The 288,358-nt window shown below is 38.8% G+C and overlaps 1 protein-coding gene across 1 annotated transcript; it reads left to right on the top strand.

Moving 5' to 3' along the window:
- The first annotated feature begins 45,994 nt into the window (after nucleotides 1-45,994).
- Nucleotides 45,995-286,196, top strand: NAALADL2 (N-acetylated alpha-linked acidic dipeptidase like 2). Its single transcript, XM_074153553.1, has 14 exons — nucleotides 45,995-46,097; nucleotides 46,205-46,706; nucleotides 94,820-95,090; nucleotides 116,339-116,458; nucleotides 144,610-144,760; nucleotides 177,426-177,569; nucleotides 184,822-184,914; nucleotides 189,154-189,359; nucleotides 190,857-190,976; nucleotides 213,501-213,647; nucleotides 229,170-229,265; nucleotides 260,295-260,388; nucleotides 268,478-268,676; nucleotides 285,998-286,196. The coding sequence occupies exons 1-14, from the start codon at nucleotides 45,995-45,997 to the stop codon at nucleotides 286,194-286,196; spliced, it is 2,445 nt and encodes an 814-aa protein (XP_074009654.1).
- Nucleotides 286,197-288,358: the final 2,162 nt, after the last annotated feature.

The raw sequence follows: 288,358 nt of genomic DNA, 5'->3' as shown, positions 1-288,358 counted from the left end.
ATTATTAGATTTTGTGTACTCTGTACTGAATAGTAGCGCATCTTTAACAATGATTACTCATAAATCCTGCAATTATTCAAAGAATAGCCTCATGATTAGTAGCATTGACTGCCTTATCCTGTACTATTACAACAGTATGGAAGCATTTTCATAATAACAAGGGATTTAATTGGTACGAAGACTTATTTGCAGAATACTAAACACATTGGTAAGCAAGGCATTTGAATTGTGCATTACAGGCACCCAGAGTATTATCAGCTAATTAGGTACCGGAGGGGCATATGTAGTGTTAGCGAAGGCTGTTCAACTTCTGAACGCAGTTGTTTTTCAGTATTAAAATGGCTGGAACAATGATTATAAGTTTTATGTGACTTTAAGTATGTTTTATTACCTTCTGCAAACAGTTTCTAAAACATACTTTTAAGCAGTTTTCAGGGAACAGTGCATGATTAAGTTTTGCAATGAAGCTGCTGATCTATATCTAGAAAATTGTGTAGGAGAAGTGTTTACATCAGTAATAGAATGACATAAATATTTAATCTGTTCCCAAGAAAAGCTGGTTTGTTTTTTTTTTTACTAGCAGATGTATTTTGTCAGGTGGTGGGAAAGTATGAATGTGGGTTGATTGGCCCAGGTAAAGGAGGAGATGCATTAATGTGAGTCTGATACCCTGGGGAGTTCTTGATTATTAACCTGCCAGTTTGAAATTCCATCTGCAATGTACTAATCAAATGCTTGTGACAGTTTTTAAGCTGTATTTTCACCCTTAAACCTCTACAGAAGGAGGATTTCCTCTGAAATCTGCTCTGTTTCTTACGCAGCTGTTAATTATGCCTGGTGATAACGTTTTCTTAGTTTTTCCTTCTTTCCAGGCCAGCATCACCTGCAGACTTCTTTTGCTTCGAGTCTGTGATATTTCATCCTCTTGCTGTTCCTCACTTTTCATTGAATTTCTTGGCAGAACTGGGAGCCCACACAAGTATTTTGTCTTTCGTTGAAACCTTTGATTGTTTATGACCAGTCAGCTGTCAAAACCCTACATCTGCTTGTGCGCTAGAGGAGTTATCCTCGCTAGAGGGAGAGTTTATTTTTCTAAGGAATTAAACATTTTCTTATATAGGCGTGGTGTTGAAAGTAGATAAAAATATATTATTAATGCTTCACAGAGAAGGAAAATTGTTGCTAAGCAGGGCAGGGTGGGTTGTCATTTCATGAATAAATGCCTTTTTCTTTGCAAATGTTTGTGGAAGACAAAGAAGCAACTCCCCTTGCCCAGGGTGACACCGAGTCCTTGTCCTTGCCCTTTCTGGGGCACAGAGGGGACATTTGGTGAATGTTCTGGCTGGAGAGAGGGGTCCTGTCCCCTTCCTGCTGAGGGCTTGATGGATCTGGCTACCTGCAATGAGGAACCAGCTGAGGAACTGGCCACACCAAGGCCATGCTGTGTCCTAAGGAGATGGACGCCGACAGCGGAAGAGTAACGGTGAGAGAGGGGAGAGCACATCCCTTTTTCCTTGCTACACAAACCAGACTGAGCTGGGCCTGGTGCGGGGCAGTGCTAGGAGGGGAGAAGGTCCCCAAAATCTGTTTGTGTCCAAAAAGCTGAGGTACTGCATTAGGGCTGGGAGCTGGGTTTGAAATTTGGTATTGGTTTGTTTTTTCCTAAAAGGTTGTCTTCTGACAGAGCCGGTGCCTCAGTACCTGTGGCGATGCTTAAGCCTCATTAAAACGCCAACGCTTACACCGTGCACTTACTCTAAATTAAGTAGATATATGGATGTAACAGACCAATTTTGTCCTTGGGTGTGTTTATTATACCCATACAACAAAATAATTTTGAAATGGCAGAGTTCACTCTCTGTGGTGTCACTGGTGGGTTATTTACTCATTTGTCTCAAAGCGGTGTCAGGAACCCCCTACTTCCCTCTGCCCACCCCGAAAACTCTTTCTCACCTCTTAGACCGAGCTGTAATGCATAAAGTGCTTCTGAGGAGATGGATTTCACAAGTACAGCTGAAGGTAAATGACTGACAAAGTGTTCTGTTGTGAAATCATGCCCTGGGCAGAGCCGGTGGAGAAAGGATCTCGCCCATTTAATGGTTTTATGCTCTCCCAGCACTTGCTGGGGCAGCCTTTCAGGGCATCGTGATACAATTTACTTATCTAATATCTGTAATTAACGTGTGAGCGCAGTATCGTTTTAAAGATAGAAGATGATGAATGGCAATAAGGAATTTTATTTCTGTTATGTATAGTACTCCTCAGCCAGATTGTCGTTAAACCCAGATGTTTTATGACTTTTTGATAATAGTGCAGGTTGTTTTAGTCTTGGTATTAATTGAAGTTGCGTTTTATAAAGTAGAAATTCGTTCTGTCCTTCATTAAATAAGTTCAAATCACACTGTTGGGCAGTTTATGATCCTAACAGTCCTTTCTTTTTAAAGGGTTGTATGGGGGAAATTCAGCTTTGCGTCCTGTATCTTGCTAGTCTGAGGGAGACAAAATTAGAGGGGAGAAATAGCTTATAGCTAGAAAATAAACCCAACACCAGTGTGTTTTTACTGGTTTGGTTGAAGAAGCTATTAACTGGTAGTACATGAGAGAGTTTTAAAAGAAATTGATTTTCTTACTAACAATGTTTTCTTGCCTGAATAAGAGTTTAATCATATTGGTGGGAAACAAAATTGATGAACGTTTAACATCAGATGGTACAGAAATAGCGATTAGAAACCATTTGCCTACAGTTTAGAAGACAGAAATTTAGATTAAGCACAACTGAAACATTAATTTAATCTAATTCTGTTGAAGTCATGGGGAAAATCTGCTGCTGTAAAATTAATCTTACTCCTCATTTGCGGTTATGAGAAGGGTAAAATAATGTCAGTATAATTCTAGTGTAAAAGTCATCAATATAGTTTCTTTTCTCCTTTGCACCTGATGCAAGTGTGCTTCTCATTTATGAAATCTCCTTCTCCTCCTCCTGTCACGTCGCTTGCTTTCTGCCATTCCCTATCAACCAAACGGTCTAGATTTAGCTTTCCAAAGCCAAGGAAGTGAATCCCCAGCATTCAAAAACCTGCTTGGAACAGAATTTCACCAAAAAAAAAGAAAAACGTCTCTCCAGCTGGTCTCCAGGCTTGAGCAGGAAAGACAGAGCAATGGAGCTTTTTCCTGAAAGAAATGCGAAAAAGCTCAAGTCATGCTTGTACATTTTCCTCTCGTGCCAGGATTCTGGTCTGGGCATTCAAATCGTTCGGACTTGGACTCAGGTTGGCTTTTCGCCTTGGTCTCTTTTCCACTGGTTTCCGTAAACCATGGCTAAAGGAATCACCTGGGGACTCTCTGTCTCTTCTGGTGACACTCTTGTGTGTTGTACAAATACTTCGATGTTCATTACACTGTTCAGAGAAGGTTTGTTTTGTTGATTTTGGGTTTTGGTTGGTTTTTGCTGTTTGTTTTGTTGGGGTTTTTTTGTTGGGTTTTTTTTTTGAGAAAGGCTCTAGTCTGTTGAGTCAAGCACTTACTTGACAGGAAGGGCACTCTCATTTAGTAAATAATTCATTTCTAGTTCATAGAAAAAGGTTTCTGGCTGCCAAAACCACCAAATTAATTAGTTCAGTCTCTGAACTAAAAATATGTTACTTCCTTCTTCATTGTGCAACACCAAAGCAGGAACTGTTGACTCACAGATTTCAACACCATCCTTCCCAAGCCTCTGCCAAGGGGTTTGTTAGAGGAACCTTAACAGAGTCCAGCCACAATTTATAGACAGCTTTTCTAGCAGAAGTCCCAAGAGACGTGTGGTGTCTGATAAAGCTCATGAAACTGAAGATCAAATGTTGCTAATGTAGAGTTAAATCTTTGTACTTTAACAGGCCTCTCTCTTCTCCTCCTTTTGTCAAGACTGGGACATCGGCCTGGTTGGTTGGTCTCCATCCCAGCTTGTAGTTTGTGAACAATAAACCGCTTGAGTTTAGGCCAGGTTCACTAAGGTAGGCAGGTTTTTCACTTCTGGTTAAGCTCCCTGCTCCCAGTCCCAGTTCAGCAGCTACTCTGAGGGTGGTCACCAACACTCTTATGTGCATCTGGGCTGAGCTTCCTGTGGTCATTACAAGAGTTGCTGAGAAAAATGGCACCTACTGGGGTGTTAGAAGCTTTATCATCTAACTACAGTGGTATGTCATCCTTCTAATGCCTATTTATAATGAGGTATGAGCTTGTTCTGGGGTGGTTTGTGTTCGCTGAAATGTTTCCATGACGGTTAAAAATGAAGAGGTCCAACATTGTGACAGCGTTGTGACAGACGTGGTGAGCGCTGTCGTACCACTACTAAGTTGGCTACTAGGCAGATAAGTCTTTGTGTTGTTTCTCAAAGGACTGGCCAAGGTCTGTGCAGGACACTTCTGGTACCTGAGGGAGAACATACTGCCTGTGCGATTCATCTTTTATTTATTTTTGGGTATGTGGGAGCAATTCCTGAGGTGGCAGCAGTGTATCTAACAGGTTATGGACACGATGGACGTACCAAGACCTGTTGAGTTACTGTGGGCTAACAAAGGTGCAGTAACTGCTGTTGAGTTACTGTGGGCTAACAAAGGTGCAGTAACTGGCCGTGTTTGCCTAAATGCAAACTTCTTTGACTTGGTTTAACCCGAAATGAAAGAGGGCTTCGTTAACGTGCGTTACCTTGCATTTTATGAGCTAAGACCAGGTGACTGGAGGGTTACCGTGGCTCAGTTGACGTGGGTGATATATTAGTCTGTGACAGCTTTATCGTGTGTCTAATGACACTGCCTAATTATCTTCATTAGTGCTTGCAGTTTACTGTCCATACTTGCATACCGATGCGTGATTTCTGAAGATCAGGTTTGTGAAAGATGATTTTGCCCGTGTACATGGATAGTAATACAGGTGAAAACTAAGAAACATGAGCAGATTTAACAATGCTCACTCTACAAACTTTTTTTGCTTTTGTGTGGAATTTTTATTACAGTAGTAATTGTGCACAGGCAACAGTCCTGAACTGAGATGTGCAAGCTCGTTAATGCTTAGGGCTTTCCATTGATGACATCTGTCGTCCTGTGAAGTAGGGGACCTTTATTGTATATCGGCTTTGGTGATTTAAATCCATGAAGGACTTGCTGTCTGAAAAAACCTGTGCTACATAATGCTTTCGGAGAACTTACCCAAATAGATGGGTTTATTTTATGTTTAAAAATGTATCTCCAAAAATAAGTCCATTGCTGTCATAAAGCAGTGCAGTTATTAATCTGTGGATTGCATTGATTACAGAATTCCTTTAAAGGGAAACAAATTATTTCATTGCTCTCATCTACCAAAAAGTATCAATTAGCATGCCAGACTAATTAATCTTATAAAAACTAACAATCGAATACAGTGCATTTCCTCCCATAGGAACACACAGTACTTCTAAAGGTCACCATTTAGCTGTGCACCTCCTTTTATTACACTTTCTCAAAAAAAATATAAAAAAACAGGATAAAAAGGAGTGGTTGAGTGATGAGAACTCAGATCTCTCTAATGCTTAATAAACTTAACCTTTATCATGGTATTGAACTTGATGATCCTGCATGAAAGAAGAGTGCATGCTGCTTCAGAGGCGTTTGTGCTGACTGTTAGTTAATCATTTTTATTTGCTTTATGGATACCACATGGAATATTTATTAAAATTCTTCAGAGCCTAGTAAATATGGAGAGAGATTAAAGCAGCAGAGTAGGAAGGGTGGCTCCTGTACAAGGAAGATGTGTGTGGGTACAAGTGACCGCAGAGGATGCATGTTGACTCCCGAAAGATTTCTTCTTGAGCAGTCACCCTGGTTTCTCATTCTGGACATGCTTAGATTCTTAAGGTGCAGATAGAGCTACGTATGTGATTTATATAGTATTTTTATTCAGGGTTCTGCACTGTAATAAATGGTTAAAAATTGTCATAACTGAAAAGAAATACTGAAATTGTTCTGCTTGTATGCTCATATTAGAAAGTCTGTGGAAAAACAATAATTTTGAAAAGAAAAAAGGAGTATAAAATATAATACTTTACATGGGGGTATTCTCAAAGCCCATCAAACTCAAAGCTTTCAAATTTCATCTCCGATCAGGCATCTTTTATTGCTGCATTGTAAGGAGTTAAGTATCTTTTCTCAAGTAGACTATAATTCTTCATCATATATGGTATGCTAAGTTGCTTTAGGAGGTAACTAGAAAATGAATTTTTTTTATTACTGATCCCGAAGTAGTGCCCAGGAACTCATAGGTTCCATAAGCAGTTCTAATGATCCATTAAAATCACGCTAACCGTGATGGATTGTAGGATGCTATGTTTTACGTCATGATCCTCATCTGTACTAAAATTAAGTTGTTGTTTCCTTAATTGAATATTAAATTTATTCTATTCCTTGGTGGACTAGATCCTTAGCAAGTATAAATCTGACTTTTATTTGCAAGCAGGTGCTAATCTTGCCCAAAATACACATCTTTAGTATGGCTCTTTTTCCCAAGAAATTCAAGTTACTTTGCCACGTTGTGCAATAAATGGGCTCTACCTCTAGACTGAACTGAAATGTGCGGAAAACCAGAGTTCCTACTGGCAGGTTGGCTGTAGGACGGTGTGGTCTGTGCCATATTAGGGCCTTGCAGATGACTTAAAATCACAGCATGGTTAAGAGTTGGAAGGCACCTTAAAGATTATTGAGTTCCAACCCCCCTGCCATGGGCAGGGACACCTCCCACCAGACCAGGTTGCTCAAAGCCCCGTCCAACTGGCCTTGAACCCCTCCAGGGACGGGGCAGCCACAGCTTCTCTGGGCAACCTGTTCCAGTGTCTCATCACCCTCACAGGAAAGAATTTCTTTCTAGTATCTAATCTAAATCTCCCCTCGTTCAATTTAGAACCATTACCCCTCATCCTGTCGTCCAACTTCTCAATGTTGGATCATCACTGAGAATTGAGTGTAACATAAAAGGTATCAAGTGATGTTTCCTCATCTCTTGTTTGTGTGTTTTTCCCGAGAAGACAAAGCCAAGTGTTGCTGAGAACATGGAGAAAAGGCACTGGAGAGGACAAGTGTGCGTTTACCAGGCAGAAATGGAAATGAGGCATGAGAAGGATAATGAGTCCTCTGCAATTTGTTGCTTTCTCTGTTCTGCTTCTGGTTTCACGTTGATTTTTGTCTTTTGCCAACTTGTTTTTCTTTTCCGTAATTCTGGTACATGTAGTGAGCAACATCCCAGATCCAAAAGCCCGTTTGCTATCTCGGGGATCCCAGCATGACTATTTTTGGTTTCTTTGGGTTGAGAAGCGGTGGCAGGGCAGGGCTGGCGGCAGCACTGAAGAAGACTGGGTGAAGACAGCGTTGTCTTCTAAGCCGCGTGCAGCAAAAACCAGTCACTGTGACAGGTGTTAAAAAAAAAATAATCCTACCAGCAGTGGTAGCGGTTGCTCTTTGAAGGCACCCCCACCTCCGTAGTTGTTTTAGGGATGTCAATTATTCGTAATATTTGACTTGCTTGTCAGTCGGTACCAGCCTTCCCAGATGCACGAAGAGGGACTGGAAAGGCTCCTTCGCGTTAAAGCCTCTTTTGTCACTGTCAGTTTTGGTGCAGGAAACATCCATCAGCGTCACTAGTGGGAGGAAGTGGTGCTGTCTCTGTCAAAATCCAGTGCTCCTGGTTAGTGGATTTTTTGTTGTTGCCATCTTATACTCCCCCAGGAAACCCACAGGATCACTTGTTTGACACTGAGGTGGCTTCCAGGGACGTAAACGTGTAGCTTCCTCCGAAAGCTGTAAAGCCTGATGTTTGCTCTCCACGAACAGTAAGGGTCTTCAGAAGTCAGAAAGCTGCTTTCTGGCTGAGTTTATTTCTCTGAGAAATATATGTACAAAACTTTTTGCTACCTCGTGTGCCTTTTATGGATGAAGTAAAATGTGCTGGCAATTGCTGCTTTAATTTTTGTGTGGGCAGCTGTTTCATTTATGTAAGTATTACTCCTTTTGAGAAACTGCTAGAAGATATAAAAGTTTTAAGTTCTCTGCTGGAACATAATTCTGGTGTTCATAAAAGACTTGTATCTCCCAGCCCCTGTCAGCACACTCTGCCTTGTCACATGCTTGAACATGTCTTGCTGCTCTTCTTACAAATCTAACTCTTCTGCAGGCACCAGTTGACAGCAAGGAGTCAATTACTAACAAAATAAATTAAATTAAAATAAAATAAAATAAAAATGCAAAGCTTCCACCAGTCAAACCTTTTCCTAGAAACCAGGGAGAATAAGCTGTAGTGCCTGCGTCCTCAATGAAGTTATCTGTCAAATGCCAAACAGCCGGTTAAACAGGCTTAATATTACTAGCGAGAGGAGAAAAATGTCTCAATTTGGGTTATTTGAACGGGGGCGGGACTGCCAGCCCTGCAGAGCGCACTGCGGCTTTGAAGCACAGCTTGAGGTAGGTACCAGCTCTTTTCCTCTACAGACAACAGCCTTTCTTAGAGTTTGGAGCCCCTTTGGGCTAAAACGTGCTTGTTCCTCTGTGCCCACCCCACCCTGGCCAGGTTCTTGGAGGGGATGTCTCCACAGACACTTGCTGACCTGCAAGGTAGGTCTTGATTCCCAGCAGCAGATCTGCCAGGAGCTGCACCAGTTCAAGCCAAGTTGTTTGTTGGCTACCCTGGCCGGTGTTTTATGCTGTCTTTTCCATGAGCTGTGGTCCCATTTGGGAGTCTGTCACCTTTCTCTGTGGCTGTGTGGTCCCTGAAGGCATGCCGCCTTCTGAAGGACCTAAAGCATGTTCCTCAAGCTTCATCAGCTCCATTGTCACAAAGGAAAATTTACTGAAAATTTCCTTTGCTTATTTTAAAAAAAAAAAAAAAATCAAACCAGAGCAAACCCACCATTTCCCAACCAAGCCAACAGAAGTCCTCTTCAGAATCCCATTTTCCACCATTTCTTTCTATGCTGATGAGGCAGATTTTCAGGACATCTCCGTGGTAGCCTAAACTCAGTCCCGTTTCCCACACAGCGCTGCAATAGCACTGCCCACCTTCCTTGCCTCTTTTGGGCATTTCTCAGATAATTTCCTAAGTGTAAATGCAAATAAACCAACTTGGGCCTGATCCATTTCTGTCCTGTGGTGTCTTCAAGGAGGGACTCATGTCTTTTGCAAGCCCAGACCACAAGATTCATGCAAGCTCTGTTTCCGTTGTGGTGGTTAAAAGCAACTTTGTTCGAAGTTTGTGAATGGCAAAAGGATGTGACTTTCCCACGGGCACGTTGCGTGGAACATCTCAAGCACAGATTTAGCAGCATGTTATTTTTGAGGTTGCCTTCATTAACTATTGTTGATGTTAACTGTTATCATTGGCTATTGATGATGTTATTGAATGTGTGAAAGAGTTAAGCTGATAATTGTGATGCTCGAAGTGGTTTTTGCCTATTAGATATTTGGATATTCAGTAAAGTGGCTCTTTGTATAGTAAACATGTAAGGGAGGTTGTTAAACTATCCTTAACTCACTGTATCCAGGCTTTCTATAAAAGGACTAAATATTTCTTTGCTGGAAAAGAGACATGTTTATCAGAGTAAAAACTCTGTTAAAGGTGGAGAATGTCCTTGTGGCTTTGTAATAAGGAAAGGTGAAACCGTTTGCTTGCAGGGGATCCTTTTATATCATGCTGCAAATATTTCATACAACTCTGGCTCTGAGACCTCAGTACTTTTCCATGGCTTATGAATTACGGGAATAATCAGGTAACAGTCTCTTTTAGGTCCCATCCAAGCAAAAATATTCTGTGATTCTGTGATTTTGCAGTGGGTTTGCTTTCAGAAAATTTGGTACTGGAATGGTATTACAGCTTGCAAATATTTCGGAGTCAGCTTTAATACACATTTTTATACTATGCTAGAGCGAAGCCACAGTCTGAAATAATTTTACATCATAAGTGGTTCTAAATGCAAGTACCTGCAGATTATTTCCATCACATTCGTGGAGGAAAGAATCTATTTCTGCCTAAATAATCTTTTAAGTCCATTACCTTATGAGAAAACAGTCATTTCATGTTTTAGCACCTGAGTGGTGCTGAGCTTCAGTGATGGTAATAGGCAGGTAAAAGCGCTGAAGAATAAAATCACCGTTTTCTCAGAAGAAACCTCTCCATGGACAAACCTTGGGAGTCCCACGAATAGGTCCTGGATAGGCTGAGTCCAACGCGCTGAAGCATGATGGTGCAGTAACTTGGCCTACCTGATTTTTGGAAGTGTGTATAAAATTCTGTAATTTTGAATATATGTTTATATATACACACATATATGTATGATCTATATTTATAGGTTTATACACACAGACACGTGTAAGTACATATGTAATATCCAGTCTCACAAAGGTGACCACTCTGGTTTTGTGCTTCCAAAATCTGAATACGCTGCCCCAAATCACTGCCTTGGAGGAATCGGAAATCTGGGAGATTAACTGCTCCGCAGGGTGTTCCTGCAGCGGGAGACAGCCCAGTTTGGAATGGCTTTTCTACACGTCGTCTTGCAGATGGGACGTGTTTTGTTTTTCAGAGCTCAGACAATTCACGGGGGAGAGAAGGGGCTGGGCAGATCCCGGTCCTTTAAATGTCACGGGACATTGAGTGTGCACCTGCCAATGCCCAGAGGAAGCGAATTGAATCATGATTATAGTCATTGGCAATATGACCAAACAATGCAGCCCCAGCTATAAATTTGATTATCTAAGATCATGTGGACATATCTGAGTGCATGTGGGAGGAGATAATATTTGTGTGTGCGCTTAACTCTTTAATGCTGTGGCGTTAAATAAGGTTATTGGCCTCGGGATCTCAGGTTCGTATTGAACCACGCACCGCTGAATTTTGAGACTGAGGTTTTTGCTCGAGTAGGTCAAGGAAAATAAAAATCCGTTCACATTTATAAATTTTTAAATGTCATTTGATTTATATAACAATTACTGGGAGAAAAAAAAAAATTGTTTCTTAGGGGATTTTGGTTTTGTTTTCTTTTGTGGAAACGGAATGCTTCAAATGATACTAAAAAGGACGTCAGTAGCGATCTGTAATGCAGGCAATGAGGGTGGAGAGGGAACGGAGTCATTTCTTATATAGCACTTAAGATTTGACTAAACCGCAGTATTTAGATTTTTTTATTTTTTCTTTATGGCAGTTTTAGAAAATTCCAAGTAATACATGGGCAAGGCCTTCTGGTGCTGGTCTTCAGGCATGGTGGGGACTGAGCCTTTGGTGTCTTCCTTGATGCGCCTGTGTTCTTCATCCTTCTCGTGAGGTTTTTCCCTTCGATTTTATGGATCGTACAAACATGTGTGTGCTCTCCTGCATTTTCCATTGAGGGCTGGGCTGTTCTGGAAGGCAGCTGTGGCTTTCTGAAGAGTCAGAGTGTTCAAGATTCATTTTGTTCGTTTACAGCACAGATGTAATTGCAGCGCATGTTGGAACAGGGCTTTGTGCTAATAAACCAAAGAGGTAGCTTCACAGTTAAGCAGAGTTTCAAACCATCTCAATTTTTATTTTCATAAACCAGAATACAAAAGCAATGGCAATTAATACAAATATTCTAATTGAGGTAAGGAAAGTCACGGCTCTACATATCACAGGTGAAAGAAAAGCTGTCTCAGATATTCCCGTGAACTTTAACATCTTGACTATCTCAAGAAATGAAAGTATGCATGGAAAAGTGGTGTTTTTCTTTTTATTCTTGCTTTCTGCAGTCTTGTTTTGTAATAGCTGCCAACAGGTTGTCTAGGCTGACAAAATTATATATACGACAGTACAAAGTACAGGCTTTTGGTTGTCAGAGCAACCTATATATTTTGGAGCAACGGGTAGTAGGGTGGATCCAGTGAGATTTCTAAGTGATATACAACAATGAGAGGGGAGAATTGAGCCTGTATTGCCACCCACTCTAGACATACAAATGGATTTTATGGAGTGGTTTTTTTAATGTGTTTATTAAGGTGTGAGAAGGGAGAGGAAAGTGAGGTTGTCTAACGACATGCGTTACCTTTTAAAATGATATAAGCTGTAAGAGTTTTTAAAAGCAGTATTTCAAAAATCGCTTCAGGACATTATTCTTTGGCTTGCTTTCTCCTTCAGCCAGTAATGATGATTGTGTATAATTCCCTGTATTTGAAAACCTTCCTTTAAAAGAAAAAAAAAGCAACGTACAGCATTAGGAGGAATATTCCAGTTTCCAGGCTCTTTCTTTTAGCATCTCCTGTTGGCTTCAGCAGAAACATTTCCTGTATGTTCTAGACAGCTGCCTTTGAACTTGCTGTACGAATAGCCCTGAAGGGATTCAGTGTGGTGCAGAGCTGCTGGAGAGCTTGAGCTGCCAACCCTCAACGGCACCGTCAGCAAAACGCATCCGTCTTTCCAAGGCTTCCCCTCAGTAGGGTTGTTCCCACTACAAGAACCAAACAAGTCCTAAGTCATGTTATGTGGGGGGAAACATCATTTGGGGATGCAATTTTGATTTGAGAGTTGGCTCTGGAAATGTGAGCCAAACAAATGTTTTGGGTTTTTTTTTTTAATCGTAGGAAAGTTGCTTTTTTAATAAATCTTTGGGCCAGGTCTTTAGATGGTAACCTAGTTTTTGTCTCTATCAGATGTTTCTGAAGTGGGAAGTCTTATGTGTGGGTCACTAAGAAATGCTGACTAAATAATGGCAGATATATCAAATGTATACTGTGCGTCAACGGTTCGGGTTGTGTGAGCCCAACTGTCTGTACCCTTCCATATCCAGGCTCTTAAAATCCGCACTTTACACGCTAAAAACCTGTTAATTGCGCTGGGTCTGTCTGTATTGCAGGCTGTAGCATTACCTGTCTAGATGTTCTGGCTCAGCTCTATATTATATGGCCATTTAAAACATGATTTAGTGTTTGGCTATGGAGTGGTGAGCCCTAAACTCAGTGCTCTAGCTCCTCACCGAGCCTCAGGGACAGCAATAGCACCCCAGAAAACACTAAAGTGCTCTTCAGATTTTGTTTCCTTCCAGTTAAGTTTCCTTATGGTACCTAAACCAAGCCATGGTTTCACTGGGAGGCACTGGGCAGCTGGAACAGAGAGAAACACTGTTTTTTCATAGAATCATCTAGGTTGGAAGGGACCTTCAAGATCATCTAGTCCAACCATCAACCTAACTCTGACAAAAAAACCCCATCACTAAACCATGTCTCTAAGCACCATGTCAACCTGTCTTTTGAACACCTCCAGGGATGATGCCTCCACCAGTTCCCTGGGCAGCCCATTCCAATGCTTGATAACCCTTTCAGTGTCAAAATTCTTCCTAATATCCAACCTGAACCTCCCCTGGTGCAACTTGAGGCCATTTCCTCTTGTCCCATGGCCTGTTCCTTGGGAGAAGAGACTGACCCCCACCTCTCTACACCCTCCTTTCAGGGAGTTGTAGAGAGGGAGAAGGTCTCCCCTCAGCCTCTTTTTCTCTGGGCTGAACAACCCGAGCTCCCTCAGCCTCTCCTCATAAGACTTGTGCTCAGACCCCTCACCAGCTCCATTGTCCTTCTCTGGACCCGTTCCAGCACCTCAATATCTTTTTTGTGGTGAGGGGCCCAAAACTGGACACAGCCCTCGAGGTGGGGCCTCACCAGTGCCGAGTACAGGGGGACGATCACCTCTTGAGTCCTACTCACCACACTGATCCTGACACAGGCCAGGATGCTGTTGGCCTTCTTGGCCGCCTGGGCACACTGCTGGCTCATGTTCAGCCGACAGTCGACCAACACCCCCAGGTCCTTTTCTGCCGGGCATCTCTCCAGCCACTCCGCCCCAAGCCTGTAGCGCTGCGTGGGGTTGTTGTGACCCAAGTGCAGGACCCGGCACTTGGCCTTGTTGAACCTCATCCCGTTGGTCTCAGCCCATCCATCCAGCCTGTCCAGATCCCTCTGCAAAGCCTTTCTACCCTCCAGCAGGTTGACGCTCCCACCCAACTTGGTGTCGTCTGTGAACTTACTGAGGGTGCACTCCATCCCCTTGTCCGGATAGTTGATAAAGATGTTAAAGAGAACTGGCCCCAGTACTGAGCCCTGGGGGACACCGCCACCACCCGTGGCTGGCCGCCAACTGGATTTAACTCCATTCACCACCGCTCTCTGGGCCCGGCCTCCAGCCAGTTTTCAACCCAGTGGAGAGTCCTCCCATCCAAGCCACGGGCAGCCGGTTTCTCCAGGAGGATACTGTGGGAGACTGTATCAAAGGCCTTGCAAAAGTCCAGGTAAACAACACCCACAGCCTTTCCCTTTTGCCATTCTTTACTCTTGAACTGCATAAATTCAGTCCATTAAATCTGAAAAATGGAGAAATCAGTAAAATAGATTGTTAGGGTCAAAATTAGGAATTTTTTTAGTGTACACTGAAAGAAATGTAGTTTTCACCTGTAAACTGGAACACCTCCGTTTGCATACTGGGAAAAGTACGTGTGGGTGTCTGGCAGCGCGTGAGAATTACCTGTCAGGGTAAGGTATGTCTGTGTGTTTTGTTGAGGTATTGTAGGTGCGCAGGAAATCTCTGGCATTTAGTAGGCTCAACTTTTATTCTGTCTCTAGAGATGGCTATGTAGCAGCTTCAGATTTGTAATATAATACAGACTTGCTAATATAAAAGTATGAAGGTTATATTAAACTATCAAAAAAAGTATTTTTTAAAATATGATACTCTTGTGTCTTTGCCAGTGTTGATGAGACTTGTTGGACTTCCATTAATGACCTCGGTATATTGCTGTGTTTTAAAATTAGATCTTAAGTGAGAAAAGATGCTCATTTGAATTCCCTCAAGCCAAAGTAAACTTGACTTTCTCTGAGCTCGTTAGAGTGATATTACCTACTCAGTTTCCATATTTAAAAAAAACAAATGCAAAACCAAAAAAAAAAAAAACCCACCGCCACTGACTGGAACATGCCTTGACTTATTCAGAGCTAAGAGACTGAAGGAAAATAACTTTTCTCTCATTTCTCTTTAGAGCACAGCTGTCTTTTTCACATGGAAAGTGAACAACTCTGTAGTATTTGTACGTCTAAATTTATACGAGAATCACAGAATGCTATGGGGTTGGAAGGGACCTCTGGAGATCATCTAGTCCAACCCCCCTGCCAAAGCAGGTCCACCCAGAGCAGGTTGCACAGGAACGTGTCCAGGCGGGTTTTGAATGTCTCCAGAGAAGGAGACTCCACCATCTCCCTGGGCAGCCTCTTCCAGGGCTCTGCCGCCCTCAAAGTGAAGAAGTTCCTCCTTGTGTTTAGGTGGAACTTCTTATGTTCAAGTTTGTGCCCCTTTCCTCTTGTCCTGTCCCTGGGCACCACTGAAAAAAGACTGTCCCCATCCTCTTGACACCCTCCCTTTTAAGTATTTATAGGTGTTGATCAAATCCCCCCTCAGCCTTCTCTTCTCCAGACTGAAAAGACCCAAGTCCCTCAGCCTTTCCTCATAAGGGAGATGCTCCAGGCCCCTCATCATCTTTGTAGCCCTCTGCTGTACCCTCTCCAGCAGTTGAGTAGATGTCGTCTCAATTCATGCCAGATCAACACAAGAGAGTATTATTTTAAAAACAAAATGGCACATGGGAAAGGTATATTGATGTTTGTTTTTTTTCTATCTGAACTTATTTTGTCTAATTGATTTTTGTGAGTTACTTGGAAGATTTTTCAGAAGAAGCTGAGGCTGGGAGGAAAGTGGTGTGTTAGTTCAGGTGGAGGCCTAAACAGTTCTGTTCTTCTATGTAAAGCAGAGCAGATTATTAATACGTGTTTGTACATTTTGACTTTAGAAGCTAACGTTGTTCGTCGAAAACATTTGCAGAATTTTTATGTTCTGAAGAAAAGTGTTGGAAAAGGATTGAGGAGTCAGACGTGAAATAATCTCAGAGCTCTCAGGTGTCCGTGTGAGCACTGGATGTTATTAGTTTGAACCTGTAGTTTCCTCGTGAAATCTGAGACCCTGGAATTTCTTCTTGGACTGGTGACAGGACTTGGAGGGGAGAGGGTGGTTTTGTTTTGTCATTTGAGTATTATTTTTTTTGCTTGTTCCTCTGTTGGTTTGATTATTTTTTAACAAGAACATAGTGCTTTATGAAATCCGTCTGGTGGGTCAGCAAAAGTTTCAAGTTCTGGATCCGTAGACGTAGTGCCAAAAGTTGCTGCCCTTGATACTGAAATACTCCCTTTCATCAAAGTGGATATTGGTTTATTACTTCAGCAGCTCTTTTGAAGAGGATCAGTCAGATCAATTGGAAAACGTCCTCATCTGTGTAGAGTTGGAAAGACACATGCAGGTGTAAAAATCTCATGTTTTGGTGTGTCTTGTATTATTCTTTCTTTTTTTTTTTTTTTGTGTACAAGCAGTTTCAATGTTTCCTTATTATTGTTTTTGTTAACATTTACAGTGCAGTAACACAAACATCCAAAAATGCCATTTTCCCCCAGAATATGCCTCGGCAGCATTTGACATTTTAGCGGTTACTTGTTTGTATTAAAAGATTATTAGATCTCCCCAAGTTTCCCTTCCTGCATTGCAGAAAACCAGGCCGATTTTGATTTTTAATAGGTGAGCAGGAGCATCAGCAACCCCATTTATAACTGATGTAAATAAGAACTGTGGCTGTACTATGTATGCGCTACAGGCTGGGCTCTCCCTCTCGTGTTCATACAGCGGTTCCTGCACAGCTTTGGCAGGAAAGCTATTATTTTCCTGCATCTCATGATCCAAAAAGTCCTTTATAAAGATGCCTATATCACCCACGTTAACAGTGAACCAGAACCAGAACGTGCTGAGGTACTACCATCACAGAAGAGCTCATGACTCCTCCACTGTAATTTGGGATTGGAAGGTTTAAATAACTGCAAGACTTCTAAAGAAGTTTTTAAATGCTATTTTTAATTTTAGCAGGTTTTTTTCATGGTTCAAACAAGTGTCCTTTTACACTGTGCTGTGTCCCTTTAAATTCAGAACCTCTCTGCTGGTGTGATTCTCCTTCTCCTTCCAAGTGCGGTGTCCACCTTCATCGTGCTTCACCTCAGTGTGCCTTCTCTGACCATTAATGCAAATTGGAGGCCAGAGAAGAGTTGCTCTGGATTTAAATTGGTGCAACTCACAGCAGAATCTGTCTCCAGTTCATATTTACGACTACAACTGGGAGAAGCCGCATGAACGGGTAGAAAGCTCTAATGAGACCGTGTTCCGTCACCCGTAGCCGTATCTGTGCCACCTAATCTCTTTTCTGTACTAACTACCCAGTCGAGTCCATTTAATTGTATTTTCAGTTAAATTCGGCAAAGAGCGAATATGAGAAGAAATGAGGAATCATGTTTGCGTGTTTAAATGTCTTTCTCTTTAAATCCAATGCTTACTTTTTTCTTGGTAATTGCACTGGAATTGCTCCGTGGTGCGCACGGCTGCTCTTGGGGGCTGGTGGAAAGCATTCTGGCTTTTTAGTCTTGCTTCTTGGAGCACTTGAGGCACGGCAAGAGCCCGTGTCCGCTCAGGCCTTTTTCTTTTCTTCAGAGGAAGTTCAAATAAAAACCAGGAGAGTATTTGCTCCCCTCCTGACGCAGTTAATAGCGGAGTGAGATTCCCGTGCGAAGGCACTGTCTGTCAGCAAAGCAAATAGAGGATATTGTGATTTTTTTTCCTATGCTTGACTAAGGGCAATATTTATTTCATCATTCGAGAGCTTGCGTGAAGGATGTTATTCCCACTGGGAGTGTCAAAAGGGATCTTCAGTGTCTTGCAGCACATACCCTAAACTCCCTTCTTTGATGAAGTACCTTTTGTCAGCAAGTGTGTATGTTGAAAATTAGCAGTTCCTTCAGCAGGAAAACCTTGACATTGAATATAATTGAGGAGGTTAGTGTTGGCATGTTCGTAAGTATTACCTGTCATTTGAAATATGACAGTGCTATAACTGCAGGACCTCAGGGACTTCAGAGCGTTGGCACTGCCATCTGACTGCCTTGGAGTCTGCAAGGCAGCCTTCGGAGCGACTTCGACCCTGAGATAATTAACGTGGCCCTGGAGGCTTCTGCCTTTTGCTTTTCTGCACTTGTTGTTTAATAAGATGTTTGTTGCTCTGCTTGTCTCTGATGCAGTGGTGTGCCTTTGGGGACGCGGGGTCCTTCGCGTTCTGTCACAGTTAGTAGGTTTAGGTAATGCCGTCTGTGCATCCATTTCTTTCATTTCCATGAATTAAAATATTATCGTCAATTGGCCAGCTCTACTTGGTGGCTTCATTTCTGAGAGGATGCGCGTATTTACGGGATATGAAAACAGGGCAGGAAGAGGGGGTTGAGAATGTTTGAAACCTGACTTTTCTTCTGGCAGTTGAATCGTATAATAACGTCGAATGGTGAAATGACCCCGTAGGATGCAGAAATGGAAGGCGGGGGGACCAGTGGGGGCTGTGGTGGTGGCTTGTTGCTGGGAGGCGCAGCCGTCGGAGACGCAGTTTCTTTAATCGCTCACGTTGGTTGGGTCCACAGTGGTTTAGTCCATGAAGTCTTTGCGGTGCGTTATTGAAAGCAGAATGAGTTTTTAATAAGAAAGGGAGGGGGAAAAGAGCTGAAAAGCTTGATGCGTCTGTGTGAAGACGAGCTGAAGACAACTGGTTTTACTTTTCTGCTCCGTGAAACGTTTCTTCTAAAGGGTTTTGAAAAATTCAGCTGCGTTGCTCCAAAGAGACTCATGCTAATACGCTGACTCACATGGCTGAGCTTCGTTTGGAATATTGTAAGAACTCAAAGCAACACTAAATCTAAATAATCAACTCCAGTGGATGGCATTACTGAGCCAAAGGTGCTGTCACAAAGGTGCATTTTCAAGCCAAAACAAAAGCTTCAGAAAGTCATCTGGCTTCTAGGGAATTGTCTGTTTCAAGGAAACAAACCTTAAAATATTCTCCTTTAGTTTTCTTAACAGTTGACTTTTTTTTAAATGTGTTTATTTCTGAAGGATACAACAAATGCACCGGGCGTAACCTGGCATGTGAACCTCGGAGAGGTGTGGTTACGGCATTTAACTTTCATTTCCTTATATAAGAACAAATGAAACTGGAAAGATGTCTCATTATACCCATTTAATTTGAAATACTTCTAATCTGTCTTGCTTGTGGGGAGTATCATTCATAATTAGAACTGGGAATCAATGGAAGATAATATTGAACAGTGAGTTTGGCTGTTTTAGAGGAATGCTTTTACTGGATAAGCTTGGAAGGCGCTATCAAATAGAGTTGCAAATATTGAAAAGATTAACATATAAACCACAATCCAGCCGTAAGGACTCACGATGTGGTAACATATCTCAAGTTCCTTAGTGTGTTATTTCCACTGTCATGCTAATATGGAATGAAAGAGGGAAATACAGCTGTTTTCTTCTAATAATCCAGCGCTGGTTCAGGAGTTAAAGCCCAGGTGACTGAAAGCTACAATATACTAAAGACTCATTCTCCAGTTCTTTTACATTATGAATATAAATATCTTTTCAGTTATAGACATTAGGCTTTCATTGTATAGCTCACCATTAGGCATAAAGCATATGAGAAAGCTGTCTACGTTAGGCTATTGAATTTGTACTGATTTACAACTCTTCTGTACCCTCACTTCGCAAATATTAAGGGAAAGGGTATTGAGAATTTTATATAAAAACATTTGTCTTTGACTTTCACTTAGGAGTGCAATGTATTTGGCTGACGTGGATTTTTTCCGTGTGTTTGTTCTAAAGCACAACTCCAACATTTGTTGTTATACATCATTCTTCTTTAATATAATGCCTTTAAGAGTAGAGTTGTAGATTTTAATATACATGTTAAAGCATTTGGCTCGCTTGGGAAAGGAAAGCACAGAGCTTAAACCCAAACACAACAGAATTCACATGTACTGGGCGTATACATTAAAAATAACTAGTTGACTGCAAAATTGCATCGGTATTTGAATAATTCCAAGTTTCTCACTGTTATTGGAGGGCAAGAATAATTTTCTCAATAAAGATAATGAAGTGCAAGACGTTGATCAACTGTGGCTCATATTAAAGTAATTATTGCTTGGATTTCTATCAGCAGTGACGGAAGACTTGAGCAAGAGAATATACAAAGTCAAGATGTACCCGATGTGATCCAAACTCTCCCTGGAGCGGCTGGGACTGTCCCTTGGGCACTGCCGTTAAGGTGCCTCGGGTCACGCTCCGCTGCTTTCCTTCTACCTCGGCCTCTGCTCTGAGGCCACGGGATTTTTAATGGGAATTAGTTAAATAGATAAAGAAGGTGTCCAAGGGCTTCCAATGGTGGGAAGAAGCATACTGTACAGACAGATGTCCTTTTCCACAAAGACATTTAGCTTTTATTTATCAGAAAACGATGAAGTTCTGTCTATTTCCCCAGTAAATGGTAGAAAATAGCCAGAATTAAGTGAGTAAAATTAACAGTAATAAAGTTAGGGAAGCATGAAATTAAAAAAGTGATTGCAGTAATAAGGTGTAAAAGTTTTTCAGAAAAAAATACTACCCTCTTGATTTGGCGAAAAACAATATTAGTACTACTTATTATAGAGGAATACTTTTATATTATCAGTATCTCATCTGTGAGGTCTACATATTTTTTGGCTTTGCCTACACTGTTCTGTATGATTATTTCAAATTAATGTACTTTACAACTGCTAATCAATTTGTCCTCCTCATTTTAATGATAGGTAGGAGTTACTAACTTAGTTTTGGAGGAGAAGCAGCTGATGCTTATGAGATAAATAGTCAGAATCTATTAAAAAGTGCTTTAATTTTATGTTCTCAAAGTTGTCCACCTTGACAAAAGGTGTAGAGTTTGGTGTTTGCTGATACCTCAAGTAGCGTTTAAGTACTTCAGTCTGCAATTTTATCCAGTGACAACTCAGTGGAAAATATTTATGTAGCCCTTGAAGCAGGAGCTCATCCCTCGCAGGGAAATCCTTATTTCTTGGTTTTTTTCCCCCCCAAATACTCATGTGCTTTGCACAAAGCTGAATGACTTTTGATAGGGGGGTGGAAGAGGAGCGAGCAGGACGAGGAAAATGGGCACAAACTGGAACATAGGAAGTTCCATCTAAACACGAGGAGGAACTTCTTCACTTTGAGGGCGGCAGAGCCCTGGAACAGGCTGCCCAGAGAGGTGGTGGAGTCTCCGTCTCTGGAGACATTCAAAACCCACCCGGACACGTTCCTGTGCAACCTGCTCTGGGTGGACCTGCTTTGGCAGGGGGGTTGGACTAGATGATCTCCAGAGGTCCCTTCCAACCCTGTATCATTCTGTGATTGTGTGATTCTGTGAGCATGAAGAAATAGGAGCGAGATGGAAGTTAGAGGTTGCAATATTAGGATATTGTGCATCATTATTCTAAGAGATGGGTTTGGGTTTGAATCGTCTCAGGAACTGAGGCTCCCCAGAAATGGCTGAACTTTGTGGGCTTGTGCTTAGATCAAGAGAGAAGCGGACAGAGGGAGGGAGATCAGTTCCTCCATCAGTCCCAGCACTCTTCAACACAACATCTGGCACAGCCCACTTCTCTCTTAAATAGAGCTCACGTGTGAGTCTTGCCCTGTTAGAATTACGTATTTTCTCCTCCTCCACTGATTTTCATGGTTTACCAGTGGGAGGATTGATGTGGCCGAGTAAAAATTTGCTTTAAAACAGCAAGAAAATCATGGTTTGTGTTATACAAACACAACCTTAGGGCAACGTTAGTTTTTTGTATAGAGATGTGATCAATACTATTTCCCCAAAATAATATTTCTGAATAACTAACTGTTGAGATTCTTTTTCCCAAAGATCCGCATTAAAATGCAGATAGAAATATCCCAATCAACTTAGAGAGAGGAGATATTCAAGGGAGTGTTGTTTTAATAAACTGTTTTCATGAAAATAAGGTTTCCTGGCGAATTAGTAATCGAGTTCCCTTGAGATGCTCTGCTTTCACAGTTCTCCAGTTGGCTGGTTTGTTTGGCGTTAAACAGCTCCAACAGATCCGGAGAAGCTGAAAAGCTTGATAAGGTTAGAATAGGGAACGGCTGTTGAAGACACATCTTATTCACGAAAAACACATCTTTGAATGCATTTCTATTCATCTTTTTATCTCCATGTTAGAGTTTCACATCTTATGTAGAAATGTCAGCACATTTATTTATTTATTTATTGGAATATTAAGCTTTGCAGAGCTGATCTTTGTTGTTTTCTTGATTCTTGCCCTTTTAATAACCTTTAAATCTAGGTCCACTTCTTGCTGGCAGACCAGCTACTTTGCCGTGAGGCTTTGAAAAGGGACTCTTGAGGGAAGAACAGTGTGTTTCGGGCAGCATTACATTTCCCGTGTGTTATTACCCAAGTCGCATCAGCTCAGTGGCACATTAAGTAATAGTCTGTCCTGGGCTGTAGTTATGGAACGGTTCCCGTGAACCAGCATCGAGTGTGTCGTGCGTAAGAAGCCTGTCTTTAGGCTGACATACAGGATTTCACGTTCGGAGCCGGGCAGGGACGGAGCTGATGCTTCATTTTTACCCTTATGTCCATTTTTTTTAATGCATATAACGTTAAGTAGCACTGGAAAGGGGACGCTGTTACTTTTCATGGATGCTAAAAGGAGAGAGCATTTCATCAGCAAAACATATTCCGGAAAGAATGCCAGATTCCGGGTCTGTAACCGAAATGCCGTAACCTGCCGCCTGCAAGAGAGAGAGAATTTGTCCCGTGGCACAAAAATGTGCGGGCTGGGGAGAGGTCGTTTCAGTTTCGGTGGCATTTTTAATACTCGCTTCAGGGTTCAGATCGGATGTTTCTGAGATACCTACTGCCACTGGCGAATGCCTCATTTTTAAATAACACACTCGCCGGGTGACCTTTGAAGAAAATCACTAATTTCTTTGTTTAGAGTGCAGAGGGCATGGATCTCAGAGCGCTTTCTGCTGAACGGAGTGTATTACTTCTGTATCAGTGTCACGCTGTCAGAAAGTGGCACTTTGTTAAGATAATGTGACCTTTAGAATAATCATCTTTCAGTCCTTTGTTCTGACTGTGGTACTGTCAACCTCTGCTTTAATTCTTAATGCTTTCTGATGAAGTAGAAATAACACAAAATTGAAGTATTCCTGTTATTTCACTTCAGCTGTATAAGATGTTTTTCTTCATAAATGGCACGGGTGTCATTTTGTCCATGAAAAACTTCTGTTTGCTGACTGGAAAATGCACATATGTTCCAAAATGTAAATTCAGTAGGCATTTACATATTTTATAAAGGAAAGAAACTGAGATCATAATGGGTATCAACTGCTTTCTAGTGGCTTTTTTTGAGGGAAAAAAAATGGACAAAAGTTGCCCTGAGAGCTTTGTGCAAGGTTGTCTGTCACAGGAAGAGAAAGCTGGAGCAATAATTATTTAAAAAGAGAATATAAGACCAGGGGTGGGTCATACTGATTTACAGAATCACAGAGTCACATGGGGTTGGAAGGAGCCTCTGGAGATTATCTAGTCCAACCCCCCTGCCAAAGCAGGTCCGCCCAGAGCAGGTTGCACAGGAATGTGTCCAGGCAGGTTTTGAATGTCTCCAGAGAAGGAGACTCCACCACCTCTCTGGGCAGCCTGTTCCAGGGCTCTGCCACCCTCAAAGTAAAGAAATCCCTCCTCATGTTTAGATGGAACTTCTTATGTTCAAGTTTGTGCCCATTCCCTCTTGTCCTGTCCCTGAGCACCAGTGAAAAAAGACTGTCCCCATCCTCTTGACACCCTCCCTTTAAGTATTTATAGGTGTTGATCAGATCCCCCTCAGCCTTCTCCTCTCCAGACTGAAAAGCTCCAAGTCCCTCAGCCTTTCCTCATAAGGGAGATGCTCCAGGCCCCTCATCATCTTTGTAGCCCTCTGCTGTACCCTCTCCAGCAGTTCCCTGTCCTCCTTGAACTGGGGAGCCCAGAACTGGGCACAGTGCTCCAGATGGGACCTCACCAGGGCAGAGCAGAGGGGGAGGATGACCTCCCTCGACCTGCTGGTCACGCTCTTCCTGATGCACCCCAGGATGCTATTGGCCTTCTTGGCCACAAGGGCACATCATTGGCTTATGGTCATCCTATTTAATTTGACTGCTTAACAAATACTATCTCCTGGTATTTTTTTTTACATTAAATTTCTAACATTTTATTTTTTTTTGAGGAGATGTCCCAGCTTCAACGTTTTTGTTCTCGATCAGCCAGTCCTCATTAAGCACTCACTGAGTCAGAGGTTCAGCTTGGGCTCTTGCCCATCTCCTCTCTTGAAGCTGCTCCATTAAATGCGAGTCATACAATATGCTTTGGGTCAAGAAAACAGGCTTCTCTGCTTCCGTAAATATATTTCGGTTTTAGAAATGAACTTTGTTTGTCGTTCGGTTGTTGTTGTGTTTTGTTGTTTTTTTTTTAACCAAGAAAAGATTTAGCTGAAAGCTTTCTATCCTGCTGGGTTCTTAACCCAATAAAAGTGCCGTTTTTCAGCAATTGCTCTTTTTCCTTTCACGTCATGAGGTTCATGGTCATAGAGGAAGATTCTGCTACTGGGAATTGGAACCAGAATTATACTTAATTACTTTTTTTCAACCTCACTGTTGTGATATAAGTCCAAATGGAGTAGAAATATAATAGCAAAATACAGCTCAGTACCTTCACTTGTGCTTTTTTTTTTTAAAGGAAATTGAAGAAATGTTCACATTTCACTGGAGAGAAAAGCCTTTTCAGAATAGAAGCTGCCTGTTTAAAACCCCATGCTTTTATGAAGCAATGTTACAGTAATTCTTTTATGTTGTAATTTTACAAAGGCTGTAAATTTTAAATAGTTACAGATATTTTAAAGTACGTATTTAAATACTATTCTGACTTACCACAGAATCCATTTATAAAATCTCAGCGTTGTCACTGTACTTAGTTAACTGAGTAAAAATTTGTGCTGATATTTGAAAAGCTTAACATATATTAACATTTTTGAGACAAAGAAGGCAATAAAGAACCAAAATCAAGTATAACATTTTGTTTGTGCTTAAAATTTGGAAGTTGCCTGCTGTTAAACACAGGATCTGTTTGAGTTCTGGGGCTTAGAAGAAATGTTACTGGCAGTATTCAGTAAAAATTTTGAGAGAAAGACATTTAATTTTTAAGTCCCCTTAAATTTAAAACTGAAAATTTACAAAAAGGTTACTCTTATGGGGGTTACTTTTGATATGACTTTTTTATGCTCATTGCTTTTGATTTCTGAAATCAGAAGCCTTGATTTTTTATTTTTTATTTTTTCCAAAGGAAGATACATTATATAATCCAACTGGAATAAAAAACTTTATTTTTCCTGATGTTTTTATATGATTATTGCTAATGGCAAACTTTCAGGCTTTCCACCATCTCCAGTACAAGTCTCATAGCTGCAAATGTTTCCAGACTGTGGATGTATTGCGTGACCTTAAAAAGCACAAATAATGACAGCTTATTCTCATAAACCTTTTTAATAATATTTTAAACAGACACCAGACATATTGTAGATGTGTTGAGTTTGTTCAAGCTAATACTTTAGCTTGGGGAACCCATTTGGCACTTCAAGTGAAACTCCCAGATGGCAACAATATCGTTAAAAATTAATTGTATAACCACCGGACCTGCCTTTAAAGACTTTTGAACTGCTGAGACTTTCTAATCGTATATTGTTGCTCTAGTTCACCAGTGAAGCGAATCCAATGACTTTTTCGGCGTATGGCCTACTTCTCTTAATGAAAGTGCAATTTATTCACTTCAACGTATAGATTGTAAAACTAATCTCCTGGTTGACACATTAGGCTCTTCTGTGTGTTTAACTTCTCTTCACTGAGCCAAAAGAAAGTATGTCAGAAATCAGAAGGGACGCATTGATCAACCTGGCATCATTTAAAATCCAGTTAGAGGCTGGGCTTGTAGTTGCCGTTGGTGGCAAACCCTGAGCCAGGATCTTCTCGGGCACATTTTGGCTGAGCTGAGGCCAGTTCCACCAGGCGCGAGGTAGGTCTGGCCCCTTATGCTTTGTAGGGGTCTTTAGCATTGAAGGGAGCTTAAAAAAAAAAAAGGAGAGAGAACAAAAAATAGATGATAATTTTGTTTTGTTTTGCTCAAGAAGCTTGTTTAGCATTTTCATCTTTTCACATTTTTTTTTTTTCCCCTAAATGTTGGGTTTTTATTTTGAGATACATCAGATATTACCTGTCCTATACAAACATTCTGGCCTCTTCCTATGCTCCCATTGTAATCAGGGCACCCCTCGGTATTTTACCATGAGAAAGAAAGTCGTGGCTCCAGAGTGCTTTATCAAAATAGTCTTCAAAGCCTTGACAACACTTTTTCATTGGGCATCTGTAAAATCTGAGGGCTGTGCTAGAATCTGCTACATCATTTATGCAACCGGTGTTCACTTTTGATGTTTGCTCGGTGTCTAATGGCCCTGGAGTGGGAATGAGATGCTGCCGTGCGTAGTCTACTGGATTGACTTATTGGTCACTGCCATCGTTCCTTCCCGTGGAGGGACTGATGCTGCGGTGATGGGCTCAGTCAGGGTATGTCAGACGTCTTGCTCATCAGGGTAACGGCTTGTTGGATTATTGCAGCTGGGGAGGGAGAGAGAGGAAGCTGGAAGGCTGAATAAAAGCAATTGGAGCATTAGAGAAGAGCTTTACACCTTGGGGTAATAGGAGTTGCTTTTAGGTTTTTCATTTTCTCTGTTTAGGGGCAGCATCACCACTTCGTTACCATCTCATTCTCTGATGGAGTTGTACCTCTGGGCTTTCTCATTTGTGGTTACCACTATTCACTAGTGTGAAATTACTGTTGGGTGGTGAAATCCATCGGAAAACATCAGTGACCAAAACAGCAGCACTTTGATTTGTATTAAGTCTGTCGCCATTGAAGGTGGATAACCCAGATGAGCTGGCTCTTGGTTGACCCTCCGCTCCCGTTCTGAGACAAGCGAATTCATTTTGGCCTCCAGCCTGGGGTGAGGTGGCCTTGGGGCTGTGGCTACAGCCAAGGGAGCAAGGATGCCATGAGCTCTTGCTGCCATTCTAGTTCAAACTGCTGTCTGAGATGGCCAGGTCCTAGTAGATACCTGCATCTACCACATCTATCTTTATATACATATAAATACAGAAGCACAGAATTGTAGGGGTTGGAAGGCACCTTCAGAGATCATCTAGTCTAACCCCCTGCCAAAGCATGGTCAACCAGAGCAGGTTGGACAGGAACACATCCAGGTGAGATTTTAACATCTCCAGAGAAGGAGACTCCACCACTTCTCTGGGAAGCCTGTTCCAGGGCTCTGCCACCCTTGCAGGGAAGACGTTTTTCCTCATGTTTAGGAGGAATTTCCTGTGTTCCCATTTGTGCCCGAACATCTCCTTTACGTAGGATTCTTGTACTTCAGGTATTTTTCTAGAGGGTAGAAGTAGGTTGTTTCTCTGCTGACTTAGTGCTGGCAGGTGCTTCCTCATCCCCTTCCTCAGCTGCCCAGCAACAGCAGCTTTAAGGCTCTTTAGGGTCATTTTAATAGCCAGAATCCTAATACTCTAGCACTAAATATTTAAACCTGACAGTTATTACTGTCCCTTTTATGTTCAAATACAGTATTTGTTGCCAGAAAAATAGTTCAGCGGCAGAGTAGTTTTGTAAGTAAATATCAGGTAATAATTTGCATTTATTCTGTATATAGCTATAGAAAATGCACGCACATACGTAGTTGTGTGTATATATATTTCTGTATACTTAAGTAAATTGAATAATTTATGCACAAAATATCAGCCATTCCTAAAAAATCAAAAACACCTAAAAAACACAAAACAACAACGGCATGGATGCAGTAGGGCAGACACTCGGAGGATTCTATTTAGACTCTGACTTCAGACTTGTGTCTTTTCACAACACTGTTGTAGGCAGACTGAAAGGTAAGTTAAAGGTTCATTAAACAGCATTCAATTAAAAAAAAAAAAGCCTTAATTTTCTTACGTGGTAAATGCATCATTACACTCTGAGCTAGTATGTCATATTTATTAAGATTTGATTTGCACTTCCTTTTCAAGTGCCAAGCACAGCACAGAATTATATGGTATTTATATATTGTTTTCATTATGAGGTTTATTTTAATATATTTTTCTCAGTTTATCTAGCATTTCAAGCTACAAGTCATAAACCTGCTCGGATTAACACTGAGGGTTTTGATGCTTCTGCATCAAAGTGACCTTTTGTCACGTTTCAGTTCTATTTTGTTAACTTAGAGTGGAATAAATTGTGAGAATCAAAAAATAAAATTGAAGGAAACAGTTGTGAGTACTTCACCTCGCTTCTTTTGTGCCATTTATGTACCCGATAAAAACTAGGGGGGGGAAAGTGTAGTATAAAGACAAGGTGACACTCCAGTCAGCTGTGCTGCTGCTTTTCTTCCGAGCTTTCAAACAGAGGAGCCAATCCCAAGTTGGTACCGACTGGGTGTACAATTTGGAGAGAGGTTATCTTCTTTATGAAATCTAACATTAAGTAATAAATGTTTCATATGTTACTTTATGGTATCGTAAAATCCAGAACCCAACTTCCATAATCCATTGCTGTATTGGAGTTTGCTGAGAAATGGAACTAATAAAAAAATAATACAATGAAAGTTTGCACTATGAGTTGCTTAAATCGTAAGACTGGGGTTTTTCCTTCGAATTAGGCATCCGATTATGGCATCTGTAGTCAGAATTAAAACAACCCAGCAGATTCAACGAGTGATTTTTTATAATGTTTCTTTTATATGTATGTCTATATGCATCTATATGTATGTATAAAAATTGCTACTTACATTTTGTGACTCAGATATAGTGACCCTTCAAGCTATTTGACCTTTACATAAAGAAAAAAAATACACTGTTACATGAAAAAATTGAAATATTATGTGTATGCTCGTATTACTGTAGGATAAACGTTTCACAACCATTAATTCTAGTCTACCCAAGCCCCCTTTTTTTGCCTGTGTCTTAATGTCTCACTAAAAGACATAGCATAAAGCCAGCAGAGACTGGAACGTACTGTCTGAGTTTTGTAGCGACTCCCGATCATTCCAATTCGTTTGCATTTATCTCCTTACACATTTGTGCTTCGGTGTCTGTACAGAACGCAAAGGGTGATACATCTCTGATGTAATTCCAAACCCTTTGGGTTAAGATGACTCCCAGTGAGGTAGCAGGCTGCCAGTCAAACCTTAGGTACTTCAGTATTTAAACCTTTAGTATTTATCTCAGCATCTTCGACCTCTTTGGAGGCAGACGTTCCTTTTCCAAATCAGTGCAGTTGCTGTAATAGCGTTCAGGAGAGATCCTTTTTTCTCCTTTCTCCTTTCATTGGTGTATGTTGTACGTTAAGTAGACCAACACAATTTTTATTTATTAAAATTGCTCAGTTCCTCGTTTACCTCTGGTGTCACGTCTGTATCACGCTTCTCTACGTCCATGCGATTCTGTGCTTCTGCATTAGATGAAGAATTAATAAGAGTAACATTTCTTCCTTGCTTTCACACTTTAGCGGTTCCATGCTGAAGCGGGAGCAGATGTTGTGCGTACGTCTCTCTGACCTCTTTGTACCTGCAAAACTAATGATAAATCTCATTTTTCAGTGTTATATAATTATAGTTATTTTCTTGTCTTAGGCAACTTGTACTTTGTTGCTAATTTTTTTTTTTTTTTTTTTATATATCTTAACTATTGCTTTAGGAATAAGAGATGGTATAGAACTTCTTGTTTCTTACTGTTTCCAACTGCAGAATAGATGGGTGGAAAATCACTGCCAGTTCAACAAAAGCTATTACACTGCAATTAAAAGATCAGACTGGACATTGTTTATTCTCTCTCTCTTTCTTTTTTTTTTTTTTTTTTTTTTGGAAGCATATTCTAGGAGTTGTGTAATGAAATTATTACCTGCTGTATCACCATCTGCTTCCATGGTTTTGAAACGTTTCTAACCTCTCTGTGTGTGTGTGTGTGTGTGTGTACACACTTCATGAGTTCAAGGAAGGGCCAAAGAAGCACTGAACATACTCAGCAGATGGACTGAGCAACTCGCACCCTCCAAGCAGTCAGTTTTGGGTATAATTAAGCCTATTTTCTCTAAATCTAATTATTTAGTTTAAAAACATGGAGGGGGATGTTTATAGTTGTAATAGTAAAATGTTCCTTCTGGGATGAAGACCTACTTGAGATCCTGTCTGTAGATAAACATTGTATATTTTCTTAGTAAGGTCATACGCTATTTTATTTAGCTAAATAGTTGTATCATTATCTTTTAAGTAATAAGTATTTCCACTCAGTCCTTGCACTACAGTGTGCTGTAGGTAAATCCTGGAATTGGAGAAGTAGATCTGGATGCTCGCAGCAGGGCTGCCAAAAAGTGGAATTCAGATTTCAATGCTTAAAGCTTCGGGATGTGTTTGTTTTCAAACGTTATGGTATTTCTTTCAAAACAATTAGAACATCCAGAGGCTCAAAGTTTGAGCACGATGTCTAACAAAAAGCAGTGTATAATTTCAGATTAGAGAAGAAACTACAGGTGTGAAATCTGCATGGAAGAGGGACAGTAAAATCTGGCTCCGATAAAATAATAGAAGAGCATCCTCCCCAGGGTCAGTAAGGGCAGGGGTTATTTGATAATGTGTGTGGAGATAGCAGGTTGTGAAGATCTTTGAAAACATCCATTGGTTTCCGGGTCTGGTACTGGGTGAATGATGGTTTATTGGGGTATTGCTCTAACACCAGCCCACGCTACCAGGAAAAGGGATCCCCCCTCAGCGAGTGAGTTGCTGACAAACCACATAGGTTGTCGCCAGCAAACTTACTTTCACTATTTTAATAAAAGATAAAGACTGATACTGGACTGAGATGAGATGTAACTTAAGATCAAAGTAAGTAGCGAGAAATCTTGGCGATCATTGGTTATTAGCAGAAACCAGAGAAAATCATAACTACTAAATAGTAATATAAGTTGTCATGTGTGATGGAAAACTGTCGCTGGCTTAATTCTGCTGGATTTAGTTTCTTCAAACTATACAGACTATTTCCTTTAATACAGGTGAGAGTTAAGGAGCCTCAGCAGTCCACAGGAAGAGTTCACAATGTGTCAAGAAGAATTAGTGATCCTCTGAAACACATACAGGCTGGGAATGTCATAGACCGTTGTGCAGTTGTTAAGAGTCTTAGACCTTAGTCACAAACTGGAAGTCTGGGGTTCATGAACTGGGAGTCCATTCTGGTTTTATTCAGCTGTATGAGGTCTAAGTTGCAGTAAGGCTGGAAGAAGTTTTTGCTCACTACCAACTTTATGTAATTTTTCCAATTTTTTACTCCCTTTGCGGTCATTCTGACCTTGGTGGAACAGATTCAAACTATCTTCAAAGGCATTTAAGTACCTTTTTTCAGTGCTGTGTTCTAAAACTCTCATGTTAATATCCTCTCTATATTTCATACCATATATATTTATTTTTCTGATTCTCATTAATTTAATTAGATTGCAGTCCTCCTTTGCTCTTTACTGAGCGATAGCTATGCAGGACAAATATATTTTAACTTTGCCTAATGCTAGAGGTGCGTACTCGTAGGTATCTACTCAAATAAAAGTGCCTGAAGTAAAGCATTCTCCTTTCCCCGCGTACAAAGTTCCCAATACAGTCAGTAAAATTGCCAGGAGTTTTTGATAATCTACATCTCTAATGAGAAAGTCATCTCTTTACTTCAATGCTGACTACTTCAATGACAGATAAAAGTGCTTTAGAACAGAGGTCAATGTCTTTTATCCTGATTTTTTTTTTTTTTTTTGTTGTTTTTGAGATCAGCCGGCAGCTTAACAACCAGCCTGGATATAAAATTCAGTTCCTCAGCTCTTTGTAGCCGTCTGCACTAGGTAGGAAAGTTTACGGGCATTTAGCCAACTGTCTTTTGAAGTATCGCATCCACCTGTTTTGACATTAATCCGTAAAAATCAATTCCATATGTAGCCTGAATTCTGGTCTTTGTGGGTCCCAAATTACAATGGCAATAATTAAAATGTTTAGATTCATGTCCCAGATGGTAACTGTGGTAGATAATTGTATTCGCTGCAATTATTTTGGACTAAGTTTAGCAGTGGAAGATGATAAGAATCCAGTATGGTTTTGTTACGACACACAATATTTAATTGGTTTAACTGCATGCTTAATTATTTCCAGGATCTAAAAGTAAAGGGAAAATAGAAATGGATTACAGGTGCGAATTTAGGGAGAGTTTACACCTTATTTCCATAGAGATGTGACATAGCTTGAGGTTATTTCTTTACATTCAGTGTGGCTTTGGCCATGACTTAGTCAGGGTTATGTTTGGGGTTTTTTTGGAAAAGTTATGAAAATGGGTAATGGAACTGATTGCTTTTGATCGGGCGTATTGAGACCATACCCTTTGTGATATATGTGGCAGTGCAGCTAAAGCCTTTGGACCGCTGTGAAGCAGAGCCGTAGCTTTACTTTTTAATACAGAATGAAAAATAGAGTATTTAGGTAATGTAATGATTACACATGAAATGTAATGCAATTGTAATGATTTTGTTTGTGTTATTATAATAAACCTAGTTGTTTCAGGCGGTATCTGGGTAGTATAAATATTCTGTGGTAAAGCAGTGTTTTATGACTTACTGAGTTTTACATTTTCGTGCCATTTGCCTGACATTTAGTCTCAAAACAGCAGTACTTTTAAGTGCCATTGAAGATCATTTATTTTTAATAATGTCCCTGTTCATAAATAAATTACAAAAGCTATGAGATGTACTTAAAATAGTTCACTGTGTTCCTAAATGCCTTTAATACATACAGAAATTATAGGTATGCATTTGTACCTAAAATACAGGGAATTCTGTGCGTTCGCTGTCGGGGAAAAAAAGCATTCAAATTTTTAGTCTTGAATTTCTGTTAATGTACAAACTGTTTTCTGATTTTGTTTCTTGATTCATCTTAATTATAAATTTAGTCGCTCTAAATTTTTCATGAGCTTGGGTGACTTTTCACCAGAGACTGATTTGCCTCTCTCTCCTTGCTGTAAATCATGAAAAACTTTGCTCTATGAAGCTCGGTGGAAGATATTTCACTGTAAAAAAAAAACCCAACAAAACAGTAGAGATGAAGAAACCACTTCTGCTTTTTTAAATTCCGTGGCCTCATCCTTTTCCTGTTGGAAGCTCATGGGCATCTTTTGATTTCTTTTTTTTTTTTATTATTATTTTTTTTCTGAGCTTGCAATTAGGTCATGTATAAATAAAGCTGATTAAGTTGTTTTGTGACAGAAATATTCCCACTAAAAAACTAAATTTCATCAAAATGCACATTTTTAGTGAGGAAATGTTAATTATTCCTCCTAGAAATAAACATCTAAAATAAAGCAGAGGATGTTTGGTTTTGAAGGATGTTTCTGGGGAAACTGGAAAAATTAGTTTTCCGGTTTTGAAGTTGAGGAAAATATGCATAGAGATGGGGATTTGTATCCTCATTGCTATACTTTTTGTGCATTTAGTGGTATTTCAGAAGGGAAAGAAAGGCGGGGACACATTGACATTTACTATAGCGATCTGCACAGTTTCCCAGGGGCCTGCAGAGAGAAGCAGCACCTGAAGGATGATCGGTTATAAATTTGTTTATTTTATTAAGCCTTTTCTTCTTCCTTCAAGGAGACACCTAAGTACTGTGGTAGAAAGGAAGGCAGGTGATGGGATTATAATTAATATTCCAATGAGTGACTATAATTAATGAATGATTATAATTAATATTCCAATGAGAAATAGTGGTACAATGTTAAAAATACATAGGAATTTGCGGCATTTAATATCTTATTATATTCTTCAGAGTCACTAATAGTGTTTCTTGGAGTCCTTTTCGGAGACAGTTATGGATAATATTTTTGTGATTATTGTCAAATTGTGTTCTTTGGAAATTAGCTTATCAATTCTCTTCATTTTGTGGGTTGCTTTTTGAGAACATTGGTTTCGTAATGGTTCCTAGCTCTGTACAAACAGCCATTTGAGAACTGATGATTGAGAATAGAATTAGGTTGGGAATAAAGTCAATAAAAAGCTTTACAGATCCAACAACTTTGAAATTTCCTTGAAACTCTCGAGCGTTTTTAAAACAAAGTTGTCTCGAATAGCGAGCGTTTCCATCTGTTTCTGTCACTGGGAAAATGCAGCAAAGCCCAAGTTAGGAAGCAATTAAATGTATTACTGCCAGCTGAAGGAAAGCCTAAATCCTGATTGTTTTCCTCCTCCTCCTGGCTGAAGGGTTCATTTAACGGGACCTCTTAGAAAGGAAAAGTTTGCTTCGTCAAGTCTAGATCCTGCTGTCTTGTTAGATCTTTCAAGAGATGGACACGTCCTCCGTCTCCCAACCTGCTTCTACAGTGAGTCCTGGTGGGAACGCTCTGGTTTTCATCTCTCTCCAGCTCAGCTGAAGGTATTGAAAGGTTTTTGGAGATGTAGGACACCAATGGCAAGGCGTTGCGCAAGAAGTGCGGGTGACTAAATCTGAATTGACACAACCCTTAGTTGTTTGTTTATTCTGTACTTTCTTACATAAAGATGCCACGGAGAAGGATATTTTGTACGTATTTTGGGAGATGGGCGAATTGAGTCAAAGACTACAACAAATATGAGCCGTGTAAACGAAATGCTTCATTTATCAGCGATTCGGGATATCTGCATCGTTCGTGTGCTTCAAGGGTTACAAGTCAAGCAGTTTTTAGCAAGCTGCTAATCTGCTATGCTTGCGATACAGTTATAGTTGCTCGCTATCCCAGGAGTTTCCGGCAAATGCTCGTACAATCTGATTAACATGGTTCACATAGAAAGGGCGCTGGCCTGGGGACTACCGCGTCTCATTAATGGAAATGAATTTTTCATGCCATGGCTGCTATGTCTGTGTGTTAAGACTTTGATTATTTTTTCCATTTCCTTTTTTTTTTCTCTATTTTTTTTTTTCTTTGCTTTCCTTGTTTGTTATTTGGGTTTTTTAGGCAAAAACGTCTGCGTAGCTTTTAAAGACTGGTTATATTACAGGTTGAGTTTTCTTTTGGTTTTGCGTGCTGGTGTTATTTTTACTAAGAAACAGATGTATCGGCAGCGGGGAAAAAAAAAAAAAGGAGAGAGAGAGAGAGAAACGGCATACATTTGTGTTCATATTGAACCCGTTAGCTCTGATTGAATGCTTGATGAGTTCAGTTTAAGGACGAGGTGACTCAGTCTGTTCTTGGCAGCCATCCGGCTGAGCGGGAGGTTGGAGCAGGTGATCCCACAGGTCCCTGCCAGCCAACGTTTCTGCAATTCTGTGTCACCTTTTCAGCGTGACTTTTCAGAATTAAGAGAATTAGTGTAATTGATGTATCATTCCATCTTTTTAAGAAAATGTAATGTATTTTACTGTGGCAGGAATACTGTTTTGTTTTCTAGCTGAAAACAGGGAAGAGAGGGCTTAGTCTTCTCCCAAAGTATGCTCAGTGACTGGTCATCCACAGCTGCTGTTCTGTGGCATTTGCTATCTAAGGGTTTTGGTGATGTCTTGTACAGGAGCGTGTACCTGAGCGTGGGTATCCAGTATCTTGCAAGATCATCGACACGCATTTAGCTGATGGTATAAAGCTGAATTAGCACAAACCATCAGTCCTTCTGTTCATGCACAATTCCTGCTTTAGATGGGAAGTGCTGAAATACCTCTAAGCATCAGTTATATAGTTTATAGCCTACTTTAACTCAGCATACTAAGCTATATGTTTCTTGAATATGTCCTCTTTGTTCTTCTCGTAATGCACATTTTGCTTATCTTTGGTTGCTAATGTCTCTAAATCAAAAAGTACTACAGCGTGAACAATTTAAGCTAGCAGCTATGCACAAATCCTGGTCTAGTCTAAAAGAACAAGAAGGTTTATTAAAAGTTTTTCCTCTAAAGCAGCTGATCTGTTTATTTTAGATTGTTAAGTATGTATCATGCTCTTCTCAAAGGCTTCTCAGTTCGTGGCCAAGAAGTATTATGTTTACTTCTTAAGAAATTGTTCCTATAACTTCATTAGGACAGATTAACAGTATTAATAAGAATTGCTCAGAGTTCAGCCTAATAGCAGTCTGTGATAAATTCTGCGTGTATAAAAGTTTGTCAGCTTGTAGGTGTCAAAAATGACTATAACAGACAATTGAGAATTGAGGTAGTCTTTAGGATAATGGGCTTCTCCAGTTTGTTTAATGTAATACTCTCATCTTCATACATCTCAGCAGGGCGGAGAGATTTCCATAAGTGATGTTTGGGAGTCCACCAAAGAGGGGCTGAAGATAAAACCATAGGCTGAGCAGCTCTGCCTCTTCTCCCAAGGCTGTGGTCACAGTTGGGTAGGACTTGGCTGAAAACAGCATCAAATCTTGCTGCTTTTTGTGACTTAATTCCAGAGGGGCTGACGCCAAAGTGTAAGAAACCATATGTATTAATGATATATAGAGCTTTACATGTAGATTTACTTCATCACAGATCTTAAGCGTGTTTGCAGAGTGAGTGACACTCAACTAAAGGAACAAATTAGTTTTTAATTTAAGATGCTTCCACATTGAACTCGGTGCTGGCTGATGCAGAAAGGCTGTGTCGAGAGTGGCGGAACTCTTATGGAGTTATGCAGATGGAGGAGCAGAAAGCAGGGATGCTTCCTTTGATTTTTATCCCCAGAAACCCATTGAGGATTCCTCTTTTGACCTGAACTAACACACCTTGGATTTTCTTTTAAAGAGAAATCATGAACTCATTTCAGCATGTGGACGTTGGCGAATTCAGGATGCTGAATGTCACACCATGTTGACTATGTGTGAAATAACATGTTGTGATAAATTCACAGGAATTGTACACCATGCAAAATTGCACCTCCGGGCAAGCTCAAATGACCAAACTCTGACATTTCTCAAACTTGACAGCTTATTTCAGTGGAGATTTAGAGAAAAAAAGGTCAAAGGACACCAAACATATTACTACTCCACTCTTTGCCTATAGCTATAGCAACACTAAATCTTCTAATGTTACATCTTATGGCAAATTAAGGTTTCCTCGTTTAGGTCCTAGGAACAGGAGTAATGGCTTGAAGGCTTCATGACCACAGTGTGCGGAAACAACCTTGCATTTTATATATCGTAGGCGGGGTTGCTGCAGCTTAGTGGCTTCAGCAAATGTCCCCTTGCATTGCCAGGAGCGGAATCGGGACCGGGAACGCGTGAATAGCTCGATTGCCTTCTGACAGGAGTGCGGAGCGTCTGTGTGCCTCGGCATGTGTGTACGGGTGTATAAATGCACTTTCATAAACACGTTCCCATCTTGGGTTGCAGTAGCAGTTGCCATGGCAACGTCACTCTGTGTACTTGAGCTTTAACATTCCCGAGTTCACCTAGAAAATAAATTTGGCGTGATTATGAAGTAAACTTGCTTGTTTTCTGAATTCTTTGGGTACAGATCGTTGAAAAAACCAGAAAATTATGTTAGTGCCTTACTCTGTTTTCTGCTATAAACCAAGCAGAGAATCATTAAAGCTGTCATCTATCAAAATATAGTAAAATTCCAATAAAGCTAAATTGTAAATGTTGCCATCTTCAGCTCCATAATATATTATTTTTAGGGCTCCATGTCATTGTTGAAATTGATAAAACTCAATAAAACCCCACTGAGCAAGAAATGGAAAAAACCAAAAATTCTATAAAATGTACCCTGAAATAAGGATTTATTATTTTTTTTCATAAGTACTGACCTATTTTTCTGCAGCAAGTTAAAAGACCACAGGATGGTGACAAACAGAAACATTTTATTCATGTGTATCGGTATTTTAAATATATCATTCAGAATCTGGTTTTACCTAAAAAAAATTGCTCTTCTCTTGAGACATTAGGTCTTCATATGTCATGTGTATCTCTGATTTTCATGTGAAATCTTAGTAATAGGAGGATTTTTCTTCTGTAGCCAGGTAAGTTTGTGACGTTTATCCTAAGGTCTGAAAACCAGCTTAGATCATCTGATCTAAGCAGCGGTCACAAGTGGTGTCCCCCAGGGCTTGGTATTGGGGCCGGTTCTCTTTAACACCTTTATCAATGATCTGGACAAGGGGATTGAGTGCACCCTCAGTAAGTTCACAAACGACACCGAGTTGGGTGGGAGTGTTGATCTGCTTGAGGGTCCCTCCCCTTTGCGCAGAGGGTCCATCCCCTGGGCTTGAGGATCCATCCCCTGGGCAGGGTGGATGGACGGGCCGAGGCCAATGGTGTGAGGTTCAACAAGGGCAAGTGCTGGGACCTGCACTTGGGTCACAACAACCTAAAGGCTTGGGGCGGAGTGGCTGGAGAGCTGCCCGGCAGAAAAGGACCTGGGGGTGTTGGTCGACAGCTGGATGAATACAAGCCAGCAGTGTGCCCAGGTGGCCAAGAAGGCCAACAGCCTCCTGGCCTGTATCAGGAATACTGTGGCCAGCAGGAGTAGGGCACTGATTGTCCCCCTGCACTCGGCACTGGTGAGGCCCCACCTCGAGGGCTGTGTCCAGTTTTGGGCCCCTCACCACAAAAAAGACATTGAGGTGCTGGAGCGGGTCCAGAGGAGGGCAACGGAGCTGGTGAGGGGTCTGGAGCACAAGTCTTGTGAGGAGAGGCTGAGGGAGCTGGGGGTGTTCAGCCTGGAGGAAAGGAGGCTGAGGGGAGACCTTCTCCCTCTCTACAACTCCCTGAAAGGAGGGTGTAGAGGTGGTGGTCAGTCTCTTCTCCCAAGGAACAGGCCATGGGACAAGAGGAAATGGCCTCAAGTTGTGCCAGGGGAGGTTTAGGATGGATATTAGGAAGAATTTTGACACTGAAAGGGTTATCAAGCATTGGAATGGGCTGCCCAGGGAAGTGGTTGAGGCACCATCCCTGGAGGTGTTCAAAAGACGGGTAGACATGTTGCTGAGGGACATGGTTTAGGTTTTGGTTAGATTTCCTTTTAGAAGAGATTTGAGTGCAACTTATTGTCTACAATCTATGTTTTTACTGGTCTGCTGTGTGCTGTGTCACCATATCAGGGGCCAGATCCCTTCAGGGGACAGACTGAAATTGCATGGCTGAATCATGCCCATCTCTTATCTTTGGACTAGCCTAAGGTGAGTTTATCTTGGATCCCAGCTGCTCCCGAGTCATCATTTTTGTTTTTTGTTTGTTCCCACCCCCCGCCCCAGCAGAATGTGTTAATGTTTTCATTGCTAGATTTTGGCAAAGATTGTTAGAAACCAGGAATGGAGTCCGTGTGTGCAATGAGGCCAGATTCCTGTTTGTAGCTCATCCACAGAAGCGACCCTTTCGGGGTTTGGTTTTATTTATTTCGTTTTGGTTGTTTGTTTTTTTTGTTTTTTTTTTCTAAAAAGACATGGGTTGAAATCAATACTACTTTGTAACGTTCGTTTGCACGTTTGAAGTCCAGTAGACTCTAATCAGCGCGGTTTCTTAGAGTGCAGTAGCTTGCCAGTGTACAGTTCCCAAATTTTCAAAGTTAAAATTACTGAACTTTTTTTGCAATAATTGAAATGTTCTTTACTGTAATTAATGAGCAAAAAGATACTGAAAAAAATCCAAGTGAAATGTTCCCAAACCAAGGACTGGCAATGTAAAAATTTCCAAAGCAGAAATGAGTCATATAAAATTAACTTTCTTAAGAACTGCTAGGGCCTGTTATTGCAGCTATTGCTGTCAGCATTTTCAAGTTAAACACCATTTACAATAATCTTATTTCACATCAAATTCAACTATAAGCTTAAATGCAAATGCCCCAATAATAGTTTTTTGTCTTGGTAAAGCCTTGTGTTTTATTTCTTTCAGAGGCAATTATAATGTCTGGGGAAGCGTAATGCAAAAATATATTATTGATGAAAACTCGAATTTGGGGAAAAAAAGTACATGCAGGCAAAGTGAATACTGGGTTAGCATACAGGCAGCTGGTATGAGGAGAAATGGGAAAAAGGAAAAATTAAGGTGTTCAGAGAACAGTGTGGAGTGGGCTGACTGCTCTGCAGGAAGGGGAGGTTGCTGCTGACCCCCCCAGATCCCACTGGGGCTGAGAGGGCAGAGGACATCACCCAGGATCCAGTGGTGGCAGCAGTTTAAACCAGACCATGGATGAAACACACGGCTAAAATTTCTTCATTTGCAGGAAACTTATTCCTACTTCTTGCAAGTGCATCCCTTCTGAATGTGTTTTGTTTGTTGTAGAATCACAGAATCATGGAACGGTCTGGGCCAGAAGGGACCTCCAAAGGTCATCTAGTCCGACCTCCTCACAGTCAGCAGGGACACCCCCAACCAGACGAGGTTGCCCAGGAACTCGTCGAGCCTCACCTTAAAAATCTCCAGGGAAGGGGCCTCAACCACCTCCCTGGGCAACCTGTTCCAGTGCTCCACCACCCTCATAGTAAAGAACTTTTTCCTAATATCCAATCTAAATCTGCTCTTCTCCAGCTTGTAATTGTATAATGTCTCCAAAACAGGGATAAGAACTCCAGGACTTTTTTTCTGAGGAACCTTGGTGTCATTTAGGCTTTCCCCTCCCCATCAGCTCTTGTGAAGAAATAAGCCAAGGAAGAGATCAGGTGGCAGCTCCGGCTGCAGGGAAGGGAGGAATGAGGGGCTTTGGGCAGGGGTGGAGAGGACAGGATCGCTGTAGGGGAGCAGGGCCCAGTGGGATGGGGATGGGGATGGCGATGGTCAGGAGCTCAGGCAGAGGTATGGGAAGGTGGCTGGGGCAGGAGGGGTTGGTGGTGGGGCTGAGAACAAAGATGTAGGACATTTCCTCCCCTTATACCTTCATAGTATCAGAGAATTGTCTGGGTTGGAAGGGACCTTTAAGATCATCTAGTCCAACCATGAACTCTGATACAAAAAAAAAAAAATAAAATCACTAAACCATGTCACCTTGTTTAAGAACAGCGTGTAAACACACATACGCCACACATCCCTCCTAGTGCTGAGAGTCCTGTTTCTCCATCCTCTTTTTTGCCTATAGAAACAGCATGATCCTGTCCAATGCCCGTCCCCACAACAGCGGGATCTGAGTGTGGAGCCCAAAGGAAGGATGAGTGGACTAAGGAACCAGTGGGGTGGGGGGCTTCTCTCTCCTTGTTTGAGACCGATGGTTGCAGATGAGCGTGGTAAGGAGTGAGCAGCTGGAATAGAGAGCTTTTACCCACCCGAGCTGGAGGGAAAAGCTGGTCTGAAAATGGAAGCAGAGCAAAGGCAGCAGCACAGCACGTACCGCGAGAAACGCACAGGCTTCCTAACAGAGCCATTTATACTGATCTGATTACGCTGCAGTTTTAATAAACCTCCTAGGTAGGCTGTGCGTATATCAGGGATGCTGTTAGCTACTAGAAGCTCAGTAAATATTTCTGAGTTTTCTTTCAGGCCAATAGGTATTTGCATACCAAACATGTCTGAGGATGGAAAAGATCTATGTTAGCAATACACGCCCAGCATATTAGAGACCAGCTGAGTCTGCCTCATCTTTATGTGGTAGTTGTCTGCTGGGTGAGAAGGAGCTTCCTGGCAGTTCTTCTTTCTCTGAGCCCCAGGACTTCAAAGTTTCTGAAAAGGCAGCAGGTAGATACATACGTGTGTACCTGTGCACGCCTGGATGGCCCGGGACGTTCCAGCTACAGGAAAGCTGGGGAGGGACTCTGTCAGGGAGTGGAGTGATAGGACGAGGGGTAGCGGTTTTAAACTGGAAGAGGGGAGATTTAGATTAGATATTAGAAAGAATTTTTTTATTCTGAGGGTGGTGAGACACTGGCCCAGGTTGCCCAGAGAAGCTGTGGCTGCCCCATCCCTGGAGGGGTTCAAGGCCAGGCTGGATGGGGCTTTGGGCAACCTGGTCTGGTGGGAGGTGTCCCTGCCCATGGCAGGGGGGTGGAACTGGGTGTGAATGTGAACAACTGGTAAGTTTTGTCATTTGGTTATGCAGTGGTTGTGCAGAGTGGAAGGAACTTACTTGTCCTGCTGTAACTGCACTGGTTGCCAAGCCCGCATCCCAAACGTGAGGGAAGGGAGAAGTCATTACTGGAGAAAATAAAGGAAGCGATGATGGAAATGCCATATTATTTTCTTAATTACAGTGTAGTGTAATGTCGCTGTTGACAAGGGCATCATAATCTCTTCTGCAAACAACTTTTGTCAGGGATTTATAACTGAAGAAATTTGTCTAGGCCTGAAACTTGGCTTCATCTCATTTAACAAAGTACTAAATTGTTGTCATATACGTTTCAAACACTTGTATGTGCGGTGGGTGTTGATTTCCACAGTAAGTACAGCTATTTGCCCTTCGAACAGGTGACATTATATCTGCTTTGGGGGTTTGCCTAGGGGCAAAAAGATTACAAAGACTTAAAGCAAACACACTATGTATAGAGGGTGCCGAGAAGAAAATCAAAATGAAAGAACCTTTAAAATGAGATTAGCCAACAAGCCTGGATTTCTGGTTTTGTGACTACACAAAGAAGCCACAATGGCTTTAGTACAATTCCTGGATAAAAGGTGCCTTTTCAGTAATGAACATTAAATGCCCCAAGGCGGCGTTGGCTACGGGCAGCACGTGAACACTTGCCACTCTTCCTGCTGTGAACGAGCCTGCTAATTGTCTCTGCTATTTATGGACTGGATTAAACAACTAAGAGCACGGGTCACGCAGAATTTACTGTAATATATTCATATTGGTCTTTCCTTGTTGGTTTCCTAAAATGTTCATTGTGGAGGCATTAGAGAGTGGCAGGAATACAGATGCAGCCACCTTTCATGTAGTCCGTTTTATATAGTTTTCAGAGGCTTCATTGAGAAGGGATTCAAGTAGAAAAGCAATCACAAAAAAAAGTTTCTGGTTGTTTCCTAACAAGCTGTACCCATCAGGACGTAAATGCGTTATTTTTAAGATCAAGGAATAGGTAAATAGTTTTGAAATGGGCTCATTAAGGCAATAATGATCTGATACAGCTGACTCTCCTGATTTCTGGTGTACAGTTAATTGAAAGGATAAATAGCATTGATTTGGTACCTCTCTACAAACGTTCTCCCCTCAAGTAAGTGGAAGTATAGAAATGCACATCAATTTTATTGGTCATCAGCTTGGCTCTGTCCAGTATCCCAGAGTTTACGATCCCTCTTGCTGTCCCTATAGAATGGCTTTAAAGCTCACTCGGTGCCCATTCAGACTTCTGGCATTTTGCAGTCGCTCTTTTATCTTTATAATAAAACATGAATTTAACAACAATTAAATGCTGAAACAGCTTGCTGGCAGATGGGATGGATTTTCTATCTCCTGAAGTTTTCAAAAGTGTTTTTCAAAAATATGTTCATTTTATGGTCTGTGTTAGAGAAGACTGAACTGGAGTATCATAGTGATTTTTCTTGACTTCAGAGTTTGTCTATTTTTCTATTTTATTTTGTTTTACTCTGGCTGGAATTTTCTTTATCCTTCTAATTCCTACCTAAGATTACATTTAATACATAATATCTAAGTCACTTCTACTTCCTTAACCAGCCAAATACTAAATAGAACTGATGATATAGGTGACATGGTACAAATGACTCGTGCTTTGAAAATCAGGAGATCCCCTTCTAAAATCAGTGTTGGCATAGTTAAATACACTGTGGGCCCTAATCTCACATAGTTCATGGTGAATTGTGCTGTGTTCTTACATTAAAATAATGAACTTCAGTGACAGTAGTAGAAAAAGTGAAGATGCTGACTGGGGTTACTCTTGCGTTCTTGATGTTCTTTAACAAAAGCACATGTGTTGCTAAGAAGATCCCATACCCCAAAGACAGGGCTCAAATATAAAACTGAATTGAATATTGATTTTTGGTTTACTTCATGTAGTTGTTTGGGGCTTTTTTTCCCGGAGTGAGTTAACTGGTTTTGGTGCTTTATATGAAAACTGAATTGCAGAGATACTAAGCTCTGGGATGTGGTTACTACTCATCTGCGTTAACAACCATTTAAAGTAATTTCATAGGATTTTTTTATTATGTGCTTATGCGTAGATTTTAATAACCTTTATTATTACACTCCATTGAACAATAGCACACATTTTTAAAATGTCATAAATGCAGAGAAAACTTAACGAGCACGGATATGCAGTGGTCACCATTTATAAGTGCAGCAAGATTAATATTTGCCGTGTAACTGCATCTGAAAAACTGCCTTAACTCCTATTCTGTGGATAATATTGTAGTAATCTGGTATGTGTTTATTTATTTGGCTAGAGCAGTTTGTTGTATGACTAGCAATTCTTGAGTCAAAATTATGTATTTATGGAATACAGTAATGATTTGTTTTGCTTTCAAAGGAGAAAACGCTTGCCTTTAATTTCTAATAAAAAGCAGCATGAAATGCAGTGGGAAAGATGAGGTTGTTGGGCAGTTGTTATTATCTAGTAGTGATGTTTTGCGAATTAATGCCTCCGCCAACAAAACAGGAGGAGACAGAGTGAAAGGGCAGATAAATAATTTGAAAACTGGTTAGCTCAATTTTTCAGAGAAGATTAATAAATCACTCGACGTCCAATTGGTGCTTGGTAAGAAGCTGGGTGCACCAGGGATCAATTCTGGGGCTGCTATTATTAAGTATCTTCCTTGCCAACCTGGATGAGGAGACAACGTGCTCGCTCTAACCTCTGTCGCTTCCACTGCATATAGAAAAATCTGGACTGTGGGCAGAGCATTGATTTGCAAAATATACACAATAGCTACCCTCGAAACGCGTACCTCAAGTATGGGCTCTCTTGACTGTTCCTGGACTGCCTGACAGTTATGGGCAAGGGATATTTATACGGCTGTACAAGGAAATAGGATCTGAAAATTGGTATTATATAGAGGAAGACAGTCTGTCAGTGGACAATAGGCTGTTTCATTATATCAATGCTTTCTAATGCTTTGCTCTCTTCAGAGAGCTTCTAAAAGCTAAATTCTATTTTGCCATTAGAGTAGGTTCATCTATTATGTGGCCTCAATAATGTTTTGTGGAAGTAAGTCTTAGAAAACGCCTTAAAATGTAAAACGGGAGGGATAATGCAGTGTTGTAGGTATCAGTCTGATATCCATCACTGTGAGAGGTTTAATATCTTTATCTTCATTTTAGTCTAATTGATGAGTGAGTCTGATGTTTGAAAAGCCCTAAATTACAGATGCTTGTGTGATGGAGTTGCTATTGTCAAAGTACGGAGGGAAACGGCACCCTATTGTTGCAGTCTGTTAAAAATGATTTGTTGAAAATTGACTTTGAATGTTTGTACTGGAGGTCAGAGTTCCCTTTAGACGGCTCGTACTTCCATAGAAATATCTCGAAGTGCCGCAGATATGCCTTGCCATTACAGGAATGATTTTGATATAAATACTTACCTGGCAGTGCTTTTGATTCATTAAAATGGGAAAAATAAGTGGAGCAAAACAGCTGGGACAATTTCTAAGTAAATTCATCAGTCATTCAGGAACTATGCATTTAAAATACCTCTAAATAATAGAATGCTCCAACTAAATGGAAGCCTTTTATTGATGTGTAAGTACAGTGTCACCCTGAAATTTCTTTTTTAACTTATCATTTCCTTGTGTCTAGAAACAGATCAGGCAAGTTACATTATTTCTGCTTTTTCAACTTTTTTTTTTAACAGCATTATTTTGTATGGTGTGTGAATTGAAATTGATACACACAGTTGTTAAGCTTTAAATTTACTTTCAGGTAATAAATAATTGTTTTGGAAACTGTGCCTCCGCTCAACTTTTTAATATTATCCTGGGCACTGCTGAAATAATAGGATAACTTTTGCTTTTTGCCATTGTCACTTGAAAAATCCCCTTTATTCATATTCTCACAATATATTATATTCCTTTAAATATCTTCTTTCGCATCTGACGATGGTCATGGAACTGCTGATCCTACAGAAGAAGACAGGACGATGGAAACAGGAAGAGAGAAATACTGAGGAATCCAGTTTTTGCTTTTTATCATATATGTTAGGTTCTCCCAGGTTTACAAAGAACAAATAAATTGTTTATGTGGACATAAGGAAACAAACATTTATGGTTTTTTTTTATTTTTTTTTTTTTTAAATTTTGTTTTCATAGAGAAGAAGATGGCCTATCACAAAGTGACCGCAGACCAGAGGGCACAGGGGCACTCTCCGTACCTCGACAACGATGAGCTCCAAGCCACGGCGCTGGAACTGGAATGGGACATGGAAAAAGAGCTGGAGGAGCCCGGCTTTGACCATTTCCGACTGGATGGTGCGGTCCAACATCACCCGGGAAACTCGCAGAGCCCTGACCTTGATCTCGAGCCCATCCAGCCATCGTCTTCTCCAAAGGGAAGATTCCAGCGGCTTCAGGAAGACCCCGACTACATCTCACACTATACGAGACAGGCACCAAAGAGCAACCGCTGCAATTTTTTTCGGATACTGAAAGTATTTTGCACTGCTTTGATTTTATTTATTTTTGGAATTGTGATAGGATATTATGCACGGAAGAAATGCCCTTCTCCCCCAACATCTCAAGAACCAAATAACCTTCATATCTACCGTGAGATTCTCAAGGAAATCAAAGCTGAAAATATTCAACGGATTTACAGGTATGTACCTTGACGTCTTTTTGTCCAAGTGCAGTCAGGTGCCAATGTTAAGGCTTCTTGTTGTTTTATGTGGAATCTTATTGCAAACCTTGACTTTTTCTCGATGCTGAGTTTTCACATGATGCTTGGCAAGCTTTCGTAAACCTATATGAAACTAGAGTAATTTTTAACAACGTGGATTTGTATTAGTCATTATAGTTTTTGTTTGAAGAATATTTTATTGCTAAATACATTAATATTAGCTTTAATGTATGTGAATTGAAAGAAGTGGATAATTCAAAGTGAATAGAAATATAGCCAATAGACCAGCTGTCCTAGATCCTGTCAATTGTCAAATAACTTTGTCAAAAAGCAAGATTTCAGGTGATGTTTTGTAGTATTTGGTACTTTCAGAAATCCTCATCAGCTGTCGTGCAAATAAGTGAATCCTGGCTTTTGTTTTTCAGTCTATACAGTGGAGGAAACCTTTAGTCTTCATGGGTGGGTTTAGGAGGGAAAAATTGAACTCTGACAGACTGTGATTTCTTTTTTTTTCTTTAGTACCTGTTTCTTTGAATATAAAATGTTCTAAAATATCTTCTGACTGGGTTTATTATTTTTTTTTCTTCTGTGTGGAATCTTTTCACTGCTTTGAAAGTTTATATAACGCGTTTGTGTCAGAGTATAATCACTTTTCTGTAGCAGCGAATGTGGAAGAAACTAGGTTTTCCTGCCAACTTTTGAAAGTTATTTCTGTATGAGGGGGGAGATAAGCTTATTTGTGGCTTCTGGAACTGCAAGTTCCTTTTTCGTAATAAAGGAAACACGTTGCAGATTTTTTGAACTGTAACAGTTCAGAAGCAAAAGAACTTACATACAATACCTGAGGTTAGAAAGGATTGTTGTCATGGACGTCCAAAGAGTTGTTCTGGAGTAAATCATAAATACATTGAAAGCAACAACAGAAGTCTTCTAACATAATTTGTCTTTTATTATATTTGCTAAGCCAAGTTTAAAATCCTGAAGCGGTACCTTGTTTTGAGTCAACGCTGTTACTAAATTCAGTTGTAAAAATAAGTATGAAGGTTTTCATGTCAGTTTTCATGTGCTGAAGTGACTCTACTTATATACATATCAATTTTTTTTCATAATGGGAAAGGGTACAGGTGGTGAAAAATGTTGACTCTGGTAAAAAATTAACCTCTTTGTCTTCTCAGAGAGTAAATTGAACTGAATTCTGTCATTAGGCTTAGTCATGAATAAAGTATTGAAATAAGCTAAGCCCTACCGGTTGGGTATTACACAAATTAAAGCAAATTACAGAGAACTCTTGTCGGTCTCAGGATAATACTCCAATTCTTTGTGTTCGGGGACTGGGAATCGCTTGCCATTTTATTATTTCAAAGAGTGGTTTAAAAATATCCCTCTTCAAACTTCATCACTTTTCAAAGTATTTCAGCTAGCTGTTAGGATGTTAGCGAGAACCTGGACTTCAGGTAAAAGGAATTATATGAATACTTTGTAACTTAAACTCTTACGTAGTTGCTATCCTTTAATTAACATAATTCTTAACATTTGGTAATTTGGTAATTTTTTTTTTTCTACCTAATAGCATGATCTCAACAAATGTAGTCAAGCATCAATTCAGCTACCTATCCATTCAATATATTAATATATAATCGATGTTTTTAGTGTACCGCATGACACACAATGTTTTTCCTAACCCAACATTTTGATCTGAGACAGCTTTTATCCCATGTTGTGTTAAGTTGCTTTCCCTCAACATCTGTTTGGCAAGAGTCAGAGCTACTGCAATGAAACCCGCGTCTGTGCAGCCCCACAGATATAGAACACGCAACATATGTTGCTTGGGAAAAAAAAAAAAAAAGCCCAAACCTGACAAAATCAATATTTGTTATTGTAATACTTCTTTCAATACAATATACTTCGAGTTACTACAAATAAGTGGCAGCTGCTTAGCTTGCAATTTCTAAATGTTACTGAGAATGACGTTAATTTAATTTTCTTAGTTTACTACTTAGATCAGGCTCAATAATGGTAAGAGATTTTGCTAACAGTCCTGATAAAGGACTTAGGAGAAAAACGTATAGAAGACACAGCGGTGCCAATCATATCGCCCAAGCAGACATCGCCTTAATGTGCTTGGAGGTCTGGGGTGGGCGCTTCCTACTGGGATGAAATCTGCTGCAAGCAGGGGAAGCTTTGAGGATTGGGACCCTCTGGGCTTCTAAAGAGGTTGCGGAAGTGCACCGGGGCACTTGTGTTGATTTTGCTGGGGTTTGGAGTGGATTCTGTGGGAGTTGAAGGAAGCCGCTCTGCCAGTCTGCGCTAGGAATGGGGAATCATGTGGGATAACAGCAGTTTGTCTGCACGGTTCGCTGAAATGGGGGCGTTCCTGTCCACCTTCTCCATTGGAGGCTCGTGGTGAGAGCTCATGTACTGGTTTCCTGTCAGTCCCGTACTGGCCATCTCCCACGTGAAGCATTTTTCCCAGCAGACGTACTAGAAGTCAGTAGGTAAGAAAAGCCAGTGTTGGCTTTTATTCCTTCAAATTTGCACCTTTCTTCCTGTGAAACATCAATGCTACAGAAATTCAGTGCAATTTAGCACGGTTGTAATTACTGGCCTTGGCCGAGTTGCCTAATTAATGCTGCAGCCTAAGTAAAGATTATCTCTGTAAGCCTTTTTGACCTCCCACCCCCTGTAGGGAAGCGTGTACAATGTTGATGATAAAAAGTAGGAATGAGTTTTCTCCTGATGTTTCAGAGAGGACTCGGGTTGTCAGAGGTGCTGGAAGGGGGGAAAGAGGTCACCGCAAAAACCTGAAGAGTTTTCCTTACCCTGCTCATTGGGCTTTACATGCTGTAAAAAATTAGGACAACTATTGTTAATAGTATTCAATCAGTAAATTTTAGATTTTTAGGAGTGTGAGTACTAGATTTGCTCGTATAAATATTTATTAGAGCAACAGCTGGCTCCATAGTATGGGCAGAGTCAGAACTGGTAAAAACTGGTAAAAACATAATTCTGCAAACATCACTCAGCTGATGGGAATCCGGTAGTTTTCTATCTGCTTGTGCCGTGTATATGACTTCTCTTCAGTTTTCTTTTGGAAGGTATATGAAAAGGTTTTTAGTTCAAATCTGGTGTAACTTAGCTTCCACGAGCCTTCAGGGTGAACATAAAAAGGGCATAAATCCCACATCCAAAAGAGACCAGGTAGGAGTCGAGATACAGAATACCTCGGGCACTGTTTAAAATTATATCCGTAACCAGCAGAATGTACCAGGGCAACACAGATGGACAAAGCTGGTAAAATGTATAGGCTGGAAGTAGATGGTCTCCTGGGACAGCGAGGTTGAGATTCCATGGCAAGGTTGAGTTCTCGGAGCCCTTTTGGAGCAAGCGTATCAAGAGGGCATTAGCTGGAGAGAAGTCATCTGTGCTTTGAGTCGTGCTCCCTGTGGAATGTGTCTGCGGCTCCCCAGTATGATGGTTAGAATAGGAAAAGCCCTGTTTTCAAACGTGATGAATGCGTTTAGATGCGGAAGTCTCTAAAGTCTATAATAAGTGCTTAAATTCGTAAGAGGCAGACTTTCAAAAATACAGAAACACCCAGCAATTTTGCTAAGCGCGCTGTTGAACTCTCAAAAGTAAACGAGCCCGATATTCAAGGAAAACTGTCATTTTTAAGCTACTTCTTAAAATGGGACTCAGATTTCTAGTATCACTTAAATGCATTTGAAAATTCAGCTGGTTTTTACTTCTCACTGTATATAAAAAGAGGGATGGTGAAGATGTATATCTTTATCCTCTTGTGCATCTGCTAGATGCAGGTTAGCTAGCCAATGGGTAGGTTTTTATTTTTCTTCCCCAAATTAAAGATAAGTGTGCCGTTTGTGCTGTGTAGTGTCCTCTCTGCCTCCTGGACGATTGTTTTCTTGCTGTAACTTCGGGACAAGACAAGGGAAAAAAAATCTGAGACACCGTGGTCTGGAGTTAGAGGGAGCAATGTCACTACCTCAAGGTTACTGTCACCAACTGCCAAGGTTTTGGTCATCATATATGTTGTTAAGCTTTTATATTTTAGAATAGTAAACAGTTGAGTTTTGTGCAAACTGAACTTCCGTGGGTGTTTTCAGTTGAGGTTTGAGTTGAATATTATTAATAAAATCTAAAGGGACAGGGTAATGAAGGCACAAAAAAAGTAACAGAAATACAGTTTCCTCAAAGATCTCTAATATTGTAATAATTATTGCTCTCCAACTCGGCGTCTGTTTCTTAAAGCAAATACATCATGTTGCATGTTTAACAGTGCAGAGCATTTCAATAAAGGAAATACGAAAGGTAGTATTTTTATTTTATATGAAATTATTTCAAAATTGTTTTTCCAAAACCAGGTAAAAAATGAAACAATCCTAATTTGTTTGGCGAATTTGGGGCTATCATATTTATTTTATAGGAAGTTATAATTCTGAGATTGACTTCTGTAAATTAAACCGCTAAACAAAGATTCGTGTTGAATAGTAAGTGTAAAGAAAAGCAGACAGTTGTGGTGATGTTGATGATAATTCTAACTATGCCTTATTTATCAGAATAGTTAATTATCTCAAACACCATTTTTAAAATTCTAATACTCTTCTGTGGTTGTTGAACGGAGTTACACACTATGTCTTGGTCACTGTCAGATTCGTGGTCCTCTTGGATACGTTTTTCCACGCCGCAGACGGAACAGTCTTTGCTTTGCTCTTCATCCAGTCTATAGAGAGCTCCGACATTTCAGCTCTGCTTTTTATCCTGTATATTCTCACCGAAATGCTTTCTTCACTACCGTTTTTTCACCCCCCTCAAGCAATAGGGAGGTTTAAATCCCGTTGTAATACATCTAGTTGTAACTAACTGTCCTTTGGAGGCATCTCTGTGCCTTCTTCCAGCTGGTAGTATCACCTGCGGAATGTCACAAATCCAGCTCTGGCAAGAATCGATTTGTCACCGGTGCCTGGTGCCATCCATAACTTCAGCTTAATTCTTCAAAGGGCTTTGGGAGAGTAGACAGCAACGGCTCTTCTGCGTGGTCACGGCCAAAGGACCAAAAGTACCTGCACAGTGAGAAAAGGACTTGTTTTTCTCTGAAAGTGAAGTGAGAAACTTCTGTAAGCCTTGGCTGTTCCTGATCAGTTATAACCGGTACTGTTAAAACCCTGCAGCTTCACACTTTTTTATTGGGTAAAGCCTGCAAAACACAGACCTAGCAAGCAAAGAGAGCTTTCTTGGAACTTCTCGGAAGGTTTCTGTTCTGGAGATTTAGACTGAATTAAATTTAGAGGCTGCTGCTTGGAAAAATTGACTTTGCTGTCCCGGGAGTGAGAAATCGGGGCAGGAGCAAGCCTCTTGTTGCAAAGGAAGGGTGTGAGGAGAAGGAGGAGGGCTCTGGTGACTGTTTCTCTTAGGAAAGACCCGCTTTGTCCCTTCTCTTATTAACAGCTACTGTTAATTAATAGCTACATACTGACATCTACATGGCTGATGGTAGCAATCTGCTGGCCTAGACCACTGCTCTCGCTACTTCTGATCTGAGCAGTGCTCTTTGTGTCCCCTGTGCACAAGAAAATGCTGGGGTTTTGGCATGCCGACAGTTGAAAAACGCATTTGCAAAAAGCAAATCTCAGTGGGAACTCATCCTATTCCCTCCTGTATATCAGTCTCAGATATTTATTGTGTTGCCATAGAAAATGCAAGTATTAAATATAGCTAGGCTGAGTCTGAAGTCCTGCCTGCTACGTCTTTAGAAATGGATGTTGGCACTTTCCTGGGTATAACCAGGAGCGAAGCGAGCTCTCCAGATTTATTTCATTCCCACACTCTGGGTAATCACTTGGGATTCTCTTTATTCACATGATAATTTGGAACGTGTATTTATAAGTACAAAGCCCCGTTTGAAAGGAGATAAGAGTAATGTCAAACAAGTGAACGTTCCCCACTTATCCTCCTGCTGCCTCCCCAGCGACGAATGGCTCTGAGAACATGGGGAGGTGTCTTTTGTGGAGGAAAGATGGTCCTCGTGACCCCAGCGGTGTCTGTGGAACAGTGACTCGATAAATTTAGGCTCCACATACCCACTTATGTCAAATATATATGTGTATGTATTTTTAAACCAAAAAAATAGGTTATATCTGTACTTCAGAGGTTTTAATAGAAAGGCTTGCCTGTTTTATAGTTTTCTTTGGTTTCATTTAATTTGCCTATTTTTTCCTTTTTTTTTTTTTTTTTTTTAATTTGCCAAACATAGCTCTCTCATCTGTTTTTCTGTAGAGGAAAGAATTATATTGTTAAAATGCTTGACAAGGAGGTGTAAGTTTGTTCCTGTTAGGGTCAGTTACAGCATATGCTTATAAAATTCCTCTTTCTTTTTGAAGAAATGTCTTCTCTTATGCTTTACGTAACATTATGAGGACACGTTTCATGTTTCAAGTCCACCAGGTCGTTCACCGAGAACAGTTTTTCCTCTCAGTTGATTTTTTTAATGGTAACCATAAAAATATATTGATTTTTAGATGTTTGATTTGGGAAATGATTTACAGTAAAGTCTGGGGGGTTTTGGTATTATAACTGTGTCCTTTGTAAACGAAGTACACAGTGTTGCCTTAAGATAATTTTTTCTAAGCAATACATCGGTGTGATATAGTAATAAATTAGATCCAATAAGCTGTATGTTCGCATCGGCATAATAAGCAATGATTCCCTTGATAAATTTCCTTATCCGTCGCAGCCCACACGAATGGCTTCTGTCTTACTGCTCCTTTCTCAAAAGCAACAGACAGTTTTCTGCTGGGGAAAATAGAGAGAAAATCACAGTTGGGCCAAGTTACCAGTTCAGAAACTCTTCAAAGAACAAAAAAAAAAAAAAAAGTACTTTATTTTGTCTTTGAGATGTAAGAAAATAAAAGCGAGCTTGCCAAACCTATGAGAGCTTCTCTCAGAAGAAGAGAAGCAGGAGGATTTGTGTCTTGTTTGTGATGTCCTGGGTGGACATGCCAGGTCATCGGTGTGAAAAACAGAGAATGAGGGTTTTGAGTTGTTTCTTATAAATGTATCATTCCAGAAGGTGTATTTTGTGGAACAGCAGAAGCTGATTGGGAATTTTTGAGGATGATTTTTTTTTCCCCCCATTTTCTTTATATATTTACTTCATAAATCTGCCTGTTTTGGGGTACGGTGTCTGTTTCAAAGCACCATTTCCAGGCTTGGGATGGAGGTTTGAGAGGGGAACATGGGGACGGCTCAGGGCTGCCGAGAGGTTCCATGGGACGCAGGGGACTGAGGGTCACAGTCTGTTCTGCATTAGGTGGAACAGCACCTGACACCTGAACTTCTCCCATCGGGGTGCTTTCCTCCACAACATCTGCGTGTTGGGGCAGCGCCTCACATTTTCTAAGAAAATTGAATGCTAGTTTTTGATAAGCTACAGAGGATAAATGAATCTTCCTCTGATCTCTTATTTTTTGATTGCATAACCTTACTTATTTTAAAATTAAAGATTACCTTGCTGAAATTGCCTCGAAGTCATCATAGCAGACGTGTGGTTAGAGAACCAATTTCCATGGCCATTAGCCATCTACGGCTTTACCATGACTGCTGAAAAGTGTGGGGCAATTTAGTCCCAATTAGAATGGCAATTCTGAACGGTGACAAGTACTACTTTCCCTAAGAGATGATGAAGTGAGCTATGCCAGCATGGGTGAGGGAGTAATTTGCTTTTTTAAAGGTTTGTCATGCCTTGCTCCTTCCTGCTTGGGGTAACGGAGGGATCGGGGAGGGTCTGATGATACCTTGAGTCTTCCCATTTGCTGGGCTGCCCCCGGAACATCTCCTTCTCCCTTTGCCTGTGGCTGTTTGGGAAGCTCAGGTTTTTAGGGGGTTGTTTCTGTTTCAGCAGAACACACTGGAACAGGTGGTGAAACATGGATTTTAAAAATCCATAACTTTTAAAAAAACTTTTGGTGAGCGGCAGGCCCTGTGCTTGACTTGACCTGAAAAAGAGAAATACTTGACTAGACATTTCTGAGCGATGCTGACACTGACACTGGCTAAAAGGCAGTATTTAGAGGAAAAAGACTTATTTATGTTGCCATCCATCAGTTTTATAGGTGTAACCAAACCATATTTCTTCCAACAGAAAGAATCTGAAGGAGGAAACATACGGCTTGTTGAGATGACAACCGGTTCTCATTTTAGGCTGATTGCTTCCGATGGGGAAATCCTGGAGGATGCAGAAATTGGACAGAGTTGTCCTTCCCTGTCCACTCCTTGCAACTCAAACAAGGAGAATCAGCAATTTTGGCTGGTGGTCCCAGGGATGTACTTACAAAGATACTGAGAAAAAAAACCCAAACAACCTTCCAGAACAAAACCACTTAACAATTTAATTAGTGGCACTAGATACGCCGACTATCTCCTAATTGCCTGCAAAGCTGTAGGAGTTGGCTCCTGCTGAGTTAACTGTGTTGGCTCCCAGCTTCTCAGCGGTACTGTGTGCTGAGAGGGTGGCTGCTTTCTCGGAGGAGATGGTGGCACGGGGCATTGCGAAGAGTCCTCTTGTAAGATTTCTGAAGCTCGAAACACTCGCGGATTCCTGTTTAGGATGCATCTCTCATCAGCCGAGTGTAAAACTGAAGTCTATCCTTCCTCTTGAGATCCAGCGTTTGAGTGGAGCGCTGCAATTCCATGGTACGCGCTGCAACAATTAGCAATTAGTTTCCTGCCTCTACACATAAATCAAATTAACAAAGCCTCGAGGGGAAAGAGTTTTCTCGACCCTCTTTGATGGTGCTTTGACATCCAGTTCCCTACAGTCAGCACCTATGACAGCCATTTACTAGAAGCCTGCTAATAAGGCAGACGGTTCCCAAATTCACTGAGAGCAGCAGGACGGCAATTTGCTGTGCCGTATTAAGTTACTGTTCCTGCAGCGTTCCTAACCGAAGGCTACGAAGGAGCATTGCTGGGAATCGATCGGGGATAATGAAATTGATATTGTCTGAATAGTAATCAATTGTAATAATAGTCTTCTACAGTAGCCTTGCATTAAGGGGCTTCTACTCCCAGTCCAATTCTCCTTGAAAGCTGATGAGTTTCTCCAGTGTAGTAGCTGCTACTCTCAAACAAATATGAAATCTATTGAAAAGTCGGGGCTTTCCCCAGTAATATTGGAACTCGTAGAGTGGTAGACTTTTCAAAATTAAACAAGTTGGTTGGCTTTTTTTGAATTTCTAGACTATTCTTTATGGACACGAAGTTAAATAACACAGGTGGCCTTGTATGTATGTCTGATTTTTCTCAGTCTTGATAAATGGGTAATCTTTAAACATGCAAGAAGTCTCAGCCTTCATATAAGCTGATGTTACTCTTGGACACGTGTAACTGACACAAATTTACGTACATAGGATTTCCTGATGAACTAGTTCCTGTCCAAGTTAAAATACTGAATCATACTTATTTTACGAGTATTGTTTTCTAGGGTGAAAAGATTGAAATATTCCAGTTAGATGGAAATGTCTCTATCCATTCTTTTTTTTTTTCTTTTAGTAAAATGTAAAAATTGAAAACTGAATTGAAACATCACTGTCGAAACAAAGTGTTCGAATTGCTCAGAAGTAAAATTGTTTGTAAATCTTCTTTCTCGGAAGTGTCAGGATTTTTATTCCTAGTTGGGGAATTTTGTGTGTGTGTGTGTGTGTTGACATTTCCTGCCAAAGCCATCTCTGGTCCTCAACCAACTTCATGTCTTTGTTTATCCTTTGTGAAAGTTGGTTACTTAACATTGAGTGGAGAAAATTTAACAACTTCCATCTTTTCAGCTGTTGTGATGGTTTTTTTTTACAGAGAGTGCCTTCTACCGGTGCCGTTAGAATCATAAAAACTCAGTAGATGTAGTAGTCCTCAGGTCTTTCACTTTTAGTGACGCGGTAACATTCGAGGGGTTTGTTCATTTTACCTTTTTCGATGGGTGCTCAAACTTCATTAGCCCATGGGCTAATTAAGTGGGTTGTGTGAGGCTTAAGGGAAAAGATCGCTGTTGCTGTGGGGGTTAGGACCCCATCAAAGATTGACTTCTCTCCAGCAAATTTCAGAAGGCTCTTCTGAGAGGAGTTCCTATGAACTATAGTATTTCTGCTGAGAATAGAGAGGATTTCTTTTCCGTCTAAAGAAATGAAATAATTTGGCGTGCCTTTCCTTTGGAAGTTAGGGTGGAGCTGGAGGCTGATGCACTAATCCTCCTATCTGATATAGAATTGACCAAATGAAGTTTTGAAGTATGTTGCTTGACTCAACTGTCCAAAACTTGTGTTATGCTCTTATTATGGCGTATCGTTATGCAATAAGACGTTTTTCTTCTGTTCGAGTGGCAAAGTGGAGCCTATAGACCGGAGAAGGCCAGGAATTCTCCAAAACGTGAAGAAGGGGGAGTCAGTGGGAAGGAGGATTGATGGTTAAAAATGGATAAAGAGTCCATGAAAATGTCGCTGTGCCTTTGATGGAAATTGTTTTCTTTGTTCCAGCTGTGATTTAGCAGAGAGCTCACATATTTGCAGTTACGAGCGTGGTCGAGTCAGGAGCATGTTCCCAGCGGTTCTGGAATCTGTTTCCTGTCAAAGGCTACGGGAGCCAAGGCTGATGCAGTGCAGATTGAGACCATTTAATTATTTAAATAGCTGGCTGAGTGCTATTTGCAAGCAAAAAGGTGGTAGTTCTGGGAAGTTGCTTGTTTCACGGCCATTTGTTAGTAATAGTTATTGAATGCTTTTATTTTTAATAAATGCCAACCCAGGTGATGGGCCCTGTGATGTGCATTATTAAATAAATAGACAAGCTTAGAAAAAGGCCATACGGTCATGAATAAAGTTTCCATTCCCTGTCAACTATTTAGGGAACAAAGCAAGAAACTGAATTATTCATTATATGCTTAGTGCAAGGCAAATGGAACCTGCCGCTGTGTTGCTAGCGGTGCAAATACAAATGGTTCTCTTCTGTGTTATCACGCTTGTTTTTCTTTGCTAATATTTCTAGAGACTATTTAAGAGAATGAAACCCTGTGATAAAAAAGAGTGAAGTCTGCATAGTTCCTCAGAATCCTAGCACAGACCTTGTGGGGGGATTTTATTTCTAAATTATTCAGCGTACGTGCTAAAAAGATGGATAAGACATGATGTTTTGGAAGTTAATACAGGTATTCCTTTTTTCTTGTGGAAAACTTTTTTAAAAATTTTTATTTGAAATAAGTTTTGTAAAGACTGTTTCCTACAGGCAGAAGTATATATATATTTGTATAGCTGTTTATTAATTTTTATGTGGAATTTTGTGCGTATGTGAATACATAGCTCTAATTTTGCACAATAGCTGAAATTCTGTCCTTCACACTACACTTCTCCAAACTGTCTCGTATTGTGCTGCTTCTCTCTACGTCCCACTTCTCTCTCTGGTCATGGCTGAAACCTGATTGCCCTTGTAATCCCAGGGCCACAAGTACTTCTTGTTTTCACAGTTGCTTTGAAACTGTAAGAACTCAAACTACTGTGATGATTGTGTTATAAATGCCCAGAGAGTTGTTCAGGGCACAGTTCTGCACTGGAGGATGGGCCTCAACTCCTAATAAAGTCATTTATTTAGCGTTTGATGAGAAATGAATATAGGTTGGGGGGCTTACCTCGTTCATATTAAAATAAGTATTGCATAAAACAAAATATTAAGTTAGTCGATGACGGTGCAGAAATATTTCAGCAGGAAAATAAATAACTGGGCTTCTTAGTCTGGTGTGGGGGAAAAGATACAACAAGAACCAATGGCTGAAAGATCAAGCATTAAATTAAAAATAAAAGTATACAGCACAGATGAGGCGATGATTGGAACAAATTTCATTATGACTTCGTTGTGTTGTTGGCCAACCAAACTGCCGTTACAGTGTTCAACATGAGGCAAACTATATGTCTGTGGTGTAGAAAAGGTGAGATGAGATGATTTAGTGTTTTCTTTCGAATTTTTTCCCCCAATGTCAGTGTTTCATCAATCTTTTCAAAGATTTTATTGAAGCACACTGAGATCAGTGAAGTATGTATGTTACATGGACAGAAAAGATCTGGGAGTGCAAGTCTGAAAACCAGTAGCACTTTGGACGTGGAATGAGTTCTTCAGGAGGCAGCGCTGTTCTTTCTTTTTCCTAATTGTAATGCAAGGGCAATATGATAAATTTTATGGCTTTCAGATATAAACCCCGAATATGGTTCCACTTTTTTGAATTCCTCAAAGGAGTAGGATTATTTAAAAAAAAAAAAAAAAAAGTAAGTATAATTCACATGTTTTGGTGTCCATACCTCTGAGTATCCGGAGCAGGAGATGACAGCTGGAGGAACGCAAGAGATGATTTCTAGATGTGTTCTGCAGCACTTGTAAAAACTCTTTTAAATGAAAGCAACTGCCTTAATGCAGCATATGCACAGTCTTGTTACATTATGGGTCAAGTGAACCAATCAAAACCTTAAAAGCAGATTGAAAAGATGGTTCTCCAGTCGATCGTCCCGGTGGCAGGGTGGCCCTGCTCTGCCAACCACCCCACTGCCTTCCCAGGGGTTTCTGACAAAGAAAGAAGTTCTTAAAATACACTTCAAAGGCTCAAACCTGCTTGGACGACCTCTGCCTCTTGTCAGCTGCGGTCAGATGAGATTGGATTCTGCAATTCTTCATCAATTCAGTCTAAAAAAAGGCAATGATAATTTCATCGGATAGAGGACGCTAGCGCTAAACTGTATTTTTGGAGTTACCACTTCTTTTCCTTTATTACTGAGCTGTTTCAGCCAGGATGCCTGAGAGGGTTTGATGCTAATATTCTCTTTTGATTAATAAGGCACACTGTGGCAGAGGATTTGGTCTTTGGCCGCGGCAGGAGCTGAGGTGGAGCCGGGTGCCATCGTGGGGCTGCTGGAAGGCACGTGGAGCTGTTTATAGCCCTGCTTTAACAGCCGGGCTTTATCTGGGATTTGCAGCTCTTCACTAGCAAAACTTACTTTTTTTTTTTTTTTTTCCCAAACATACTCTGTAAAAACAAGAATCATTTGGCAGTATGTTAGAAATACAAAGCTGAATAAATCGAATCCGACTTTTAGTCTTAAGGCTTTGGAAATTGGTTTTACATGCTTTCGTCACATCCTGGCGGGATTAATCTTAACGCTCTTCTTACAGCTCTGCCAGCCTTGCCGCGGCAGGAATTGTGCACAGATTGTGGCAGCGACGATCAGCGGCTCCCCGAGGACGAGCGAGGCTTGCAGAGGTTTAGGGCTCTTTTTCCTCTCTCTCTCTCGTTTTCTCCTGTCTTGAAGTTAAAAAGGTCTCGCTGTTTGGGAAACAGTTAATCGGATCAGGATGAGTCATACCCCAGATTAAATGCTGATGGTACCATTGGATCCCTTCCCCTTAGTTAATGTAATTAAGACTGACATTAAAGATCAAATTATCGCTTACCAAATTAGGGCCTCAGGTAAGTGAGGAACTCTTCAGGGACACTTCTGCTGAGCGCTGCCTTGCTAAGGAGGCTGTGGGGACCCACCAGAGAAGCCCTGTGGTGGCCTGGAGGGCAGGGCTCTCCTTGGAGGTCTGGAATTCAAGCTCCTGGTGCTCTCCTCGGGAGCAGAGCTCACAGGTTCGGTTTGCGGCAGGTTCCTCCCTGCCCCAACTGGGTACGCTGCCTCCCTGGCATCTTCAAAACTGGTCAATTCCCAGATTTATTTTGGTGAGGTGTCAGTATTTTTCTAGCCCATCTGAGCTGGGCACGCTCCTCCTGGCAAAGGGCATGATGCCACCAGGGTCTTCTCAATTCTGAGGGACTTCATCTGAACCATCTTTGCTCATTTTTTTTTGGTTTCTCCAAGGCAGCTGACTCGCTTTGAGGTCTGGTCCCGTTTGCTTTATCCCAGATAAGAGCAGCAGACATGCCCACGGCACCTTTAGCATAGGATTTCTTTACACTCTTACTCAGAAATTATTTTATCCTCTAAAGAATTCAGGATGTTTGCGTTTGAAATGTGCTTGCTTGAATAATCCTGTCTACCTGAAAAGAATTAACTTTAAGATTAGGTTATATACTGGATCTTTTAGTGCATAAAGACATTTTAACTCCTTTTATTTATTGTATGTTAAACAGTGGTTGCAGGATGCATTATATTATGTGGCTCTTGGTTCAGCAGAGATATGAAAGAGATTTATCTAAAGATGAGTCTTAAGTGTTTGGTATGTGCTGTTGGGCCACTCATGGAGAGTGACTTTGGGATGAGGAAGGTGTAATCACCAGTAATTCAAGATATATTACCTTAAAGGCAAATTTGTTACTCTTTCTAGAATGATGGGAAAGTAATTTTACACAGAGAAGGACAGTAATAATTGTCATAAGGCTTCCTGTAGTCGTACACAAATAGTTTCCTAATTTCTTACGCCAGACTCTGGTAGAGCACATTAATCATACTGCCTCATAAAAACGGTAAAAAGGTAACTTCAAAGAAAAATTGTGACCTTAGCGAGAACGACAGGGGCTATTCCAGAAACAACAAAAGCATATCGCAGTTCTGTCTGTAATCCTTTAAATAGATAAATTGATAGGAATGGAAAATTACTGTTCTTTTCTAGATTTACCTCCAGCTAGAAGATACACCTTTACGTTTTTTCATATTGCAAACAACATATTAACTTATCTTTCAATTGCCAATGCCATTAAAGTTTGCCGGCAAAGCTCTTATTTTTCTTTCCTGCCACCAGTGTTTCAAATCATGGAAATATTAGAATGTATTTGAGATTTTTTTCATTATTATTATAGCTGAGAGGGAAATAATCTATCTGTTAGCATATTTTTGAGACAGTATTTAAGCTGCCCTGGGAAGATTTTGAGGATCCATAGTAAAATCAAATGATTTTTACTTACAGTATTATTTGAGCCCATAAAGCTAGCACTACCTTTGAGAGATTCTACTAGATATGGAAAATTAAAGTGAATATTTGCTCACGGGTAATTATATGGCTCTGATTTTATGTAATGGAGGGAAACACTATGGAGAAGTTCTTACTTTATCTTGAAGGCTACGTAACAAAAGTTTTCACTTGCTTTTCCCTGATTACCAGAAGAATTCCAGGCCTATGGGAAATGTTATATCTTACATGGAAATATTAAAGTACAGCTTCACAAACATATAGTTATCTCTATAGTTGAAAGTTTGAATTTTTAGAGGAGGCTTAATTATTTAGGGAAAATGAAGACTAGATGAAGGTAAGAAAGGTTTCTTGATTGCATTCTACTTGCATTCCTTTTGGAATGTTTATTCGATGATAATGTTTTGATATCTTCAGATTACTTACCTCTATTTGATTTGTCTTTTATAAAAAACCCAAAAAACCCCAAAACCAAACCACAACTAAACAAAAAAGGACAGGCATGAATTTTTACCTGAGCATCACTGTGCACTGGGAATCAGAAAAGTATGAGTTTGTGCTGTTTGGATGCTTCTTAAAAAAAAAAAAATAATAAAAAAATAAAATATTTTACTTTAAATTCCTTTTTCCCTGAGTATCACAGAATTTTTCTTATTTTCTTGTATCGTCAGATGTGAGGATGTGAGCAGAAGGGAGTAGTCGACTAAATGTGGATTCAGCCATGTTTAAATTACTATGGTTCCAGTTATAGATAGAAAGAACTTAAAAAACATAGTAAAGCTGAATTAGGAATTAAAATGAATTATAGTATTAAGCAATATACTGAAGATCATGAAAATGGAGCTGTGGTTCTGAGTAGAAAGCCATGTAATGAACAAATGAGAGTCGTCTTAAATGCTCCTGAAATATTTTTCCCTTGGTTTTGTCACTGAAAGGTAGCCCCCCCGGTTTACAGCCACCTTTGAGATAGTCTATAAAACTTAAGTAGCATGAATTTAACTTACTCCTCTTTCAAACTAGATTTAAACGTTTGTTCTCGATTCCAGTTTCAGGTTGCCTAGTGTGCACTTATTTTCTGGAATTTCCCACGGTTCTTCTGAATTTACAGTTGTGTAACTAAGTTCAGGGTCTTTGATTTAAATTTTCGTGATTTATGGTTAACAGTGTGACCATTTTAATATTTTTCTGTTTGTTAGGTGAGATGTCTAGTGTGTCTTGGCACATCTAAGCAAGATGCAGTAAGACGCTAGGATTTTTTTTTTTCACTTAAAAAAAAAAAAAAAATTAGCTATGTCTATACATAATTTTGAGATGGGTCCCAGGAAGATCAAATCAGGTTGCTCAGAACATTGATACGCACTTCTTTTTTTTTGAAAATCCTTTAAAAGAAATACTTCTGTGCACAGAAGGATCAAAGTAACTAAGACCTTGCGAGTATGGATTTTAAAAATCTGGTTTGTCGGGTATGTAGGCTGGAAACTCTTTGGGGTGATGGAGGCTTTTATTAGCTGTATATACAGTGGCCGGTGGTCTGGAGTCTTGAACTCAAATTCCACGGCTTTGAGCCACTAAAATGCTAATAACCAGTAGTTTCACTGCCTATGTTTTCCTGAAATTAATGCCTGCATGTGTAGTTTATGCTACTTAAATTTTGAATGCACACTTAGCCATAATTGTATAAAATGAGAAAATTATAAGCACAGAGTTGGAGGGAGGGTGAAGATATGGCTGCTAATGAAACCTTAATTGTTGAAGTTCCAGTTAAAGGCTGAATATTCCGGATTGTATCAGAGACTGTGAAACCCCTAAAAATTCCTACTTATGCCATTTAAAAATGATTGGGCACTTCAGTTTAATTTGCTTGAAGGTGAAGAGCTTATAAGACATATTTGAACCTGGAAATAATTCTGACAGCTCATTTTTACGTGCATGAAAAAGAAGTTTTATAGCGGAAACCTTGACTTTTAGTATTGTAGAGCTAGAGTCCTGCTGTCATAAAGGCCCTAGTGATTTCTGACTTAATTAGGTATGTGAACACTTAAGCTGATGTGCCTTCGCTACCCTTTAGAGATTCATGTCTAAGTACCAAATACTGGATGCAGCCTTTGGCTATGAAACCTGCTTTACTTTGCCTCTCTGGCTGTACAGCTCTGTGAAGATCCAGGAGATGGGTTCTCTTCTTGTTCCTATATCACATCTAAATTAATCTCCCTGCACACACCTTCTTAATTTATAAGTGGTATAAACATGTCAGACCTCATTTGCTGATTGCGTATAATGCTTTGGGGCGACTGTTAGGAAAAGCTCTTCTATGTAACTAGCAATGTCCTTCTGTGTGTCCATCACTTGGTTAGTCCGGTGGTTCCCAAAATGCCTTGGCATCCCTGGGCATCCACAGGGTGGTTTTGAGGAGGAAGAGGAGAGCTGGACCTCTCAACCAGGTATCTCCCACTTAGGTGGCAGGAGAGCGGTGCTGGGACTGGAGAGATGCTGCACCAGCTGGAGGTGTCCTCCAAAGTTCTACGTACCTCTTCTGGGAAAGGGATGTCCTGAGAAACAAAGGAAAGTGTGGACAAATAGGACAGGGCAGGCTCTTGTCTGGCTGGTTGCAGAAATAAATGATGGAGGAGTTGTTAGCAGAAAGAGGCTTGTTCTTACTTGGTTTTGTATTAAACCTGTTGGTTTAATACATAAGGAGTATGATATCAAAAAGGTGTTCTGCATCAGAAATGCTTCAGGCACGTTTGTGAAAGATTGTTACCCTTTGGCTACAGTTAATTCCGTTTTAAATATGTTTATTTTCACTTAGAAAGTTCAGCTAGAGTTTGGATTGCTTCCCTGTTGAAGATAATTTGATTTCAGATTGCAGCAGTTTAGAAGTAGAGAGAGAGAGGAAAAATTCTTCCATGAAAGCTGCGCTGTATGTAAATCATCCTATTCAGGCAACGGGTTTGGTGCTAAGTTGCAAGTTATGTCTTAAGAGCGAATGATTTATGGTTTTGATGTAATATTTTAAAATTCTGTTGCGCATACCTGGTTTTTAATAGCTCGTGTGTCATCCAGCTGGCACGTATTATGGCTGCGTAGGAAAGGGAAAGCTGAAGTTAAAACGACCTAATGGGAAATGGGTTTTCAGGAGACGTGTCGCGACATCACTATTTTTTGTCTCAGACGTGCTAAAACTGATGTGAATTCTCAAAAGCTTGGCAGAAATGTCAGTCTCGGACTACCCTGAGCCCGTTTGGGTATGATGCATTATTTGCTGATGCTGTTTTCTTGTTTACATAAGTGGATTTGCATGGCTTGGTGCTCCAAATATTGGACTACTGAAAACCACCTGCATCTGCTGAGGTACTGAGAGAAGAACCCTGGAGGGCGGCCAGGTTTCTGCAGTGCTTTTGCTTACGTGGTTGACAGTAACATCTGGTAACGCAGATGTTGAATTCTAGAGAGCCATAATTATTTTGAGAGTAGGGGAGAAGTTGTCACACGTAGTTATTATCATGCTACTATCACAGGTATTAGAATCAAAGAGATCATTTTGTTCTTTGCTGACAGCATATGTTTTCTCGGCTTTGGAGATGTGCTATTTTGATGCCGTGCAATATGCAGATTAAAAATTATCTTTTTTTTTTTAACTTTTTAAGGCAGCCTGAAGGTTAAAGAAGACCAAAAAAGACTGTAAATGCAAAATGTTTTGCTTCTTAGGAATTCCAGTTCCATTGCAATTGTGATTGCTGCCAAAATATACATCACACTGTACCCTGGAGCCCCTCATAAATAAGCGTTGGATTCCATAGTAGTGGAAGTGAAGTCTTTTTTCAGTGGTGCCCAGGGACAGGACAAGAGGAAATGGGCACAAACTTGAACATAAGAAGTTCCAGCTAAACACGAGGAGGAACTTTTTCACTTTGAGGGCGGCAGAGCCCTGGAACAGGCTGCCCAGGGAGGTGGTGGAGTCTCCTTCTCTGGAGACATTCAAAACCCACCTGGACACGTTCCTGTGCAACCTGCTCTGGGTGGACCTGCTTTGGCAGGGGGGTTGGACTAGATGATCTCCAGAGGTCCCTTCCAACCCCATAGCATTCTGTGACTCTGTGAAGGGAAGTGCCTTAGCTCCGTTCATCTCAGGTGTTAGGGTTTTGGTTTTCCTTTAGTTTGTTTGGGGGGTTTTCTGGATTGGTTGGTTGTGTTTTAAACTCAATTAGTTTCAGGCACTGTACTATTGGAAGGAATAAGACAGCTGAGATTTTGGGAATTTATCTATTTACAGAGACACTACAGAAGAAATACTTTAATCTCTACTAAGAGAGAGATTTAAACTCTATTAATAGAATAATTCTGGAAATTTTAATTCAGTTGGCCAACTTGATAGCAGGAATTAACATCCATTTTTATAAGAAGCACCTTTCATTGAGAAGGGAAAAAAATGTTACTTCTTGATTTGTTTACAGTAAATACCAAATTTTCATCTTAAAGCTCTGTATTTGGACATCTGCACGAGTGGAAATGAGCATCTTGTGAAATTTCTCAAGTCGAGTCTGATGCACATTAATGTTTTAACATTTTTTTTCAAAGCTTATGTTTTCAGTAGTAACGTTTAAAAATTTAGACAACACGAGTTTTTAATGTGCCTCTGAACGAACTACAGGCAGTAGCGAAAGCTCCTTTCTCCCTACGTCTGGAGGAGCCCAGGAAAATGTACTCAAAAATCTTTGCACTCCCTAGGAAAAGTGTTTTTTTTTTAATCTTACACCTGCATATGGTAGATGAAGAGAGTTTGAGTAAGTGGGACCACATATGAGTAAGAGTCTCAAGTTAAGAGTGTAAGCACCATAGAGTTCTCCTAATGTCTTATTCTGCACCGTCTAAATTGGAAAGTGGAAGAACAATTTTATAATAATCTGTATTTATTCAACATTAGAAAGTGGTGCTTTTTTTTTTTTTACTTTAAAACACAGCCTTTTCTGTATATTACTAAAAATGAGTTCTTTCAGAAGTTCAGAAGAAGAAATAATCCTTTGTCTTGAAGTTACTTATTAGTGTGTTGGTGTGTTTCAAACTCATCCGCTTTCCTGTCCATGTGGCTCCACAAGTGCTAAGGTGACCAAGAGGAAAGTCAAATCACAAAAAAGTCACAGAATCACAGAATGCTATGGAGTTGGAAGGGACCTCTGGAGATCATCTAGTCCAACCCCCCTGCCAAAGCAGGTCCACCCAGAGCAGGTTGCACAGGAACGTGTCCAGGTGGGTTTTGAATGTCTCCAGAGGAGGAGACTCCACCACCTCCCTGGGCAGCCTGTTCCAGGGCTCTGCCACCCTCGAAAGTGAAGAAGTTCCTCCTCATGTTTAGCTGGAACTTCTTATGTTCAAGTTTGTGCCCCTTTCCTCTTGTCCTGTCCCTGGGCACCACTGAAAAAAGACTGTCCCCACCCTCTTGACACCCTCCCTTTTAAGTATTTATAGGTGTTGATCAAATCCCCCCTCAGCCTTCTCCTCTCCAGACTGAAAAGACCCAAGTCCCTCAGCCTTTCCTCATAAGGGAGATGCTCCAGGCCCCTCATCATCTTTGTAGCCCTCTGCTGGACCCTCTCCAGCAGTTCCCTGTCCTTCTTGAACTGGGGAGCCCAGAACTGGTCCCAGTGCTCCAGATGGGGCCTCACCAGGGCAGAGCAGAGGGGGAAGATGACCTCCCTCGACCTGCTGGTCACACTCTTCCTGATGCACCCCAGGATGCCATTGGCCTTCTTGGCCACATCGTTGGCTCACGGTCATCCTATAGTTATTAGAAGTCATCATGTAGTTATTTCCAAAATTGTCTTATTGTGCTGTCCAGACTTCTGTACTTTTAACTTGCCTTTGTCCTCAGTTTACATTTACATTTAAAGGCTGCAGTTAGTGCTGGATGAACACAGCGAGCTGCTAATTGTGCTTGACAGTCACTAAAATAACTGGATGCCCTTCATCTTCTGGGGTGATATTTTTATTTAGGCAAGAGATGGCTTTTTACCTGCTTTATTGTCTAAACGCTGCTCCAAGCCCTCTGTGGTTTCTTGCTTTTCCGCTGTACATAGTTTTATTTCTAGTGGCTTTGCATTCCCCACATAATCGTTCCCTCCGTCGCACGGCGCCGGTGCCCGAGTTTCCCAGGGTGAGCCCTTAACGGGGGTTCAACTTGATTTTGATGCAAGCGCTTTTTTATTTTGTGAGGTGTTGCATAGGAACGGTTACCCTGAGACACGTATTTTGTAACTTTCTTGATATGGTTTGTTGATGCAACAGGCTTAAGCGATTTAACATCGTTTTCTGCCCTCTGGTTTTACTGCTGCTGGATGAAAAGGTCTGTTTAGTTTTATTCTTCTTTTTTATGTGTTGAGCACCTTGTCTTTGAACTGTACTTACGCAGTGCACTAGGGCAATTTTTAGTTTCAGATGCTTTTCAGTTGCCCTCGTATAACTGCATCAGTTAACCCTGGACGAAAATGGGTCATTTCTATGTCTTCCGTAGAATCTTTTTCCCTTGGTTGTATAACTGTGTGTAGCCAGATGAATTCCCGTGCCATCTTGCTAGCTGACATGCCAACACCCTCCTGCGACTTTTTTTCTTGCCCCAATCCATTCCTGGCATTCTCGACCAGCTGCTTCTCCTGGGAAGTGTGGTGGCTCGTTGCTGCTCCCTTCCATAATAAAATCAACATTTGCTGAGCTTCTACATTGACACTCTGCGGATAATCCCTACTCAACTTACTTGAAGAAATTGCACTATTTCAGACATACCTGAAATGATTTGCATGTTTATACATGATTACTCGTCCATATTGTAATACTGGCAGATAAATTACACTTTAAAAGTGGATGATCTCAAAATGGTTTTCATAATGTGGTCCTGTGAATTACAGGTCCATTTGATTACACTGGAAACTTGCTTGTGACAGCACAATTCACTTATATATTTCCCCATTTCCTTTTTGCTTTCTTCTTAAATACGGTTTTAATTTCTGACTTCGTGTTTGACATGTTCTTTTTATGGCAGAGAAGGCAATAGGGCAACCACCTCGCTAGTGAACTGCTCCGGTTCTCTTTGTTGGGCAGCTCTCGGCTGTAATTCCCATTTCCCTGGATGGACCACTGAGTCTATGGCTCTGAAGCAGTTGGTCTGTGAGGCCACTCTTCAGTTTATTCCTTGGGTCATTTTCATCTTTGCTTCTTCACTGTAGCCCAGGTATTAAAACCTTGGAGTATTATCAGATATATTTTATGAACTTGACACTTCATGTGAATATATTTTATCATTACTTGTGATCCTGACTTTCCTGCTGGGCGTCTACGTATCCATATGAGGAGCTGTGCAACGGGGGAAATCTGATTTTGAAAAGAACTGGAACCGGGCAAGGGTTTTGTCCTAGGATGGCATTTACTGTCTACTAACGTTTTTCAAAATAAAGTAGGAGTTGCTTCTTTGTAAACTTTTTCATTTATGCCAGAGACTATTTGAGGGCTGTTTTTAAAGACTAGATTTTGCCGTCCTTGCTGCAGTGGGTCTGCTGATTTATGAGTTAGCCTCCCTCAGGGGTGTAATTGCCAGATGCTCTCTGATGCTCGTTAAACTGGGATCCACATCTTTATAAAATCTATAAAGATGGACTGTAATGCTGCTACTTCAAATAGGGGAAAAAAAAACCCCTCTATTTTCAGCACTACGAAATGCAGGGGCAATAACATGTCACAGCAGACAACAGCAAAAAGAACAAGGACTAGTGGAGAAAAAGGAAGTTTTCCAAATGCTACCACCATTTTTGCCTACTTAGGCACTCAAAGCGCTTCATACTTACATCACATTGATGAGATTCCGTTTGAGAAAATGTGAACTTATATTTTCAACAGCAGCGATATATTGGGTAACGTGGTGAATTCTGCCCAATGAACATTAACCTTGGTATTATGTCTAAGAGAAACATGAGAGTCCTACTTACTACACCTGTAATTCCTGTCTCAATTGCAGAAGATAAATTCTGAGAGTGACATAGAGCAGGCTCTCCTGAAGCCAGTTTTTAAGTTGTTTCTCACTTAAAGAATATTCTGATTTCTGAAAAAGATTGGGTGAGAATCTTAAAGTTTAAAATATAATACAAAGCAAAATTATGTCAATATCAAACACTTCTAAAATATCGTACTTTACTTGAGAAATGAAGAAAATACAGAATTAATGATAAAATTTGAAACACGTATTTCATAATTTAACTATGCCCAATAATATATAAAGGTGTGGACTCCGGTTTAGCAACCCAGAACACAGTTAATTAATTAAAAACAGCAGCAACAAAAAGGCAAGAAGATAAGCAGTAAATATTTTCAGCATCATCTTAACTTTCACAGTTAAGCCCGTGCAAGTTAGCCCCACTTCTGAAGATCAATAAACTTCACAGATCAGGCATGTAATTGAATTAGTTTACTGCCTCCTGTTCCGTGCCAATGCCAAATGCATCAGAGCATACTGTAAGAATTCACAGTCAATAATTATGGCTCAGTTAATGGTTGTATTATGCCTTGAGGTAAAGCGTTTCTGACTCTTCTGCAAAAATTTTTATTTTTGTGAGTCAAATGCATATTTTCTTTAACCATCTAAATGCATCGTTCCTTCCTCAGTGTTGCCTGCTGCTCTGCACAGTATTTTTATTTAAAAAAAAACCAATGGCTTTCATCCTGTTTCATCCTCAACACTTTTGTGTTAATTCTGCACAAAAAAAGGAGTTTAATTGGGTGGAGAGGGGAAAGAGCATAGAGCGTACAGCCGGTTGTGGTGGCAGATGTGACATCTCTTGGGTGTGCAGCACCTTGAAGTGGCCCGTGCACCATTTGCAGTGGCGCATTGGAACAGGCTGCCCAGGGGGGCGGTGGAATCGCTATCCCTGGAGGTATTTAAGAGCCGGGCAGGCGTGGTGCCGAGGGACGTGGGTTAGTGGTGGTTTTCTCAGTGTTGGGTTGATGGTTGGACTCGATGATCTGAAAGGTCCCTTCCAACCGAGACAATTCTATGATTCTGTGACATGTTACAGGAAGCCTTGGAGGTGCTTCCTTCAGAGAAAACTTTTGGCCTCCTGCCGTAAGGAAGTTGTGCCACTTGTATAATCCAATATTTTTATTTTTTTTTTTTTTTAAATCACCAAGCCTTTTTATTTTTCATTCGAATCTTTGGGAGACAAAGCCAAATTTAATGCAGTCTGGGTGGTGTGGGAAGTAGTGAGAGTTGAGCTGCGTCTGGAATGACAGAAATAATTCTAATGTCACTCTAAAATCAAGACATACTTAACCTTCACAGTAAACATGGGAGGAAGGTGAAATATGTAGCCAGTAAGAATATTTTTGCTTGGCGAAAACACGTATAAGCTGTTGCATTCCTGGGCAGGGCTGCCTGCAGAGACTCCCACTTCCAGCACTTGCAGCAGGTGAAGCAGCAAATTCCTCCTGGAAGACCCTAACGCTGGTGATGGGTTTCTTTAAAGATCTAATCCAGATAGCTCTCGCAAGGATTTCTTTCCAGAGCTCAGTTATTTCAGGCTTTATTAATGATACTAGTGCAGCCGTTTCCCTCTCCTGTTGCAAACGAAGCTTGAATTGGAGATCAAGTAGAATCATAATTTCATAAAGAACATTATTTAATAAAACAAACTTTTACATTGCTGACCTGTACTTTGCTATTCCTTTAGTAAGTAGCTGTTCCCTTTTAAATTTGTAGTGATTAGTTTATTACTGCTGATTTGAAAAAGACGGCAAATACGTCTTCATATTCTTTTTAAATATGGCTACAGCTTAAATTCAAACAGATTACTTAAAAAGAAGATGAGAGGTTATTAATTGCATATTCTGCTCGTGCAGTGGAGCACTGGGGAGTGTTGCCTTTGAGTTAGTGCTTGGTAGGGAGAAGTCCTGCTCGTTCTGTCCAAAACTGGATTACATTATCAAAATGTCTCTGATGGCATGTGGTGCATAAAGGCACAAAATTTTTTATTGAAAAAGAGAGGATATTTGGTGTGTAACAGCATCTGTATTCAGGATGAACGTGATTTTTCAAGTATTTGCTTGCACACACAAAGTCCAAGAGACTGCTTGTTTTGACAGGAACAACCTTTATACCTTATTTTGATCTTTTTTTAAACTATTTAAGCATATTTACTTTCATCAATATACGTTAGACTTTTATGGATTTTGGTGGGATTTGATTTTATTGTGCTGATAATGTAATTGCTAAACTGCCTTTGGTGATCAATAAATCTGAAAGGCAGGAATCGTTCCTCTCCTTTTCCTGCCTTTAGTAATATTGACAGTTTTAATTAAAAAAACAAACGAAAACAAAAAAAAAACCTACTTAATTTAATGAATCGGCTGCTGTCAGGTGAATGACTTGGATAATTATCAGCAAAATACATACACTAACGATCAGTTAATCTGTCGTGGAAATTTGAAGTTAACGTAGTGTTGATAATACCTAGGTAGGTTGTTGCATACCCTCTTCCAACTTTAATAACCTCTTTGTGTGCTCATAGAAGGTTATTACTTTCTTTCGGTATTAGTTTTAATGAATTGCTTGTAACACGCTTATTTAAAAAAAGCTTTATTTTTATTTTTAAAGCTTTATTTTCATTTTGTTTTTCGATATCTGATTGGTGATATTGAAGGTATCAGATTGGCAGCCCTAGAAAATAAGTCTCCATCAAAATTCTCTGAAATTGTTTATTCCCAATAATGTATTAGAAATGGCTTGTATTAGAAATAGCGTGACCAGCAGAAGTAGGGAGGTGATTGTCCCCCTGTACTCAGCACCGGTGAGGCCACACCTGGAGTATTGTGTCCGGTTTTGGGCACCTCAATCCAAGAGAGATATCGAGGTGCTGAAGCGGGTACAGAGGAGGGCAACGAAGCTGGTGAAGGGCCTGGAAGACAAATCCTATGAAGAGCGGTTGAAGGAGCTGGGACTGTTTAGTCTGAGGAAGAGGAGGCTGAGGGGAGACCTCATCACTCTCTACAACTACTTGAAAGGACACTGTAGAGAGGTTGGTGCTGGTCTCTTCGCACAGGTAACTAATGACAGAACGAGAGGGAATGGCTTCAAGCTCCAGCAGGGTAGGTTTAGACTGAACATTAGGAAAGAATTTTTCACAGAAAGAGTGGTCGGGCATTGGAACAGGCTGCCCAGGGAGGTGGTTGAGTCACCATCCCTGGATGTGTTTAAGAGACGTTTAGATGCGGTGTTGGGGGATATGGTATAGGGGAGAACTTTGTAGTGTAGGGTAGATGGTTGGACTCGATGATCCCAAGGGTCTCTTCCAGCCTAGACAATTCTATGATTCTATGTCTCTTCCTTTTCTCTGGAAGACGTTTCAGTCATCAGGAGGTTTTTGGTGATTTTCTTTTTTTTTTTTCCTACTTCTTGGTTGACTCGTGTCTTGCCGATGGTTTTGTGAACTTCATGGGCCATGAAAGCCATTTTGGACTGAATTAAGACAGCCATGCTTTTTATAACTTTTTGGTGACATATTAATATCCTATATTCATAGATCACTCTTTGGTTACTCTGGAGGAATTATTAACATTTTTGGCAGATTTTGTGAATTCCATCTGGGTGTTTTGTTTTTGTGGTTGTGTTCCCCTCTCCCCTCCGGCCCCAAGATTCAGGTGATGCTGAATATAAATTAGTGCTTATTGTATCTGAAGGAGGAGCAGGCTTTGGATGGAGGAGTGCTGGAACTCACAGCAGTTAGAATGGAAACAGGCATCGATTCACTTCCTCTTCCATCTCCTGGGTTTTGGAATCAGGGTCTGGATTTTGCCGTAGCGTGGGACAAGAAGACACCTATTTCACCAACTCCAAGAATAAGGACTGTGTGTGTAAGAGCTCTGCTGTGATTGACCCCGATTGCTGAGTGATTTTGTGGGTGAGGGAACACAACAGTTTCCCCTTAATTTTTCTATGTAAGGAAAGGCTGATGGAGATTTTCAAAATTTAAATTTTGGAGATGAAAAAAGGGTAACGTGCCTTTTTCAATAATACTCAGCTGATATTTCCATTTCAGTTACTGACTGAAATAAAGACTTTTGCCCACCTCTTGGATCCGTACCGACTGACTCACTAGCGTTTTCTGACCGTGTGAATTCGCCAGATTGATAACTAATACCCAGCAGAAAGGTCACAATGGAAATCTTCATATAAAAATAAGAAAACTTTTTCTGGTTATGGAGTCCTTAGGCGCCTTCAGATGCAGTTGAACGTATCTGTGGTTGCGACGTGCTGTCAGCAGAGGTGTCATCAAAAGGGAGGCCAAACCTGTCAGACAACTGCGTGGAGGATCTATCTGCTTTTGAAACTATCAGCCTGGAGGAGACTGATAAGACGACCAAAAGTAATCTTGAGTTGAGAAAAGAGAGAGAATAGCAGGACTTAAGATGATAGGGGAGAGGTGAGGTAAACAAGAGAAGACAGGCTTGGGGATGACAGGTTTGTACTTTTAGCGTTAATAAATAACATCCCAGCTAACACAGCAAAGTGTGTCTGGGAATCCCGTAGTGACATCCTGGGAGCTTGGCCTGTGTCTGTGTGGCTTTGTCCCTCTTGGTGGCTTTTTGTTCTCCTGCCACCTTGCTCTCCGGGGAAGGGAGACGAGGGGTGGGCCTTTTGGTCCTCCTTACTGCACATCACAGTGTCTCTGCCGGACATCTCTGCTGCTCCACCATGAGCACAGGGGCTCTGCCGAGGCTCTGTTACCTTTTAAAAAAGGCAAGAGACACGCCAGCAGAAGACATGCTGGTCGCAGCCTTGGCAGGTACTATCGTGTCATCATGGTTAGAAAAATAATGCCATCGTCGTCACTATCTGTTCCTCTGATCCTGACTGTCACCCCAGCCCTGGGGCTGGTTGGATAGTTTGAGCTCCGAGGCAGGGCTACGTAGGACGGTGACACGTGACACCTGCACTCCTGGTATCTCTGAATTTATGGTGTGGATGGAGATGCCTCACAGGTCCCTGGTGGCTCTTCATCTCCTGCTCCATTACCAGGAGGATTTCCTTGGCTGCTTCCTTGCAGATCTGAAACCTGCTGAGGTGTGTGACACTCACCTAAGGGCTGTTTGGGGGTATGGGTAGGGGTCAGGTTGTTTTGTTTTGCTAATTGACTTCTGTTTTTCTCCCTACCCTTTCCTTAGTACTTATAGTATTTCTATTATGTTTGCATTTATTAAGTGACTAGTGGCGAGCCACTGTCTTGTGCTGTTTTATCAAACCTCTTAAAAAATTACACCTGTTTCTTGTAGATAAGGCAAGAAACAAATTACTCTGGGGTGCCTTTCTCTGACATTTCATTTGTCTTCCAGATTGTGCAAGGGTAGTTACCTTCATGCCAAAATTAATTATGGACAACTCTGGAATTGCTTAATCTGTCAGAAGCAACAGGAGAAGAAAACATCCGAATTCAGTGCCAGAGGACGGGGTGAATAAAGAATAGACAGGAGTTTTCCAGACCTAAATAGGAGTTTTCTCGCTCCTGTGTTCAGCTGATTTTCAGAGTTCTCGTTGAAATTGGTGTAATTTCTGCTTTTATCAAAATTGCTTGACTGCGTCTTAAATTAGCAGGGTCACAGTATAGCAGATGGTTGAAGAGTTAAACTGTTTTCCCTTTTTTCTATAGTAAATTTATTCACAATATATAGAGTGCTTACAACAAAACTATACCTTCCTTGGGTTACTCTTTTTATTTCAAGAAGGAAATGCCATTTAAAAGAATAAATCTTGTATCGGCTGGATATCATTTTATAATCTAAAGAATGTAACTGGTAACTACATAAATTACTGTTGTATTCTCAGCACAGTTTCAAATGAAGGACTTTATTCCTCTTAAAACCATTACTACGTGTCTTTTTCACCAGTGACGGTGTGTGAGGGACCGCTCGCTGTTTCCTTGCACTGCTAACCCAAACGCTCTCTTCAGTAATTTTAAACTATATTTATGTGTTTTGGAATGAGTCAAAATCCGTAGGTGGGGTTGTGGGGTTCCTGGTTCTTTCCCCTGCGGGTGCCACACGATGTGCCCTCCATCTGGTGGCAGGATTAGGGCGGAAAAGGAAAGGATTAGGGACACGTTTACAGGAAGAAGTAAAAGCCTTTCACTGCCTGTCGATTTGGCAAGGTAATGTCTCTGCAGTCAGAAGTTAAATTGTTAGCCTGGGGTCTTTCCAGAATAAGCTTCTTGGGTTTTTTTTAGAATGGTTTTCTTTATATTATAGCAAGAGAGTGGGGCTTTAACATATCTTATTATGTCCTTTTTTCTAGTTAGTGTAAGTCAAAGTGGAGTTTGGCTCAGTGTTCACAATCTTAGAATCATGGAATGGTTTGGGTTGGAAGGGACCTTAAAGCCCATCGAATTCCAACCCCCTGCCATGGGCAGGGACACCTCCCACCAGACCAGGTTCAAAGGCTCAAAGCCCCATCCAGCCTGGCCTTGAACCCCTCCAGGGATGGGGCAGCCACAGCTTCTCTGGGCAACCTGACCCAGCGTCTCACCACCCTCACAGCAAAGAATTTCCTCCTAATATCTACTCTAAATCTCCCCTCTTCCAGTCTGAAGCCGTTTCCCCTCGTCCTATCGCTAAATGCCCTTGTAAAAAGTCCCTCTCCAGCTTTCTTGTAGGCCCCCTTCAGGTACAAGAAAGCATACAGAAAGCAGAATTGCCAACACCACACGGCAAAATGATTCATCGTCTCTATATTGTTACTTGCAAGAGCAATGAAAGTTAATTATATTAAATAGGAATGCTTCTTTAATTTGTTATCTGACTGCTTGAGTGTTCTTGGGTCACTCTGTCACATTCTCCTTTGCAATCCTAAGAGCTAAAATATTTTTTTCTTTAATAGAAGCTGAAAATCTGACATCCTCGCAGGATTCCAGGAGCTAAGGCTTGAGATAAACGCAAAATAGATTTGCATGGCTAGAAACTTGTTATTTGTTGCTGTAGGCGTTTCTATAGGAATTAGAGAATAAAGATGGGGGGAAAGGCTCCACTGTGAACCATGCATGACATTTCAAGTACTATTTGCTTGTCTCAGTAATAGCAATTTTATTCTGTGAAAATCTTGCCGATAGTTTATCACATTACACTGATGTGCCTAAAATGAGAGCTGTTAATAGACAATGGCGTCTTGGCGGCTTGTTGTGTCTTGAGCTTTTGCTCCTCTGCTCCAGCTTGTGTTTATGAAATTACTTTAAGCTGTATTTTATGTTTGATGCACTGATTGGACCTTTTGGGGGATGTGCCAAAGCATATTTTGGGTATTTTGAGCAATAAGAGCATTAATACAGTCAAGAAACCCAAAAACCTTGTGAAATTTTCAGTTACCGCTTCTTCCCGAGTGTGCCTACGTGAAGAGATTGAAAAAATTACCATGTTAAAATTCATGTGTTGTTGATAAGTCTCTCGCTTTCAAAAATAACTCCTTACATATCGTCTCCTTATGGTCGTATGTATGATGCCATATTTATTATGCATTCATCAGCTGACAACTGCGACCATTAATTTTAATAATGTTTCTAATGCTATGCTTAGCAGGAATTATTTGATAATCCAAGCTGTAATAATTGAAAATACTTGCTTGGAGGTGGGTAATCAGATTATGTTCATCTGTCTGTCTATTTCAGGCATTTTAAAGCTTTTTATGTAAGTCACTTCTATGGTTTCGGGTATATAATTTTTATGTTTTCATTATATAGGGAAGACGTATAAAAATTGCATAGTTACCTATGGAGGGAGACTACTAGAAGTAGATGTTTTGTGTGTCATTGTCCCACCTGGTTTTGGAGGGTGGGAAAAATAGTGGTTTGATTGCCCAAAAGAATTTTGTACAATAACGGCTCACAAATGTATTTTCTGGTATAAGCAGGTCTCTGGAATTGAGCACTTTGATTTTTGAAGCAAATTGCAAATAATGCTTTCCGTAAGTGCCAACATTTGATAGTGTTTTGTAACATGAGTGTCTTTGTCACATGCTGGATCTGATGGACTTGTGGATGGTACATAGAAAGGCTTTGATTAATGTAAACTTTACCCTTTGTGTAGTAGCCCAACTTTATGGGCTTGAACGCAGGGGCGCAGCTTTGCTCTGTAATTAACCCAGCTAGGCAGAGTTCACTGTATGGGAGGTGATCCTGTAATTTTTATTTTAGGAGCTTACATTAAATTTTTGACCTTGTTGGATAGTGGATTTTTTTTTTTTTTTTTTTTGGTTGCTCTGAAAATGCTCCCATAATCGTCTTATTTCCAAAAGATACTAAGGAGCCATAAACTTGGATACCATCATTAGGCTCGGTAGCTTCTCCATGTCTTGGAAAATAAAGGTCTTCAGTGTATTAAAATCCAAATACTCAAGGAATAATAATGTTTGCAAATGGCAAAACCAGGTGTTGCTTTTGTTTACTTAAACTTTTCAGTGGGTAACAAAACGTCTGTTTTTCTCCCTTTCAATCTTTTTATGTTTCTGGCAGCTGTGATCCTGCAGAGTTAAAGGGGCATTTTATAAAGAAAGCTGGAAAAACAGGTGGATCTGTTTCCCCAGCAGGACATGTGTGTTCTTCCCTCTTTAAAATGGGAATTAACAGCAGCTGAAGGCTGTTGGGGGGCTTTCTCCCAGGCTTTGGTGGACAACACTGCCTGGTGGAAGGACCTGTGTCTCCTGGACTTCAGGCTTCATCCAGCAGGAGAGGAGTTGAACCGCGGCTGGAAGTGTCCAAAGGTGGAGAAAGCAGGTTGCGTTCCAAACGTCTTGTTTGGTCTCTGTCATCAGGAGTTGTATTGAATCCTTCTGGTTTTCCTGCCATCAGCCTTAAATTGGGAAATAAGGGCTGTGGATGAAGCAGGTGTCAGGCTTCTTCCAGTCACAGCAGTACACGCTGCGTGCAGATGTGTGCACATGCTCACACGCGTGTGCATGGCTTACCAGGTATGCCTGTAGGTTTATATGTATTCCATATATCTATGGATATTCTATATTCCATATATCTATCTGACTTTTCAACAGAGGAAATGCCAATTTTAAAATTTGATGTCAGTGTAAGAGACCTGCATTTTTATAGGAAGAAAAGTAGGTATTTTCCTCTTACAGTTATCCTTAAGGATAAGGGTTTATCTTTAATTGGGCAGCGTGTGGGAACCTGTATACTAACAAGCATTATTTTATGCATCGTTGTTCTGGAAATGTGGACTGACAGAAACAATGTGCCTTTGAATGCCTTTAACTCTGCTTTTTTCTATTCGTTCGCCAATGCCGATGTATCTTTGCATTGTAGAAGCATATGTCGGTTATTGAAAGCTGCTGTAGTCGCAGGAGATGGTCTACTTCATTAAACAGAGGCCACTTGCTCGCATTTCATGTCGTCTCCTGGCTACTGACTGAGTTTTTAAGCTGCTTTCTGAAGTCCTGCAGTTTATTTCATCTTATTAATAGCACATCTTTTAAAAAGGTCAGGCCCATTCAGCTGGAAGATTTTGATGTGGGGATTTCATTTCAGGACAGAGAATCGCCGGTGCCTACCGTGGGTGCTGGAGAAATGCTGGAAGCGCGCTGGTGTTGGATGGTGGCTTGTTAAAAGATTGTAATTAGTCTTAGGGAGAGGACTTGCTTCAGAAAAAATACTTTGGTAACTAGTTGATGAGGTGGATTAACAAACTTATCATATGATACAGTGTTTAAAATGTGTAAATAGACCCAGCCTGTTTTGATTGAGGTGGGTTCATCGTTCCATCAACAGAGCTGAACAAACAGTAGTTTTCAGGTGGAGGGCAAAGGTGCAGGAGTGGGAAGGCTTGGGATAATAATCCCTTTAGTGGAAACATCTGCAGCTGGAGAGGCTGGAGTTTTCAGGGTGAATTTCCAGTACTGATGCGGTAGCAGCGTATTTGAGGGCTGAGCGTTTGGTTGTCTCTTGAGCCTCAGGGCTGAGGATTCAGCAGGTAGAAGAGGATAAACCGTTCGGGTACCAAAAGGTCTGACACGGCTTGTCCTCAGGACCACGTGATGTTGCTGACTTCCCAGTCTTCCATGGGAAGATTTTCTAACCGAGGTGGAAACAGGCTTCTAAACCAGCTGCTTAACTCTTTAATGAAACTCCTACATACGTGACCTAATTTTCAGTGTTCATCATTTTTAATTCAAGATTTTCCATCTCTAAATATGGATCTGGGATTCTAATGTTAACCGTCATGTTTAATAAATGAAATCTTGGCCATGGATTAATTTGATTATTTCTTTTCCAATTGCTAATAGGTATACTAAATATATGCCTAGAGAGGGTAATATTGTTGGTGATTTAACAAATGCATCCTAGCAACCTACTATACAGCAAGCTATAAAGCTATTGTTGTCTTCATATAAATGTGTCGTTAAACTGCATATCCTAATACAGTAGCCGAGGTGAAGAGAATAAGATAATGCAGAGCAGGATTATTCTCATTTCCCATTACTCAACTCTGTAAATGTTTGCATCTGCCTCTGGATAACCGAGTTACACAAAATCTTCTCCTAATGATTTTTTTTCCCCCCCTCGAAAACCTCTTAAATAAGCATCTCCTTTGTTCCTCCAAAAGAGAAGTAGCGTATTAGTCATGAAGAGTATGAGTAATATCGTTAAAGAAAATTTAGAACCTAATTACCAAGGTGGAAAAAAAAAAAAAAATTTCACCGATTTTTATAAGAGTTTGTGCCTTTTGCTGGACTAGAGAGCAGACTTGTGGGCACAGACTGCCAAGTCATCTCAGGTGACATCCCTTTTATCTCAAATTTTAAAACCTGAGTACAAGGTGGCAAAACGCTTCCAGCAGCCAGGCTATTCCTCTTCCACCCCTCGCCGTCTGGATATTGTGAGTGAATTATTTTTATAAGCCCGTGCTTCTGGAGTATTTCCTCTTTCTGCTGTGATGTGCAAGACGATGGGCTGGGGGAGGTGTACATGGTCCAGCCCCCGTCAAGGTGAATTCTTTCTTTCTCCACTCGAGGTGTATTTCCCTCATCAGTCGTTTAGTTGGTCCCAAGGCTCAAATACCTTATATTGTTTGTTTGCTGATCCTGTCGTCTTGGTACATAGTGTAACGTGTTACGGTTGGATATTAGGCTGGAGTTGCTAAGGGGTGTTTCAGGGGTGAGATGTGGTAGAGGAAGAGAGCAGGTGAGAAGCTGTCAAAGGCTGAGGTTACCCAAGGGCAGTTGGTGGGAAGAGGAGGGTGGTGAGGAGAGGTGGTAGAGAAATTCCCAGTAAAGAATGGTAAAAATGGTAAAAAGAGTATGTGATCCCCCCCCCCCAGCAGAATCCAAAAGCAAAGCAAGTCACAAAATCTCAGAAATAAGAGGAGTTATAGGCAGGATTTAACAGTTTTGATAGTATAGAGTTCACTAAGAAAGGTAAATAAGTCAAGTTTTTCCTTTAAAATAACCATTTTTAAGGACTTCATTTTACTTCACATTGTCTGGCAGATATTTGGGTGACTGCAGCCTTTCTGTGCTCTCTGTATACCAAGACTCTGCATTTATATAGTATTACTGCCGTTATTTAAGGAAATTTGCCGTTTGAAACAGCATGTAGAAAAGATGCAATTCAAAACAGAGGCTCAATTCTTTTTGCTTTCCTAAATCCTTTAGGCACTTTGGAAGATACTGCTTACATAAATATCACAGCTATTATTGTATTTTGTTGACAAAACTATTAAGTTCACTGCAAACATGCTTAGCATCTTCCCTTGTGTTCTGTGTTGCAATGATTTCGGATAAAGTGAATTTCTAAGCTTAACCACATGTGATGCTTATTTTAATTGGTGATCAGATTGAATGAAATTCACAATTTGTTTCACTCAATACTGCATGCTTTTCCGGGTCATTATTTTTTTCAGTAGCAAAGCTCTCAGTAATGTAGTTTTCCAGCTCCTTTTTGCCTTCTAACGTGCCCCGAATTGCTCAGGTCTCATAGTAATTGTTGCTTGCACTTAAAATGAAGTTTTTCTTAAAAGTAACTTCATAAGCACCTGACCAAAATTCAGCAGTCAATAAACACTATCCTAGTTTCCTTTGTTTCTGCCTGGGAGAAATAGTAGTTGATCTAAATTGAAGTGTGTATATTTTTGTTTAAAAGGAGATTTCTTGCTTATAGTTTGAATTGGGGCGGGGGGGGAGTTATGGAAAACTGCTTGTGGAAACGCTTTCCGCCGGCAGAAAATGCAGAGAAGTAAAAGCCTCCGATGATTTCACATTAAACAGAGCAACTACTTTAAAATAATGCCCACGTACGGGTTGGCACTTGGATGATATGGGCCATCGCATGATATGAATCGCAACCGCTTGGGGTGGGTGGAGGAGGAAGTTGAAGAACGAGCACGATACACCATAGGCTGCAGTGAAACTGTTCCTGTGTTCCCCTCTTTAAGTAAAGTAGATTTGTTTGCTGAAGACTTCCAGTAAAACTAAATTTAATTTATCTTTACTTTCCTAAAAACACAGACTTTAGATACCTGTGTTTTAGTGGCTATTGCTTCAGGTAGAGTTACAATTGTCAAATTTTACTTTTTTGTCAGTTCATATGTTTTTGACTGTAGCTATGCTGCTAAAGCTGTAGTTTTACTTTTCCTTTCTCCCCTGATTAAAAAAAAAATCTGAAGCTGCTCTGTATGGCTCAGCTTGATTAAATATATTTAGACTTCCAACCCCTCATTAGTTTTTCCATTTTGATATTTATCCTTTTTATGTGTCAGTGAATCTGTCAAATGTGTTAACGTCACAGATTTTTAAGAAACTGGAGATGAAATGTTGTGTCTGTATAATCCACGTAGGTAGTTTGTTACCAAGAGCCCGAGTAGTCGTGTCATGTTAATAACAAATAGAGCATCTGCCTCCCAGAATTATCCAGCAAGTGGATAGTTTAATGGATGACTTTGTCTTCGTAGTAGATGTTAAGAAGCCGTGCAGGATGACCATGTCAATATTTTTATTTTCTGCAGTATAGATGATGTGATCGCGTTCTGTAGGTGCAAAACCACTGAAAACCAGCTCCGCTGCTGAGTTTCTGCATCCCGGGTCCTCCTGTCTGTCTGTAGCTCCCTCAACACCGTGTTAAGAGCAAGCTCAGACTCAGAATCATCATATATCTTTGCGGGAAGAGAGACAAGAAAACGTACTGAAATTTACCATTGATACGTAACCATTCTGCTTTTTATTTCATTTTATTTTATTTTTTTTTGTTTCCCCAAGATTTAATTGATACTGCAGCTTTGGAATAGAGCGCTTTCCTCTTTACTGCCTAGCAACAGCCACCCTCCTCTGGCCTTCAGGTTGAAACATCGCTCTACTACAATAGCCCATTTGTACTTGCAGTAAGCAATTCAGGTGATTGCACATTAAAGTATGTTGAGTACCAGGGGGCATTTTTCAGCCTTGATTCCAATTCCTGAACATCTGCATATTGCTGTTGGTTTTTGGGTGTTTTTTGGTGGTTTTTTTTTTGTCTTTTATTTGTGCTTTATTCGCTGAAAATTGGACTTTGAAATTTTAGTTGGATCGTAAGACAGATTGAAAATGAATTAGACCGTTGTGTAACTCCATGAAAGCACCACCCACTGTTCCTGGGACGCTTTATGTGGTTTATTTTATTTTTTGGATAAAGAAGGGCCAGAAGTCCAAGGGAAGACTGTAACAGGCAAGAAAATATGGGTTAAATAGATTGTTTTGGAGGGAGCAAGTTACACTTTTGGGCTTGCAAGGTGAAAGGAGGGGATGTTGTATACCAGAAAGTCTAAAAGGAGAATGTGGAGGAGTGGGTAAAGTCCCTTTTCTGGGACATTTCTAGATATTGTGACATGCCCCGTGGGGGGAGGCACTTTACTGGAGTTGTGTGGGCTTCATGGAGGAACTGGTTTGGATTTGGCCGAGAGGAGATGAAGTGGGTAAATCCATCTTAGAAGTGACGGAAAGAAGGATTTTTTTTTCATACGGACCTGAAGTGGCCTGTGCAGGTGGTGGTGACAGAGAGAGTGACTGCAGATTTGCTGGACCAAGAGAAAACTGACAGGATTCTCAATGCAAACGGAGTGACGGCTTTGGAAGCCAAATCTCAAAGCAGCTCCAGACTCGAGATTGAAAATCTGATGTATTTTATACTCTGCATTAAGATGTGTTCGGGACCATTCCTTCCTGCAGCAAATGAGTGATGGAATGAGGAGACCTCTTTGAGGTCAACAGAGCTCAAGGACTGGGTGAACTTACTGGAGAGGTTCGGAGGTGAAATCAGAATAAAGGACAGCAGAGGAATAATAATTGATTTTTATGGAGGCAAACGATAATTGGATTCTGATCATTCATTTTCAGTGCAGTTGGCATGTTCACAGTGTCCCTTTGTTGGAGCTTGGTTTCAGGAGGAGAGGGGACAGGCTGGAAGAGGTCCAGAAGAGATCAGGGAGGGAAATCAGAGATTTCAGGAGCAGGAGCTCTGAGGAAACAGATGAAAAGACCGAGGACGTTTGGCTTGAGAGAAGATCAGATTGAGGGAAGGCCATAAGAACAATCCTTAAGCATGTGAAAAAAGCCCATTGCAAAAAGGATTAGCCTCTTCTCACCACCAGTGGTGGAAAGAGAAAATAAAGCGTGCTCAAACGCAGCAGTGCGTAGGGTGATTATTTAGGACGGACAAGGAGGTTCTATATTTGGAGCAGGGCAGGAGAACATCTGCCTGGGGTGGCCGTCGGGTGAGCTGAGCCTGCCTTGAACCAAGCGATCTCCTGTGGTCTCTTCCCAAGCCTCTCTCTGTAAGGTTTTATGCCTCCTCCTTCGGAGAGAGCTTTTTGTATATCCACAGGCAATTTGATTTGCGGTACAGCATAAATAACTTCGGGACACTGCTCTGGTTATCAGTGTTGATTTCCTCCGTTGTATATTAGAACTGAAGGGTCAGTTCAAAGATGTCAGTGTTGTCAGATAAAAACAAATTCAGCTGAAATGCAGTTCAGCTGGTGAGATAATCTCCATCTGAACTAAGCCACGTGATATGACATTCATGATAACATTTTCCTTGCATAAATACGTAGAAATGATGCTGTATCCCTTTTCCCATTCTTTTTTTTTTATCTACAGTTTTCATTTTAACTATTATACCTGACTGAACTTTTAAATATTTTCATAAAACATCCAAGCTGACATATCAGCTGGAAATCTCTCCACTTCCATTGGAATGGTAGTGGTAAGTTAACATATACTGAGAAGAAAATGAGGCTGGGAACAGAAAGGTTACGTGGCATCGTCTTGTATATAGGGTTAACTTCTTGAGATTCATGAGATAAAATGAAGGGTTTGCCTTCTTTTTAATTTTAAAAATTAAACATTTATTTGAGGATTTATCTAATTCCAAATAATCTTAAATCTTCAAATAATAGGTGGCTTTTCTAAGCATTGCTAAGTGTTTCTAGGATTTTGGGCGAGCGTGCTCTCTTAATTCCTCATTGTCCTTTGGGGATGGGGATATTATTCAAAAGTTAAATCATACAGTTCAAATAAAGATGTCCGTGCTGTCAGAATAACACCTGGCATTCTATCTAATTTCTTTACAGTTCACAGTGTAACCTAATGATTGCCAATGAAAGGGATAAAATACTGCCAGTTGGGCGGTATTGAGATTATTTTCTTTTCTTGATCAGCGGATTTGCTATATAAAAAGCAAGGTTTCGAGGTGGGGTTTTTTTTTTTGATCAATAGGTTTTCTGTATAGAAAAGTGTTAGTGAAACATGTGCGGCTATTCACCTACGTACAGAAACGGTCTCTCGCTGTAAGTAAACGTAATTGTCTCTGACAGTAAAAGGTACCACTTGGACTTCATTATGCAGCTGGTCACGTTTTATTGAGGCACTGACATATTCCCTGCGGTCTGGGAAGAAAAGAAGATGATAGGATTGTGAAGTTTGGCTGGGTCAGTGCTCTGCCTGTGAATGCAGGGTGATATGCAAACACTTTTAAGGTGGGGGAATGTTTTAAATGGTTTTTTTACCGTCCTCCTCCAGCTGCGGCACGCATTGCCCTCGGCATCCTAACCTCCTGGAAAACACAGGGCACAGTTCTTTGGAGCTTGGGACCTGGTTCTTTTCTTGCATTAGGAGAAAATAGTAGTAAATCCCTTTGTTGAATAATTAGACCTATAAACTTTGAAGACAATTGTATTCCCTTTGCTGTATTTAAAACAGAGGCTAAGATATCCTTGTATGTCCAAAATAAAAGTTTAAATTAAATCAAACAGAGCACTGTTATATCTTTGGACGTGGTACAAGTTTATTTAAAATACTTTAGATGGAATTGTGCAAAGGTATAGATTGTGATTTTGTATGCACACGCAACCCTGTACACACCATAGAGGAAAAACGGCCTCTGGCAACTGAAATTTAGCAACTATGGAAGTTAATAAGAAAAAAGAAACATAGTGGTGGTGATCTTATTGATTTGGAAAGAAAATGGCATCATTTTGAGAGATCCTCTTGCAAACGAGATTGTTTAATGAAAAAAAAAAAAAAGAGGTTTCTTCTGTAGATATCTCCATTCTGTATGTATTTTGAAAGAACTTTTTATAAAGACAGTTCACCTGTTGGAAACCGTTTACTGTATTAAAAAGAAGAAACGTATGAAGGAGTAGATGAGTCCTGTGTGTGGTTTGTATGTGAAGCCTGGGAGCTCAGCGTGAGGAAGAAGCAGGATTTCCTTGCTTTCCTCAAAGGAGAGTCTTTCACCTAAACCCTCTTGTAACCAAAAAGAACAATGAATCACGGCAGTGACTTCTTCTGCGCTGAAGTATACCATGTTCAAGGTGTCTCCTCTCTCCTCTCCATCTGGAATTAACAGTCTTTGGGATTTTGAAAAATAGCCTATTTGAGGGTCTGGAGGTGTCGTTCTCCATGTTAAGGTTTCTGTGGTTCATTAACTATTCTGAAAATGGATAGTGACTACCACCCTGTTCTTTTATGTGTCTCTAGAATGATGGGGAAGAAATGCTAAATGACATTCTCATCTGTCTCTACACCGGATAATTAAGCAAGGTGCGTGTCACAGAAAAGCGAGTGCTTTATAAAAAGGAAAAGGATGATTTTAAATAAGGTGTAAGAGGCTTTGATAACTGAAAGCCATGCGTGTGAATCGGGCCATCTGGTTTCTGTTCCCACCTCTGCCATTGCCTACCTGTCTGCCCTCGCACAATTTGCTTATACTCAACATTTTCAAAACTTTCCACAGTTTTGTGGGTTTAATTTCTTGGGCATCTGGTTTAATATCAAAGTCAACTGCCTTCCCGATTTCGCCTGCATGAGTGTAAGTGATCAAATAGCAGTAATTTAACAAGTTATTGCACGATAGCAGAACTTCACCTGATTACACATGCTCATAGTCCATTGCGAATTAATGCGTTTAAACAACCTTCACTTTGGTCAACACATTTTACTGTACTTTTGTGGTCTGTTGATAAGCCGGTTCGTTCAGAATCCCTTCATCTGCAGTAATGTTGTTCTTTTGTCATCTGTTTTCCATACTGCAAATAAAAATTGTGTTAAGAAGGTCTTTATTTTTGAAAATCTGATGTATTCAAAACAGTTTCTACCAGATTTACAACCCAGATAACGTATTTTGCGTATGTTCAAAGTCTTTTTGGCTGACTCGCAAGAGATTTGAAGTAACTAAACTCTTCAGTTCTTTGCTCAGCAATTTCTGGACTCAAAGGCTAGTGCACAACGCAACATTTTTTGGACTTTAGATGAGGGATTTTCATGACTGGCGCTTGCAGATGTTGCTTATTCATGAAATACGGAGAGTATTCACTATGCTGTTTTAGAAGACCATACACAGAAGAATGAAACAAGAACCTTCCTTGTGCTGAGATGCAGTTCATGCCTACAGTTGCTTCTGAAATTGTGACTTAAAATTATCAAGAATTACTGAAAATCAGAGTAAAAGGATTCAGAACAGTTATAAACTCAATTTCTATGTGGAGAGCACATACTGGACTTCTTTTTTCTAAATGTAACGTGTTTGCAGATGGCTTGCTTGTTGACAGATATTTACCTTTCAAAGCTTGGATTCGCTGAGGTGATTTATACAAATGTCAGTTGATGATTTGTTGGTGGCATTTGGCCACGCGCGCTGTGTTGTGACAGAGTTTGACTCATTAGATTAACTTGTAAGTCATAAGACTGCTCCAGTTCCTGCACTTACATCATTCAATAATGAATTTCAACAATTTTCCTTCTCCATCAGTAATAAGATGTAATCAGTACTTTTCCGTTAGCAGATTGTTAAAATGTGATGGACTCTTGAACTCGGAGGGAACATGTAGAGCATACTGTTCCATTAACACTCTTTTAAAATACTATTATGTTGTTTCTGTGCCTGATGCTAGAATAGGCAAGACCATGGGTGTTTATTTCCACCTCCATAAAAGATTGCGTAACTGGAAGAATTGTTGTTTATTAAACAAATAGATCTGAAAGAACCTTTACCAGTTTAGAGTGGTATGTTATTGCTGACAAGTAGGGTGAATACTCTCTAAGAAGTCACAGGTATTTGGAGCTATCGATTTTTTTTCAAAAATCTTCTTAAAATAGACTAGAAGAGTAGTTGAGGGATTGTGTGTGTGCTTTCCCTGCTTTTACCCTCTTCTGGGCAATCCTTTGTTAGGCCCTTGTTGGAACTGATACTGGCATTCTGATGTTCTGAAGCATTTGGAAGATTTGGATGCTGGCTAGATGTCTGCAGAACTGACATCCAAATCTCTTAGAAAGCTTTGGAAAGCTCACCTATGGCCAATTTATGACTTTGCAATGTTTACTGTAGAGGAACAATGAATTGCTTGTTTTCCAATAAACTGTGGAAACACAGCGTGAGAGCATCAATCATTTTTCTGTGCCTTTCACCATCTGCCTTGAATGCAAGCTTGGCTTCTGTCCTGATGATGGCAAGTGAGATTTGAACTATCCCCATTATTTTTATTTAAAAAATATAAAAGGCATTTGATTCTCTGATGCAGTGGGTAGTAGCAATATGCTTGGTAGTCCTGTAGTGGAAAAAAAAAAAAGCAAACCATAATGTAAAAAATAGCTAAGCTTGGAAGCCAGCGTGGACAGAGATCTGAAGGTGTTCTTCCATCCCATGACAAAGAACTTTTCAGGAAAATGAGAGGTTTGGCTTGAAGTTGTTGTGCATCTTATTATCCTGCGATAGGAGAGGGTACATGTGGTCAGGTACCCCTGTGAAAGTCCACCTGGGTGGACAAACAAAAAGCCATGAAGTTTTGTTTAAAAGTACTTTTGTGCTTGCTCATGGTATAATTTTCTAAATAGATGACTCAAGTCCCTTTTTATCAAAAATGCCCAAAAGCCACAGTGCACGTAATGTTTAAAATTAAAAAAAAAAAAAAAAAAGTTAAAAAGCATTTTTCTGCTAGAGAATTGCAACCAAATCTAGAGCTGGTGTTCTGTTATCTGACATTACGTATTCTTTATGGTTTCATGAATTACATTTATTCTGTGTCTGTGAAAAGTAAAAGCTGTCATAAATCATATGTCTTTACGTTAATAGCATTATATCTATAGCTTTGGCGCTATGTACCATTCGTAGAAATATACAGGAGCAGATCTGTAAATGCTCCCTTTGACAGCAGAAGCAATATGTTGTTACCCAAGAGCGAACAGGGTTTTAGCTTTCCCATCGTTAGGACAGACCACCTATTCATCACTCTGTTCTGAGAACCCACGTATAAATTCTTCTGTGGGGCAGAACTGGGTGACAGCCTGGGGTCGACAAAAGGTTCCTCCCATGAGAGGTCCATCTCCAGCGGAGAGGCTGCTGCGGGTGATGAGATGGGCTGGCCAAAAACCAGGCAAAGAGAAGAAGCAGCACCGTGTCCCATAGTGGCTGACCCATATCTAGTGTCCAAATGTTATGTTTAACCAGAGCATTCCGTTGCTTTCGTGCTGTAGGCCAGTATTATTTTGTTTATGATTTAGGAAACATGTCTGCGGAGACTTAACCTGTTCGTTTTGGTCATTGCTATGGTCATTGCGTGACAAGAATGAACACAGTACCGGGTTTCTTGTGCCCCGTGACTGCCACAAAATTAATATCAGTGCTAAAAATATGCCCAGAATGTATAGAGAGTGATGGCAGATGTGACAAAGGACATGTCATGGATCTACTGTCCGGAGCAGTTGCTGGAGACTCTTCCAATGTAACCTGAAGAGGCTGAAGTGGTTCTGGATCCTGTCCTGCACTAAGCTGCGTGTGGTCAACTGCTTACACCATGAGAACGTTTCTCTTTTGTATTCTAACCTCCCGATAAATATCCTCTCCTGGACTTGGATTTTTATTTTTCTTTCTTTGGGAAGCAGCAGACTTGTGGCAGTCAGCTCAGACCGCGGGAAATCCGATCGGGCAGGTTGGACACCAGCCAGCTGAGCACCCTAATTAACAGGAACGTGTAATTAAAATCTAAGCAGATGTGGCTTGGGCAGGTGGTTTTTCCCGAACGCGTTTAGTTTGCTGTGGGTACACCCTATACGTGGTGGATACCCATAAATACTCTGATCTGCAACTGTGAAAAATACTTGTGCATATGCTGAGCAGTTGGGCTGTGCGCTCGCCCAGCGCTGCTGAAGCCGCCGCGTCTCGGCTTTTAATGGACTTAAACGAGTTCTGAGATGCTGAACATATGTAAACATATTTAAAACTCAGCCTGGACAAAGTTTTTGGGTAGGAAAAAAGACGCGTGCCTGGCAGTCTATAAATGTTATAACCCCATGTGATGTGTGTTCCTTGCCTTCTTTTTTGATAATCTGCTACCAGCTACTGTTGGAAACGGCATATTAGGCAAGATAACTCTTTGAGATGATGTAGCTCTACAAAAAAATGTTGTCATTGCGACTCCCAAGATTTAAAAACAACTACTCAGCTGAAAAATCTGCCCATAAAAATTCCAAAATGATATTTGTTCTTAGTTCTTACCTAAAATTCCAGTAATTGCTTTATCAGCAATTTCATTGAACTGGAAGAAAATGAAGAGTCAAAATTTACAATCAAAATTTGGGAATAAGGAAATCGGATAAAATTCAAACTCTGCCAAACTGGAATTCAGATTATTTTTTTCAATAGGCCGTGGAGCTTAGGCCATTTCCCATTCTCATTGCAGTACAGACTTTAAATCTTTGAAGAAAAAAAAACCCAAACAAGCCACACTTGAAGTTCTTCATATTGAGGGAAAATACTGTACATGTAGATTTTTAAGATTAAATTTGTGGAACCCTACTGCAGTTTAGATTTGTTTTGGGGGTGGATTGTAGCAGGTTAAGAGCACTGTCTGATAAGGAATTGTCTCGTACAGTTAAATTATTCCATCTTTTCATTGTTAGAGTGACCTATTGTATTTTTTCAGTATCCTTTGAGCGTGTTTTGCAGTGTCCCAGTGGATCACCAGCAATGAGCAGCCGGTTTTTTTGCGATACCTCATTCTGGTCTTTAGCAAGCTGTGGTGAAAAAAAGTGCTGTTACAGCAGAAGACTTTCCATTAAGCTGCTGCAGCTCTGTGTCTCCCGTGGTTACCAATCTGAAAATGAAATTTCTGTATTTTGTGTGTGTCTGCACGCGTGTGCCCATTTATCTTTTATAATCATCTGTTAAAGACTGATCTTTTGAAGCTGCAGAGAGCTTGGCTTTATTACAGGTGTATCTTTGTCTTATTTCAAATTATTCTCCTAACTTTAGAACTTCGAACCTTCAACAGTCATAGTCTGCTGGTCTTCACTGGCCAGGACATCCAGCTGGTCAGGCTGTAAAACACAACTTAGACTTCTTGTTTACACAGGAAATGTAAGAACGTGTCTTCATCAACATTTTCTTGATTTCATCGTCATATCAAAGTGGGAAAACTTTTCCCTATTCAAGGGAAGTGGGGTATGTTTTCTCTGTTTGCAGTGCAATTTTATCTGTTGTTTTGGTTTTTTTTTTAGTTCAGGAACCAAGCAGATTTGAGATGGAGCAAAATACCCATGAAACAAGTTTATGTCCTGTTCATTGTCTGATCTATATTAGAAAATAAAGGCAAGTAGCTTGTGGGAATCTCTTTGCGAGCCATCCGATAAAGGCACAGTATTATTCAGACTGTTATTGTTTTATTGGTTAGTGTTGATTCTCACTTGAGACGAAATCTTAAGTCTGTGGTGGCTCCACTTCAATAAATTATGCAGATTTGCAGCAACTGAGATGTGCCCATTAACTTTGTGGTTATTCCCACTGACTGAACCTGAACGAGTAGCTGCATAAAGAATCTTTTTAATATGAGTAAGGGAATAAAAAATTTGGCGGCCGTTATTAAATGTGGGGTTGTAAATGGAAATTGGCAATCGCGTTGCTATCGATTCTACTGAGTGCGCAGCCGCTTCCAAAAGAGAGAAACAGAATCAGCCCCAGGGCCCGTTTCTTTCCTCCGTTTAAATCTTACTCCTGTGAATCTCGGTGCCCTGGAAGTTTTAGGGAGCGAGTTAATTGGCAATTTGTAGAGAAGGACTATGAAGTGCACGTGAAGGGTTGGGATTTTTCCAGGAGAATCTGCCAAACTTTGCACTTTTCGGAATTTGATAGGGTTTAGAAACTACTATTTTTACGCGATACACTTATTATCCAACCTGTATGTAATAAAAATAATGAGTTAATTTACCTCTGACTTTAAGCCCATGCAGTCAGCAGAATCATATCAAAGACAAGTACAAGTCAGTGATGGTAAGAAATCTGCAAAAAAAAAATCTTGGTGATGATGTGCACAGGATTTATCCAAGTAGTCTGGTATGTGCTGGTATATTGTAATATAGCGTGCGGTCACAATTTGCAATTTGATTCTGACATACTATAAAGACATTATGGAGTAACTACTGAGTGTGCTCATTTCTTTAACTAAATCAGATATGTTGTCACAAAAGTTTCAAAGACATGCTTATTTAATTATGAAGTGGAAAGTAACTTCTGTTACTAAGGGAGCAATTTGCTTATTGTGTCTTCTTCTTTTAATGTTTAATTCCTTTTATTGAAACCGAATACTTCTTGTTGCAATGTACCGTAACCTTATTGGCCTGGGATAAGTTTCTTCAATTATTTATTCCATTAATGTTTCTATCACCTGAGGGAAATGCAGATATTGCGTTAATGATTGTGTTAATCAAACAACTTGCTGTATTTCTGCAGTGCCCAAGTTTATGTCATTATATTAGCAGGCACAGGAGATGAAATCGGAAACTTGTAATATACTACAGATTGGATTAACTCGCCTGGTTTGTGTAGACTGCTTGAAGACTTACTTTAGATAATTTAAAAAGATTAAATCTGCAAGACGCTTATTCCTCCTGACAGGATCTCTGACGTCTTCGGCATAAGTCCAGTGTTCTTGTCAAGATTTTGAACTTTGCGTGCAATAACCCTGCTGTCGCAATGCGGCCTGAGATGCAACATACTCCTTTAAACAGAGAATTTTTGCATATTTTTTTAATCCTTTGGACATTGGAATAATTATTTCACCCACATAATGTGGTGATGGGCATTAGATATTTGAATGCAGTGTACCGTTTTTGAGCCGTTTCTAGGCTATAATAGGTGTTACAACTTCGCTTTTTGCCTTTTTAAGGCTTTGAAGTTATCTAGGCAGTAAATATTCTATTTTAAAGGTCTGTTGGGGTGGAGAAGGGAGTCTTTGAACTTGCTTTCTGTCATAAGCTTCCCTTGGTGAAGTTCTCCTTGGGGTTAGTGCAGACCCCGATGGGACCAGTACCTGCCGTCTCACACTGGGTTCCGAATGGCACGGAGGTGCCTACAAAGCCCTTAGCGGGATCCTGAAATACCCATCGCTTGCAATAATGGTTTTAAAATGACTGTGCATTATTCAACTATTGCTTCTGATGTGTGCAAGACAGCCAGGGTCTATTCTAAGGTTGTGCTAAGGACCCTAAAGCATCTAAATATAATTGGCCTTTTTGTGAAGAGAAGGTTGTGAACAAGAGTTTCAGGCAGTGTCAGTATCTCTGTGCTTGGAAGTCAATACCTCTGTGATCCTCAGTCTTGTTTCTCAGTCCTGAGAGCTTCACAGACACCGAAAAAAACACTTAAAAGAAGATAATCCTCACAAAATTTAGCAAATATTCCATAACATTTTCTTGCTGCATTTGGATAGTGCTTTTTATTTGGATGATGGTGCTTTTTATTTCTGCCCTGCTTTGTTTACATAAATGCTTGCCTACCTAAGTTGTCCCTTCAGCGTGTTTCTCCTCTAAAGTTATCTTTAAAATACTCTCTCCATCTCGTGTCGTTTGGCATTTGCTGGGAGGAGGGCGGTCCTTCATCGCCAACACCATTTTCATCCCGTGGCCCATCTGGTGGCAGGTGTTGAACAGTGGTACAAACCCAGTCATACAAGCCCAGGCCAACCCATCTGAGGTCTCCGTTGGCCCATCTGGTAGATGCTGCCAAAATAATTTCCAGGCTCGTGTCGTGTGCTTGCCAAGCTGTTGGCTCAGGTACTCCTTCAGTGCAGGTAGGAAATCTGAGGAAAACTCTCTGACAGCGAGCACAATATTTGGGGGAACAGTTCCATTCTGTTTAGCAAATTTGCTTTGCTTGATGAATTTAAGCCAAACATATAATTACTACTAATTTTCAGCATCATGCCCTCCCTGAAGTCCCTGAAATGTTCCTTCAAATTGTATTCTTCATGTTCAACAGTTGGTTAAATTGATGCTGTATCAGAAACTTGATCAGCACCAGAGAGATGAATTTTCGATCATTTACTGTGATAATTTCTGCAGGATTCTTTATGTTCTGATTGGGTATGTTTCCTATAAATATTTTTTTCCTTGTTTTATTTCCCATAAAGCAGTTACTTTTTTCTCACATTTGGTAAGACATTATTTGCAAAAAAATGAAGGGTGATTTTTGTGTTGGTTTTTTTTTTCCCCACGTTTGATGATACATTATGACTAAAATTATTGGCCGATGCATATTAAGGTACATGTGTCTTGGTGGGAAACAAACTAAAACTGTCTTTACTCGTGTGTTTGGTTTTTTTTTTTCCAGAGATTTGTTACAGTTCCCTAGAGAAGATGATGTTGACATCGCAATGAAAATTCTGGTTCAGTGGACCTCCCAAAGTCTCGAAGATGTCCGGCTGGTAAATTACTCTGTTTTGCTTGACCTACCAGGCCCTTCTTCAAACACAGTAACTCTGAAAAACAGCGGCGAGTGCTTTTATCCCAGTGGACAACAGTGCAGCAGAGAGACCAAAACGCTTCATAGCCAAGACCTCCTGTACTCGTACGCGGCTTACTCTGCCAAAGGAACTCTTGAGGTAATATGGCCATTTGTCTCTGTCATTTGTGGTGGAATAGTTAGAAAACGTCAGCTTTCGTTGAACTTGGCTGGTGAAGTACACATGGTGAAATGTCCAGCCTTAAAATAAATAACTAGGTAAATAGGTACGTATTTATTTTAGGTATTTTACCTAAAATAAATATTTAGGTAAAATATGATGTGGCCAATCTTAATTCAAACTGAAAAATTAGTCAGACCTGAATGCTTCATATCACAAAATCACAGAATGATACAGGGTTGGAAGGGACCTCTGGTGATCATTTAGTCCAACCCCCTGCCAAAGCAGGTCCTCCTGGAGCAGGTTGCACAGAGACATGTCCAGGTGGGTTTTGAATGTCTCCAGAGAAGGAGACTCTACCAACTCTCTGGGCAGCCTCTTCCAGGGCTCTGCCACCCTCAAAGTGAAGAAGTTTCTCCTCATGTTTAGGTGGAACTTCTTATGTTCAAGTGTGTGCCTGTTACCTCTTGTCCTGTCACTGGTCACCACTGAAATAGGATTATTTTTTTTTAAAGTATCTGAGTTTGGCATCCTTTGCTTGGGTGTAAAAATAGGAAAGCTGTGACTAGAGCCATGTTTTGTCCTTGATGTATAAGCGCTACTAGTTTGAGGGATGCCTGTAGGAAGGGTAAGATGAGTTTTTTGTGCTGTGAGACCTGCAGGAGCACTGGGCTGATACCTGGAGCTTCTGAATTATGGTCATGGATCTCGCATACTTTCTTCTGTGGCAACAGAAGACGCAGTTGACAGTTGACGCATCTACTCTGTTTCCTCTTGAAAATCCCAATTTGTATTTTTATCTTACAGTAGCTTTTGTTAGGAAGTTTTGTCAGCGAAAAGATCCTGCCTGTTGGGATTTGTTACTTGCCAAGTGAAGTAAGGTCTTGGATTATCTTGTTTTATCCTCTTTAGTGTCTTCACTGGCTGCCATCCTGTATTTGCTTTCCAGATATATTGGGGGTGCACTAAGGGGTCATCATTTCTCTTTACTTTCCTAGCTGAGGTAGTATAAATCTCCGTACGTATTTCTGAAATATAAAAATTGCAGTTTCACTCCTAACTGTTTTCTTTCTCCTTTTTAAAATCTTGTGCGTTACTTCCAGTGATGCAGGGGTTTTTCTGTCTTGGTTTCTTTTATCATTTAAAAGTATAGGTTTGGGTTCATCCCTTCAAACAGTAACAGGCTATACAGGAAGAGGTTGCAAACGGCTTTGAGTTTGGAGGATATCTCTTCCAAAATACCTTTATCCTTTGTGAATATCTTAATATTTATAGCATATCAGTTACTGATTTTCTAATGGTAAAATCAAGCTGCTGTGTGATTTCCTTTTGTGACAGTGCTTGCCCATAATGTTATCGATGACAGGTTATGTTACCTGTGGATATCTTGTAATGAGCCAAAATTGGGAAAGTTACATGATGCTAACTAACCCATTTTATGGACTATTAATACAGTTTCAAATTTCAGACTGTAGGAAATAGGAGGGCTGGTAGAAAGTCAGATCCCTACGTTTCTCATCCTGAAGTCCACAAGCTTCAACTTCTCTTTCTGAAAAGCGTTGAAGCTTTTTAGTCCAGGGGATTTATTCCAAAGAGAAGGAAGGGATTTCTTGTTTCCTTTGGGAGAGAGGCTTCTCTCCATCTCCTGTTTTTGTGTACCTTACATGCTTCTTTCCATAGTGGGTCTCATGGTCGTTGTCTCCACACAGCCTTTCTTCTGGGAGTGTCTCAACCCAGCAACTTCAGGTTAAAGTTTGTTGTTAAGAAGGGAGATGAACTAGACAAGGGTAGGTCCTGACCTGCATGATGTAGGCTTTAACTTTTCTATGGGGAAGTAAAAAGCACTAATGAATGGGTTTGGCTTCTCACATTTATCACTTAAAAACTCAATATATAATATCATTTTCTCATTGTAACTTAATAAGAGTACCTGTAATGAGAGAAAAGTACAGTTGTGCCCTTTGAGATTTATTTCATGAAAATAAATGTGTTGCTAACAAATTCATCGGATTAAAGGAAATCAAATGTTCCGGGGAAAATCATTGATGTTATTACCCGCAACACATATACTTCCAGCTGTATGTCAGAACAGTTTTATCTATGATTGAGTTCTGCAGCAATGAGAACCCCACACACTGTGTACTCATTACTAGGGGGTCTACATTGGCTTTGGCAAAACTCAAAGCTTGTACTTCGGCCCAAGAATGACTTTCTGTGTGCAATTTTACAGGCAGATCTTTGAGATGCCCAGTACCCTCACAAAACTTCAGATGTTCTCTTTTATTCTTCAGAAAGTCTACCCTGAGAAAGTCTACCCTGAGAAAGTCTACCCTGAGAAAGTCTACCCTGAGAAAGTGTCTCAGATCTAGAGTTTTGCCTAAAAGGGAAATTTCCTTTTTTGTTTAGGTTATGGATAAATTGGTAGTGATCTAACCTCCCCGACTTTGAATCCTACACAGTAATCTGTACTATTTAAACTAATGGAAGTAGAAGAATTTTAAATGAGAAGTAGCGGGTGGTGGCTGTTGCTGTGTTCAGCCGTCAGAGGGTGACTTGATTGCTTGCAGTGGAATGAAAACTCACATATTTTGAATATCTTACAGTGGTTTGTGATTGCAAAATCATGAGGTTTTCCTGCGAAAAGGTATTCTTGTAACAGCTACTCATAATCTGAATAATTTTGTTTCAAATGTGACACATCCTTCGTAGAGAATTTCTATTGTGTGTCACATAATCAAGTTGAATTGCTAATATTGCTTCAATACTGCTGCTTCATTGTATCTCATTTGTATATTTGATTTCCTGGAAGTTCAAGCAAATAAAACCATTAGGTTACTGCAGTCTGGCTACCAGCGGAGCTACAGCTCTACTCTCACGGTGACAAGGTTATTTGCAGAAGAGCGAGGCTCATTTTCTTTGACCACCTGTCATGTCCATTCATCATATGGCCATTGTATATGAGCCATCCAATTTGTGCTTCCTGGTAACAGTCCGAACGGCATTTGTGGGTGAAAATGTGAGCGTTTGTGATCTGAAATCTACTTCAAAAACCTACTTAGTGCCATTGTGATGGATGGTGCACTTTACTACTTCTCTATAATTCATCGGGCCCGGAGAAGGTGACACTGTTTACCGTCGCGGTGACAGGCAGGGCAGGCTACAGTTCTGGAGAGAGCTGTCTGCTTGGCTTTGAAACAGATATTGCAGCAGCTATGTAAATAATGTATCGTAGGCTAGGTCAGTCTGCGGAAAGAATGGCATACGTGAAATATATTTTTATTAGAACTTAAATATCAGCTACCTTTTATAGAGTTTAAACCTTTTGTCTGGTTGATGAAAACAGGAAAGCCACTCTGGGCAGGAGAGCGCGCGTATAAAGGGAAATTACATTGCATCAAATGTATGCGTTAAAGCAAAATACCTTGTCAAACACTATCTAGGCGGTCTCCGAGTGAGTGTAGTGCGATGAATCTCAATGTGTTGCTCCCTGCCTTCATGGCAAGGGGTGGCCCGAGGGCTGTCACCATGGAGGGACGAGCTGGGGAGCCGTCAGCGAGGGCTGAGAAGCATCCATGAACCCCCCGAGATCCAGCCTCCTCCTTCCAGCACTGTGTCGGTGTGGGTGCCTGTTGTAGCCCATCTGTTAACACGCACGGCTGTGATCCCACGGGTGCAGCCGAGTGTAGGGAAGGACACGTCTTGGCTGGAAGCACAGCAGAAGGCTGGTGTCACCTGGGTGGGTGGTTGAAAGCAGGGCCTCCGAGGACAACCCAGGAAGAAACGAGTGTTCAGTTTTGGTGTCGCAACGTTCATCTGCTCTATTCCCTCTTTCTCTAGCAACATTAAAGAGAACAATCTTAGCAGATGTAACGGTTGGTGTGTTGGGATAACATTCAAGGATGGACTAATTAAAGCAAAATGAAGATTGTATTTGCTTTGTATTCCCTGATTTACTGCAGTTCTGCTTGTGTGACCTGAAGTTTTCTCACCTTCCTTTCACCTTAAATTTATTCACTCTCTGCTTTATGAAAGTGTTAAGGAACTTTTCACAACCCTAAATCTGCTTTAATACTCTAAACAGAGATACTTAGTGTCGTCTGTTACATTGCCTCATGCTCCAGTACCCTCCTCTGCCTCTTCAGGAATAACTGGCAGCTGAATGCACCAAATCCCTGGTGGTTCTTTTGCCATTCCTCCACCTCTTCCTTTTTTCATCAGGGACACTCTCAGCCAGCCCGGCAAAACATTGCTTTCCTTTCCTGGACCCCATACACTGAAAGGAATATGTTGGTTCAGGAACCTTGGGATGATGCAAGAAAAGCACAAGTACCAGCACATTCTTGGAATGGGAGTGCATATTCGGGCAGGGATTGGATGGTTTCATGGACAGAAATGAGTTATCCTCATCTCCAAGGCAGTTCTCCCAGCACCCGACCATGTGTCCTTTGTACTTTGACCCCTCCTCTGTCCCTGTTCCCTCTCTGCTTGGACTTCTCTGCTACATCACCTCGCTTCCCTGCCATCGTCCACGTTCCCTGGCTGATTCTACCCGTTTCTCTGTTCAAAGTGTCTGCTGATTTTAGGCATTTGTACTCCCAACGCAGCCAGTGATATCTTTAATCGGTTTTGGAAGGGCTGTGGGGAGCAGACAAGTGAGAATGCCGACTGTTTGCCTCTATCTACAACATGCAGAAGAGATTCTCTACATCTGTTGATGGCGTATCAGCCTGCTCCGGTTCATTTGTTTTGGTGACATTTTCTCAGCTAAATGAGAACCCGCTGCAGAGATTAATGCAACCTGAAGCAATACGAGAAGTACAAACCCATCTGTTAAGCTCACTCAGGGATCTTCCCACCATTCTTCAATCTTGGCAAGATGGGGGTACGGCAAGCGGGACTCAGATTGCTGTCAGATCCTCTTTTACAAGGAAGGGGGCTTGCTCACTTCTTATCAGACAGCCTGTTTTCTTATGGCTGTGCTGAGATGTCTCTGCTCCCCATCCATCCCTTTCTTTCCCAGGTCCTGCACTCTGCAGGAAGATGGGGTTGTTCAGCCTGGAGAAGAGAAGACTCCGGGGAGACCTTAGAGCCCCTTCCAGTCCCTAAAGAGGACCTCCAGGAGAGATGGGGAGGGACTCTTGATCAGGGAGTAGAGCGATAGGAGGAGGGGTAGTGGTTTTAAACTGGAAGAGGGGAGATTTAGATGAGATCTCAGGAAGAAATCTTTCACTATGAGGGTGGTGAGACACTGACCCGGGTTTCCTAGAGAAGTTGTGGCTGCCCCGTCCCTGGAGGGGTTCGAGGCCAGGCTGGATGGGGCTTTGAGCAACCTGGTCTGGTGGGAGGTGCCCCTGCCCAGGGCAGGGGGTGGAACTGGATGGTCTTTAAAGTTCCTTCCAACCTAAACCATTCTATGATTCTATGAAGATGGGAGTGGAGTCTTCCTCTCCTCTACTGCCTGTTCCTCTAATCTTTCCTGCTCCTTGCAGGCTCCCCACGTGTGTGTCCTACTGTCCCCTCCCCTCTCTGCTGGGTCTTAGTCAATGCTGCAGCACTGATTCCTTGCAGTACTTGCAGCTCTCTGTATTTCCAGCTCTGCACCAGAAGGTTATAGGTTCCTCTGGAGGGACAATGCGTCGGGAAATCCTTGACCCAACAGCTTGCTTTCATTTGATTCGGTTTCATTGTGCTGGAAATGTGATTAGAGCACCCTTATTATCTTTTATCTTCCCTCTAGCTAATCAGTGGTAATTGCCTTAACAATATTTCTGCATTAAGATTGGTGTCAGCGGGTTGGTTTTAGAAAATTTCAAAATCTTCCCAGGTTATTTTTATCCTTAGGCAAAATTTCCAAATGAGCCCTCTGCAGCACGCTCGCTTGCACATCCTGAATTCCAGAGGCAGAGAGTGCATGTAATTCAGATTAAATAATCACAGCATCTCGCCCTAAGCCTTCCGGTCACTTTTGATGGCACATTGGTGCAAAATCTCGAGCTGGAGGGAATCTTGATACATGTGTGCGTTTAATTCTTTTAGGCACGCCAATTTAGTTCATTATTATCTTTATTAACATTTTCTGAAATTTCTTCTCTGAAGAGATGTGTACTTGCTAAAATGAATCCCTAGCAACTGAAATCAGTTTGCAGATGGTTAGGGCTATAGGTTGAATAACACATACACACAAATGAGAAGAATTGTGTGATTTTTGTAACATTTAGACACTTTAGAGGAGCTTTATTTATCTTTTATTTATAGAAGAGTGTCTCAGAAACCTCTTCCACAAATAATCATAATTTAGACCACTGCTCTGCATACCAAGTAGGCACAGCAAATTTTCAAGACAGTCTCACTAAGGATATGGATTTTAGAATAGACTTGACCTTTAAACAGAAAACAACATTCAGCATTAACTACAGCGTAGCTGCCACTCCATTATAATTACATATAGAAAGCTGTGAAACTCAACGTGAAGGTTACATCATTTAAAATTGCAGTCAAGGACTACAGAAACCATCATTGAAGAGATGTCCTGCAGAACACCCTGTCAGTTTTCTGGCACATATCACATAACCATTCATAAATAAAAGTTGTACAGTTCCTTAAAAATGATGGTAGTTGATCATGCACAAAAGCCCGGTTAATGTTGCTGCGAGATTTTTCTGTCATCGAAGGGCAGGGTTTCGAAGACGCAAATGGCTTCTGCTGCAAAAGCTGTGAGTCAATACAGTACTAATATTTTACTCGTTATTTTAGTAATAATGTCATTAATAATAAATGAGGTTTTTTAAATGCACAAAAAGCAAAAGGTGAGGTATCTTGATATCTACAGATATAACGGATGACTGAGCGCTTCCACGCCGTCGCGCATCGTCAGCTAATGGCATTTTTCAGTAAGGCCTCTGTAAAATATTTGAAAGGGAGCAATGTTGAACCGTAAACATTATTTATATTCCAATTGCACGGTAAAAACTAGAGGGTGCAAACACTCAGGACTTGGGGAATGGATTTGGTGCTTTATTCAGATTTTAGTGCAAGTAAAATTCTTATTGAAATCAATGGGAATTACATCATTTTTGACCAGAGTTGTATTTTGTCTGCTAGTAGCCACTGGGAGACAAGGTAAGTGGAAGTAACTTCTGTAAATGTATGGATCTCCGAGAAATATTTTTATATTTAATTATTTTATTCTATAATTTAGACCCAGCAAGTCGCGATCACCTTTGCATTTCAGTAGGTATCTGGGGTGATGCCTACCCAGTTACTCTTCCTCTATGCCCGCTTTTTGTTAATGATGTTTGGTACAAACCCGAACACAAAGCTATTCCAAGCCAAGTGGAAATCTTTCTGCCAAATCACAAGGCACGTTCTGCTTAGGTAGCCCTGTCTTACCATCTCCTCGTAATTTCTTTTACATCTTCTGAGTAAATTTGAACCTTCCAACAACATGCCTGTATTTTTTCCATTTACGTTTGCAAAGGCAGTGTCCTCCTCCTCGGAGGAATTCCAAGCAAAAAATCTCCTGATAGGTCTTCAGTTTGGGTTTTGGAGATCTTTTTCTTTTAAATTTCTCCAGTATCTTGAAGGTTTAAAACTGCCTTGAAAGGGATCTTGCTTACGCTAAAAACAGAAGCAAAAATTTCCTCCAACACAGAGACTATAAAGCAAATATCAGCTTTTAAAAAATTGCTAGGATGAGAAAAACAACATAAGAAACAACTACAACTGATACAATGAGAACAATAACAAAACATTTTTGTATTTATATATAATACTCAATCCTTGTCCCTAAAACTACATTGCTTTAAACAATGAAGTTATATAAAAGTAGTTTCATGCATAAACAATAAAGAACTGTTTAAAATGCTACTCAGCTTTGTGCTAGTTATGAGTGACTGCAAAATACCATGTTGATTAAACTATTGCTTGTTCTCATTTTTTAGTTTATTTTTGAGGAAGAGAAACAAGTCCTAAAACTTTTCAAGGAACATTAGCAGCACAAAAGCGTCTGTAGTTGGAGGCAGGTCACATCTTACCGTGTGCATACATCCTGTTCCTGGGACCATGGCCATGAGATTCTGGCCCTGGTGGTACCAGGCATCACTCAGTTGTCCATCAGAATATGGGGTAGAATCACTCTAGTAAAATATATTTTAAAATAAAAAAATAAAAATTACTTTTCTGACATACTGCACTTGATTCTTTTTGAAAATAGTGAAAAAGCCTAAATAACAGCGGTCTCTCCTGTGAATTAGGGCTTGGAGCTGAAAAGAATCAGGAGCAACTGCATTAGTCTTCACAGGTAACTCCTATGGCTTCAAGTATCTACCAGTATAACTTCTACAGTCAATATTTGACAACATTTATTTCAATCTTAAACATTGATTTCTTCTACTGTAATAGTATCGGCTTATTGAATGCTTTTCTACAGGACTCTCTTTTCCCATTGTTAAAATCTTTTTAATATTTTGAAATGAAAGTAGCATTGAAAATTCAAAGCAAGTCTGAAGATTTCCTCCCTGTGTTAGGATGTGGTAATATGAAGTCCAAATATAATCTTCTAATAATGACCACATTGAAAGAGTGCAAATAAGTTCTTACTAAAAAAGAAAAAAAAAAAAAGCATACATGACAGGTTTTGAATGTAATCCAAACTAGTTGAGGATAAAGCCGCCATGATATGAATAATTTGGTGAGGACAGATTTTAACGGCTTGTCTGACTTCTTTGTTGAAGAATTTTGGTCTAAAAGAGCAAAGGATGAACCCTCTCTAGAGACTGCTTTGAGGAATGCTATAAACCTGGACACAGAGACTTAATAGTAAGAAAGACCAAAAAGTGAAGAAGGCCTCTCTCAGAGAAAAGCCTTTGAAGCAAATGTCCTTTGAAAGCCTTTCAGAGCAGGATGAAAAACTGCAGCTGTGATCCAGTGAAAAAAATACATAAGAACTGAATTCTTAAAAAGGTAAAAAAAGAATGAAATAAATAAATTACCAAAAGACCCGGTTACTAACCATAGGTAAGGCTGAATTTGGTGGGCAGTTGGCAGAAGTGCACTGGGTGTGTATGGGAGCTGTCAAAATGCCCGAGCCCGTTCACTGGCTGGACTAAAACGTCCTGAGAAAAAGCTTTCGTTCAGAATTTCTCTTTTAAGCTGGTTGGAAATAATGCACTTCTGTCTGTGCCCACCAGTTGCAGACCCGGGAGAGAAATATCTTTATAAATAATAATAAAAAATAATAAATGCAAACTAAACAAAGCTGAAAATACACTGGACTTCCCTTTTTCTATAATTAGGCATTCCTAGTTTTTTCTGTCTGATATGCTGTCTGTTCCATTAAATACAAATAAATCTCATGTCTGACACCTCATGTCATAAATATTAGTTACTGTGTTTATCTCATTCATTAAAAGGGCCTAAATGTGAATTAATGGTGAGATATATCAGTTCTATTCTCATAATTATTTCTTAAGTTCCCGTGCTCTGCGGTTCAAAGAGAAGGTGACTCATCCATCACCAGGTTGTGACAGGCCCAAGAGTAGGTGTGTGTGAGAAAGAAGGCGCTTCAAGGAATTTATCTTCCTTCCACTGAATTATGTTACCGTATAGAGTTAGTCTTGTCTCCTGCAAGATTCACTGCTCCGCACTGATGGCTTTGAGGGGCAGACAGAGGTGAATGAGGGTGGAAAAGGTCTGGCAACAGCTTCAGCTACTAGAGAGCAAAGCTGCTTAAATATGCAAGAGAGCTCCTGCTGCATTGTCATCCAGGAGAGATGTTCCTCCTCCTGCAGGTCACTGCTTGCCAGGCGCGGTCTTTACTCAGGGAGTATTTTAGAGGATGAAGTAGTATGAAAAGCTAGAAATTCCATTATTGGCAAAAGAGTCACTATATCATTCTTCTAGCCAAAATTTTTATTCTGATTTTTTTTTCATGTCTTTGTCCATGTTGTCCTTTTAGCTATAAAACTCTTACGCCTTAAGGCTAAATGAAAATATTCCAATCATGTAATGACACCAACTAAAAATCTAGAATGAGAAATTTTGTCAGTGTGGAGAGAGTGTTGGGCTCCAGGTCTGATGGGTAAGACTGACTCTTTCCGTTCAGATCTTTCCCAGATGGTGTTACTGCTCTTGTCTTGATGCCTTTAGAGTCACTCTGCCTGAAATAAAACTTCATAATTCTTCAGTTTTCTCTGCAATGAAAATAATTTCTTCATAACGTATAGTGTTTGTAAAGTGGGTACCAAAAATATAAACACAAATGAAGAAATTTGGAGGGAACCTCTTTAGTAGATGATACAATTAGTGAATGTTTTTAATGGTGACTGTTGTGCATTTTGTCTCATCTATTGAATTTAGTCTCCTGTGTTTGTTGAAATTCAGAAAAGGTACCAGTTGAAGATGGACCCTTAAGGAAATTTGTGGTTGGATCAGAATGGGTGAGAGTGGATATTGACCTCTCTAGTTTCTTTCTTGATTGTTCCACACCCTGAGGAGGAGGGATCATAATGAGGGAAGAGAAAGAATTGAGTGCAGATTTCTGTAGTGACTGACAGTTCTGCAATAATCTCCCAAACTGCTTTTATTGAAAACTGTACCATAAAGTGCTATTGCTACAATAATACTGAGCACTTCTCTACTGCTGTAAATGCAGCTGCCCTGGATTCCAGGCTGTGTGGGAGATGAGGGAAGTTCTGTCCAGATCCAGTTCTAGATTCTGGCCAGGCTGCAGTGATGGAGAAGCTTCTGCATCACCAGTGAAATCAGTTGTATCGTGCCAGAGGTCAGATTACTCCTCCTTCCCCATCAAGTTGTCCACATCCTGATATCCTTTCAGACTTTCCCGTACATTTTAGATAATGTAAACGTTTTTCCATCTTTCCTTTTGAGATATGGCTTAATGGGATGCCCCTGTACAAGGTGAACAATTTCCTGGGCCCTTTCATAACAAGAAGCCGTTTCCGTCCTTTGCACGGGATTTCTTCTTTCTCCAGGATTTTCCATTCCTGCTGCGAGCACAGGAACCAAGGTCACAAATTCTGCGTGGTGTTCCTGCCAACACTTAGCAGAGATGAATGATCACAATTTTAAATTTGTGTGTGAAATTTGGCACAATTTAGGAAAACCTTCACCGTAATCTTTGGAAGGACTTAGGACAAAGGCGAGCTACTGGTAACGCTATAGCAAGAATAGCTCGCAGGGCCCTATCTTGAACTTGCATTCAATCCTTGCTGTTATTCATAAAAATAAAACACCTGGAAAATGAAGGTTAGATATTTCTGAAAGAGAAGATAAATGGTGCTGCCATATAGAAACCTTAAGATGACCGAGTGCTGCAGAGTACACTATCACAATTAGTGACCAAATGGCAATTCCAAAATACTGAGTGCATTTTTAAAAACAAAATTTGAAAGCCTGGAACAAGAAAGAACTGGGGTTTCTTCTTGGTGCGATTTTATCTGAACCACATGCTCCATGTCTTTGGTAAGATAAGTCTTTTTTCCATAATGTTAGGGGATTGAAAAATGGAAGTATCTGCTTGTTTAATCCCAGAGCTGCGCTGTTCTCACATACAGCCTTTTTTCTATTTCTCTTGCTCAATCATTTGGGTCACTTTGAATTCATTATTGCTCAAGTCTATTCCCTGTTTTCCTTCATGTCCTTTTCTTTCATCCAAATGTATTTGTATTAGAATGTATTTTCCCCCCAATCCTTTTTCCAAAGAGGTAAGTTAGAGACCTGTACATCTGTGTAACGACTTAAAACAACAGAGTTCCCATCGGGTAGGAAAGATGTCATTTTCCTTTTCACAACTGCACGTTTGCGTCTCCGGGTTTGATAAAACGCCGCCTCCCCGCTCAGGTCTGTGTTTACAGCCCGATGCGGTTGGGCATCTCTCTGATTATGTTCCAGCGCGTGATGTTTGGCCAAGCAAAGGCTCTAAGTACTCTGCGAAAGAGCACTTATTATACTCTGGGAAATAGAGTTCTCGCTGACATTTCTGAAAGTTCAAGTGTTCTCTTGATGCGGTGGATGGCCTCCTCTTGTACGTACGCACGATTATCTGCATTCTGAGCTTGATGTCTGTTTTATCTTTCTGTGTCCACGTTTCTTGGAGTAACAACAGCTTTTGTTTTATAGTCATGCATAGAAATACAGCCAGCCTGTAGATTTTGGTACGCTGTTCACGCAGTAGTGTGAGTTGATTGGGAAACAGGATTCTCACCCTGTGAAAATTGCGTTGTTTCAAAATGTGTTGAAAATTGTGACAAAAATTGGAAACCTGAAAATTCTAAGGCTACTTTCTAGATATTTCTGTTTTAACACGGCCAGTCTAACTCTAAGAATGAAACAACTGAACAAAGTTGAAACGCTGCTGTCTAGGAATTAAGATATCAAGTATATTATAGTTATAAAAAGAAATATTTCAGTTGAGATGCCCAGTTGAGATGGGGAGATGGATCCTTCCCTACAGTCGCTGGCAGTTCCTGCTGCAGATCCTGTTTGTAGATAAAGCATTTCTAGGGATCTTCTGTAAGGTGCAAGCAGCTTCTCTATGAAGACTTAATGGTTGTAGCTGATACGGAAGGGAATGCCTGGGTTTTATTCTATATATGATAAAAAGGCCATCGAAGAAGGACAGTCTGCAGCGTGTTTTAGAGTAGCCAATAAAACCTCTGCGTCACTGCAGTCCAGCCGTGAGAATTTGTTGAGTTCTGACATAATGGGAGAGGATTTAGACATAGAGCCGTTTCAGTGAAAATTTTAAAGCCAGGTTTAAATCACATCAGTATAATTTCCTATGTGCATATGTAGCTTATGATTTATCTTTTAAGATGTCGCATTACAGCTGAACAATTCTCCTTGTTTTGTTTAGTTTATCTTTAGTCTGTAATTTGTAAATGTATATTTGCATGAATAATTACCCCTGAATAAGCTAAACGAAGTAGGCTGGCAAATACAGATTACTCTTTCTGCTTAGGAAAGTGTGATCAATGTGACTTTAAGCTTTAGAGACTAAGGCTACTAAATATCTTTGCAGTTAACTCTTACAAAGAGGAGGAGATAAATAATACTCAACACAGATAAAAAAGAATCATTAGAATTTAAAGTTTTGTCACTAGTGAGCTTTGTGAGGTGACAAATAATCAGCATCACTTAATGAAAGTTTAAAATAATAAAATACCTGGTAGGATTTTTGGCTGCAAATGGTATCATGTCCTTTAGCGTTTTATAACTAAAGCAACGTTCTTAGCGAGTTTAAATACAAATTTAATATGAATTTAAATGAGAAGGTTTTATTTCAGAATACCTGACAAACTAGATTTGCATTTAAATCTAATTAGAAAAGATAGGTTTGTTGATTGGATATCTCACTGGATATCATAAAGTAAGAAGTTATACTCAAATATTAGTTTTGCCTTCTGCTTAAGGGAAACTGGAAGAATGTGATTGGGGACAGAGAGCAGGGGAAAGTATGAATAAGTTAAAGGAGGGAAAAATAAAGTTGAAAATAGATATAAAGGGAGGAGTCAACAGGATGAGCGCTATCAACAGGGAACTGGGCGATGTCAGCTGAGATTTATCTGGGGCTCTATAACCATAAAACACAGAAGAGGTTCCTTTCTGTAGGCGATAAAAAGGCTTCGATCTTAATTCGGTCCCCCTGGGAGTTAGTAGGAAAAAACCCACCCTGCTATAAGCTGTAAAAAGCAAGCAAGGAAACAAGCTAAACCTCAGTCTCTTTCTAAAAAGGATACTGGAGCAGCAAAAGCAACCTGTAGGAGAAGCTTCAGCAGAGATGGGATGAGGGAAAAGAGAGGTGTGAAAGCTGTCCGTGACCGAATTCGGTCTGCAAAGACAAACTCCATCCAACTGAGGTTAAGGGACATCTTTTTTAATTCCTTAGGTACAAATTAGAGTTTTAGCTGCCACTGTAATGCAGTGTGCAGTTTTATGTAATAAAAACTGGCCACAAAGAATCTTCTTTGACTGTAAGCTGACACTGAGTCATATTGAATTCTTCTGGAATTTTATTGTATGAGTAGGAATATTGAAGTAAAAAAAAAAAAAAAACAAAGCCTCTGTAGAGCAAGGTGCTGACCACCATGAAGAAAAAATGCCATCAATCTGTTTGAAGAAGAGTGCTTCTAGGTAAAAAACACTAGTTATTTACCACTAACACCAGTTAGTTTTTTGATCACAAACACGTATCTTGCTATGTGGAGCAATATTGAAGTTCTGTGATTTAAATCTGCCCAGACGTTGTTGGTCAGGTGCATCTCTGAGTGTTGTAACGGAGCAAAATCAGCTTCAGTTAATCCCGATCTGTAATGATTTGCTTTTTTGGGCTCAGGCAGCGTGTTCAAACTCATATTGCACAAATCGTCTCTTTTTTGGCTGGCCTCAGACAGTCACTTGGAAATGCGTTAGGTTATTATTTTTCAAGGCATAAGATTATTTTCCTTGTTCCAGTTTTCTGCTAAGACATAAGAAGAAGCTCAAGGATAGGGAATCCTGTGCTACTAGAAATAGAATCTGGCTAAGCGGTGTCCAAATTGGACCAAGAAGGTAGGGGAATTTACTTTCAAATACACAATTTAGTCATTCATTTGCAGGAAATCACACAGGCATTCTGTGTAACTACCCCAAATTTATCCACAAGTTTTCTCAGACGTTTTGGGAGCGGCCAAGTGTCACAGGACACACAAAAATCTGTAAGTAATACTTGCTACCAGAAGACGGCACGCTTGGATTTTGAGGCCCTACACCGAATTTTTCATAAAGAAAATAGAAAGCGGAAAGCTCACCAGGGGATTTCAAAGATAGTGTTATTTTGAAATTATTGTAAACAATGGAGTATGGTGTTTGCATGAAAACTGAGTTCTAAAGGAATTTTTGTTTTATAGCAGAAGCAGCTCTACAAGAAATAATTCTTTCATGTGAAGAAGTCCCTGAGAACTCTTCTCTTAAAAATTGCTCACAAATTCTTTACTGATTTGTTTCTGTCTTGTGTCTGACTTGTCTTTATTTTACTAAATGTTGAATTATACTTTTTTTCATGCTTTCCCAGGTCTTTTCTGATAATGCTGAGCCTAGCAACATAAAACAAAATAAAACTTAATGCACTTGCACTTGGCTTCGGCATGTCCTAACTATGAAGGAACAGACGGGCTGATGCTGCTCATACCGCGTGCCGTTACTGTAGAAGAAATCAATAGTTGGGCATGTTACTTTCTTAGTTCAACCTTCAGCACTTTAATTGAACTAGAGGCAGTCTTGAGATGTGTGCCACAAAGACCAGGCTGGATGGGGCTTTGAGCAACCTGCTCTAGTGGAGGTGTCCCTGCCCATGGCAGAGGGGTGGAACTGGATGATCTTTAAGGTCCCTTCCAACTCTAACCATTCTATGAACACCCACAAACACAGAAGGTCTCTCTCTGTCCCTCTTTTTGCCAAGTGAAGGACAAAGATAACTTTGGATATTAACATTTCCGTAGAAATACAGTCAGTACCTAAATGATGGCGGTGGCTGTTGATTGTGTCTCTGGCGTGCTCGGTAGGACAAGGAAGGAGGGTTGGGTGGCAGCAATCACAGGGACACAGCTGTGGGTCCCTGATGATCGGAGGGATGTGTTTGGCTGGACGGGGAGCAGCAGCTCCTGTCAGAAGTGTAGCAGCGTTTACACCAACACGTGATTTGGCACCACTCCACTATCTCCCTTCTTTCCTCCTTTTTTCTAATTTTAGAGAAGAGCTAGTTTTATGTTTGTGGCTTTCTTCGCGTTTGTTGGTGTCCAGCTTTGATCTACAGCCAGCTTGAGTTTACTTTTATGCTCTGCTGAATGCTGCCTTCAGCCTCAATTTCAGAGCTGTGCAAATAAATTATAGTGAAGTGTTTAATTAAAGTTAGCCTCGTGTCCTGATTGCAGGCTGCCGTCTTCTCAGATACAATTTGCAAATAGATTTTGGAGTTTTCACTTTAGGCAGGATGACTAGTTGAAGGTTATTTACTTGTGATAGATCATGCGTTGGATGCTTCTGTTCCCTTTATTGTGTGAACAACCTCAAAATAGTAGCTGAATGTTGAAGGATAAATAAAGGGAATTGACTTTAATGAAAGAAGGGGACGTAGTAAGCCTGAACAGTCACGGAATTGAGGGGTTGATACTTCTAGAATTACATCTGTGCTTTCTGGAGAAATTGTCTTAATTCTGAAGGAACAAGTAATCCTAAATATATTGTATACATCGCATTTAATATTTAGGTTTTTTTCCATACTTGGAGTTTCTTTAGGTCATCCATTTCTACCGCTCTTTTGGTGGGTAGGTCAGAACTGTCAGGAATACGAGCCTGACTGTGCTACCGAACATTTTCATAGCTGCGGCACCCACGGTCCTCACCTCCTCGTTACTTTGTGCAGAAGCCGTTCATTAATACGAGTCAACAGGTTGGTGTTTGATAAAATATATTCATAATTTGAGATTACTGAACTGTGGCATTAACAACAGGTAGCATTAAGAGGAGAAGATTTTTCACCACAGCCATTCTATATGCTACTTTTGGTTTTGGTGTAAGTTTACAGCTTTCAGATAAGATTTCTTTCCGATTGCTCAGTACCGACCTTAATGTGTTACCTTCAGAAATAACAGTGAAACTATTTGCTTAGATGTGGTGCTTTACTCTGGAATTCCCAGCCTTGATAGCTAGAGCAGATCTGCACCTTCTTATCTGCACTGACTCCATCTGCGTTTTGGTGGTTGTGAGAAACATCCCTTCCTGGGATGTACTGGCTTTGAGGTTTGGGATTTTTTTCCTGTGGATTTTTCCCTTAATCTTTTTCTGTCTTGTGTGTCACTGGCCAATCAGCCACAATCGGCCTCTTATCCCAGTGTACTGGATGCAGATGTATAATGCTGTTATTGAATTCCTTTCCTCATACAAGTCAGCTGAGCGATAACAATGCGATATGAAAAACATATTTCCATTATTATTTTTACCTAATTAACTTGGCCTTTTTTTTAATTGCCTCGGCATTTGCAAAGAAAGGAAAGTTATAAAATAGTATCCAGCATCTTCGCGACCCCAGCTGCCACCTACTTCATACAGTAATTAATACTTTTCCAAGACCTATCTTACACTTTTTCATCCATGACTGGATGAAGTTTGCTGTTTTATTCTCTTTCATTTTGGAGATAAGTAGAAGAAATTGGGAAAAGATCCTTGATTGTCTTGATTGTGGCATTTTCAGGGTGCTTGTTTTCTCTGGTTTGGGGGGATTTTATCATAGTTTTTAAGATAGAATGTTTACAACTCATTGAGCATCAACTTGGGACTTAGAAACTAATAATAAGTCTAACGTAAAATAATTACTTTTCCTAAAAATGTTTGTTTTATTACCCACCCCTACTTCATTTCATGCATGGGGGAATACTACTGAACTCCAAGTTGCACATCACAATTTGTTCCTAAATAGTCATATCTTTCAAACAGCATCGCATGAAACAATTTGGAGAGTAAGTACCTAATTCAAATGGCTAAAACAACTCATTCTTTAGCAGTTTCCCGGTTTCAGAGTAAGAGGATTTACCCTGATTTATCTGAACCTGGTAGACAAGTGATCTTTTTCAGCATATGATAAAAGGATGAGTTCTCTTTTGTTTTTTAAACAGAATTATCCTACCAAAGGGAAGCAGTTTTATCAAATATGGGTAACCTGGGGGTGAGGTGTTTTGCTTTTTTAAAATCTGGAGTGTGTGAAATGAGGATTATGTCATGTAAGCATTTCTAAAAAAGAAAGAATAGAAAATTTAATCTTTATTCATTCTTGAAGGTGTTAGGAATGTTGTGACTGAAAGAGCAACATGTGACATAAATTTCTCAATGGGTTATTGAGAGGGTAGCACTCTTTGGATTCGATAGCATTCTTTAACGTTATTTTAAAGGTATATTTTTGCTATATTTATCCTAGAAGTAAAAGGTCCAATTGGTTGAGCCCCAGTAGATTGAATAAAAACAAAACTGACTACTCTAAGCTAGTGTTGCTGTACTAGATTTGATGAGATGTTGTTATTAAGCAGTGTAAAAGATTTTACATTTTTATTACAAATTTTACTAAAGTATTCAAGTGTAGAAAAAAGGAAGGACTAGGAATGATTTTTAAAACTATATTTATAATTTAATGTCGACCTATTAGTTTCTTGACTGTACTGGCAAAACATTATGACTTTGTTCTACACTCTTCCAGTGGGTTATTGCCTTTGGGAGGGGAGGAGCCACGTGTAGTTTCACTCGAGAGAAGATTTTTTTCCATTTTTTTGGTCATTTTAACTGAAGTTCGATTTGAGATTAGCTGTGCAGACCCCCAGCTGCTACGCTATATGTGATGTTACCAGGATACGATAACTTACTTGGGCAGACACGTGCAATGTTTTTGCCAACAGCTCCCAAAAAGGTAAAATTAAGGGTCAAAGATTTGTGATGAGAAGAGAACCACTTCGAAGCTGCAGTGAAATATGAGTGTGCAAGTGCCCCTAAAGTTGGACAGTAACAAGAGGCTTAGGTCGTACGTATTTTCAGGCAAGTGCAAAAAAGAAAGACTTCTACTATATTGAGCTTTGACATATCCTTCACGTGGAAGATGTGGAATGAAAGCACATGTAACTCTTTGTTATATTACACCCAGCTGCTTTTTCATTATGTAATGACTTCTTACATGTGCTCTCGATGGATGAATGTATTTAATAGCTGTGGCGTTGGGGCTTGCTTTTAACATTTGGAGCAAAGAACGTGGTTTGCAGAGTGTTTGGGGCAGCAGGGAGTCAAGTTCTCACATAATTAAAAAATGAGCTGTGCTTTTGTAGGGCCTTTCATTCAGCTCGTTGTTGAGCTCATGTGTTGCCTGGGAAAGACCGATGAGTAGCTCTCGAAGATGCAGTTTGCATCCATAAATTAACTAAGAACATCCAAGGGCAGTTGCTAAATGCATTAATAATTGTGCAAACATGTAGTTTTGTTGTTTACAGAGCGGTGGGTATCACCCTGGAGGAGCAGCGAGCAAAAACGGTGTGCAGAGAAGCAGGGCATGAATGTAGATGGGCAGGGCTGGCATTTTCACACAGGCGTACGGTAGAAGCAAATGGGTTTGATGCTTCATTATGTTATATCTTTGTGTATTGATTTTGCCTCAGGAAAATTCAGCGGAGTTTCTCTCACACAAATGATGAAAGCTCTGATTTTCAGTTTGCTTGAGGGGAAGTGGGAAGGGCATTGGGTCCAAAGGAATTAGATTAGAGGTCTGCCCAGAAATCAACCTAGATAGAACTTCTGAAGCCATAAGACTTCTGAGACTAATAATTATTGCACTAAAGTGTATCTATTTGTACCTACATATCTGTAGATGCAAATAAAAATAAAGCTGAGGTCTACAGAACGAGGTAAAATCTGTATGAACTTCAAGGAATGGCACTGGTTAATTCTCTTTCCTCTTTATAACCAGGGGCACCAGATGAGGTAAAACGCAAAATAGCTTCCGTTAGTATAAAACTTCTTCCCTTGATTTATCATACTTCTCACATACGATGATCACATAGGAAAAAATTTATATTAGATTTCAGCCTGTAGTCACCATTTGAATTTTCTTATGAAATAGTTTTCAGGTTCTTTAAAAATTAAAACCCCCACATATTTCAGAAGAAACTGCGTGAAGTGCAAGATCTTCTGTCCCTACATGTCAGTATTTGGTGTTAAATCTGATGTTTCCCTGTTCCAGGAAGTGTTTTATAACTTTGGCTGACCTTTCTCAATGCCTGGTTTATACAGCACTGATGACATGTTACAGATTTAGCAACTTGTTAACTTGAAAATGTAAAAGAATACGTTTAAGAAGACAAGGTACCTTAGCAAAATTTTTGTATGATTTCAACTTAAATATTGCAAACTCAATACAAAATATTCAGATACAGTTCTATAAGGATAAGCACTTTCCTGAAATACCGCTGTTCAGGATTCGAGTAAAATTTCACACATCCTACGTATCCAGAACAACTCCTGGAATTTAAACAGTTGCTGCAGAGATGCCCAAAATCAGAACTGTTGCCTTTGGCAATGAGTCCGTGCTTCAGCTACCAAAACTGAACCGAAATTTTCCCATCTTGTACTGCTCCTCTTATTTTAATTTTTAAGCACTCGTGTAATATTCTTGTGTCTTCTTGTACTTGTGTTTTATGGGAAAACTGTGTAGGGATTTAGAGGTTCCTGAATGTCCTTGATGGTGTCCTGAGAGCTTCACGGCATTCTAAAATAATAATGTAGAAGACTGATTATCCTCATGCTTGGTCCTCACCAGAATTTATTGCTATGAATGTGTGAGAAAAATGCCCTTGGTCATTCTTAATTTATATATATATAGAAAATATATAATTTTATATATATATATATATATAAAATCCTTGAAAACACATCTTGAAGTGTTTTTCCATCACTGCCAGTGCTTGACATTTAATAATAACTTAGACCTTTACTAGACATTCTTGCAGTGTCCTAACTGAAAAGCTGAAGATCTTCATGCTCTAAATGCTTGATTCAGTTGGAAATAATTTAAAAATATGTATTAAGAGAAAAGTTTACATATGAGAGCAGTGTTGTCTGTTATCGCTGTGGTTATCTGAGTATAATGCTTGGATAACTGATGGATTATAAGCAAATAACTCAATATTTAAAATAAGGCTGCGTAGGAATCATGTAAGGCCACATAATAAAACTGTACATTGGTAGAGTATGTATTACCTGTATATTTTTCCAAGTGACCAGTATAATCATGCACTCATTTTCTGAAATGCTTTACAAGACTGTGATTCCTTTTAAGAAAACGAACAGAAGTGTGTTAGTATCCCTTACGTGGCTTTAAATACATTCCTGTAGCTAACGAGGGGAAATCCTCATCACAGCCAGCACCACTTCTTATAACCACTGGCAAAAAAACCATTGGGTTTTTCTATCACAGCTGATGAATTGTGAATGAAAACTGCAAAGATACAAATCTGTCTGTCAGATGGAATTGTCAAGCTCGTTGTGATTACAGGCATTCCCAATTAGGAAGTGGGGGTAAGGGAATTGCAGAACTCTGCTCAGGTGCTGGTATTTACTCGAACAACTTAGTTGCTGTGGAAGGAGCACCCTCAGTGGTGCGTGGTGACACTTATAGCTTGATTTTTGTCTTCTCTTTGCAGGCAGAACTTGTTGATGTACAGTATGGGACCGTGGAAGACTTGATCCGGATTCAAGCCGTTACAAACGTGACCAAAAAAATTGCACTTCTGAAGCTCGGACAATCACCCCTGCTCTATAAGGTTAGCCGAACGCTTGTTGCACTTCAGCTGAATTCTTTATTTGGGTTTTTTTTTCAGTTTCAAAATATCAAATCAAGGACTGTCCCATCCTATCAAAATAAGTCAGCATTTACTGGTGTTCAGATTCTTCCTTAATAGTAGCCCCGGTGATCTGCGGTGCCTTTTATGTGTTACAGTTATTTATTTTGCTGCGTGTCTTACAGTCCCCCAGTAGTGGGCTATATTTTCTCTGCATGTCCTGTAAGCCTTCTGGCAAATAAAGAAATCCCTAAAAGAAATAATAACGCAATAAAAGGCAACTGAGATCAGGAATAGTTGGATCGTGTCTTCTAAAAATGTACGTATAACACTGCAATGAAATCTTTTGTTTCGGAATAAACGTGTGTAGAGTAGGTGGGTGCTGGGTGTCGTTAGGGCAAAATGCTGCAAAATCACTGGGATTTACTGGTCTATGGCTGGGTTTCCACCAGTTCAGAACAAGAACTGTGTTTTTCTTCCGCTCCTTCCTTCCTTCTTCTTTGGTTGCAGTTATGCTCGGGGAGGGATGTACGGGGCAGGGGGTGTGTGTCCGTTCTTTCCCCTCCAGCTCCAGCGCTGGCAGAGAGCGCAGAGAGGGGGCTCACCATTCCACTTGTACATTAGGCTTAATAGACTCAACTTATAAACCACATTTACACTCTAAATGTCAAGTAACTGCCTTCGACTGCAAATATTTTATAAATAAAAATGCTGTTTTGCCTTTCAGAAAATACACTAGCCCAATAAATATTTAAACAATTCATTCCCAATTCACAAAAGCAATTATAAAAGAACAGTAACTCCAGATCTTATAATTAAGAGAATCAGGATCTGCTCTGTTGGCCGTAGAAGGTACAATTGGGACCACAACACAGGTTCACAAAATAACCATTTAATATATTTTTTTCTATGGGAATAATATTTGTCTCAATAAAAATGCCATTTTCAACTGAGTAGCTTTAGCTGTTTATTTGAATTATTTAGATGCAATCTAATTACGCCCGTGAAAGGTCAGTTATCATTGTTGGAACTTGGCTGTTGTGCATCATTTCCACCGATAGATCTTATTCTGCGTTTCACCGCTAGCTGTCAGAAACAATGAAATGGCAATTGGGGCTCATAAAGTAGGAATTCGATGAAGACGCAAAGTTTGCTGTAATAGCACTGCCTAAAGTGTCTACGAGATGGACTTTTTACCAATTTAATTTGTGTTCTTGTAAGCACTTACTATGTCTAAATTAGCAAGTAGCACAGCTTGAAGGAGCAGGGGAAAACAATCGGGGCCGAGAGCGGGGCATCTCAGGAGCTTTCAGTTTGGGTTGGCTGAAGTCTGGCCCCAAGAAGTAAATGCTAATTGCTGGCTGAGGTGTATTACTGTCCTGGTTTGAAGTAAAACCGAACCAATTTTCTGTTCTGTAACTTTACATCCTAGCTCGGCCTCCTCTAACTCTCTGAAATTAACGGCAGATTGTGGAGAAAACTGCTCGTTCTCAGAATGATAAGCCCAATGTTTGTGCTCCATGCCAAGGAATGGTGAGCAGGGAGGCCCTTGCTTATACTTATTGCCATAACAACCAAGGGCAGCCAATTTCGTTATTTGCCCCCTTAGAGGGTCGGAAACGGAAAAAATGTAGAGGGGTCACATCGGTGGGGAGGAGTGGACAGGAGAGGTGACCCAAACCTGACCAACTGGGGTATTCCATCCCATCTGCCCCATGCTCAGTATAAAAGCTGAGGGATCAAAGGGTCAGCCCCCTTCCTGCGATGGCTGACGTCCAGAGAGGACTCTGTTCATCTGCCTTTGATCCCGATCCGTGTGTTCCTGACTCCAGAGCTGGAATCCAGTTCCCATTCGTCACTGAGTCCAGTCTGGGACTTCCCCAGTGCCTGCCGGTGACGTGACTGTCATCCTGGGAGTTTGATACGGTTTTGTATATATTGTATCTATTTCATTATTTTCTTCTTTATTTTTATTTTAATATTAATTCTTCATTAAAGTAGTTTAGTTCATTCTAAACTTCTGAATCTCCTTATCTCTTTCTCCTCCTCTCTCCTCTTTTAGGGGGGGGGAAGGGGGGAAGGGCCATCTGCCGGTCCGGTTTTGGTAAATTCAGCCAAAACCACGACAGTTACCCACATAGGCTACACTTCGGTGCTCAGCTGCTATTCCACAAGAATCCATTTTGCACGTTTAGAGTGGAAATTACACAAATTGAGCCCAAAGTATGGTATGATCTGGAGATCGTCTTCAAACGCGTACTCAGGATCTGAGCTAAAAATCCAACTCCCCAAACCTCCTTTTTGTGTTCTGCTCACGCAGGTAGGGAGTTTGCCCTTTATTTGTGATTTCTTCTTTTTGAGGTTGTAAACTGTCTTTTTTTAGAATATAAATGGTGTCTCTTTGGCTGTGAAATGGTTGTAAGCTATTAAAAGTATGAGGAAAATATATAGGAAGATATCAGAAATAGGTTCTTCTTTCATAAGGAATATTTGAAGTGAAAGATTTCTGAAAACAGCAAGTCCTGCTGGTTTAAATGGACCCCGTATCTCACGGAATCCACTTTTTGTAACTTTTTTCCCCGTAACGTTTATGTTTCTGTACTTAGCGAGTCTCACGTTTCTGTTGCAGCAGATACTTACCACTGCCTGCATTTTCCTTACCTCGGTCTTCCACGTGCTTGGTTTTGCATCACATTAAAACAGAACAGTAGTTCATAACAGAGCTGTCACTGTATATACATATATTTTTACTGGTTTTCTTCCTAATTTCTGTATTTAGCTTGTATTTTTTTCACATTTTAATGTTCTGTAATTTCTCATTATTATTACTTTATATTACGCAAATATCTCATTCTGCATTTGGGTCCAAACCGGGATATAGATCCTGCACTGAGGTTTCATCTTCATAACCGAGTTTCTAATCACGTCTCTTATTTTTCAGCTTTGCGTTTTCCCTCACATGGGTACGCTTTTTGCCTCTCTCTCTTTTACTGCCGTCATCAACTGCTGTTTTTCATGTGGTTTTCCTATTTTCCCCTTTTGTGTTTTTAATTTGCCTGCCTTTTTTTTTTTTTTTAAAATCTCGACTGTTCTTTCTCTCCATATTGAGTCCATTGGAAAAAGCCTGAAAGAAATAATAAAGTGCTGCTGGCAGAAAACTCACCATGAAAACTGAACAACATTTCTTTAGTCTTTGCATCCCATTACGAGCAAGAAATATGTGCTGGTTGAAAACAGTTTGATGTACAAAGGGATAATCTATAGAAATAAGCCCAAGTGATGGAAATATGACTATTTGGAAAAATAATTGTATTACTGACAATATTTTTGCTGTAGAGGTTTAGTTTGGTATTTTATGGAGATTGGATAGGGTACAACATTTGGGGGAGGATCAAGGTTGGGAATAATTTGGAGCTTCTATTTTCCGTATTTAGGACTGGGCCCGTCTCTCATATCTTCAGACACACTGAAAACAACAGACAGGGTTCAGAGCTTGGAGTAACTTGGAGTTGGAATATACAGGGAATTTGGAGTATGCAGAAAAGCCTGAAGTTCATGTGCTGTTAGAATATGCAGTTGAATCCTTAATATCATGAATTCTGATTACATTTTGTCAAGTTCATAAATTTAAGCTGCTTTGCGAGAATAAGATTTGTAGAAATCTGACCTTATTTTTGTAATTGAGTATGATTTCCAGATTTTACTGGGAGTGTTATATTTCTGTTCCACTGAAACAGAAGGTAGCGTCTGATCGGGGCAGGAGGGGCAGCAGCTGTGGCAGGGGACAGGTTTCCTGGAGCGTTGGCAGAGCCACACGGACACATCTCCATCCCTTAAACTGGACCTTTTCAAGGAGAGAATATGTTACTGCAGCCACATATTAAAAGAAATAACATGGCCCCTGCCTTTATAGCAGGGTAAAGTGTAAAAAAGAGCATTGACTCTGGGGGGGGAAAACTAGATAGAGCTTACATTGCTCTGATAAAAAGAATAGATTAAGAGAGATATGTATTAATGTATATATAAATCAAAGTGGAGCTTTAGAAAGGGGTTTAGCCATTGACGTGGCACTATTAAGATCAGTAAGAGAGCAAGACTGCAGCCTGTTATAATACTAATATTATTAGCGGGAGAAAAGAATGGTAGAAATGCTTCAAGGGCTGGAGCAAGTTACAGTATGGCAAAGGCAGAGTCATTTTCAAATGCAACTGAAAGGTTTAGGAATTTAATACTCCCAGCACCTGGAGTGATAATTTCCTACACCAGCCCAGCTAAGCCAGCGGAGTGAGGAGAGAAGCGTACAGGGAGTACTCATGACGCATAGAAATCTGTCTCTGTACCCAGAATAATTCTCGATCCTGAATAACTGACAGAATAAAAAAAATTTAAGTACTATGGCTACTCCTTGTGGCTAGTTTGAGAGACTTCTAAGAGCTGGAATAAAAAGGGGACTGGATGAAGGAAGAAGAAAATCTTGAGGAGAAGGCTGAAACGAGACAAATGTAGAACAGCAGTGAAGCACAGCTTCAGGAATTAACTGCCATGAAAAAGGTGGAATAGTTGCTTCCTCACGCCTTCAGATTGAAAGTGAGTGTTTCTGGGGTTCGGGCTACAAAGAAAATCTGTGTTTTGGTGGAAGACAGGTTATTGGAATCACTGTTGAACTTCAGCAACCAGTTAGATACAGGAGGTCAGAGCAGACTCACTAATGTCCTTGAATCAGGAGGATACGTAAATGTGGGGGAAGATGGTGGAATTTATTACTAGTGATTAAGGAAATCACTTCTGCGATGTAGACTCATCTTGAGAAAGAGCAACTTGAGTTGGCTGATGTGTTTGTAGACGAGAAACATATTCCGATAGTATACTACGTGTGTTGACAGAAACTGATGAAACCACCTCGCTGCCACCCAGCTCCTCTGCCCCGAAACTCCTCTGAGCCTTTTTCACCACTGTGAGCCCAGAAGAGAAGCCAGAGGAGGCTTTTTCCAGAGCGAGCTCCACAGTGGTTTCAATATCCAGCCTCTGGAAATACCATCGCTGCATTCCTTTTTTGAAAAATGTTGCGAGTCTTGATCGTGATTTAATCTTTTGAGGTTGGGATTTGAGAAAAAGCCATAATTTCTGTCCTAAATTAACTTTTAATAGAGTAACAAAAGCCCTGAAGGCCAAACCACTTCATCTTTAAAATGTTCACATATTAACATTTCTTCCACATCCATTAAATGAAGATGTTGTTCTAATGTGTAAATATCTAAATTTATTTTAATAATTTACTGCTTTCATAAATATTAATAAAATTGCTTTTTAACTGTCATAAAATTTGGAAATGTGGATGCTTGCATGTTTATGCAGAGGTTATTGGCAGGCACTTATGGATAAGGATTTACTAAATGGAAAATATTGAAGATTCCCAGAATAAAGGCAATTTGCGAAAAGGCTTCTATTTAACAACTGTGTTAGTTTTAAATAAGTTTACTTTGAAAAAAGTAATTTCACTTTTCTACTGCCTGCGTTGTTTATTTCTTTCCCTTTGGTACTTTTTATGGCTAGCACATAGAACTATGAAGATCACATTTTAAATCTCCATTTAACTAGGACTGACTCTCTCTTTCTCTCCCTATATATACACATTATATGTGTGTGTATATGTATATACGTATGAAGATATATATACAGTGCACTATATAAATATCTATATAAACTATATTGAACAAAATGGTTTTTAGGGAAATTCGACACTTTGTATTTGTTTCATTATTAAGGACACTGTGTTTGGGGTTTTTTTGTAGGATGGAATTTTTTCCGAGGTGCTTAAAGTCTTTATGTACCCATTTCCCATGTGAGTGCTATGGAATTTTTAATGCTGTTATATCCCCTCCCAAAGCCCTTCTTGAAAATTCGAGCCATACGTATAGGTAGTGTGGATAGAAGTTATAGAAGCATATAAAACTAGACCTGGAGATCTGGATCTGAAGGCATCATCTAGTAACATCCCCTTCAGTAGCATCCTGTTTCTCAGGTTTTCTCTGATATATCATCCTTTTAAAATCTTTCGTGTTCTTAACCTTCCCCCTACTTAAACAGCTTCTTTAATCTGTTAGATATAATCCAGTCTAAAGAAGGCTTCCTTATAATTTCCTTCTCTGCTTCCTATGCAAGAAAATTCTGAACCAAAGCCTTCAAAAAACATACCAGACAATAGTCTGTACCAAAAAGCTGTTTATGTACTTGAGGTTTCACACTGCCATCAGTCCTCTGTTTTGGATGCTTCTTTTAGTCTCCTATTTACTTCTTCCTGATTTCATGATTCTTGGAATGATGCACAAGCTGTTTTGCTCTTTAGTGGTTACTGAGAAAATCTACGTTTGTTTTGGGTCTCCATCGGAAAGTGTATCAAATTTAAGAGATTGGTAGACATCGTTCTCAGTTATATTCCTCCTGCTTTGACTGATGTCAACGCTTTCTTATCCTTTTGAACAACAGGAATGAGCCATAACAGCTAATTAGAGAAGCCTGGAGACACCCTGCCTCTACCATAAATCTTTTCTGTGTTGCGGTGACTAAGAAATCCACCCCCAGCCCACACGTACCTGAGTTAAAACAAATCTCTGTGCACAGATTTATCCCTTAATGCTTCATCCTGAGGCCATATTTTAATTTTTTATTAGTAAACTTAGTACTGACTGTGATACGTTTTTTTTTTTTCTCCTCTGTATGAGGTACTACGGGAAGGAAAATCGAGAAATGATACTGACGTCTGAAACCTATAGTTGATGATTAACAAAAAAAAAGAACCTCAAAAGAGTGGTTTTCTATTGCTGATTGGAACCGAATCATGCTGAGGTTGATTGTTCAGTTCCTAGAAAGCTGTTACCACCCAGAATAGTTTAAACTGAGCACATCAATTTACCTCGTACTTAATGCAGCATTGGGGGATGATGTACTGTGACCTGTACCACCTAAGAGTGAAACAATGCCAGCGCACTTAGACATCCAATCCGTGTCTGGCCAGATGAATACCAAATAGTTGAAAAAAAAAATTTGCTCTTTTATCCCTTTAGTCAAATGCGCTGCAGTAAATAAAAGCAGAGTGAGAATTCCTTCTTTATACAGTATAAACGGGGGAAAGTAAATTCCCTCTTGCAAGCAGTCAGAAGACTATGTAAAGGGTGGGGTAGGAGAAAAGCAATTGATGTCTGGAAGGAAGCATAATTGTAGCACAACTTGTCAATATTCTCAAGTAATTAACATTTTGGTTGCATCAGTAAAAGGACTTTTGGTTATTACTCATTTCCTTCTCAATTCCAAAGCCCTGGATTTGTTTGAATGGAAGCAGAAATGTGCTATTAGCAGAGTAAACGAGGGGACGTGTAAGTTAAATGAGCAAAAGTAGATATCGATTATTCTGCATTTCTGATGCCACAGAATTTTGCCTGAATGTTTTGAGAAGTCATTTCAGTTCTGCAGACATACCTGTATTCCCACTTGTAGTTCCTATTCTCTCCTTCCCTTCTGGGTTGATACTGAAGTTGCAAAGTCCCCCTGCTGAATCAAACGCTGATTCTCAGCTGTTTCACTGGGTCCTGTTATCTTCAGTAACACCGAACACTTAATTTTCTCTTGGGAAAATAATTCTAAATATTCATATACTCAACTGGGTGTTTAATTGCACGTTCACTACATATATTAAATGCATCCTTTGAAAAATTATTTCGGCTCCCATTATGAATCCCTGTTTCCCGAGGGAAAGGGCTGACCATTTTATAGCAGGTCTCCTCTTTTTAGTACAATAGGCTTAAATTGGGTGAGATTTAGCGTAATGGAAGCGTAAGTGGCTTCCATTCAAAAACCGAGTATGGCTGACTCATAAAAATTTCATTCTGGGGGCTTCTCAAGCTCTTGTCACATTTTAGAGGTGCGAAGCCCAAGCATAATTTTCTATTTTATCAAGCCCTTAAAAAGTGAGTGGCAAATGCAATCATCCAATTTACTGTCTGAGTGCTATGTCCTGATAAATGGTGCAAAGTCAAGTGAAATGGCTTTGCTGGGAGGCAATTGTCCTGAGGCAGAGCTGAGCGAAGGCAATCCATTGCCTCTATTTATACCTCGGAGCCCCAAATCCACGCAGCTGATCAGCTCCTCCTGTGGAGGGCAACAGGAAAGGCTTGAGCTCTTTGTCTTTCCATCGTAAAATGTAAACCTGTTGAATTTGCTCTTTCTGCAGAAGCACTGGCCATGCTTCTGCAAGCGGTACCGGCACTTTTTCTGCTGCTTATAGGGGGAATTACAGGCATTTTTTCCTACCCAAGCTGCTAATTGAGCTGGCCCTTCAGATTAGTTGAGCGTGGACTTCACAAAAGAGCCATTTGAGAGACAAATTGCCTGGGCCTATTTTTCATCTCGTGTTTCCAACACATACTGTTTGATTTCAACAACAGCTGAGGAAGTGAAAAAGGAAGCGGGAAGTACAGAAGCACTGAGTAGAGATGAGGAGTGAATATATAAAATCTCATCCTGCCGGAACAGGTCTCTCGGCCTTTTGGTTCTTTGAAAGCGTCAGCCCCTGGACTAGCAGGAGGAAGGCAACCCCTGCCATTAATCTTTAGAACTCCCCACCTGAACGACTCTGCAAAGGATAAGTACAGACCAGTGCTGTCCATGCTGCTTATTTTATATTTTCTGGAATAGTGACCAAAGGAAAAGGTCTCCTTTCTTCAGGCAACAAGGGTTTTAGAAGTACTTTCCTCATTCTGTAGTGGCTTTGGATTTTATGGCGTGTTCTGTAGTAGTTACTGGTTTATTATTGTATTAAAAAGAAGTTATGACTATTTTCTGGCCTTTTTATGCTCTTTTAGGTCTTTTTTTCTAGTTTCACAGTAATTACTTCTTGATAATCAGTTCATATACATGTCTGTGAACTGATTTGAAAGGTATCAAAAGTCATTATCGTTGAACAAAGTATTTATGTAAAACTTTATTTAAGAGTTTCCAGAAGGAAATAGTTATGTTCCTAAAATCAGTGTTTTATTTGATAAACCAGGATGTCACAGATTACTCGACTGAAGAATGATTTTCGACCCTCGTGATCTTATTTTTTTTTTTATCCTTTAAAATGCAGTTAACACAGTTTAAAAAAAAAATGTCTCGGTAACCCAGTGGGTTCTCTGAATAATAACACTTTTGAAGCTGGTCCTACAGCTTAGGAAATACAGCCAGATCCAGCCCTTGGTTTGATTTGCATTTGTTCTGCATTGGCTTTAGAGACTCATCTCTGAAAACTGGTTCACAAAATCAGCACCTGTGATTTATGTCTGAAAATCTGAATTCTGCCCTTTCGAACACACCCGTAGTTTGCATTGTATCAGAACTTTGAGCAGAATGCTGATAGCCAAGCTTTTCTCTGGCATCAGTGGAACGAGGGGTTTTATACTTTACATTCTATAGCCTATGGAGGTTTTTTATTATTTTCCCTGGGGTTATTTGATGCAGTATTTTCAGATCTTCTGTAGCTGGAATTTGGTGGGACATAGCTGGATAAAATATATAACTGCTTGTCCTCGGGGTTTGGGGAGGTCTTTTTTTTTTTGAGGGAGAGATGGTTTTTAGCATTTTCGTTTTTTCTTTCTTTATATGATGCTGAAGAAGCCGTAGAACACCAAAGTCAAAATTTCACTCTTAGCCATTTGGGTCCTTTGATGCCTGTGCATGAATTTGAAAAGAAAACCACCAAGTTCATCATTACAAATATAATTGGCACCCGCTTTGCAAGTACAGCGACAGCCGCTTGGAATATTTCATTTGGATTGCCAAAACATTAAACTAACCTTCTGTGCAGGAGGCAATTCTTCCACACTGAACATATTTTCACTTAACAGGAGAAGATTGTGCATTTCAATGTGAGAGCTCGGGCATTTTCATTTTGTCTTTAAGGTCGGAATGAAAAATTCACAGACAGCAACAGGCGCAGCAAAGTTAAACATCTTCTCTGTTTTCTCTAGATCTAGCTCTAAGTAAAAGGCAACTTGCTTCAATTTATATGTTACTCTACTCTTTTCTCATCTTTTTAAGTGGGTTTGGGGTTTGTGGAGTTTTTTTGTTGGGGTTTTTTTGTTGCTTTTGTGTAGGGTTTTGTTTTGCTTAGTATAGAGTATGTTCTAAGCAATGTTCTGAGAGCAATTAATTTTTCCATAATTGAAGCTGGATTTGTAATCTCTCATGGTGGCTTGTTTTTTTTTTATTTTTGCTTTTTTATTTAAAAACATTGGGTTTGATGCTTTTTTTATACAAATGGTCAATCGAAGATGTTGCATCCAAAAAGATTTCTGAGCTTCCTGACGCTCATTGGGAGGGAAAACGAAAGTCACGTGATCACAGTCACCGGAACCTTAAATTAAAATTGGTGGGGGCTACTTTCCTAAGTTAGCTTGGGATGCCATAAAATAACAAGTAACGTTTTTCATTAATAGTTCTAAATTTCCCGTCACTTTTACACTTCAAATTTCTCTAAAAATTAGGCTCTTCATCTGATTAAAAAAAACCCCAACCAAACAAATCAAAACCCCCACTTGTAAAGAATTGTCAAGAGTCGTAGTACGTGCATTGGCTGCGGTTTGTCAGCGCAGCGCACAGTTATTTCTGGACACAGGTAATATTTTAGCTCGAGGATGGAGTATTTGCATTTTGTGAAGGCTAGAGGAGTGCCTGCACTGACAGTTGAACCTGTTATTTATGTTTTTCCACCGTAAATCATTATGCAGGCATCATAAGAACTCTTACCACGCAGCCTCAGAAGTGACCTTGAGGTGTCCTAGAGGGACCACCCTTTCAATAAGAAGGAAGCGTATTTTTCACTTATAAGTCAATCCTGGTTTTCCCTAGAGTGGGAACTGACTGTATTGCCTTTTATATCAGTATTCAGTTCTATGTGATGGCTTTATGATATAAAATGTCCACTGGGGAGCTCACCTGACAACTCATTTCAGTCAGGCCTCCTACTGCAATCTCAGAGGAAAAACGATAACATTTAATCCACTTAAACACCTGACCATGTCCCATTCCTATTTACCATATTATAGAGTGTAAGAAGAAAAGGCAAGTCCAAATCTGCTGGTTCAGGCGATTCTTGGATACCAGGTTTAAGAAATCTTTATGACAGATTAGAAATTAATTAGTCCTATGCATCCGACTGCTACAGGCATCGCTGTCTCTCAATGACCACGTGTACCATCTTAATTTCAGATTCTGTTAACAACGCATAAATGTGCGATAACATTGGATCTGCCATTTCAAATACCGGATAAATGTTGAGGTTTACGCAGGGTTTATGGGCTCCTTCTGTGCCCGGCAATGCAGGTTGTCTCTGCTGTAAGGTGCTGTGCGTGGACCGTAACAACGAGATACAGGGAAGACATTTGGAAAGAATTAGGAGGATTTTGACCAACCCTCCTTTTTCTGCATAAGCAGAATATACATACGTTGTATATAGCAGCAATCCCGTTGGAAACAGGCTATATATCTATCTTGTTTTGAAAGGTCTAAGAAATAGTTTAAGTCTCGTATTTACACAGCGCTTCACACTTGGCATTGAGGGGAGCATCTTTAAAAGGTGGCTTTTGCCCCAGCCAACAAAATCGGGTTGGAAGGGTGATACTTTTCTGTGATAAAAGTACAGAAATTTTCACTACAGCGTATTTAATATACATTTTCTTCCTTTTCAATGTAATAGAATTAATCAGAAATTAGCTAATTACAAGAGGTTGAGATCTTAGCATTTAAAAAAATGCGTATGAGGCTCTCATACCCAAAAATTTATTTCCTGTGCAACATTGTATATACGATATAATTTGTTTGCAAATGCCTGTAGTGTTTTGTTTTGATTTGCACATTTGTTTACATTAACTTTTTTTCTGGAAAACTTCTACCCTTTGCAAGTGTAAAATGGGTCTCACAAACGTACTTTGCATTTTTAAATGAGATGTTTATTAAAATGATTATTTCTTGATTTGTATTGTTTGCAACTAGACCTGACCGGGATGAATTTTGATGTGAGGCCCGTACAGATTCATCGAACGTTGCAAGGACTAAATCTGTTGTTCCCTACTACAAGTGCTTTATTTTCTTTGAAAATGAAATCATTTCAAGGCAGAGAGATTCAGAAAATCGGGATTGCTTCTAACCTACCAAAAGTGCAGAATCGTTCAAAGCTTTGTGATGGCAGCGGTGCCAGGGGACGAGTAGCTTAAATGTCCTATTTCTCCCTTCGTCTGTTCAGCAAACGAGCAGAATAAAACAAAGAGTACATTATTTAATTTGGGGAGAATGTATGTTTTAATGGCAAATTTAGTTTGATTATTAACATGACAAAGTTTATTTCTCACTAGAGAGAGAGGATTGATAGGGTGAGGTTTCTAGCATTCTTCTCTCGCTCCACAAGCATATAGAAACACAGCGCATTAAAACTTCCTTTATTTAATATCAAGAACATACTTTAGTGTGTTGCTTAGTATGTTTGACAGGAACACGTCCCCTTTAGCGAAAGAAGCCGTGTCTGGTGTTTATTCAGGTAAGACTCTCGTATGCTGATAAGGTCATGGCCATACCATAGTACTGTTAATGTTGACATGTTGTTACCATAAACTGTCACGGTGACGTGCACAATCGCTCATCCAGAATGATCGTCTGCTTCACTCTTCCGTCAAGAGGTTCTTATTGACCAGAAAGAAGTCTCCATCATTTACTGTGGGAACATAATGTAAGGAATGTCCTTTGTCAGCCTGATACTCCTACCCGGCACGGCTCGTGCTTCGGGGAAGTGTATGAGTTACAAAGCAAGTACAAAGGAAATTTATTATTTAATTTCTTTTATACCTTCCCCAAAAATGGCAGTCATTGGTGGTGTGACTTTCTGAAGTGGAAAACGTGTCTGGGCTGATTTTAATTATTGTCACAAATATTCCACCAATTAGTATATCCACTTCTGAGCCTGTTTATACTGACCTTTACAATATCTTATGGTGATGAGTTCCACTAGGTACATACCCACAACTTTTTTTTCAGAAAAACACAGCAGTAAGTGTTTTTAAAAAACACTGAGACAAAAAAAAATAGAAAAATTTGGGCTTATTGTCACAAAGCAGACCTCTTTGCATAAAAGTTCTTCCTCCAGCTGGGGTGAAGTACTCGGTTCATTCTAATGGGTTGTGCTTATCCACTTTTCTAGAAACCTGTAAGAGCCTGTTGAGTCAGTGCCCCGTGTTACAGTGTGTTTTCTATCGCCAACTTGTTGACGTGGCTTCTGAAAGAAAGGTTTTACGGAGATGGGAGCACGCAGAAGAAGTTACAGAAATGTTTGTACTCAAATCCAGATGGTATTTTTAGGTGGTACCATCAGTGACTGGGAGATTAAATTAACATAAATGTTTCTAAGGCATGAAACTTCAGTGTCTTAAGTTATTTTCTAATAGTCAAAGATTATTTTATGGGATGCGAAGCACTGAGCTGTGTTAAGAGAAGGGTTCTAGTGTCAGAGCTGCCTTCGAAACTCAGTACCTTCAGGGAACGCCACACGAACAGATCATTCTCTTCAGAAATCTCGTCTGAAAGGACAGTTTAATAGATGTTGGCAAAAACCCAAAAAGGTAAATTAGATTTTAAAACCCTCTGTCACCCTGCTTTAAGTATCTTAACAGAACTGTTTAGCTATTCAGTGTCTCCTATTGGCATATAAACCCTTGTTGGAAAGACAAGCATTAATTAATTTGTTTCTCTGTTGGTCTAAGTTGTCTCTGCTTCTACAATTGACTATTCTTTATGTACATTGTCTACTTGAGGATTATTCTTTAGCATTTACTATCAAAAAGAATCATAATTTTTCTCTCTATATATATTAAACGTTTTTCCATTTCCTGAGAGAATTTGGTTCACGTAGAAGTTACAAAACCTGACTCTTTTAGCTTCTTACCAGTTTAAGTTTACTGAAATTGAGGGTGTTATGTGGGTGTAAAGGTGGTACAATTAAATGCAGACTTGGACACGATGATTTCAGTAACTATTAATAGTCTAAACATAATGGATGTAGTTGCATTTTCCATTAATAAGTGTTGCAAAAGTAAACTTGCAGTGTAACCCTGAAGCGGTTTTCTTTTCACCTTTTTGACCAGTTACAAGCAACGGTAAGTACAAAGATTAGTTATCGCTGCCAATCTGTCACCAGAGAAAAAGCAATAACGAGTGAGAACGGCGATTTCTATTTATGCTATTTTCACTCCTTGCCTCAATTGCAAAGAACATCGGAAGAGAAAATTCTTGTCTGAACTTGGAACTGTTCCCCGATTTTTCTGTAGATTCCTACGCTGTGCTAAACACCAGGGGATAGGAATGTCTTCTTTTGTCTGTCAGCCCATTCACTCATTGCATGGCCTTGCCGCATAATATCAAGTTCTGCTTCAGCTTTTATTGGAGTTTTTAGGTTGTTGGTTTTGCTTTTTCCATAGTAAAGTTGGGTATGCTTTAAAGACTTTTACGGAAAGTTCTGTCTCAAGAGAAACCAGTGGTGTAACAGAGACTGACTGATCACGGGTTTCATTGTATTTCTTTTTCACTCATCTTCTAACTACAGTCTTCTGTGTTGACGTCATTTGGAACTCGGTTCAGTGGAGTTCTAGGAGCGTAAGTGGTGCTAAATCTTTCCAGTGGGCCCGTCAGAGGGGAAGCTGTATTTGTTTTTAACATACAAGGTTTTGAAAGATATTTTCTTTTGCTCTTTCCTTGCCTTTCCTAAAAAATTGCCAGAGAAAGATAAAAATTACTTTACTGTGGCTGCTGTCCGTGACCTAGGCGAGGAGAAGAGTGACAGAGAGCAATAGCATTTCTAGCTGATCTTTCTTAACCACCTTTTGTATGACCTTCTTTTGGTATTGGGGTCTTCCTTTCCCAATCACTGCATAAAAAAAAAAATCTTTCTGACAGTAATTTGGACATATTTTTTACATTTTATATTTTTCATTCCATTTTTTATGACAAGACAAGGGCATAATTTTTGATTGATGTTCTGGAACTAATTGTATATAAGTGTTATTGAAGAAGAGCTGGGGGTTGTTGGGTTTGTTGTTTTGGGGTTTTTTTTTAACTGATGGTGAATGAATGACTTTGTAGTGCTTTGTGACTGCCAGACTAATACAACCGCCATCCCTCTTCCCATCAAGTACTTCAACCTTGGCCCTCCTTCACGTAGCGCTTTCTACTATTTCATCTTGGTGAAACAGGCTATTTAGTAGGTCACAGGAGGAGCCCAAGCTCTGTTTTACTGATGTGCTGAGGGAAAAGCAGTGAAAAAGAAAGGACTTGGGAAGAAACAAAAGCTGCAAACATTGACTTTTCCAGCTGTTGTATCTTTTGTGCAGATTTTGCGCGGTTTTGCTGCACCCAAGGTGTACCTAAAGTGGTACTTGGCTTTATTACATATCCCGCTGTAGACCCTGGTGTTCAATATGAAAGATGCGCTCATGGTATGTTCTGTGTAGAACAGTTCGTGGATAAGGTCTCGTGGAAAAAAATTCTAGTTGCCGAAATGCCAGTCGTGAAACAAAATGGAAACCAGCCAGATTTTTCATTTTGGGATTTCTAGGGGGGCTTAGGCGTGGAAATTAGTACTGATAATTTATAAAGAACTTTTATTGCTAAGGTTTTTAATAACTTCTTTAATATTTATAGGTTTTGAAATAACTTTATGCACTGGGGCACATTCTTTATGATCATTTCTTGTATCATTCCTGGATTGTGACTGTTTTTCTAATAAGGAAGATAAATAAGTTCATTCCTAGTATTGATTTACTTAAAGGCATGCTAACCAAATAGTTAAACACTGCTCTCTTCCATAAATGAAAGTAAAATATTCATCAACCAATTAATAATATGCGGTTTTCCTAGTTGATATATAGATACGCCTGAGGCTTACATGTAGCATACTCTATATCATTATATGTTCCACTTAGAAATATAAAATTAAACCAAATGTAAATTTAAAAATACATAACAATGTGATACAACATCTAAGGAGACTGTTATATTATGTTCAAGGCGTTATTTTAAAAGCCTGAAACCTGGATACAGTGTAAACCCCAGAAAATAGTTGAGCAGAGAGTGTTTTGTACTTTAAAAGAAATAGACCAGCTTTTCATAGAATCTTCCACGATAATAATTGCAAGAATAATAAAATAAATGAAAAGGAGTTTTTCTGCACAGATTAAATGAAGGCAGTCGTATCTGAACAATCTAACAGACGTCCTAAGTAGCAATTACTTGAGGCAGCAAATGTGCCTTAATTAAAAATCTATGACCAATTGTTATATGGGTTGTGAGAACATCTGCTAATGCCTTCATAGATACAATATAACATCTACCCTCATGGAGCTACTAAAGTCATAATCCTACTTTTGTCTTGGAGATGGTAGGATGGCTTGGGCTGTTGCATTTTGACGTGTCAGTACTGGAAAATAAACACTCAAGGTACCCCAAGGATATCCCAAATATGGGCTACGTGTAAGCTGAGAAAAGACAGTTGAGAGAATCGCAGATTATGAGTTTAGATTGCAAATTAAACACAATGTGGGGTGTTTATGCAAGTAACACTTACTCTCTGCTTATTTACTTCCTTAGTCTTGCTGGTAATTTTAGAAACAACATCAGGGGTTTTTTCTACATTGTTGTCTCCGTTTTTTTGTGTGTACTTTTGCTTTGGTTAGTGCTCTGGGGCCATTAAATGTCCAAAGCCTACTTTGTTTGGAGAATTGGTCGTGGAAACCATTCATAAAGCAGGCGATTATGTGGAATTAATGGAGAGGTTGAGTGAGTAATGATAATGACACCCAGATTCCCCGGCAGCAGTTGTAACAAACAGCTGAGGTGAATCAAAAGCACAAAAGAGGACACATTCCTGGCTTTCAGGTGTGAGCAACACACAGACCTCTGCTGTTTACTATGTCTAAAGGTGTACTACATTTTGTATTAATTCTTCAGTCTTTCAGCCCAGCTGCCACTTCCCCTAGCAGATATAGCATAAGAATTTGAGGATCCCTTTCCTGAGATTAAGGGACAAGTTTCTGTCCTCTCCTGTACCCTTGGTAGATGACTTAAACCGCTACTTAGAATCATGGAATGGTTAGAATTGGAAGGGACCTTAAAGATCATCCAGTTCCAACCCCCCTGCCATAGGCAGGGACACCCACCACCAGACCAGGTTGCTCAAAGCCCCATCCAGCCTGGCCTTGAACCCCTCCAGGGATGGGGCAGCCACAGCTTCTCTGGGCAACCTGGACCAGTGTCTCACGACCCTCACAGTCAAGAATTTCTTCCTAGTATCTACTCTAAATCTCCCCTCTTTCAATTTAAAACCATTACCCCTCATCCTATCGCTACATTCCCTGATGAAGAGTCCCTCCCCATCTCTCCTGTAGCCCCGTTCCGGTACTGGAAGGCTGTTATAAGGTCTCCCCCGGGCCCTTCTCCAGGCTGAACAACCCCAACTCTCTCAGTCTGTCTTCATAGGGGAGGTGCTCCATCCCTCTTATCATCTTCGTGGCCTTTCGCTGGACCTGTTCCGACAGGTCCATGTCCTTCCTGTGTTGAGGACTCCAAAGCTGGACACAGTACTCCAGGTGGGGTCTCACGAGTGCAGAGTAGAGGGGGAGAATCACCTCCCGTGACCTGCTGGCCACACTTCTCTTGATGCAGCCCAGGATGTGGTTGGCTTTCTGGGCTGCCAGTGCACATTGCCGGCTCGCGTTGAGCTTCTCATCCACGAGCACTCCCAAGTCCTTCTCCTCAGGGCTGCTCTCCAGCCTACTTAGCCATAGGGGTTTTTATATGGGCAGAGGACCATGGCTGTGGAAATCTGAATTACTTCGGAAGGCTGGTGCTTTCAATGTGAACTCAGGCGTAGATGTTCCCTCCCTGTCAGAAGGGCTGCTTCTCCCTTCATCTGAAAACATATACCCGTGTTGCTGATTTGTACTGCATAAAACGGAGAAATAGAGTACTCAACTCTGTAGCTTTGAAAGTGAAAAAAACAAGTCTGATGTGTACTCGCTGATGTTTGATTGCTGGCAGCACTTAAGTAATACGCTTCAGCGTTGGGTTTATTTTTATTTTTATTTTATCTAAGACTAGTATGATGTTGCCTTAAGTTTTTGTTGTGAGTATGGCCTTGAATTTAACAAAAATCTTGACTCATAAATGTCAGAGTATGAGGATAACTCAGTTACTTATCAGAGGCAAGTACACCAGATTTAGGGAAGTATCTGGTTTATGACTTCAGTTGAATGTGTCTGTGACCAATGAATAAATAACCAGTAAAACAAAACGTTTATTTGCGTGTTCCTAATCTTTACATTTTGCTGCCTGCTGTCAGGTTGCCAGTTCTAATGTGACGGTTCTGTGGTGCAGATACCAATCCCCTGGCAGTGGGTGACAGTCCCAGTCCGTACCGAAGGGCTAGCAGCTCACCACGGGGGAAAACACGAACGTGGGCGCCTGTCCCCACTGCCACCCACAGTGGCTCCACTGACTCTCTGTAGGTCGGTCCCCGTTTGAATAGCTGGCGGTGTATTTTGAGGGCAAAACACAGAAATTGTGATCGAGATTTTTCTCAAAATACCTAACCCTTAAAGAACGGAGAATTCTCCAAAATGAAAAATGCAAATTCATCTCGGGTGGAAGGTAAAGATTAAATGGACAGGCAGGAATAATTTTAAATCGACACATGATATATTTAATAGCTCTTACTGTAGTGGCAGGTAAAATCCCTTTAATAGACCTATTTGCACTTTATTTGTGGTAGTATTTAGTGAATATAAAGTATTACCATTCGTGAATGTAGGCACTGGTCTTTTGGATGACACTTCAGGGTTTCAGTTTGTCACCAAAGAGCTAAAAATAGGAGCTGCCACCACATCTGAAGGGAGCTCAAGCCCTGTCCTCTGCATTAGCGCAGGGTGGGAGCCTGCCTGTCGGTTTGGTAAAAGGCTTAGGCTACTGCAGTCTAACCTCTCCCTGTTTAACAGCACTGTTAGTGTGTCATTATTGCTATGCTTAGCAGAACACAAGGAGATAAAAGAAAAAAACACAGGCTAAATATGTTTTCCTAAAGCAAGAACAATGGCGGCCCTGGCCTGAGGGAGACCCCACAGCCATGGGCCCAGGCCGGGAGGGGCGGGAGCCCACGGGTTTGAATGCACCAATCAGGAAACAGCTCACCCCCAGCACGAGCGGGATTGGCCGAGCCATGCGCTGCCCCGGCTAATCTGCCTGGCAACCCAGAAGCTTGCGGAAGGGGTGGTGGAACCTGTCAGATGGCCTGGGCTGTGCTAGGGCGGGAGCTGCCACTGCTGGTGGTGCGCTGCCTCGTGCCAGATCTGCGGGGCAAGATCATTCGATGTAGAGGAAACCATATTTGCCATAGCGAGGTGCCACAGCGCTCTGGGAAGGTTTTGGTTTCTGGAAAGCCAGTACGGCGATGTGCAAAGGAAGCAATGGCCTTCCACACGTCCTACCCCGCGTGCGAGCCACGAGGTAGTTCAGCAGTACCATTGCAAGAGATCCAAAGCGAAGCCAGGTGCTGCTGTATGCAACCAAGCTGGCACTAAAAGTTGGTCTGCAGTAAGGGTTTTTTTCACAGTTGGGGTGTCTCCTGGCTGGGAGCACTCCTGCAGCTGGGTTCAGGAGCGGTGAGGAGAAATGGGCTGCAGAGATCCGAGACCTCCCTGAAGCTGGGACTGGGTGCCCTAAATGGTAGTGGGGAAGGGTGTGGGGGCAGACAGTGGGGAATGACAGTGGTGGCTGCAGGAGCAGTGAGATCGCAGCCTCCTCGCCAAAGAAAAGGACCTGGGGCTGTTGGTCAACTGTCGGCTGAACATGAGCCAGCAGTGTGCCCAGGTGGCCAAAAAGGCCAACAGCATCCTGGCCTGTATCAGGAATAGCGTGGTGAGTAGGACCCGAGAAGTGATTGTCCCCCTGTACTCGGCACTGGTGAGACCCCACCTCGAGTACTGTGTCCAGTTTTGGGCCCCCTACCACAAGAAGGACATTGAGGTGCTGGAGCAGGTCCAGAGAAGGGCAACGAAGCTGGTGAGGGGTCTGGAGCACAAGTCTTATGAGGAGAGGCTGAGGGAGCTGGGGTTGTTCAGTCTGGGGAAGAGGAGACTGAGGGGAGACCTTATTGCTCTCTACAAGTACCTGAAAGGAGGCTGTAGAGAGGCGGGGGTCAGTCTCTTCTCCCAAGTTACAGATGATAGGACAAGGGGCAATGGCTTCAAGTTACGCCAGGGGAAGTTCAGGTTAGATATTAGGAAATATTTCTTTACTGAAAGGGTTGTCAGACATTGGAATGGGCTGCCCAGGAAAGTGGTTGAGGCACCATCCCTGGAGGTATTCAAGAGAGGAGTTGACATGGTGCTCAGGGATATGGATTAGTGTTGGGTGGTGTTTTGTGTGTGTTTTTTTGTTTGGTTTTTTTGTTGGGTTTGGTGGTTGGTGGTTTTTTTGTTTGTTTGTTTTGTTGTTTTGGTTTTTTTTTTTTTTTGTTGTTGTTTTGTTTGTTTAATCGGTTGGACTAGATGATCTTAAAAGGTCCCTTCCAACCTAGGTGATTCTGTGATTCTGTGAAAACCTTGTGTGGTATTTGTGCCCTGAGAGAGGTACAGGGCGGTGATGTCTGTGGCTTTCTGTATGAACAGTGCCCTGCGCTGGGGACAGGATTTGTAAATCGCATCGGCTGACATTACCTCCTCTTTTTAGCAGGAAAACAAATATCAAAAAAAAAAAAAAGTAAGAGGAAATTGGCAGATTTGACACACTCCTGTGACTGTATTGGCTGTTTGGTGGATTTTGGATTAAAAGTTTGGTAGAATGCATGTAATACAACTAAGGGTCTAATCAGTTTATTCCTGATGATTTACCAAGATTATAATTGTATCTTTGTGTAATTGTTTTTTGTATGACGGATCTTCAGCACTATTCTCTCTAATAGAGTCTAAACATAGACTGAAATAACCATAAACATGATCAGAATCAACAGTTTCGGTATGAACAAGGAAATGCTATTGGCTTTTTGGAGGTTGCTCATCTGGACATTCATCCAGTCTGTTTATTTGTTCTTTTTAATGTTTACTGAATATTTAATGATACTTATTATACAGAGAGTGCTCCCCTACATGCTTATTTAAAAGTGAGTAGTATTTCCTGAAGACGTAGGAATGCACCAGCAATACGAAAGGCTTTGTATTATATACTCATCAAATAATGAAGCATTTTTTCTGGACTGTAAGCAATTCAATTATTTTGTTTCTGAAATAAATTAAGTAAAGCTTATTGAGTCCAATCAGCCCTTGTTTCTAGGGAATTGTAGTTCAATTTCATTTTTAATTAGATTGAACATTATGAATTTCTTAGCAGTGGTAAGCAAGATCTGGCAATAAAATATGCACTCAATTTGTATTAAAAGTTCCTAAAATCCAGTGCAGGGAACTGGCAGTATATCTGGCTTATGTTTAATTGTGCAAGTACCCTATTGTGAAAAATTCCATTTTTAAAAACTGCCGATGTGTAACAAATTGCTTTTCTTTGATAAAACAGTATAGAAGATGAGCAGACAGCAAACGGGAAAAAGTATGGGACAAAACATTCAGTTCTTTATAAGCTTAATACCGCATTCAGGACCATGATGTTATAAATTTTGCTGTGCAAGGATTACAGGATTAAACCAAAGTGCTTTTTGGTTTAGAGGTGGTGGGGGGGGAAAGCTCTCAAGAGGTTTATTCCTCAACTACTATGGCCGTCCATAGGCTAGAGCCTAGATTTCTAGTCAAACTAGTAGACAACAGACTGAAATGTGATTGAGCATTATACATGAGCGCTTGGAAACTCTTGAGTTCTGCCAGTTTATGGCAGCTCTGATTCATTCCGCACTGTATTCCTTTTGTTGGTGTGAGTGTCTCTCAGCTTTACACTGTATAAGCTGCTGCTCTTTGCATGTGTACTGTGATACCCAGTGCTGCCTGCCTGCCTGCCTTGCATTTTCTTTGCTTTCCTTTTTCTTTTGTTTTGAAGCTATATATTGTCTTATCCATGTTCAGACGATGCTGCTGGGCTTCTTTACAAAATGCAGGTGCTCTAGACAAGGTGGCCATTCTGTGGCTTTTGAATACAGCATAGCTTATAGGAAATTTAAACGTGGCTCTGTCAGGGACAGCATCCCAAGCTATGGGGAATAATTTCCCGCAGGAATTCAGGCCAACAATATTAGAACATGTGGGACGTGAGAACATGTTGTTGTGTTTGGATTTTTTTCGTTGGTTGGTACAACTGATGGTAAATTTATGTATAATGTAGCTCTTACTCATACAGCCCCGTCACTCAGATTTTTTGATTCACTTTCTAAGGTTTCTTACCCTTCCCTCCTGCTTTTCCTCCCACATGCTAGAGGACATCCAGGAAATACAAGAGGGGAAATCTCTCCTCAGAAATCATTTTTAGATATAAAAAAGATAAAATCCTGAAAATTGAAATTTGTGAATGACAATTTCCATTTGCAAAGTGATTAATAAAAATGTCTTGAAAAAATGTTAAGTATGCACATCAGACCAGATTCCATAAATAAATGCACTTTGTATTATCATTTCTCTGATACTGAGTACAACAACATTTTAAGGTCTTGCCGTGATGCAAAGCAAGTATTTGATTTTGTGTCATTCACATATAGGGCACTGCAAGACAGGACTAGTTCGTTTAATTCCAATGGAATATGTTTTCCACCTTCTAAAACCTTTTTGGGCATAGCCTGTCATTTATGAGATCACCATTGTCTGCATTTCTCCCTTTTTTGAAGTTTTACGCAGCTTAATCCTTTTCCCAGTCCTGTTTGTTCAATATAGCGATAGTGTCATTCCTTAGACAAGGACAGTGTTTGAGCTGAATAGGGAAGATGTATTTCTTTTCATCATCCCCATGTAGTCAGCCATTAAACTGACTGTGTCCTCCATCTCTTTTACTATGTCAACGCAGCGCCTTGAGGTTTGAACAGCAAAAGCCAAAATCTCTTCAGGTAGTGTATTGCTACAGAATTCTTCTTTTTAAAATTGTCCCTAGATCTCTGTGATGGGAAATATAGATGATTAAACATTAAGTGTAGTATTAAAAAATTAAGCTGAAGCCAAAGTGCACCTTTGCCACTTGTTTAAAAATATGCAACTTGGAAGAGTTGTATAAAAATGTAGATATGTGTTTTTTTCTGCCTAGAGTCTTGTTTGTACCCTGTATTATAGCAGGTAATTGAGAGGACAGTAGCATCTAGTTAAATCTGCAGTATGCAAAGTCTTATTTTTCTACTCAAGCTATCTGTTTCAGAAATAAAAAGATGTTATGTCAGCGAGGTCTTGCAACAGTTTAAATGGCACTCTCCCCTTGCTTGGTAATTTTACGTGCTGCCAATTAGTAAAATGAGATGGGAGTTCCTTTCAGAGCGTCATGATTTTAATTGGGACTTCAGTAGAAAAGAGTAATTAATAACTTTTAGCCTGTCCAGCTAGTAAAGCTGTGTCTCCGAATAATGAAGCGTGTCTTTTGCACGTTGCACTATGAATTGAAAAATGCAGTAGTTAAAAACTGGTTACTGTTATTTTTCTAATTAAAGCTGATCATTGCACTGAAGTATGATGACAATAGGAGACAGAGCTTTTACACATTTTTATGAATATGTTTGGTTTTAAAGAGAGACTCATAGGTGTATTTTGTCATGTACCTTTGAGACATTTTCTTTCTTCCTCTGAAATATTACTGTATGTATTGTATTGTTTGCTTTACTGATTAGTTTTTCTTCTTTAAAATGTTTTTTGTTTCAGTGATCCATATATATTATGACTTTGAATATAAAATTCTGCATGCATTTTTGTGTGGATTACCTAGAAGGAGCAGAGAAGAGGGGGTGACAATTATATACAAGCAAATAACATATAAGGCGGAATATCCATTAAGTTTTTATTTTATGAGTGCATTATGTCCAGTTTTCACAGTGTTAGCACCTGAATGGACTTGTAATAAACAGTGCAATTGTGAATCTGGCTTTAGGAAGAGGGAGCCTGGGCCTGAAGTTCCGTGGAAGAGGACATAGGTTAGAATAATAGCATGATCTAGTGTGAGTTTTGCTGTACTGTCAGTAGCTGAAAATTAAAGGCTTTTGTGTCTAATGAACGGTGATGTGATTTGCGGTAATGCAGACATCGTGTAAAATACCATTTTTGTAATTTTGTGTGCAGATTTAAGGAGTGCAAACAGCTCTATTAAACCTAAAAAAAATCCCATGCTTAAGCGTTCTGTAAGTGCCTGTAGCTAAAGCACGTGTAATCTCTTTATTTAGGGTTCTGTTATTTTGCCAGACACAGACATATTTTTCTATACTTTTTTTTTTTTTTTTTTAACAATAATGTGTTTATAATAGTTAAGAAAGAAGAAAAATGCTTACTTAATTTACCACTTAAAGCTTTAGTGGTAAAGCTTGGTATAGCAAGGGCGCCCCTCTCCAGAGCCTCTCAGTTGTTTTTAATTACTGCAACTTTCAGTTGTGACTAAAAAGTCAAGGTTTTCATATAAAGAAATTCACAGAGGATGAGTATATAATCTTCATGGTACTGACAACAGTCAGAATCCTAGTGTATGGCATAATTGCTTTGATTCTGATTAACACAGGAGCCTCTTCCTGCCATGTTGTGGTGATGCAGTAGAAAAGCCTTAAAAACATATGAGTAGGTTCAACGAGCAGCCTGATACTGTCTATTAATGTGAGTATCTATGTACAGGAGTGAGGGTGCAGCCAAGATTTGCACTTTCAGTACTGTGAAATACGTGCACATGAATGCCTTCTGAAGATGAGAACTACATTTTGAGGCACTTTTGGCTTAAGACAGCATGGTGTGCTAGAGGTCTCTTAAATTATACTAGCGTAGTATTGAAAGTACATGATAACTAGGTAAAACAGAAATCTTAAATACCATTGTGCAGCTACTTTGTATGGTTTTATTTGCTGATACATTTTAACCATTGTGTAATGATGGAAAGTCTGAAGGCTTATGAAATACAGTTGAAAGCAGAGTTAGATCTAATAAGAGAATGTCACTGGATTTTTATTGAACCTGGTGTTGAGAAGTAAAATGTAACGGGCTGGAACCTATAGGAAAATTAAGAGATCTGGTTCATTTTTTTTCCAGTGCTAGAGTTTGATTTATCCCATGCTAAAAAACTCTCATCGATGTATATCCAAATGGGGAAATGCATTTGAGAGTTGCTGTATTTTAAATTAGCTTTTGCAGGCACAGTGTTAGTGCTACATGTTTTGGGTAAGGATAGAACCTTCCATGATGACAGTAATTTATTATATAGAACTGTAAGCCAATATGTCCTGTACTGAACTGCGTTATCTTACATAACGTATCATTTGATAAATGAACAAGTTGTTCCAGTGGTTAGTGAACGGGTTTTTCACAGCTTTGTTTCTTGAGATAAGATTTCGTGGTGTCTAATTTGTGGTCCAAGTTTCTATATTCTTTTCCATCTGTCACTCTCTCTCGTGATTTCTTATATGGTTCTTCCCCCTTCCATTAAGGGGTAAGCTCTCCAGATTTTATTAATGCCTTCTCGGTGTGGTGCATGAGCAGGATCTGCCTCTTGTTGACTCAATATCCCATTTTCACTAAACCTGCAGGAATATACCGAGATATTTCCTCCTGTGAAATAAGTCTTCTGTGCCAACTAATCAGTGGTTCTATCCTTACTGTGGATAAATGGACACATAAATGGACAAGCATAGAAAGCAGAGTAAAGAAGTCTTACAGAGGCAATATTTATCAGTAATGGGGCTGGTATTGTACCTTATAAAGCATAGCCATTACTACTTTAGGGGGGGAATAGGGGGGAGAGAGAAGGGATGACCTTCATCAGGAGAGAGAGAGTAAGATGAACCTCAGTGCTGACACTGTAGCTGTCCACGTGTATAACACCATAAATGACTGCAAAGAGGTTTCACAAGGATGGAGAACTGTTTAGACAGCGGCACAGCAAGAGTCTCAGAAGGTTTAGCAGTGTTTTGGGACCTCTTGCAAACAGAGTGGGAAGAATTGTTAATAATGAGAAGCTATTTTCGTATGTAATTGGTATGTCGATATAGTCCACAGTTACCTGCATCTTCTGTTTTCTCTGATGTATTCATAATCATTATTAACTACAACTTTTAGGACTATACTGTGTTGTGATACACCTCATCAGTTGATCATGAGATCTGCCTGTTTAAAGAATTGCTTTTGTTTACTCTTCCAGATCAGTTATCTTGCTCTCCTGTCCAGAAACTTGAAGGTGTTATTAGCATGCCTTCTTAATGTGTCTAAGTGCTATTGATGATATAATTATTGCACTTTACATTCAGGCATTATAAGAATCTCCCTGAGTAAAATAAAGGCATCCAAAAATCACTAATCACTACTTAAAATAAAGATGTGTCTTTTCTCTGCTTCACACACATCATCTTTAAAAGACAATTTACTGGTGTTTAGAGTGGTGTGTAGAGTTTACAAGGCTAATCTGTCCCCAGTTACACAACAGAGCCTTTGATAAAGCAACAAGTGTCTCATATTAGACTAAACCGAGTCCAGAATGTTTTATGGGGTGTATTAATATACTCTATTGAAAGAGTTACTGTTTTTTTTAAGTTACTCTAAAAACTGAGGATTTAAGCAACCATAAACAATGAAAGGGTTAACAGTGGCACCAGCATCTGTTTTCCTGTGAAGGGTTCTGCTGTTTCCATCTTATTCTTGAGATGTTTGTGGCTTTGGGAGAGGGAGGAGGGATACACCCAAAACTATCAGGACCAGAATCTGCTGATGGTTGGTTTTACAATCTAAAATAATCCGTTAATTCTAATAGGTGTGTGCCACTTTACCTGAGAGACTTAATCTACAATCTTTAGCCATGTGAAAAAAATATTCGGTACCTTTCTCAGATTCTTTGTGCTAGGGCACTTCGTGGTTGTTAAGCTCTTGAGTTATTTAAGATGAAAATGGAAGCAATAATGCTCATTTAGTGTTGGCATAGTTGTGACGTCACTGTTGGAAAGTTAAAAAGCAGCAATTCTAGCTGAAATCTGAAGGCTATTTTATAATTTCACATGTACAGCACGCCGTCTTACTAGAGATTGTAGCCATGGCAGCAATGGTTGCTGCTCTTTGTGAATAACAACTGTGTAGTTACCTTCTCTCAGTGAAACGGGGGAATTTAATAGTGATTTTTGTTAAGTACAAAGTTTTTAAAACTCCCTTAAAAAAAACAAAACAGACTGCATCTGTGTTTCCTGTCTTCTATGCTATTAAATAAGACTAGAGATGAATAAAAAGATGCTGGATATGGATGCAGGAACAGAAAAGACAATTGTTATTTTAAATGCAGAGTTGTTACATCATGGAATAATGGTGCATCCTGGTTCTATAGTGTCCCCACCCCTTTTATTGTGCAATCACGTCCTGGCTGAATAGCTGAATATGAACATGAATTGGAAACGGAACAATACGATAATAAACGAACCTACCATTTTGGAAATTTTTATTCCTGCATTACATTTAAGGTCTGAATACATTTTTAATTTTATTTTTAGTTCTTTATGAAAGGGAAAACCTGGGGTTTTTCAGTCACAATTGATCTATAGGCTGCTGCAAGTTATGGTGCAGGGATGCTTTTATCCTTTACTCTGGGGAAGTTTGCCTGATTTGCTGCCCCAGATCTATGGATTTTTGGAAAGGCTAATTAGTTACCAACTCAAGCTGTGTTGTTCATTAGGCCTTGAAAGTAGCTTCTAACATGAATTGGGAAACATGACTTTGAATTAGTTTTTTGGCGTTTTGATTTCGTCTTTTCAAAGAATAGCTGCTGTATTTATATTAGAAGCAGTTTGGAACTGCACCTGTCTCTGTTCTGATTGCACATAGCATAGTATGGCGAGAGCCTGATGATAAAGCTCCCATCTCAACAGTAATTAAAATAATGTGTTCTCACATCATTTTTTGTTAATAGTCACCTATGTTGTTTTGCTCCCTCAGCTTTCTCTGTTAGAAGATGCGGGGTTTGGCGGTGTTCTTCTTTACATTGATCCTTGTGACTTACCAAAGAGGGCAGACCTTGCTGATAAAGCTTTTATGGTTTCCTTGAACAGCGGGGGAGATCCATCCACACCTGGTTATGCCAGTATTGGTAAGTACTGCTCAAGGCATATTCATTTAAGGGATATACTCTGAACTCTTGGCACAGCATCTCTATTCTAAATAATTTATTTTGTTGCTTTTTGTATTTGTTTATTCACACACTGAACCATTATTCCTGCCTGCTTATTCTTAGCCCAGGAAACAAAAAAAAAAAAAGCTGTGAAGTACTAATCCAGTGGTTTCTGAGCAGGTTCCACGGGACCTGTCCCCACTGAAAGAAGTATTTTTTTACCTTCATTTTGTCTTCCACTTTCGTGGTATTGGTAATGAAAACTTCTGGTCAATAGATGCAGAAGTTTATATTTGAAAAGATTTAAGAAAAATTAATGTTTATTGTATCTTTGCGTAATTACCATGTGAATAGTATGCGTTCGTTTAGCCTTGTTTCAGTTCCACCTGGATAGACTTAGTTATCAGTTATGCTTCTCTAAATACATATATTTTCAAAGTATGGGAAATAAAGAATTGATTTTAAGGAATTATATGGTCTTTTAAAAGTTTAAGAGGTTGTTTTTTTTAAAGCTATGCTAACAATAAATAGAAGCAGCAGTACATTTGACTTGTATGCACTACTTAAATCTCCATTCTGGCAGTTCAGTGAATGTGTGCTCCGCTTCTCTGCTGCCTTTTCAACTTTACAGCCTTTTTTTACTATCTAACTATTTGGAAATGTATTAAACAGCAGTCTATGAGTTTGTGACAAGGCTTCATCAAGAATATTTGGTCTGGTTACTAGCTCAGACATCTGAAGTCTGACTTGAATTGGCACTAAATCAACCGAGGCAACGCTGAGATACTTCATGACTAGAATGGCAGAAAATAGAAATATTTGCCTGGTTGTCAAAGAAGGGTGTTAGCTATTCGCAGCATGAATGCCTTGACAGCTCAGTGGGAAAGAAATTGCACATTTTCTCAGTGTCTCAGAGTACCTGACCCAGTGTTCTTAAAAGTGCCCTGGGAGCTACAGAGGTAAATATAACACTCTTCAAGCTTTATTCTTGCTCATTTCATGGAGCTATTTGGAAAACAGTTTGTTGCTTATCTGTCTGGCTGACTTCTTAATGTTTTAGTTACCCTACATGAAAAGTAAAGCTAATTAAAATAGATACACCAACATGAAGATGCCACTTCAGTGTCTAAACCTTATGTGTTGGTTTTCTGTCAGTAAATGATCTCATCAGCAGTGTGTATTCCAATCTCCTGTTTGAGAAAAAGCTTAATTATATGGAAAATGGTGATATCCTTGTAAGTACATTGATTGTTTCTAGTAGAACCATTAGTGTGGCTTGTCTGTGGTTTTAAATCTCTGAGTAACATTCATAAGCGGGAATAGGCTATCATGTTCCTAAAATCATTTAATTTTGGTCATTGAATGCAATGATGAGCTGGAAAGAGCTCAAAGGAACACTTGAGGAAATGCTTTTTTACGGTTCTGTCACTGCAAGGTAGATCAGATGGAAGTAATTTCTGTGTTTCTGATGATGATTTTCTTTTCTGGAGACTATGAATCAATTTGGTTAGAGGTGACTTATCCCTGGGACAACACAAATGTGTTTGGAGCGCAGACGTTTGCCTGAGGGATGTGCTTGCGTATAAGGTTGTTAAACCAACTACATGTAGAATAAAAGTGCCAGATACCCAGGGTTGCCCCTATCACTTTGATTCACAGAGTACAACATGCACTACAAGAGATTTTATTGGAAGCTCCTGCTTAAGTTATTGGCATATCTTGGATACCATCTGCACTTCAAACATTGCCAAAAGAACTGTTACTATTACAATCTCAGGGACCGCTCTACCACCGTTCTCCTTTTTACTGGGAAATTCCTAGCAAGATGATTGATCCAAAGTTAGGTTTAAACTAGGTGAATAAAAGGTAGGAAACATTCTTTTAGTCTGAAAACAAATTTCTCTGGGGTGTCAGAGTATTGGACTGCTTCAGGTTTTTTTTCCTAGGAAAAAAGTCTTCAGGAAATAATAACATTTGTGTGTCTCCTCTCAAAGTCGACAACATTTTAAAATGGGGTTTATGTAGTAGTACAGAGAGAACTTTGGAGACCTCATGAGGTTTTGCCTCAAATCTTCTGTTTCATGAAGATTAAATGCTATGCTTCTGCATATGAATTATTTTAGAATGTACAGAAATAGCTTGAGGATGGAGTTATCTATGAGTGGAATGATTTTTTTGATCTCTGTTTAATAAAGGGAATAAAGTAATGATGTAGAAAGGGAAGTCAACAGTACTTTATGTAAAAGCTTCTGCAGCTTGATTTGATAATTTAATTCTGTTGTTAAGACTATCCCAATCCTATGTCATATCAGTCCTGAGACAATCATATGAGCCTTTGTGAGCATCAGTTTTGTCTTCCTGATTCCGATTGCTGAAGACTAGTACCCACCATTTTTAGAAATCTCTCTTCTATCCTCCTGCTTTTGAACTGAAACAGATCCAGTGGGTGGGAGTCAAGGAATTAAATATATGGGATTAAGAAGCTTGAGAGGGAGATAAGAGACTTATGTGGCAAAAATTATCCTGAAAATAAAGTTTAGAAGAATAGCATAAAACTTGAGTGACTTCTCCCATCTACTTGTTTTTTACATTTTGACTTTTTGAATGCTGCACTTCCTTTCACCTGCCTTTGTATGCCAGAGACACGTTAGATTTCTCCATCGCTATACTTCAGAGCTGTTTTAAATCAAATTTGTTTCCACACAGGAAATGGATCAGTAAACAAAAATATGGATAGAACCTATTTGTCAGTCGTAGTATGTAAATAGAAAAGTGGCATTGCGATAAGCATTTAAGAACCCTGCCCCTGAGATAAGGTACCTCGTTTAATAATAGAATTCCTATCTGTGCGATGAGGGAATAGAGATTATTTCATGAAGAATTCATGACAATATCATAGAAAATATGATGAGCTTAAAAATGCTGAACTATAACAGCTGTAATATACAATCTTATCCTATCAGCTGGAGTTTCAAGTGTAATGTTGTTTTAGAGAATTGTTGCGCAGAGGTTATAACAGTAAGGCAAAACAGTATATTTGGAAGTAGCGCATGCTTCAGGTCGTTGTTAACAGCTAGTCATGTAGCTGTAATACAGGGTGAAAAAAGATCAGTAACACAGAGGAAGTGCACAGTGTCCCTAGAATTGTGAGCAGTGAACATTATTCAGGCAGAGGAATTGACAGTTCCTCAAACATTGCTAATTGGCTTTGATTTCAGAAGAAGGGACAAGGAAGGTGAGGAATTGGTGAGGTGTTGGTCTACTGCAGGCCACGGCTGAGCCCATCAGTGAGGTTGGTGGTGCCTCTAAAAACATATTTAAGTTTAGTCTTTTTGGTTTTGTTTCTAACTATCCAAATGCGTTCTAATTGGCAACAGTTGACACTGTTTTGCCCATGATGGTAATTGGCAAGTGCTCTCCCTGTCTTTACCTTGACCAATGAGGTATCCTGTTGAGTAGGGGGAATTCTGTATGTTTGTGTGCTTCTGCTTCATATCTGCATTTGTCCTTACTATCCTTTACTCCATAATATTTCACACCTCTGAAGCAAGCAGCTGAGCAGAAGTTAGCTAGAAAATAGAATGTTGTGTAACAGTTTTAACATGTATATGCAACTTATGTTCTAAAATGTTTTGTTAGAAATCATCATGACTTTTTACAAGATGTCCTCAGCCTTGGTTTGTCTGTTCTATCAAAGAACAAAGCACAGCTAACAGGATACTTTTTCTGTGATTCCCTTTGCAGGTGTGGAAATGATCCTGGCAATATTTTTTTTCCAGAATTTGTGTTTACCTTCTGCTATTAACATCAGATAAATGAAATACAAAGATAACTTGGTGTAAAACGACTGTCTATGTTCAAGCTGCTGGGTTTTTTTGTTTCGTTTTATTCTTCTTATGGGCAGACTGAAGCTGGAGAGAAAGAAAACTTTACAGTGCCCTATTTTAATTTAGTGGGGTGTGTATATATGTTTACAAATAGTCTTGATCATTTTATTTTTTATTTATGACATATTTTTAGTGGTTGCCGTACAAAAACCCCACACACTTTATCATTACCAACTACGCTGCTCTATCTGATACACTGTGTTATTTTCTGTGTGAAAAAATCGTGCTAATGCAACAGAGAGGTAAATCTGTAGAAAATAGTGGCTTTTGAATAGTAAGCACGGCAAGTAATAATATTAGCTGATTTTCGATAATACCTCTAGCACTAAGGGTTCAAAAGGTAGTCGAATCCAGTATCTAGTCGAATCCGCTATCTGCCTCTTGAGATATTGCAGGATACAGTAAAGCAACTAAATTTGTATTGAAGTACCAAATTTACATGCTCTGAGTTTTTGTGTTCTGTGGTTTTTAGTTTCTGTGGTTTCTGTGTTCTGTGGTTTTTAGTTTTTCCTCCTGTCTGGCTTTCAGTTGGTGGTGTGTCTATTTAAAGTTGGGAAAATCAGTTGGACATCAAGATATTTTAACCTCACAGCTTTAAGCGTGTGGACCTCTGTATTGTATATCAGATACCATTTTATCTTCTATTAAGCTGCTGAACCAAATTTGAATTGAAAATTAAGTGATTTTATCAATTAGAGTATTAGAAGAGGAGGGGATAAATTACTGCCAATGGTACTACAATAGTTTGCTAGCAACGTTACTGTCATTTGACTCTTGCAAATGCCATACTGAACCCTATGATCAAAACTTTTCTCAATTTCAAACAAAATTATTTTAAAAAATTAAATTATTTTAAAAAAATGTGAATTTAAGAGAATAGTGAAACGTACAAGTGGTAAACACCAAATTATTTGAAAAACAACAAAACAGTGTTTCCTGTGCTGCAGAATTAATTCAGTAGACAACATACTGCCTAAATACTTCCTGATATCTTGGAAAATGGAGAGGACTCAGTTTTTTTGACTTTTCAGACAGCTTCAAATTACTAAACAGCCTTGACTCCCTACAGAACATTTTCCAGTGAAGCCACTTTGTCTCTCATTGTCCAGCAAAAATAGCATTTTAAATGGTGTCCGGATTAAGTTTTTGAAGCTACTCAACTCACAAGTGAGTTTACCATATTTACATCTTTCGTGCAATCACGGTTGAAAGTAGTCCTGCCATAGCTTTACTGACACGATACTTCAGCTCAACGTAATTTATGTGAGTGAGCTAATTTATTACGTGCTCATGAAACAGCAAACATGATGTATGGCAGTAAGTCCGATATGGTGGATTGGAATCTGCTACTACACAAACCTGGGTGTCTGCAGAGTCTGGTTGAAATCCATTCTCTTTTCATAAGAATCCGGAATGGGGAGCTGTTTTTACAGCATCAGGGAGTGTTGGCAGCACTCCCTTGCACTCCCATATGCAGCTCCTGGTTCTACATGGGAATGGTGTTAAGAAGTAGATGAGATCCCACGACAGCATATTGAGGAAATATTTTACTAGATTTATGTGTATGGATGAGTGTATGAGGAAAGGAATTACTTTTGTTCGCAGAGGTAGAGGGATGAATAGTTGTGCGTTTGCTCATGTAGAAATATATAACGATCCATTTTAAGAACCAGCTTAGCTCTGAACTGTCAGCTAGAGTCTAATTTTATGGACCGCTTGCTCTGTTGCCTGTTATTTGCTACTTAATGCCCTTCTCTGCGCATTACTGTGGTTTCTTCTTATCCTCTGTCTTTCACAGCCTTTTCCAGTTGCTTCATTGTGTTTCGGGCAGGGATTGTTTTCTTTCAGAACCCAATTATGCTAATGTTACTTGAGGTTTTTTTCATCCAGCACTGTCTAGGAGATAGGCAGGAAAGTGCAGCAGTGTTTGTACATGAAATCTCAGTTTATAGCAAAAACACGCATAGAAATAGCAACCCAATATGGTCACTTTCAGGTTTTTGCTAATTGCAGCCTGCAAAAACATTTCTTTGCTGACTGCAAGTGAAGCACTTGCTTAGACCGATACTGAGTTGGTGATGACATCTCCCCACTGCAAGCAAATAGCAGTGATATTGCAGGTGTTTGGGCGTCCAGAAAGGGCTTAGAAAAATAGGTGGTTACCTTTTGAGTGGTCTTCTTTTTGAAGACTCCAAAACTCTGCTTATAGTATTACAGTAAACCAACATTGGTGTCCTGGGCCTGTTTTTCCTATGTTTCTAATAGTTGCGGCTAATTATCACCACCTTCCATTTCAGGTGATATATTGTACGTTCTGAAAAATGATAGGCATCAACACTGAAAAGGTTCTCTCTTAATATAACTGTTCAGGCAGCTTAGATTTAAAACTGGGTGATAATTTTTCAGTGAAGACTTAAATTCATTTAAAAGAAATGCTGGGAGGCAGAATATATTTGTGAATTTCAGGTGAGTTTAGTGTTTAGTTTTGTATGCAGAAAGGGGGTTTTTAAAAGCCATTAATTTCCTTTTTAATTTTTTAAAAAATGACGTCTTCCCTTCTATTTAAAAGTTTATGAAATATAGGGAAGAGACAAAAGGGTTAAGTGATCGAACATTTTTAACATAATGGGCCCGATTCACTGTTAGTTGTGCCTTTTTCCTAATTTATTTTGTATGTACAAAGCAAATAGCTGTTTGGGAGGAAAAATTGGAAATTTTTTTAAGGAAAATTGTCGGAACCAGAATGATTATAAAGCGGTTTAGGTACCCCTCACAGGAAGACAGAGCAGATGAGTAGCTATATATGTGTAAATAAAGGAATTGTATTTGCTAATAAAGCTTGGTTAACTTTCCCATATATTTGTGGATGTAGGTGCCCTGTGCGCAAGTCGGGATACTGCCATGTAACTCTTACGTATTGCAGAGGCAACACCTGCAAGTGCACCTGCATGGTATCAAGAGCACCGTAAAGTCAGCTGGCTGATTGTTTAAGCAATTAAAGATGTAATTAGTTTTATAATTGAATTTTTTCTAGTCGAGTTTGAATACTGCAAGCCAGAATAAACCAAACCGTCTTTAATTCGAGTTGATCTCTGTTCCAACCCACTGCTTACCATATTCAGCAGCTGCATAAAAAAGATAATAGTACCTCTTCCAACTTTCAGGCAGGTAGAAACTTCCCCAGAAGAAAACATAATCATCTTAAAATGGAGATGTGGAAAATACTTTTTCGTTACGTAAATGTGTACTATCATATTGTACTGTTCTGCAGAAAACTAAGATATAAGTAAATCATCACAGTTTGGGTTTGGCCGATTTTCAGAGTTTTTTTCAGACTTGCACTGCTTTCCTTCCCTTCAGACATAGAAGAACGCTTTACCCAGGGGGACGGAAAAGCCGGGGGTGGGAGGGAGGATGCCGTTATGATGGTTTAATTGGTTGGGTAAGGACAATGTGAGTGGTGAAGGAAGCTTATGGGAAAACAGGATAAACAGTAGGTGTACATCAAATGTGGTAAAAACTGTTTAAAAATATTTGGGGTGTGCTTTCAGTGGCAGTGGGCTCCAGAGCGTGGTGTGTCTTGGAGTGCCTGGGATGTCTCTGATACTGATGTCAGTAAATGGATCACAGCCCTGAGTACAGGAGGAGAGATTCACAGAACACTTGAGCTTAGAAGAGACCCGTGGACATCGTTGAAGGAGAAGTTACCTGCACAAAGCAGAGTCAGCTACAGCAGGTTGACTATCTGTTGACTAACTACCCCAGGACGTTGTCCAGTTGGGTTTTGAGCATCTTCAGTCACACACCAAGGCTGTCAGGTTGCTCAGACGTGATTTCTTGTTTGTAAATCCTTTCATACCCCTCCCAATGACCTTCTTGTCCTTCATATTTTTGGAAATGGTTTCCAAGATTATTTGCTCCATCACCTTCCCAGGGACTAATGTATGGCTGATCCCAGATCCTCCTTCTTGAAGGTGATAGGAGTGATACTTGCTTTTGTCATGTCATAGTGACTCCTCTCTATGATGGGACGTTAGATTCATGCACTGTTGCTGGTACAAAGTTGCAAGACTCCTTTATGTAAGAGACTGCATCGGTTTTGATGCAAAGCTGTTCTCCTTTCCTGTACTAAAACGATTTAAAATGCTCTGATGTTTGTTCTGGGAAAGCGCAGAGCTTCATTTTGGGAAAGGAGTAGTACTGGAAAGAGTATTTGAGCGTAGAGATGGCCAGGGACCAGCTGTGCAATACAAGGGAATTTCATAAATGTAGGAGGATTTCTGTGAGAAGGAGACAGTCACAGCTGACAAAGCTGCTTTCTTCAAGCGCTTTTGGAGTAGTCCTGTATGCAGTGATGCCAGTCAATATTTGCTGTGTGGTGGGTACAATGCCAGAACGAGAAACAGTCGGTTTGTTGCCAGATGCTTTTGTTATCTGACATGTTTTTCATGTGCAAAACTAGACTATGAGAATGATTTGAATAAACCTTTGAAACTTTGATAACTGTTTCAATTTCAATTAGGACAAGTATATGCACAGAATGTGTGTAACTTCCAATACCTCTTATATGCTAATTTCACATAGCTGACAGGTGGGTCTGTTGAGTTGGGGAAAAAGGCAGCGAAGCCTCTTGGGTTATTTAAAACCTCGTTGAAGTTACAGATCTTTTAGAATAGCGATATAATGATTTGCATCTTTATTTAAAATGTGCTGTAGGGACCACCCTTCACAAAACACGTAATGAACAAATGCTTGTGCTGCCTACTTGGGAGGTAGATTTTTTTTTCTTATAGCAGATGTCAGCTAATGCTGGCACGTGGTGACAATCTATTTCTTTCTGGTATAATGCTCATAACAAGGAGACTAATTTTAGAACAGCTGTCCTCCTCATGTTTTAAAATTTCTAGGTTATTTTTTTTTTCTTGATTTCCAAGCTTCAGCAGTCTTTCAACCGGTCCACTGTACGATTTCTGGCAAGCCTAGTTTAATCCAGGACTGCAAGGGATTTTCGGCAATATTTTTGTGTATTCTGAGTGAACTGAACCACACGTTGCCAAACCTTCAACAGTTAAAACTTGGGCAACAGTAATTTTTGCATATTATAAAATCCATTTTGCTTTTTGTAGTAGTAAATGAAGTGTAAAGGTGAGGTAAAATGAAGAATTAATTCCCTTGACAATTACCTCTGCTCTTTCCCAAAATCACTGTGTTAGATGTGACTCTGAGTTTTGCTGGTAAGAGGCAAAACGTGTCTCTGGGCAGTAGTATTATGTGCTACTAATCCACTGAAAAAATAGATACATCACCTGGCATGGACTGTCTTGAGGCATGTTTTAAAAGTTCCCCAGAAAAAGAGAATATAGACTTTTGCGAAGATAGTGTGACTGGAATATTTCTTGAGTTAAAATTAGGTGACTTAAGTGTAAGGAGAGTTGTATAAAGGTTATATAGATAATTTCATAAAAGTATTTTTGATCTTTTAAAAAGGGGTTGGGGGGGAAGGTGAGAAATTCAGTAATACCAAAAATGTAGGTATCAAATGACTGCTATTATGTTTGGTTAATTTTACTTTGTAGTCATATTAGGTTTGTAAGCCTGAGGGCCTTCAATGCTCTTATCACTTTTTAAATACTAGCATTCTCTTTTTATAAGTGAAAGTGTCACCTTGTGAGCTTCAGGATACTGGAGGAAACCTAGAAGTGCAGCTTGACTGCTGCCTAACAAAAAACCCCTAAAATTCCAAAACAGAATGCAAATGCGGAAAACATCCATGGATTTTAAGTAGGTTTCGTAACTGTTAAGCATTACTCATGCTTTTTAAATAATTTTTATTTGTTAGTACAACATATCAAAGCATAGAAAAGAAGCATGCTTAAAACACTGAGGCATGATCAGTTGTCCTAAGTTGGTCAACAATGTCTTCTAGCAGTTACAGCTTCAGTTTTATTTTTTGACTTTCTGACAATTTCATCTTTTTAGACAAAACACATCTGTGTTTCTAGAATCTGGGTTTATCCTCTGATTTATACAATGGACCTGGAATTCTGAACTCGGAAGCCCTGATTTAGGTATCAGTGCTTTAAGATAGGATTTAATTACATCTCTCATTCACTTTGTCAGGTGAAAACCTGATTTGCAAATCCTATAATAGATTTACAAATCCTAAAGCATGCGTAGAAATACTGCAAGAGATTTACAAATCGTAACTTAAATCTTAGTAAAGTAATTTTTAGCTACACAAATCTACACTTATTTCTAAGTTAAAGTCTCTGTGATCCTAGCAGAGATCATTCTTGAATTTTAATGTCTGCTCTGTTTGGGTCAGGTTCTTTATGATTTGTTTCTACAAGACTTACGTTTATTAAAATACTTTTCTTTGTCTCAGTTTCTCCTTCAACTTTATGGAGAAAAAAACTAAGCATTACCATGCCATAGATGTTTTGTTATTTTAATAGGAATGCAGGTTTGATTATGTAGATAATCTGGATGCACATTATTTTAGCTAAAGGATATCCCTTTCATTTTAATGTTGCCTGTTTCTTACCTGTCATGGAAAATGGGATTGGCAGAATTCATAATAATGATATTTATTTCTTTAATATTGGTAAGCTGTGCTGCTTAACACCATAGGCTGTCCCTGCTGTACCAGATTGTTAGTGAATCAGATGAACTGTGATTAGTGTAAATCGAAAATTAAGCTATTGTATTCTTTCTTCAGTCACGCGTAGTCTTCATTTTGCTTCCTTACATTGAAGGAGATTTTGGTGTGTTTTATAATTTTTTTTACTCAGTTCATGAACAGGCCTATTTTCTCTTCATCTGTTTCTTATACCAATCACTTTTCATGGAAGTTCCAGTATGATAAAGAACGGTAAGAGTGGGCTATTATGATAGTATAGCTGTCCCTTACCGATGCTTATGCACCAGGCAATCACAAGAATAGGAGTTCTATGTGATCTTTGAAGTTTTTTGGGTTTTGGTTGTGGTGGTGTTTTTGTTTTTTTCTTGTAGTAGAAATTACAATAATGCTTTATCTGATTAATTAAAACAAGTTAAAGAGTTGGATCATTTATGGATTTGAGCACCTAAAAGCCAAGATAAAGTGGCCAAAAGATGTCCTCATGACACAGATATCATTAGAAGTTTGCTGGTTATAGCTTAATGAAAATATTTATAGTTTCAAAACTGGAGTGGTTTCATATTTTAGTAACTATTATAATAGAAATTGCCTCAAACTCAAACATGTGTTGTATCTGTCATTTTTTGAGGCTTAATTTAAATCCATATTGAAATTCTTAGCCTGCAAAAAGAGTAATAGAATAAAGGAGAGGGAAAAAGAGAAACTGAATGTTTAAATAAATGTCTATAAAACATCCACATACAGACCTAAGGCACTAATGTGTACTAGACTAGATTTTGATGTGAGCTTGTTTCTGTTCCAAATACAAAAAACATGGATTTCCCTTTAGCTAGAACCTGATGGATTTTTTTTTCATATATTTACTCTTAAATAAGGTAATAGAAAGAGTCTATGGTCTTAAATTTCAGTGAGAAAAAGACTTGTGTATTTTGAGCCTCTACTGAACTGCGTTAGGATTTACCAAGCAATATCCAGTATGATTTAAGGCTTGAAGGAGCACTTTTGCAGCTGAATTGTCGCAACTGTAATTGTGCCTATACATTGTATCTCTGACTGGATATGGGTGCTAATTAGAGTACTTGTGCCTCTGGTGATTTGACTGTGATACCAATTAGCTGGTTAGAAGCACAAATGGGGTACTTAGAGCTCAGATCTATTTAGGTAGTGTGGAGCAAACTCGCCTACTTCTGTTTCAGGTTTTACCTTCCTTGTTACTGTGCTTTGTATCAGACTCTGTAGGAGAAGTCACTTCTAGAAGGCAATATATGTTGCGACTTCTAATAATACCTTTCAACATCGTCTTCCCGATATTGATAAAGATGCTCTAATTGTTATGGAGTACTTCCTAAAAAAATGCTGATGACTCTTCAGTCCGTTGATCTGATCGAGGTTGGTGGCAGTTCAACATCTTGCAGGTGTCATTTGCAAAAACTAAGCTTTATTCAGTAAATTGTTCTCAGCTAGAGACTGTTACATTCTAATTGCAGAGAATGACTGTGCTCATCCAGAAAAGAAGTTCGATTCACAAGGCGTCTCTGCCTCGTCCTTTGACTAAACAGAGGAAGGAAATTCCTGACACCTGTGGAAGGAAAGCTTCAGTTATCTCGGAAGAAATGTCAGGCAAAATGTCAGGGCTGAGAGTATCAGGCTGGTGTTTTGTAAGTTCCACTGCCTGGATGTTTTTCTTATGCTTCCATCAGTATTTTTCTTTGAATTATCATCTAGTGTCTTTCATTTTTTGAATTAATAAAGAAAACTTTAATGTTCCCACTGTTCAATGCTTGCTATAGATTACATCCTCTTCAATTCCTTTGACTGTTGTGTTTTACCTAACTGCTGGAGGTTTTAGTGTCAGAGCTAACAATTAGAAAAATGGCCCAGCTGAGACCATGTGTTTGAATAATTGAGCTGTGAATGTACCTCGTGTAGGCGTTTCATACTGCGCAGTTGCTTTCAGGATCAAAAGTTATTTGTGTATATGTGAGGGTACAATTTCAAATTCTGTTTAGAAAACAGAGCTTTTATTTATACTTGGATACATCCTTTATATTCATTAATACTATGTAAAAGATGCCCTTCAAAAACATGTCTACGTGTTTTTGTTTCTGCTTGGATTTAATACAAGAGTAGAGCTAGTGGATGTACTAGTTCTTCAGGATTCTACCAACACTATATTATTACCTGAGAGTAATGGAAGTCCTGTCTTAGTTTACTGTACTGGAAAGCTTGGTAATGAATAAGTGCTTTTAAATATATTTACACTTCAGTCGTGGCAATGATGAAATGCAGTTTAGAGTTAAGATCATTTTGATTAAATTCATGATGTTAAATCTGGAGAACTAATTTCAGAATCAGTTGTAAAAATGTGCTACTTTCGTTAGTGGCAGCAAGTAACCAAGTTTACTTCGTCTAAGAATAATTTAAGTTATTTAAAATTAGAGAAAACTCCATCACCTCTGACTAATTTATTTGAGAGTTTAGATTTATTTTTTTTTTAGGTAACATGTTTCAATACCAGATTTCTATTTTGCCAGTTTCAGTAGTTAAATTACCCCATGACCAAGTTTGCATGTTTCTTATGGCCTTGGTGTGGAGATGCCCTGTGGTATTTCGGTTTCATCTGGTTCATCCCCTTGGCTGTGCATTGCTTTATCTGCTTCATCATCCTCGGCAATGATTCCTTCTTCTGTCCTGGTTTACAGATCCTTTCCAGACTTGCTTCCTTCATTCTACACAGAAGAAATAAAATAAAACATGAATAGCAGATCTCTTGTGGCTTTCCTCTACTGTTTTATCCATAGTTAATCTTCCAAGATAAAAACAAGGAGCAAAAGCTATTCTTACTACCATGTTACATACTTTTTTTTTTTTCAAGATGTATTCGACAGTCCTAAAATGATAAATCCAGAAGTCTAACCTGTTACTTAAAGTACCGTTTTTACTGTACTTCATTACATACTTTGAAATTCATTCCTTAAAACTCTTTGTATGTACAATTTAAATTAAACGTTGCTTAAAGCTTAAACTCAACCGCAGTTTTCAACAGGTTTCTTAGTGTGTCTGAGAGAGTTCTCACAAAGACAGTATTCCTTGCACTTCCATATTGCAAGTTGAAATAATAAAATAAGCTTTTAATGGGAAAATTTCAATTTGACAAAGTTTCTTAAAGCAATCCTGACATTTTTCCAGATACTCACTGAAACTCTTAGTGTACAGTATTACTGTGTACAGTATTACTGATAAAACAGAAGAAAGGTGCTACTTTGACTCAGATTTTCCTCTGGGAAGCATATTTTCTTTTTCTCACATTCTCGAACTGTGCCTTGGGAATCTTTTAATTGACTCTGCCATAACAGAAGAAGTTTAGAATCCCGAGCCCTCTCTACACTCCAGTGGTGTGTAGGCCCTTTCTTCCTAGCTGCAGGATTAAGTGCTCGCTTTGTTTTGCACTGATTGCTAAATGTATTCTTATTCTAAGAACAGGGAAACACTTTTTCTAAAAAACCTACCTCTCCCTCTGCTTCTCAGTAGCTTATTATATATTCTTAGAAGCTTAAAAACACTTTATCTTACCAGTTTTGACCTTTCCTTTCTGGCAGTAATTGTTTATGAAGAAAATTTTGCTTTGAAAATGAAATATGCCTTCTTTTTTTTCTTTTTGAGTGCAAAATAGTATGTCTCTATTGTACACTGTGCAGATTACTCAGCGGAGTTTGTTACAGTATCCATATGTCAACACCATTACATGTGTTGTTTGAAATGAATGGATAATTAGACAAACTTGAAGTTATACACTTTAAGAAGGATCTAGGCAACAATAAAATTTATCTGTTCATTGTCAAAGTACTTTATCTTTTAGTCACCTCAAATAGGTTCAGTTCTATCTGGTTGCCTGTAGTGGTTGAGATAAACGTTATAGCATGTCAGTGGCATGTGGTTTTCCATATGTTTCTACCAACGTAGTATTGACAACCCAGAGTTCTTTTGTTCCACACTGTAATCTTTGACGTTCGTTACTACTTCACTAAAAGATAACAGAATTGGCTCCTCCAAATCTCTACAAATTCTCTCTTGGAAGCTAGATCAAGAGTGTCTTCATTTTATATGCTGAAATTTCTTACTTTCTGTTAAACATTAAAGTAAAAATTTCCACTTTAAAGGGGTGAGGTGTCTACCAGAAGTCCTTTTAGTTTGTCTGATAGATTTAAATTCCTTAGGGTTCTCATTGGAAAATTTTGTGTTTTCTAATAGCATAAATATATACTAAAGAATGATGTTTTATGTTCCAAATAGACATGAGACTATATGCTCCTTCCTCCAAATTATGGCTGGAAAAACCCCCGTGTTAAATATAAACAGTATTTGCAAAGATTATATCATTGTATTTAATGAAAAATGAATAGGACTTTTAATTTCTTAGTAAACAAAGATTAATCTATAGAGTAAAAATTTCAATGAACACCTGTCATACCTTTTTATAGTACAAAAATAACGGGAGAGGTTCCTAGGAGTGGAGATACAGACTAAAGTTCTGGCCATTTTGAAGTTGTTAAGAGTTTTCAGTTGATTTTAGGGTCAGAATTCAGTCAGAATTTTCCACCTCTGAGTTACTGCAAGGTCAAGTTAATAGAGATAAAAAATGTCACATCTGTGCAGCTGGTGCAACAGCATTTCAGAAAATGTTCTGAAGTTGGATGTTTGGGAATTAATTCAATTTGCCAATGCATGTCCACACATCCCTCTCTGCTGTCATTGTATCTGCTTACATTTTTTCTCTATTATCATACAGAGCCTGTCTTCCCTTTGGATTAGATACTATTTCCTATTTTCATACTAACTGGTAAACTTTAGTAAAATCCCACTGAAATACAGAGAGAATCTAACACTCAGACACCATTTTGTCTATAATTGACTCATTTTTGATGCACGTGTATTTCACCACTAGTAGTATAAAATATTTCAGACTATATTTATCTGTCCATCCGCTCCTTGGTGGGGTCTGCAATATTCAAGAAGGGATAATAATCTATAAAACCTGGTTAATTCCTTTGGACTTGTTAATAGCAGAACTGCTCTCTAAATTACTCTCTGAGTAGGCAAAATTTCAGCTAATTGTGCCCTTCCTTATACTGCTCGCTTGTTTGTGTTTAAAACTTGTTCCAGTAAGCGTTTTGAAGACAGCGAAGACAGGCTCATTTCAGTCTGTCATTATGAACGACATTTTGCTATTTATTATCCATTAGTTGTTATTTATTGTAGACTAAGCCCCACAGTTATTTGAAAGAGAATCTTCTGTTGTCAATAGTAGTCTCGGTAGAACTAGCAAGTTTTCCCTGCTACATCTGCTACTTTAATCTATGTTTACTTTTATCCTCAGTGAATATAATTCCTGTTTTGAAGAGACAGTTAATGTCATTCTAGAGATGAAGTATTTCCCAAATACGAATATTTTGCCTGAAAAGATAATTTTTATATAATTTAATGTTTTTCTAATGCAAGAGCAGTAATTCTGTTGTTACTCCATGCAACTTCTGTTTTATGCTTCTGTGTTCTGTCAGTTGGTTTTTAGTAAACTGTATGTTTGTATTCTGTAATGATGAACTAAGGTAATGGAGCAAAATGCCTTTTGAGGTACGTGTAACGAGGGACACCGTTGCCCCATTAGGGTTATATTATAGCTGATCATGGTGTTAGCCTGGTGCGAGATAAACCAAATCCCTTGCTTTAGGAAGGAGCAGCCATAGAGATTAACATCGTTGGGTCATCTTGGGATATATTTGAACAGTTGACGTTGCCATGTTCCCATGTGTCCATTGCAACTATTTGTTATTGGTAAACTATTCATTCCATAACCCCGCCTATTTGTGAAAAACAGATTATAGCTCTTGACCAGAAAAGGAGCAGTAAGAGTATTAGTATGTAATAATTTTGACAGCTGAGAAAGATTATTTCAGTTCTCTTAGGATTAAAAAAAAAATTAGTTTCAATATCAGCAACATTTGGTATTTTCTATTAGTTAATAAATTAGTTCATTGATTAATAATAAGTGCGTAGTGGATGCTTCAATATCTTTGGAGTGTTTGAACTTCAGAACGCATTGTCCCTTGAAGATCTTTAAGAAACATTGAACATGAAATTAAGTATGTAACTAAATTCTATTTTATCCAAGTCCTGTATCTTTCAGTAACATTATATTGGAAAAAAAGAGAAAGAACAGAGCAAATTTGTTGTAATTAATCTTAATGAGTGCAAATAATGTATGAGATAGCATTTTAGTATTGCAGATTAGCATTTGATTGCTTGAAATCCTACTTTAAAAAGTACATGTATTTAGTATAGATAATACCAATACACCACTATGCACAAAATATTGCAAAATAATTAACAAATCCAGCTAATTTAACCTGCCGTTTAAAAACAACCTTAGAAGAAGTTGGGCTTTGGAAGTACCAAAAAGTACTTGTCATTGTATTATAGTTCTCTGGAGTTAATTTTTTTGAAAGTGAAGATCACGTCTGACTGTCAGCCTCTGAGTAATTACCTGCACACTGGGCACTACATATAAATATTTAAGTCAAGGTTTTGAAATATGAGTAACGATTCAGCATCATTTTCAGAAATTCATTTTTAAGTCCTTATTTCATTGAAGGTTAAAATGTTTTTTTGAAAATGAGCATTCCTCAAAATATTTTTATACTTTCGGGATCTTAACCTGAGAATGTGAATATAAATATTTGTTCAGTCACTCATAAGCAGGTGTAAATTAACTGCAGTAAAAATGCAGTAGTTTACACTAGTAAATGATCTCATCTTGTGACCCTGAACATCCATGCAGATTATCTAGCTCTCGTACCACAGCATTCTACAGTATTACCTGGAAAAGAGAGATTAACTATCTTAATGCATAACAGAATGTTTACGTTTGAGGTCAGTTGCTCAGTAATAGTTCTCTTTTAAATTTTTGTGCCTCTGAGTCCTCCTGAAGTAAGCCAGGAGCTATGGATCGTTGAGAGACTTTGGATTGAAACTCTGAGGGCTTGACACCCTCCCTCTGTGAACGGGAGGAACGGGGAAAGAAACTTGGGGAAGCATTTTCTTAAGTGACATGTAAGAAACTTTAGGTAATTCAGGGAGGTTACATAATAGAAGTGATCTCTGGTTTTTAATTATTTATTTAAAGAAAAGTTCCTTCAGAATTGAAAACATTGCAAAGAGGAAGATGGCTTACGCAATGTAAGGTAGGTCTGAATGATTTGTCTTTGAAGTGAAATGAATGGAAAACCTGCACCACTTTTGAAATCTTGAATTCTGTTCCTACAGATGTTTACCATTGTAAAAGCTTTGACAATTGGCACCCTCTGTACTTGAATAAGTTGCTTTTAAGAGAGCTGTTAGATTAGACTTCGGAATGGAAAAGGCATAAATATGTAGAAAAGCCTCCATTGTCAGTGTGTTTTCTGTTAGCCAATCTGTCAAATATCTAAGCTTGACTCAACTCTGGATTTTACTCAAGAACTCATTCATATGAATGTAGAGTGCAACAATCCATTTATGTTAATACAGGTTCTAGCTATACATCCGAGGAATACGGAACTCCCCACGGTGCATTTCTAATCCTTATTCACTAAATGTGACGCTTACCTGGTGCAACCGGTTTCTTTATCTGAGTGTCCTAAGTATAGTTTAGGACACCTTCTGGAACTTATTTTACAAATGACTCTAGGTGAGCTGCATACTAATCCTTAATATTAGATTCTAAATGCCGAATTCTGCTGAAGTCTGAGCTCCGTGGTTGCTGGAGTATTGTTGTTGAAAACATTGCCAAAAGTCATTTGGGATTCTCCTTCCACTTATATAGCTTTGTAATACAGCCATGGCAGGAAGAGAGCACAACCTGAACTGGGTTAAGTGCCAAGTTCCAGCTTCCAGCTTTGCCTTTTGTTGACATTGATCCATAGATACCTTCTTGACATTTTTTTTAAAGTGATATTTACTTAAAATAGTCATTATGATTAAATATATTGTCCTGGCCTTGTTATGGATCATTCTGCAGATAAGTAATTTACCTAAAGAGGCTGGATTTCTTGGGGGTTTTTGGTGCTGGGAGTTTTTTTGGCTTTCCGGTTTTTTTCCCCATTTTTTTTTTCAAGAACAAGGTTAATGTTGCTGTACAATATGTAAGAACTCACTTTTTTTTTTTTTTTCTGCTGGGGATATTCAAGGTACTACAAATTCCCACACTGTGATTTGAGATTAAGATTTGATGTTAATATGCATATATTTGACCACTAGAGCAGAGACATTTTGGTCTAGTGTATGTAAATCTTCTCCTTGACCACTTTCCAGAGCAGTAATCTTTGGCCAGTCTGATTTCCATTTTAAATTATATTGGCACGAGCCTTTCTATTCTCTTTTGATCAGGCTCGGTGTGCAGTTTAATGCATATCATATAGTTCAATGGCCGTTGAATTTACTGTGTGCCTTGTGTTGGTTTGGATATTTTAGAAGTTAGAATGTGCTGTTTCACTTTACAAGCTACAAGTGTTGGATTGATGGATACCAGAATTCCTCTCTTGTTCTAGATATGTCTATTTAATCTACAAAAGATTTTCAAAACCCTTGTGGTGAAAAACGCCTTACTGCGTAGAAACACTTAGATGTACAGGATTTTTTAATACAGTTTGTTAAAATTTAATTCTGTTTTCCTTTGGACGATCTCAAAGTTCTTGACAGTAATAATAGTGTATAATTAGCAATAGTAAGTAATGAATAATGAAATAAATATTATACCCCTTTTAGTCTGAATCCTACATGTTTCTTACAGTTTATAATACCGCTTACACTAATGAACCTGAGCAGAGCAGTAAATAGATATATATTGGGTTTTTGTTGAATTGGGATTTGCAAGGGTGCTTTAACGTCGTCAATCTCTTGCAAATTTTCAGGAAAACAGAAAAGTTTGCAGTTACATTTTTTTTCTTTTATCACTTTGTGTTCTTTAAGTCACTGTCATAATTATGGGTAGGTGAAGTAAATGAGTGGTATGTCAGTGCAGGCTGGTATTAGATGCACTCTTAGCACACTTAGATAATGTCTGGTAGCTGTCAGAAATTTTATTGTAATCATATTGCTTTAGAGTTTGACTAAAGTTATGATTTGTGTACTGAGTTATCAATGATGATTAAGTTGAGGTAAGTGGAGTTATTTTATCGACCTATGGTTTGACAAGAAACTTGTCAGAACTCGTTTAATGTCAAGTACTTGTCCCAGGAGAAACATCTTTACTTTTCTCGAAGCCAAAGTGTGACTTAATTCTTTAACATAATATTGTGTATTATCCCTAATTTTAAAAAAACCTACATTTTTAAAGAATTGCCAGAGCAGTGTGAAGGCTAATGTCACAATAACTGTAGTTTAATTTCCTCTTGCCATTTCAAAAACACAATAGTAATTGAGTTCATATTTCTAGTTATTTGCAGAGGTTTGTATTGTGTTGACTAAGACGTTCTAGGAAGAGTACGAAACTGTTTCATTTTCGAATTCAGTAGCCAGAATATAAGGAACCAGCACTAACGAGCACAATTCCAACCAGTGGTAGAATAGTACACCATTTTTCATTAGATTTTAAAGAGACTTGTTTCTGGCTTTTTTTCTTGGGGACTTAAGCTAGAGGTTAACAAACAAAATTTGAAATATTTACTGACTTACAGTAGGAGACAGAAAATTATTGAACAGATTTTAAAGGAAGTATAATTAGCCAAATTTATCTAAGGTAATACATTGTTCTGCTCAATAAGCTCTGATGGGAAAATTATTATTTAAGCAAGTTTGCATACATAACTCAAAATCTAATTTTGTGATGAAGTTACATAGGTTTATAGATACTTGAGGTTGCATCAATACAGGTCCTGTACTATCTAATTATATGTACAAGAGAAGATTAATAATGGCCTATAGCAAATTCATATTAATACGTTAAATAATTTGGGTGATTAATTGTTCCAGGTTTCCTTTTTCTGTGTTTCCTCTTACACTTCCCAAGAGTCAGTGCTGCTTTTTCAACTGCCACACATAAATTCGACTTTTGTGAACTGAATCACATAAGGGGCCAGACTTTTTAAAAGGGACTTATTTCCTTCATTTCTGTGTTTTTTATCAAATCAGTGCAAGCACAACGTACAGTGTTTTATATATATATCCACTTAATTTAAATGCATTTAGCATCTTCTTAGCAGTAGCTTTGTGATGATGTACTCAGCACTGATGACTGTCAAGACAGTAATGGAACATCTTTCAAATGCCCTCTCCACGCTTGGTCCTGAGCTATGTTTTCAGTTCATTTTTAGAAGTTAACAGGACTTCGAATTGCTTAACCAGATTAAACCAAAATTGAATAAAATTTAGTTTTTGTTAAAATAGAGTAGTAACAAAAGGAATAGTTTCTGCTTTTTCATGCAGTAAACTTTTGCTTGTTTCACAGCATTTAATATCTTTTCCACATAATTGTTTGTGCAAAAGCTGCACATGAAGTAAAAGCACAATAAAAAGATCGGTTCTGTCTACAGACTAAAGGTAGTATTTTTGCCCTCTGATCTGTTATTACCTAAATATTAGACTTGTTTACTGCAGTTGAACTGCAGGCAGTAAAATGAAATTATGAATTGGTAACCTGAAATCATGTATAGGAATACTTGAATTTTGGCCTTATAATGAAGAGTGATGGACAACTGAGCTGTTCAGTCAGTTCTGTCTCGCTGATTTAGGTGCTCTCATAGAAAGCTTATCATGTTTGAGAATGAAATGTTCTCTGCAGCGAGTGCATGGGAAAATAATATTTGATCTTTGAGTGGCTATAAATATTTTTTTCTGAGCAGAAAACAGATACTTGCGGACAAATTGCAACTTTCTTGCAACACTATTGGCAGAAAATAGCTTATTACTAAACTGCAAATGCTAGTTTGCACACTTGTGTGAAATAACAGTACCTGTGACAGTAAAGAATGATGTTATGTGTTGTAGAGGCAATCATGTAATAATTCAGGTGTCACTTTTAGGGAATCCGAGATCACAAAACTTCACTAACAGGTTACTGTCAGTGAATACATTAGTTTATATGTGAATATAAACTAGCCAGAAAAATTGGGGGGGGGGGGAGGGAGAAAAACGACCAAAAGACCCAACAAGAAGAAAGTAGTGATTGCATAATGACCTTGGGAGGGAAAAAAAGTTTATTTCAAAACAAACAAAAACCTTTTTTTTCTACAGAGCAAAAATACAATGCAGTAATTTACAGCTGTGGAAATATAAGATGTACCTGGAAGTAGCCTGATATGGGAGACTTGGGTACACATTGTTTTATACCTATGAAGGCTCCTTTGAATTGAGTAGGAAATCTGCTTTCATGTCATATTCATCAATAAGAAGCTACTGTAATTCAGAGAAGGCAAATATCAAATTAGCTCTGGCATTTGAAATAAATTTGAAAACATTGGATTTCGAAAACAAAGAGACACTTTCCATTTAAATTAGGTTTTAGTAATAATTCAGATTATATTTTTCTTATTTTCTGCAGAATTTTAATAGCTATATTGGGCAATAATCTCTGTTATATTTGTGGAGCTGTTGTTCTTAAGTATTTACTTTGAAAAATAATCCTAAATAGTATTTTTCAAAAAATATGTTTATCACTGACTGACAATTTAAGACATGACCTTAAATACAATATTCTGAAATGATGCTGCTACTCTGTCCTTTTTTAGCCAGAAATTATTCTTTAAGGTATTGCCTCATATTCTTTTTGTTTCAAATTTTCTTTGCTTCTGATCTTCCTAACTCAGATTGTCCTTGAATTTCAGGGGGTTTAGCCTCAATATTAACTACCTCCTCGACTCTGTTATTTCAACAAAATGATTTATTTTTCATCTCATCTCAGGTCACAGGAGCTCAGTTGTGTCCGTTACCCCAGTGAGGATGCAGAGCTGCTTACCAGAGGTAGTTCAGGAATCATTTAGTGCCATGGATTCCATTTGGAGTTTTGAATGAATATTCTCATACAATGTGCTCTTGTGCACAAAAAATCTGGTTCTCATGGGTGTTTGTAATAGTCTTCTGAAGCCGAATACAGCAGTTACGGTAGTCAGCATGAGCATAATAAACATTGCAAATACATAAGCGACTTATTAAGTAAATTAAATACCAGTGTTTATATCTCTGAGGAGCGCTGCAAATAGATTATAGTTTATTTGTCTCTGTTCTGTAATCCAAGAAATGAGCCAATATATGGTACAAGGGTTTCCATAGATTCAGTATTCTAGGATTTTCAGAGCATAACTCTTTCCCCACTCTGTGCTATAAACAGGATAAATTAAGGATCTTGAGCACATCTGTATCTTCATTCTAGAAATCTGTCATTTGAGCTTGACTTGCCAGGATATTTTTTTTCTTAAGTAATTGTAATCAAATTATTACTGGTACACATCCAAACATATCTACTTTATCTAATCTTGCAGGTGAAAGATTAATAAAGGAAAAACAAACTCAGAACTTGGAACACTTTCATTGCAAGCTGGCTTTTTAAAAACACTGATTCTTCCTCTCAAGCCCTTTGGAACAAGATGCCACCAGATAGAAGGGTTTTTTTAACTTTTCGTATGGCTTTGATCCGTATAGTCAGAATTCCACTTGAAAACGAGTGTCACTGCATTTCCAGTGGCTGTTGGAACTAAAACTTAAATTGCATTAATATACTTTGAATTAATAGATATGCATGATGACTAGGGGATTGGAGCATCTGAGGTACAAAGAGAGGCTGAGAGACATGGGACTGTTTATTCTTGAGCAGAGAAGATTGCGAGGATCTTATCAGTGTGTGTAAATACTTGATGGGAGTGCGGAAGAAAATGGAGCCAGTTTCTTCTCCGGTGATACTCAGGGAATGGAGGAGGAAACTGCAAGACAGGAAATTCTCCTTAAGCATAAGGAAAGCTTTTTTTTGGTGAGGATGGTCAAGCATTGGAAGAGGTTGCCCAGAGGGATTTTGGCATGTGCTTGGAGATGCTCAAAACCCAGCTGAACAATGTTCTGCGCAACCTGCTCTAGTTGACTCTGCTTTGAGCAGGTGACTTGTCCTTCAACGATCTCCACATGTCCCTTCCCAGCTCAACTGTTCCTTACTTCTGACATTTCCCAGACTGCTTTGTTTGTTCAGGGGCCACGAGCAGCCTTCTTATAATATCTGGACAATGCCCTCTGTTTATGTTTCAGTCTTCTTTGGTAATTTTATATGAGACTGTTATCTTTTTTCCAACGGGGATTATTTTCGTAAATTTTGCAGATGATGGCATATTTGCAGTTCAGAGATCCAATATGGAAACTTGCTAATTTCTCCGAGGAGCGGCTTAACAGATGGCAGTCAAAAGAGAAAGTAAGGGATTGTTTTGTTGGTTGGGGTTTTTTACAAGTGAAATGCTAATATCTACAGTTAGAAACAAAGAACTTCAGAAATATTTTGCTGATGAGAAAACAAACATGGCAAGGGGGAGCTACAGAGCTATGCAGAATGAGAAGAGAAAGCAATCCAGGCCATCCTGTTTCGACATTTATTAACCTAGTGTAGAGACAAAAAGGAGAAAAAAAACCAGACAACCCAATTGTGTACCTTAATACCAGAATGCAACATGCATATAAATCTTACTTTCAATTGGACTATTCATACGGATTAAAAGTAAATGCCTTATACACCAGTACTGAAATGTTCCAAAATATCAGCTGAACACTAATCGTTACTGAGGTCTGAGCCATCAGAGCATGCGTAAAGCAGCGTTTTTTACATATGAGCAGACAGGGAAGACATTCCGTTGGTTTGCTACAACTCTTGGAGGAAGGAACCAAAATCTCTGCACAAAGCTGATTCCATGTATGTTCAGTTTTTAGAATAGTCCTTGGCTTGACAAGAGGATTCTTGTTGCTTTTGACTCCGATTATCTAGTTGTATGTAGACATTTGTCCATTAGGATCTGACCTGTGATTTAAAAGCTGTAAGTAGTTTTTGAACTGATGTGCATATTTAAGCATCATTCTGTGCCAAGAAAACAGTCACTTTACATCCTAGAGGACAAGAGTATCCTCTGTGGTTGTGGTTTGACAATGCAAGGCTTTGGGAGGAATTGGAGGAACTCCTGCCACCCCATCTACCTCCTTGTCCCAGCTTCCCTCTGCTCTGCTGATTTATCTGTTAAGAGCACTGCCGGGATATGGGTTAGGACACAGATCTAGCTTTGAAGAACTTCAAGAAAGTTTGCTGATCTGGTTCATAGTGTGGCCAGTGAAACAGTTGTGCTGGCACAATTAATGGCCCTGCAGGGTGGGGAGAGGAAAAAGTAACAAGCTGTGGGAGAAGGGTGAGACTGCAGACCCTTGGATCACCCCATATGTCATGAAACTGAAGCCAAACTGTGACTTTCCATGGTTTCAAACAAATATGGAAGAATAAATCAGAGATATATATTACTGTAAGAAAAGCTTAGTGTACCACAGATAACATATGCAATTTTATTTCTTGTTGTTCACCAAATATATACAGACGGCACGTGATTCTGAGTCATTGCAATGTTCACTACATGCTATAAACAAAATAATTGGTATCCTAAACCTGTCACTTTCAGTGTTTTCTTAGAGATTTTCTATTTCCATTCCATTCCTTGTAGAGTGTTATAGGACTTTTATTATTTTTAATAACAATAAATCTCATTATTGTGGGTAAGCAGGACTCCATGCTTGTTCATAACCAGCGCAGTGATGGCATATGTAACCCGATGTATATTCTGGCTGCTGCAAACGTATTTCACCTAAAGCAAGACAGTTATTTTGCTATTTGGAGTTTTGATCATCGCTGCAGGGAAGGAAATCTGTATCAGTGTCTTATTTTTGTCTGTTTCGTCTATAGTGGCCATCACCAGCGTAGAAAAACAAGGTTTATTTCATGAGGGAACAAGCTGTAAGACCAACCCATTAACTCTTGATTGTGCTAGAAGTTGCTGAATTGTTGAAGTGGTTCAACGGGAAACGTAATTCATTCAGGAGGTGCTTTGGGCCTTATCTCTTAGAGTGACTTCGTGTCCCATGCCCCAAACTGCTGTCAGTGGAGACTTTCTTTCAGTTCAGTAGTGAGACAAGCCTTTACTAACACAGGAAGAACTGAGAATGACCTTGTCCTTTCTCTCCTGTTACATTCCATGGTTACTAGGACATAAGAATATGTTTTACTTTTTTTCAATACGTGGAAGAATTGCTCTCTCCTTTTTATGACTTTTGGGTTACACAATTACAGGATATTTTAAACAGAAAAATGTTACTTCCATGTCAATCGGTGTCAAAGTGTTATGTAATTTTGCTCTATTTTGGCCACTTTTATGTCATTTTAATGATTAGCCACTGAAACAAGCTGTGTGGAAAGGAGGATTCAAAATGGTGAGAGTATTGTGAGGAGTTTTTTGCTTTTTTTTTTTTATTCTTGCCATTTTATTAAATATTTTTAGAAGGGAAGGGGACTAATGAGATGTTTTTGCGTCAGTGTGTCAAAGCAGTTTTGCTTTTACAGAGTATATGTGTTGCTTTTTATTCTATTTATCTTAAAAAGAAACAAGACTGACAGTATTGTTAAAGTGCATTAAGTAGGCATTAAGACAAGAGCGATTTGCACTAAGACGGGGGAGTGACATTTTTTTCTCTTTCATATTGGTTAAGCACACTTCATTGAGAGGGAGGGAAAAAGATGACAGCGGGTTCTAGAGGTATATTTTCTTCTCATATCAGCCGTAGAATTTCTAGTTTTATTTTTTTAAGGCCACCAGAAATCTGTTTAAAGAGACAGTCTTGGGTGATACATGCCCAGATTTCATCCACCCCATTGATAAAATGGGATGTAAACAGAATACTGTGAATGTACTTTGTAAGGCAAAACAATATCTCTATAGTGTTGTGTAATTTTGTGTGTATCAATGAATGTACGGCCCTGTTAACTCTTGGGAGGTGGGATATCTTTGTTTTTTAAAGAAGTCTCTTTATCCGTCACTACTGTGAAGAAAAAAAATTGAAAATGTTTTTTCAGAGTTCTCTCAGTAACTTGTTTTCCTTTTAGGTGATCCCCACTGCCTTTAAGTCTGTATTTTCTGTACATGTGTGTAAACCTTTTATAGGCACAGCCGCTTTTCTCATCCGTATCTCAAATCGGTACGTAGTTCTAAGCCTCCCTTGTCCATTTGTGAATCGTGCATCCTGAAATGAAGCTGCCACAATGCTGTTGTCGTTGGCAGAGCAGTTCATCATCTCACGCTTCATTGCCTGTAAAGCTGCTTTGAAAGCCCTGACTTGGGGCTGCTGTTAAAATCCCTGGTTGCAGAATTTCAAAGTTACTTTTTTACAAAAGAGAAGCAAATGTCTTTCTCTTCCTTCATATTACTACCAGTGGCTACTGAAGCAAAGTACTTCAAAACTGACATATGTTCCACCCTGTAATTCTAGTGGATAATTCATAGAGAACTGAATAAAGACATAGCAGGAAACTGCTTGTTACCGCTTCAGCTCCATAAGCATCTGCTCCAGGTTCTGCTCTTCTTTTGAGTAACGCTTTTCTATACCAGTTATTTTTCTCATGCTTGCTGGTATTTTAGGTTATACCTCTCAAGATACTAACTCTGAAGCTGTAGTCTTCTCCTTCCCATTAATAAAATCCATTCTGACTTCCATTTTAAGCACTATAAGGTGATCAGCACTATGTTCTTTGCTTTAGTGAGGTGGAAGAAGAGCTCTCCATTTGACATCATATGCAGAAAACCTTTCAGACTCCAAACACTGAGCAGATGTGGGGCTTTCCCAAGATTTCCTGTTCATAAGTGCTTAGAGAACAGCATCAGTTTTTCTGGATCAACGTTCTCACTGTATCCATTTGCAGCGAGAAGTGACAGTCGGAATCAGTTTGTTTCTCTTCCCACATTCGAAGAGAAGATTTAGGAAGGAAAAAAAAATGTCGGTGACTTTGTGAGGTGTAGTAGGTGGGTACATTTTATATCAGAGGTTAGACAAGATCTGTATTCTAAGAATCTACTTGAACCAAATTCTGCGATTTCATAGGAGTATGACTGTACTCATACTAATAGTGCCATTGAAAAGTATATAGGAAGTAAGATTTGTCTTAGGAAAAGGTGTTACTTTGTAAAACTCTTCGTTGGAATAGCAATGTGCAAAACCAGCAGCAACAAAAAAAACCCCTCAACTCTTGACATATAATGCACCAATGTGACAGTGCAAGCCTTGTCTAGCACTATTAATTGGGAAGGCTTAATCGAAGGCTGCTTTTTGAGTAGGAAGAGTCATGTCCTAAGAATGCTGGTCATGGACAGTATTGGAAGCAGCTGTATCTGAAGATGTAACAAAATAGCTCCTGATAGCAGAATTATTAACAGTACTGATGTGATTTTAGTACCTAGAGCCACCAGTCAGCTGTGAAGTCTCCCTGTGGTAGGTCCCTTCCAGTCTGGGCATGTGATTAGATGTAAGTGAGGAAAACCACAGATAAACTGATTTTGCAGGGAAGTGTAAAGAAATGGTTGTGGTCAGCTTCATGAGAACCAGCGGCAGCCTAACAGCTGATGAATGTATCAGCAAAGTTGGGGAGGAAGCTGTATACAAGCTCAAAGCACAAATAAGATAAATGTCTATGATGTGTCAGTTTATACATCTTTGGTTTTTCATGGTTAATACCAGCTCGAGTGTTGACAAAGGGCGGTGCAGAAGAAACGCTCTTTGTCAGGAAGTGTAGTGACAGGACAAGGGGTAATGGTTTTAAATTGGAAGAGGGGAGATTTAGATTAGATACCAGAAAGAAATTTTTTTACTGTGAGGGTGGTGAGGCACTGGAACAACCTGTTCCGGTTGCCCAGAGAAGCTGTGGCTGCCCCATCCCTGGAGGGGTTCAAGGCCAGGCTGGATGGGGCTTTGAGCAACCTGGTCTGGTGGGAGGTGTCCCTGCCCATGGCAGGGGGTTGGAACTCGGTGATCTTTAAGGTCCCTTCCAACTCTAACCATTCTGTGGTTCTATGAATGTGTCAATGGCAGAATACGTCTTTCACAGAAACGCATTGAACTAACTTTGACTTTAGGCAATGGAACGACAGAACCATCTTATTTGACCAAATGCACTTTATTCTGTCTGTTTTTGTTCTAATTTTCTTTCATCGTGTGCTGTGAATTCCTGGTCGGAGTGTCTGTTCTCAGCATAAAACTGTTTGTCAAATTTCTGTTAAGCTTAAGGTGCAAAATTAATGAGCCATTCACTTCAGATATTTCAAAACTAATACTGCTCTGTTATTAATGCAGCAGAAAGTCAAAGATGTGGGTATGTACAATCATGGTTCAATGTTCACTCAGGCTACTTTTTTCTGTATTTTGGTGGGGACATCATTAAAACAGTGTTTCAGGTCATAGAAGGAATTATTTTAATGAATTTTATCAGTAAACTTTTTAGACAGTTTTATTTATTAACTTTTTGTTTTATCAGATCCTGACAGAGGCCGACTTTAATAAAAAGGTAACGATGAAATACAATATTCTGTCCAATCTTTCTCTGATTCTGGAATTTAAATAAAAACAAACAGGAATTTGATTCTTATAGCACAAACATTTTAGAGAAAAATAAACAGAAGCCTAATACTGAAGAAGCTGTGGGTGAAGCAGTATTCCTTTGACTGGAGAAGTATGAGATTGTGACCATCTCTCTTCTGTTTCATGTGCTCTGATTTTTCAGCTTTGACAAAAGTTGTTGAAGTGATGGTAAAATTGTACTTTAACTCAGAATTGAGGGGCATATGGTACACAAGTATTTCTGCTAAATTCTCTCAGTAAAAACTTTTCAGAAATCTCAGAATGTGTTACTGATACCAGTAAGTTAAGTGATAGAACACTATAAAACACTGGGTTACAAGTGTGTATCCCAGACGGAGCTGTGTGGAAACTGATGCTCAAGGTTTGTGCTTCCTTTGAAGAAGAAAACACAAAACACAGTCACTGGAATAGTGGAAATGTAGTCCTCGCTTTCTGTGCAGAAATTTTCTAAAGCTTGCCTCTTTTTGTGCTCCTAAAATTAACTTGATAACTGATGAACATATTTTTCTTCTTGCATTCAAGTATGTTCTCTGGAGTCTTTCTTAAATTAATAGCCATTTTAGGCCTGGCACGGTTAGACTTGCATAGAAGAAGGAATTCTGTTTCTTGGAAGATTTTCGTGCTATGAAACTGAATTTCAGTACAAACAAAATCTCAAATTTAAATTATTCTCGAAGCATTTGTTGTGCTCACAGGTCCTGAAAGCACTATGTGCTCCCAGGAATTCGGCATCCGGCAGGGAAAGAGCAAGCAAGAATCTCCCCAAGTTCTCTTTATATATTGGTTTCTTTATGAAGTTGCACCTCACTGTTCTGCAACTGGTACAGCGCCAGGCCCATGAGGATTTTAAAACGGAATGATTCTGCTTTAACTCGTAGCCCTGGAAATCTCCAGATTTTTCATTGTGCACTGTGTTTTACTGGGGAGATTAGTCTTCAGTCTCTGGCTTTTGAAGCCTGATCATGACACAGATAGTTTTCCTCCGTCTCCTGAGCAAGGTACTCTCAAGGCAACTAATAAATGGCTGGCCAGAGGGAAAGGAACTCTTACTTTTTCTTTTTTTTTTTTTCTTAAAGCTTTTTTCAATATTAATTCCAGTACTGCTTTTTTTTTTTTCCTTTTTTTTTTTCCTTTTTTATTTTTCTTTGTAAATAGTTCAGAAAGTTCAGTTACTAGAGAATCATATAGAAATCAGGCCTGGAAAAGATGTCAAGAGGTCATCGAATCTGGCACCTTCCCTCAGGGAGGGGATCAACCATATCTAGGTCATTCCTGACAGATGTTTGTTTAATCTTTTCTTTAAAAATATTTCAGCTGTTAGAGATTTTACCACCCGCCTAGGCAAGGCTTTATGAATTCCTCCTATTAGAAAGTTTTTCTTCCAGATGACTCAAATCTCCTTTTCCATATTTTTTTTTTCTTTTTTTTTCTTCTAGTCCCATACTTCAAACTCCATCTTATATTGTGAAATGATTCATTTTTAAACTTGGGAGGTTTTCTCATGTCGGTTGTTCTCAAAAGTGTGTCTTTCACACTTTATTCAGGTGTGAAGCTCAAGTTGTGGGTAAATGGAGACAGGAGAGATGCTTTTCATCTGCAACATTTGAGCTTCATTGCTCCTGTAATAGAAGCTGCAGATGGACAAACAAGAGACAGAAAATAATGTGTCAGTTACACATCTCTGATGGACAGATTAGGATTCTTTATGATTGTAGAAACAGACTCTCAAAGCTTGAGCAAACTGATTTTTCCATCAATTTACTGAAGTAACAACTTTGAGGGACTTCTCAACCCCTCTCAACTTCAATTAGACAAAACTTTTTCTAAATTACCATGTTTTGAACCAGTTTCACCTTTCCACTTAAAAATTTCTCTGGTTCTTTCAAAATGAACACTGATAACATTTTCACTGTGTAGTAAAGCTGAACAACACTTCCCCCCCCCCCCCCCATAATTAAAAGTTATAGCCTTGGTTGATTTTTGCATTATGATTAAGGGCGTAGTCAGAAGTCTCAGGAGGTTCTACGACAAAAATTAAAAAAAGGGTGGTTCTAGATTTTTTTTTTTTTTTATATTGGGGTTCAGTAACAATGCCCCTGTTAATCATTTTATAGAAATTTATTAGAACGTGTGCTGCAGTTTTCTGATGGCTTCTTCCCATTGTGTTTGTAGTCACACAGAGTGTAAAGGTTGCCTTCTGCTTATAAAGAATTCCACGTCAACAGAAAATGTGGTATCGTTTCATAGAGGCCTCAGAGAGAGGCCTTGGATTCTGAATCTCTAGTTGGAAGTTTGGAAATGATTCCATATGGGCAGACTTTTAGAGTTTTTCAGGTTATTCTAGAGCTGTTTTCTGCCCCATGCTATGAACCTCATCCCCTTTTCCATGGCGAGCTTTTCGTTTGCAAGAATATTCTTGCTTTCCAGGGGAAGAGCTTTTATTAGGCCAGCTGAAATAGTTTAGAAAAACAGATGAGCATCTTGTCCTGAAGTGCTTCAGAGCATTTCCATGTGCAGAGTTTGCTTTTTTTTTTTTTTCCAGTTCTGTCAGTTGGTCTCCCAAAATATCTCATCTCATCAGAAATCTTCCCATACTTAAATGTTGGATGGTCTGGAAACTCACTTTTTTTCAGTAAAAGGGCAATTTTAAAATATGCATGAATCTGCTGATATTTTGAGGTTTGTGCTGTGGCTTCTTAAGATCTTAAAGCTGTAAATGAAGTATTCGTATGCTTTCTCATTTGTACCTTCTTCCACTTGACATGTCTGTTCAGTAGGCTCTTATTCCAGACCTCCTTCAACCTTCCATCACAGAAACCCTTGCATTTATAAAATAAATTATAGTCGCCTTAGCTGCATTGGACCCAGTTGGAGTCAATGAGATGATAGGATTGTATTCTTTAAAAGAGGAAGGTGTATAAAATTTTCAGGCTTTTCGATATATGCAAGGAAGCACGTCTCGTCAAGTTGCCAGTTTATCACCAACGTGTAACCTCTGTGGTGTGTTTCTTGTCGAAGTCCTCACAAAAGTTTGTTTGTGTGATGGCTTGTTCCTTAAACAGTTTTAGTGTGAAATAGCACAACTTCTACAGAAGTTAAACATTTTGGCATCCCTAGGAAACTGAAGAGCCTTATGAGTGGTAGCATTGGTCAGTGAGGAGAGGTATTTACACGACTTTAAGTCACACACAATCTAATACCTTCTTGGACTCTTTGACAGTTACTTTCTTGTGGAACTGTTCCCCATGTACTATAATATGTACAAGTATTTTTGTGGCACTTGTTCTTGAAGGAATACGTTTTTCTTCCCAGTCAGGCAAGTACAAAATAACAACTGCTTATCTAAATCCGTTGTTTTAAGCTCTATTGTAGATATTTGCTTATTTTGTTCTGTTGATGCAGAAGAGAAATCTCCTAATTTTCATTTACTAAATTGCTGTTCTCTTTTTCATTTAAGATGGAAGCTACAGACAAAATCGACTGAACCTCACAACACTGTTAGTACAACCAATTTCTGCAGCGCTTGCCAAAAAACTTGTTTCCTTACCTGAGGACACTGTCCAAAAAGATAGGTGTGTACCCCTCCAAATGCCAGCTACAGGTAATGCTTTTAAAATAATTTTTTCTTCTAACTATGAAATGTTCTTCAAGAACTCCAAGTCCATTTTCTATAACTGTATATAACTAAGAGGTTTAACTGATGATGAGTATGTTTTGCTTAGCAGCTTTCTGGAAGACACTATGAACAATCTAAAAATCGTGCTCCCAGAATCTGATAGAAGGAAGGTTTGGTTTAAAAAAAAAAAGGTCTCTTAGTGTAAGGCATTAAGCTCTAACTCTTAATACTGACTTAAAAACCCCTCCATCTAGATACCATCACTAAGGAGATTTTGTTAGCGCTGCAGTATGGTTCGTTAGTGCTTGTTCTACTACTAAGGATATGATTTTAACACTAAGGCACCAGTAGCAATATTAAAGTTATTCTGTGTCTTTTTTTTGCTTCTGGAATAATAATACTATAATTCTAACCAGTGATATGTCTTTCTGTGTTCCTTAATTTATATCTGCTTTAGAATAAACAATGTGGTGTTGTCTGAACCTTCAGGCACCTTCAAACCTCCCTGTTTCATGGAGGAAAACGGTCATTGTGATAAGAACAAAATATCTTGAATAGAGTTAGATGTAATGAAAGAAATGTAATGTGTTCAGAGTATCTCTTCAGGGATATGCTGTTAGCAAAGTCATACAGAGTATAGCGAGAACAAACTTATTGCTGATGAGGAGAAAAAAGAGTGAGAACAGAGTCTTCTAGCAAAGATACTGCACAGTGTTTCAATAAAGGAAGGAACACCTTCCAGATAATGTTCCAGGTGAGATGTATGTTTAAACTTTAATTCTGCCTTGATTTTTGTTTTGTACTGGTCTGACTTTCACCAGAAAGAAAATGGTATATTTTAGTACAAAGCCTATTTAAATGAATTGATTTGAAGCAGTGGTCTTGGAAGGGGGAGGCAATCCCTCAATGATGAGAACAGTAAAAGCAAATTTGAAGGACAGCCATTGTACTATCACATATGAGCTGTATCACTTGTTTATTGCTTTTGGAAAGTTACTGTGGAATAGGAATACAGTACAACGAGTCATTAAAAGGGTTGATTAATTTTATGACTGGTGTTAGCATTTGTAGATGTACATACTAAAAAGAAAGGCAGAAAGGCCTCGTGCTTCATGGCTTAAGCTGTTGTGGTTAGGCAGGACTATTGCTCTTCATCAATGGCTGATATTTTAAAGATGAACTGATCTTCCTCACAACCAGTAGACAAAGACTATATAAACAGGAAAAGGTCATTTTGGAAGGAACAAGTGCTTCACCGTTCCAGGTAGGATGCATGAAGCTTGCTAGTATTGTAGGAATTTTCAACAGCTGAAGCGCCTAAAGGAAAGCATGAATTTGAGCTGGCAAATGACATTCATTTTAGCAAGATAAAAGGCTGCACTGTGCTTGTTTCTCAGGAAGCTTTGTGTGGAGGCTGCAGGACAAAATCACTTAAAGAGCAGCTTATTCTGCTTTTTCTGTGACAGGTGTGGCGTGTCTCTTTTATTGCCCTGAGAAGGCAGGAATTCCCTGGTGGGAAATTTCTGGAAAGAAGGAATATTCCAAGCTAGCAGTCTAGTAAGATCCAATCTGTGTCCAGCTTACTCTGGGTGAAAACAACAGCTTGTGTTTGATTTCATGTAAAGCTTCTGAACCACAGTAATCCATGTGGGATTTTTTTTTTTAAAAATCTTAATTTATTGAGCAAGTAGGGTTATAATAAGAAGCCTTGCGTAATTCTACAATGCATTGTGATATATTTTGCCTTGAAATAATGGGGAAACTGTAGATGTGCGGGAGCATATGGTGTGCTGAAGTGTTCAGTAGCAGCCTTAATGGAAGAGATAAAAGACTGGCCTCGTGATAAGAAATCTTGTATAACTATTTAATAATAATAATAGCTAAAGAAAAAATGCTGAACAGAGCAGCACATATGAGAGGAGTGAAGGCTGACTTTGCCTTCCTGTTGATTTGAAGAAGCTTAAGAGAGATTTCACTTCTGACGTAGAACTCATCACTTATCTGTCAAAAGAGGTGAATGAGCAATTCAGATGATTGGTTGGCTTAAAATTTGTTAGAATAAAATGATCATCATTCTCTCATCAGTATGTTTCAAAAAGCTGAACAGCAAATTCATCAGTAATGATTAAACATTTATATATAGTTTTTTCACATTGCCTCTTTTTTCCCTTAGCCTTGCAGTTTTCAAGAGACATAATGTGACAGAGGGGATGGGAGGATACAGAGAGAAACATCTGAGATACATCCCATAGTGAGAATTGGAGTCAGTTATTCGTTTTGCGTCAGTTGAAGTTAGCACTTAGATTTGCTTTTTGGTTAGTATTATGCATTGTTGTTAATCCTCGTTAATTTGAAATTCTGTGCTCCCATGGACTTTTTCCAAAAAATGGACAATTAAGAGGAATTTAAGAGTGAAGTTTTATAGAGAAGCTGTACACTTCTGAGGCTTTCTGTAAAAAACATAGTATTAGTAGGGTATTTGCTAGGACATTGTGAAGATGGTTGTAAAACTAAAGCACTCCTATAAACATAAAATGAAGAAAGTCATCTTGCGTTGCAGTAAACTTCCTTTGTTGTTTATTATCTGCCAGTTGGTAGATTTCATTCAGGTGCAGATCATCCCATTTCAATGAATCTCTTGAGTATTTAAAATAATTCCATCTAGTGGAATTTAATTTACAAAGTGTTTTTCATCATTAATGACCTTATACATTGGTGTTAAATAGAAGTCTGGTGGCCTGGAGGTCTCAAAGTCAAAAGCACGAGAGATACATGTCTAATTTTTCTCTTTGGCTTTAAGTGTGAATTTTCATACTGATAGGATTCTCATCTGAGAAGACAGAAGGTGAGGAAGATCTAGGGTTTCACTAGTGATCAATCTCGAGCTGTCTGTGGCAGAAGGGTAGACCTAAAGACTTCAAGACCTATGAATATCTCTTTAAAAAGGAGAATATATTTTTAGTAGGCAACATAGTTGGTTAATCAGGTAAAAATCTAGTAGGGAAAGAATTCAGGATATTAGATTTCAAGGAGACTGAATTTAGATGGTATATTGCATATATAAGAAACAGTGAAGTCTTTTTGTTACAGGGACATCTGTCACAGAGTTTTGACATACTCCTGCATAAATAATTTAATAATTCAACAATACTGTACGTTGCCATAGATTCAGTATTGATTTTTGTGTATGCAATTTGCTAGTGTTGCACAAGATTTTTTTTCATATATACTATTTTATAAGTTTATTTGCTTTTGTAAGCATGTAATTTACGATGCATGTAGTATTTTTTGGTATGTAAGTTATATGGTTACATAAATGCTTATGATGTTTACATTTCTTTGTTTAAAGTCCTCTGAACTTAATTGAAAACTGATTTAAAATATGGAGTAGATAAGGTTTTGCGCTCAAATTGACGTGATGAAATGCTGAGAACTAACTAGAAGACATTTTTCACAGGTCAGCAAAATTTCAAAATCCCATTTATTAGGCAGTCTAACATGGTAGTAATAGTTTGGGATTTTACTCAGTTATTTGAGAAAATGTCAAACGAAAATGAAGCATTTCTTTCAAATGACAGCAAAATCTGCTGTTACATATGTTTTAATGTATACTTATCACATTGGTGTATTTAACAGGCAATTCCAAATATTATGTACCAGTCCATATTATTCTGTACAGTATCACCAATAGAATATAAGAAATCTATGGCATATTTGATTATTTGTTTTATCTAAATAGCTTATGGTGTTCCTACATCGAGTGCAGTTAGTTATAACGCTGTGTCACGTTCTGTGGTATTTGATACTACTTCAAAGCCTCAGGTCTTGGGGCAAATAACTTTATGAAAACTGTAGCTTTCCGTATTAAAAAAATTATTAGCCTTCAGGGGTGTCTGAAAAGCTTGGTACTGTGTGCTCAAAAAGTTGGCAGTTGAGTTATTAGAGCCTAATATAACGGTTTTGAAAGATGGGAACAAGAACTCTGTTGAATAAAATTTTATCCTGACTACCTGCGCTGAATTAATGACCCCTAAACAACACGGCCGTGGATTTTTAATGATGTTTGAGAGCTTTACTTTAATTATGATTTCAAACTGGTGTATTTTTATTCAGGTGTGTGGTTTATGTTGGTTTCAGCAGGAATTATATTCATGTTAAAAATTGGGTTAGTTGAAGTTATTCAATGTACCTTATTTCTGCAGTCTTCTCAAATAACTTGTGGTTTTATGATCCAAGAACTATGTTAATGAAATGCATGAATTCAGATAGTACTTGATGCTAACTGGAAAATGTAGGGAAATTCTTGTATATGAGGAGTAAAAATCGCATCAAATGAGTCAATTTTCAAACTTGAGTCCCTAATGATGCATTTTAAAATCCAATCCTCAAAGGAATGCTTAAAAAACTGCCTGATTATAGGTGTTTAGTATGATCAGGATTCAAGAATTTAACCAACATGTTTGTAGGCTGAAGCTTACACTCCTCTATGTTGATAGGAGCTTGGGATAAGGTTAAAATCACTAAAAGAATGAAAACGTAAATAATTTTTCAGGCTACGAGTAGTAGTTTTTGCACATCTGATGTTCTAAAATTGTCAATCAGATGAGTAGGAAATAACCATGCATTTCTAAAAATAACTATGTAATTGTGAGAGGAGAAGGTAGTCGTTTGGTGTGAGACAATTTACAGATTTCAAGTCAAGAAATAAATAGATAAAAAATATTGACAACAAATACTTTTCTTCTATTTCAGAAGTAGCTTTTGGCTTACGGAAACTCTAAGTATTTCTCACATAATGTTAAGCTAAATTCTCCTCCTAGTTTTCCAGAGTATACAGAAAGAAGAAAGTTGTCAAGATCTTTAAAATATAGCGTTAGGAAGAGAGTTTTGTTGTCAGAACTGTTTAAAGGGGATTAAATTCCACTTCTGCTGTATACTCCAAAGAGTATTTTCAGCCTTTTCATCTGGTGCACTAAGCCTTTAAACCCAAGTCACTTTAAGCTGACTACTGTGTTACATGACTGTTAACTCCGATATCTGATTCTAGAATATGGGTATTGCCAGAAGTTAATTTTCGATTTCTTTATTGTCTGTTGAAGACTGGGTAGCTGATGTTGATTAAGGAAGAAGTTAAGTCAGTTGTCTTCAAAAGGATTTATCTTTTTGTCTGAAACGGGGCCTAAATAAACATATATCTAAAGTGTTATAAGTGTTAGCAAAGGGAAGGAAATCAGTTTTGGCTTGAAAATATTTTTTAAGCAGAGTAAATTGGCTCTAGAATGGTTGTAGGTGACAAACTACAGCACAAAGTAACTTGCTTAGATTAACTTTAAACTGCTTAATCAACATGGATGCCATGAGCTGTTTTCACATTGTTTTAAAAGACCAAAAAAGAAGAACATAGTTGACGTCACAGTGCTGGGAACCCTTTGGAATATATTTTGTTTAATAAAATAGTCTTTAAAAAATTCTAGAATAATATCTGTAGATTTATAGAACACAATTCATCGTCAGATGATGTTAATAAACCTGATGGTAACTTACATCAGAAGGGCAAAGTTAATTACAACTCAAACCCCAACGTATGCCTGATAGATCAAAATATGAAGCTGCCGTGATTGATTATTGCAAAATAGCTTGGTGCATTTTATTTTTAATTAACTGTGCTTGACTTGCATTTTCTTTACTGCTGCGCTCTAGCAAAACCAGGGTCACAAAGAGGACGCATCTATTGATAACAGGAGGTTTTGTCGGAGTAAAAACTAGAATAAATATTGCTTGTACGTTTTTTTAAAAGTGAAGAAAGATCCTAGCAATTGGTTTGCTTTTTTTCAAGTAGCAATGAAGACTAGTGAATGAAAATATATTGGATTTTGTTTTAAGAGAATGTTAAAGTAAATTTACCAGATGAAGTACCAGCAAATGAACCTTGAAGAACAGTATTGTAGAGATGTGTTGTTTTTATTTTACATGTTGCAGTAAACTCCCCACTTGCTTATTCCGCACATCTCGGGGAAACAAAGCCAGGAAACAAACTGTTAGAAATACATCTGTGGGAGGATAATAGCCTGGGAGAGAGAGAGCAAAATGATCCCTGGAATATTTTAATTTTGGTCTGTGACAGTTGGGATATGGACGCCAAAGGAATTCTGGCTCAAAGAAGCCTTTAAACGCAGGTCTGCCGTGGGGCTGGGACAGTCTCTGGGTGTGAGGAACCCCCTGGAGGTGTGGGATGACACGGTGGTTATTGTCAGACAACCACTAGCATTTAAGCCAGAGCAGTTTAAGATATTTTCACTTTTCTCAGATAGAAGTTATGACCTTTCAGATGAGATGAATGTTAATACACTCTATTATAATGCAAACGAAACATTTTAAAAGTATCAGCAGCTCCCTGCAGTTAGTTGTTTTGTTTCCACCGCCACAAACTGCAGGAGTTAGAATAGTTATAATGTGTGTCCCACCTGGGGACAGAGGGAGTGACAGTAGTTCTCAGCAAAGGACAGTTAATTTTTTTTAAGCTCTTTTAACTCAGACATTTACTTTTCTCTGGCTTTATCCCAGGCTACAGTCTCAGCTGGCACAGCAATACTGGCAAGTCCCTTATATATTGGCAGGTTGTGGAATTTTTCTGCCTTAGTGTTTACACCATTTCCTCAGTCGATACCAGTAAAGCCAACAAAAGCTGTCTTCTCTTGGCATAAGTTCACAGACCTATCACCAAAGGCTATGCTGGCAAAGCCATTAGTAATGCAGAGCTCTAACTTTTCCTGTCTGATTTAGCACAGGGCATTTTCTCCAGACTACTGTAATACAAACCAGGTATAATTTTGTGAATGTTATTGAAAGATTGACCTGGGCAAAGGATTAGGTGAGAAAAACCTATAAAGAATAAGACAAATTTCCTTATCATTGAATTATGTAAATCCTACTCTTCTTACATTCTTTCTTTAGTATTCTGGCAGCATTTGTTGGGTGAATTGAATGATCTTTTAAATCATGGAGTAGAGATCTCTTTTGAGATTCTAGCTTTGAACCCCACTGTTAAAATGGGAGTAAGAAAATAATGTAATACTTTGTGTTTTAATCTCTGGTTCCTTTTCAAGTATCTTTATTTTTTCTTTGTTTTCACCTTTTTTTTTTTTTTTAATGCATGTGTGATTTATATCTGCAGCCTGTAGACTTCTTGGCTGGATAAACAAATTTTCCTTTATCTTTGTTTTCTTCTTTTTAACAGGCAAAAAAGTAATCAGTCTGAATATTCAGTCAGTCACAACTTACAAGACAATTTCTAATGTTATTGGGTATTTAAAAGGATCTGTATTTCCTGGTAAGTAGCCTTTTATTGTTTGTATCGATTATTTGTTTCGTGATGGCTGGGGGTCATAGCTGGGATCGGGGTTCTCTTTTGCCAGATAATGCACTAATGCAGAGGAAGGAGAGCGCCTTTGTTGTAGTCATTTTGTGATTTGATTTATGACAGAACAGAACATAAGGGTTAGAGAATGAGCTCCAGGGGATATTATAGTTACAATAAACATTTTTTTTACATAACAAGCAGGAATTACACAGAGACCATAGAGAATATTAGTCTTTTATACCAAGTAACTATATTGGTGGTTTTAATTTTAGGGTGTACTGTATTACGTGATTTTAATTAATATGCAAGCTGTCTATACAACTTTAGAAAAGGTTTTGATTATTTTTTTCCTAATGTTAGCAGAATTTTGAGGTAAATAAAACTCTGTGCTTCAAATGCGGAACTTTCCCACATAATTTGTGTCTCACTGAAACCAAGGTGTAGGGAGTATAATCTCTTAGTTAGGAATCTAATATCAAATGTGATTGCAGTATACAAAAATCCATGACTAAGTTCTTAATCACACTTGCTGCAGCCTTATTTTGTTTTATACAAGTTTTAGACTAGTGTCATACAAGTCTATGAATAATAATTACCGTTCTGTATGTTTTAAGAATTAAACAATAAGATTCTAAGTGCAATTGTAACATAAACCACAAACCCCCTCCTTCCTTTGATGCTGTTTGTAGATAATATGATAATCAGGACATCAAAGGAATTAAGATCATTTTGAGTTTATTCCGTCTGCAAGTGAGTTTGCCTAAAAGTTTAAGGGTTTGTGCAACGTGAATGAACACTGTTGCTGGTTACCTACATAGCGCAGAGCCCAATTCCTAATGCACAAGTGGCATCGTCACCAAAATATCATCACATTTGTCGGGATTAATACTCTTTTATTAGGTTCAGAAGAAAGGTTGCAAATTTATCTGCAGTCCCTTATGAGGTGGGCTAGTTCTTCTGTATTTTTGTGATGAGAGAGGTGAAGAAATTATAAGTTTATTTCTATTAGTGAAATAATGACTCAGTTTTGTGTGTGCTGAATGTTGGACTTTTCACCAGAATAGCTTTCTTTAAACAACATAGAAAACAATTAGCACAGTGAATTTAATTCCAATAAAGGATTTAATTTCCTTCAAAAATTTGAAGTTACCAGTCTGCTATTGCTAACTTTTTGCAAATAGCTGTCATGGAGTTTGAAAGGTAGAAACTGCTGTGTTTAGACATATTGTCTACTGAATTGTGAAACAGAAGCAAGATAAATAATAAAAAGCATGCATCAGTTTCTGTTTTATAAATTCTTTATCTTCTCTATACCTGAATCTTTCATCTTACTATTGCATTCTTAATAAGAAGTTAGGTCAGTATACGCTTAACTTTAAGAATTTAAGGCTATATAATCAAGTGAAGTCGGTAGCGCTACCCAGATGCCAACAGTTTGTCCTGTAAATGTCTTGCTGAGCAAGGGCCGCAGCAACTGGCTTGTAATGCAGGCACGAGTTAAGCATATAATGCACCACATTTTGTACCCAATCTATGTTAAACCTTCATTTGTTTCTCTACAATGTTGTTGATACTTTAGCCATGCCCTTGCAACTGATTTCAATACTTGGTATTTTCTTGGAATTTATTCTCTGTCATTTTGGTGGGCTTTTCCTAGTTTCAGACACCTGAAATACTCACCTTTATGTTCACAGAAACGCAGAAAGCAAGCAAAATTTATCTTTAGCGATTAATGAAAAACCACAGAACACTCAGGGTGGATTTTTTGCTTGAAGACCTCCTAACACACATGCAGACAAACACATCTGTGTGATGGTGATCTTATTTGACTTTTGATCTGAAGAGTAACAATGAGCATCTGAAATACCACCAAGATATTAAAAGATTAAGGAGCAGAGGAAATATGATAGTTAATAGCCTTTTAAACTGAAAAACATAACGCTGATTTTGTAGCTCTGTTGGGCGTGGTTGAAAACGGGGAATGTACGACAAGAGAAAACAGTATAAAGTCACTCTTTTTTAATGATAAATCCCTGTTGTCCAGCCCATCACTACCCTGAACCCTATCCCATCTTACCGCTTTTTAAAGTTTCTGATGGATTTTTTTTTTTCTCTCTCTAGTCCTTTCTTTCTCTTTTTTTCTTACCATGTGGTCTCTTTCTCTACATGCTTCAGCAAATGATTATGAGAAAGGACAGCTGCTGCCTCTGTAAACATGACCATCCTTTCTCCTATGCTTCTCCTGTAGTCATTTACTTCAGGGTATTGCCTCTATTCAAGAGGGGGAGATGTACAAAGATGAAGAATTTCAAAGGAGGCACCAGCTGTTATGTTTTACCCCTGTTCATTCAGCTGGCATCTCCTACAGTAAGTTGCTGCTTGTAGCTTTCTTCTCCATCAAAATGTCCTATCCAATTTTATGTAAGGTCTTTTTCCGCTCCCGTTCACATACACTGTTCTAGACTGAGCAGAGGTTATAACACAGGGCAAGCACTGATCCTGTCTGGTCACCCTGTGTTAGTGACACTTCCTGTAGCCACCTAAAAGCCTGTGAGGCCATTCATTTCTCTTCCTAATTTCTAAGATTGAGTCGAAGATCCTACAATTCTTCACTGTCAGTGCAACCTATAATTAAGCATCTCATGATGCAACACACAAGTTGCAAAATTACATGATTTAGATAGCATTTTGTTACATTAAATTATTAGATACACTTAAATTTACATTTTGTATATCTGCTTTTAGAAATTAATGTTCATTCACGTACCTATACATCCCCCAAGCAGTTGACTGAAAATGTTGTTTGATAGGTATGTAACAGATTTCCTGTTTGTAAAACAATTTTTGATTCCTTATAAAACAGCATTGCCATGTATTTTGTTGAACAAAACTGGTAAAAGTCCAGTTTGATAGAGAATGGCTTTATAATCAAAGTATGCTGGTATTCGGTTAAAATTGTTTCTAGGCAGCAGTCACTGCAAAAATTACTGAGGAGTAGATATTTAATTTTATAAGCAGTATAAAACGCGGGCATTTTATCACCTATGTGTAACTACATTCCAGTGGACTGACAACAGGGAAGAATGAATCCCCTTGGATAAAGAAACAGTACTGTCAGAAAACCAAAACTTTTTGCACTTTGTGGAACCCAAATAACACCAGAGATTGTTATGGATCTGGCATCACTTGATAATTACTCTTCTATTCTCTGTCGGTGTCCTGAAATATGGAAAGAACATCTTTAAAAGCCTAGATCTGGACCAGAAAGAGACATTACTAGGTATCAGAACATAACCAGTGTGCGGTCCTTCAAAGATGCTTCAGTTGGGAATTCATTTCACACAGGAAGTCTCATTTAATTTCTCTAAAAGAAAAATATGTGGGTTTTTTCCTGGATAACCATAGCCATGTTCTTTATTTCAGGTTGAAACTTCACGCTTTTCATTTGATAAAATACTTTCTTCCACTATCACCAAAGTTGCTAGGTCTGGCTTACTGTTTCTGTATCGTTCATTATCTCTATTCCTCTGTCATGTCTCCTCTCTAAACCTGCAATCCAGGTCTTTTCAGTGTCTCCTTACAAGGAAGTCTAAGTCCTGACCTATAACCCTTCTGGTTACCAGCTTCTCAGCTCCTGTTTCTGCAATGTCTTTTTTGAGATAGGGTGGGGAGCACTGAACCCAGCCTTCCAGGTGAGGGAGTGCTAAAACTTTGTGTATTTTCTGTTTCTCAATGTACTACCACACCTTTTGTTTTCTTCTTTTTTTGGACACTAATATGTATTGAAGATAGAGTTTCCTGGTTATTCATTTGTGTTTTTTCATAGTACTCTAATGTGAGCATGGAACTTTATTAGATTATCTATATGACCAAGTCCTGGATTTAAAAATGGTATATATTAGATTTACAAGAAAGGAGAGCAGTAAGCAAACAATGAAGGCAAGGGCACGGGGATTAAATGAGGAAAGTATGTACACGTATTTATTTACTAGTTTATTTTTAAGTAGTATTTACAGTTTTATATATTTATATTGTTTGTCTTGCACGTGATCATTTTTGTTGACAGCGTTGTGTTATACTAATGACGTTACAGACTACTAATACAGCTCATCGTTTTCGTTTTTTAAAATTCTTTTAATGCTAGTAGCCAGAAGAAATAAGATTATCTTGTCTGGGTTTTTTTGGTTTTTTTTTTTTTCACCATTTCAGACAGATACATCATTATTGGGAGTCATCACAATAGTTTGAATACTTACGGTGGGCAGGAATGGGCCAGTAGCACCGCGATCATCACAGCATTTATACAGGCCTTGATGCTGAAGGTGAAGAGAGGCTGGAGACCAGACCGGACCATCGTTTTCTGCTCGTGGGGAGCAACATCCTTTGGGAACATCGGTTCATATGAATGGGCGGAGGTAAAATCATTTTAGAGGGACTCATTGTAATAATGAATACTTTTGTTGAACGCATGAAAACAGTATGAAACTACCATGTAGAAATTATGTGACATCTGTCTGTGTACATTCGTGTGCTCTATAGCAAATGCAGTGAAAACATCTACAGAGGCTGTTCCTGTGGAGCAGAGCATGTGTGACAATAAGATGGCAAGTTATTCCCGTAGCTCTGAAGGCTGAATATCCAGCAGCTTTGTGAACTGATTCCTCTCCCTAATTCAGCAGAGGACTGTGAAAGAGGGCATTGCCAGAGTTTGGGGGGGGTGTGGATGAGGAGGGGAAACATCAAAACAGACCTTGGCACAGTAGTAGCTTAGAGAGCTTTTTCTCCTTCTTGGGAGTTCAACAGTTACTCATTTTTAATTGATAGGCTTAGCGTGCGGAGACCTTAATTAATAACATCCTGAGTGAAGAGAACTGTACCAGTAGTTGTGTGTGCATTAATTACATCAACGACATTTCAGTGTCTCCATGGCTAGTTCCGATTCACTTTTCACATCTTTGTGCGAAGGAGTCAGAATCTGACACAGACAATTCCTTGGGCTCTTAGTTTCAGCAGAATAGAAATCAGCTTATTGAAAGAAAATACCTCATCAGAGTATTGTTGATCATCTATGATTACAGTAGACTTCAGCTGATAAATTAAAGGAATAACTAGCAGGGAGGTTCATGGCTGCTGAATTAAAACAGTAGATAAAATGAAGAGTTAATTGTTTTTTATCATGCATGAGGAGCGGCCAGCTCTCATTGAAGTTTCGTACTTCCAGTATGATTATTCTTCAAAAACAAGATGGGGTGAAAAAATCAAATTGAAAAGATCTGGGCTGGAAGCAAAATTTGTTTAGTTCCACTTCAAGTCAGCTTTACATCAGATGTAATTGCGTTACACCCCTTCTGTTCAGTATAAAGAGCCACTTCATGCAAAGAGTAACTCATTACTGAGAAGGCAAAGGGGATCTTTGAAACAGTTCGTACATACTATTTTTGTAGTCTAAAACATAATAAAATGAAAACACTGGGAAAGTTATGCAATTCAAACCTGAATTTGGCCTCCAAAAATTGGAGTACATTTAACTGTTGATAATGATTGCCTTTAAAGTTTGTCTTCTGTCGGGCATAAGCATAAAAGGCCTTCACGTTGTTTCACAGTATGTAATGTTTTCATTTTGGGCCTTACAAGTGTAGTCATTTTTAATTCCTCCCAGGCCTGTTGGCGTTTTGGTGAGATGATGTGTGAAATGGAATTATAACTTTTGCTATACAGAGAAATAACATTAAGATACCCTTTGAAGTTCATACCAGCGTATTGTAAGAAGTAGTAGTTAAGTAATACTTAGGGATTCACAGAGGACAAAAACGTAGGGTGATTTTTTTTTTCCCTTGAAGGAACTGAAAGAACAAAATAAGTCTTAATTACAGTGATGCATAGTAATAACCATTGCTCTGCTTGTGTTGTAGGATCTCAAGAGAGTTCTTCAAAGAAATGTTGTGGCTTACGTTAGCCTCCATAATCCGGTCAGAGGCAACTCAACTTTACACCCTGTTGCATCCCCTTCTCTTCAGCAACTGGCAGCAGAGGTTAGAAATAAAATACTTTCTTTTGCATGTGGTTTATGAGAGTACGTGGTTAACCCCCACGATGCTGGTTGGTTTTAGATAATTATGAGTGGAAGTTGTTTTGTTTAAGCATTTTAACCTCACAAATACACATGAACTGTTTTTACTTAGTAAGCAGGTTAAATTTTATTATAAAAATTACAATTTGCAGTAAGAGGTTGGAAAGGATAACTTATTTCCACAGCTCATTGCACGAAGTCTCACCACGCTTGCATGCCCTACAGCTTTTTCACCTTTTGACAGCTTTAAAGTAACATATTTTTTATTCTTTAGCGCAGAGCACTTTTTTCTCTTCCTAATCTGATTTTTCCAGGCTGTTTCTCAATTTGCATTTAAAACTGTATATTTACCAGATGTAATGTGACACACTGGGAGAGTATTACTCTAGCTATAATAAATACTGTCTGGAGTAAGTATGTCAGGGTCAGTGCTCAGCTACGCCTTGGTAACTGCTCTGAAGCTGGAACAGTCTGACGTTATGCTCGTGTAAGTGCACAGAGGCTTTAAACTAATGACACTATTGCCGTTTCTCAGGTTGCTGAATTTATTAATATTTAAAATTGATTGAAAATAATATAAGGTACATACCAAATGATAAAACCAGTTTCAAATGGCGTGCGTAAAATGGAGTTCAACTTGACTTTCATAAGCTGTGCTTTGTAGATGTGGTTTCCCATAAATTTGCCGAGCTAATACTCATTAGGTTATTCTGGTGTTCCTTTGACTTGCCTCTGAAGCATTTGGTACTAAACAGTGCTCAAAGTAGCATCTTGAATTAAATGGAGTTTAAGACTGATCTGGCTTGGCGATTGTTGTCTAAGTTAGTACCAGATACCAGTCAAATTGCCCCTTAGCAATGTTTTAACCGCTTCTCCTGTCCAGTGGTTAGATGGCAATTTCCTCATAGAAAGGATCTGGTTTGTTCTGCATAAGTACTGTGGGAAATGCAACGCAAAATCATTTCTTTTCAGGAGAAAAAAGGCTTAATTTTGTGGAAGATTATTTACAAGGTTATATATATGAGTCTACAGGTGTTACGGGTATCTCAGTTAGAATGTTTGTATAAGTTTTAGCTACTATATTTGCAAAAAATACTATTCTGATAGGTTTCTAACCTTTTGTTAACCTCTTGGGGTTTGCAGACCAATCTCCATGAAAACAGGTATTTGCCATTTAAAGGGAAAAAATTATTACATTAGGTCTTTGAGATGTTTGGTTTTTTCTCATTTTGTTTCTTTGACTTCACAATATGATCCATGACAATGATCTGAAAACTGTAAACTGCCTGGAACTGTGGAGCAGAGACTTTCTTCGTTATCCATTTATCACTCTATTACGATTTGTTTCTTTTATTCTAATAAAAAACATATTAGTAAGAGTCATACCCTTTGTTTTGGGGAGAAAGCAAAGGAAATCTCGTTTTCTTTTCCACCTGATTTCTGTGGTGCTGTTGGGTGTGATGTTGTAACTTTTTGTCATTCTTTGTTGTAATAGCAATTGTATCCTCTCCAGTGGTATGGACACAGCCTCTCTCAGCATCCTTCCTTGCAGCAATTAATTAATGTCAGTAAAACAGGACTAGAACTTCATTTTTTTTTCTTCCGGTACACCCCCTCCATCTCACCTCTGATTCTTCAATGGCTAAGACTTTAATATTGAGATTTCTTTTTTTTTTTTTTTGTAGGATGATATTTGTAATTAGTGCAACTGTCACACAGTTTGTGACGTTAAAAAGATTTCTAGGAATTATTGCTTCCCCGTGCTGGCTGGCTCTCTGAATTCCTGTCAAGTATATTGACAGCGATGGAGCAGCCCAGAGCAGATCTTCATTTGTTCCCACGAGTACCCACAATTTGCCATGTGTCTAGAAGATTTTCTGTGTAAGACTGATCAACTTCTGAAGAATATTGATATTAATTCTAGCACTTGCCAAGAAGACAATGTAGTTATAGATTACCTCCAAATTATGATAGTGCAAACGGGGTAAGGTGTGTCTTTTTGGAGCTCATCTCATCTTGAAGAAATTGTGAGTCCGTTCACGTGAGATTCTTGTTACCAGGTGCAGGAGGCAAAGAAGTGCTTAAAAAGTCCAGTGAGAGAAAAGGATCATTTTGATATGGAAGATTAATTCTCTGAATATAGGTTTGTTAGAACAGAAAAGAAAGTGAAACAGTAATTTAGAATTAATAATGTCAATCCATTCTAAAATGAGGAGAGAAAGTAACCACTTTCGGTTAGTTAGATAGAAACTTTCCATAATTTATGGATACATGGAAGATACTGTGCTGTACCTTTGGATTCAATGGTAAAACTCATACATCCATTTTTAAACTTCACAAGGAAAGAGACCGACTTGCATTCTTTTTTCCTATTCCTGAACCCTGTTGCAACACTGTTTTGAGGAGGGGGAGACCAAGATCTGCTCACCATTTCCACTAAGGACACAGTTAGGTTTTGTTCAATGCTCACTGTTGTGCTAAAATTGTGGGCACTCCAGCAAAACAGAGGAAGAATGTTTTCCTGGGGAGAATTAATACTTATTGCAAATGCCTGCACAGGTGAAGGGTTAGGATTCTAGGGAAAACAATGAAAAACTGTAGTTTCTCCTGCGAAAGAAAACTTGAGTGAAAATCACACTAAATGCGGAACACTCCCTGAATGCTACAAGGAGAACAGCATAAAAACAGCTGCGGGGAAATGGCAAACTGAGACAGGTAAATGCATACAAATATTTACTTTCTGTGCTGGAAAGAAGTGGAAATAATTTTGGAGACGCTTGCTAATCACTGCATCTTCCAAAACACTTTTTTTTCGTTAATTTCTGGAAGCCTTAGGAAAAGCAGGGAGGAAGTTTTAGCTGAAATGTAGTTTGTGCGGAGACTCTAGACTTACCAATACAAAGAAGAATCACAAAGCTGATGAGTTGTCTGCGATGTGAGATCTGGTGGTCAGTTAGAGAACAGGGTAAGTGCTAGGGCTAATTAACAGAGACCATGACTTCTTAAAGATGTTTTATGTAAAGGGATTACATCTTTATTTTAGTTGTAGGTTTCAAAAGGGAGCTACATAAGCAGTCTGCAAATAATAATTTTATGTGCCTGTCAGTGGGATTCAGTGGGATTCTGGTTGAAACACCAAATTACATGAAGAAGCTAATTTAAATATTTGGATTAATCAAACAAAGAGGAATTCAAACAATTCTGAGACCTTGACATATTTAATTCAAATCTTCTTTTTATATAACTATGCTAATAAGTGTCCACATTAACAAGAGGGAAATATTGCCAAGTTATATTTTTGCCTACTATTATTTTGTAAGGAAAATGATTGTTAATTCTTTTATTCAGTTGGTGAATCACCATTTTTTGGCAGAGCGTCATTGGTAAATTGGGTTTGTTTGACTGGCATTCATTCTCCGTAAATAAGGCCATTAATGAATTTTTCTATAATTAAAATTTCATAAGTAAAAAAGTTATTATGAAACATAAATTAATTGCTGTTTTCTCTTAACTGATCGTGTGACCACTGCTGATCAGACTCCAGGTCTGCTATTATTGCTGAACCCAAGAAAACTCACTCCTTTCTCCTACAGAAAAGAGCCATTTAAAGCTGTCAAAGAATGAGCACTTTTTATATCACCAATTAAAAATGACTGTACCAATTATTGTTCTGTGCTACTTATCAGTATTTGTTTCTATTAATGCAGTAAATGGCATAAAACTTCTTCACATTTAAAGGGGGTATTATTGACAGAAAACTACTTTTTATTTTTGAAGTAGAACCGAAGATAAACTTCCATATAGATGCTTGTTATTCTTTATTGATTTTAAAACGAATTTACCTTAATGTCAACATTGATTCTTTTCTTCCAACTTCTATATATTTTCTCATTTATTTTGTTTTACCTTCAGTATTTAGTAATGGATCTCAAAGCTTCATATATCAGTAAGTTGTAGAGAAGAAAGAAGCATTAAAATATTGTTTGAATTACTTGTTATATGCTATATAACAGAAGATTACAGCTTTCATATGAATTTTCAATCTTTACCTATTACTGCTCGTAGTGTTATAATTGATTGCTGGTGTTACTTTTTATACTTGTGTTAAAAAAAAAATCTCTTAAGAATCAGAAGTTTAAGCTGTGAACTTGTGTCTGAGGAATTCATAACTACATTTAAAGTATGCTGTTAATATAGACAATACTTCATTGCCAGCTCTATTAAATTCATTAAGATGCTTCTTCTCCAGTGTGGAAAGCAAAGTTTCATTTAATGGTGGATTTGATTTTGGAATTGCGGCAGGTACTTTGCTAACGACGCTTTTGTTTTGATAAAATGTTGCTTTGTTCAGTTGTGTATTTTTTCACTCTTTTTCCAAATGAAACCATTTTAATAGATAAATGCTGATTCAGACCGTGGGTTATCATTGGAACCTACTCATACATATTGATGTTATGAAAATACAATTGCTGTTAACCATGGGGGAGAAAAAAACCTTGTTAGCAAGGAGGATGCAAGCGAACTAGCTTATGTGCTGTGATCTCATTGGAGATCTGCCAGAAGTCCTTTGTTTCCAATGAATCAAGCTGTCTGCTTCTATGTCCTTCCCTATCTTTACAAAATTAAGGTATTAAGTTATCCTGTTAAAAGCATAAAAGCTGTATAATTTCAACAGGGTTATTTTTTTTGTTTGTTTTGAAATGTAAATGTCAACTTTGATCGCCACTGTAGATCGAATTGAAGAAATCTGGCCATTTTATTATTTTTAAATGTAGGGCTGGATTATGTGAGGTTTCAGTAATTCCTCACCTGCTGTAGAATGGATTTTGGTTCTAGGCTTCTATTGTTCAATCTAATTAAAACTGTCTAATGTAATAAGCTGTACTATGTAATGGCATTCGTTTTTCCTTCCAAAGACTTTATCCAGACTGCAGTATTAGAAAAGTTGACTCCAGTTCTGTCTAAATATTCCTTTGCTTAATTTCATCTTACTGCTCCTAGTTATTTCCCTTCAGAACTGACTTCTTTGTGATGATAGAAAGACATTTTCGTAGTGATAGAAAGCCTCTCATGTAGAGAGTTTAAAAGTAAACTTCTAGTTCTTTTGAAAGATGATGGATTGACGGCTCTGGATATTTAAAATTTTCTACATAACGACAAATCGTTGAAAAGTTTCTCTCACTGTTTTTTCCTAGTCATTATTAACTATGTTGTTGAATAAAATTGACTTAATAGCTAAATACTATGCAAGCAAAATAAAAAGGAAATGGTATATAGCAATTCAAAGTTGTGGAAGAAGTGGGGAAAAGTATTCCATATCCATTTAAAGGTGTCATAGCTTGAATAATCACAAGCATCAACTTGAACTATTCTAGGGGTTATTAGTTTTTCACACCCTGTATCATCTGTCAGCTTCACCACCAGAATATTCTGGTGGTGGTGTCTTGTCCAGTGTGAAAAACTACTAAACAGGGCTAGATGGAGGTTATCAGGACACTTCATAAACTGGAAGTTTGAACTACCAGGAAATTTCAAAAGCAATTTAAAGCCGATCAAATATATGTGAAAAATCTCTGTATTTTCCAAATTATTCATGAGCTTTTAATAAGTAATGTAGTTGACATGCATTTTCCTTTGATGAATCGAAGCAGCGTAATTCCCGTAGCACTACTCCTCCTGTCTTCAGGTGCACGCAGAATGTAACTTCAGTGGATGTAACAGGGAAAACTTTTACAGCTGATAATCTGTGATGTCAGGAAAAGGAAAAATGCAGGAAATCATTTTCTTGAAGTTTCTACAAAAAGCTTTCTTTTGGCAGGTAAAAGGTCCTGCAGTTCAAGCCTTTGTCTCTTGACAGAGCCTTGAAGGTGATTTTAAAACCTGTTTTGTAGCCATCTATTTTAAGACTTTAATGCTTAGGCTCTTCTCTCAAGAATGGCCTTCTAACCTTCAGGAGAGATGCCGACTCCTCAACTTTATATCATGTATCCCTCTTCTTGATTAGAAATGTTATTGCATAATTACTTAAAGAAGGTTGAATGTTCTACCTTCAATAGGAAATTTGGCACTAGAAGAAGGGACTCTTCTGAAAACAAACACCACCAAAAAATCAAGTTGGAAACAAGCTGCTTCTCAGTTTTAATATGTTTGCTTTTTCACTAGCATGGGAATGATCATACTTAATTTTAGTTGTAAAGATGAAAAAAAAAAAGCTCCATCTCAAGTTTTAATTTATTACTATTGATTTTTTTTATAGGCTTTTGAGCACTCCTAGAAAGTTGTTGCATTCTGTATGCGAATGGAACAGAAAGCCATATTTATTGTTAAGATTAATAAATAACTCATGGGTTTGTGTGAATAGAGATTTAGATGATCTTCCTGCTCTTTCATATGTTACCAGTGTCTGTGATGATCAAGGAAGGGATTTCCTACATTCTGGCTAACTAGAATTTTCAAGATCACTTTCTAATTTTGATTAATACAATCTGGAGTGCAAATATATGACTAAACATTTATGGAAAAGTTATATTTAGTTTATCACCATTTTCTACCATTGATAGTTACTTAATAAATATCTGTTCTGAAATCTCAGTAATACACAAATAGCTTTGAAAGTTTCTGTCAGGAAATGGACAAGTGTCAGGTCTACTTTTTAAAATCCTGTAAGTTTAGCACATTTTTATTTCATACTTTTGTCAAAAAAAATTAAAGACGTTGAAATGTAATCTACTTGGCAGCATACAAAAATTAATAGAAAAATACTTAAAGTTGTTTTTTTTCTTTCAAGTTGGCACTAGCATGAAAGGAAAACTTCTTTAAGGTTATTTTAACTCTGAAATGATACAGCTGTAGTCTACCGAGTAATAACCTATGAACTAATGATAATATTATATAGAAAAGGCTGTCATGGTAGCTGGTGTACAAGAACTCCATAGTAGTATGACGTTTTTAAATTTCTGTCTTTCATGCTAATTACAAAGCATCGTATTTGATCTTAGATTCATTTTTTTAAAAAAGTTTGTCTTGTGTGGTGTATTTTATTGTTTGCATTTTGTTTGCTGCATTTGGTCTGCTTATCAAGCTTTGTGTAATCATTAGATTTTCATTTAAAACAAGTAGCAGTATTTATTTGCAGTTGTCACTCAAAATATTTAATTAACTCCAAACACCACAAAAGTATCATAAATCTTATTTACAAAATATCTTCCAGTAAGCTTGTAAAACAGCCGCCTGCACAGCTAAAATGGAACTGAATGTTCAGAATCGAGGGTGCTTTGGAACCAATTATATTACAGTAGATACTTCTTGGGGACTCTGGGGAATTGAGGGGAAAAAAATCACATAAAATCTTTTTCTCCCTGTAAATTAATGGATCATTGTTGTAAATGAAACACAAAGATGTAGTTTACTTGGTTTGTTGGGGTTTTTTTCTATGAAGGAAGTAAGAAATTTATTTTACAGATTCTAAATGTAAGGTGTGATTGGGTGAAATGTACATAAAAATGAATGCGTGGAGCACTTTTGATGATACAAAACCAAAATTGGTAAGGATTTCAAGAAATCACTTGATCCAGCTCCTCATCCTTCTACAAAAATAAGTCTCTCTGATGTGTTTCACCTTCTAGTCTACAAGATTCTACAACTTTCTCAGATGATCTCTGCTTGTCTTCTATCACAGTACTATTTGGATATCATTTTTTTTCTTTTATTGAAGTCATCACAGTTGAAGATTAATCTTTCTTTTCCCTTTCTCCCACTGGTGATCTTTATTCTTTTTTGCAACAACCTTTTCACATATTGAACAAAAGTTGTCACTATATACAAAAGAAAATCATACGCTTTATACACTGAATATCAGCTTCAGAGAATTGATACATCTTCCTCAAAGTTAGGATGAAATTGGGTGTTTGAAATTAATAGATAAGTCTCAGACAAGTAAGTGATGTCTTTGTTAAATCCTGGTTTTGCCAGAGGTTACCACTAGAGGCACATAGCACTTCAGCTAATATTTTACAGTGAGCTAAAGTGGCAGAAAAATGTATGTAGTGACTCTAAAGAAAGTTTGATCAGGAAAAAAAAAAGAAATTTGTATTTCACTTTTGTTTGTTGGATGGTTGTATTGCTGTTAAAAACAGTATTCAATTGGTTATCCGGCGATTTAATGCCTCTTCAGGGCAAACGGTATTTGGAATGTGTCTTTGTAAACCAAAGTAGCTGGCTAGCGAGTGAACCTGGAACCACAGGCATTTTAATAAACTGAGCTTAATTAATCTGAGAACAGCACGTCTCATCCAAATGCCTTTTCTTTTCGTCTGAACTTCTTTTGTAAAACAACCTTTTAATTCTTACCCATGCGTAAATCTCAGTTTTCCTTTTGATTATCCTTAGATCTTTTTAAAAATATTATTCCCTAGGTGTTAGTTTCACAATTCTGGGGCGTATCTCACTTGCTCTGCAAAATGGCTTTGTGTTTGCATTTGTGGGGTTTTTACAGTCTCACTGTTCTGATAATGGAGAAAAGTTTGGGGATGAAGTTGAGTTGAGGAAGTAGCGATATCGACTATACCAGCGTGATTACTTGCATTGACCCTTAAATATTTGCCTGTATCAACATTTCTAACTGTAGGAACTCAGATCCTTATGTTTTTTTCCCTAAATATATTTTGTTCCTTCCCCCTCTGTTTTCTGTGAAGCACAAGCCCGACAAGGATTTTTTAGAATTTCATTAAATCCTTGTCAGTGTTTTCATCAGTATTATCATTCCATGTCTGAAACTAGAGCTTGTTAATTAGCCAGAGCATCCTCTGGATCGTTGCTTTTGCATCATGCATTAACATTTTAAGGCTATCTTGGGTCTCCTCCATCAGAGTATTTAATTTTAAAACAAACGGATAGCTTGCATAATTTAGTATTGATGATGATATAGTAGTTTCAAATTAGTACGAATTCAAAGTCTGATTATACAGCACTTCAAACATGAAGGAGATTTTCAAAGATACAGGTAAAGAAAGGTGTTAAACGTAATTGGCTTTCGGTTGAAGATACTTTCCTGATTGGCCTTTGTGCTTTTGAAAATTATATCCCAAGGGACAAGATAGACCAAAAGTAGGGGAAAACAAAAGTGGTCTGCTTTTTGCTAAAGATAAAGTGAAGTACGGAGAGATGAATAGGACTTGAAAAAGTCACAAAGGAGGGAATTTAATCCAGATCTCATGGCAAATGAGTTAAGGGGTATGAATTCTCAGTCTTCTCTTCTACATTTGGGCACTCATAAAACACTTGGCATTAAGTTCACTCGTTAATCTTAAAAGTGCTTAAGAAGTAGCAGTTGGAATCAGTTAAAATTGCATAGTGTGAGTAGTACAGAATTGAGGTGTAATGTTAAAATGCAATATGTTTTATTCTGTAAATGACTGATTAATGTTGAATGAAATTTCCTGAGTGGAGTCTGTTCTGTTCATGTATTGCTGATGACCCTGATTTTCTCAAGTTCATTTGTTGTTTGAAATGGTTTGCAAAGTCAGATTTTTATTTGATCTGTAGGTGATCTGAAAGCAGTACGCACGTATCCCACATTCCAGATTTAAATTGGTTAGTGTGGAATTAAACTTGGTTTTGATCCTATATTGGGTGAGCGTTCTAATGCGTTAGGATCACGTTTGCTTCTTTTTATCAATTATTTCCTTCTTTCGTCAGGTAGTTGGCTCCAGATTTTTTGCAGTACTTGCTACAGTACCTTCCTGACAGGCAGTGGCGTTAATTCAAAAGTTTGAATTCAGATTACTCAGTTTTACTTTTTTATTATTATTATTATTTTTTAAATTTATCGTTGTAATTAATAATAACCAATTAGTTAAGGATTCTCGCTGGTGTCAGTGAATGCTGAGCTCTCTGAGTGAAGCTGAAATTAGGCTTCAGCAATCTTTCCTGAAATCGTTTGAGTTCCAACAAAAATTTGGTCCAGAGGCTTCGCTAGATTTCTTTCTTGGTTGGTTCTTTTAATCTACAGACTTCTGCAATGTATGTGGTCCACACTCATGTTCTCCAAGGAGCACACATTGCACCCTGAAGCTGTCAGCCCTGGTTACCTTGGGGTCAGTAGGTGAAGCACTATCAAACGATGCTGATGCTAAAGATGAGGCCCAAAGCAGGAGCAGGACTCGGGACTGGCAGAGGGGAGGAAGAGGACGAAATACCAGTAGGGAGACTTGGCTAAGAAATGGTGAGCTGCTATTGCTGTCAGGGTTGCTATGCAGATGAACGAGAAAAGACTTTATTTATTTTTTACTCAGTTTTAGTATCTACTGTGTTGCAACTCAGTTGAAAATAATTCCTGACGTAAAAGTTTCTTTAGTGCTTTTAGGTGAAAATCCTTAACCCCCTTAATGTACACTAATAGTGTTTATCTCCAATCTCTATATTGAACTCTACATTAGAAAGGTTGGGTGTGGTTTTTTCGTAGCTTCTTTTAGTTCTGAATGATTGGCTCAAATTCTGACCTATTTTTCAGAGTTTTGATAAGTCAATAAGACTGCACTCAAACGTGTTAAAATGAAGCACTTGAAATGTACAGCTCTAGAACTCATCTGCATTGCTAGTTTTGATCAGAGTCTTTAAAAAGTCTTATAAATAGTATTCGCAGAGAAAATAAAGTACTCAGATTTTACACTAGGTACGTCATCCAATGCCATTCAAGAAAGCAGCAAATGTGAGTATAATGGGTGATAATTATTAGTATTTCCATATTGTGTCAACATGCAGATACTTAGAGAAACAGAGCATTTGATTATAAATGAATGCCCTGATGAATGTTCCATTGCTACTGATGTCATGGAGATTAAGAGAAAAATACAGTTTAAGGAGAGATAGGTAAGAATTTACTACATTTCCTTCCTTTTAAATAAAGGTTCATATTTGGTTCCAGCTCTAGGTCAGCATTTTCTTTATTTTTTTTCTTTAACAGTCCAGGATTGGAACTATAGCTGTATAATGAATATTTTACCATTTTTTAAAATGCTCATACAAGAACAAGTCATTCCAGTCATTCTAATCTTTCCTTCCTTGTTCCAGAAGCTAAAAGAACACTAAAGTTGAATAGCATTACAAAGGAGAATTGCAATGACCTGTGTAGTTGGAGATTGATTAATTTTCATAATAAACTAAGATAAACTAAAGAAAAGTGATAATTGATTTAAACAAGATTTAGGAGAAGAAGGGTAACTAATGTCAGTCAGAATTTTTTCACAGAACACATCTCTGTCGTGAAACTTTTTTTAGTATTTTGAAGGAATGGTCTGTTTATTTTATTGAGGTAGCAGCACAGACTTTTATGGAACATCTTGTATGGTACTCTGTGGAATTCACAATAAAAACAGTGTTTTAGGATAGTAGTTAATCACATGGATTTCCAATTTACGGAAGCTGACCGATAGATCTTCAAAGGTATTACCTGTCAATGGAGAATCATCATTGAATGGAGATTTTCCTACCAATATTGTTCATGCAGCAGCACTAGACTCAGTACTAGTCAACACCGTTAGCTACTGGGGAGAAAATTGCTACTCTTAAAGTATGTGAATGGTAAAACATAAAGGATAGCATAAGAATTGAAAACTGGAAAATAAAACCATACAAATTCACATGTAACTAAAAAGCATTATTTTAAGCATGAGGACAGTGGAACATTGGAATTTTGGAAAAGATGGATTATTTAATCTCTCAGTATCTTTAGATATATATTAGCCTATTTTATATATAGTATTCTTTACTCACATTTTTCTCTTACATACTGCATGCATTGTTTCAGAAAATTTGGTTTCATTGCAGCAAAATTAACTTTTGAAGATCAGAATCTGGAGGATTAAACCTGCAATATAATGTAATACGTATATTTCTTAGATTATATTGTGCAGTGGTTAGAAGCTATCGTTTTTCAGTCTTATAGATCTGTACTAATAAATTCTGAAATAAAATGCATTATCAGCCTTTCTGGGACTTACTTGCTTGTTACGAAAAAGTAGTGATATATCCCTGGAACCTTGTAAACAAATAAACCCCCAAATTTTCTTAACAAAATTTAATTTTTTTTCAGTCCTCCTGTACTTGACATTGCATAGAAATTATGATATCCCTGCTCAATACTATACATAGGTTTTAGAAATAGATCTTAATCTTAATTTTTCAGGGTGCAAAGGATGTGTCATTTGGGTGTATGACAAGTGTTGGGTAATAGTTGGTTCCTGTGAGTTCTGGTAAAAATCTTTCAAAGTTACTTGGACTAGATCACTCTGGCTAAAATCACGTTTTATTCAATTAGTTGAAGTTGTTTTCCCCAGCCTTAAAATTTCATAGCTCTTGAAACCAAGGTCAAGTGAACTTCTATGGAAACCAGAAAGAAAAAGTCATTTGACTGTCGTGGCACTGGTGTTTTCCCCGCTCTAGCTTTTTTAATTCTGCTTTCCTGGTTGTTACTGTTTTCCTGCCCAGTACAGAGGCAATGCCAAGGATATGTTTTTGTAGTGTAAATAGATAAAAGTTGGAAGAATCCAGTCGGGGAAAGCGTCAGAGCATTACACTAAGTGAGAGTTTACAGTGGGCCATTTGTCCCAAGGTTTTTTTTTGCACTACTACTGTAGGCAATAAAATCATCTGATGTCTTTTGGATCATTTAATTTATCTCCCAGCGGAGCCTGGAGACCAGCATTTGTGGTGCTGTCTGACACACTGTAATAAATCCGCTTCGTGATGATCTTTCTGAAAAATGCAATTGATACAGATACTTGATATCTTAAGTGCCAGTACTGTTGTTATTCCATTCGCTCAATTCCCACTAAGTCCAGAAGAGGGGGGGGTGTTTATGAAAGGTATGATGGTAGTGTATTGACCTTCATGCTCTGTATGGACTAATAGGAGTGACTTCCCATTTCAAAGAATGAGACTGGAAAGAGAGTGATTTATTCGGGCACAGTTGCTATTGACAAGTTTAAATGTCAGAGCAGAGGTTTCAGGGCAAGGTAAAGCTTTGCCAGCTGTAAATTACTTTCACCTTATTCCAGTGTGGTGCCACGAGGGGAGATTTGCAATAATTGGCCGTTGTGGCAAGAGACTTTCTCCAAAGAATTACGTGTGATTTTCTGTGTTCTATTCCAGAAACAGTTTCTTCATTTGTGTCTATTACAATTGAACTTACTCTGGTCTTTGGCTGCAGTAACAAAACAGAAATATTGACTGCAAATTTCTCCTTCTCTTTAAAAACCTGCCTGTTCCACTTGTTATACCATGTTTATTTGTAGATGTGTCCCCTTTAACTTGGATGATGTGCTGTTATGGGTCTGTCCTGCCTCTGTGTGTAGATAGAGATGTGCAGTATCATCTAGCGAGACTCTTGGGTTCCAGAAAAGAGCTGGTACAATATTGGATGTTAGGAGTGTGTGTGGACAGGTAGAGAATATGACGCACTTACTATACTCACGTAATATTAATATATTCAATTAATATTCATATATAAATGTGTGACAGGGATAAATTACTTTTTTTTTTCTAGTGATACACTTTAGATTGCATTGTGTTTGTTAAGTGGCAGGTTGTAGATCTCAGCACAGTGAAACAATCCACTGCATGGGGAAAGGGTAGTGGGTTGACTTTCACTTAAGATCTGATGCATCTGTCCTTCTTTGTGGTAAGGCTCAGAAGGATGTCTTTGGTGAGATGGTTTCCACTTTGACAAGTGGTTTTTTGGGGGGACTAGCACTAGAGAACATTTCTGGTAGAAATCCTACAGATCATGGGTACTGTGTAGTTCAGAAAGAGGAAGTGTGGCTTGTGAATGCTGATAGTTTGGGGAAATATAAATTAGTTACAAACTGTATCCATATTACAACTAACTGTGGGCCTAAATTCTAACATTAGGTGCTGCAATATAAACACAAATTTTGCCCTCTGTGTGGTTTTGGTTTTCTTACCAGTAGGCTGGAGTGATGGGGTAGTTTGAGCCATCTGGTTGGCTGAGTGAGAACCACAGCTTCTGCAGGTGGGTACTGGGCATACTAATGGGGCTGATGTCGATCATTTAAAAAATTCATAAATTTGCTTTCATAGTTTATTTTTCTAGGTGAGCCTTAATTCAGTTTCAGTGGAAAGTATGTAGCGGACACTTTCTCTCCTGCAGCTGTATTGAAGGCCAGTGAACAGTATGTTAACGCGTATTCATTTGACATCCAACCTCACAATGACTGTCCCGTTTGGGGCACTTATGAGATCTTGAAATATGCTATATTATAACTCTTAAAATAATAGAGTGAGTGGACATATCTGTCCCCTTTAGAGGGACAAGTAACTTCACTCTTCTTTTTCTCCCTGCGGGGTATGGAGAGGCCAGACTGTAATCTCACTGGCATCAATTATTTAATATCCATTTGGAGGTTTTGAATGATGCATCCCAAGATGAGTAGCATGGCAGAACTCGATCATCACAGAGTTAGACTGCACTGAAATGGGTTCACAGGCTTCCTGTCTCTCCCTGTTACAGAATTAGAATGCCTTTAGGCATTTAAAATTATTTACAAACCACAGCTATTTCCATGGAGTATAAAATATCAACCATTTGAAAATGAGGTCTTGTTGTCAAATCCTAATCCTTTTACTTACTTAAGCATTGTATTTATATTAGCAACAACTGTTACTACAGCATGAAACATTAAGGAATTAATGCAGTTCTTATCAAGTCCCGATTTCAGTGGTACTGAGAACTGATTAATTTGCATTTTGTTAAACCTAGGTTTCACAGGGTCTCAGTCTGTATGTGACAGCTAACACCGACCAGTGTTCCTGCTACTGCATATCTGGAAGAAAAAGCTTGAATACCATTAAGTCCAGGAAAGTACTACTATTTACAAAATCAAAAAGTGGTTTGACAGCATCCTTTAGTTACAAATGCAACCATTCCATGCTCAAAAGTAGCTTAGATTAAAAACTAGATTTAAATATATAAGTTCTGAAGGAAAAAAGCACCCAATGTTTTCAGTGTATTCAGAGTCGGGCGTGGAAACAAGTTCCCCCTGTTAATACAGTGTTTTCTTTGCTGGGTGTTCATCATAATGTAATACAATCTTAAACTCTTTTCTGAATTTTACCACAAAGAAGAGTAGTAGACTGAATATTGAGGCTGAGCCTGTGGTCATGGAAAATAAGTCTTTAAAGTTACTTTACCTGAGGTGCTGGAGAGCTTGCCTTTTCATCAGCTGTGCTGGTGAAAAAATATGGGAGAAGTTTTAAAGCAGCACTTTCCTGGTTGAGGAGTGTAGGAGTCTAGAGTAAATGGATACTTTGGAGAAACACAGCTACAATAGCTACGTTCTGTAATTTCTTAATTACTTTTTTAAAACCTTGTAACTCTGTATTTTTAAGGTACTGAGATGTTTGAAAGTGCTGATGGCTTTCCAGTTGCAGTCTGTCCACTTGTATAATTTATGCTATGTAATTTTAGCTCTAAATATTTGATTGCTCTGAAATTCTCTTATCAAATGGGAGCATACCTGCTTGATTTTTACCTCCCTTAAAAAAGCCATTAAAATCCCTAGTAGTTTGTACTGGGTGTTGGCAACAAGTATATCTGAGTTAATGAGGCATATGACTTCAATTTAGGTATGGGAAGGATAAATGTAATTCAGTATCATATAAAAAACATCAGGAATCAGAGAGAGACTGTCAGTAGATAAACGTAAACGAAGAAAAAGTCCAGTAAAGGAAATTAGATTTATACTATAGAATTTTTTACTACCTTGCTTTTGTATTTATTACCAGTTTGATGTAAACTTTGCATCTATAACGTGGTTCACAGTCCTTTGAGTTGCCATTTATTATAAAGACCTTACACTGATGGTCATATTTTTTAAAAAATAAGACAATGATCTCAAAACATGCAAATGCTGCTTAACAGAAACCAAAGCCCTGGACGAGCAATACAGGTTTATGCTCGTCCCGTGTTTTGTGGTTGTAAACTAAATAAAAGATAATTTAAATTTGTGAAGTATTACAACACGTACCAGTATATTTAAATATTCCACACCAAGCATACATATTTCTCCTTGCTTTGTTTTATAACTGCTGGTATTTTGGTAGTTTCCCAATTTTGTTAGGAAGTCACTATTAAAAGGCCTAAATTATTTTACATTTTTTTGAAAAGTAAAACTGGATTTTTAAGTATGGCACCTTGTGTTGCATAGTTAAACTGAATTTTCCTGAATCAGCAAAGACAGAGAGCAAAGCAAGATGTTTATAGCCAAACCAGATAATTAGATGGGAGAAAACAGAGAAGTGCGCTTGCCATAGAATTAATACAATTCCTAGAAAGTCCATGAATTTTTTTTTCAGTATATTATGGTAGTCAGGGCAAGCAAACAGCTAATAATAATTTTTAAGAGCTGTCAAACCTTCTTCCTCTAATGATTTGGTTGTCGGTGTAGCAGGTTTTTATGGATGAGAGGCATATACTTGTGAATCTTTTCCTATGCAGCTTCTCTGGCCTTTCCTACCTGTTGATTTAGTGTAACACATTAGCAGTAATAAAGATGCTAATCTGTTGCTTTCTGCATTTTTACATGCTCTGTGGTTAATTTAATAAATTCCGTAGCTCCTTGTTTAGAAAATTTTGCTTCATCTGGATGGTCTTATCGTGCTTCTGCTTCTTAAATGCGTTTGCCTTGCACCAGTTACTAACACAGGTGGCGACTCAGCTCAAGAAATAGACATAGATTGTTCCTGAAGAATAAGCTTCCTTGCCGTAGTTCTCAAGCTGGGATCACTGACACTTTGTAAGAATAATTGGTCATTCTTTATTTGTCCTGTTGAAAACTACTTAGACATTTTAATCCATTTTCAAAAGCTGCCAAGGTTTTAGCTTCAGCTGGAGTCGCATAAAGGAAGGAAGGGGACCAGAACTAATGGACAGGTGCATGTCTCCAGGTGGAAGGTGAACTGTAGAAATGCCCAGTAAATTATATATTTTTTTTAAATATTGGTTTTTATTTATACCAGGATGCTAAATTGCAGTACAAGGCACCTATGAATGCTTAGCTTTAATTAGTATTAGAATAAGGTCTGTAATGAAGTAGCACTTGATTATACTTTAGATGTGTCAGGTCTATTTTATAACATTAATCCAAATTAAATGTATTTAATGGGCCATATGGTACTCTTCATTTTTTTTAATTCGTAACATAAACCTGTAACATGATGCTGAAAACCAAATGAACTCCAGAGAAATAGAGTTATTCAATTACAAATAACATGCGTGTCCTTGTGCTGACATGAACCACCCCTTGATTAGTGTCTAACCACAAGGCTCTCTTTCTTTCCAACCTAAAGGGAGGGCTTGATTGACACAGTGGAGACCAACCTGAGCAACTCAGTGATCTAAATAGTGCTATTATCTATGTTTTACTGTAAGAGTAACCAGCTGAAGAAATGTAGTTTGCCTGCTCTACAGCAGGGAGTTAGTTCTCACAGAGCGTGTTGCTGATAATTTATTCTAGATGCATTTTTACAGATTTTTTTTTTTTTCCCCCTACATAAAAGCTAACATTTAAAGAATCATTAAGTAGGACCTGACTGCAGCTGGTGAAGTAAAGCAAAGCAATTAAACTTTTTTCCAAAGTGGGAACTCACAAATTGGTTTTTGCTTATATGAAAAGAAAGATTCTGTGGATTATCAGAATTAAAATTAATCAAATTGTTAAATTATGAAGAAGTTTTTTTGGAAATAACACCATTTTATATTTAAACGTGCAAAAACAGCAGATGAGTTGGTGGGGGGAAAAAAGAAAGGAAAGGGAAAGCAGGATGCCAAAGTGATTGGAGAACTTTAAAGTCCTGTGTTTCTGGCCATTGGCATTGGTGTAATCTTCTCCCCCAGCCCTGTCACTTCTGTGACCCACATCCTCTGGTGGTCTTTTACTTGGGAGTGACCTTCATTTCCAGCAGCAGGAATTTTTTCCCAGTCAGTCTTTCATCTCTGTTCTGCACTGATGCCCCCTTGGCTTGTGGTAAAGGATCAGGCGTTCTGCTGCCAGGCATGGAAGTTGTCCTGCTCGTCATAAATGGCAGTTACAATTTTGGGAGATGATCTTTTCCTGGTTTCCTGGCGGCTGCGTATTGAAAGAAATTTGAGACAGTGCTTGTACGTTTTGATAGCAGAGTGTTTCACATGATACAAGAACAGTATTTCCAGTTGATTAACGAGGTGGACTTTAAAGTTAATTTCTGTGTCAGAAACAGTAGTGCAGAAAAAATGAACAAAGATTTAGGGTGGATCTTCTAGGTAAGGATGAGGAGGGAAAGAAATGAAAGCAACAGCTACTAAAGTAACCAGTATTTGTGGGTAATAGTCCCGTAAACAGGTGTTTGTAGGTAGGGCTTCGGGTACGTGTCTGGCTGCTAGTTTAAAGCTAGAAATGCAGTTGGTATTAGACTTGATGTTACTTTGACCTGCAAAACCTTAATAATAAATACAAGGCTAAGCTGCCTGGGCATTGACAAGCAAATATGTATAAATAAAAGAACTCCATCCAGTCATATAAAAAAAAACTTCAATCCTATTTGAGGTTTGATATACTTCCTTCCTACAGATCCTGATCCAGTAGGATACAACTTTCCCCTATGTTTAGGTCTTTGTGGATGTCTCACATCATCTCAGATGGCATTGGACAACTGTATTGAGCCTAAAATGCCCCACCACCTCATTCCTCCCATCCCATCTCCCATCATTCCCATGCCTGCCACCATTCTTCTGCATGGTGAGACTGTCTCATTTTTGCATCTTACTCCAGGAAATTATTCCTCAAATTCTTTTCTTGCAGCTGTAAGACAGGGGTGGAGGAAGAGGTTTGCTTTGCTGATTCCTTCAACTTCTTAATTGCTTTGATTTGTTATTGTACGTGAAATACGCGGCATGCAGTATGGTGGGCTGTTGTTCTTGCATTGACCAAGTTAATAGCTTGCCTCTTAGTTTAACAACACTTCATTGATGAGAAAATGTTATTAATTGTAGGACATTATTATTCTTTATCTTAAGGTCCATTAATTTTGGGAAACATTTCATTTGTTTAATGAATGCAAAACACACTACATGAACTTCGCAGTCGTTGCCAAAGACTTGAAGAATGCTGACGTAGAGTCTGCCTAACAATAAAAATAAATTGGAAGAGAACAGTGTCTTGCACATAAAGCATTCTCCCATATTAGTGCAGCGTTAAGTATTTATTGTTGAACTAGTCATTATGGGGGACTTGTGTGTCAGAGCAGTGGAAGCTGAACAAAGCAGTTAAACTCTTAAGATGCGGGCACTATTGACTTGAATGTTGCTGTCATAAAAATAGACATCCTATACCATAAAGGATGGTGATGTGAAAAACAAAAAGTGCCGTATCTCATTATACTCTTAGCCGAATATTTAAACATTTCATATGTAAAATCTCATACATAAAAAATATTTCATTGTTGCTATAGCAAGGAAAAAAGTAACAGATTGGTTTTGAATAGTTAAAATGGAAGCAATAAAGTGTTTTCTGCGGGACAGAAGGCTGGCTAGAAGTCAGCTTCTGAAAAAAGCAGATGTCTCTTCTTTCAGTTCCTGGTTTTCTAGCACCAGTGGGTGGTGGTGTATATTCAGAATTAACTGACTCTACCATCATTTTCACCTCTTAGAAACAATATAGAAATGGGAATAATATCAAAATACTCTGTTAATTACCTGTGTCCCTGTAGTATCTATAACCTTGATTGTTGGGGTTTTTGTGCGGGTTTTTTTGTGAAACCTAATCTGCTTAGTCAGTGACAATAATGATCCAGCTTTCTAATGTTCTTGATACTTAGTCAATAATTTTGGGGTATAGGTGAGATGACACTAAAGGTAGTTCCTTAGAACTTCATTTGTACAGTTACACCACTTCTCACAGATTAGATTGAAAATTTTTGGCGTCTTTTGCTGTGTGAAATGTTATTCACTGCATTAAACCTTGTTTTCCTTTCCTGTTACCCTCTATTACCCCCTCTCCAATTGGGAATTCCAGGTAAAAATTCCAAGTCCACACTCGTACCTCCAGTCAGCAGCTTACAGTATTCCTTTTCTGAAAATCCCATGACAAATTCTATATATGAATACATAGGAGATGATGAGAGGTTAACGTTCCCTTAGTAGAGTGAAAGGTATAAAGATTTGGATTTACAAGGAAAAAAAATGTGTGTTCGTTTCCCTGCTCCATTTCCTTACCTCGATGAGGGTATATATAAAAATTTGTGTGGTCCTTACAATGTTTCAAGGTATCCCTTGTATTGATTACTTCTTAAAAATTAATTCTGGATAGTCACAATAGCTACATAAATTCTTAACCAGAGTAGGTGCAAGTAGCATTAGCCTTGAAGAGTTTTGCTGCCGTTGTGTTTAATGACAGCTGGGACCAGGTCTTCGTAGAAAGGCAAGATCCTTCTGTGTAGTTTGTGACTTGTTTATGGATCATTGACTCCAACTATTTGTCTTTTCTGATACTGAATTGTTTTGCCCAACAGTTTTATTGGTATTAAACTGGTCGTTTAACTTTGTGATTTCCTTTGGTAGGTAACTCTGTGTTTTTTGCTTCTTTCAGAGATTTTCCGATTGAACCCAAAAGCTGTATTCCAATAATTCAGTAACTTGTAAACATTAAAGGAAGAACAGACTACTCAGCATTTATCAAACTTGACCAGATGCATTGGGTGGTATGAGGAAGTTAGGAGATGGTCTAATCTACACTGAGCTTGGCACACTGCGGGATAATCAAACGTCTTATAATTTCTCAAAGGAGAAGTCACTTAAGAATGGATCTTGTGTGCATATATGTGCATAACATCATAAACATGCCTTTCTGCATGGATGTGTGCTATACAGTGGTTTTGACTGGGAAAGATTGTGGAGGATAAAGTGTGGTTATTTAAAAACACCATTTAAAATTAGTATATAGTTTGGGCTTCTGGAACTGTTTCTGTTATAGCTTTCAGTTTTTAAAAAACGAATCTACTGATTTATTGACACTCTTTAGGTAGCAGCTGGGTTTGTATGTCTTTGAACAGCCACGCTGTGCTGTTGTCTTCTCAGTGTGATTGAAACCTTCTCAGGAATGGTGTAAAGGGGCAGTGAAACTCAGGAACAAAAGTAGTAATTAAAGGCATGCCTTTAAGTTCAAAAATGTTAAAAAAAAATCTCATATTCTAAATCTAAAATATCCCCAAGACACTCCGATTTAAACTTTTGTCTGCGATGTTTTGACAGCAATGACTTAAAAATGATAACTAAGGTTAATGCTACATTAATGTTTAATTTTTATTATGCTTTTTTCTTGCTGTGCCATGGAGAGCTAGGCTTTTCGCTGCTGTAAATCATGTTGCTCCATGGATATCTTTAAGGAGGACGGCATTTACTGGGGGTGGGCTGCACGTACGGAAGGGATCTCTTGTTCCTATTTTGACTGTAACTCTCAGTCTTTTTGGACACACCTTGCACAACTGAATGTGTGTAAGAGTGGCAGGAGCTGAAACGTTTTACAAAAAAGAGAGTGATACAGCCACCTCTCAAAAATACTTATGAAATGAAAGCTGTTTCTTGAAGGTATTTTAAAATAGTTTTCTGTGAGAACCTCCAGCCCTTATTTATACTGGGTAATACGCCATTGCGTTCTTCGTAGCACCGAAGTGAAACTGTGAAGCAATAATTATGCTAATTTAAATACAGAAAAATACTGAGATTTGTCTCTTTCTAACTCTTAAAATATTTTCATGCTCACCCCAGGAACTTTAATGCACAGAATCTGGTGTATTTTGCTATTAAAGGAGAAATAATCTTACACTGTTCTCGTAGCAAGCTAGTAATTTAGTCGGGCGGTCTGAGGAAGTTATGTTATACTGTACAAACTGTTAGCTAAATATGAATAATCTCTAGTGCTTCAGCTTCTTAACATCCTTAAAAAGAAACCTAAGTAGCTTATTTGCTATAATAGATGTTGAAAGCCTTTGTGCCTGCTGTTTATTAAGTGTTTAATTACCTGATGTGTTTGAAAGCTACACTAGCATGTGGCAGTCACTTGGGCTTGTTTTCCAGTTTTCATCTTATATTTATTGCAACTCTGTTGCTAAGATTTCACCATTAAATACTTATGTGAAAGAAATACAAACATGTCATTGACTAGAATTAGGTAATTGACGCAGAAAATGTGTATTTATACATCTTTAGCCTTTTAATTGTTTTTCTCATAACTTCTACTCTGCAACTGCAGCAAATTCTTTACCGTGCCAGCATTTTGTTGACCATAGATATACCGGTTTGCGCCAGTGTAAGTTCCAGCTTGATTTTAAAATGCTTCAACCCTAAGAATGCTGTGTAAATGAGATATTGATACGAGTTACTAAGAGTCTGGTTGCAAATAAGTAAGTAGAATTTTGATTTGTGTTTGTTTTTCAGAGCCAGAGCTTCAACTGTGTGGAAGAGCCACAATGTTGGGGATCTAACGTGAGTTCTGTGCAGATACAGGGAGATGCAGATTATTTCATCAACCACCTTGGAGTCCCTGCCACACAGTTTTCATATGAGGACATCAAAACATCCGAGGTACTTAGAAATAAAAATGGATACACTGAAAATAGCAGAAAGATAGAGTTAGATTTTCCCAGGTTATATCCTTACATGACAAGCGGAAGGTTATCTCCTATTTTAGATCTTCAGAGGGTTACCACAGAACTTCAAAGTGACTGACTTTATAGGGGTGTGGCATTCAAATGAAGAGGTAAATGTTTAGAACAAATGAAAAGAAAAAAAAATGGAGGACATAATGTTAAAAATGTTAATATTGCTGATAATATTATAGGTTACATATTCTCTAACCCAACTTTACAGACCGCTTTCAACATCGAGGAAATGAGTTTTGATGTGTATTTTTTTTCCTGCGTAGTAGGATGAGACAGCCTTCAAAATGAATTTTATATCCATTTTCACACTGTGGGCAAAATATGACTCTAGGATATATGTTGATTGTAAAAATCTTGATTGGAGTCTTCAAAACACCGCGTTCTTTTTCAGTCCATTATCCTCTCTGCAAGGTAAGTGGAAGGAAGAGGCACCTTACGCCGGTTGGAGAGCAGGCTGGAATTGGACAGAGATAAACTGTTAGGAAAGTTTGTTCTTTCCTCAGCCTTCTCTATTGTAGGTTGTGTTTGCACCTCGACACCTCAAACTTCCCCTCAGTTGGTCAACTGAGGATTAGGTGTGTTTTCTTGTAAATGTAACAGTGCATTGACTCCATATTCCCCTCATAATAGATAGAGCTATTAGATAGCTGTGCTTTATCTACATATACACACGTCTGCCCAAGTTCAAGGGCAAACCTGGAGCTGAGCTGAGCTGGGACGCTTCCTGGCACTGCATGCTAATACGCTTCTATTTCACAAATGCAAAACAAAACAGAAATATGTCAAATAAATTAGAGCATTGTTGTGATGTTGCTGTGTAAATTAAAAATAGATTAAGTCAAGAATTTGTGTAAATAAGGTGACCTGTTTCTAAACGTCACTGCACCTATTAGGCAAAGTATTCTATTTCAGATTAAACACAAGGCAGAGGCTGCACGGAAAATGTGAAGGCAGGAGGTCTGTGAGATCAATGTTTATGACAGGCTTGTGATCCAGTTCAAATTTCTCTTGCCACTTAGCAGCTATTCTACGTAGTTTTCATGCCAGATCTGCATATACAGGATCTCTAGAACATGAGAAAGAAACCGCAAACTTCAGTATATCAGAGTAATAAGTATTTCCCAGCAACATTTACAGTATGAACACTGAAGGTTATTTCTTATTTCTCTCCCTTATTTCTTTAAGCTTTGCCTTGTTTTTCTTTTTATATGAGCATCATCCCGTATCATTTTCCCTCTTCTTGGTGGAGCACCTTAAAAACGTAGTTTGATCTTCTGGACTCAACATTTTAATCTGATGACCACACTTGCCTTTTTGCCTTCATGAAAGGAGACAGAGGAAAGTAATTTTTAAAAGACCTACATTCGAAAGTGCAGTAGGGGACTTCTTCACTAAAGAGAAAAGAACTAACCCCACGGTTGCAAGTTAATTCATTTTGATTATGTCTGTCTTAGTAGAGTTTATAGCATGGTTACTGAAGTACTGGAACGTAAGTAAATCACAGAGACTGAGAAAAGTTGCCTTACCATGGCTGCCTAATGTTTGGGTACAAGGGAAAATATAATCTGGATTTGGCATGGTTTCAGTTAGAGATTTGATTGTTTCTTCAGCATTTTAAATCAAACATTAAACCGTTCAGCATTTTGAAGCCATTCCGATCACCTGCAAACTTATGCTGGTACAGGGGTATTTTGAGCTTTTTTCAAGATGGAAATAGACTGTTACTATTGATTTCTTTGTCGTTATAGTCGGTTTCATGAGGAATCCAATTTTTTAAATTATAGCTGGATGATCTCCTATGTTATCTGCATATTACCATCCTTTTCAGTGCATCCTAGTACATAATGATTCCTATCTGATAACACAGAATCTTAAATCCCTTCTGTGATAATGTGGTAGGTTACATCAATGTTAGCATTATCATTTTGTTTTGAGAAAAATAAGTTACTACGCATTATTTTTTAAAAAAATCCCACCTAGCCTCTTTTTTTGTTATTTATTGATGGACACATATTTAGCATGAAATATTTTATGGTAGCTGTCCCAAGTTTGGGTATGCAGGGCTTCCAGAACATTTACTTTTACACCTAGACCATAAAAGTTGTTTTCCGTATCTTCACTCCAACTTAAGTACAGGCAAGAAGTATAAAAATTACCTGTCACATTATTCACAGGCTAGACCAAGCTAGTGTAATACCATGGACCACTAAGCTAATTTAGAAGAAAAATGAAAAGAGGTTTCTTTATAGAAGGCATTTGTATGTAATATATGTAGAAGAGTTTAGAATTTTGACAGTTTGAGATTGTGTCCTCTTTAGAGAGAATGCATAATGATTTTTATTTCTGTTGAAATATGCATAACTTTTTGAAGGTAACTTTCAACTTTCATTAGAGCCCTTAAAAGTGATTTTCGCCCACACTGGTGTAATACAGAGCCCACTAAATCTTAACTCTTCAATGAATGTGGCTTCTCAGTTGTTTTGAGCATCTGTCTCCGCTTCCTCCCTTCCCCCCTCTTTTCTTCCTTTTTTTATCACTCTTTGGGGAAACTTACTGCACTTCCTTGATTTCAGTATTTACATGCTTAGACTGACACATCGTGTGCTTCTTTCAAAAGAAATCAAAAGCATTCCAAGTTTTCTTTGTTATGAGAAAAGAAACAGAGGAGCTGTCCTTGATGGAGAGAACCCAGGGTCTAGTTTACCGAAAAATAACTCCCATGTTGTGCGTTGCTTTTATCTCTTTCATGTGCTCGTGTTAGTGTGGAGGGAGGGCTCGGGCAGTATGGAGCGCCCTTCAGTCATTCTGCCTTGTGTCTGCTTAAAAACGAACAGGAAACTGGTGTTTATACCGATTTTTGCCTGTGTGGAAACAGTGCGGAATGTCTGTAAGTTGTGGGGTTCTGGTGTCAATGATTGGGAGCCCCGTTTTAATCTTGTGTTATGGGGGCCTTCAGCTGCTCTTTCATTTCTTGGGGTGTTCTTTTAATCAAGGTGAAGTTTTGAACTGACCATACAAATTCATAGAAATCAGGGTGGCCTGGGGAAGTTCTGGTTGTTGGCCATGGCTAAAGAGTGAGGACTCTATCCAGTCAGCGAGACTGGCCACACTGGGACCTTACCACAAATATCGTTGTCCCACTGATGACTGGGAAATTCTGTTTCCCATCATTATTCATTCACTGAGTTGGTTCTAGTTATGACCTTGACACGATGTTTATATTATTTAATTTTAGTTCAGTGAAAGTGTCTATGTAATTAGCCTCTGTGAGAAGTTTAATTTACTGTAAGTGGAACTTGTAGGAAGCATTTGGAGGGTTTTTTTTATTTTCGGATTTGCAACTGCCTTATCAATCATTGCAGCATAGGTAATTCAGTGGTGTAGTTGAAGGCCACTGGCTCTATTACCACATGAATAGCTACATCCGTTACCACTATAACCTCTAGCGCACTGTTTCTTAGATTTCACAAAATGAGCAATGAAAAGAAAGTTGATTTCTGCTTACCAGTGAGCTATTACCATTTCTGTGGCTGCCAGAATTTATTAAAAGCTACTGTTTCTTTGGAAGAACAGTTCTCTGTATCTCCGGTACACTCTGGACTGTATATGTCAACAAAGCTGAAAACAACTAGTAAACAATTTGCAAGCTGGGGAAGGACAGATAATCCCCAGTGACAGACACAACCTCTTGTCTTCGTGCTGCAATGTCTGAGCTGCAACTTTTCTAGGAACGTAACGTGGATTGTGATGTGAAGCAGCTGGATATATTGGGAACAAACTCCGATAACTGTCCCTGTACTTTTCTGACCAATTCTCTCTTACAAAGTTTCTGTCAAGGATTATTTATATAGATAATATATTCATGTAAAAAACACACATTTTAGATGCAGATAAATATATATGTATAAAATCAAGGTGGATTATGGAAGGCAGCAAAGCCTGTGGTGTAGTTTTTTCCACAAATTCTGGGTAAAGTGAGAAATGTAACTCCACAAACACAGCTTTGTACCCGTGTGCATATATCTAAAGCCAACTGGAGTTGTCTGATCTGTAATATTCTTTATTGAGAGCCGGTTTTGTATCACTGTGTAGTTCACTGGTCAAACAGTTACAGTGCTTAAAGTCAATCAGTTTTTATGTTCTGAAGTTTCAGTTCTCTATAGTCCTAATGCACTTATCTCAACATTTTGCATCACATCATTAATCTCACTGTTACTCCGTACCCAGATACTTCCAGTATGTCCTCCACTCCCTTTGCAGACAGGAAAGAGTTAGTTACTGTCTTGAGATTTCTGACTGACTACTTGGCTGATCCACGGCTGACCAAGCTCTTCTGGTAAATTTTATGCTGTTTTTCTTCTGTTATTATTTACGACACCCACTAACAATCAATTTATCAGATCCAAGTATATTTATCAAGGCATTCAATTAGAAGCATCGTGGCATCGTTTTCTTTGAAGGACCAGGGTAGACCTGGTGTCTATATACAACGCCAAGGTGTACTAACTTCAGCCTTAGCAACTCAAAATGGAATTTCCAAGCCTGTGGCATATGCATGAATGTTCTTAGAAGAGAATTAGCACCAGTTGTTTGAGCTTGATATTCCAGGGAGATTCCTGCCCTAAGCAGAAACCATAGACTAATGGGGAGTTTGCATGACATCAGGGTGTTGCTGTCATGATCTGCAGTTTGGTAGCTTTTCCATCTAAAAATATAGCTCTGCATGGCTCCCCTCCTTCCCTGTTTTACTCCTCCTGCCCTTTCTCATTGGTATATGTTAAATTTTTTAAGGAAATGCACAGCTGGTAGCTGCCCACGGGGAGTTCCGGGAGGTGTTTCATGCATGTATGAAAAAATCAAAATACTAGTGTGCTGAGAATACCAGCAACTCTTTGCGAAGGAGCAAATGTGTGTCAGCCTCAGAATGGCAGGTTGCTTGGAAACCCAGGATTTCCTTCTTCTAATCTGTCTCTGGAGAGTTTGCTGCTGTTGCATTTGCGGCTGAGAGATTTTATGAACTTTGTAGTAGAACTTTATGGTCAACAAGGTGTAGCACTGGCAGTTGGAGGTGTCAAGGTGAAGAGGGAGGTTTCATTGCTGTTCCTGGACAAGTGATGAACTGCCAGTGTGTAACCAACGATAGTTCAAACAGTCCCCAGTAGATTGTCTTGGAACTACTTGTGAAGGTGGGTCCGAACCACAGCTGCCTTTCTCACTCATGGGCTATACTGTCCCATGTATAGCTGTGCTTTTGTTTATTCATACTATATTTCTTCTGGCCAACATGTTTTCTCTTTTCAATCCATCCTTAGCATAAATCAATGCTTTTTAATTTCTCAGTACATTCCTGGGTTACTCAGCGTAGAACTCACCAGCACTACATAAATACATTAATCCATCTGTTCGCTTGGACACTAAGTGAGTTGAATTTGGTAGTAAGAGCATGCTGAAATTGTTAAGGTTAATGACTCACTATTTTACAAGATAAAATATGTTTGATGTTCAATTGATTGCTTGAGTTGTTTTATTGAATAATATCGATATTTAACTACTTAATTTCGTGGAAGAGCATCTTTGTTATTCCATTTGTGTTAGTGAAACTGATGACGTTCTCATCAGTTGGATACTTTGCTCCAAAACAAATCTGTTTGGTCTCACAAATCCTAGTGTTTTGATGTCCCAAACATTCCACGGTGCATCCAGGAGGGGAAAAAACTTTTCATAAACCTGCCGTACAGTGACAAAAATGCTTCTTTCTCATTCCCACTGCACAAATACATGTTGTTGCTGTAAAATGTCCTTGCGGATTCTCTCGTAAGCTCTTCATTTTCTTGGAGTTGACTGAGGGCGGTTGAAAGTCAGTCGAAGAAAGACAGCCTGGAAGTTAACAGGGTCAATGGGATATGGGAAAACGTGAGAAATTTGGGCTAGACACCCATTATTGCTTCTGTTTGCTACCCTGCTGAAGCATCTCATTACTGAAAACATGTATTATCTAAGGATAGAAGGCACTGGATTGTCTCTCCTCTCTGGAGAAGTAAATTGCCTGTTGCGTTCAAGATTACATTTTACCATTGTTGTTCTGAGTGGCTAAATTCAACAGACGCAACTAAAAATCTTCTGGCAGAGTATCTGGAATAAATATCAAAACATGGGTTTGTGTCAGCAGACATTAGTAGCGGAGCATTCAGCTTTGTCTTTTAATACTTCGAAAAAAAACATCAAGATCACTGGACTATCAAACAGCTGTGATTTGAGTCCATGATAAATTCTCTCAAATAAAATTTGTAGTGTTTGATGTATCTTATCAAGGTCATTAAAGAACTGTTTAATAAGGCTTTTGATAAATAAATACTGTCTTTGAAGACATTATTGTTGTTCTAAGCAAAAGCCCATTCTGATTCTTACTGCAAAATGGTGAACCTCCCACCTACACAGTATCTGTCCAGTGGATAAAATCAGATTTCTTCATTCAGCATAGTAACTTAAATAGGTTTTTAAAACACTAAAAATAAAACCTGGAAATAAGAAGCATCGAATCAGGAAATAAAAGCATTGTTCTTTATAATATTTGTGATTATGAAAGACATTGTCACTGGGGTTCGTGGCTTATAGCAGGACGTTGTTAGGATGACCTTACTGGTGACATCACAAGGTCAGTGCATGTCATTACCACAACATGAAAATAGAAAATAGATTTCATATTGTTTCTTTTCTAAAAGCTCTTCAGTAAGCTGAAATGGTAAAAATACTAAAGAAAAGCCTCTGAAACTCCTTCCGAAATGCCCATTTTCACAAAGTAGGGTCATTCTGACTTTGAATGAGATTTTTGATACACATTAGGCTGTGGCAAGTGAAAAGCTTTGCTTTCAGAAAATAATTTAAAAGCATACACATTTTATGTCTTTAGTTTCATTTAAGTAATAACCAGTGAAAACCAACTACTATATTGCTTTATAATCCTTTATGGATTTTTGGAGGTAATATTTAATTGGATAGCAAAAACATTTGCTAGAAAGGGAAGAGTCAGACTACTAGTCAGATGGAGAAGCACGTGCTCTCTTCTGCAGTGTATTTGTAGCTCTAAGGGCGTTTATTAGTAAGAAATCCTATATGCCATACATTAATGCCTGGTGTTATTCCGTTGGTTCAGTTTAACCCACACGTTAGAGAGCCACGCTTTGGCTTCAATATGTTCTATGCTAGATAATCCACTTTTTCAGGAAATCTATTTAAAAATCTCCTTGAGTCTGCAGCAGCCTCCCAAACTAAAAGTATTCCAGATAGTTGATGAGGAGCCATATTTTAGTCTATGAGATACCCTTTTCCATTACTCTTTTTTTGATCTTTGTTCCAATCCAAACCTCTGGTTCAATCTCTTACACCCTGCCGGGAAAAAAAAATGGAAAATGGAGAAGAGGTGGTCTTTTAGCCTGGCTGAGGTGAAACACCTGTTTCACAAAGGGATACAATTGTCTGATTGCTGCCAAGACACCATATGCCGATGGCTTAACTTAAGGTAAAATAGAAGAAGGAATTAGCGAGAGCCTGCAGTGCAGATTTCAGAGGTATTTTTGTTCTTCTCACTGCTTTCTCTTTATCTTTTCTTCTGACGGGGCTTTCTCCTTCATGCTATGACAAATTTTTGGCAGTGGTTTTGAATACAGATGCAGACAAGTCCTCGTGCAGTTGTCAGCCTCTGGATTTCTGGGTAATAGTTTTGGGCACCAGCAGAACTTTATAGCGCGTGCTCTGCAGGTGAATTCAGCCTCCCAACTAAACTTGTCGCCCAGGTTGGTTCTGAAGGTAAGCACCGACTACTTGCTTTGTGTTTTAGTGACCAGACACTGCATGTTTGTGTGCTTCCCTGGGGTTGCTGCAATTCCACTCTTCATGCTGTTGTATTACAAGAAGAGTCAAACAAGTTAATAGCTCATAGAACAGAGGCAGCATGTATGTATACATATGTGTATATATATACACACACACATATATATTTATATTTGTGTGCACAGGTAACATTATATTCTTAGTCCTGATGCAGCAGAAGCTTCATACCCCTAAATTCTCCTCTATTAGACGTTATTCTTTGGTCTAATTGAAGAAAATAAATAGCTTTCTCTTGGCTTTCATCCTTCTTTTGTGTATTTGCATCGTGGACTTTAGCAGTATGAGATGAGTGGTTTTATACTGTTGGCCCTACCTGTACACTTTTCAGAAGGATTTTTGCTCTCTGTTGTACCTTCCCAAGACTTTTTTACTTTTGTGCAATACAGAATTGGTGGCACAAACATTGTGAAGTGCTGAAGGGCAAAGCTGGTGCAAATATGGACAATACAAACAAATACTAATAAGAGCAATGTCAAAATGGCTAAGGAACTTTAGTCTAAAGACTGTGTTTTTCCAAATTGAGCATTATTCCCGAGTGGAGAAACCTCCACTGGATGTTATTTGCAAAAAAAACCAAAAGCAAACAAACAAATAAACAAAAAAAACCCCAAAAATCCCAACCAAAAGAAAAACCCCAACACCCCAAAACCAACATTCTGGAGGCATTTGTGTATTCTTCACCACGTTAAGGACAGAGAGATGTTTTCTTATAAAAGCTGGAGAACATTGAGCAGGCAAGAAAAATCTATTCAGATATGTAATGAGAAAATATTGAGGAATTATTAGTTAAATAAAGTTTCCTAACTGGTAATTGAACTGTTTCTAATAACTAATAATCTAACTAATAATTCTAACTAATAGTCAAGAAAACAGGACTCTGTTGTGGATGCAGCATTGTCCTCCTCGTAAAGAAAAGTATTTATTGTACCCCCCACAGAACTATTTCCAGTTCTATCACAGTGTGTGGTAAAATTTGATTTATTTTTTTTAATGACACCAAAATAGATCTCTAAAGTATTTTGGTATTTACTCTGTTTTACATTAAGTCACTGGAAGTGCTGTGGGATTTTATTCATGATTTAAACTGCACTGGTTGAAAGTTGGTGTTTAAATTGTGAAGGTGTGCTGTAGGACAGTAAACAAGGGATGGCAAATTTAGAAGGCAAAGCATTCTGTTCACTTAATTAGTTGAGGAAAGATCAGATAAGTTAGAAAAATTAGTCTAGTAAATCAGAAGTGAATTTTAGTGCAAGTGTCCATCATAAATAAACACGAGTAAGCCAGGTTTGGGATTATAAGGGGGTTTTTTCCTGCATTTTTGATCCGCATTTAATTGATTCATAAATCAATTAATTACTGTCACGAGACCCAAGGGCAGCAGGAAATTGGGTTCAAATTAAAAAAAAAAAAAGGAGGCAATTTGTTTTAAGATTGAAAGTTGAATGTTCAATCGAAGTTTAATCAGAAGTGACCCATTATTTGAAAAGTGGAACGTCAATGTCTTTCTAATTTCACAGAATGCTTCATTAAATGAGGATTGAAAAGATGAGGTTAACTGATCGTTCCAAAAGGAAGATGAGACAAAGGACGGGTTTGGAAGCCTGTTTCCAAATACATGTTATGTTTGTTCAGTTTCCTTCTGAAGAATTCATAGAGAAACCAAATCGTTACACTGGGAATTCAAGGATTATTGGCGTGGTGCTTTCTAGATTGTACAGCTTGTATGATAAAAGCTTAGCTTCATATGGAAGAGCAAAGCTTCTTAATCCATTTGGATAGCAACGTACCTAAAGAACATTTTACAAAAGGCAATAAAGAGCAAGGAGAAAATTTTCAAAGGCTTGGCTGGAAGTTGGGCCTCCTAAATTTTAAGGCGTCTCACAGTGCTCTGACTTTGAAAAAGTTTTTTCCATAAATCGATATAATCTTGAGAGCATTCAGCTGCACAACATGTAGAACAACTCTGCCCATTGTACAACGTGAGGGCGATGCTAGTGTCTGACTAGAAATCAGATAAATTTTGTTTAGGAAGCGAGCGTGGGAGAGTACGAGGACAGCGACTGTAGCTGTAACTCCTACAGCGTGTGAAAAACATAAAGGAGTAATAGAGTTGGGTTTAGTGCTCTTTAGATTAGCATGTCCTTTTTTTTTTTTTTTTTTAAGTGTGTATTTGCTAGAAATTTGCTTAGTAAATTGCTGTTAAAAAAAGCCCCAACACTCACTTGTTATTGTGAGCTTGCTGAAAGAATAAATGATGAGCCTGGTTCAGTTTCTCACGGTTGGAAAGCGATGCTCTTGCTGTTAAATGCTGAGAGGGACTCTTGAAACATCATCTAGACTTCAATCTAGCCCTGGGATAAAGAGTGGGCTTCTGTTGCTTGGAAAGTTCATGCAGCTTTCTCTGATGAGTCTACTGCTTGAAAGACAATAAAAGGCAAGAGAAACAGAACGTTTGCCTTTCGAGTAGTTCTTTATGGAGGTGTCTTTTATGAAAAAAGAAAAGGGAACAACAACTGTTTTAAACGTTTCCCTTCATAAGTGCAGAGCGAGACATTTCAGATGTCAGCAAGTTATTTCAGATGGTAATCTTGGATTAACTGTTTGCGAGTGTTACCTGTCAGCACACACAGAGAATAATAAATGGTATCTATAAATATGGACAAATATATAAAATTGTAGTCATTTGTTTTCTTTCATGTGCACTCCCTAGGAAAAAGCTTTGTTTTCTGGGCAGAAAGCTTAATCATGCGAAAATACTCAAACCTGCTTAAAGCAGTGATTCTTTTCAAGATCTTAGCAAGCCGGGTCTTGATTCCATCATGAGCAAAATGACTTGATACTTGCGATGACAAAATGCATTTTGATTTATTTGCTGATTGTTGCTTATTTATGTTGTGTTCCTTCAAAAGGCAGCAGTTGAGGGAGTAGCAAGGGCTGCCTGGACACCTTGGCCAGCTGCTGGGCTCTCAACCAGGCTGGAAGCCTTTGGAAGGAGGGTTGATTCCTCACTGGCTTTCAGAGAAGGAACATACTCATCTGGGAGAGTTCTCCGGAGCATAGATGTGGCAAACAAAAGAGCAAATAGGCTGGTGTGAGAGGGGGAGAGTAATAAAAATCAAAAAGACCCCCAAAGCTTTCAATACAGAAGGGACTGACGAGAAGAGCAGGGAGCGTATTCATAGTCTGACCGCAAGATGTGTAGGAAAAATAATCCCTCCTTTCCTGGGGATCCTGGCAGAGGTTGTCGCAAAGTGGAAAGTCACTGAAGGGTGGCTGGGCTGAGGAAGAACCTAAAGTCCTTGTGCAAAGAAACAACAGGCAGAAGTTATTTACAAAGTGTTTTTTATTTTGTTTTACTTTTGCTTGTTAATAAAGGCTGTTGTCCTGGATTTGGTTCTCATAAAACCTAGTTTTAAAGAAAAATAAAGTTTGTCTTTTCAGGTGTTTGCCTCCAGGAAGATATGAGGACTGATCCACATCACGGCTCTAGCAGATTTAGGGTTCAATCCCACCACTCACTTGTGTAATTCAAACACTTATGACCTAGTATTTCTTTCCATTTAAGTTGTGTAAGAGGAGCAAGACCTTTTGCTCCATGTGGGCACCTAAATTAGGAGAATGGGTAGGAATGTTTACTTTCAATGTTTGTATCTCTCACCAGTGAGTATAGGATGACTAGAATCCTAACGGGTGCTCCGCAGGTGTGTGTCTGGAGGATTGTGGGATAAAAGCCAGTTAAGTGGGGTTTCCCACCTGTACGGGCATCTCATCCATCGAGTTTTAGATTCCAGATAAAGAATATTTGTCTAGATGGAGCGATAATCTGATCTCGTGTAGCAAATCTAATTCAGTAATCATTCCCTTCACTGACTCTCAGTGAGGTACTCAAAAATGAATATAAATAATGTAATTCTTTTTAAGTTATTGATTGCAATTATGTGAATGATGATGAACAGCATTAGCACCACCATCGCAGGATGTGTGTTCCTCAACCTCCCCCGGTCAAACGACATGGCTCTGTAAACTAGTGCGTGAGTTTAAAACAAAGATGAACAGGTGTTTTAAATTAATCTTGAAGTATATATTTTGTCTTCATAATAAATGATTTTGTGCATCTTCTCCCTGATACCTAAAAATTTTTTAAAAAAAAAAAAAAGCATTTCTGAAGGAAGAACAACTTCATTTATTATTCTGGTACTTCTGTAACAAATTATACAACACAGAGATGCATCACTGAACACAGAAATTAGTATGAGTCGGTGCTAATTATATATATTCTTATTTTTTTTAAAGAAAGTGGTGGGAGCTGACTACCAGAAATCATCTTCTAGAAGTGTATGGCAATACTGATAGAATATTGATCATGGAGGCATTAATTTATAGAAAAAAATTAGCAAACTTACCAACGATGTAAGATACCTTTTTGAGACATACCTTTCACTGAGTTTTCTTAAACAAGTCTATGAGACGTATCAGACTGGTCAAAGAAGCTTAATTTAGCCGTGAATGTGGTAGCTCAGGAGGTGGCTTGAGCATCTTTAGGGAACTGTGCCGAAGTTGAGGAGTTTTGAGCAGAGCATATTGGTGTATCCCATTGCTGATGGGATTATAATGCATCTGTGTCCCACGCTTGTTGGGAAAGAGACATAACGGTGCTGGGCCCAATTAATTATTAGCTCTTGGATCCAGATGATGTCCTTCATAGTTTAGTACAAACATAATTCTGATTTAACAAGCGTGTATCAGATACCACCATTTTATACCCCATGTGTATGTGAGTAAGAAAATTTATATTGTTTGTTTCGAGGAAGAGAGTGGGGTTTTTTTCTCATAACTGTATGGCTGTTAAAGTATGTGTTGGGTATCATTGCCAGGTTTAATGCCCCTAGAAAGGGGCTTCACTTCTTTTGAGTTTGCTTCTTTGTAACTTCTTCTATTTGAATTGAAGTTGACAGCTCTTTTAGCTAAAGTACTATTTTTCTGCAGTCTACATATGGCTTAGAACCCAGCATGTGAAAGAGCAAAGCTCAGTCACACAAGAAGAGGTTGTACCAGCCAGAACAAAGCATTTAAATTGTTTGTCTCTCTCGTTTGCTCACTCCCTGATGTTTAAAACAATAAACCCTACTGAGTGTTTTCAGCAGGTGAAAAGGTAGTGGTGTGCCGACCTTACAAATCAATCCTGTTAAAGCTCAGATAAGTTTTAATATTTTTTAACCAAAGTTTTATTTGGCCACTGCTCAGCATGTAATCTCTGAACGCAAATAACTTTATGACTGTTGAAGAATGTGTTTGGCATCATTACCAGGTTTAATGCGCCTAGAAAGGGGCTTGACTTCTTATGAGTACCGAGTATGAGTCTTTTTCGGAGAATAAGGACAGAAGCTACTGTAGATCAGTGTATATCAAGGGGAGAAAACTGAAGAAATATTAATCTACTAGACCTGGGAAGCTGGTCTTTGAAAAGGGCATGTTTATGGAATATTGTCAGTATTGCCTCACAGTTTGGGAAATAATCAAAACCAGAAAAATTATTCATCTTAAGTACAGGACCATGGGCTTCTGTGAATTTTATTTGGAATGTGATCTGAAAAGGCTCTAGACATTTTTCAAAATTATTTTCACAGGATGTGATTGTAGTATAATCTCACGATGATTTAGGCATTTCTGAGCCAGGGATATTGTCAGCTTATTGCGGCCAGTACTGTTCTATTTGTGAATTCACAGAACATCAAAATTGCACTCGGAATTAGGGTACTCTCTTTATTGGGTCCTATTCAAAGTTTCAGAACTAACATATATAAAATGTTATGATTATGAATCTGGCCAAATATATTCATTTCATGAGTCACACTCCACTGCTTAACCTTTCTTAATGGATACATTTTCTTATATCCTTATTACTGTCCCTCTCCAGAAAAAAAAACAAAACAAAACAAAAAACAAACAAACAAAAAAAAAACCCAAAAAACAGTGGCATTAAGAGACAAATGCAAAATGTTAGTTCTGGGACTGGCCTCTGAATCTGAACCTAGAGGTTCTGCCAGGGCTGTCAAACAAAGGACAAGTTTCCCAGCACTCGGAAGCAAAGACGTGCTACAAGGAAGCATGTTAATGAGAGGCTTGTAGTCCCTCTGCAGTCCCCAGCTGATCCCTCGGGTATACCTGTGTGTGATTCTACGTGTCACACGGTGCATTGTACGCTAAATACAAAATACAAGAGCACACCTTAGGATATTCTAGCTAAACACAGTCATATATCTAGGTGCCAATATCCAAAATTAAAATTAAAATCCAGAATAAGATTCATGGACAAGGAAAGGTGTAGGCCTTCCAAAAGGAGATACAAAATATTAAGACGCTGAACTTCCTTGCCAAGAGGCAGAGGGCTTGAGGTGAAGTTTTGTTCCTCTTCAGGATGAAGGTAAATGCAGTGGGTACATCTCTGGTTATTCGTGCATCAGAGTTCCCTTTGAAGAGAATGTTTCAAAGAACTGCTCGTGGCTAGTACCGTTTTGAATGGAGTGACACTCATGGGGTGTCACATCCTCCTGCTGATCTCTGAAATAACTTTGGCCATGGCTTCTGTGCATTTGTACTGAACTCGTTGCTGTTGGTGAACATGAGTGTGTTCAGAGCACGCTTACCAAACCCAGCACATCAGTCCGTCAAGGTGCACGTTAAGGTATTTTTATACCATGTAGGGATTAAATGGGCACTAGGGTCGGAGTTTTTTGAGAGGAGCAGTTCAGGTCATGCCTAAAGAACAAAACTAGAGGCGTTCCACAAAAACAATGATAATTGGAGGTTATATGTCTCAGGAGTTACAGGGATGTAGAGGAAGATTTTTCTTTCCAGGTTAGTTTCTGGGTTATTATACCAGCTTCAGGAAGATAGGTTTAAAATAATTCCTGGTTTAGGTATCTGTGCACCTTTGAGGTTGGGGGTTTGTACTGTATTGTTTTGCTTTTTTCAGTCCACACCTGGGTATCAGTTTGTTGTTTCCTTCTGATAGCACAAGAAGAGGAGAACATCTTCTACAAATAATATGTGAAGATAGGAAGTGTTAAAAGGAGTGGTCAACCTAAAGGATATAATTCTGGGGAATTGACTGAAACCCCATATTATACAGATGGTATTACTGTATACAGAAGTAGGATGGTTGCAGAAGATAAAAGTATATTCTTTGATGATCGTGTATACATTTCTTCTGAAGACTAAATCATAACGTATTTAAATGTCTGATTGCTGCCTAGCTCCAAAATGAAATCTGTGTGGATATTTTTTCTCCCTCTAGGCAAAATTTTTAGCTGCTTTTGGGAAGCATACTTACAAAGACAACTGCCATTCCAGAAACAAAGTCATAAGACTTAGGGTTTTTTGTCTCTTTCAGGGACTTAGAATCAGTTAATTAGATCAGTGAAATAAGTTTAATAATCGGCAAAACTTAAGAACAATTTGAAGGGTTTTTCAGTCTCTGAACAAAATCCAATAAGAATTTGAAGGAGGAAAATTAATGTGGAATCCTAAAAGGCATTTTATTTCTTTCTCACAGAATTCTAGCTTTCTCTCCGAGGCTCTTTTTCCTGTACATTCAACAAAAACTGAAGAGCTGGATCCCTCCTTCAGCCTCCACGAGACCATTGCAAAGGTAACAAAAATGGAGATCTCATTTATACCTACTTTCCTTCACATTCCCAAATTTGAGTTTGTTAATAAATTTGAAAGAGAAACTATTTTTTCCTGTGAATGCTTTGAACGTAGTTAAAATTTTTGAAGTTTTTTTCACTGAGGTTCACCTTCGGAATCTTCTTTACTGTTACATTCACCAATTTGTGGGATCAACACACTTTTTACGTACCATTGCTTCGTTTTATGTGGTTCAGTTTTATTTTGCATGGTTCGCATTAAACTTATTGTCATGAGTGCAGGGTATTGAGCCCCAGCAGATGGCAGAAGTAGCAGGTTTTTTGCTGTCAATTTTGTCAGTGAAGAGGGCTCTCGGAGGGCACCTTCACATCACAGATCCTTGGGTTTATGAGCTGTCACAACGATGCTGACATGGGAGGAAGGGGTGGCCATCCCATGATTCTGGAGAGTGCTCTACAGGGGGGACGCTCCCAAAGTTAATGTGCTCTGACTCCCCTCTTGTCTCTCCAATATAATACTCCCTCCATGGTTTTTATTAATACAATCAAAACTACTCCTTGCTCTAAAATGCTCTTTCTTCCCTCTGTCCACTCAGCAAGACCTATTTCTACAGAGACATGACTACAAATGAGTCCAACTTAATGGGTTTGTACACTTCATAAATTGGATTTCTTGTAAACCAGAGCTATGTAGACCTCACAGATTTCTTTGTTTGTTTGGAGCTACTTCTTTTGGAAAAGCAGCTGCTGTTGAAACTTTTCTTTTGGCAACAACAAAAATAAATCCACAAAGATCAGCAATGTGCAGATTTAGCATGTAGACAGATCAGCATCTTTGGCAAAAAAGACAGTGACAGATTTTGGGGATTTTAGGGCGTATTTTGTTTGTTTGTTTCCTTGGTTTCTTTTTTATAAAAAGAAGCACATGCTCCTAGTCATGGGTTTGAAGCTTGGAGGAGTCTGACAGTTAAGGAAGAATCGCAAGACAAGAGTCTTCTCTGAAGCCCTTTTAATGGGATCGGTGGGGTTTTATGCCATCCTTGATGCCAAAGTGAGTGAAAAGGTTCACCAAATTTCTTCCCAAAGATTGAGGAAAGTAGGTATGTGATTATTTACTGCATAATTAATTTGTGATTTACTAATTAGTGTGTGCTGGGCCATGTGTAATCTGAATAATCTGTATTTTAGTATTTGCTCTATAATGTTGACTAATAAAAATATTTATTAGTTTACTTCAAGCATTTTGATTCTGTTTAAATCATTACAAATTATTTTAAGTAGGTTCATTGAGCACTACAGTTTTTTTCTTTGATAAAATTTGATGAAAATTGCACTAGGATATGACTATATTTCCATTTATCCATTTCCATTCCATTTCCATGTTTTCAGACTGTAGCCTGGGATGCTTTTATAAAGATGAATAGTATATGCAAAACTACTTGTCTTCTTTAGCTTAGCTTAATTGATCTTAAAGTAGTTTCTGAATAGCTTGAAAAGAGAAAGTTTTCTATATTTCGTCTATTGTTTACTCTTTTTTATAGTTAGATAATGGTGGTGTTACTCTTGGTTCCTTCCACTCCCCTCCTGAAACTTTTTCTCGGAGTAACTAAGCCAGCCATTGTCTTTCCTTTCTCCTGCAAGATGGGCTTTCCGTTGCCCTTCCTTTATCCTAGTGTTTGTCGTCTGTTCCAATTTGAAAGCATTTTCTTTGGGTGAATGTCCAGAAGCTTATGCAGTATTTTATATAAAGCCTTAATATGGCTTTGTGTGGCAACATTTATCCAGCTTTGTTCGTGAGGTGATGTCATATCACCTTTTCCTTGGTAAGATCTTCTTTCAGTCCTACGTTTGATTCCGGTGGCTGCACGTTAGTACAAACCGGCTGCTGCATGTGTAGTCAGAATTTTAAAGAGTCATCTTATTTTTAAAATTTTCTTTTTTAAACTGGCGCTGGTTTCCATGCTTTGGACAACATGGAAGGTTACTGGGGCTTTGGTGGTGGAGGTTTTTCCTAGCTCTATTACCGAATCTTTAAAGATGTCCTCTTTATACAGCCCTCATATCGCTTCTCAATGTGAGCCCTTTAAGGGGGGAAAAGCTTAATGAAGTTTTACTTCTTTGAAAAGACAAATATCAGTTTAGCTTTGGTGAAAACATCTATAATTACTGAAAGAAAGGAAATTTGAATCACATGGAGATGCAAGTCTTTTAAGGAATGCCTGTTCTACACCATTCCGTCGTTGAGCAGTTATCCATGGGCAGTGTATGAGTCCTAGCAGAATTCTATGCCTTATATTGTACACGTGATACGTGATGCTTGCTTCTTCAACAATTTTTGGTTAGTAGTAAAAAGCGGATTATTAAAAATATTTTGTCACATTTATCAGTTACTGTATGTGCCTGATGGTTGTCTTTGAGCTGGTATAGTTAAAAATAAATAAGATACATTTTTATTTGAGTGAAAGAGAGAAGTGGATAAAAATACAGAAATGTTATATATCCTGAAGCACCATTTCATCCTGTATCTTTGAAAATGGGGTTTTTCTTGATTTTTATAGGGAAGATAAAAGGAAAAACACTTTTTATTTGGACTTCTAAGTGGCAAAAGCAAGCTGTATTCATAAGACTGCAGAAATTCTGATGCAGTTCTCTGAACCTTGCAGTTTGAGTGATCAAAACTTAGTTTCTTACTGAAGTTTTAAAGTAAAAATACTACTTGGATATGGGATTTAAAGGAAATGCCATTATTTAATTTAGTTAACTAAGCACTCTTCCTGCTATTCCTTAATCTGAAATCTTCATATTTTCCTTGTGGTACTCTGAATAGATGAGGCCAAGTTATATCTTCAAAAAATTAGAAATCTCTAGCTTTATAATAACTCTCTCATTTTTGCAAAAACAGTCTGTAGTGAGAAGCTGGCTTGTAATTAGAATTTACACTCCTCAGTTGGAAGTTAATGCTCCTCAACAGGTACCAACCAGTCAGCCGACTGGTGTGTGCTCCATTGCCATTGCAAGTAAAACAGGTATCGTAACTGCTTCAGAAATTGTAACTTCGGATTTCAAAAGACTTTTCACACAAAACTGGCTTTTATGTTTCAAGAAATTAAATATTAAAATATAATAAATTCAACACTTAATCATTTTCATTGGCTTTCTTCCTCAGGAATGGCTTATGAAAATATTTAAAACTAACTTTTTATTCTTATTTGAGACCAAACGCGTTTTTATTAATCTTTAAATTTTTCACACCATGAAAATTGCATATTTTGACCACCTTTATTCACATACATATCTGGTTATTTTACCACTATTTATCCAAATATCAAATATTCAAATCCTTGTTTACAGAAGTAGAGTAGTACAAAACACTGTTAACCAGCTATAATGGCTTTGAGGACTATGAAAATCTTTGTCTGTATCAATTTTTCCATGTTATTAGGTTTTAGAAGTTCAAATTGTAGGATATTCAAGTTGAATAAAGACCTGTGAGGTCTTGGAGATGCAAATCTTGGACAATAAATCCAAAATATTGTAGGTCTCTAATTAATAGCTTATTGTTAAGCAACGTTCCGCCATATCTGAACTAAAGATTTTGTGGTCACCAGAGGCCTGGTACAAGCTAAAGCCTAGACCCAGGAAATAATGCGCTGTGTTTGTATGTTAATCTAATTCCTTCTATTTCAATGATTGCTAATTTGACTACTGTATCCATGTTCAATAAATAATTCATTTTTAACAGTAATTTTTGCTTCCGGTGTTAGGGTGATGGTTGGACTCCATTATCTAAAAGATCTGTTCCACCCTAAACAATTCTGTGATTCTATCCTATGATTCTATAGGCTCTCCATGATATTTTCTTCTCTAATCTTTCACTCAATAATCTTCAACATTCTACTGGTCTTTTTAGACTGCTATTATCTATTAACTGTTCACGATGACTTGAGTATTGCTTTCTTCAGTGGTAAGAGCTAATACATATGTCCTGATTGTCTGTGAATTCTCATAGGTTGTTTTCTTCGGTGTGCATCAATTCATAGCATCCGACAATGAGCCTGCCGTTTTTTAGGCCAGTGCTCAAATATTGTGGGATGCGGGTCAAGAAGTGTGCAAAGAATGAGGATCTTTCAGTCTTGGGAACAGCGGGATGCTTAGGGTTCAATTTGATGAAACTCATTTGCAAATGGCTTTGCTTGTGTGGCCACTGAAGCTGGTGGAAAAGCTTACGCTGATTTTTTTGTGGGAAATTATTTGAGGCTCTTCATCTCACTGAGGGAAATAGGGCTTTAATGATTTTTTTTCTATGTGAATGGTTTGATGTTAAGTAACGATGGAAAAATTTCAACGTAAATTTTTATGTGAGGTTCAATGTAACAACAACTAATCAGCTAATTGTGGCTTGTGCTCTCTGAAGACAGTAGCTACCTTAATTTCATGAATACTTTGAAAAGGAGGAGATTGCTGAATGTGGTAGGTAAAATGAATGAGAAATGTGCAGTTGTTAAGGAGGTAGGTCTGTAATCTGAATTCTGTAGTTTGTCAGAATACTTGTCAGATCAATATATGTTAGATCTTGGCAGTGTAAAGGTGGATTTAGGGTAGATTGCTCCAAGGCCCAGGCTGATCTGAAAGACTCAGAGAAGAAAGAGAAATATGTAGGCTTCCTAGTGGTGAAGAACCAAGACATTCATTACAGCAGCATGTTGCAGCACAAAATTTAGTGGTATCTTAAGTGAGATCTGCAGACCTTGTGATTTCAAGCGTGTTTTATAGTACGTATATCAAGTATTAAAACGTGCCAGTGAATGGATTTTCCCACCAGACCAGACGAAGTTGGATGAAACTCCATTCTTGCCAAATCCGTACTCAGAAAAGTATGTGCTATTTTTCACTGTTTCATCAGTGTTGCTACTTCATGGTAACTCGTCAGTTGGAGTTATTAACAAGTTTGAAAACAGTTTTGTGTTATGAGGTGTGCTCACTGAAGTAGCCTAATAAGACTGGGATTATGCAGTTCTAAAAGCTTTAATGGCAGTCCCCCAACTGGGAGTGCCGCTGGAGCCGCTTACCCAGTATCAGCCGTGGAATAATAATAATCTTTTATTGATTTTTACTTTGGCAGGCACCAAAGTGTTGAAAGGTATGCCAGAAGTGACATAATTGGTTTTATGATGAGTTATGGGTGCTGACAGATAACTCCTGAGAAAATTATTAGTGATCCTGATTATTCTACACTTCAATTATGGAGCTGCGTAAAGTAGAACTAACTACCATAATGCAATTGACTTCTAAACATTAAATAAAACATTAATAAGGAGGGATATTTCCATTTTTAGGGGACAGAAGGTTTTTTTCTGTAACATACTTCAGTATTTCCATTTTTAAAAAATATAAACACTTCCAAGAAGATGACAGGCAGATTCTTTTCTTGAAACAAATGGAATGAAAAGTACTGGACTGCAGGACTGCTGGTAAATGAAATTTTGACCACAGCTAAGATACAGCGCAGGAATGTTGATGTGAGGAATTCTCCAACAGGATCGTACTGTTCTGTTCCTTTGAAGCACAGGAGGGATATATATTCCCATTTACCCATTGTCTAGTCCCATTAATTCTCTAATCCAAGAATAGGGAATATCCATTCATCTAGACAATGCAATGATATCCACAAATTCGGTAGTTCCTTTCTCTGTAATCTCCTTAAAAATAAAAATCTGTGGTTTGGTGCATGCTGCCTCTGCTAAATATCTTCATCTTCCTGCATGGTATTTTCGAATGAGCTCTTTTTTTTTATGCTCCTATACTGCAAAAGCTAAAAGTAGCTATATATGTATATGTAAAAAAATAACTGATACACAAAATTGCTATGAATTATTGAAATATGAAATTTATGAAACGTAAGACAATACAATTTATCTAAATGAACATAAAGGTGGCAAACCCTTACAATCCCAAAGACTGAGAGTGCAGACTTTGAATCAGTAGAATGACGCTGTGAAGAACAATATTAATGCTGTTTCCTGCCAGAGTGCAAAATCAAAACAAAATCTCATTGTAGTCAACCAGCTTGAAATTTCTTTGCATTTCATTGAAGCATCTGTTGTAGTTTTGGCAGGGATGTAATATCAAATGGAAATGCTTTCACAGACCATCTACAGCGTGTCTATGTTGCAAAGTTTTACCAGCAATATTTCTGCCAGCACGTTATTACTGGCATGGCTGTTTCAGCAGAGTACATTCACATTCATGTGTTTGTTCCTACTCCAACGTGCCCTTTTTGGGATCAGATTGTTCTTGAAAAAGCTGCGTGGCCATTGTGCTTGGGCATCCCAGTGACCTCCGCATCAAGGCAGCTCTGCAGCTGGATTTCCATTCATGCATCTTCCTTTTACATTCAAAAATTTCCTCTGTGTAGAACTAGAGGATTTGGCAGAATTGTTTAAGACAGAATATTACTCCAGGCAGATTTACAGCACTTAAAGTGCTTGTGTGGCGCGTGCAGAACGGATCTGTAATATTGGCAAAGCAAAAGTCTGATGCACCCAAGTACGTTGCGTATCCAAGCCAAGCCCAGAAAACCCCTTATCCTTGGAAGGCCCAGGCAGATATACGGCAGCCTTCCCCTGCATCACTGTGTGATATTCTAACTCCGCATTTTTGCTGTATGCCATGTTTTCCATCATCAAAATGTGACGATTTTCACAGGTAATTTCCCCAGTTAACTTTCTTTAGTGATGCATTCCTTTTGATGGCATTTTTTAAATTCTTATCTTCAATCGCGTATGCCAGACTTTTACATCATTTCTCAGTCTCTTCATCATCACACCTTCAAAGACATGAGTTCTGCGGAGACCAACAGAACTCTCATGTCTTTTTGAAGACAAATTATGTTCCGATTTTATGCTTTCAAAACAAATCATCCAAGCCTGCTGCCGACGAACAGGAACATGGACCAGGGGTAGGTGGCAGGGATGCTGGATGAAGTGAACATAACAGAAGCACGATGTGAGGTGAGAATCCAGCTGGGGGACCTGATTAATACCCGTATTTGAGACAATCTGCTGTTGATAGTGAATTTTTACATGTGGAGTTTGACCTTGTTTTGAAGGATTGTCTGCCATATCGTTTGGATGCTCTCTCACACATGAATATATGTACCTGTATAGGGGGGGGTTTGCCTCAGAAATTGCAAGATGACTTGGAGCATCTCTTGATTTTTCTGTTTGTCCTACCACAGCTGGCAGCAATTCACGGTGTTCCAGCAGCTGTCACCTGCTGTAAGGTGATGTAGCCAGATAGTCTCTCCTGAACTTAAATGACTTGCTTTGCTTTAGTGCTCAACCTCTCACATACTGGTTCTGAGCATCTTACTGGTATTTATGACTTACTGGTATTTGAGATGTGCAAAGCAGAACTATAATGTCCATGGTGACAGTTTGACTGAATTCGCATAAACCCAAATTTGTCCAACTTTTTCTGCGAAGCAGCAGAGGCGTATTTCACAGAAATGGTTTGATTTAGCGCATATTCTCTTAAGCACACAAGTGAGAGGTTTTGTTTTACCTTTACCCTTCTTGCATGAAAGAACATATAATCCAGTTCAAGCAGAGGGTAAATACAAACCTGCTGAAAACTCCCTTCTGACAATGTGTATTTTATTCTGCAGTTATTGTCAGCAGCAATAAAACCAAGAGCAAATCTGCTGATAGAAACTGGCACAGTGACTTTGGGGATGCTGGATGAATTGTGGTGAACAGGGAAGTAACAGCATTCAGAGGAAAAAAAACCCTGGCTGGGGATTTTCTCAGCATCAGACATGAAAGAGGTGACTTTGCTGCTAAAGACATGAGGTGTTCTGACAGACAGTCATACTGTGTTTGGCCAGACAGCATATTCTCTATCTACTCCAGCCTCGTTAGGGTAGATACGCTTGGAATTTTTCAGTAGTTCTTTGTTCCTAAAAGCAAGTAGCCTCAAGGACTCTTGCGCTTTATACTTGAACTCTGATGGATAAAGACTAGGTAATAAAAATAAGCTGAAATTGCAGAACCCCTGGTAAAAAATTGATGAACCAGCTGCAGTGTCCAACACAACCTCTCTTGTCAGGTATTAAAAAACAACCCCATTCCGCTACCCCCCTGAAATTTTCCGCATCTTTCGTGCTAATAACTCCTTCAAAATGGAAGAAGCGTTACAGGACAGAGCTGATTCCGTTTCCTCCTGAGCCATTTATTTGTGGCATTGTGGAAAGATGTCAAGACTTGAGTATTTCTGGGCTTCTTTTTGAGTGACTGCAATTGAATGTTCTCACTAGAGAACTCTGACAACTATGAAAATATCCAAATAACCAGAAAGCTGTGGCTCCAGTAAACAAGAGAAGGTAAATGAACAAGAAAGCGTAGCATCATCATTAGTAGCACAGTTTGTGTAGAAACTGTTCCCATGAATTGTCTGTTGTACAGTCCTGACTGTGCAATTCTCTGACTGTCAGGAGAGAATTAATTCTACGTTCCTTAAATCTTTTTGATATTGCAGCAAGACTGTATGTTCTTTTAAAAAAGTTAGCATTGGCTTCTGTCTCTGAAAAATGTTTCCTAACCAGATTGCTATTTAGAACCACACGGTTCTTGAATTCCCCTTTTAGACCTAAATTTCACTCAGTGTCTCTCAAGATTTGTCTGTCAACTGTCAATGAAAAAGGAAAGAAAATCATTGCATCATTTTTGAAGCTGGAGTTGCAATTTCAGTGAAGGAAGCAGATACATGTCGACTCAGTGTGATCCAGTCAGACATAGGATAAACATGTAAGTTTATACAAAATGTATCATTTTAAATCGTATGATAGAAACCCAAGATTGATCTTGTTTATACATCTTATGGATGACGTTTTTTGCTCCAAATTACAGCAATCTGAGCTGTAATCCTTCTAAGCCAAAGAAGATAAGGTAGGAATGAAAGGAAACATTGTTTAATCCCCGTTTTATATATGAGAACATGAAATACCATGGGTCCAAAATGGTACCAAAATTAAATGTCTATACAGTGGATAAGAAGAAATGTGTGACCTGGAAAAAAGCTCCTAAAAACCAACCCATTAAGCTCTTAGTTGGGGAATGCCTGGAGGAACCTATTAGTAAAAACTAAGCACAAACTTATGTCTGAATAAAAATTGTACTCTTTCCTTGAGCATTGGAGCCTGAGCAAGGGCTATTTACTGGAGTAGTCTTATAGGGATGTGGAACTCTAACTCTGCTGCAAAGCACGGACGCTCTAAGAACTCCCTTTGTTCTACATCAACATTATTTGACTTCACTGGTCAGCTTTGCCTTCAGGACTTGTGAGTTCAAGTATGATCCTTTCCGTTTCCATTGGAGTCCAACAGAATGGATTCAAGCCCGTGTGCTAACATATAACGCATGTGACAGTCACCCCACAGGAGCGATCGCCCCATCCAGCAGCCGTTCCTTGGGCCAGGGGCTGGGTGTGATCTGTAGCAATCTAACCGTAAAGCCAAAGCAATATAAAAGATGTACTTTCCTACAGTGGAAATGATATTTCTATTTTATAAGCAGAGATCACGTACTGGCTATGAAGCTATTTTTTATTTTAATACCTTCTTGTAAAACTTATGGCCAGGGGTTTCATAAATTGCAGCCTAATTCCAACCATGCACATATAATATTGATTTTCAAAGATACAGCATCTGTATTACCTATCGAAATAATTTTAATTCAAAATTAAAACGAAAGTTACGAAGTACAACATTTGGGCCTAAAAATGTTTTAAGAAAAGAGTCCAGTAACCAATAAATGAAAAGCAACATTTCAGAAGGATAGAAAGAATAGCAATCGTTCTTGAGTAATGGAGTACTATATTCTAGTATGATGCAGCCTTTTCCTCATCTAAAATAATATGATTATGTAGAAATAGAGATAAAGTTTTATTGTTAACCCTATTTTGAAGAAATTTGTGTCCTGAACGATACTTCCTTTGAAGACTCATTAATGAAAAAGTTGTGTTTTCTTATAGTTATGTGATAATTCTTGAATCTCAGAGGGTTCTTGTCTGGGATAGTGGTATTTAAGAGACGTGTAGATGTGGTGCTGAGGGACATAGTTTGGTGGTAACTTGGCAGTGCCAGGTTAATGGTTGGGCTTGATGATCTTAAAGGTCTCTTCCAACCAAAACAGTTCAATGATTTATTTTGTTGCTTAGATGTATCAGTAGTAGGTGTACATGGATAATGCATGTGTGTATTCCAAGAGAATTGTAAATTTACTTAATCCGTTTTAAATTATTACAGATAAGCAATAAAATAATCTCTGTTTTGCTGCCATCAGATGTGATCCATCAACATTTATGTGCTGACATCTTTAGAAGAATCAAACTCCGAAGGGAGGACTTTTACTTTCTTGTGATGAGATAGTTCTAATTTTTAAATAGTCAAATAAATAGCAATACTTTTGCGTCTGGTGTGCGTGATAAGACTATTTACTTCAAATTTCATGATTAAGTTTTTTTCTGATCAAATTTAATGTCAACTTTGTGATTGCTTTTTGTTAATAACTTATGATACCCTCCTTTCATTCTGATGGGGTAGGGCATGTGCATTTTTTATTTTTTGGGGTAATGAAAGTGACAAATATGTAAATGAAAACTGGCACAATTCATCAATAGATATTTTAGTCAAGGAGAGTAATTTTCCCAGAGATGATAGCCTGTCCAGCTATTTATCTCAGACTTGCCTGGATGGGATAATAGCATGGCTAATCCATCAAAATTCATGAAAGCTCACTGGAATTTTGGAGCATCCAACAAAAATATCAGCTGCTCAATCAAGGTAAGACGAAAATTGACGTGTGCTAAGGATGATACAAGTCAGCGTTGTCAGAAATGAATGCTTGTTTTGAACATGGAATTATAGTAAGTACGAAAATAGTTGAATACAAACTGATTTTAGACCTTTTAGAGTGAATGGTTACGCTAAAACACGCTCCCTTTCTGAGGCAGCCGTACAGACGTCACTTCAACTTGGATAAGTGTTCAAAAGTTGTCATACTTAAATAACTCGGGGGTAAAATTTGGGCAGTGCCTTTCAGGGAAATAGCCTTCCTTTATTGATTAGTAGCCCAATCTTCTTGTCAGTTTCCCTTAATGAGTTTTTAAGTCAGGTTGTTTTTTTTTTAATTAAAGTACTTAATTGGAAAAATCGTGCTTCTCCTGGCTTACACTCTTGACAAAATCCATATACGTTGACAGAAAAAAAGAGATGTTATTAAAGATTGTCTACTCAGTGATATTTTCTATATTTTTACAAGATATTTTAAATCTAACACATTTTAAAATTTTTATGGATAATGCTCAAATCCACAAAAACTCAGCTTTCTTGCCCAACATACAGCTGTGCTGCGTACAAACTGGCAGACTTTTTATCACAACTTTCCAAAATATCCAAGGCCCAAAAAAACCGAACAAAAATGCACTGGTTTCTGTTCAAATTTGCTTATTGTTCAACTGCTTCTTGATTCTAGAGGATATATTGCTTATTAAAAAAAAAAAAGAAAACAGTTTTAGAAGACAAAGGTGAAGATGGGGTAATTTTAATTATTTTTTTTTTACTTCCTCTGAGAGTTTTTTCCCTGATATATCATTTTGAGGAATCTAACTTGACCAATAGTAATGAATTGCCACTTTTCCCAAAAGCCAGGGTGCTTTGTGGCTGGAGTATGATTTATTCCGAGCTGTGAAGGAAGTCACGCGAAGCAGATTACAAAGCCTTTTGTGAAACTTACTATTACGTCTGGACTTCAGGAACTCACTGTGGAAGTTCTGATTGGAATTTATAAAACCTGATTAAGAGTTAATGTGTAAGGGCTTTATTTTAATTTTGATGTTAACAGCTGAGACTCAGGATGGTAATTCAGAAATAAACCTATTGCTCGTACTCATGAAGAGCACAAGAAAAATATCTAAATCAAAAGTTTGTTTAGGATCTATCAGTGAGATTTGCATATCTGTTACCATTTTTATAAATCTGTTGCAGGATTCATAAATATGTTTTAGGATTCGTAAATCGATTTGGACAATATTTGCTGAAAATCTGAGGGGTATGCATTACTCGACTCTTAAGGAAGTATAGGCTTTAGTGAAATTCCTAAAAATGTTTTCCCATTTCAGTGGTGGCAGTATTTATGGTGAGTTAATGAAAAGCAAACTCTGAGAAGGCAGATTTGTATCCCCCAATTTTATTAGGTAACCAGTTTGTTTATTTACTGTTAATAAACTTGTTTCAGAATGCAGCTGTATTTGTTGCTCAGTACCTAAAGAAAAATTCATTCCTATGCTCTGTGTTTAAGAAAGCTCTAGTTTAGAGTTAAATCACCACAAATCTGGTCAGACTTGAGTTGTGGAGTGGTTTGCTGTTTAGTTACTCAGGCTCTGGTGGTTTTGTTGTGCTATTCTTTTTTTGCAAACTGTGTTGCTTACCGAAAGCTATGGTTAAATGATCACAGTTTATTTAATTGGGGAAATTAGTAAATGAAAGGCAAATTAATATCAGGTTTTTAAAAGAAAGCTATATGGACTGTGACCAGAAGGACTTTGTTTATGTGGATGTTCCTGCTATGCTTTTTCCCTAAGACTATTGACAAGTCTGGAATGGGAGTGACGATGAGTTTTGAGGCAGCTTTATGAAATGTCAGGATTTATAAGGTGGGGACCCCGGCAGTGCTCAGTACATGTTTAATAACTGGCTCGAGAAATACGTTTGATCCAAACATCAGCATTAACAAGCTTTTACAAAACGAGAGCTAAAATCTTCCTGAGAAACGCACTTTGTGTCCCAACTCTATCACTAGGTTTTATTTAAAACGAGGGCAAAATGAAATATAGTTAGTTTACCACCTGATAGGTCACATTGCCTGAAGTGGCACCATGTTCATTGGAACCACAGGACACAGGGCTTAAAAGCTCCTTGAAATGGGAGTTCACCTTCAGTTCATTCATGAGAACCATCATCTCTAACCATCAATACTTTTATTTTGGCGTCCAAAAACAATAACTCCTACAGTCTCAAATATTAACAGTTGCCATTCCTAACGGCTATATCGTAATAATAAAAAAAAAAGACAACGGGATAATGAATAAGAGATTGTAAAATTATATGAGCACATTAAAACAGGTATGTCTCTAAGAATCAAAGATAATGTGCTGTTTAGCTTAGCAACGATTGCAAAAACAATAAAAACAGAGCTGCATGAAAGGAAGTGAATACACAGAGTATTTCTTTACTACATGACTGGAAAGGAAACAGTAAATTTGAATATAAATGAACACAGCCTGCAGAAGAACCTGAGACAAATAACCAGAATTTTGGAATTTTATTAATTTTCACACAGCTAAGTAAGGAAATGCTTTAAGATTGAATGTCAGGCCTGCTCTCCCCAGCCAATTCAAATTTGAATACTGTTTATCTTTTGTGAAATTGTGATCCTAAAGAAAGTACATCTCAACTGAGAAAATAACACATAAAGAGAAACGTTGGAATCGTCGACCGAATACTTTTATGTAGCACAGTTTGATTTTTGGGTAATTGCAGGGCGAGTTTGGGCCTTAACATAAATATCATCTTGTCTAAAAGGGATGAAGAAAATGGGACCACATAAAGATTCTGCTTTAACTGACATGAATGATATTCTTCTGAACTTGATGTTCCAGCCAGTGCAATCCTTTTGATTGACATATCTAAGGGAAATTTTAAGCTTTTTTCTTCCTTTTTTTTCTTGAGATAAACTGAGCAAACTTGCAGCTGACAGGAGCCTCACGTGACATCCTAATGAGGCAAAGAGAGCAAAATGTTTCTTTTTATGCTGAAGTGCCAAAACCATAATGACATTGTATCAGGATTTAAATAAAAATAAAAAAATAAAATAAAATAAAAAACCAACTTGCTTGTAACTCCAGCAATATTTTACATTATGTGGAGGACTGAATTCTGGATGTTGAGGATATGAGTTAATCAAAACTTTTCTGTCTCCTCTCTTTTTTCCTTTTTCCACACCAATTTGGGAATCTCTCATTTGCATTCCCTTTCTCTTACAGGAAAAAAATCTCTGTCCACAGTAAAATCTCACAGGACAGAGGGAAACAAGTATTTGTCATGGAACTTTTTCTAGTTATTTTCTAGCAATTTTTTTTCCAGATAAAGTGTGTTTTTTCGAGATATTCATTCAAGTGCTTTTCTAAACCAGCTTCTGGTAGTTACTCTTACGTTCTAAATGCTTTGTTTACATCACTGCATTTGAAATAGAGCATTATCCTAAATTAATGTTATTTGCAGTTCCAAACAGCACTGCTGTATCAATCAAACCCACATTAAAAATAGCTAAATTTGGGGGGGGGAAGTAAATTAAATGTTAAGTAGATTTTGTTAAAGTAACCAATTAAAAAAAAATAAATTAGGAATTTCATTTACTTTAAAACATCCTTCACTGGAAGGACTTTTATGTTTGAATGTTTTAAAAAAAAAACAAACAAAACCCAAAAAAACCAACAAACCCAATAACAGAGAGAATTTCTTTTCAAAATTTCCCATTATAACTTATTATATTTAACAGGCAATGCAATGTTGACGTGATTGTTGTACAATCTTGCTGTATTTCTTCGAAAGGCTCTTGTTCCACTGATTTTCTGGTGGAAATTGGATCACTCCTGTTTATGTCTAGAGATGTGAGGGGCTGTAACTCCATACAGATATATTACTGCGCCTCTTCTCTTCTGTCTTAGAAGAAAAGAAAGCCTGGGGGGAAGCCACACTTCCCCAAGCTTCTTTCTTGGGAAAGAAGCTTGGGGAAGTGTGGCTGGAAAGCTGCCTGGAAGAAAGAGACCTGGGGGTTCTAATTGACAAGCGGCTGAATATGAGCCAGCAGTGTGCCCAGGTGGCCAAGAAGGCCAACGGCATCCTGGCTTGTATGAGAAATATTGTGGCCAGCAGAAGTAGGGAGGTGATTGTGCCCCTGTACTCAGCACCGGTGAGGCCACACCTCGAGTATTGTGTCCAGTTTTGGGCACCTCAATACAAGAGAGATATCGAGGTGCTGGAGCGGGTGCAGAGGAGGGCAACGAAGCTGGTGAAGGGCCTGGAAGACAAATCCTATGAAGAGCGGTTGAAGGAGCTGGGACTGTTTAGTCTGAGGAAGAGGAGGCTGAGGGGAGACCTCATCACTCTCTACAACTACTTGAAAGGACACTGTAGAGAGGTTGGTGCTGGTCTCTTCGCACAGGTAACTAATGACAGAACGAGAGGGAATGGCTTCAAGCTCCAACAGGGTAGGTTTAGACTGAACATTAGGAAAGAATTTTTCACAGAAAGAGTGGTCGGGCATTGGAATAGGCTGCCCAGGGAGGTGGTTGAGTCACCATCCCTGGATGTGTTTAAGAGCCGTTTAGATGTGGTGTTGGGGGATATGATATAGGGAAGACTTTGTAGTGTAGGGTAGATGGTTGGACTCGGTGATCCCAGGGGTCTCTTCCAACCTGGACAATTCTATGATTCTATGAAAACAAAGTAACTTCGAAAGCACAATCATGGCAGGAAAGAAGGCAGCAAGAGTCTGATAGTATTTATGTCTTGATTCTGAACACTTTCCATCTGCGTCTAAACATTAATACCAAACCCCACAGAAATACATACAGCTGTGCAGAGCGTATCCAAAACAAGATCCTTCATGACCTGCACCACACAAATTACCTGTCAGAGCACCTTCTCATCACCCCTCTGCAAAGATACAGACTGGGAAACAATGTGAAAATATCATAACATCCTTTTTGGTAGTATGGACCGTGTTTCTGTGGATGCTGCCACATCAAATATGACAGTATCACTCTATAACATATTTGATTACCGTCTACCTCTGAGAGCTTATTTTTTCCAAGTAACAATATGTAGATAACAGATACAATGAATTTCTAATGAAATAATTCCCTTTAAAATCTTGCTTCTGTTTATCTGGCATATTTTTTAATTAATCTGTGTTTGCCAGGGAAGGACAAGGATACCCCAGAGCCTTTTGTTTTCCTTCGTGGAACAGAAGTATACAAAAATAAATCTTAGGATGCTTGGGTAGAGTCAACGTCTGAATGCTTTTATCTCATCATACTGTTGGAGTTATTATATCATCAGTCTCTCATTGACTGCCTGTTGGGGAAAAGATTCACCATCTTTTTTTTTTTTTAAAAGCAAAACTCTACCCATATGTGGAATACGTAATTTTTGTCCTTTTCGTGCCTCCTGCTGGGCTCTACTGTTACCATGTTCCGGACCATATTGCAGAGCACCCAAATTCTGGCAAGCTTTGGAGAGTTGTGTTGTAGTTGTGTGACAAAAGACGGTAACTACACGGGCACGTTTTTATTGAGCTCTAGTTCCAAAATAAAGAGCTATAAATCTGTGTCCCGTTTAATATCTTATGCATTCCGCCTGTCCAGAAACAGATGATATGTTAGTGTTAACAGTCTACTTTTCATCTTCCATTTATATGCACAATAAATTGCTGGTAAGTTTTCCCGGTGGACTTTTAAAAGCAGAAAAGATCAATACTTACAAATACATACAAAGTTTTTAAAATGGCAATCCCTTAGAAAATATTAGAGTTCATAAAGTTGTTTCCCAGTGTATTCACTAGTAGTGAAGTGCTGCTGTTTATGGGTATTTCTCTCTGTAGCTTTACTGAAAGTAAAGTCCTGTGTGCCCGGAATTTTCATTTTTGGGGTGTATGATTTGCCTGTATTTTCCAAAGAACAGAACAAGGCAAAGTGTTGGGAAGTACATTCTGTGGTGAAATTCTTCAATCTCCTCTATGCATAACTGCTCCCTGGACTGTTTTTTACCATATTTTCCAGAGTTGTAGTGGACTTTCAAGCTTCCAACAACTAGTTAGATCTTAAAAATTAATGATTAAGCTGTTGACTTTGAGAATGAAAAACTCATAACTTTTAAATTATTGTCTGTTCCAATAATCTTAGCTTTCACAGTGTCTCAAAAGGCAGCAGAACTAGAAATCTTGCTTTTAGAGCTCATGTAGGAAATACTTGAGTCGCAGGGTTTTAACAGAAACATTTTCAATGTTAAGAAAGAAGCTCTTCCTCATTTCCTCTCGGTTTGGCTGGTTTAGTCCACTGAGACTGAGTCGCGTTGCTTTTTTTGCAAGGCTTAGTGGTTTTAATTCAAAGCAAATAATGAAGGAAAAATGCAAAACACATCCTTTACACTGCTCAGCAGCAACAGTAATATGTTTATATTGTTTATAAAATGTATTGAACTGCCTAATCCAAAGCTCATTGTAACAATGCAGATTGGTAGCATTAGTATATAATTAGCTTTTCCTGACTTTTTGTATTTTTTTCATCCCCTGTGAGGTAACTAAGATCGCGTTTCCAGAGGAGCAGGGTGTGAGTGAAGGGATGAGAGTAGCAGAGCTGAGGTTGCATGGTGTCCACTCACATCTTTCAGCCGGTAGTTGCTTTTGAAGGATTTTTCCAAAGTTCGAGTTCCATTTTCAGAAGTGACTGGTGGAACTGGCAGGTAAGTGGGGTGGGATCTTGCTGACTGTATCCCTTTTAGTTACCAGCTGGTTTTAGTACCTGTCATCTAATCTGGGGTAGGAAACATACTCCAATTGACATCTCCAACACCCCACGTAGATTCCTCTTAGCAAACTGAAAGCCAAAAGTAATTCTGGAAATTTTTTCCTTTGGTTTTTAAAGTCAGGTTTCAGTCACTGTCTTTAATCAGTAGGACAGAAGAGACGATACTGTGTGTTAAGAGTTCTGCTGACCCTGAGTGTTTAAGTTATGCTTGTACATAGTGTGACTATGACTACACATCGTTCTTTTTATTGGCATGAATTTAGACGTACCTTGAGACCTAACACGCCACTGACTGTCTTTTCCCTCAAATAAGAAATCTGAATGGAAATAAAATACCATGGATGAGATACTACAAATCATTACGATAACTCATGCTAATTGAAGTTAGATTTCAGGACATATTAATAACCTCTGCTCGTTAGCTGAAGATAAAGAACTTTGAGGTCATGTAGTCCATTCCTGTGGGTACAGTTCACTTCCTTCCTTTCTTCCAAGATTGTATTTAACAATTGAACAGAAAGTTCTTTTGCCACTTGATTTGATAAACTGTTCCACAATCCAGAATGACTACTCACAAAGTTTTTTCCTTCTCTTATTCAACAAAAACAGTTTTTCCGTAATTACATTACTTTACTTTTGGTTGTTTCTTTTAATTTTTACTTGGAAACTTGAATTTCCTGTGACTACTGTGTTCTTAATTTCTTTGGTAAAAGAATCCTTTATTTTGAGATCAAAGAATTCTGATATACATTAGCACTTTAATTATAAGCTACGGAATGATAACTGAATGAATAGGGTGAAAGCTCTTTTAGACTCGCAGGGCTGACAATTAAAAAGGCTTTTTTTCATGACTTGCAGCATAGCCTATTCTTTTTTTTGTTAAATATGGCTACTATTGTAATTGAAGATTAATCACTAATTGCTACTGGGCTCTTTTAATGTAATGTTCTGCACAAATAAACCCCTCTGTTTAGATGGTACTAGCAACCCCCTTTTGTTGCAAATGTCAGTTGTTACTTGAGCAGAATAAGCCAAAAAGGTAATAAACTCAACCAGAGACTTATAGTTAAACCTCTGTCTCAGGGACTTGTATGTTTTGTGCAAGGAAGTGCTGGAGGAGTGGAGGTAAAATAAATATTACCAAAATCAACATAATATTGGGGTCTAATCCAGTACTGTGTCTAGTGACTGTGATTCTCAGTGTGGAAGTATTAAACATTTGGGAATGGATGGACATGGAGATGCCAAGTGCTGTCTCTTGGGGCAACGCTCCCGGTGGTGGACTGTGACCGCTGAGCAGTAGGCAATTAGCAGCTCCTAGAAACCACATTGTTTCATTTCCATGTCGTTTCCATTTTTCTTGTTTCAAATCTTTTAAGAGGTCAGTATTCATAATAGCAAATTGAGTTTAAAGGTTTTAAAAAACTTACAGTTTGTTACTTGTTACCTACTGCTTTTGGCTACTGAGTGAATTCTAAAACCTGTCTTTTTCATTAGGTCCATAAATGAAAACTATTCTTTATTTATTTATTTATTTTTAATCCAGTACCAAGTGCGCATTCTGATCAGTTCCTCATTCAAAAAATGCCCCATATCCTTATTATTGGATGAGGCTTGGATGAAAGTATTGATAATTAGGGTTCAGAAGCTGTTACAGCATTATGATATACGCAAGAGATCAGAACAGTTTCTGTCGGGCTTTTTCGTTTCTCTGAACCTACGAATGAAAAACTTTAAAATGTGTTTGTATTTTTGACGTAAAATGTAGACATAGTGCAAAATGTTCTAGAAATTTCACTCTGATATCAAAACACTTGAAGATTATTTACATTTAATGTAAAGCTATTCAGAGTACATCAAATACCTGTACATATTGCCTTTCTACTGCCTGGGGAGATGGGGGGAGAAAATTCTTAAAGTCTACAAACTCTTAGATTATTTTTAGGTCTGACAATCTAATTTTACCTGCAACTGTATCTGTCTTCACATTTAACATAGAGAAGAACTTTGAGATGAGTTTTTCTCTGATCTGTGTGTACAAATACACTTACACACACGTGCTCACATACATCACTTGGGATGCCGTCAGCACTTCCACTAATTTGTTCACCATGTATCAGTGCCATATTCTGCAGTACTTTTTCAGTTTGGGGGGAAAATGTATTTGGAATTTTACATAAGATAGGGAAATCACATTGAGTATGCATTGATCACAGTACGCTGAAGGACATTGTATTTTCCTCCAATACATTTTCATTCTATAGTATTTCTAAAAATCCATCCTTTTGTCCATGGCCTCATGATCAAACCACGTGCCTGCATTATAGTCTTCTCTTCTCTTGACACGTTTGCCGTGCAAGTCCTTCTTCCCCCTGCAGTCAATCTATAGTTTTGTTGCCAAAATGATCTTCCTCAGCTGTCCTTTTAATCTTGCCATCTTCTCTCTCAGAAATTCCCCAGGCTCCGGTTTATGTTGTGCAGTGAATTCCAACTTGATTTTCTTTCAAAATCCTTTTCCTTTTTCAAACACCTTCTCTTCCACCTTCCAGTCTCTTCAGTAGCATCCCTTTCATCTTTTTCTTTCGGTACAGTCACCAGCTCTCCATCCTTGCTGTTACCTGTCAGGCAAAACTTGTCTCCTTGTCCATTTGCCCATATTGAGATCTCTTGCAATGAACTCATTTGTTCCAGAAAGTTAATCTAAAACTGAAGACAAATAAGCGTTCAGCTAAGCCAAAACAAAAGGGATGGAATCAATAGAAAGACCAGAGGCTAACAGAAATATATGCTTACCAACAGGGTGAGTCCTGAGCTTTGATTTGTTCTTACAACAAAGCTTCTCAGATGATCTCAAGTAACTTGTACCTTTCATAAGCCGTACCACTGCTTCTTTATTTGATTCTATCCGATAAGCTTACGATAGGCTTCTAGACATCTTTTAGAGTAGATGTCCTTTGAATTGTTTTCTGAGACTTGTAAGGTATTTTTGGTGCTTAGACGTTAATGTTGATTAGAAATAATTAGATATCTAAACAGGTGGTACCTGGAGCAAGCAGGGTGCAGTACTGTAGGTAGACATTGATTTTTATTTTCTTCTTAACAGAAACTGCAGTCGTTTGAGCAAGTAGTAACTTTTCCTGCAGTGTTGCGAGATTATATGCTTTTAAAATGTTCTTCTCTATTTAATCTTTGTTGTTGCCGTTAAATCATGCTGCCTTTATCATTTTAATACCGAGCCTGCATAAAGATAGTGTGCAGTGGAATGAAATGGCCATCGTAATGTGACTATCTTAGTAACAGGTGTATTATTACAGTCCCAGACATGGTAATAAATCTCAATTCTACCTTCAGATAGCTTGAGTTTTACTGCTGGGGTTTCTTATGAATTTTGAGGGCCAGTCTATAGCACAGGACATTTTTCTGAAGTTTCTTTCTCTTTTTATATAAATATTCTGTGATGGGAAACATTATTTGTTAGGTCTTTATTCATTGTTGTTCAGGGACAAGTTTGAAAGGTGAGGGAGTTTCTTCTTCAGGTAAATCGGTAGCCTCAGGAGCATGCCAGCTAATTATAAAATACTTCAGTAGGTTCATCAAACTGACCTGAGATTCCCTAAGGCTCAAAGAGTTTGTCAGACTTGGCATTTTCCCCAAGCCTGGGGGGAGCTTGCTCAGTCCCAAACATATTCATCTTTAATTAATGTTTTCTTTTGAAAATAAAACAGCCAGTCTTCCCTTACCTTTATTTGTTAAGTTATACTATTTAATTACAGGAGGAGGTATGAGATCTCCTTTTGAGATTTAAATTTCAAAGTATTAATGTAAGTCAACTGATTACTTCTTATTTTATGTATCTTGCACAGTATACATTGAAGACTGAATATTCCAATTTGAAAAGTACTGGGAAAAATTCACAGAAATTGCCTCTTTGAATTATGATACCAATAAGAAGCTTAAATACCTTTCTGGCTTGGTTACTACTGTGCAAGAGCAGAATATATCCCCAGCTGAAGTAATTGCCTAACAAGGCGATTGAGCCTCTGTGTGGGTGCTGAGTGTATCCTGTGTCTGGGGATGGCCTGGGGATATTGCCCATCCCATTCTCCCCCGAACTGGAACGTGTCTGTTAATGTCTATGGGTCTGGTTTTTGAGCTCTATAGCACAGAGCTGTGGGGTTTCAGCTTCCCTTGGCTCCTCAGCACTGTGGTTCACCAGTGTCTCTCCCTCAGGGCTAGTCTGTCATGTTTAATGAGCTGCTGGTGCTCCAGTCCTCACTGATTAGGGTGACCTAAGTGGAAAAATGTGAGGTACCTTGGCATCAAGAGGTAGCAAGAGAAAACAAACCAATATTTTTTCTCTATGACCGTCAAATATCTTAGCAAATATCTTAGCTTTCATGAGTTTAAGAGGTTGGGGATACTTTATTATGCAATGTTCTCATTAATCTTTTTGTAATGCTTATTCTGGTGAGTCTATGCAGAATTTACTGTCCAAGTTCCTCGAGGAACCATTGCCTCAACCCCTCATTGATGCTTTTCTTCAGGTTTTTCAACTCCTCTTTCTTCCATCCATTGTCCCTGGTTTTCCCCAAATCTCATCTCTCTTTCTCTAAGGACTGTCTGCTGCCTGTCGTACATTCTCCTTTCAGTATGGCCTCTTAGAAAACATCGTAATTGCAAATAAAATTCAGGCAAAAAAAGAGGGGTTTGAGGCTCCTGTTAGAGCATTTCCTCATCCTCTTCTCACAAATCTCCATGGTCGGGTCTGACTCATTTTGAAGGTCATGCTCTGCAATGAGGCATTAAGGATGGTGGCGTATTAATGCATTTCAGTGTCCTGATACCGTGATCGTTAACGGTGAAAAAGTGTATAAATGAAATGGGGATAGATGAGGAAAAATAGAAAAGAATGTATTGTCACAATAATGGAAGAAAAAGAATAATGAACATCAAGAATGACTGTTAGGTACTGAAGCAGATTATATGCATTATTTTAATTAAGAGTGCCTAATAGTACATATGGTTTCCTTTGAATAATAATTGCGTGCTGATGAAGTGTGATTAGAGACTTTTTTTTTTTAGGAGTTCAATTAAATCAAATCCATTTCTGTAAAAGGGGAGTGATTAAAAAGATGATATCAAGGTCTAAACTGAAAGCTGTGGTTGAAGCTTCCTGTTGCAGATTTCTTTATTATTGCACTCCTCTGATGACTGTTATCTAGTTTTTAACAATGCCACAAGTTTCAGACTGAATCCTGCAGATTCGGCAGAAAAACTGGCTTTTCAGATCAAACAGAAACTTAGCGAGTACTTGGACGTCCTTGAATATGATCCTGGGATTGGTCCTCATCCAGGAAGATTCTCGGTTCATGCATGTATCTTGAAGCACATGAGAAGATACTTTGATTAATTAGGACTGTAAGACACCACCCTGTTTGCTGGGCTGATCTATGTTTCTGCAGAGTGGTCATGAACCTGGGTGATTAAATGCGGCCTCGCACCGCTGCTTGTTTTATCTGCTCATCATTACCGGCTGACTTGTGAGGCTCCTGGACCCGCAGGACCCAGCCAAATGTCTGGTAACCCTTAACAAAATTATCAATTATCTTGCTGAGTCCCGTCATCTTGTGCTTTGATTATCCTGTGTGGGGAGTAAGGAGGGCTGGTTGTGCTAACGTCCTGACGGGGGTGTTAAACACGTACATTAGTCAGGGGAAGGTACTGATGTTCATTAACTGGTAGCAAACACGATGAAGGCCTCTGGTAGCATGGAAAAGTGTGACGGCCGAGCTATTAATCCCAGCATCCTGTGTTTTCATACCAGTACACAGGAATCTACCCTGATATATCTTGTCTGTTATTCTGAGATGACATTTAGTTTCTTTGCTGAAAACTGGTATTCTTTCTGACTTAACCAGAAAAAAATATTTAACATTTCTTGTCCTAAAGTGTATGCGCTGTTAGCAAGCTGCGTGTTTTATCCTTTGAGTGTCTGTATTACACATGCAAATAAAGGGGGAAAAAGAAAGCTATGAAGTTTTGGTTTAAGGTACTAAAGATCTGTTCAAGATGCAATTCCTGTACGTGATTGTTGTCATTAGAGATTTTCGCCTCTGATATGTGGAAATAAGTTTTGCTTCATATTTTATGATATACTTCTCTTTCTACCACAACAATAGCTAAACCTGTTTCCTGAGGACTGCCTGTAACCAGCTTCAGGCAGCGAACGTTGCTTCTTTAAAAAGGATCCAGCACTAGTTTCCCCCTCCTCCTGCTATACCTGAAGAGGGTGAGAGAATGAAAGCATTTAAAAGGTCGCTTTTTGTGCGGTGATGGCATCGTGGTTTATGGGAATGCTATATGCAAATCATCCAGCTTTAAAGCAAATTTTTCTGTATTCGTCACTTTCAAAGTTTGTAATGCTGGAAAGATTTGCATTGTCGTGGTGTGATCTCTTCGCTCAGAGCTCGGGAAGCTCAGAAGTGCATTCTGTTACATCCTTTTGCATCCTCAGAACTACGCCCATCAGGGAAAAGTCTGACTAACTTTTTTTTAACAAGAAGCTTGAATCTAGTGGCCCTTCTAGAAGTTAATTTGACGCTTTCATTGCACCACTAGAATTGGACATGCATAAATAGGAAATATATCATCAGACCCTGGGTATTCTGCACAGACATCAAGTTGTTCTGCCTCACTTCCAAACAAACCAGGTTGAGAACAACCTGGTTTACGCAGCGCCAAGCCCGACTCGATAAAGGTATTGTTTTGGAAGTTGAGTCAATAATCCCTGGTCTCTGCTGCTGTGGGAAAAAGAGCATGAGAACTGCCACAACGGGCCAGGCTTCAGCCTGGTTCCCAGGCTCTGACCAAAATTAAGACAATTTAAAATATATTTTTTAATATACACGTATTAGAAGATTCACGTAAATGCATCTAAAGAGACACAAAATATATATTTCCATATACTTCAGATAAATATAATTTAAAATGTAGGAATTTCTACATGTGCACAGAAAACAGAACAGAGGTAAGGATGAGTTTCTTTTTTGTGCAAATAACTGAAAGCAGTGGGATCAGTGGTCCCTCCCAGCTGTGAATGAAATATGTAGAAAATGTGCTTTCACTGCTCGAAGTGTTGTGTATTACTAAGTTGGCCAACAAATTAGATTTTAAGCAAAGCACTCGCTTAAGAGAATACTTTTTGACCTGAATTTCTCATTGCCTCAGAATCTCATCGTGAGCCATGTAGAAACTGTAGCATACAATCATGTAAATAGGGATTTTCTGTGCTCCAGAGCAAGCGTCCCAAGGTGCCGTAATCCTGGCATATCTTAATACGTAACTTTGGGGATGCCAAAGGCTGTGTCCCACCCTAATACAATTAGTGAAGCGGTGTTTGCTTTGCACAGGATACCTGCAAATGTTTTGTTCGCTATCACTTTTACTTCTCAGTCAGTATTTTCTGTACTGAGAGTAAATAAAACAATATTAAATAATAGAGGGAGGTGTTGAAATAAAGTTTCATAGTTTCCTTGGTGAGAAGCCGCTATCTGTTATGAATTCCTCTGCTCTAGTTCACCTACCGTAGCCATAGATTCATCATACTCTTTTCTCAGAGAGCCCTCTACTGACCTGAACTACAGTATGTTCAACTGAATGTCAAACACCCCAAAATATTGTTTGCCCTGTACTGTAAATACATGCCCTGGTGCCAAGGTAGATTTCAGCAATTGCCACGTATGGATCTACTGAATTATTGAGAAGTTCTGAATTTTCAAAAGTTGACAGCTTTAGTGTGAAGCAAACGTGTTTGAGATGAGACTTCTGTTTCTTTGTCTAATCAAGGGAATGTGGTTCTTCAAAAAAAATAGAGGGTCGAAGAACTGGTTGTTTTCTCATGCTCCTGCTTTGACTTCTCTTGTATGAGTCAGTTAACTCTTTTGGGGGTTGATGAATATAAGAGAAACAACTGCGCAGACTGATTATACGGGAAATTTTTCTACAGTAAATTAAGATCCCAGTATTAAAAATGCTCATTATTTTGTCACAAGTCTCACGATTACTGCCATTCATCCAGTAATACTAGGTGCTGAAATTATGTTACTGCCTGGGAATCACAGATTTAATTTAAATAGACTCAATTTACCATGTTTAATTTAAAAAATCTGATAACATGAAGGAAGTCAAGGAGGGAGGGGGGAACCAGCAGAAAGCAAATTCAGGAAATCTGCCTGTATTATCAAAATTTTTTCTTTAATTTTGCAGCGCGGAGAAGTTGGGGAAGGCTGATTATTTTAATGCTTGAGATGGCTCGTGTTGTGATTCTGAGAGGGGATCTTAATATATGCAGAGATTTATTCCTTATTTACACGGGTGTGGACATTGCAACGGTTGTTTATGTTTGGGTTAATAGCAGATCTCCGCAGGTCACTCTGCTGAGTGGAAAGAGAGACCCTTGATGCAGAGAGATGAACACCTGAGCTTAGCACAACAGCCAGCCACAAAAGTTAAACCTTTCCATTCACCCTTACGAGAAAAAACAGGGAAAAAAGAGTGATTTTGAAAATACTGTTACTGATCACGCTAAACAGCACAGTATCTTTCCATGCTCTTTCCTCATCCGTGAACCCCATGGATAATGTGTGAAGGGAGAGGTGCCAAGTGTGAGGGAAACATGACTTGAAAATAATGCCTCTTGAAGATGAAGCTCAGAGTTCAGACGAGTTGCTTACTGTCTATAATTTTCAGGTTTTTCTTAAATAATTTTATTTGATGAATACTAACAACACTTTACCCTGTGCTCATAGAATGCAGGAAAGAAGAAAAAGTATGTTGCAGAGGTATATGGCGTAAAATATAAAGGAGTGGCCCCTGCACAGTTCAGTTTGAAGTGGCTGTGCCTGATTCATTCCAGCAGGTACAACTGGAGTGCGGCCCTTCTGAAGAGCAGCGTTCACAAAAGGATAAATGTGGCAGTTTACCTAATTTTTTTTTAAGTTATCTTGTTTGTAACTTGGCGTATGAAGAGATCCGAGATGTCTGTTTAGATTTTAGCGTTCTTAATGTAACCAAAAATGTCCTAAAGGCTCAACGCTTCCACCCACAGAGGTTTAGGTAGCGCAGGCTGGATACAGCACACAGCTCCCAATTCCACTCCCCCCAAAAAAACCCCAACGAAACCAAGGCTGGCGTGTGAACTGCTGTGTTAAAGAAACTGCCTGCACGCTAAATGCTGATGTTTATTCCAGCAGATTGATCTCTATCATGCATAATGTTTTCCTATCTTCGTTTGCATTTTATTCATCTTACAAGTTTCTCGTCGTATGAGGGAATGGAGGATGGGCTGCCGTGCCTGCCTTGGCTCTAAAACCACAAAACGTTTAAGACGTGTCTCTGCGAGACACGATCAATAACAGCATGGCCCAAAAGCAGAACTGAATCTGTGTGCAAAAGGCTGAATGGAGCCTTACACATGATTGTATCCTGGATTTTAAGTATTTTGCACGCCGATAGACATGAGCTGTTAGGAGGCAGCTTGCATATTTGAGGAAGCGAGTTGCCTTTAATCTGAGTTTAACTCACTGAAAAAACAAGTGTGACATACTCACCAAAAAAACCCAAATCCAAATAATTCTGTGATGAACCCCTCCCCAGCTCCATTTTAGTTTCCCTATTTACATTGTAAACCAGCTGAAAAAGTAAAGGATCTTTATAATGTACATGGATGAACATACCGTGTGTGTTTAATCTTGTTACTATTTTATTGTCAGGGTCTTTGACAGTGGTGCAGATCTACCTGATGTCCCCGAGAGGTGACTTCTATAGGGAAATTAGATTCCTAAGTTGGGTAGAATTGCAAGACATAGTTCCTAAATGCTTAGGGTATAACACTTTGGAAGAGAGAGGAACCTATGGCTTCATTTAGGAAGTGTCATGAGATACTGACTCACCTTTAACACCAGTAGTTTTGGAAGTTGGTTGGGGTTTTTTTCAGCTTTTGGGATGTGCGCAGGGTCAGATAAAGGCAGGGACAGAAGTTCCTTCCTTCCTACAGAGATGTTCACGCTGTAAGGTAAAAGACCTTGACAAAATCTTTGGTATAAACCTTTTTTGAATATTCAGATGTATTTTTCAATATAAAGTATAACTCTCCAATTATTGTTGTGTTTTATATTAATGTTTATCTCTAAAGTAATTGGAAGTTCATTAAACACACTTTTGTTTGCTGAAGAATACCTTTCCCAAAGCCAAGTGCAGTGGAAACATTATTCATTATTTTTTGATTTTAAATTGTGTAAGAAAAGCATTTCAGAATCAATTAGCAGTTGAACTATAAATTTTTTCTTTAGACTTGATAATTGTGCAAATGTTAAATCAATTATTGTGTGTATTGTGAGTGTATTATTATGTATAAATGTTATTTGAGAAGTTGTCATTAGTGTTATAACCGGTTCAGGATGGGAATAGAATCAATTATGCTGCTCTAGCATTTCACTTTATGAGAAAATTGTTGTCTTTACTCTTAGCTAAGTTATTCTTGCATTTAAGAATTCAATAGTCAGCTTGAACCATTTTTCAGCAGGGAAAAGGGGGCAGAAGCTTGTCTTTATTTTCCATGTATATTCAGTCTTGTACTCGGGGGAAATGGTATATCCAAAAATAAGACTATAAATAAGAAATCAGTAGCCTTTTCTGTCTTGCTGCATTATGTGGGTTTGATATATGCTTCTGCAGCGTTATTACTTACTCTGTTCAAATCAATGCTCTGAGCTTTCCTTTCCGTGATTGATTTCTTCCAGATTAGCCCACAAAGTACGTGATTTAATAAACACCGCTATTACCTGTTTGCTAACGCACCAATGTCTGCACTATCCCATACAGACATACTATAAAGGTTCCAAAATGCTTCCGTCAATCATAAGATTTTGATGGTGTAACTTCATTTGAATAGGAAAGAGAAAACAACTTTAGTTTTATGTAGTCAAAAGCAAAATGAAATTGCTTGGAAGGCAAGAACTTAGAAAAATGAAGCCAGGTTCTCTAGGAGATAATGATGAAAAGGAAAGATGCTCACTGGGGTGTTGTCCTCTTCAGTGCCACTTTCATACCTCAGAAAGGAAGCATTTTTTCCATACTTTTGTGTTTTTAAACATTGTGGTAACAGATTGAAAAGTATCATTAGCACTGTGTAACTGTTCGTGTCCCTCCCTGAAATATACCTACGGATATGTATCGTGCGTTACCATTTAGTGAAGGCTTTTGCAGAAATGGGGTGACAGGGAAGTAGTCAAATGTTTTGCGGGATATGGTGCTATTTAGGATTCAGTGGGTTTGGGCTCCGTATAGAATGCCTTCTTTTTACTAAGATGTTATTTCATTGCCTCAGTCGCTTTTCCTTGGCGACTTACAGGTTGTTCGTGTTTTGGGCAGCCGTATCTCAAAAGAGTTCTGTGCAGGCCAAGGAAGGATTTTGCATGGAATTTGGACATTTAGAACCAGATTTTTACATTTGCTTCTGGCTGGATTATATGAACCTGGTTTGGATTCAGTTTTGTATAGATTTCTGTTTGCCCTAAAAATTTTAATTCTTGTATTCCCACAGTACCTCTGATATTCCTAAGACCAATGTTTTCTAATGCTTTTCTTTTCAACCCAGAGACTTTTGTGTATAATCACTGATAGAAAACGTAATGGCCTTCAAGCATTAACAGCCCGGGAAGTTGGGAATTTGGGAGAAAAGTTTCATGAGAGGTCACTGTGTAATATTTTAACACAGATGTCCAAACACAGTATTTTTCATCTTCCTTCAAGTTCACTCTTAGTTCTTTAGCTTTCCTGGTAACAGCCTGACATATTCCCTCCTAGTTTTTTCTCACTGTATATATGGTATGGGATTTTTCATGCCTATTGCAATATTTTATTCTCTAGAGGTAAATCTCAATAGCTTCCCAGTACATCTCTGCTTAGATGTAGGTTGCAGCCTGATATACAGCACATTCCCTCAGTCTCTGTACCCAAATCAGTCTGGGACCAGGTCAAAAAACAGTATTTCTTTAATGCTTTCTTAGAAATGTTGTTGAGGTTCTATTAATCTTTCTCCAGAAAAGTTGTATTTTTGATATTACCCTGTTTTCATCCACTTTCCCGGGAGATGGTTTTCCTTTTCAATTGCTCTACTATTGTTTTTAATATTACTTGGGATTGTTGCCTTTTCCTACTACTTTGTATTTTAGAACTAAAACCCTACTTTCAGCACAGCAACTATCATATTGCTTTTGAAGGATAGATATTATTCTAACCCCCCTCCCCCCCCAACACCTTGGGAAGTATTGTACAATATGATTCTATTCAGTCCACATTTTTATCAACACGATCACCCTCCCCTGCAGCCATCATTCCATTTTAGAGCACAGCCCTACAGGTATTTTTTCCCCTTTTCGCAATATCAAAATATGAGGAAGATGAATGAAAGTTTCGTGCATGTTTTTGTCAGTGTGTTTTTATAGCTCCCACAAACAGTGATGGACTTGGCAGCCTGGAGACTGAAATCCTCTCTTTAATCACACGCCAGGTATAGTTCAGCAGAAAGACATATTTCTATACGCAGCCCCTGTAGCATGTCTAAGCCCTGAGCTGGGAGAGCCTTATCTTCTGTAAGTGAAAAAAAAGGACTCAGGCCGGTCATCCCTGCCCTCGTCTCTGGAACGGCTGAAAAGAAATGATGTACTTCAAGAAGGTAGAATGTCATTTGTGCCACTGAGTTTCAGGATGGGTGTTAACGTCTAGTCTGGAGCGGACCAAGAGTTCCCTTTCACTCCTTTGGGAATTTCTTTCTGTGAGTTACGGAGAGGATGCAGTGTTCTGTCCAGTTGGAAGTTATCCGGCCGTGTGTGTCAAGTTGTCACATAACTCTTCAAAGGGCAGTAGGTTTTCAGGCCATCTTGCATTTAGCCATTGGTTTGAAGCTCATTAATGTCTTTTTACTTGTATAAACTCTCAAAATCTAATAGCTGAAATCAGAGAACGAAGTAAAACAATGAACCTCATTCCCATTTTTAGAATGTTGAGGTGTTTTATTTGAAAACAAAGCAAAACTAAGGCCCTTCAGGGACTCCTGCAGTATCCCAGGTCCACAGAAAAAGCACTGCACAGAATTCTTTTGTGTGGTTATAAATTGCGATCCCTTAATATTTTTAAATGTTGTATTAGAAAAGCAGCGCTCTGGTCATGTTCCTTTTCACAAAGATGTGTCTATGCGGTTTTATTAATTTTTTCCCTGAAAATCCAATGTAATGAAAGTATGTGCTATTCCGAAAGAGTAAGTGTTGGCAATTAAATCTGCTAAAAATTATTTGACTGTTTTTTGGGTTTTTTATATTTTTCAGCTAATGGGACAAGTGACTTTGCAAATTGCCAGTGAACCAGTTTTGCCGTTTAATGCCCTCGACATCGCGTTAGAAGTTCAGAACAGTCTTAAAGGTAATTTTTATTAGAGGAATATTGTTCTCCATTAATACCGAGTAAAAAAAGGATCACCTACTCCCTGATGTTCAATTTCTGCTTGAAAGATAGCCAGTGATCTTACTAGTTAAATAGTTATTATGTAATGCTAAATAAAACACAGGGTTTGTTGCTAAATAAAGCCATAAAATGTTTAATTTCTTCTGATGTTGCTCTGTTAGTTAAGCAGTAATTAGTATTAAAATCTCATAATTGCAGTCAAAGATAACAATCTCTGTGACTGAACTTGATTTTAATTCCCTCTGGGGCTTCAATACAAGAGAGGGCTTCTAATCCCGTTGCCATTTGGCTCCTTCACTTTCACAATCATCTTCCTTGTTTGCTTATTGCACCAACTCCCCTTGTTGACAGAGCATCCTGACTTTCCTCCTTTTTCAGGCATGACAAAGCGTGATAATTTACCAATGCGCGTTGTTTGAGTTGATTAAGCACTGATACCCTGTAAGCTCTGTATTTGATCTTGGTGTGTTTGGGATGCTGGGTTGGGGACTAGGAAAAGATTGTTCCTGGTCAGAAAGTGAATGGAAGTGACTGGTAACTTGGTCAAGATGCAAATATAATTCCCATAGACTCTGGATTTGGCACTGTTTGCCAGGTGTAGGATGAATCCCTTCATATGAGACCGCTCCATCAATATTGTGGAGCCATTACTAGTATTCCTGTGCTGCCTTCTCGTTTCTGGCTCTTTCTGTTGTCTTGTGGCCTTTTAGGGCTTGATAAAAGAACAAACATTCTGCAGTTTTCTTGTCCTGTGTTGACAACAGAACCCAATTAAGCCAATAGCCCTTGGCTTGAGCTGTTTAAGATAACACAGTTGAAGGGTGCAGTTGTGCATTCCTTTTGCTTCTGGGGGCTGTTTTGTTGGGTTTTTATTCTCCCCCTCCAGAAAAATGTTGATATAAGGAACTAAACCCATTGTATGTTACTGAGATGTTCTCTGCTACTCTCTAGACTACAAAAGCACAATAAACCTTCTCCTCATGGTCATGGTTTGTGTCCTCAAACCTGGACACTTACCAATTACAAAAAGAATGTGTCTTAGCTCCATTCCTGAGGACTGAGGAGGGAGAGGGCATCTAGGTTCTAACACTGTCCAGTGTCACCCATCCATAAAAGCTTTCTCTTTCAGTATCATCTGTCTCCCTCCTCCCATTCTGTCCCTCTTGCCTTACAGTTTCCTCTTATCTTAGTGTATTCAAATGAGATGCATCTCTCCTTCCTTTTATAAGTGACTAGGGGAAAGCAGTCGGGATGTGGAGAGCGCATAAGAAGCTTAGTCCTTGGAGATTACATCTTTTGATTATTTAGCTGCCAAACTCTAACGTAATTCCTTGAACGTGTACAAACTGAGATATTTCAGAAGTTGATATGCTGGTCACAATTCAGTGAATTTAATGGTAAGAGGTGCATCCCTGACAAGAACACCCATGAAATTTGAAAGACTGTTAATTAGGACCTCACAGTGGAAAAATGTGAAATAGGTAAAACCATGTTGTTATTTCCTCATCACCAGTTATGTCTCTGATACAAATTACCTGCAGTGGGCTAACACCTTTAAAATATATTTTTCCTGTTTATATATTTCTGGAACTCTCAAGTTGATCTGTTAAATAAAGATGTAAATTCTATAAAGTTACACCAAAACTGTACATGTAGTTTAGCAGAATGGGAGATCTTATCTCAAACTTAAAGATTTTTTTCATTCTTGAGGTGTTGCCCCTGCATTTCATTCACTCCCTACAGTATAAAGCATCACTTTCCTGTAATACACATTCATAGAAGTGTGATACCTTTTCTTTAATCTTTGCCATCCATCATTGTCAAGACCCAGGAGTCAGTGGGCTATCATTGGTCAGGAATCAGTGAGCATCCAAAAAGACAAGTAATATTAGCTCTGTTGTGCCATATAAACATCAGTTTAGTTCAGCCTAAACACAGCAGGGAATGATCATGAAATAAAAAGCGCAGCTCAGCTGGTATTTCTTCAACTGAACATGAGATGTCCTATTGTTCTTCCTTTTCTTTTTATTTTGAGTAACAGGAAATGTTGATTTAAACTGACTTTTTTTTCTCTAACTTCAGTTAGATCATTTATCTCAACGACTTCAGGGGAGGGAAGATTATTTTCTAGGCTGTAGGGCCAGCAGGATAAATTTTCTTCCAGCTGTTCACTTTGGAGTTTTGTTTAATAACTTTTCTCATGACTTTCATGTCTCGTCTATCTCTGACTTGTGTCAAGTAACAGTCTATTTTCATTTTGGAAACGAATAAGACAATGGTCTTTTTAGTAGTTACTTAAATGAGAAGTTGTACTTTTTAACATGGCTCATGGATTCCTTCATTCTTCAAGAGGTTTTATGTTGTCTGAGATTTCCAGTTCAACGTTGCATTGTCTTAGTAAACTATTGCCTTCTCCAACTGGACACAAACTGTAAATGTAGAAAAGGTGAAGGGAAATCACACGACATGCCAGAAGATTCATTAGGCTTAATTTTGCGCCTCTAGGATCTGGTTCAGCCAATCACTTAAACATAAACACACATTTTATTGCCTGTTGGAATTTCTCGCGTTCTTGAAGTTAAATCATATGTGTAAACACTTGAGTCCCAGTTTTGCAGTCTCCTGGATGTCCCCACAAAAGGATGCGTGTGTCTTAATATTTGTTAATGCTGCATTTATTTATGTTTCCAAAGGATTTAATTCTGTAACATGGTGGTTATCTGTACTGTTAGCTCTGTTAAATTAAATAGGATGTTAATTAGCACTTGATAAACCATTTTGTACGCTTAGGCTAAGCTGGATGGCAGGTTATAGGGAAGTCTCATCCACAACGTGTTTAGAGATGCTCGAGGCGTGTTTCTCAGAAGGACGGGGAAACGGCTGTTAAGTGACATGTGTTCTCTCCGCTTGCGCAGACCAGAACTCCTTGAAACAAGCTACTGCTTTTTGGGTTTACCTGAAAGGAAGGGTTGTGACTGGAGAGACATCTGCTGATGGTCTGAAGTTTAACAGGAAACCTTGTGGTCAGAAATGATACGCGATGGGTTCCAAGACTGAAATCCGGATCCCCGGGGCTATTCAGGCTGTTATCTGTCTGATCACAGATTTGCTATTTTAGAGAAATTCAGAAATAGGCGACAGTTTAAAATATTTCCATTAACTGCACATTGCAGTTGTGCGGTGTTTCTGCCTCTCATACATTTAAAATCCAGAACCACTGCAACTTGAATGAACTACAGGACTATCTCACTAGGACCGCGCACGCTATGAAAACTCAATTTATCTTTTGAGGTAGGGCACAGCCAAGATGTCAGATCTGGTGTGTGAATGATACAAATGGTTCTTTTAAGCACTTCTGTAGAAGAATTTTGTATGTATGTGCAAGTGCAAATATATAAGCATTTGTATACAAGTATTTTGTATGCATATAAGCATTTTTTATTCAAAACAAATTCTTATCATCTGTGTTTGAGCCTCTTTGGAATTCAGGATACATTACAGCAAGCTTCAGGGATTGATGATGGAGGCATTAAAGTGTCTCCTTAGGATCAAAAGTCTTTCTGTACCTTTGACCCGAGTGACTCAGCAACGACACGTTCAAGCACAGGGTTTACAAAAATAAAGGCAACCAGGTTTGATGGTAGCCATGTCTCTCGCTTAGTTGCCGTTGGCTGTAGAAGCTGCTGTTGTTTCATTATTGCGAGTCACTGGCCCACCGAGACTCATGCAGACCTTTCCAATACTGGTATCTGCTGCCCCAGCCTTAGCTGGTGGCTGAGTAGTCCGAGGCACGACTGCCAGGATTCCCCGGTGGTGGGTTTCCTCACAGGCTGCTGGAGCGGGCAAGCAAATCAGAGAAGCCATAAGCCATCTCTAGTAGGTACTGGCTGAGAAAGGGGTAAGATTTTCTAGTTTTCCCTGTATAGGAAGGGCAAGGGCTGTGATTTAAAGCTCTCTGGCTACACGGTGTCAGTTGTGTGCTGCTTCCTATCAGCTAAGCCCTTTCTTCTCCCCAGAACGGATGTTTTACAGATGTTACAGCAGCTGGAGTACTTGGGGTGATAATAGTAGGCAGTGCTAGCAGGAGTTTAAAAATAATCTGGTTTATGATAAGTCATTTCCAGGGAAGTCTGCATGACTTTCCACAGCCCTGGCTCAACCCATACATTTCAAAACATCGGTCTAAACTCTCCATCCTTAGAAAAATCAATACAGAAACATATCTCTGTCATTTACTTGATGGCTGCGTACTCGTTGCCTACAGCTATCTGCTAGTCTCCAGCTTGCCATCATTCTACCTGCTTGACCATATTTCCCTGATCATTTAGGGGGCTTTTCAGTTGCTTTCTCCATCTGTCTGTAATGTTCAGAAAGTTTCCTTCTTTACTGTTCCCACCCATTATTCTTGATTGCTACAGATGTAAAAAATGCAACAGTTATCTGTATGTATGATAGAAATACCTTCTTCGCCGTGGGACACTGACATCTTGTCTTCAGTACCCTTTCAAGGACATTATATATTAGTATTGCAAACCTTTCATCAGCCTTTAAAAAGAAATAAATGGAAAAATGTATTTTCTATGGGCAAAGCATTTGGTACTAATGGGAAACAGTGAAAATCTCTCCTGTATCAATAGGCCGTATGTTTCAGCAGCTCCGTACAAAGTCCTTGGTAACTTCCTCTCTATGGACATGCATAATAATATGTCACAACGTGCCTTTTTAATGACAGCCTCTTTGATAAGAGATTTGTAGCAACACCAGGTTAGTTTGCGTGGGCAGCAGCAGTCATGGCAGCAAAATTGAAGCTATGGCAACGTATTCTTTGCACTCTGGATGATCGGGAATTTGTGTTTCTACCCCCTTTAGGGTACTTTCTACAAAGCTTTCCCATTTCGATTTTCCACTGCTAGGTCTGATCATCGCATTTTGCACAGCATGAAAAATCTTCCTCCTGAATCCAACAACACACCAGAGCTGATCCCGAACGTGCAAGCTAATCGAAACCTGGAGCAATTCCCCCTCTCTCTTACATGCTAAGGCATGTTCACACGCACAGAGAGCAAGCGTCATGCTTTAAACCGCTGATTTGTCCGTGTTCATTCTCCTGTGGGTGCTCGTCGGCAGCTGCATTCATACCAGAGGGCACAAACACAATTTTAAAATGTTAAATCTCTAGCAGTACTTTTCATAAGAGCAATCAGTTACACAGGGAAAGGCTATTGTATGCAATATCTGTAAAAATAAATATCTACTTGGTGTAACCTGTTCCTAAATAAAATCCGGTTACATGTAACAAGTGTAATGAAATTCCACAGTAGAGTTCTCTGATGAAGAGTATACGTACTCTTGAGTCACTTTCTTGTGCTTTCAATTTTATTTATTTAACAACTAAACAACTGGCTTAGGTGATTCATCATGATTCATACTGGAGACAAAAGGACAAAGAATACAAAATATAAATGATGTGGCGGTGTTTTCTCTTGAGTGAAGGAACAGTTGCCGGGTTGTTTTTTTTTCATTTTCTCTGTAGAAGCATCACAAGATCTTTAAGACATTATTAGTTAATGCATCCTTTTCTTTAAGAATCATTTACCCTTCCACTCCCAGCTTCTCGACTTGAGGAAAGCATAAATCTCCCTTGGCACTGAAGTTGAGTGTGTTGTGGTAAAAACCAGTGATGCCCTTAAAGCTGTGTCCTCAGTCCTCTGCGGTGACACAAGCCAGAGCCACTGCCAGGGTTTGTACTGAAGTATCAAACCAGGGCCTGGGTGTTTGTTCTGTAACCACTGCTGGTTTGGAGTGGGATGTAAACAGCGCTTTTTACTCATCACTCATCACACAAAGTAAAATGTAGTTGGTTCAGGGGCAAAATGCCCTGGAGAAGGAGTGAGAGCATTTACAGGATTTTTCTGTTTAAAAGGGTGGTCTGGTTGGCTTCATTTCCAAGTACAGAATGACGCGTTTTCCCTTTGTCTCGCCTTCCCTATTGAAAAGGCACAGCTTTTCATTTTAAACATTTACCATTGTTTGTGTAATATTCAGAATAAAAATGCTAACACTTGTATGTTATTTGGAATATGAAGTGCTTTGCTGAAACCAAAGGATTCTTTCGAACAGGGTGAATTTAAACCTTTCCCTGCTGACCCAAGCCCCAGGGTAGGGTGTGCACAGCGCCCGGACTGTACGCGTGGAAACCAAGTTCTTCAGCTGCACTGGATGTTTGCCTGAGGTTTGAAAATTGTGGCTACTGATATTTTGCACAATATCCCCAATGTGCCAAGTTCATATGCTCGGAGAATATTTTTCTGAGGCATTAACCTACTGTAATCAGACTCTACATTACTCCAGAGTCAATCAGAGTAACCAGTCCTGTACATCAAGGTACTAGAGCCCTGTTACCATTCTAATTAGGGAAAGCGGGATTGGTCAAGAGCCATTGACAAAGCAAACTTGTCCCAAACCAAGACAGACATAAACCATCTTCTCTCACTCCAGTTCCCACGGGGAGCTTCTGTTCGTTGTTAAAATTCATCTTGATGGCTCAGGAAATCTGACAGTTTCTCTCACACCGGCATCTGTCTCTCCATGTAATTTGGATCCTTTCGTGTTTTGCTGGGTTGGAATGTGTTAGTCAGCTGAATGATGGGAGCGCAGGGGATCTGTGAACTCCTTTCCCTTTGCTGAAATCTATCCAATAATAAATCTCTTTTTTTCCATACAAGAGGGAGAACATGTCATATTCAGGCATTTCCTTGAATTTCTTAGTTGTACCTGTTGGCTTTTCCATCCTGTTATATACTCACCTTTCAAACTCCATCCATAAATAGTTTGAGAAATGGGTTGATGTTCTCAATTTACTACTTCTGATCTCTCCATCTATCTATTAGACAAGGAACTTTAGCATTCCTTTAGCTTGTATCTTGAACCACTTTGTTGGATTAATCATCTCAGTTACTGTGATACCGTACTCACTGAGGTTTGTACGTTCAGCTAAAGGTGAGGCGGCTTCTCAAGCTGAGTGGTTTGGTTTGATTAAATCGTCATTTGAAAGATCTAAGGATAGTTGATTTTCTTGTCCTTAATAAGCAAAATGAATCTTGGCCTTAAGGATCGGTTTCTGCATCCTGGAAGTGTTTTTGCTGACTGATGTTACTTGTGACTGTATCAGGTTCAGACTCTGCTTTCTCTCTCCATGTGCTTGTAAAAATGAAGGCGGTTTTGCAGGCGCTGGGAAAGGAGGGCAGGCTCTTCACCGGCGCTGGGCTGGGAACAGGCCACACATCACAGTGCTCCAGTGCACGCATCACCTTCTTCTTTCTAGACCAGAAACAGGGAAATACCAAAATCATGGTGTGCTGTGGGCATTTATTCTTTTGGTGTCTGTGTAGGATTACAAAGAAAGTAACAGTTAACACTCCAAGTTTGAAAAGTTTTGAAAATATCAACTGGATTAGAATATACATTTGGATACTAAATAAAGAGTTAGTTGGCTCAATGGCATATGTGTGATTTAAGTGAAGTGAAGTGTCAATTTAAGTGATTAAGAGGAACAATTTCACATCTTCTCTATAGCTGTTGTTAACCTCTAGGATTCTAAAATGTTGAACCAAATTCAATTAAACTCTGCATATTATGATTTTCTATACAGCAGTCATTATGGAATCCAAGCACAGGCTTCCGAACTGGAGAGCAGTAGCACCAAATGACATTGAATAAATGCTGCCTCGGAAGGAAATGTTATAGTTACTGATTTATAACCCTTGCTTCCTGCATGCCTGTTTTTCCAATGGTAGATTTCAAGCTCTACCCCAAAATCATTCCTCAGGCCTTATTAGATCTTAAAATATCACAGCCCAAATTGATCATCTCTGAAAAATAGATCAGAGCTTAACGCACAACGATCTGTGGCTTTACTTGATCCATTACATAATTCTTGGGAAAAGAGGCCGGGTTTTAATTGGACTATTAATTTTGGCTTGTAAGCAAGAGTAATAAGTGATGTCCTCTGAATCACTGGCAACTGTCTTGGCCTTACTCTTCCTAGGTGATGAAGTAGTCCCTCCTCAGTTGCTTGCAGTGGCATCACGTCTGAGGGACACGGCAGAGTTGTTCCAGTCTGATGAGATGCGCCCAGCGAACGACCCCAAGGAGCGCGCTCCCGTCAGAGTCAGGATGCTCAACGATGTGCTGCAGAGCTTGGAGAAAAGCTTCCTGGTTCATCGAGCTCCCCCAGGACTTTACAGGTATGGTGTTCTACATGTTCTTCATTTGAGCCCAAATAGCATCTCGTGTTGCTTGGTTTTCAAAACTGTCAAAAAAACTGTTTCAAAACTACAGAAAACATGAATTTATTACAATACAAGAGGTCATTAGAATGCAGCACTGCAGCGTTTCTGTCATGACATCACTGCTAACAAGACGTACGGAGCGATGGCAGCTCAGGCAGCACGACAGGTCCTTGTGTTAGACGGTACAGTAAGCTTTCAGAAGAAGAACATATTTAGAAATCTAATACTGCTTGACAAGCTCCACCTATATTTTATTTAAAACTTTTCCAGTTCATTGAAGATTCCGCATTATACAAGATACAGCGTAGCATTATTTAACATATTTAATTATATAGTAGTGTTCTTGGGCGCATTTCAACCAAAGGCAGTGCAGTGGAGTGAATGAGAGGGCCTCGGTCAGTCACCATTCATAACATCTCGTCTCTGGTTAGAATTATTCTCCAGTATGTATTCAGCTGCGCTACCCAGGTTGATTTGAAGACGTCATCATCATTCCATCGTTCACTTTTTAAGAAAAAAGTCTACAGGTCTGTTATCTCTCGCCATAGATTGCTCTACAAAGAAAAACCTTATGGCAATCAGTAGCTTAAAAAAAGTTTGCAAAGCAAATTTTAGGGGAAACTGGTTGGCATACTCAAAAAAAAGAGAGCACAGAAGAAACTGACACACTTATATACACAGGAGACAGAGAGGTGAATGAGGTATCTATGTTAATTAGGAAAATAAATGTGCTTTCAACCAGAACTAACAAAAGTAATAAAACAGAACTTCATCGCACTTGATGGGAAAAATTGTCAAATGTCAAGTGGAAGTGATTGTTTCAAATGGGGACAAAATAGACACATGGTAGAGGTGGGATTTGGAAGAAAAGCAGAAAGCTACAGCATCAGAAGGAAGAGATTCTTCCAAGCATTAGGGATGGTGTAATACAAATGCAGTCATCTTTTAACAAAAAGGAAAGGAAAGGAAAGGAAAGGAAAGGAAAGGAAAGGAAAGGAAAGGAAAGGAAAGGAAAGGAAAGGAAAGGAAAGGAAAGGAAAGGAAAGGAAAGGAAAGGAAAGGAAAGGAAAGGAAAGGAAAGGAAAGGAGGAAAGGAGGAAAGGAAAGGAAAGGAAAGGAAAGGAAAGGAAAGGAAAGGAAAGGAAAGGAAAGGAAAGGAAAGGAAAGGAAAGGAAAGGAAAGGAAAGGAAAGGAAAGGAAAGGAAAGGAAAGGAAAGGAAAGGAAAGGAAAGGAAAGGAAAGGAAAGGAAAGGAAAGGAAAGGAAAGGAAAGGAAAGGAAAGGAAAGGAAAGGAAAGGAAAGGAAAGGAAAGGAAGGAAAGGAAAGGAAAGGAAAGGAAAGGAAAGGAAAGGAAAGGAAAGGAAAGGAAAGGAAAGGAAAGGAAAGGAAAGGAAAGGAAAGGAAAGGAAAGGAAAGGAAAGGAAAGGAAAGGAAAGGAAAGGAAAGGAAAGGAAAGGAAAGGAAAGAAAGGGAAAAGAAGGGAAAGAAAAGGAAAAGGGAAAGAAGGTAGTTGTGGTGAACTCTAACAGTGTCCACAAATAAAATCCCTACAGCTATAATAAAGAAAATATAATAGTGATATTTGGGGAGGGACTAATTTACTTCATTCCTGCTGCAACTGGATTTATCATATAAAGAAATAAACCAAAATTTGATTACATAAAGTCTAATATTCCAGGTTTAGCACTGTCGTCTTTCTCGTCTGAATTGGTGTGGTGTTGCAAAGGAGCCATAAAACTACTTCGTATAATGTAATGTGTCTGTGTTGCATCGCAACGGCACATTGTTCAATCTGGCCCTGTTCTTTATTTGTAAAAATATATTATACCAAACCTTGGGATTCCCGTGAGAGCATTCTTTGAGGTCTTTCAGTATTTGAATTCTTGCAATGCTTTTGCAATATTATGTTTGTTACTCATCAGGTTGGGATTGCTTAGTGATATGGTTTAGTGGTGGTTTTTGTCAGTGTTGGGTTGACGATTGGACTCGATGATCTAAAAGGTCCCTTCCAACCGAGACAATTCTACGATTCTATTCTATGCTAGATATGCAGGTATCATGGGAATGAAATTTTTCACCGTCCTGCCCTCAGCAGTCCTTTGGCGCAAAGCGTGGTATTTGCACTGGCAAAGTAGATGGTGTGGAAGTAAAAATTTTGTCATTTTTCCCCTTCTGATTTCATAAAATTTGATACAAGATTTAATAGTAGACAATAAGGTTACTTGAGTTTGTAGGAAAACTTTGGATTTGACTTTATTCTGAACTATTTTACCTAACATCATCTGGAGTATATATCAACAAAGTACACCTTGTGTATCATCACTTAGATACTCAAAAAGTAATTATAGTGTAGATTTGCCTTTATTACAAATAGAATCGAGGACAGCAATAGATTTCTTCTTTCCTGTTCTGCCATTAAAACTCTGCAGTACAGTTTCTTTTCAAAAAAGCCTCTAACAATAGGTCTTTATTGAGGTTATTTTTTACTTTTTAGGGATTTAAAGTCCCTCTATTAATTGATGCAGTTCTACGAATCTGTTTTCTGTTCTGAAGCTATAATCGTATCACAGGAACACCAGAAGTACTTGAAAATCCTGATGTACTTTTTCTTTTTTTTTTTTTTGGCTTGTATAACTTTAAGCTTTTCTTTTTGTAATTTGGTAAAGAAAACAAACAAAAAAATCAGTCTCGCAGCCAGGACCTTGTGTGCCATGTTTCATCCCAGTCAGAAGATTGATGGGCAAGTTATAAACCCCTGAAATAGTGGTTTATAATGGAAATGCTGGCAGCCCTTTAACTATAGCAGCACAAGCAGTGCAGCAATAAATACTGGGCTTCATCTGTAAACAGAAATTTAGGATGCAGTTTGCAGCCTTGACCTTCAGGCTCCAACTGTGTTTAGATCATTAAGATTCCATAAATACTGTAATTTACAACCTTCCAAAGGAAGAAATTGTGTGCACAGTAAAGCACGTATTCTTCATGAAAAAATGATTGCTTCCTGTATACCCATTTGGACTCATATTCTCAACCTCAATCAAAATACTTGACAAATTTGCTGAAGTTTAGGCATCATTTTTAGGCTTGTGTTTGTCCTAATTCACAGCTCTATGGATCTGTAGGGTGTTTTCTCTTCTAGAGCTTTAATTCAAAAGAAAGGTGGATTTTTTTTGGTTTATTGCAGGTTGTGGGTTGCAACCTGCTTGTGTTTGGCCATTACAGGGGAACTAATACTTCTTTTCTATATCTTTTTTTTTTTTTTTGCATGATTTGTACACTCATTGCTATAGTTGTAGTCTCATGGTCTATATATGTACTTAAAAAAATAGATACCTCATTCCAGTCAGTGTCTTAGGACAACATTTGGGCATAATTGCTATAACGAGCAATAAAATTATCAAAAGTTACTAACAGAATTCAAATTACTTTAATTGTTGATAATTTTATTAGGATATCCTGAGTAAATTTCAATAATGATGATTGACATTGGCAGGTTGTTCAATACAGTGTAAGAAAACACGGTAGTTTAGATGATTATCCTTCTTGCCTTAACTTCATGACATTGAACTGAAAATTTGACAATAGCATATACTTTCCCCATGATATCCGGTTTCCAACTGAGCTGAAAAGATACAAGTGCGGCTTTCATCGGGGTATTTTAATCTTATCCGGAAATTTAGGCAGAGTGAAAAATAATAGGTTGAGAAATGTTATCCTGCTTTGAAAAGGTTACCCTGAGGCTTGATTTGGGGTTAGGATAAAATCGCTGAGTTTTATTGTACCTGAAGAATTTCTGTTATTCCCATTGGGAACCCCAGGTATATATATTTCCAAAATAAATGTTTTGGAACAAAATAAGATAACTATTGGTATTTTTCACTTATCTGCCTTTACTTCTCATAACATAATCATAATAGTGATAATTTTGTGATTTCTTTTTTGTCATTATTTTAATGGAGTAGTCAGTAAAATTTGTATATGTTTCTCTCCTCTGGCTGTTTCTTGCTTTCCACTCTCACAATGTGGAAACTCTTACTTGCACTGAAAGCTGCCACATATTTTCTGATGCTCATACTTTGATACTAGCACTAATAACCACAGATTGCACTGCAGGGATGTACGAAGCTAAGGTAAGAACAGAGGTCCTGTTACTTTAGACACTCTGAGTAGAAGATGATCTCAAGTATATTGTCCTCTCAATGAGATGGTCATTCTCAGCAGAGATATAATAAGATAATTCTATAAATGCCAATACATGGTAAGAAAAGCTCAAATTCTCACCCTCATCAGCATTCAGTAAAGCCCGTGTAGTTGCCTACTGGGGACAGAAGAAGATGCTTTATCTCTGTATTCTAAACAAAGGGTGCTTCAGCTACAAATAAACAGGTTGAAGCAAAGACCTGGGGCAGTTTCCCTGCAGTGGAAGTATCTTGGCTGATAAGGTCGAGGAAGTACTCGCTGACACGCGTCCTGGCCCTGATTAACCAAATCTCAATGTGGCTTCTGAGAGAGAATACAATTAATTTCTGTAAATGAATGTTCGTAAGTCAGGTAATCAGGCAAATGCGTCCATGCTGAGTGATGCGTCTCCTCCTTGTCTCTCTCCTGAACATCTTTGTCTTTTGTGCATCACCTGATCTTTAAAACTCTTCAATTCTCAAAGTCTCTTGTCGTGCTATTGCATGCTCTCCACTCCACCAGAATATTCACCCAAACACTGGCACAGCAATGGATAGCAACTCAGCCTGTATCTTCCTGGTGTTTATAAATATTGAGCTCAAACCTTACGTTTGCCTAAGACCAAGTAAGACCGTCCTCCTGTTCCTTGTATTTCTCCAGGTCCATGTCTAGAACTCAACCTAATCTTCATATGTGATGGCTGCTGTTGATACTAGGTGGATCCAGTAGAAAGGATTCAGGGTTTCCTAGAACACCCTGTGGTGCTCCTACCAAGATCTCCAAATCTAAAGGAGTCACTAAAACCAGAGTTTGTTGTCTTTGGTCTTTAAAAGTCAAAAAAATGGCACACGAGGGCTCAGGCTCTCACTTCTGCTCCAGTTTAGGTGGGTTTTATTCTTAATAAACCATTGCTTAATGATGAGTTATTCCTGACTGACAGTTCTTTTAACATTTTTTTTTAAAAGAATCTAAGTCAAGTTGTGTAAAATCTTTCATTTACGAGTTTCACCTTAGCTTGCCGAGTTTCTCCTGTCCGTTAAGGCAGTAGCATCTGTCACCACTAGTTATGGAGTTGTTGCAAGGGCCATTGTGCTACGTTTAGCAGATGGAATTGAGTGAATTGAGTAATAAGTAGGTGAAAAGTAAGGATTTTGAAAACAATCTGTGTTTTCAAGAAGGACCTCCAGCAGTTTTTATTGCTCATTTGTGCAAGTTAAACTTCTTCCTTTTGCTTCTTTATATCATGGATACCCAGGTGTGACATTAACACTTCATTGGGCTAAAAAATTACAACACCTTAAAACGCGCTGAATAAAATACTCTCTGTAAGCGATGATCTATTCTGCACCCTGAATTTGCCATAATGAAATGAAAGAACAATCAAAAGCTGCTTTAAGCACCACACAAAAAGATAATTTGCGTCACCGCTAATCTCCTGCCACTCAAGTGTTTGTTGTTCACTAGAACAAATGTTTTCTTTTCAGATTGAGGTTTGTTACATACGTTGCTGACAGATGTACAGAGTCGACTGGATTTATTTCTGTTTTGCTGATAAACAGCAGATTCTCAGGTGTCAAAATTCACATGCCCTAAGACTCCAGATTCTAGAGATAGATCTAGTAGGAAAATTAAAGTCTTTATTAAATCCCTATATGTAAACAAGCTGCTCGTTGGATTTACAGAGGACAAACATTAAAGATGCAAATATGCCACTGATCTTAAACAGTGACTTGGGGAAACGTGTAGTGCAATGTCATGTGAAAAAAAAATTCTTCTGTAGAGTTTCTACAGAAGACGGTAATTCTGTCTCATTGCGTTGACTCTTTGCAGATTATTTTTTTTTTTCATTTTGAACTCTTCATTTGTGGCTTCGAGTAGAAAATATCCCTGTGTACTTTGTTGTAATGTCTGAAATATTTTTGACTGACCTGAACCAAACACATGGAATATATATATTATTTTTTTCTGCAATGTATTATGTGGAGCAGAGAGTGATTTGAGATGGTGCTGATGATCCTTAGCGTGGGAAATACTGCAATGATTCAGGCTCTGCTGACAGTAGAAGATAATGTTCTCTCTCATATTGTCTGCCATATGCAATTTGTAAATACGATACTGGAATGACGTTGGGGGAAAAGGAAAGTACCGTGTACTGGTTTTAAAATAACGTACCTCAGATTTTGCCATCCAGTCAGAATAAATGAATTTTCATCTTACTGTACAGCAGTGATTTTCCGTTTGACTTCTTACCTTAAAATCTTGTGCCTTTCAAAATTTGCATCTCTTTTTCTTCTATAGTTGTTCCACGTCTTATAAATGGAGTTATGATGAGTGGTTTCACTTGTTTCACTTTCTAATCCTTCACTGGTGTTTCTTGGCTCTGCAGTTCTTCTTTAGCTCCCTTCTCTCTGATACACATTTGCCTGAATGTATTCTTTATGCCTAAAATGTCTTCCCATTTTCTTCTTCCTTCAAACCCTGCAGTGTTTGTGCTGTCTGGTTGTAGTTTGGGTAAGTTAGAGATGATGAACTCAAATATTCAGGACAGAAGAAATGAGGCTCAGTGTCAGTAAGACTTGCTCCATTGTAGCTCACTTCATGGACTGCTAATGGCACAGGAAATATTCCGGGGGTGGTTTTATGTTCTTCCCAAGAACGTGGGAAGGCAAAAAGAAGTTTGATGAGGAAGGTGGAGAGAGGCAGCTGTGCACTGTCAGAACACCTGAGATGCTGTGCGGTGCTTGGTCAAGCTTTAATTAATGTTTACTTGGAAGGTGATTTTTCTCCCAATTTTTGGTAGCAGACATTGAGTGAAAGGATCAGGTTCTGGTGTATGTGCTCCTGTGAACAGATGTCGTGTGTCTGATGGCCTGGACTTATCAAAATGGTGACAATCACGAGTCGGTACCCAGAGTTTTTACAGCATAGTCAAAAGTGTTTTTTATCATAAAACTGAATAGGCTGAGTCATCTCTGCAGATCACCCCTGATTAGAAAATAATTTATAAGATATAAAATGCTATAATTGCAATTCTTAACTGCCAGGTTATTTTTACTAGTCCTAAAACCAGAGACAAACCAGTTACGTAATGGCATGGCAAGCGATGATGTGAATTTAACTGGGTTGGTACAGACTAAGAAATATTTCCAATTAAATCCTGAACACTGGATTCTAATAGCACTTATATAGCTATCTCTACCTTTACAAAAATGCAATAACCTGTTTGGCACGATAATTTCAGTTTAAAATCATATTTTGAGTCAAATTTGTACATCCAAGTCAGTAGCAGAATCTGGAGTAACAACCTTGATATAAATATTTATTCACTGTATTCTTTTTAAACATTGTACCCAACTTCTACATGGAGGTATCACAAGGGTGGGAGGAAAAAGGAGCTTTATTCTCCCTTGAGCAGTGACCAGAAGCCAGACATAATTACTATCACTTCCTGCTCATTCAGGTGGTGCAGATACTCAAAATGGGATTTGAGGGACTGGGAAGAAGAAGATGAATCTGCTCATTCAGTGGATCAACATAATGTAGTGTTGGAATGAAGCTGTAACTCTGAGTAGCACAGGAAGCGTTCCCCAGGACACCTTTTGCCACCAGCGCAGCTCCCCAGAACAGGTATCGTTAGGAAAATGTAGGAACTGTTTAATTCATGATGGAACATTCATGTAGGAACAATTTACCAGCAGAATGAGCATTCTCCGTGCACTGGGCAACTTTGGGAAGTTCTCACCCAGTCCTCCCAGCCCCTCAGGCGGTGATTTTTCATTCTCTAGGCCAGATAGATAGAATTCATCCCCTGGGATATTGACTCTTTGACATTCATCCGTGTGTGGAGCAGCACATTTATCCTAGCGTACATCAGTAGCAATTACTAGTTTGATAATGCTTTTACAGATTCCTGCTATGGTTATTATTTTTTCTCATGACTGATAATAATGCTGAATTATGCCCTTTCTTAATACGGAGAAGATGCGATGAAGTGAGTGTAACTCGTCCTCAAAACACCTGATCCATCTGAGTGACAATTGAAATGGTTTCTCCTTTGCAATCCCCAATACATGTAATGACCATGAAGTAATGACTGTATTTGTTGTCTTGTAAATTTTTACTATTTAAAGAGCATTTGCTGCGTAAATACTACTGAATTAGCCATCTGCAGAGATGTAATTATGGTTGACTTTAAAGCTTATTTAAACAGGGAACATGAAAATCTTTTCATTACACCTGCAAAAGCAGAAAACCACTATAATTAGGGATTATGTCATGGCTGGAAACCAGGTTTCTCACTTCCCTGATATGAATGGCAAACCTGGGTGTACATACCTTAATTTATTTGTCCTTTATGTACTTCTCATGAATTTTCTTCCATCCTTTTAATTAGATTGATACGCTTGGAGATTTCTGTCCTTAGTATGCATCAGACCCATTATGGTTTCGATACAGTAAATATTGTTAAGTATATTGTAATTTAACACAGCGTTGGTGGCCCTTAGGACAAGTCTTCATCCAGGAAACTCCTCATGCTTTCAATGAACGTGCATGGTCTTGACCTTGCAAAGAGCCTGAGGTTTTTTGTATAATGACATTTATTTGAATATGTGGCCTTATTAGATGTTTTAGCCCATTTCACAGTGGTTGTTTTTCTAAGAGCTATTCAGCGAGCTCCGTGCAGCGCTCTCATGCCGCTGCCCAGCAACTCTTCCAACTGGGAGACAGTTCCCTTTCGGTTTCCCTTCCTGGAGATCTCACCCAGGTCTGTGCTTGGTGCTAAATAGGCCATGAATATTTGGCTGCAGGGAAAAATAGCCTGTGATCTTAGAAATTTATTTAAAGTACTAGGTTTTGAATTTATTAAATATGACAGAAACAATATTTTATACATTATTTCATTTTTCTTATAAACAGTAGGGTCGATCACATTTTTTAGATCCAAGAAATATGTGGTTCCACCTTTTTGGTCATGACAGGTAAGAACCACTCATGTATGTTTGAAATATTAACCAGGAACATTTCTTGAATATAGTAGAAAAATAAGTGGAATTCCTTGGAACAATAGTTAATATGTAAAACTCCCCCACTAAGGTGTTACCCAGGCAATGGATGGCAGGATCGTTAACAGGAAAATTAGCTTAACTGGGATAAAAAAAGTGTTAATTTTGTGTATTGAAGGTAATAAAAATATAACTTTAGGCCTTTCTTTAAAGAAGGTAGTATGACATGATTAATTTTTTATCCATAATTAACTCTTATGATAGTGACCTTTCTGATTTCGGCTATGATGATAATGGTCTCACAGTGTGGAGATACTTAAGATGATAAACCCAGTCAGGATCAGAACTGGAGATCAAGGTCAAGCCAATTTCCTGCGTCAAACACTGGCCGCTGCTCGCTGCGTTGTTTAGAAATGGTACCCCTCCTTAGGAATCGGATGTTTTACAGGATTTCCAGATAAAAATCCCTATGAAGCCTTCAGAACATCAGCTGTGAGCCATTTGGAAATAATTTTATTAATTCACTTCCCTCAAGTCCTTCAAAATAGTAGCACATCTGCTTTGAATTTGTACGTTTCAGACTGAGACATCCTTAAAAGAAAAATAGTTTCCTCCAAACGATTCAGCATAAGCATATGTTTCTTTCATTTGAAAAGCAAATGCAGCATAAATCGATCAAAGAACAACAATTGTTACCAACAGCTATGTTATCTGAAATATAACAAAGTATATTTCATACCGGTTGCTGCCAGCAAACAACGTTTTAAAATACAGTTATATTAATTTTGTTTGATGCATCATCACTCTGAAGTAGAGATGCAAGTCCTTGTTCTAAGAAATTGTAGAAAAAATGTTGAGGTATTTTCCAGGAATTGTTACATTTCTGTGGAGTATACATCGTTCTGCATCCGCCGCACATAGGGTTTGAAAGCTCTGGGGCAGAATCTGATAGCGTGTTTTGTGGCTTCTTCAGGAATTTCTAGATAAAATCACTTAATTAATTTCTATAAAACCCCAGACAAAATCATTCCTAATTAATTAGAGGACTGCTCTTTAGCAGTGATAAATAATAGCTTGCAACTTCTGCAACAAATGCACCCTAATTTTTCTTTTTCTTTCCACTTCTGTTTTGTGACTTCGCTCTGTTGAAGCTGTAGCATTGATTCTTCTTACTTACTGATCTTAATCTTACTTCCTCCAAAGTAAGAGAGAAATAAGTTTCCTAAACTCTGTAAATTTTCAACAGGAGAAAAACTGTGAGTGCAAAGTAATGTTGATGTTCAGCCCTTGCAAACAGGTATTTTATTGAAGCCTGATTTTACTCAAACTCAGTCTTTAAACTAGTGAGACTTCTTAGCTCCATTATTGTTATTTGAGGCTGTTCCAGAACATCAGTTTTCTTATGATTAGCAACTTGGCATCAACCTTCCAGCTTCCATTCGTTCATGGTTATTTTGTGTTATACTAGAAGCTGGTTTGCTATCATAAGCCACAAATATATAAAAAATTACAAGAAGAAAGGAAGTAAGTACTGTTTATTTAATGAAAATGAAAATGTTTAGCTACAGGTTGTCATAGATACAGCATCCCATTTGAAATCTTTTCCAAGCCATCACAAAGCAATGTCCTATTATCAGAAAATCAAGATTAACATTCATTTAGCTTTTTATTACTATTGACAGTAATTAAACAACTATCAAGAGAATAATTTTCTTACATGTTTCAGAGCAGGAAGTGAATGTTTTCTGTGCATGTTGAGTTTTGGTCGCAAAAAATTCCCCAACAACCTTTACTCAGCTTGATTTCTTTAATTGATCTTTCGCTTTCTTTTTAGATCCTGACTGTTTGTACGTGCAAATTGGAATCTAGTAGATGAATCTGTAACGCTCACCGGAGTAGGTTTAAAGTTGGGAAGGTCCATAGGTAGGGTTTGGATGGGTGTTTATAGCGTCAATTCTGATGGGGTGACCTCTTTAGGTGAAGGTTTTTAGGGGTGGTGGGTGCTGGCTGCTCTCTAAAGGATGGGGAACCAACATGGTGCCATGGCCAGCAGGGCAGTGGCCGCTCAACCCTGGCCAATAGTTCCCAAGCAGTGCAAGCAGGGGAGGCCCGAGAGGTGCTGTCAGATTCAGCCAAGAGCCTTGGTCATCAGGCAAGCCCACGGTGATGCAAGTCAAGCCGGGAAGTAGTCTACAGATCAAGATCTGGATCAATTGGCTGCAGGGCAGCAACGGAGCTGGAGACAGAACACCTACGGTGTAGCTCAGGCTGGGGCTGAAGACCAAGGCTGGGGTGAAGTGAAGCTCCTGGGCCTGTGAGCAGGGTGGGTGGGAAGTGGCCCAAGTAAGGCTGGTCAGGGCCAGTAAGACCTATTAGTGCACTTAAATCATAGAATTGTCTTGGTTGGAAAGGACCCTTCAGATCATTGAGTCCAACCATCAACCCAACCCTGACAAAACCACCACTAAACCATGTTGCTGAAGATCTAAGGCCAGCAGGGTGCATTGAGCTGAAACATATGCTAGAGTGAGGGTTGGCTTTAGTGATAATTCAGTAAGAGATGAGTGTGGTTTACAGCAATGCATTCATTACCTTTAAAAAAAGTACTGTAATCAAAGATAACTCTGCGGAAATAAAAGATAACATATCTTGTAACCGGCTATCATTCCAATTTGGCTTCTCTTTTCCCTTTGTTTATTTGGTAGCCAGTCAAGCCAAACCAAGCCTCAAGACACTTTACAGGGCTGCCAAAATCAGGATTTATTTTTTTAACAAGCCCTATTTTAAATTGGCCTCTCAGCAATGAATTCAGACTTGGAATAATTATCTCCTTATAGTCCCACGTCCCAACAGGATTTTGTCAAATGCAGACTTACCATAACCTCCATTTGCCATAATTGACTCAATTAGAGGTGTCCTAACTCCTGTCTCTTACACAAGCTAAATTTCCATCTGGCAGGGACAGAATTGATCTGGTTTACCACTGTCACATAACAATGCCTTTGAAATGCCTTTCAGTTGGTTAGACTTTGTTTAGGTTTGATGTCTGGATTAGCTGTAGCTTATCAACTGCTGATACCATGCAAATACCTACCTTTCCAGCTGACTTTCACCTTTGAGTGTACATACGATTTCGATATATCACTTTCTGTATATGGCTAGCAGCTCGAATTTTATAATTATAAACCTTCTGCCACAATAAGAGCTGTGACATAAAATAGTTAAGAGAAAATAACTGCATGTAAGTGTCAAAAAAGTTTAAAAAATAAAGAGAGGAAAGGAGAAGCCCTGTTGGAGATCAAAAGGATAAGGCACCCAGAGGATGAAGGGAAGATTTCTGTACCTTCACCATAAAAATCTTCTGAGGTACAAACTAGTGTAAATAAACTAGGATAAATCAGCTCATGCACTTTCCAGGGGAGAAGAATTCATAATATTTTTACGTCGTATAATAAATAAACACCCTGTGGAACTGGAAGTCCCAACATGGAAATACTATTATTAGAATGCATTTACTTGCCAGGTTCCAATAACATTTTATATTTTACAAACATGAAGGAAAACAAACTCCTAGATGTAAGAAAAGTGCATTCAAAACTGAACATTATCAAGAAAAAGGGAAATGCAGAGAATCCCTATTCTGGCGCGCTTTTTTTCTTGGACACTACAAGAAAAAATGATTTGGGGATTTATAAAATTGAATTTGTGAGGATGCTGAAGCAGGTCTAGTCACAGCACATTTTGTTAAACTGGAACAGACAGAGGCTGCCCACAGCATTTATCTGTGAACAATTCTAATGTGATTCCCCAGAGAAAACCTGCACTGGTTTTCTGCGGGACTGTACACTTGCCATCCTGTCCTAATGATTTAATAATTCCTTTTCAAAATCTCAAATGTAAGCTCTAAGATAGGAGGCTGTTTGTAAGTACCTGAATAATTCAGCTTCTGTTGTACATTACCTACACACAAACTTTTCTCGTAAGCTAAAAAATTCCTTTTTCACGACAAGACTAATGTAATAATCTCGTTTTATCTTGTACTGTCCAGTCGTTGTAATATAATCTGCAGAATAGTTTGAAGTTGTGTTAAACTCAAGATATTTTTAGTGTGATGTCATTCAAGAATTTGTCTAATCCATTTTGTGATAAACCAACATTTAACACTAATGATATTATTTTGATCAATTATGCTTATGTTCCTAGGCCTGCAAAGGGCTCATAAAAGTTATAGAAGAGGTTCTTTTAGAATTCATTTTTATAATTTCTTTGCTTTGGTTTACTAAGGCTGATTCATTTGTTTGGAGCCATTTTACCTCTTTCAGTGGTACTGCCTGAAGTTGTTAATTAGGTTTCCTACTTCAGTGTTGCACTTTTCAGGCCACTGTGATGTGTCATTGAAACAAGTCCATTAAGATGAATGATATGTGTTGTAATTTCATTAGTGTCATCTATAATGTATTGCGCTTTTCTGTTTAGGAGACTCTTTTTGTTTTGTGTGGGTCAGGCTGACTGTGTGAATTATATTTATAAGATCAAAATAGTTAAAGATGAAGGTAGATACTTAAGCAATTAGGCCAGAGGCTGGGATTGTTGTTTTAGAGGTGTAGGCTACAAAACCAATTTGTATTAAGGAATGTTTAAGTAATTGAATTTCACAGTATAAATTAAAGTCTCTTGGTATCATTATGCATGTTGTGGTCACATAGTGATATCTTGCACCAACGAAATGGCTGGGGTTTATTTTTCAGTCCGTGTGTAATCTTAAATGAAAACACTTTTCTGACTTGTAAAGGCTTGGAAGTAATAAACTGGACTAGCCATTTTTTTCGTTTGATGAAGCTTGGACAGAGATAAGAAGTAAAATTGTATAAATTGACTCTCATGAACATGCATAAAGAGACAAATCATTTTATGCAACAAAGGGGTGGCATGGCTTGCCAAGGAAAGATAAGTAATTGGAAAATATAACACCCTGGTGAGAATTTCTAGCAGAAAATCTGAAAAAAACAGGTGCCGTATAATGTTACTTATTATTATTTGCATAGATAGAATTCATCAAACAGCTAAGCTTTTTCATTAGACGCCGATTTGTGCTGCAGCCAGGTGGGATGCGCCAGGAATATTTGTCTTTTTCAGTGCCTTTTACCTGCCTGTGGATTGACTGTGGAATCACCTGTGATTCCAAAATCCTAGCAGTAGAGTTAAACTGTGTTACCATCCTTGTGTCAAGATAAACCATCTTTTCAGCCTGTATTCCACATTTGGAGCACATTTGAAGGTTGGATAGGAGAAGATCTGTTCCTATTCACCACAAACGTTTTCTCAGCAGTCCCCAGATGTTCCAGTCTTCAGGTCATTCTGGCTTTAGAGTCTAATTTCTAGCAGTCTCGGTTAGTGTTGCTCTGCTGATGGTTATTGTCTTATGGCATTTTTATTCGTTGACATTACCCCCAGTAAAGGAATAGAGGGATCGAAATACAGATCAAGATGCCACTATTGTAGGCATTTGGAGCAGAATTCTAGCTCGGCCAAACTCTCCCGGCCACCAGCACCAGACAGGACTGTCACATGCCTCCTGAGAGTAGAAAGAAATGTGATATCTCTAGCATTGCCCCTGCTTTTCAAGGGGTTTGTGGGGTTGTGAACAGCCGTCTATCTCCCTGTGAACTACAGGAACTATAGAGGAGAGTTCTTCAGAAGCCTGGTTCTGCTCGCACTGATCTTGGCAGGATTCCCTGAATTGATTTCGGAGGGAGCAAAATCAATCCCTGCTTTGAAAACTACAGTATTTCCCGTATCACAGCCTATCCTTAAAAACCAACCAACCAAGAATTTATCTGGTTCTCAGCATACACAGTTTTCATTTACTGTATCACAGAGATGCTTTAGGGACAGTCCATAATATAACTTTAGTCACCTTTGAGCCTAAGTTGCTGCATAGTCTGGAGGAACAGTAGCATCAGCTTAGAAGCAAGGAAGCAGGCAGTTGTCCTCCTCCAGCAAGCTGAAGAATCATAGAATCATAGAATTGTTCAGGTTGGAAAAGACCCTTGGGATCATCGAGTCCAACCATCAACCCTACTCTACAAAGTTCTCCCCTACACCCTATCCTCCAGGACCGCATGTGAACGACTCTTAAACACAGTCAGGGTTGGTGACTCAACCCCCTCCCTGGGCAGCCTGTTCCAGTGTCTGACCACTCTTTCTGTGAAGAATTGTTTCCTAGTGTCTAGTCTAAACCTACCCTGTTGCAGCTTGAAGCCATTCCCTCTTGTTCTATCACTAATTACCTGTGAGAAGAGACAAGCACCAACCTCCCTACAATGGCCTTTCAAGTAGTTGTAGAGAGTGATGAGGTCTCCCCTCAGTCCCCTCTTCCTCAAACTAAACAGCCCCAGCTCCCTCAATCGCTCTTCATAAGATCTATTCTCCAGGCCCTTCACCAGCTTCATTGCCCTTCTCTGCACTCGCTCCAGCAAGTAGAAGTTCCTGCTGCCCCATCTGCTTGTTGCTGTCCTCTTGATGGAGGTTTCTTTCCCTACTGAGCTGTTCCTGCGAGTGCTCCTCACGTGTTTCAGTCTAAATGATCTACATCAGTGATAACCTACTCTTTAAACTACATAAGCTGTCTTTCTACTGCAGGGTTTGACTCAAACCGTTTCCCTCCTCTGTTTAACACTACCATGTAGTGCATTGCAGAACACTAGAAATGGGTAGATATCTTGCTGTCAGGGAACAAAACGCTTAGCGTTCCTATCACACATTGCTGGGTTTGGATGTTCTTACCCAATATAGGAAGGTAAAAACATGGACTGAAAAATTGTCTTATGGGGATAGGATTTATTTCATATCTTTGAAAATCATCACCCCTCATTCAAAGCGTTTTTTCAAACGGGAAAACATAGGAGAAGATTGTAGATGTTTTGAGGTGTCATTTCTTGGGCTACTTCATTCCATTGCCTCTTCTAGACTGGCAATTAGATGACTCGTAATAAGATACACTTCTGTGGTCACCTGGCTTGCAGGTACTTGGCAGTTGTATTCTGAGTTTTGGGTTGCCGTTGTTGTGTCATGCAGTGAGGTTACTACCAGAGTGTCTCAGCGCTCTTGCTGGTTTCATTCTGTGAAACAACTTCTCCCCTGCCCCAAACACCTACCTTGTATTTCAGGATAAGGTCCTGCACCAAATCACGCGTAGCTTTCCTGTTTCAGATTTCACTCACTTGTGTTTACAATCAAAGGAGCTCCTGGGTGGAGATTTGTGATATTTACATGCTCTTCTAATTAGGATAATGATTACACCTGTTTTTAGATAACATTTGTAGCCCGCTTCGAAGAGTCTCATTGAAATCGCTGACGAGGCTCTGAATTCTGAGCCTTCAGCACCTCCTACAGATAACATTTCCAAGGGATCAGACATTACCTTTGCATGTGTTTTTATAGGAACCATTAAAAAGTCTTGCAGATATTATAGGAAAACACAGATTTTGTTTCATAAGGGTTTAGCCGTTGCTTCCATTTATTTCTTTCCTCAAGTATGTGACATTAAAGATGGGTTGCTCTTGTTCTGATGCCACAAAGGATTATTGATGAAATAAAGGCTCTGCTGAAGGCAATGCGAGTTTTACCATTGACTTCAATGCAGCTAGAATTCACACACCTCTGAAGTGTGAAATAAATAACAGGAGCAGATAGGGAAAAAAAAAAATCCATGCCTAAGGTCCACAGTAATAACCAAACTTTTTTTAAAGGGGAATAAATGGAATCCAGCTGAGGCATGAAATACTTCATGAGGGGTGTGATAGGTCCGGGCTTATGATTTTTAATAAAATCTTGAATGGTCAAAGAGGAATGTGAGATTTCTTTGAGGGATTCAGTGAATGTTTCGGTGTACGTACACCTGGATCAAGGAACAGATGCATTTTACAAAGCCCTAATAAATATGCAGTTGTCCTTCAGTTTCCCATGGGTCAGCTTTACTGTGCAGAATACGTATCACCTGTAGAGCGTGGCTGATGCTTGCAGAGTTTCTTGATGATTTTGGATGAATTGTTTTGAGTAAAAAGCTTACCGTTCTCCATTGTTCTCTTTTAGAAATATTCTGTACAGAGTAGATGAAAGGACAAGCCGGTTCTCAGTACTGCTGGAGGCACTGGAGCACCGCAAACTACATCAGTCAAACGAGACCGTTCAGGCAGCCTTGTCGGAGGTGCTGAGCAGCATCAATTCAGCTCAGGTTTACTTCAAAGCAGGACTGGATGTGTTTGAGCCTACCTTGGCCGGGAAGAAATGAGAGGATTCGCTGCATTCTAAGACGTTTGTTTACAATTCGCGAAACAAAAGTTCGACTTGGACCGGGATTTCTCTGAGGATGAAACCTTTCTCAACTTTTCTTTCGGTTGGCTCTTAAAGGTACTGCAATGCGTGGTTTTATAAATATAAAACAGTCTTTTGCACTGTTCACGGTATCCCTCAAATGTCTGTTTCTGAATGTATAAAACATAATGAGAGGGAATAACACTTAAGATATGATTTTTTAGAAGGACATCTGCTGTATTTTTATATGTAAAATATATTTTTATGATTAAAAGCTCAATCTTGCAAAGTACCTGCAATATGCTGAAGACCTGGTTCTGAGACACCCCAGCTGTATACCCGGGTGAGCTTGCCAGGCCTGCTCTGTCAGAAAAATGTGACTTAAGTATACTCTTATGTTCTTTAACTTCCTCAGCAAACTCATCTCCCTTACTCCTTTCAGAGTAAGTAGTTGAAGGATGTGGCGTTTCCTTGGGTATCCAGCACCGGAGTTAATCAGGAAATGCACCGAACACCCTCACCAGTGCAATCCAACATCTTTACTCCTGTGGAGCAATAAATACCTCAATTCTGAGAATCCAGATAAACTTTGATTATCCCATTTCTGCATGAAAAAGAGTTGTTTTCTCTAGTGATTCTTGGAGAGAACATTTTTGTCATGATTTCAAATGATTTGAAAAGTTTGAAGCAGTAGTTACACTTGTACAAAAATACTTTGATTCTTTATGTTAAATAAAATAACTGCCTAGTCTTTTAAGGCTACAGGCTTTATAAGCTTAAACATTACCAACCTGGCCTACTTCAAGGTCTCCCAAAATTTCCAGACACCAGTAAATGATAACGAGACCTCAAGAGTTCTGGGAACATTTTTGGGATTCCAGCACTCAGGCACACAACCCGCTGGTCCAGGAGCATTCCATCAGTAGGGCCCGGCATATAGGATTATGGTCAAAAAAGCACAAGGAAGACATAAATTCGCTCTCTGCTGCAGAACCAGGAATTCACCTCCGAAGGCACAAGGTGACGAAGCATATTGCAGGGCTAGAACTCAGACCTGTTTGACAGTGGTGGAAGCCCTGTACGAAGGCTGTAATCACACCATTACCTTGTTGGCCTGAAGTAATCTGTGAATGAAAGGAGCAGGAGGTTCAGTGTCCTAACCTCTAAGGGGTTAATATACATGTTTGAGAATTGCAGGTCTTAATAATATAAACAGGTGAAATTATTAAGCCCTATTGGGTATAGAGTTTTACAATCTCAGATGATTCTGGGGTTAGAGCTTAAAAAGTTAATTTTATATAGATACTTAGAATTGAAATATAATTTATTTGATGGAAACATTAAATGTATTGTTACCCAGTTTGCCACGGAAACATTATAGAAACATTTCAGGTTACAACAAAAATGGAAAAAATACCTGTATTAATGTAAAAAACTTGCCTTATGGAAAATTTCAAAGTGCACAATTTCACTGAATTTCACTGAATTTCTTTTAGAGTTGGAAGGGACCATAAAGATCATCTAGTCCAACTCCCCTGCCAAAGCAGGATTGCCCAGAGCATGTCAGAGCATGTTACTCAGGGCTGCATCCAGGCGGGTCTTGAAAATCTCCAAAGAAGGGGACTCCACACCCTCCCTGGGCAGCCTGTTCCAGGGCTTTGGCACCCTCACCGTGAAGAAGTTTCTTCTCATATTTGAGTGGAACCTCCTATGTTCCAGCTTGTGCCCGTTGCCCCTCGTCCTCTCACTGGCAACCACTGAAGAGAGTCTGGCTCCCTCCTCCTTCAGCCCACCCTTTAGATACTTACAAGCATTAATAAGGTCTCCCCTCAGCCTTCTCTTCTCCAGGCTAAAGAGTCCCAGCTCTCTCAGCCTTTCTTCATAAGGGAGATGTTCCAATCCTTGAATCATCCTTGTTGCCCTTCGCTGGACTCTTTCCAGTAGTTCCCTGTCCCTCTTGAATTGGGGAGCCCAGAACTGGATGCAGTATTCCAGTTGTGGCCTCACCAGTGCAGAGTAGAGGGGGAGAAAGACTTTTTAAAGTGCGTGTTCGTATAGGAGGAAATAAGAGTTGTTTACAGATGTGGGTTTCTGTTTCCAAAAGTCCTTGGCCAATGGGCCTCTATTAGCAGTGACCCA

The sequence above is a fragment of the Numenius arquata genome, chromosome 9, assembly GCF_964106895.1.
Source record: "Numenius arquata chromosome 9, bNumArq3.hap1.1, whole genome shotgun sequence".
In the NCBI taxonomy this organism is placed as follows: domain Eukaryota; kingdom Metazoa; phylum Chordata; class Aves; order Charadriiformes; family Scolopacidae; genus Numenius; species Numenius arquata.
The sequence above is the reverse complement of the archived record's forward strand: the minus strand, read 5'-3'. Positions and strand labels throughout refer to the sequence as shown.

What these genes read in the sequence shown, in the direction of transcription:
- NAALADL2 (XM_074153553.1), top strand. Translation starts at nt 45,995, where the DNA reads ATGGTCATGGAACTGCTGATCCTACAGAAGAAGACAGGACGATGGAAA. An exon ending in AATATTCAACGGATTTACAG is followed by an intron (nt 46,707 to 94,819) that starts GTATGTACCTTG and finishes TTTTTTTTCCAG; the next exon opens with AGATTTGTTACAGTTCCCTA. An exon ending in ACCTGGTTATGCCAGTATTG is followed by an intron (nt 144,761 to 177,425) that starts GTAAGTACTGCT and finishes TTTTCATTTAAG; the next exon opens with ATGGAAGCTACAGACAAAAT.